Genomic DNA, 256,595 nt, shown 5'->3' on the forward strand with positions numbered 1-256,595 from the left:
CCCAGCCCCGTTTCATCCAGCACAGCCCAGTTCAGCTCACTCTAGCACAGTTTAACCCTGTCCAGCCTAGTTTAATCCACTCCAGATCAGTTCAATCCATCCCAGCCCAGTTTAACCCACTCCAGCCACATTTAATACACTCCAGCCCAGTTTAACCCAGTGCAGACCAGTTTAACCCACTCCAGTTTGATCCAGCCCAGCCCAGTTTAACCCAGGCCAGCCCAGTTTAACCCAGGCCAGCCCAGTTTAACCCAGGCCAGCCCAGTTTGATACAGCTCAACACAGTTTAACTCAGGCCAGCCCAGTTTGATACAGCCCAGCCCAGTTTAACCCAGTCCAGCCATGTTTAATACACTCCAGCCCACTTTAACACAGGCCAGCCCAGTTTGATACAGCCCAACCCAGTTTAACTCAGTCCAGCCATTTTTAATACACTCCAGCTCACACAGTTTAGCTCACTTTAATCCAGCCCAGCCCAGTACAGTTTACTCCAGCACAATTTAACCCTGTCCAGCCCAGTTTGATCCAGCCCAGCCCAGTTTAACCCAGGCCAGCCCAGTTTAACCCAGGCCAGCCCAGTTTGATACAGCTCAACACAGTTTAACTCAGGCCAGCCCAGTTCGATACAGCCCAGCCCAGTTTCACCCAGGCCAGCCATATTTAATACACTCCAGCCCAGTTTAACACAGGCCAGCCCAGTTTAACCCAGGCCAGCCCAGTTTGATACAGCCCAACCCAGTTTAACTCAGTCCAGCCATTTTTAATACACTCCAGCTCAGTATAACACAGTCCAGCCTAGTTTAACTTAGTCCAGACCAGTTTAATCCGGTCCATCTCACTTCAATCCAGCCCAGCCCACTTTAACCCAGTCCAACCAAGTCTGATACAGCCCAGCCCACTATAACCCAGTCCAACCATACTTAATACACACCAGCTCAGTATAATCCAGTCCACCACACTTTAACACAGCCCAGCCCACTTTAACCCAGTCCAGCTCAGTCTGATACAGCCCAGCCCACTTCAGTTCACTCTAGCACAGTTAAACGACGTCCACCCCAATTTAATCCACTCCAGATCAGTTCAGTCCATCCCAGCCCAGTTTTACCCAGTCCAGCCGAGTTTAACCCAGTCCACCCCAGTCTGATACACCCCAGCCCAGTTTAACCCAGTCCAACCATATTTAACACACTCCAGCTCAGTATAATCCACTCCAGCCCGGTTTAACCCTGTCCAGCCCAGTTTGATACAGCCCACCCCAGTTTAACCCAGTCGAGCCCAGTTTAACCCACCCCAGCTCAGTTTGATACAGCCCAGCCCAGTTTAACCCAGGCCAGCCCAGTGTGATACAGCACAGCCCAGTTTAACCCAGTCCAGGACACTTTAACCCAGTCCAGCCCAGTTTGTTACAGCCCAGCCCACTTTAACCCAGTCCAGCCATATTTAATACACTCCAGCTCAGTATAATCCACTCCAGTCCAGTTTAACCCAGCCCAGCTTAACCCAGTCCAGCCATATTTAATACACACCAGCTCAGTATAATGCAATCCACCCCAGTTTAACCCAGCCCAGCCCCGTTTCATCCAGCCCAGCCCAGTTCAGCTCACTCTAGCACAGTTTAACCCTGTCCAGCCTAGTTTAATCCACTCCAGATCAGTTCAATCCATCTCAGGCCAGTTTAACCCACTCCAGCCCAGTTTAACCCAGTGCAGCCACATTTAATACACTCCAGCCCAGTTTAACCCAGCGCAGCTCAGTTTAACCCAGGCCAACCCACCTTGATACAGCCCAGCTCAGTTTGATCCTCCCCAGCCCAGTTCAGTTTACTCCAGCCCAGTTTAACCCAGTCCAACCATATTTAATACACTCCAGCTCAGTATAATCCACTCCAGCCCAGTTTAACCCTGTCCAGCCCAGTTTGATACAGCCCACCCTGTTTAACCCAGTCCAGCCCATTTTAACCCAGGCCAGCCCAGTTTGATACAGGCCAGCCCAGTGTGATACAGCACAGCCCAGTTTAACCCACTCCAGCCAAGTTTAACACAGTCCAGCCCACTTTGTTACAGCCCAGCCCACTTTAACCCAGTCCAGCCATATTTAATACACACCAGCTCAATCTACTCCAGTCCACCCCAGTTTAAACCAGTCCAGACCAGTTTAAATCAGTCCAGCTCACTTTAATCCAGCCCAGCCCAGTTCAGTTCACTCTGGCACAGTTTAATCCACTCCAGATTAGTTCAATCAATCCCAGCCCAGTTTAACCCAGTCCAGCCAAGTCTAACCCAGTCCAGCCCAGTTTGATCCAGCCCAGCCCAGTTTAACCCAGTCCAGCCATATTTAATATACTCCAGCTCAGTATAATCCACTCCAGCCCAGTTTAACCCAGTCCAGCCCAATTTGATAAAGCCCACCCCACTTTAACCCACTCCAGCCCAGTTTAACCCAGTACAGCCCGCTTTTACCCCAGTACAGCCCAGTTTAACCCAGGCCAGCCCAGTTTGATACAACCCAGCCCAGTTTAACCCAGTACAGCTCACTTTCATCCTGCCCAGCCCACTTCAGTTCACTCTAGCACTGTTTAACCCACACAAGCCCACTTTAACCCAGGCCACCTCAGTTCAATCCAGCCCAGCCCAGTTTAACCCAGTCCAACCCAGTTTAACCCAGTCCAGCTCAATTTAACCCAGCGCAGCCAAGGTTAACCCACTCCAGTTCAGTTTAATCCAGGCCAGCCCACTTTAGTCCAGGCCAGCCCAGTTTAATACACTCCATCTCAGTTTAATCCGGTCCAGCCCAGCTTCACCCAGTCCAGCTCAGTTTAATCCAGCCCAACTCAGTTTGACACAGTCCAGCCCAGTTTAATCCAGACAAGCCCAATTTAACCTAGACCAGCTCAGTTTAACCCAGTCCAGCCCACTTTAATCCAGTACAGTTAAATCTAATCAAACCCAGCGCAGTTTAACACAGTCCAGCCCACTTTAGTTCACAGCAGCAGAGTTTAACCCAGCCCAGTCATGTTTAAACCAGTCCAGCTGTGTTTAATCCAGGCCAGCTCAGTTTGATCCAGTCCAGCTCAATTCAATCCAGCTCAACCCAGTTTAATCCAGTCCAGCTCAGTTCAATCCAGCCAAGCACACTTTAACCAAGTCCAACCCAGGTGGATCCAGCCCAGCCCAGTTTAACCCAGTCCAGCCATATTTAATACACACCAGCTCAGTATAATGCAATCCACCCCAGTTTAACCCAGCCCAGCCCTGTTTCATCCAGCCCAGCCCAGTTCAGCTCACTCTAGCACAGTTTAACCCTGTCCAGCCTAGTTTAATCCACTCTAGATCAGTTCAATCCGCTCCAGCCCAGTTTAACCCACTCCAGCCACATTTAATACACTCCAGCCCAGTTTAACCCAGTGCAGACCAGTTTAACCCTGTCCAGCCCAGTTTAACCCAGTCCAGCTTTATTTAATACACACCAGCTCAATCTACTCCAGTCCACCCCAGTTTAACCCAGTCCAACCCAGTTTAACCCAGCCCAGCCCACTTTAACCCAGTCCAGCTCAGTTTCATCCAGCCCAGCCCACTTCAGCTCACTCTAGCACAGTTTAACCCAGTCCAGCCCACTTTAACCCACTACAGCAAAGTTTAAACACAGTCCAGCTCAGTTTGATCCAGCCCGGTCCACTTGAACCCAGTCCAGCTCACTTTAATCCAGCCCAGCCCAGTTCAGTTTACTCCAGCACAGTTTAACCCTGTCCAGCCCAGTTTGATCCAGCCCAGCCCAGTTTAACCCAGGCCAGCCCAGTTTAACCCAGGCCAGCCCAGTTTGATACAGCTCAACACAGTTTAACTCAGGCCAGCCCAGTTTGATACAGCCCAGCCCAGTTTAACCCAGTCCAGCCATATTTAATACACTCCAGCCCAGTTTAACCCAGGCCAGCCCAGTTTAACTTAGTCCAGACCAGTTTAATCCGGTCCATCTCACTTCAATCTAGCCCAGCCCACTTTAACCCAGTCCAACCAAGTCTGATACAGCCCAGCCCACTTTAACCCAGTCCAACCATACTTAATACACACCAGCTCAGTATAATCCAGTCCACCACACTTTAACACAGCCCAGCACAGTTTAACCCACTCCAGCTCAGTTTGATACAGCCCAGCCCAGTTTAACCCAGTCTAGCCCAGTTTAACCCAGCCCAGCTCAGTTTGATACAGCCCACCCCAGTTTAATCCAGTCTAGCCCAGTTTAACCCAGCCCAGCTCAGTTTGATACAGCCCAGCCCAGTTTAACCCACGCCAGCCCAGTGTGATACAGCACAGCCCACTTTAACCCAGTCCAGGCCAGTTTAACCCAGTCCAGCCCAGTTTGTTACAGCCCAGACCACTTTAAGCCAGTCCAGCCATATTTAATACACTCCAGCACAGTATAATCCACTCCAGTCCAGTTTAACCCAGCCCAGCCCAGTTTAAGCCAGTCCAGCCATATTTAATACACACCAGCTCAGTATAGTGCAATCCACCCCAGTTTAACCCAGCACAGCCCCGTTTCATCCAGCACAGCCCAGTTCAGCTCACTCTAGCACAGTTTAACCCTGTCCAGCCTAGTTTAATCCACTCCAGATCAGTTCAATCCATCCCAGCCCACTTTAACCCACTCCAGCCACATTTAATACACTCCAGCCCAGTTTAACCCAGTGCAGACCAGTTTAACCCTGTCCAGCCCAGTTTAACCCAGTCCAGCTTTATTTAATACACACCAGCTCAATCTACTCCAGTCCACCCCAGTTTAACCCAGTCCAACCCAGTTTAACCCAGCCCAGCCCACTTTAACCCAGTCCAGCTCAGTTTCATCCAGCCCAGCCCACTTCAGCTCACTCTAGCACAGTTTAACCCAGTCCAGCCCACTTTAACCCACTACAGCAAAGTTTAAACACAGTCCAGCTCAGTTTGATCCAGCCCAGTCCACTTGAACCCAGTCCAGCTCACTTTAATCCAGCCCAGCCCAGTTCAGTTTACTCCAGCACAGTTTAACCCTGTCCAGCCCAGTTTGATCCAGCCCAGCCCAGTTTAACCCAGGCCAGCCCAGTTTAACCCAGGCCAGCCCAGTTTGATACAGCTCAACACAGTTTAACTCAGGCCAGCCCAGTTTGATACAGCCCAGCCCAGTTTAACCCAGTCCAGCCATATTTAATACACTCCAGCCCACTTTAACCCAGGCCAGCCCAGTTTGATACAGCCCAACCCAGTTTAACTCAGTCCAGCCATTTTTAATACACTCCAGCTCAGTATAACCCAGTCCAGCCTAGTTTAACTTAGTCCAGACCAGTTTAATCCGGTCCATCTCACTTCAATCCAGCCCAGCCCACTTTAACCCACTCCAACCAAGTCTGATACAGCCCAGCCCAGTTTAACCCAGTCCAACCATACTTAATACACACCAGCTCAGTATAATCCAGTCCACCACACTTTAACACAGCCCAGCACAGTTTAACCCACTCCAGCTCAGTTTGATACAGCCCAGCCCAGTTTAACCCAGCCCAGCTCAGTTTGATACAGCCCACCCCAGTTTAATCCAGTCTAGCCCAGTTTAACCCAGCCCAGCTCAGTTTGATACAGCCCAGCCCAGTTCAGCTCACTCTAGCACAGTTTAAACCAGTCCAGCCCACTTTAACCCACTACAGCTAAGTTTAAACACAGTCCAGCTCAGTTTGATCCAGCCCAGCCCAGTTCAGTTTACTCCAGCACAGTTTAACCCTGTCCAGCCCAGTTTGATCCAGCCCAGCCCAGTTTAACACAGGCCAGCCCCGTTTAACCCAGGCCAGCCCAGTTTAACCCAGGCCAGCCCAGTTTGATATAGCTCAACACAGTTTAACTCAGGCCAGCCCAGTTCGATACAGCCCAGCCCAGTTTAACCCAGGCCAGCCATATTTAATACACTCCAGCCCAGTTTAACCCAGGCCAGCCCAGTTTGATACAGCCCAACCCAGTTTAACTCAGTCTAGCCATTTTTAATACACTCCAGCTCAGTATAACCCAGTCCAGCCTAGTTTAACTTAGTCCAGACCAGTTTAATCCGGTCCATCTCACTTCAATCCAGCCCAGCCCACTTTAACCCACTCCAACCAAGTCTGATACAGCCCAGCCCACTTTAACCCAGTTCAACCATACTTAAGACACACCAGCTCAGTATAATCCAGTCCACCACACTTTAACACAGCCCAGCCCACTTTAACCCACTCCAGCTCAGTTTGATACAGCCCAGACCACTTCAGTTCACTCTAGCACAGTTAAACGATGTCCACCCCAGTTTAATCCACTCCAGATCAGTTCAGTCCATACCAGCCCAGTTTAACCCAGTCCAGCCGAGTTTAACCCAGTCCAGCCCAGTCTGATACACCCCAGCCCAGTTTAACCCAGTCCAACCATATTTAATACACTCCAGCTCAGTATAATCCACTCCAGCCCAGTTTAACCCAGTCTAGCCCAGTTTAACCCAGCCCAGCTCAGTTTGATACAGTCCAGCCCAGTTTAACCCAGGCCAGCCCAGTTTGTTACAGCCCAGACCACTTTAAGCCAGTCCAGCCATATTTAATCAAAACCAGCTCAGTATAATCCACTCCAGTCCATCTTAACCCTGCCCAGCCCAGTTTAACCCAGTCCAGCCATATTTAATACACACCAGCTCAGTACAATGCAATCCACCCCAGTTTAACCCAGCCCAGCCCCGTTTCATCCAGCCCAGCCCAGTTCAGCTCACTCTAGCACAGTTTAACCCTGTCCAGCCTAGTTTAATCCACTCCAGATCAGTTCAATCCATCTCAGGCCAGTTTAACCCACTCCAGCCCAGTTTAACCCAGTGCAGCCACATTTAATACACTCCAGCCCAGTTTAACCCAGTGCAGCCCAGTTTAACCCAGGCCAACCCACCTTGATACAGCCCAGCTCAGTTTGATCCTCCCCAGCCCAGTTCAGTTTACTCCAGCCCAGTTTAACCCAGTCCAACCATATTTAATACACTCCAGCTCAGTATAATCCACTCCAGCCCATTTTAACCCTGTCCAGCCCAGTTTGATACAGCCCACCCCAGTTTAACCCAGTCCTGCCCATTTTAACCCAGGCCAGCCCAGTTTGATACAGCTAGCCCAGTGTGATACAGCACAGCCCAGTTTAACCCACTCCAGCCAAGTTTAACACAGTCCAGCCCACTTTGTTACAGCCCAGCCCACTTTAACCCAGTCCAGCCATATTTAATACACCCCAGCTCAGTATAATCCACTCCAGTCCAGTTTAACCCAGTCCAGCTATATTTAATACACACCAGCTCAATCTACTCCAGTCCACCCCAGTTTAAACCAGTCCAGACCAGTTTAAATCAGTCCAGCTCACTTTAATCCAGCCCAGCCCAGTTCAGTTCACTCTGGCACAGTTTAATCCACTCCAGATTAGTTCAATCAATCCCAGCCCAGTTTAACCCAGTCCAGCCAAGTCTAACCCAGTCCAGCCCAGTTTGATCCAGCCCAGCCCAGTTTAACCCAGTCCAGCCATATTTAATATACTCCAGCTCAGTATAATCCACTCCAGCCCAGTTTAACCCAGTCCAGCCCAATTTGATAAAGCCCACCCCACTTTAACCCACTCCAGCCCAGTTTAACCCAGTACAGCCCGCTTTTACCCCAGTACAGCCCAGTTTAACCCAGGCCAGCCCAGTTTGATACAACCCAGCCCAGTTTAACCCAGTACAGCTCACTTTCATCCTGCCCAGCCCACTTCAGTTCACTCTAGCACTGTTTAACCCACTCAAGCCCACTTTAACCCAGGCCACCTCAGTTCAATCCAGCCCAGCCCAGTTTAACCCAGTCCAACCCAGTTTAACCCAGTCCAGCTCAATTTAACCCAGCGCAGCCAAGGTTAACCCACTCCAGTTCAGTTTAATCCAGGCCAGCCCACTTTAGTCCACTCCAGCCCAGTTTAATACACTCCATCTGAGTTTAATCCGATCCAGCCCAGCTTCACCCAGTCCAGCTCAGTTTAATCCAGCCCAACTCAGTTTGACACAGCCCAGCCCACTTTAATCCAGACAAGCCCAGTTTAACCTAGTCCAGCTCAGTTTAACCCAGTCCAGCCCACTTTAATCCAGTCCAGCTAAATTTAATCAAACCCAGCGCAGTTTGATACAGCCCAGCCCAGTTTAACCCAGTCCAGCCATATTTAATACACTCCAGCTCAGTATAATCCACTCCAGCCCGGTTTAACCCTGTCCAGCCCAGTTAGATACAGCCCAGCCCAGTTTAACCCAGTCTAGCCCAGTTTAATCCACCCCAGCTCAGTTTGATACAGCCCAGCCCAGTTTAACCCAGGCCAGCCCAGTGTGATACAGCCCAGCCCAGTTTAACCCAGTCCAGCCATATTTAATACACTCCAGCCCAGTTTAACCCAGGCCAGCCCAGTTTGATACAGCCCAACCCAGTTTAACTCAGTCCAGCCATTTTTAATACACTCCAGCTCAGTATAACCCAGTCCAGCCTAGTTTAACTTAGTCCAGACCAGTTTAATCCGGTCCATCTCACTTCAATCCAGCCCAGCCCACTTTAACCCAGTCCAACCAAGTCTGATACAGCCCAGCCCACTATAACCCAGTCCAACCATACTTAATACACACCAGCTCAGTATAATCCAGTCCACCACACTTTAACACAGCCCAGCCCACTTTAACCCAGTCCAGCTCAGTCTGATACAGCCCAGCCCACTTCAGTTCACTCTAGCACAGTTAAACGACGTCCACCCCAATTTAATCCACTCCAGATCAGTTCAGTCCATCCCAGCCCAGTTTTACCCAGTCCAGCCGAGTTTAACCCAGTCCACCCCAGTCTGATACACCCCAGCCCAGTTTAACCCAGTCCAACCATATTTAACACACTCCAGCTCAGTATAATCCACTCCAGCCCGGTTTAACCCTGTCCAGCCCAGTTTGATACAGCCCACCCCAGTTTAACCCAGTCGAGCCCAGTTTAACCCACCCCAGCTCAGTTTGATACAGCCCAGCCCAGTTTAACCCAGGCCAGCCCAGTGTGATACAGCACAGCCCAGTTTAACCCAGTCCAGGACACTTTAACCCAGTCCAGCCCAGTTTGTTACAGCCCAGCCCACTTTAACCCAGTCCAGCCATATTTAATACACTCCAGCTCAGTATAATCCACTCCAGTCCAGTTTAACCCAGCCCAGCTTAACCCAGTCCAGCCATATTTAATACACACCAGCTCAGTATAATGCAGTCCACCCCAGTTTAACCCAGCCCAGCCCCGTTTCATCCAGCCCAGCCCAGTTCAGCTCACTCTAGCACAGTTTAACCCTGTCCAGCCTAGTTTAATCCACTCCAGATCAGTTCAATCCATCCCAGCCCACTTTAACCCACTCCAGCCACATTTAATACACTCCAGCCCAGTTTAACCCAGTGCAGCCCAGTTTAACCCAGGCCAACCCACTCTGATACAGCCCAGCTCAGTTTGATCCTCCCAGCCCAGTTCAGTTTACTCCAGCACAGTTTAACCCAGTCCAGGTCACTTTGATCCAGCCCAGCCCACTTCAGTTCACTCTAGCCAAGTTTAACCCAGTCCAGCCCAGTTTAACACAGTCCAGCTCAGTTTAAACACACTCCAGCTCAGTCTGATCCAGCCCGCCCAGTTTATCCCAGTCTAGCTCACTTTCATCCTGCCCAGCCTACTTCAGTTCACTCTAGCACAGTTTAACCCTGTCCAGACCAATTTAATTCAGTCCAGCTCAGTTCAATCCATCCCAGACCAGTTTAACCCGGGCCAGCCCACTTTGATACAGCCCAGCCCACTTTAACCCAGTACAGCCCAGTCTGATCCAGCCCGGTCCACTTTAACCCACTCCAGCCCAGTTTAACCCAGTACAGCCCACTTTTACCCCAGTACAGCCCAATTTAAACCAGGCCAGCCCAGTTTGATACAACCCAGCCCATTTTAACCCAGTACAGCTCACATTCATCCTGCCCAGCCCACTTCAGTTCACACTAGCACTGTTTAACCCACTCAAGCCTCTTTAACCCAGTCCACCTCAGTTCAATCCAGCCCCGCCCAGTTTAACTTAGTCCAACCCAGTTTAACCCAGTCCAGCTCAATTTAACCCAGCGCAGCCAAGTTTAACCCACTCCAGTTCAGTTTAATCCAGGCCAGCCCACTTTAGTCCAGGCCAGCCCAGTTTAATACACTCCATCTCAGTTTAATCCGGTCCAGCCCAGCTTCACCCAGTCCAGCTCAGTTTAATCCAGCCCAACTCAGTTTAATCCAGCCCAACTCAGTTTGACACAGTCCAGCCCACTTTAATCCAGACAAGCCCAGTTTAACCTAGTCCAGCTCAGTTTAACCCAGTCCAGCCCACTTTAATCCAGTCCAGCTAAATTTAATCAAACCCAGCGCAGTTTAACACAGTCCAGCCCAGTTTAGTTCACAGCAGCAAAGTTTAACCCAGCCCAGTCATGTTCAACCCAGTCCAGCTGTGTTTAATCCAGGCCAGCTCAATTCAATCCAGCTCAACCCAGTTTAATCCAGTCCAGCTCAATTCAATCCAGCCCAGCCCACTTTAACCAAGTCCAACCCAGTTGGATCCAGCCCAGCCCACTTTAACCCAGTCCAGCCATATTTAATACACACCAGCTCAGTATAATGCAATCCACCCCAGTTTAACGCAGCCCAGCCCCGTTTCATCCAGCCCAGCCCAGTTCAGCTCACTCTAGCACAGTTTAACCCTGTCCAGCCTAGTTTAATCCACTCCAGATCAGTTCAATCCATCCCAGCCCACTTTAACCCACTCCAGCCCAGTTTAACCCACTCCAGCCACATTTAATACACTCCAGCCCAGTTTAACCCAGCGCAGCCCAGTTTAACCCAGGCCAACCCACTTTGATACAGCCCAGCTCAGTTTGATCCTCCCCAGCCCAGTTCAGTTTACTCCACCACAGTTTAACCCAGTCCAGCTCAGTTTGATCCAGCCCAGCCAATTTCAGTTCACTCTAGCACATTTTAAGACAGTCCAGCCCAGTTTAACACAGTCCAGCTCAGTTTAAACACAGTCCAGCTCAGTTTGATCCAGACCAGCCCACTTCAGTTCACTCTAGCACATTTTAAGCCAGTCCAACCCAGTTTAACACGGTCCAGCTCAGTTTAAACACACTCCAGCTCAGTCTGATGCAGCCCAGCCCAGTTTATCCCAGTCTAGCTCACTTTCATCCTGCCCAGCCCAATTCACTTCACTCTAGCACAGTTTAACCCTGTCCAGCCTAGTTTAATCCACTCCAGATCAGTTCAATCCATCCCAGCCCACTTTAACCCACTCCAGCCACATTTAATACACTCCAGCCCAGTTTAACCCAGTGCAGACCAGTTTAACCCTGTCCAGCCCAGTTTAACCCAGTCCAGCTTTATTTAATACACACCAGCTCAATCTACTCCAGTCCACCCCAGTTTAACCCAGTCAAACCCAGTTTAACCCAGCCCAGCCCACTTTAACCCAGTCCAGCTCAGTTTCATCCAGCCCAGCCCAGTTCAGCTCACTCTAGCACAGTTTAACGCAGTCCAGCCCAGTTTGATCCAGCCCAGCCCAGTTTAACCCAGGCCAGCCCAGTTTGATACAGCTCAACACAGTTTAACTCAGGCCAGCCCAGTTTGATACAGCACAGCCCAGTTTAACCCAGCCCAGCCATATTTAATACACTCCAGCCCAGTTTAACCCAGGCCAGCCCAGTTTGATACAGCTCAACACAGTTTAACACAGCCCAGCCCAGTCTGATCCAGCCCAGCCCAGTTTAACCCAGTCCAGCCATATTTAATACAGGCCAGCCCAGTTTAACCCAGGCCAGCCCAGTCTGATACAGCCCAACCCAGTTTAACTCAGTCCAGCCATTTTTAATACACTCCAGCTCAGTATAATCCAGTCCAGCCTAGTTTAACTTAGTCCAGGCCAGTTTAATCTGGTCCATCTCACTTCAATTCAGCCCAGCCCACTTTAACCCAGTCCAACCAAGTCTGATACAGCCCAGCCCACTTTAACCCAGTCCAACCATACTTAATACACACCAGCTCAGTATAGTCCAGTCCACCAAACTTTAACACAGCCCAGCCCACCTCAGTTTGATACAGCCCAGACCACTTCAGTTCACTCTAGCACAGTTAAACGATGTCCACCCCAGTTTAATCCACTCCAGATCACTTAAGTCCATCCCAGCCCAGTTCAACCCATTCTAGCCGAGTTTAACCCAGTCCAGCCCAGTCTGATACACCCCAGCCAGGTTTAACCCAGTCCAACCACATTTAATACACTCCAGCCCAGTTTAACCCAGTGCAGCCCAGTTTAACCCAGGCCAACCCACTTTGATACAGCCCAGCTCAGTGTGATCCTCCCCAGCCCAGTTCAGTTTACTCCACCACAGTTTAACCCAGTCCAGCTCAGTTTGATCCAGCCCAGCCCACTTCAGTTCACTCTAGCACATTTTAAGACAGTCCAGCCCAGTTTAACACAGTCCAGCTCAGTTTGATCCAGCCCAGCCCACTTCAGTTCACTCTAGCACATTTTAAGCCAGTCCAGCCCAGTTTAACACAGTCCAGCTCAGTTTAAACACACTCCAGCTCAGTCTGATCCAGCCCAGCCCAGTTTATCCCAGTCTAGCTCACTTTCATCCTGCCCAGCCCACTTCACTTCACTCTAGCACAGTTTAACCCTGTCCAGACCAATTTAATTCAGTCCAGCTCAGTTCAATCCATCCCAGACCAGTTTAACCCGGGCCAGCCCACTTTGATACAGCCCAGCCCACTTTAACCCAGTCCAGCCCCGTCTGATCCAGCCCAGCCCAGTTTAACCCAGTCCAGCCATATTTAATACACACCAGCTCAGTATAATCCAGCCCAGCAAGGTTTAACACAGTCCAACCCAGTTTAACCCAGCCCAGCCCACTTTAACCCAGTCCAGCTCAGTTTCATCCAGCCCAGCCCACTACAGCTCACTCTAGCACAGTTTAACCCAGTCCAGCCCACTTTAACCCACTACAGCTAAGTTTAAACACAGTCCAGCTCAGTTTCATCCACCCCGGTCCACTTGAACCCAGTCCAGCTCACTTAAATCCAGCCCAGCCCAGTTCAGTTTACTCTAGCACAGTTTAACCCAGTCCAGCCCAGTTTGATCCAGCCCAGCCCAGTTTAACCCAGGCCAGCCCAGTTTGATACAGCTCAACACAGTTTAACACAGGCCAGCCCAGTTTGATACAGCACAGCCCAGTTTAACCCAGCCCAGCCATATTTAATACACTCCAGCCCAGTTTAACCCAGGCCAGCCCAGTTTGATACAGCTCAACACAGTTTAACACAGGCCAGCCCAGTCTGATCCAGCCCAGCCCAGTTTAACCCAGGCCAGCCATATTTAATACACTCCAGCCCAGTTTAACACAGGCCAGCCCAGTTTAACCCAGGCCAGCCCAGTTTGATACAGCCCAACCCAGTTTAACTCAGTCCAGCCATTTTTAATACACTCCAGCTCAGTATAATCCAGTCCAGCCTAGTTTAACTTAGTCCAGACCAGTTTAATCTGGTCCATCTCACTTCAATTCAGCCCAGCCCACTTTAACCCAGTCCAACCAAGTCTGATACAGCCCAGCCCACTTTAACCCAGTCCAACCATACTTAATACACACCAGCTCAGTATAGTCCAGTCCACCAAACTTTAACACAGCCCAGCCCACTTTAACCCAGTCCAGCTCAGTCTGATACAGCCCAGCCCACTTCAGTTCACTCTAGCACAGTTAAACGATGTCCACCCCAATTTAATCCACTCCAGATCAGTCCAGTCCATCCCATCCCAGTTTAAGTCAGTCCAGCTGAGTTTAACCCAGTCCACCCCAGTCTGATACACCCCAGCCCAGTTTAACCCAGTCCAACCATATTTAACACACTCCAGCTCAGTATAATCCACTCCAGCCCCGTTTAACCCTGTCCAGCCCAGTTTGATACAGCCCACCCCAGTTTAACCCAGTCGAGCCCAGTTTAACCCACCCCAGCTCAGTTTGATACAGCCCAGCCCAGTTTAACACAGGCCAGCCCAGTTTAACCCAGGCCAGCCCAGTCTGATACAGCCCAACCCAGTTTAACTCAGTCCAGCCATTTTTAATACACTCCAGCTCAGTATAATCCAGTCCAGCCTAGTTTAACTTAGTCCAGACCAGTTTAATCTGGTCCATCTCACTTCAATTCAGCCCAGCCCACTTTAACCCAGTCCAACCAAGTCTGATACAGCCCAGCCCACTTTAACCCAGTCCAACCATACTTAATACACACCAGCTCAGTATAGTCCAGTCCACCAAACTTTAACACAGCCCAGCCCACCTCAGTTTGATACAGCCCAGACCACTTCAGTTCACTCTAGCACAGTTAAACGATGTCCACCCCAGTTTAATCCACTCCAGATCACTTAAGTCCATCCCAGCCCAGTTCAACCCATTCTAGCCGAGTTTAACCCAGTCCAGCCCAGTCTGATACACCCCAGCCAGGTTTAACCCAGTCCAACCACATTTAATACACTCCAGCCCAGTTTAACCCAGTGCAGCCCAGTTTAACCCAGGCCAACCCACTTTGATACAGCCCAGCTCAGTGTGATCCTCCCCAGCCCAGTTCAGTTTACTCCACCACAGTTTAACCCAGTCCAGCTCAGTTTGATCCAGCCCAGCCCACTTCAGTTCACTCTAGCACATTTTAAGACAGTCCAGCCCAGTTTAACACAGTCCAGCTCAGTTTGATCCAGCCCAGCCCACTTCAGTTCACTCTAGCACATTTTAAGCCAGTCCAGCCCAGTTTAACACAGTCCAGCTCAGTTTAAACACACTCCAGCTCAGTCTGATCCAGCCCAGCCCAGTTTATCCCAGTCTAGCTCACTTTCATCCTGCCCAGCCCACTTCACTTCACTCTAGCACAGTTTAACCCTGTCCAGACCAATTTAATTCAGTCCAGCTCAGTTCAATCCATCCCAGACCAGTTTAACCCGGGCCAGCCCACTTTGATACAGCCCAGCCCACTTTAACCCAGTCCAGCCCCGTCTGATCCAGCCCAGCCCAGTTTAACCCAGTCCAGCCATATTTAATACACACCAGCTCAGTATAATCCAGCCCAGCAAGGTTTAACACAGTCCAACCCAGTTTAACCCAGCCCAGCCCACTTTAACCCAGTCCAGCTCAGTTTCATCCAGCCCAGCCCACTACAGCTCACTCTAGCACAGTTTAACCCAGTCCAGCCCACTTTAACCCACTACAGCTAAGTTTAAACACAGTCCAGCTCAGTTTCATCCACCCCGGTCCACTTGAACCCAGTCCAGCTCACTTAAATCCAGCCCAGCCCAGTTCAGTTTACTCTAGCACAGTTTAACCCAGTCCAGCCCAGTTTGATCCAGCCCAGCCCAGTTTAACCCAGGCCAGCCCAGTTTGATACAGCTCAACACAGTTTAACACAGGCCAGCCCAGTTTGATACAGCACAGCCCAGTTTAACCCAGCCCAGCCATATTTAATACACTCCAGCCCAGTTTAACCCAGGCCAGCCCAGTTTGATACAGCTCAACACAGTTTAACACAGCCCAGCCCAGTCTGATCCAGCCCAGCCCAGTTTAACCCAGGCCAGCCATATTTAATACACTCCAGCCCAGTTTAACACAGGCCAGCCCAGTTTAACCCAGGCCAGCCCAGTTTGATACAGCCCAACCCAGTTTAACTCAGTCCAGCCATTTTTAATACACTCCAGCTCAGTATAATCCAGTCCAGCCTAGTTTAACTTAGTCCAGACCAGTTTAATCTGGTCCATCTCACTTCAATTCAGCCCAGCCCACTTTAACCCAGTCCAACCAAGTCTGATACAGCCCAGCCCACTTTAACCCAGTCCAACCATACTTAATACACACCAGCTCAGTATAGTCCAGTCCACCAAACTTTAACACAGCCCAGCCCACTTTAACCCAGTCCAGCTCAGTCTGATACAGCCCAGCCCACTTCAGTTCACTCTAGCACAGTTAAACGATGTCCACCCCAATTTAATCCACTCCAGATCAGTCCAGTCCATCCCATCCCAGTTTAAGTCAGTCCAGCTGAGTTTAACCCAGTCCACCCCAGTCTGATACACCCCAGCCCAGTTTAACCCAGTCCAACCATATTTAACACACTCCAGCTCAGTATAATCCACTCCAGCCCGGTTTAACCCTGTCCAGCCCAGTTTGATACAGCCCACCCCAGTTTAACCCAGTCGAGCCCAGTTTAACCCACCCCAGCTCAGTTTGATACAGCCCAGCCCAGTTTAACACAGGCCAGCCCAGTTTAACCCAGGCCAGCCCAGTCTGATACAGCCCAACCCAGTTTAACTCAGTCCAGCCATTTTTAATACACTCCAGCTCAGTATAATCCAGTCCAGCCTAGTTTAACTTAGTCCAGACCAGTTTAATCTGGTCCATCTCACTTCAATTCAGCCCAGCCCACTTTAACCCAGTCCAACCAAGTCTGATACAGCCCAGCCCACTTTAACCCAGTCCAACCATACTTAATACACACCAGCTCAGTATAGTCCAGTCCACCAAACTTTAACACAGCCCAGCCCACCTCAGTTTGATACAGCCCAGACCACTTCAGTTCACTCTAGCACAGTTAAACGATGTCCACCCCAGTTTAATCCACTCCAGATCACTTAAGTCCATCCCAGCCCAGTTCAACCCATTCTAGCCGAGTTTAACCCAGTCCAGCCCAGTCTGATACACCCCAGCCAGGTTTAACCCAGTCCAACCACATTTAATACACTCCAGCCCAGTTTAACCCAGTGCAGCCCAGTTTAACCCAGGCCAACCCACTTTGATACAGCCCAGCTCAGTGTGATCCTCCCCAGCCCAGTTCAGTTTACTCCACCACAGTTTAACCCAGTCCAGCTCAGTTTGATCCAGCCCAGCCCACTTCAGTTCACTCTAGCACATTTTAAGACAGTCCAGCCCAGTTTAACACAGTCCAGCTCAGTTTGATCCAGCCCAGCCCACTTCAGTTCACTCTAGCACATTTTAAGCCAGTCCAGCCCAGTTTAACACAGTCCAGCTCAGTTTAAACACACTCCAGCTCAGTCTGATCCAGCCCAGCCCAGTTTATCCCAGTCTAGCTCACTTTCATCCTGCCCAGCCCACTTCACTTCACTCTAGCACAGTTTAACCCTGTCCAGACCAATTTAATTCAGTCCAGCTCAGTTCAATCCATCCCAGACCAGTTTAACCCGGGCCAGCCCACTTTGATACAGCCCAGCCCACTTTAACCCAGTCCAGCCCCGTCTGATCCAGCCCAGCCCAGTTTAACCCAGTCCAGCCATATTTAATACACACCAGCTCAGTATAATCCAGCCCAGCAAGGTTTAACACAGTCCAACCCAGTTTAACCCAGCCCAGCCCACTTTAACCCAGTCCAGCTCAGTTTCATCCAGCCCAGCCCACTACAGCTCACTCTAGCACAGTTTAACCCAGTCCAGCCCACTTTAACCCACTACAGCTAAGTTTAAACACAGTCCAGCTCAGTTTCATCCACCCCGGTCCACTTGAACCCAGTCCAGCTCACTTAAATCCAGCCCAGCCCAGTTCAGTTTACTCTAGCACAGTTTAACCCAGTCCAGCCCAGTTTGATCCAGCCCAGCCCAGTTTAACCCAGGCCAGCCCAGTTTGATACAGCTCAACACAGTTTAACACAGGCCAGCCCAGTTTGATACAGCACAGCCCAGTTTAACCCAGCCCAGCCATATTTAATACACTCCAGCCCAGTTTAACCCAGGCCAGCCCAGTTTGATACAGCTCAACACAGTTTAACACAGCCCAGCCCAGTCTTATCCAGCCCAGCCCAGTTTAACCCAGTCCAGCCATATTTAATACACTCCAGCCCAGTTTAACACAGGCCAGCCCAGTTTAACCCAGGCCAGCCCAGTTTGATACAGCCCAACCCAGTTTAACTCAGTCCAGCCATTTTTAATACACTCCAGCTCAGTATAATCCAGTCCAGCCTAGTTTAACTTAGTCCAGACCAGTTTAATCTGGTCCATCTCACTTCAATTCAGCCCAGCCCACTTTAACCCAGTCCAACCAAGTCTGATACAGCCCAGCCCACTTTAACCCAGTCCAACCATACTTAATACACACCAGCTCAGTATAGTCCAGTCCACCAAACTTTAACACAGCCCAGCCCACTTTAACCCAGTCCAGCTCAGTCTGATACAGCCCAGCCCACTTCAGTTCACTCTAGCACAGTTAAACGATGTCCACCCCAATTTAATCCACTCCAGATCAGTCCAGTCCATCCCATCCCAGTTTAAGTCAGTCCAGCTGAGTTTAACCCAGTCCACCCCAGTCTGATACACCCCAGCCCAGTTTAACCCAGTCCAACCATATTTAACACACTCCAGCTCAGTATAATCCACTCCAGCCCGGTTTAACCCTGTCCAGCCCAGTTTGATACAGCCCACCCCAGTTTAACCCAGTCGAGCCCAGTTTAACCCACCCCAGCTCAGTTTGATACAGCCCAGCCCAGTTTAACACAGGCCAGCCCAGTTTAACCCAGGCCAGCCCAGTCTGATACAGCCCAACCAAATTTAACTCAGTCCAGCCATTTTTAATACACTCCAGCTCAGTATAATCCAGTCCAGCCTAGTTTAACTTAGTCCAGACCAGTTTAATCTGGTCCATCTCACTTCAATTCAGCCCAGCCCACTTTAACCCAGTCCAACCAAGTCTGATACAGCCCAGCCCACTTTAACCCAGTCCAACCATACTTAATACACACCAGCTCAGTATAGTCCAGTCCACCAAACTTTAACACAGCCCAGCCCACCTCAGTTTGATACAGCCCAGACCACTTCAGTTCACTCTAGCACAGTTAAACGATGTCCACCCCAGTTTAATCCACTCCAGATCACTTAAGTCCATCCCAGCCCAGTTCAACCCATTCTAGCCGAGTTTAACCCAGTCCAGCCCAGTCTGATACACCCCAGCCAGGTTTAACCCAGTCCAACCACATTTAATACACTCCAGCCCAGTTTAACCCAGTGCAGCCCAGTTTAACCCAGGCCAACCCACTTTGATACAGCCCAGCTCAGTGTGATCCTCCCCAGCCCAGTTCAGTTTACTCCACCACAGTTTAACCCAGTCCAGCTCAGTTTGATCCAGCCCAGCCCACTTCAGTTCACTCTAGCACATTTTAAGACAGTCCAGCCCAGTTTAACACAGTCCAGCTCAGTTTGATCCAGCCCAGCCCACTTCAGTTCACTCTAGCACATTTTAAGCCAGTCCAGCCCAGTTTAACACAGTCCAGCTCAGTTTAAACACACTCCAGCTCAGTCTGATCCAGCCCAGCCCAGTTTATCCCAGTCTAGCTCACTTTCATCCTGCCCAGCCCACTTCACTTCACTCTAGCACAGTTTAACCCTGTCCAGACCAATTTAATTCAGTCCAGCTCAGTTCAATCCATCCCAGACCAGTTTAACCCGGGCCAGCCCACTTTGATACAGCCCAGCCCACTTTAACCCAGTCCAGCCCCGTCTGATCCAGCCCAGCCCAGTTTAACCCAGTCCAGCCATATTTAATACACACCAGCTCAGTATAATCCAGCCCAGCAAGGTTTAACACAGTCCAACCCAGTTTAACCCAGCCCAGCCCACTTTAACCCAGTCCAGCTCAGTTTCATCCAGCCCAGCCCACTACAGCTCACTCTAGCACAGTTTAACCCAGTCCAGCCCACTTTAACCCACTACAGCTAAGTTTAAACACAGTCCAGCTCAGTTTCATCCACCCCGGTCCACTTGAACCCAGTCCAGCTCACTTAAATCCAGCCCAGCCCAGTTCAGTTTACTCTAGCACAGTTTAACCCAGTCCAGCCCAGTTTGATCCAGCCCAGCCCAGTTTAACCCAGGCCAGCCCAGTTTGATACAGCTCAACACAGTTTAACACAGGCCAGCCCAGTTTGATACAGCACAGCCCAGTTTAACCCAGCCCAGCCATATTTAATACACTCCAGCCCAGTTTAACCCAGGCCAGCCCAGTTTGATACAGCTCAACACAGTTTAACACAGGCCAGCCCAGTCTGATCCAGCCCAGCCCAGTTTAACCCAGGCCAGCCATATTTAATACACTCCAGCCCAGTTTAACACAGGCCAGCCCAGTTTAACCCAGGCCAGCCCAGTTTGATACAGCCCAACCCAGTTTAACTCAGTCCAGCCATTTTTAATACACTCCAGCTCAGTATAATCCAGTCCAGCCTAGTTTAACTTAGTCCAGACCAGTTTAATCTGGTCCATCTCACTTCAATTCAGCCCAGCCCACTTTAACCCAGTCCAACCAAGTCTGATACAGCCCAGCCCACTTTAACCCAGTCCAACCATACTTAATACACACCAGCTCAGTATAGTCCAGTCCACCAAACTTTAACACAGCCCAGCCCACTTTAACCCAGTCCAGCTCAGTCTGATACAGCCCAGCCCACTTCAGTTCACTCTAGCACAGTTAAACGATGTCCACCCCAATTTAATCCACTCCAGATCAGTCCAGTCCATCCCATCCCAGTTTAAGTCAGTCCAGCTGAGTTTAACCCAGTCCACCCCAGTCTGATACACCCCAGCCCAGTTTAACCCAGTCCAACCATATTTAACACACTCCAGCTCAGTATAATCCACTCCAGCCCGGTTTAACCCTGTCCAGCCCAGTTTGATACAGCCCACCCCAGTTTAACCCAGTCGAGCCCAGTTTAACCCACCCCAGCTCAGTTTGATACAGCCCAGCCCAGTTTAACACAGGCCAGCCCAGTTTAACCCAGGCCAGCCCAGTCTGATACAGCCCAACCCAGTTTAACTCAGTCCAGCCATTTTTAATACACTCCAGCTCAGTATAATCCAGTCCAGCCTAGTTTAACTTAGTCCAGACCAGTTTAATCTGGTCCATCTCACTTCAATTCAGCCCAGCCCACTTTAACCCAGTCCAACCAAGTCTGATACAGCCCAGCCCACTTTAACCCAGTCCAACCATACTTAATACACACCAGCTCAGTATAGTCCAGTCCACCAAACTTTAACACAGCCCAGCCCACCTCAGTTTGATACAGCCCAGACCACTTCAGTTCACTCTAGCACAGTTAAACGATGTCCACCCCAGTTTAATCCACTCCAGATCACTTAAGTCCATCCCAGCCCAGTTCAACCCATTCTAGCCGAGTTTAACCCAGTCCAGCCCAGTCTGATACACCCCAGCCAGGTTTAACCCAGTCCAACCACATTTAATACACTCCAGCCCAGTTTAACCCAGTGCAGCCCAGTTTAACCCAGGCCAACCCACTTTGATACAGCCCAGCTCAGTGTGATCCTCCCCAGCCCAGTTCAGTTTACTCCACCACAGTTTAACCCAGTCCAGCTCAGTTTGATCCAGCCCAGCCCACTTCAGTTCACTCTAGCACATTTTAAGACAGTCCAGCCCAGTTTAACACAGTCCAGCTCAGTTTGATCCAGCCCAGCCCACTTCAGTTCACTCTAGCACATTTTAAGCCAGTCCAGCCCAGTTTAACACAGTCCAGCTCAGTTTAAACACACTCCAGCTCAGTCTGATCCAGCCCAGCCCAGTTTATCCCAGTCTAGCTCACTTTCATCCTGCCCAGCCCACTTCACTTCACTCTAGCACAGTTTAACCCTGTCCAGACCAATTTAATTCAGTCCAGCTCAGTTCAATCCATCCCAGACCAGTTTAACCCGGGCCAGCCCACTTTGATACAGCCCAGCCCACTTTAACCCAGTCCAGCCCCGTCTGATCCAGCCCAGCCCAGTTTAACCCAGTCCAGCCATATTTAATACACACCAGCTCAGTATAATCCAGCCCAGCAAGGTTTAACACAGTCCAACCCAGTTTAACCCAGCCCAGCCCACTTTAACCCAGTCCAGCTCAGTTTCATCCAGCCCAGCCCACTACAGCTCACTCTAGCACAGTTTAACCCAGTCCAGCCCACTTTAACCCACTACAGCTAAGTTTAAACACAGTCCAGCTCAGTTTCATCCACCCCGGTCCACTTGAACCCAGTCCAGCTCACTTAAATCCAGCCCAGCCCAGTTCAGTTTACTCTAGCACAGTTTAACCCAGTCCAGCCCAGTTTGATCCAGCCCAGCCCAGTTTAACCCAGGCCAGCCCAGTTTGATACAGCTCAACACAGTTTAACACAGGCCAGCCCAGTTTGATACAGCACAGCCCAGTTTAACCCAGCCCAGCCATATTTAATACACTCCAGCCCAGTTTAACCCAGGCCAGCCCAGTTTGATACAGCTCAACACAGTTTAACACAGCCCAGCCCAGTCTGATCCAGCCCAGCCCAGTTTAACCCAGGCCAGCCATATTTAATACACTCCAGCCCAGTTTAACACAGGCCAGCCCAGTTTAACCCAGGCCAGCCCAGTTTGATACAGCCCAACCCAGTTTAACTCAGTCCAGCCATTTTTAATACACTCCAGCTCAGTATAATCCAGTCCAGCCTAGTTTAACTTAGTCCAGACCAGTTTAATCTGGTCCATCTCACTTCAATTCAGCCCAGCCCACTTTAACCCAGTCCAACCAAGTCTGATACAGCCCAGCCCACTTTAACCCAGTCCAACCATACTTAATACACACCAGCTCAGTATAGTCCAGTCCACCAAACTTTAACACAGCCCAGCCCACTTTAACCCACTCCAGCTCAGTCTGATACAGCCCAGCCCACTTCAGTTCACTCTAGCACAGTTAAACGATGTCCACCCCAATTTAATCCACTCCAGATCAGTCCAGTCCATCCCATCCCAGTTTAAGTCAGTCCAGCTGAGTTTAACCCAGTCCACCCCAGTCTGATACACCCCAGCCCAGTTTAACCCAGTCCAACCATATTTAACACACTCCAGCTCAGTATAATCCACTCCAGCCCGGTTTAACCCTGTCCAGCCCAGTTTGATACAGCCCACCCCAGTTTAACCCAGTCGAGCCCAGTTTAACCCACCCCAGCTCAGTTTGATACAGCCCAGCCCAGTTTAACACAGGCCAGCCCAGTTTAACCCAGGCCAGCCCAGTCTGATACAGCCCAACCCAGTTTAACTCAGTCCAGCCATTTTTAATACACTCCAGCTCAGTATAATCCAGTCCAGCCTAGTTTAACTTAGTCCAGACCAGTTTAATCTGGTCCATCTCACTTCAATTCAGCCCAGCCCACTTTAACCCAGTCCAACCAAGTCTGATACAGCCCAGCCCACTTTAACCCAGTCCAACCATACTTAATACACACCAGCTCAGTATAGTCCAGTCCACCAAACTTTAACACAGCCCAGCCCACCTCAGTTTGATACAGCCCAGACCACTTCAGTTCACTCTAGCACAGTTAAACGATGTCCACCCCAGTTTAATCCACTCCAGATCACTTAAGTCCATCCCAGCCCAGTTCAACCCATTCTAGCCGAGTTTAACCCAGTCCAGCCCAGTCTGATACACCCCAGCCAGGTTTAACCCAGTCCAACCACATTTAATACACTCCAGCCCAGTTTAACCCAGTGCAGCCCAGTTTAACCCAGGCCAACCCACTTTGATACAGCCCAGCTCAGTGTGATCCTCCCCAGCCCAGTTCAGTTTACTCCACCACAGTTTAACCCAGTCCAGCTCAGTTTGATCCAGCCCAGCCCACTTCAGTTCACTCTAGCACATTTTAAGACAGTCCAGCCCAGTTTAACACAGTCCAGCTCAGTTTGATCCAGCCCAGCCCACTTCAGTTCACTCTAGCACATTTTAAGCCAGTCCAGCCCAGTTTAACACAGTCCAGCTCAGTTTAAACACACTCCAGCTCAGTCTGATCCAGCCCAGCCCAGTTTATCCCAGTCTAGCTCACTTTCATCCTGCCCAGCCCACTTCACTTCACTCTAGCACAGTTTAACCCTGTCCAGACCAATTTAATTCAGTCCAGCTCAGTTCAATCCATCCCAGACCAGTTTAACCCGGGCCAGCCCACTTTGATACAGCCCAGCCCACTTTAACCCAGTCCAGCCCAGTCTGATCCAGCCCAGCCCAGTTTAACCCAGTCCAGCCATATTTAATACACACCAGCTCAGTATAATCCAGCCCAGCAAGGTTTAACACAGTCCAACCCAGTTTAACCCAGCCCAGCCCACTTTAACCCAGTCCAGCTCAGTTTCATCCAGCCCAGCCCACTACAGCTCACTCTAGCACAGTTTAACCCAGTCCAGCCCACTTTAACCCACTACAGCTAAGTTTAAACACAGTCCAGCTCAGTTTCATCCACCCCGGTCCACTTGAACCCAGTCCAGCTCACTTAAATCCAGCCCAGCCCAGTTCAGTTTACTCTAGCACAGTTTAACCCAGTCCAGCCCAGTTTGATCCAGCCCAGCCCAGTTTAACCCAGGCCAGCCCAGTTTGATACAGCTCAACACAGTTTAACACAGGCCAGCCCAGTTTGATACAGCACAGCCCAGTTTAACCCAGCCCAGCCATATTTAATACACTCCAGCCCAGTTTAACCCAGGCCAGCCCAGTTTGATACAGCTCAACACAGTTTAACACAGCCCAGCCCAGTCTTATCCAGCCCAGCCCAGTTTAACCCAGTCCAGCCATATTTAATACACTCCAGCCCAGTTTAACACAGGCCAGCCCAGTTTAACCCAGGCCAGCCCAGTTTGATACAGCCCAACCCAGTTTAACTCAGTCCAGCCATTTTTAATACACTCCAGCTCAGTATAATCCAGTCCAGCCTAGTTTAACTTAGTCCAGACCAGTTTAATCTGGTCCATCTCACTTCAATTCAGCCCAGCCCACTTTAACCCAGTCCAACCAAGTCTGATACAGCCCAGCCCACTTTAACCCAGTCCAACCATACTTAATACACACCAGCTCAGTATAGTCCAGTCCACCAAACTTTAACACAGCCCAGCCCACTTTAACCCAGTCCAGCTCAGTCTGATACAGCCCAGCCCACTTCAGTTCACTCTAGCACAGTTAAACGATGTCCACCCCAATTTAATCCACTCCAGATCAGTCCAGTCCATCCCATCCCAGTTTAAGTCAGTCCAGCTGAGTTTAACCCAGTCCACCCCAGTCTGATACACCCCAGCCCAGTTTAACCCAGTCCAACCATATTTAACACACTCCAGCTCAGTATAATCCACTCCAGCCCGGTTTAACCCTGTCCAGCCCAGTTTGATACAGCCCACCCCAGTTTAACCCAGTCGAGCCCAGTTTAACCCACCCCAGCTCAGTTTGATACAGCCCAGCCCAGTTTAACACAGGCCAGCCCAGTTTAACCCAGGCCAGCCCAGTCTGATACAGCCCAACCAAATTTAACTCAGTCCAGCCATTTTTAATACACTCCAGCTCAGTATAATCCAGTCCAGCCTAGTTTAACTTAGTCCAGACCAGTTTAATCTGGTCCATCTCACTTCAATTCAGCCCAGCCCACTTTAACCCAGTCCAACCAAGTCTGATACAGCCCAGCCCACTTTAACCCAGTCCAACCATACTTAATACACACCAGCTCAGTATAGTCCAGTCCACCAAACTTTAACACAGCCCAGCCCACCTCAGTTTGATACAGCCCAGACCACTTCAGTTCACTCTAGCACAGTTAAACGATGTCCACCCCAGTTTAATCCACTCCAGATCACTTAAGTCCATCCCAGCCCAGTTCAACCCATTCTAGCCGAGTTTAACCCAGTCCAGCCCAGTCTGATACACCCCAGCCAGGTTTAACCCAGTCCAACCACATTTAATACACTCCAGCCCAGTTTAACCCAGTGCAGCCCAGTTTAACCCAGGCCAACCCACTTTGATACAGCCCAGCTCAGTGTGATCCTCCCCAGCCCAGTTCAGTTTACTCCACCACAGTTTAACCCAGTCCAGCTCAGTTTGATCCAGCCCAGCCCACTTCAGTTCACTCTAGCACATTTTAAGACAGTCCAGCCCAGTTTAACACAGTCCAGCTCAGTTTGATCCAGCCCAGCCCACTTCAGTTCACTCTAGCACATTTTAAGCCAGTCCAGCCCAGTTTAACACAGTCCAGCTCAGTTTAAACACACTCCAGCTCAGTCTGATCCAGCCCAGCCCAGTTTATCCCAGTCTAGCTCACTTTCATCCTGCCCAGCCCACTTCACTTCACTCTAGCACAGTTTAACCCTGTCCAGACCAATTTAATTCAGTCCAGCTCAGTTCAATCCATCCCAGACCAGTTTAACCCGGGCCAGCCCACTTTGATACAGCCCAGCCCACTTTAACCCAGTCCAGCCCAGTCTGATCCAGCCCAGCCCAGTTTAACCCAGTCCAGCCATATTTAATACACACCAGCTCAGTATAATCCAGCCCAGCAAGGTTTAACACAGTCCAACCCAGTTTAACCCAGCCCAGCCCACTTTAACCCAGTCCAGCTCAGTTTCATCCAGCCCAGCCCACTACAGCTCACTCTAGCACAGTTTAACCCAGTCCAGCCCACTTTAACCCACTACAGCTAAGTTTAAACACAGTCCAGCTCAGTTTCATCCACCCCGGTCCACTTGAACCCAGTCCAGCTCACTTAAATCCAGCCCAGCCCAGTTCAGTTTACTCTAGCACAGTTTAACCCAGTCCAGCCCAGTTTGATCCAGCCCAGCCCAGTTTGATACAGCTCAACACAGTTTAACACAGGCCAGCCCACTTTAACCCAGCCCAGCCATATTTAATACACTCCAGCACAGTTTAACCCAGGCCAGCCCAGTTTGATACAGTCAACACAGTTTAACACAGCCCAGCCCAGTCTGATCCAGCCCAGCCCAGTTTAACCCAGTCCAGCCATATTTAATACACTCCAGCCCAGTTTAACACAGGCCAGCCCAGTTTAACCCAGGCCAGCCCAGTTTGATACAGCCCAACCCAGTTTAACTCAGTCCAGCCATTTTTAATACACTCCAGCTCAGTATAACCCAGTCCAGCCTAGTTTAACTTAGTCCAGACCAGTTTAATCCGGTCCATCTCACTTCAATCTAGCCCAGCCCACTTTAACCCAGTCCAACCAAGTCTGATACAGCCCAGCCCACTTTAACCCAGTCCAACCATACTTAATACACACCAGCTCAGTATAATCCAGTCCACCACACTTTAACACAGCCCAGCACAGTTTAACCCACTCCAGCTCAGTTTGATACAGCCCAGCCCAGTTTAACCCAGCCCAGCTCAGTTTGATACAGCCCACCCCAGTTTAATCCAGTCTAGCCCAGTTTAACCCAGCCCAGCTCAGTTTGATACAGCCCAGCCCAGTTTAACCCACGCCAGCCCAGTGTGATACAGCACAGCCCACTTTAACCCAGTCCAGGCCAGTTTAACCCAGTCCAGCCCAGTTTGTAACAGCCCAGCCCACTTTAAGCCAGTCCAGCCATATTTAATACACTCCAGCACAGTATAATCCACTCCAGTCCAGTTTAACCCAGCCCAGCCCAGTTTAACCCAGTCCAGCTATATTTAATACACACCAGCTCAATCTACTCCAGTCCACCCCAGTTTAACCCACTTCAGCCCAGTTTAACCCAGGCCAGCTCACTTTAATCCAGCCCAGCACAGTTCAGTTCACTCTAGCACAGTTTAACCTTGTCCAGCCCCGTTCAATCCAGTCCAGCTCAGTTCAATCCAGCCCAGCCCAGTTTAACCCATTCTAGCCGAGTTTAACCCAGTCCAGCCCAGTCTGATACACCCCAGGCCAGTTTAACCCAGTCCAACCACATTTAATACACTCCAGCCCAGTTTAACCCAGTGCAGCCCAGTTTAACCCAGGCCAACTCACTTTGATACAGCCCAGCTCAGTGTGATCCTCCCCAGCCCAGTTCAGTTTACTCCACCACAGTTTAACCCAGTCCAGCTCAGTTTAAACACACTCCAGCTCAGTCTGATCCAGCCCAGCCCAGTTTATCCCAGTCTAGCTCACTTTCATCCTGCCCAGCCCACTTCACTCTAGCACAGTTTAACCCTGTCCAGACCAATTTAATTCAGTCCAGCTCAGTTCAATCCATCCCAGACCAGTTTAACACGGGCCAGCCCACTTTGATACAGCCCAGCCTACTTTAACCCAATCCAGCCATGTTTAACCCAGTCCAGCCCAGGTTGTTAAAGCCCAGCCCACTTTAACCCAGTCCAGCCATATTTAATACACTCCAGCTCAGTATAATCCAGCCCAGCCAAGTTTAACCCAGTCCAACCCAGTTTAAACCAGCCCAGCCCAGTTTAACACAGTACAGCTTTATTTAATACACACCAGCTCAATCTACTCCAGTCCACCCCAGTTTAACCCAGGCCAGACCAGTTTAACTCAGTCCAGCCCAGTTGGATCTACTCCAGTCCAGTTTAACCCAGTCCAGCCATATTTAATATACTCCAGCTCAGTATAATCCACTCCAGCCCAGTTTAACCCACTCCAGCCCAATTTGATAAAGCCCACCCCACTTTAACCCACTCCAGCCCAGTTTAACCTAGTACAGCCCAGTTTTACCAAAGTCCAGCCCAGTTTAACCCAGGCCAGCCCAGTTTGATATAACCCAGCCCAGTTTAACCCAGTCCAGCTCACTTTCATCCTGCCCAGCCAACTTCAGTTCACTCTAGCACTGTTTAACCCACTCAAGCCCACTTTAACCCAGTCCACCTCAGTTCAATCCAGCCCAGCCCAGTTCAGTTCACTCTAGCACAGTTAAACAATGTCCACTCCAGTTTAATCCACTCCAGATCAGTTCAGTCCATCCCAGCCCAGTTTAACACAGTCCAGCCGAGTTTAACCCAGTCCAGCCCAGTCTGATACACCCCAGCCCAGTTTAACCCAGTCCAACCATATTTAATACACTCCAGCTCAGTATAATCCACTCCAGCCCAGTTTAACCCTGTCCAGCCCAGTTTGATACAGCCCACCCCAGTTTAACCCAGTCCAGCCCAGTTTAACCCAGGCCAGCCCAGTTTGATACAGCCCAGCCCAGTTTAACCCAGGCCAGCCCAGTTTGATACAGCCCTGCCCAGTTTAACCCAGGCCAGCCAGGTTTAACCCAGTCCAGCCCAGTTTCTTACAGCCCAGCCCAGTTTAACCCAGTCCAGCCATATTTAATACACTCCAGCTCATTATAATCCACTCCAGTCCAGTTTAACCCAGCCCAGCCCAGTTTAACCCAGTCCAGCTATATTTAATACACACCAGCTCAATCTACTCCAGTCCACCCCAGTTTAACCCACTTCAGCCCAGTTTAACCCAGGCCAGCTCACTTTAATCCAGCTCAGCACAGTTCAGTTCACTCTAGCACAGTTTAACCTTGTCCAGCCCCGTTCAATCCAGTCCAGCTCAATTCAATCCAGCCCAGCCCAGTTTAACCCATTCCAGCCGAGTTTAACCCTGTCTAGCCTAGTTTGATACAGCCCAGCCAAGTTTAACCCTGTCCAGCCTAGTTTAATGCACTCCAGATCAGTCCAATACTTCCCAGCCCAGTTTAACCCAGTCCAGCCAACTTTAACCCTGTCCAGGCCAGTTTGATACAGCCCAGCCCAGTTTAACCCAGTCCAGCCATATTTAATACACTCCAGCTAAGTATAATCCACTCCAGCTCAGTTTAACCCAGTCCAGAGCAGTTTAACCCAGTCCAGCTCAGTTTGATCCAACACAGCCCAGTTTAACCTAGTCCAGCTCACTGTGATCCTAGTTCACTCTAGCACAGGTTAACCCTGTCCAGCCCACTTTAATCCAGTCTGGCTCAATTTAACCCAGTCCAGCCCAGTTTAACACAGTCCAGCCCAGTCCAGCTCAATTTAACCCGGAGCAGCCAAGTTTAACCCAGTCCAGTTCAGTTTAATCCAGTCCAGCCCAGCTTCACCCAGTCCAGCTCAGTTTAATCCAGCCCAACTCAGTTTGACACAGTCCAGCCCACTTTAATCCAGCCAAGACCAATTTAACCCAGTCCAGCTCAGTTTAACCCAGTCCAGCCCACTTTAATCCAGTCCAGCTAAATTTAATCAAACCCAGCGCAGTTTAACACAGTCCAGCCCACTTTAGTTCACAGCAGCAGAGTTTAACCCAGCCCAGTCATGTTTAAGCCACTCCAGCTGTGTTTAATCCAGGCCAGCTCAGTTTGATCCAGTCCAGCTCAATTCAATCCAGCTCAAACCAGTTTAATCCAGTCCAGCTCAATTCAATCCAGCCCAGCCCACTTTAACCAAGTCCAACCCAGGTTGATCCAGCCCAGCCCAGTTTAACCCACTCCTGCCATATTTAATACACTCCAGCCCAGTTTAACCCAGGCCAGCCCAGTTTGATAAAGCCCAACCCAGTTTAACTCAGTCCAGCCATTTTTAATACACTCCAGCTCAGTATAATCCAGTCCAGCCTAGTTTAACTTAGTCCAGACCAGTTTAATCCGGTCCATCTCACTTCAATCCAGCCCAGCCCACTTTAACCCAGTCCAACCAAGTCTGATACAACCCAGCCCACTTTAACCCAGTCCAACCATACTTAATACACACCAGCTCAGTATAATCCAGTCCACCACACTTTAACACAGCCCAGCCCACTTTAACCCACTCCAGCTCAGTTTGATACAGCCCAGACCACTTCAGTTCACTCTAGCACAGTTAAACGATGTCCACCCCAGTTTAATCCACTCCAGATCAGTTCAGTCCATACCAGCCCAGTTTAACCCAGTCCAGCCGAGTTTAACCCAGTCCAGCCCAGTCTGATACACCCCAGCCCAGTTTAACCCAGTCCAACCATATTTAATACACTCCAGCTCAGTATAATCCACTTCAGCCCAGTTTAACCCTGACCAGTACAGTTTGATACAGCCCAGCCCAGTTTAACCCAGCCCTGCCCAGTTTAACCCAGTCCAGCTATATTTAATACACACCAGCTCAGTATAGTGCAATCCACCCCAGTTTAACCCAGCACAGCCCCGTTTCATCCAGCCCAGCCCTGTTCAGCTCACTCTAGCACAGTTTAACCCTGTCCAGCCTAGTTTAATCCACTCCAGATCAGTTCAATCCATCCCAGCCCAGTTCAACCCAGTCCAGCCCAGTTTAACCCACTCCAGCCACATTTAATACACTCCAGCCCAGTGCAGCCCAGTTTAACCCAGGCCAACCCACTTTGATACAGCCCAGCTCAGTTTGGTCCTCCCCAGCCCAGTTCAGTTTACACCAGCACAGTTTAACCCAGTCCAGCTCACTTTGATCCAGCCCAGTCCACTTCAGTTCACTCTAGCAAACTTTAACCCAGTCCAGCCCAGTTTAACACAGTCCAGCTCAGTTTAAACACAGTCCAGCTCAGTTTGATCGAGCCCAGCCCAGTTTATCCCAGTCTAGCTCACTTTCATCCTGCCCACCCCACTTCAGTTTACTCTAGCACAGTTTAACCCAGGCCAGCCCAATTTAATTCAGTCCAGCTCAGTTCAATCCATCCCAGCCCAGTTTAACCCGGGCCAGCCCAGTTTGATACACCCCAGCCCAGTTTAACACAGTCCAGCCATGTTTAACCCAGTCCAGCTTTATTTAATACACACCAGCTCAATCTACTCCAGTCCTCCCCAGTTTAACGCAGTCCAGACCAGTTTAACTCAGTCCAGCTCAGTTTAATCCAGCCCAGCCCAGTTTAATCCACTCCAGATCAGTTCAATCAATCCCAGCCCAGTTTAACCCAGTCCAGCCCAGTTTGATCCAGCCCAGCCCAGTTTAACCCAGTCCAGCCATATTTAATATACTCCAGCTCAGTATAATCCACTCCAGCCCAGTTTAACCCAGTCCAGCCCAATTTGATAAAGCCCACCCCACTTTAACCCACTCCAGCCCAGTTTTACCCAGTACAGCCCAGTTTTACCCCAGTACAGCCCAGTTTAACCCAGGCCAGCCCAGTTTGATACAACCCAGCCCAGTTTAACCCAGTCCAGCTCACTTTCATCCTGCCCAGCCCACTTCAGTTCACTCTAGCACTGTTTAACCCACTCAAGCACACTTTAACCCAGGCCACCTCAGTTCAATCCAGCCCAGCCCAGTTTATCCCAGTCCAGCCCAGTTTAACCAAGGCCAGCTCAATTTAACCCAGCGCAGCCAAGTTTAACCCAGTCCAGTTCAGTTTAATCCAGGCCAGCCCACTTTAGTCCACTCCAGCCCAGTTTAATACACTCCATCTCAGTTTAATCCAGTCCAGCCCAGCTTCACCCAGTCCAGCTCAGTTTAATCCAGCCCAACTCAGTCTGACACAGTCCAGCCCACTTTAATCCAGCCAAGCCCAGTTTAACCCAGTCCAGCCCAGTTTAATCCACTCCAGCTAAATTTAATCAAACCCAGCGCAGTTTAACACAGTCCTGCCCAGTTTAGTTCACAGCAGCAGAGTTTAACCCAGCCCAGTCATGTTTAACCCAGTCCAACTGTGTTTAATCCAGGCCAGCTCAGTTTGATCCAATCCAGCTCAATTCAATCCAGCTCAACCCAGTTTAATCCAGTCCAGCTCAATTCAATCCAGCCCAGCCCACTTTAACCAAGTCCAACCCAGTTTGATCCAGCCCAGCCCAGTTTAACCCAGTTCAGCCATATTTAATACACTCCAGCCCTGTTTAACCCAGGCCAGACCAGTTTGATACAGCCCAACCCAGTTTAACTCAGTCCAGCCATTTTTAATACACTCCAGCTCAGTATAATCCAGTACAGCCTAGTTTAACTTAGTCCCGACCAGTTTAATCCGGTCCATCTCACTTCAATCCAGCCCAGCCCACTTTAACCCAGTCCAGCCCAGCCCAGTTTAACCCAGTCCAACCATACTTAATACACACCAGCTCCGTATAATCCAGTCCACCACACTTTAACACAGCCCAGCCGACTTTAACCCAGTCCAGCTCACTTTGATACAGCCCAGACCACTTCAGTTCACTCTAGCACAGTTAAACAATGTCCACCCCAATTTAATCCACTCCAGATCAGTTCAGTCCATCCCAGCCCAGTTTAACCCAGTCCAGCCGAGTTTAACCCAGTCCACCCCAGTCTGATACACCCCAGCCCAGTTTAACCCAGACCAACCAGATTTAATACACTCCAGCTCAGTATAATCCACTCCAGCCCAGTTTAACCCTGTCCAGCCAGTTTGATACAGCCCAGCCCAGTTTAACCCAGGCCAGCCAAGTTTAACCCAGTCCAGCCCAGTTTGTTACAGCCCAGCCCAGTTTAACCCAGGCCAGCCATATTTAATACACTCCAGCTCATTATAATCCACTCCAGTCCAGTTTAACCCAGCCCAGCCCAGTTTAAATCAGTCCAGCGATATTTAATACACACCAGCTCAATCTACTCCAGTCCACCCCAGTTTAACCCAGGCCAGACCAGTTTAACTCAGTCCAGCTCAGTTTAATCCAGCCCAGCCCAGTTCAGTTCACTCTAGCACAGTTTAATCCACTCCAGATCAGTTCAAACAATCCTAGCCCAGGTTAACCCAGTCCAGCCAAGTCTAACACTGTCCAACCCAGTTTGATCCAGCCCAGCCCAGTTTAACCCAGTCCAGCCATATTTAATATACTCCAGCTCAGTATAATCCACTCCAGCCCAGTTTAACCCAACCCAGCCCAGCCCAGTTTAACTTAGTCCAGCTCACTTTAATCCTGCCCAGCCCACTTCAGTTCACTCTAGCAGTGTTTAACCCTGTCCAGCCCAATTGAATTCACTCCAGCTCAGTTCAATTGAGCCCAGCCCAGTTTAGCCAGTCCAGCTATATTTAATACACTCCAACTCAGTATAATTCAGTTCAGACCCGTTTAACCCACTCCAGCCCCCTTTAAACAGTCCAGCTCAGTTTGATCCAACCCAGCCCAGTTTAACCCAGTTCAGCCCAGTTTAACCCAGTCCAGCTCACTTTAATCCAGCCCAGCCCAGTTCAGTTCACTCTAGCACAGTTTAAACCTGTCCAGCCCAGTTTAATGCAGTCCAGCCAAATTTAATCCACTGCAGCTAAATTTAATCAAGTGCAGCCCAGTTTAATCCAGATCACATAAATTTAATCCAGCCCAAGACAGTTTAACCCTGTCCAGCGCAGTTTAACAGAATCTAGCCTAATTTAACAGAGTCCAACCCAGTTTAATCCAGTCCATCTCAGTTTAATTCAGCCCAGTTTAGTTCACTCAAGCCCGCTCTAATCCAGTCTGTCTCAGTTTAACCCAGTCTAGCCCAGTTTAACCCAGTCCAGCTCAGTTTAATCCAGACAAGGCCAGTTTAACCCTGTCCAGTCCGTTTTAATCCAGTCTAGCGCAGCGTAGTTCAGTTCACTGTAGCACAGATTAACACACTCCAGCACAGTTTAATCCAGTCCAGCCCAGTTTAACCCAGTCCAGCTCAATTTAATCTAGCCCAGCCAAGTTTAACCCAGTCTGGCTGTTGCAGATTAGTGTATTTTAGGGATAAGGATTAGGGAGACTTCTTTGGTGAGGGGTAGTGCTAGGGAGTTAGGTTTAGGATTAGGTTTATGGTTAGGATTAGGGTAAAATTTAGGGTCAGATTTTTCTGGGCCGGATTAAGCCGGGCCGGATTAAGCCGGGCCAGATTATCCCGTGCCAGATTATCCCGTGCCAGATTATCCCGTGCCAGATTATCCCGTGCCAGATTATCCCGTGCCAGATTATCCCGTGCCAGATTATCCCGTGCCAGATTATCCCGGGTCAGATTATCCCGGGTCAGATTATCCCGGGTCAGATTATCCCGGGTCAGATTATCCCGGGTCAGATTATCCCGGGTCAGATTATCTTAGCCGGCCTTAGATTATCCTGGGTTAGACGCCATTGAAACGCTAAATTCTCCATTAAGACACTACATTCTCCATTGAGACGCCAAGTTCTCCAGTGAAACGCTAAATTCTTCAGTGAAACCTTAAGTTCAGAAATGAAACAAGAAATTACCTATTGAAACACTCAGTTTTGTATTGAAATAGTAATTTATCCATCTAAACGCTGAGTTCTGCACCGAAATACTAAGTTCTGCATTCAAATTCGAAGTTCCGCATTCAAACGCCAAGATCTGCATTGAAATGCTATGGTCTGCTTTGAAACGCTATGTTCTCCATTGAAACTATAACTTGTCCATTGAAATGCTACCTTCTCCAAGCACACACAAAGTTCTCCAGTTAGACACAAGGTTCTGCAATTAGACACAAGGATCACCAAATAGACACAAGGATCACCAGTTAGACACAAGGATCTCCACTTAGACACAAGGTTCTCCACTTAGACACCAGGATCACCAATTAGACACTACAGTCACCATTTAGACACTAAGTTCTCCTTTGAGACAGTACTTTCTCCAATTAGACACTAATTTCTAAAAACTTTTAAGTTGTAAAAGCATCCAAGTTCTAAAAACATTTTAAATTGACAACCCACGTTCGATGCAAAGACAAAAGCCCAAAGCCTAGAACTGCCCACACACGCTTGCACACATCTATATACGCTCACACACATACCAAACGCATTCCCCTGCCGCCGGCCTCACTGCTCCAAAACCCACCTCTGCTCTTCCCTTCCGATGCCTACCCCTGCCTCGCTGAGAATAAATACACGGGCACCGTGCTCCTGGGAACATCCTGAAAACCCTGCCTGCCAAAACACCGTCCCTGCACCCAACATTGCTAAAACAGAAGCGTTGACAACTGTCGCCTCGCAGACCAGCCGGGATTGGGGAAAAAATCCCCTGCCGGTAGAGGGAGAAAAACAACGCCCCCCCATCTGCGACTTTTTGTTTCTAAATATCTCAAAATCCAAAAAGGGAAAACATTTTAAATCAACAACCCACATCCCACCCGTACACACAAGCCCTAAACAGACAATAACCCACAAACTAACACTGACATGCATTCTAAAACTACCACCACCATTCAGAGACTAAGACCAGCATTCTAACCCTAAGTCATGCATTCTAAGACTGATACGCACCCTAAGATTAACACCAGCACTCTAAGACGAACACCAACATTCTGAGACTAAGACATCCATTTTAAGACTAACACCAACATTCTAGCACTAAGACATCCATTTTAAGACTAGCACCAGCATTTTAAGGTGAACACCAGCTATCCAAGCCTAACACCAGCATTCGAAGTCTAACACCAGCATTCCAAGGCCAATACCAGTAACAATTACTAATTAACCAAGTTCATGTAAGGTCATCATACATTTCATTTAAAGGCATTTACATACATAAATGACATCATTCACATTTTACAATGCATCCTCAGAAATCCAACAACGCTTTACTACTTACACAAGATGCTCGACAGGTAGCATGCTTTGTCACATAACCATCATCAGACATCCTTTACACACGGCAATGCAGCCTTCCATTTGACACCGACAGCTTTCCTGCCTCTGGAATCTTCTACATGCTGCCAATCGCCATCCAGAAACAGAAGGAGCTCCTCTGCAATCTACAGGTCCTCTACACACTAACCTGCAGACAAAAATACATTTCTCTCAGTATCATTACAATATGACCTCTAAACATCCTCCCCTCGCTTTATTTTTCTCTCTGTCTGCAAAGCTAACTATGTGCACCCAACAGACAACACTCACTGCACCGAAACATACTTAACCACCACCTCCACCCCTATATGAGACAGCGACTTAAGGGCTGCCACACCAACTCTCACATTTTCTTTCCTAATACAAAACACCCCCCAGCCTGGCGTCAGGAATTCTCAGCAACTAAATCACCTGAAGCCTCAAAATTACCGTGCCTGAAAACCTCGTACCTGCACCGACCGCCTCTCAACCGTAGGCAGTGACGAACGTTACGTCGCAGACTGGCTGGAAGCACCAAAAAAACCCAACTTGGGGAGGAAAACAAAAAAAAAATCCCATGGCTGCCATTTGAGTTTCTAAACATCTAAAGACCTGGAAAAGAAAAATATTTCAAGTCTACATCCCACGTCCCACGCTCACACACAAGCCCTAAACCTAGAAATTCCCACACACGCTTCCACTGATCTACATGTGCTCAGACGGGTGCCAAATGCAACACCCTGATGCCCTTCAAATAGGCCCAAACTCGGCCTCCGCTCGTCCCTGCCAAGCCTACCTCTGCCTCCCTGGAATAAATCACCGGGAACCGTCTTCCCAGGAGCATCCTAAACACCCGTGCCTGCCAAATGTACGGCCCTGCACGGACTGTTGCTCAAACATAAGCAATGAGAAATGTTATCAGTCACACACATGATCCAAGGCAGAAAACTACACTGTGATTATAAAAAACCACCACAGATGCTCAAAAGTTCAAAAATACCAGGTGACAGAAAAGCAGAGACAAACATAGAACTCTCCACAAGCTTAATAATATCAGAAACGATGGAACTAGTAAAGGATACAGTAAAGGACATTTCTCATGCTCTCTTATCATACCAAGCCCAAAGACCCTGGGAAGACCATCAGCAAACAGGCTCCAACAATCCTCATGGCAGGGCGAGGAGGCAGGCTCAACCTTAGCGGGAGTCCACCAGTTACTGCTTCACTCTGCCAAGCAGAACTCACCGAGTTCAGGACAGCTCTGGGGCACCCAGCTCGCTTCGCACCTCCAAATTCAAAACACACAGCAAGTCATAATCCCACCAGGAGAATAAACTGGAATTTGCTTCTGACACCACAGATTGACTCACCTGGTTCCATCACTCGGCTCAACCCTCCTCCATCAGCCTCTCACACGTGGCTAACCAGCTCACCATCTGCAAGAGCAACCAGGCCTTATTCACAGCAATGCCAAGCAAAAGCTTATTCTGCCTCTAAGTCTCAGCCCAAGCTCACACTGACCCTTAGGTTGACAGGCATACACAGACTCCGATTCAGACAGTCTCAACCCAGACCCTCACACCCTCTGGCTCAGACACTAACTCTACGTAGACTATCCCACCCACTCCCAAGCAGGCTCTCTGGGCCTGCGTCATTAATTACAAGCTTATTCTCAGACCTCTCCTCTCCATTCACACAGCTCATCAAGAGGAGAGAGCTGCACTGTGATTATAAGACCCCACCACATACGTTCCACAGTTCAAGAAATCTACGTGACAGAAAACCAGAGACAAGCAGAAAACTCACAGCTAGCTTATTAAGACAAAAAAAAAACTATAGAGATAGCAAAGCATGCTTCTCATGGTTCCTTATCTTACCAACCCCAAGAACCCTAGGAAGACCATCAGCAAACCAGCTCCGACAATCGTCATGGCAGTGCGAGGTGGCAGGCCCAACCTTAGCGGGCGTCCCCGCGCAGGCAACCTTCACCTGGCTGGCATGAGCTTCTGCCTCCCTCACACAGCATGAGGCTCGGGCTTTCATACTCACAAAAACGCACGCTCGTTGCTACGCAGGGGGCCAGCCCACGTCGCAAGAAGCGGCCAACCGTATCTAGGAAGGTCTCCCAGGGTCAGGACTTCTCCAGGCACTTCTAAAGCACAACTCTCTGGCTAGGAACCAAAGCTGGACCTCGCCTGAAGCAGCCACAGCACAACTCTCTGCGAGGAGCCAAAGGCAACAAACACTACTTTCCCACCCTTGCCTGCTTCACCAAGGACCCTTACCTACTGTCCCTGACACGACACCCCAGACTTAAGCCCCACAAATGGCACCTTTTCATCCTGGTATTTAACTCCCAGGCACTACCTTCACTAAAACTGACCATTCCCCTCCCAGCCACCTCCAAGCGTCTTCTCAGACATTCTGGATCAAACACTACATTGGAATGACACATCTCAAACGCCTTCCTGCCATTCTGACGCTGTCTCCCACCCCCTTGCCTCCTAAAGCGATCCCTCTACTTAGCTTGCATAGTTCCATGCGTCTCGAAGCCACCTCACTGCTCAGAACTCCCACGGCAGACGCCAGCCATGCTGCGGACGTTGACAAGTTCCTCTTCATCATCTGCAGAAACAAACCAAAAACAGGGAACAGCCTGTGGTGGCCCTCATCTCCACCACCCCAGCCATCCCGCCCGGCCTGTTCCTTACCAAACCTCGGCCTCCTCCAAAGCTCCTCAACGCTGCGCTTGCCTGTCCCAAAGCCGTTCCACAGAGTGACCTGGGGTCTCTCCTGCCCTCCGTGCTCTAGGAGTGAAACAGAAGACAATGACCACGGTTCTTGCAAAAGTGACCGACCCCACAATCCTTCTTCTTACCTCCCTCACTCAACTCAAGCACTCATCCTACTCCAAAGATCCAGGGCAAGACCTGCAATACCAAACACAAATACTAAAAGCACTGAACATGTTCTTCTCGATTCTAACCTACCGCACACACATGCAAACCCCTTACCTCCTCACAGCCCTCCAACATTGGCACCTTTACCTCGCCTGAGTTGTCTGCAGCACCTGAAACACCAAGGCAAACAGATAAACCCTGAGAGAAGGTTCAAAGTAACACCCTCCCCTCACCAAGTCCCCACTCCCTCTCCCATCACTCTGCTACTCCTCTGCTGGACTTTGCACGCCTTCCCTTCTCTTCTTTGAGCCCGGGCACCGCCTGCAGAACACAACATGAAGAGCTGGTTTTCATTTCACAAAAAACACAAAACGCTCCACCAATTGCTGCTTCACTCTGCCAAGCAGAACTCACCGAGTCCAGGACAGCTCTGGGGCACCCAGCTCGCTTCGCACCTCCAAATTCAAAACACACAGCAAGTCATAATCCCACCAGGAGAATAAACTGGAATTTGCTTCTGACACCACAGATTGACTCACCTGGTTCCATCACTCGGCTCAACCCTCCTCCATCAGCCTCTCACACGTGGCTAACCAGCTCACCATCTGCAAGAGCAACCAGGCCTTATTCACAGCAATGCCAAGCAAAAGCTTATTCTGCCTCTAAGTCTCAGCCCAAGCTCACACTGACCCTTAGGTTGACAGGCATACACAGACTCTGATTCAGACAGTCTCAACCCAGACCCTCACACCCTCTGGCTCAGACACTAACTCTACGTAGACTATCCCACCCACTCCCAAGCAGGCTCTCTGGGCCTGCGTCATTAATTACAAGCTTATTCTCAGACCTCTCCTCTCCATTCACACAGCTCATCAAGAGGAGAGAGCTGCACTGTGATTATAAGACCCCACCACATACGTTCCACAGTTCAAGAAATCTACGTGACAGAAAACCAGAGACAAGCAGAAAACTCACAGCTAGCTTATTAAGACAAAAAAAAAACTATAGAGATAGCAAAGCATGCTTCTCATGGTTCCTTATCTTACCAACCCCAAGGACCCTAGGAAGACCATCAGCAAACCAGCTCCGACAATCGTCATGGCAGTGCGAGGTGGCAGGCCCAACCTTAGCGGGCGTCCCCGCGCAGGCAACCTTCACCTGGCTGGCATGAGCTTCTGCCTCCCTCACACAGCATGAGGCTCGGGCTTTCATACTCACAAAAACGCACGCTCGTTGCTACGCAGGGGGCCAGCCCACGTCGCAAGAAGCGGCCAACCGTATCTAGGAAGGTCTCCCAGGGTCAGGACTTCTCCAGGCACTTCTAAAGCACAACTCTCTGGCTAGGAACCAAAGCTGGACCTCGCCTGAAGCAGCCACAGCACAACTCTCTGCGAGGAGCCAAAGGCAACAAACACTACTTTCCCACCCTTGCCTGCTTCACCAAGGACCCTTACCTACTGTCCCTGACACGACACCCCAGACTTAAGCCCCACAAATGGCACCTTTTCATCCTGGTATTTAACTCCCAGGCACTACCTTCACTAAAACTGACCATTCCCCTCCCAGCCACCTCCAAGCGTCTTCTCAGACATTCTGGATCAAACACTACATTGGAATGACACATCTCAAACGCCTTCCTGCCATTCTGACGCTGTCTCCCACCCCCTTGCCTCCTAAAGCGATCCCTCTACTTAGCTTGCATAGTTCCATGCGTCTCGAAGCCACCTCACTGCTCAGAACTCCCACGGCAGACGCCAGCCATGCTGCGGACGTTGACAAGTTCCTCTTCATCATCTGCAGAAACAAACCAAAAACAGGGAACAGCCTGTGGTGGCCCTCATCTCCACCACCCCAGCCATCCCGCCCGGCCTGTTCCTTACCAAACCTCGGCCTCCTCCAAAGCTCCTCAACGCTGCGCTTGCCTGTCCCAAAGCCGTTCCACAGAGTGACCTGGGGTCTCTCCTGCCCTCCGTGCTCTAGGAGTGAAACAGAAGACAATGACCACGGTTCTTGCAAAAGTGACCGACCCCACAATCCTTCTTCTTACCTCCCTCACTCAACTCAAGCACTCATCCTACTCCAAAGATCCAGGGCAAGACCTGCAATACCAAACACAAATACTAAAAGCACTGAACATGTTCTTCTCGATTCTAACCTACCGCACACACACGCAAACCCCTTACCTCCTCACAGCCCTCCAACATTGGCACCTTTACCTCGCCTGAGTTGTCTGCAGCACCTGAAACACCAAGGCAAACAGAAAACCCTGAGAGAAGGTTCAAAGTAACACCCTCCCCTCACCAAGTCCCCACTCCCTCTCCCATCACTCTGCTACTCCTCCGCTGGACTTTGCACGCCTTCCCTTCTCTTCTTTGAGCCCGGGCACCGCCTGCAGAACACAACATGAAGAGCTGGTTTTCATTTCACAAAAAACACAAAACGCTCCACCAATTGCTGCTTCACTCTGCCAAGCAGAACTCACCGAGTCCAGGACAGCTCTGGGGCACCCAGCTCGCTTCGCACCTCCAAATTCAAAACACACAGCAAGTCATAATCCCACCAGGAGAATAAACTGGAATTTGCTTCTGACACCACAGATTGACTCACCTGGTTCCATCACTCGGCTCAACCCTCCTCCATCAGCCTCTCACACGTGGCTAACCAGCTCACCATCTGCAAGAGCAACCAGGCCTTATTCACAGCAATGCCAAGCAAAAGCTTATTCTGCCTCTAAGTCTCAGCCCAAGCTCACACTGACCCTTAGGTTGACAGGCATACACAGACTCTGATTCAGACAGTCTCAACCCAGACCCTCACACCCTCTGGCTCAGACACTAACTCTACGTAGACTATCCCACCCACTCCCAAGCAGGCTCTCTGGGCCTGCGTCATTAATTACAAGCTTATTCTCAGACCTCTCCTCTCCATTCACACAGCTCATCAAGAGGAGAGAGCTGCACTGTGATTATAAGACCCCACCACATACGTTCCACAGTTCAAGAAATCTACGTGACAGAAAACCAGAGACAAGCAGAAAACTCACAGCTAGCTTATTAAGACAAAAAAAAACTATAGAGATAGCAAAGCATGCTTCTCATGGTTCCTTATCTTACCAACCCCAAGGACCCTAGGAAGACCATCAGCAAACCAGCTCCGACAATCGTCATGGCAGTGCGAGGTGGCAGGCCCAACCTTAGCGGGCGTCCCCGCGCAGGCAACCTTCACCTGGCTGGCATGAGCTTCTGCCTCCCTCACACAGCATGAGGCTCGGGCTTTCATACTCACAAAAACGCACGCTCGTTGCTACGCAGGGGGCCAGCCCACGTCGCAAGAAGCGGCCAACCGTATCTAGGAAGGTCTCCCAGGGTCAGGACTTCTCCAGGCACTTCTAAAGCACAACTCTCTGGCTAGGAACCAAAGCTGGACCTCGCCTGAAGCAGCCACAGCACAACTCTCTGCGAGGAGCCAAAGGCAACAAACACTACTTTCCCACCCTTGCCTGCTTCACCAAGGACCCTTACCTACTGTCCCTGACACGACACCCCAGACTTAAGCCCCACAAATGGCACCTTTTCATCCTGGTATTTAACTCCCAGGCACTACCTTCACTAAAACTGACCATTCCCCTCCCAGCCACCTCCAAGCGTCTTCTCAGACATTCTGGATCAAACACTACATTGGAATGACACATCTCAAACGCCTTCCTGCCATTCTGACGCTGTCTTCCACCCCCTTGCCTCCTAAAGCGATCCCTCTACTTAGCTTGCATAGTTCCATGCGTCTCGAAGCCACCTCACTGCTCAGAACTCCCACGGCAGACGCCAGCCATGCTGCGGACGTTGACAAGTTCCTCTTCATCATCTGCAGAAACAAACCAAAAACAGGGAACAGCCTGTGGTGGCCCTCATCTCCACCACCCCAGCCATCCCGCCCGGCCTGTTCCTTACCAAACCTCGGCCTCCTCCAAAGCTCCTCAACGCTGCGCTTGCCTGTCCCAAAGCCGTTCCACAGAGTGACCTGGGGTCTCTCCTGCCCTCCGTGCTCTAGGAGTGAAACAGAAGACAATGACCACGGTTCTTGCAAAAGTGACCGACCCCACAATCCTTCTTCTTACCTCCCTCACTCAACTCAAGCACTCATCCTACTCCAAAGATCCAGGGCAAGACCTGCAATACCAAACACAAATACTAAAAGCACTGAACATGTTCTTCTCGATTCTAACCTACCGCACACACACGCAAACCCCTTACCTCCTCACAGCCCTCCAACATTGGCACCTTTACCTCGCCTGAGTTGTCTGCAGCACCTGAAACACCAAGGCAAACAGAAAACCCTGAGAGAAGGTTCAAAGTAACACCCTCCCCTCACCAAGTCCCCACTCCCTCTCCCATCACTCTGCTACTCCTCCGCTGGACTTTGCACGCCTTCCCTTCTCTTCTTTGAGCCCGGGCACCGCCTGCAGAACACAACATGAAGAGCTGGTTTTCATTTCACAAAAAACACAAAACGCTCCACCAATTGCTGCTTCACTCTGCCAAGCAGAACTCACCGAGTCCAGGACAGCTCTGGGGCACCCAGCTCGCTTCGCACCTCCAAATTCAAAACACACAGCAAGTCATAATCCCACCAGGAGAATAAACTGGAATTTGCTTCTGACACCACAGATTGACTCACCTGGTTCCATCACTCGGCTCAACCCTCCTCCATCAGCCTCTCACACGTGGCTAACCAGCTCACCATCTGCAAGAGCAACCAGGCCTTATTCACAGCAATGCCAAGCAAAAGCTTATTCTGCCTCTAAGTCTCAGCCCAAGCTCACACTGACCCTTAGGTTGACAGGCATACACAGACTCTGATTCAGACAGTCTCAACCCAGACCCTCACACCCTCTGGCTCAGACACTAACTCTACGTAGACTATCCCACCCACTCCCAAGCAGGCTCTCTGGGCCTGCGTCATTAATTACAAGCTTATTCTCAGACCTCTCCTCTCCATTCACACAGCTCATCAAGAGGAGAGAGCTGCACTGTGATTATAAGACCCCACCACATACGTTCCACAGTTCAAGAAATCTACGTGACAGAAAACCAGAGACAAGCAGAAAACTCACAGCTAGCTTATTAAGACAAAAAAAAAACTATAGAGATAGCAAAGCATGCTTCTCATGGTTCCTTATCTTACCAACCCCAAGGACCCTAGGAAGACCATCAGCAAACCAGCTCCGACAATCGTCATGGCAGTGCGAGGTGGCAGGCCCAACCTTAGCGGGCGTCCCCGCGCAGGCAACCTTCACCTGGCTGGCATGAGCTTCTGCCTCCCTCACACAGCATGAGGCTCGGGCTTTCATACTCACAAAAACGCACGCTCGTTGCTACGCAGGGGGCCAGCCCACGTCGCAAGAAGCGGCCAACCGTATCTAGGAAGGTCTCCCAGGGTCAGGACTTCTCCAGGCACTTCTAAAGCACAACTCTCTGGCTAGGAACCAAAGCTGGACCTCGCCTGAAGCAGCCACAGCACAACTCTCTGCGAGGAGCCAAAGGCAACAAACACTACTTTCCCACCCTTGCCTGCTTCACCAAGGACCCTTACCTACTGTCCCTGACACGACACCCCAGACTTAAGCCCCACAAATGGCACCTTTTCATCCTGGTATTTAACTCCCAGGCACTACCTTCACTAAAACTGACCATTCCCCTCCCAGCCACCTCCAAGCGTCTTCTCAGACATTCTGGATCAAACACTACATTGGAATGACACATCTCAAACGCCTTCCTGCCATTCTGATGCTGTCTCCCACCCCCTTGCCTCCTAAAGCGATCCCTCTACTTAGCTTGCATAGTTCCATGCGTCTCGAAGCCACCTCACTGCTCAGAACTCCCACGGCAGACGCCAGCCATGCTGCGGACGTTGACAAGTTCCTCTTCATCATCTGCAGAAACAAACCAAAAACAGGGAACAGCCTGTGGTGGCCCTCATCTCCACCACCCCAGCCATCCCGCCCGGCCTGTTCCTTACCAAACCTCGGCCTCCTCCAAAGCTCCTCAACGCTGCGCTTGCCTGTCCCAAAGCCGTTCCACAGAGTGACCTGGGGTCTCTCCTGCCCTCCGTGCTCTAGGAGTGAAACAGAAGACAATGACCACGGTTCTTGCAAAAGTGACCGACCCCACAATCCTTCTTCTTACCTCCCTCACTCAACTCAAGCACTCATCCTACTCCAAAGATCCAGGGCAAGACCTGCAATACCAAACACAAATACTAAAAGCACTGAACATGTTCTTCTCGATTCTAACCTACCGCACACACACGCAAACCCCTTACCTCCTCACAGCCCTCCAACATTGGCACCTTTACCTCGCCTGAGTTGTCTGCAGCACCTGAAACACCAAGGCAAACAGAAAACCCTGAGAGAAGGTTCAAAGTAACACCCTCCCCTCACCAAGTCCCCACTCCCTCTCCCATCACTCTGCTACTCCTCCGCTGGACTTTGCACGCCTTCCCTTCTCTTCTTTGAGCCCGGGCACCGCCTGCAGAACACAACATGAAGAGCTGGTTTTCATTTCACAAAAAACACAAAACGCTCCACCAATTGCTGCTTCACTCTGCCAAGCAGAACTCACCGAGTCCAGGACAGCTCTGGGGCACCCAGCTCGCTTCGCACCTCCAAATTCAAAACACACAGCAAGTCATAATCCCACCAGGAGAATAAACTGGAATTTGCTTCTGACACCACAGATTGACTCACCTGGTTCCATCACTCGGCTCAACCCTCCTCCATCAGCCTCTCACACGTGGCTAACCAGCTCACCATCTGCAAGAGCAACCAGGCCTTATTCACAGCAATGCCAAGCAAAAGCTTATTCTGCCTCTAAGTCTCAGCCCAAGCTCACACTGACCCTTAGGTTGACAGGCATACACAGACTCTGATTCAGACAGTCTCAACCCAGACCCTCACACCCTCTGGCTCAGACACTAACTCTACGTAGACTATCCCACCCACTCCCAAGCAGGCTCTCTGGGCCTGCGTCATTAATTACAAGCTTATTCTCAGACCTCTCCTCTCCATTCACACAGCTCATCAAGAGGAGAGAGCTGCACTGTGATTATAAGACCCCACCACATACGTTCCACAGTTCAAGAAATCTACGTGACAGAAAACCAGAGACAAGCAGAAAACTCACAGCTAGCTTATTAAGACAAAAAAAAAAACTATAGAGATAGCAAAGCATGCTTCTCATGGTTCCTTATCTTACCAACCCCAAGGACCCTAGGAAGACCATCAGCAAACCAGCTCCGACAATCGTCATGGCAGTGCGAGGTGGCAGGCCCAACCTTAGCGGGCGTCCCCGCGCAGGCAACCTTCACCTGGCTGGCATGAGCTTCTGCCTCCCTCACACAGCATGAGGCTCGGGCTTTCATACTCACAAAAACGCACGCTCGTTGCTACGCAGGGGGCCAGCCCACGTCGCAAGAAGCGGCCAACCGTATCTAGGAAGGTCTCCCAGGGTCAGGACTTCTCCAGGCACTTCTAAAGCACAACTCTCTGGCTAGGAACCAAAGCTGGACCTCGCCTGAAGCAGCCACAGCACAACTCTCTGCGAGGAGCCAAAGGCAACAAACACTACTTTCCCACCCTTGCCTGCTTCACCAAGGACCCTTACCTACTGTCCCTGACACGACACCCCAGACTTAAGCCCCACAAATGGCACCTTTTCATCCTGGTATTTAACTCCCAGGCACTACCTTCACTAAAACTGACCATTCCCCTCCCAGCCACCTCCAAGCGTCTTCTCAGACATTCTGGATCAAACACTACATTGGAATGACACATCTCAAACGCCTTCCTGCCATTCTGATGCTGTCTCCCACCCCCTTGCCTCCTAAAGCGATCCCTCTACTTAGCTTGCATAGTTCCATGCGTCTCGAAGCCACCTCACTGCTCAGAACTCCCACGGCAGACGCCAGCCATGCTGCGGACGTTGACAAGTTCCTCTTCATCATCTGCAGAAACAAACCAAAAACAGGGAACAGCCTGTGGTGGCCCTCATCTCCACCACCCCAGCCATCCCGCCCGGCCTGTTCCTTACCAAACCTCGGCCTCCTCCAAAGCTCCTCAACGCTGCGCTTGCCTGTCCCAAAGCCGTTCCACAGAGTGACCTGGGGTCTCTCCTGCCCTCCGTGCTCTAGGAGTGAAACAGAAGACAATGACCACGGTTCTTGCAAAAGTGACCGACCCCACAATCCTTCTTCTTACCTCCCTCACTCAACTCAAGCACTCATCCTACTCCAAAGATCCAGGGCAAGACCTGCAATACCAAACACAAATACTAAAAGCACTGAACATGTTCTTCTCGATTCTAACCTACCGCACACACACGCAAACCCCTTACCTCCTCACAGCCCTCCAACATTGGCACCTTTACCTCGCCTGAGTTGTCTGCAGCACCTGAAACACCAAGGCAAACAGAAAACCCTGAGAGAAGGTTCAAAGTAACACCCTCCCCTCACCAAGTCCCCACTCCCTCTCCCATCACTCTGCTACTCCTCCGCTGGACTTTGCACGCCTTCCCTTCTCTTCTTTGAGCCCGGGCACCGCCTGCAGAACACAACATGAAGAGCTGGTTTTCATTTCACAAAAAACACAAAACGCTCCACCAATTGCTGCTTCACTCTGCCAAGCAGAACTCACCGAGTCCAGGACAGCTCTGGGGCACCCAGCTCGCTTCGCACCTCCAAATTCAAAACACACAGCAAGTCATAATCCCACCAGGAGAATAAACTGGAATTTGCTTCTGACACCACAGATTGACTCACCTGGTTCCATCACTCGGCTCAACCCTCCTCCATCAGCCTCTCACACGTGGCTAACCAGCTCACCATCTGCAAGAGCAACCAGGCCTTATTCACAGCAATGCCAAGCAAAAGCTTATTCTGCCTCTAAGTCTCAGCCCAAGCTCACACTGACCCTTAGGTTGACAGGCATACACAGACTCTGATTCAGACAGTCTCAACCCAGACCCTCACACCCTCTGGCTCAGACACTAACTCTACGTAGACTATCCCACCCACTCCCAAGCAGGCTCTCTGGGCCTGCGTCATTAATTACAAGCTTATTCTCAGACCTCTCCTCTCCATTCACACAGCTCATCAAGAGGAGAGAGCTGCACTGTGATTATAAGACCCCACCACATACGTTCCACAGTTCAAGAAATCTACGTGACAGAAAACCAGAGACAAGCAGAAAACTCACAGCTAGCTTATTAAGACAAAAAAAAAACTATAGAGATAGCAAAGCATGCTTCTCATGGTTCCTTATCTTACCAACCCCAAGGACCCTAGGAAGACCATCAGCAAACCAGCTCCGACAATCGTCATGGCAGTGCGAGGTGGCAGGCCCAACCTTAGCGGGCGTCCCCGCGCAGGCAACCTTCACCTGGCTGGCATGAGCTTCTGCCTCCCTCACACAGCATGAGGCTCGGGCTTTCATACTCACAAAAACGCACGCTCGTTGCTACGCAGGGGGCCAGCCCACGTCGCAAGAAGCGGCCAACCGTATCTAGGAAGGTCTCCCAGGGTCAGGACTTCTCCAGGCACTTCTAAAGCACAACTCTCTGGCTAGGAACCAAAGCTGGACCTCGCCTGAAGCAGCCACAGCACAACTCTCTGCGAGGAGCCAAAGGCAACAAACACTACTTTCCCACCCTTGCCTGCTTCACCAAGGACCCTTACCTACTGTCCCTGACACGACACCCCAGACTTAAGCCCCACAAATGGCACCTTTTCATCCTGGTATTTAACTCCCAGGCACTACCTTCACTAAAACTGACCATTCCCCTCCCAGCCACCTCCAAGCGTCTTCTCAGACATTCTGGATCAAACACTACATTGGAATGACACATCTCAAACGCCTTCCTGCCATTCTGACGCTGTCTTCCACCCCCTTGCCTCCTAAAGCGATCCCTCTACTTAGCTTGCATAGTTCCATGCGTCTCAAAGCCACCTCACTGCTCAGAACTCCCACGGCAGACACCAGCCATGCTGCGGACGCTGACAAGTTCCTCTTCATCATCTGCAGAAACAAACCAAAAATAGGGAACAGCCTGTGGTGGCCCTCATCTCCACCACCCCAGCCATCCCGCCCGGCCTGTTCCTTACCAAACCTCAGCCTCCTCCAAAGCTCCTCAACGCTGCGCTTGCCTGTCCCAAAGCCATTCCACAGTCTGATTCCAAGCGTCTCCTGCTCTCCATGCCCTAGAAGAGCAAAAAAATCCAATGACCATGGTTCTTGCAAAACTGACCCAGCCTACAATCCTTCTCCTTACTTCCGTGACTCACCACAAGCTCTCATCTGACTCCAAAGGTTCAGGGCCAGACCTGCAATACCAAATCCAAAACTGAACCCCTTTGCTGTGTTCTTCTAAACACTGAGACAACACGCTCCAAAATAAACCCTCACCTTTTCACAACTGGAAAAGGAAACTGGAGCAGTGCCTCAGAAGACTATTGCTGAGATGTCTGAAACAAAGTATGCTCTTTCCTGAACTATTACAAGTACTGAAAACAAATACTTTCCCCACTTTTAAATAACCAATGTAATCAGTCAGAATAGAAAGAACGAGTCCAAACAACAGGCTTACCACCTTTAGTTTTAGCAGTGATGTGGAAGCGCCAACACAGATCACAATCAAATGCACTCATTGAAACAGTCAAGCTGTATTACTTTGCCCACTGTGAGATGGTGCTATAAAACAGCCCATTTCGGTTTTGTCATCTTTATGGCACATTTCAGACCTATTCCTGCTCTTCTGAGGCTGTTCCCCACCCCTCTTCTGCCAAAAAGTAGTCTTCCTGCTTTGTTTTTATAGTGACTTAAGTCTCAAATAATACTTATTGCTCAGGTGTCTCATACTAGACACCTGGGTGTTAAAAGCATCCACCCAATTCATTTCTCTCATCTGCAATAACAATAGGAAAAAAACCCAAACAAAAAGTAGGCATATAACATTTTAAAGGCAAACAATTAAAAAGAAATACTCTGAAATCTTAACTACATGCAGAGTGTAAAGAACCAGCGTCTCCTATACTTTAGACTTTTAACATAATAAATGAGCTAACTAAAAAACATTCTTAGACCTTTCTCTGCCAAATACCACCATTGCTTTAACAGCCTCATCCCAAACAATAATAATATTCCCTTTTGGTCTTCTGTAAACCTAAGCATCCAACTTAGATTTTGTAATACCACAGACCCAAAAGCACTCTTACAAAAGCTCTTAGCCACATAACCTGTATGTTTGTTCAGTAACCACAGCCATGACCACTATATACAAAAAAGAACAGAAACAAAATCCCATTAACAAGAACATAAACCAAAAACAACTTCTGCCATTACTTCTGTGGCTGAAAGCAACAAAAGAAAAACACTTAGCTTAGTACCAGCAATAACAATAACACCTCAAAGAAAATCACAGCACAAAAGACTTTAGTGGCACATGGACACATAAACATTCTGGCAACTTAAAACTTAGACCTAAAGAAAAAAAAAATTTTAAAAATTACAAAAACAAAACAAAACATTAAAAACACAAAACACCCCAGATACCTTACCTTGGAAAGAGCCAAAGTTTAAAGAAGCTCCTTTGTTTCGAAGCTCTGCCTTATATACCCCAGGCCCTACCCACAACCCCTCCCTCAATTCCCTGGCCCAGGGGTGGGGCAAATCACCAGCTAGGATAAAAACAGCCTGACAAGGTACAGCTGGGTCTTTTTTATCTGGGTTTGGTTTCTTGGTTGCTTTCTGGCTTGAACTTTTTGGCTTTCTTTTTTTGCTTTAGATTTGCATTCAAATTTCACAGACTACACAGCTTCGCTTTTATTCAGTTAGATTTTGAACTATATTTGGTTTCAGAGCACATAGGGTTTTTGTGTCTCAGATTCTGGGGCTCAGACTCACATGGGTTTTTTTCCACACAGGCTGGTTCAGTCTCATGTATTTAAACTGCACAGACACTCTAGCTCAGACTTAGGCTCAACCTAGCATTCACTGACTCACACATCCACACAAATCATACATTGAGGCTAACACAGACTCCCTGGCTCAGACTTGCTTTCACGTTTTAAGTGAAAAAAGACATTCAGGTTATTTAGCCAAGGTGAGCCACGCTTAGAACACCCAAGTAACAACTTATTTCATGGCCTTGTTATTTTCATAAAACTGTATTTTTTATTTCTTGTTAGTGTTTTCCAAGGGGTGTACCTGTTAGAATAAAGGGATGGAAAACCTTTGAAGTTTAGTGGATGAGTAGTGAAATAACAGGAGAGAGAAATGGTAGTTGCTGAGGCAAGGGTGCAGCTTCTATATCTCTTTGTGTGTCCTTGTTTCCATTTCTTTGTTTCCATTTCTTTTGTAGGTGTTGCAGGTAACTCCAGAGAGGTGAAGCTGCAAATTGAGGAGGGCCGTGAGAAGGTAAGGGGGTTGTCTGGGTGTGTTTGGTGGTTTAGATTTGAGAAAAGCATGGCAAAGGGGTTCAATATTTGTATTTGGTGTTGCAGGGGCTGCCTTCTTCCATTGGAGTCAGATGAGTGCTTGAGGTGAGTTGGGGAGGCAAGGAGAAGGGTTGTGAGGTTGAGCACTTTTTCTAAGCACTGTGGTCATTTGTCTCTATTGCACTCCTAGGACCTGGAGAGAAGGAGAGGCTCAGTGTTGGACTCTACTATGGGATTGGAACAGGAAAACATAATGTTGAGGAGCTTTGAAGGAGGAAGAGGGCTGTTACAGACTAGGTCAGTATTGGTGGGTGGGGTGGTGATGATGATGATGGCCAGCACATGGTGTTCCTCTTGGTTCCTTTGTTGCAGGTTAGACAGAGTAACTTGGTAGCTGTGGCAAGATCCCAAGACTTTGATGTGGGTGTCCTGAACATCCATGAGACCCATGGCACTATGGAAGTTAAGTAGAAGGATTGCTGCTTGGGACTGGAGGGTGAGAGACAAGGTCAGGAGGGCAGGAAGGGGTATGAAGTGTAGCATGGGGCTGAGGGGAAGACAGGGGGTTACTTTGCAGCATGAGCTTACGTGGGTAGGGCTGCTACAGCTTGACTGTGTTATAGAGTGAGGGTGTCCCCCACAACCCTTCCCTCAGTGACCTGGGTTAGGGGTGGGGCAAACCCCCAGCTGGGATAAAAACACTCTAACAATCCACAGCTGGGTCTTATTTTACCTGCCTCTGGTTCATTGGCTGCTCCCCAGCTTTCATTTTCTGGCTTTCTTTCTGTGGTTTAATTCACATTCAAGACTCCCTAGACCATGCAGGTTCCTTCTCACACAGACTGGTTCACACTCATTCTCGTGTTTAAATTGCACAGACACTCTCTGGCTCAGATTTTGCCTCACACTCACTTAGGCTCAGTCTGACACTGACTGGCTCATACATCCACATAAATCTCTTACTGACTGTATCACAGAAGTTCTGGTTCAAACTACTTGGATAAGGCTCCCTGGCTCAAACTCACTCTCACTGTCTAGCTGAAAACTACCATTCAGAGGACTCAGTCAAGGTGAACTATGCTTGAAACACCCAAGTAGTAACTTATTTCAGGGTCGGCTGCAGCTTCTATTTTTCTATCTGTGTGTGCCTGTTTCAATTTTGTTTTTAGGTGCCACAAGTAACTCGAGAGAGGTCAAGCTGCCAACTGCGGAGGGCTGGGAGAAGGTAGAAGGCTTGTCTGCGTGAGTGGTGCCTCAGAGCTGAGAATAACATGGCACAGGGTTCAGTACTTATGTTTGTTATTGCAGGTCCTCCCTTCTATCTCTGAAGTCAGATGAGTGTTAGAGGTGAGGCAGAGAGGTAACAATAGTGGTTTTGGGGGTCCGTCACTTTTTGCAGGCACCATGGTCGATTCTCTCTATTGTACTTCTAGGTCCTGGAGGAGAGGAGAAGCCCAGCATCGTATTTTGCAATAGATTAGTACAAGGTGAACGTAATACTAAGAAGGCAGAGTTACAGAAGAGGCTGGCATCGATGGCTGGAGTGGTGGAGATGACGGCCTGCGCAGCATGTTACCCTTTATTTCTTTGTTTCTGGCAGATGATGAAGAGGAACTTGGCAGTGGCTGAAACATGGCTGGTGTCTGCCATGGGACTTCTGAGCAGGGAGGCTGCCTCGAGACCCATGGCACTATGGACGCTTAGTAGAGGGACTCCTTTAAGAGGCGAAGGGGTGGGGGACAATGTCAGAATGGCAGGAAGGGTTTGAGATGTATCATTCCAATGTAGTATTTGAGCCAGAATGTCTGAGAAGACGCTTGGAGGTGCCTGGGAGGAGAATGGTCAGTTTTAGCATAGGTAGTGCCTGAGAGTTACATGCCACGATGAAAAGGTGCTATTTGTGGGGCTCAAGTCTGGGGTGTCGTGTCAGGGACTATAGGTAATGGTCCTTGATGAAACACTCAAAGATAGAAAGTACTGTTTGTCCTCTTTGGCTCCTTCTTGCAGTGTTCTGCTTTGGCTGCTCCCCAAAAATTCCAGCTTTGGTTCCTAGCCAGAGAGTTGTGCTTTAGAAGTGCCTGGAGAAGTCCTGACCCTGGGAGACCTTCCTAGATACGGTTGGCCGCTTCTTGCGACGTGGGCTGGCCCCCTGCGTAGCAACGAGCGTGCGTTTTTGTGAGTATGAAAGCCCGAGCCTCATGCTGTGTGAGGGAGGCAGAAGCTCATGCCAGCCAGGTGAAGGTTGCCTGCGTGGGGACGCCCGCTAAGGTTGGGCCTGCCACCTGGCATTGCCATGACGATTGTCGGAGCTGGTTTGCTGATGGTCTTCCTAGGGTCCTTGGGGTTGGTAAGATAAGGAACCCTGAGAAGCATGCTTTGCTATCTGTACAGTTTTCTGTAATAATGAACTAGTTAAGTGTTCTCCATTTGTCTCTAGTTATCCCTCACCTGGAATTCTTGAACTCTGGAACATGTGTAGTGAGTTTTTATAATCACAGTGTAGCTCTCTATCTTGATAATTCCTGTCAATGGGCAGAAGAGCTCTGGGAATGAGCTTGTAATTAATGTGTCAGGGCCAGAGAGTCTACTTGGGAGTGGGTATGATAGTATATCTGGAGTTTTAATGTCTGAGCCAGAGGGTGTGAGGGTCTGTGTTGATATTGTCTGAATGTCAGTCTGTGTATGCATGTTAACCTAAGTGTCGGTGTGAATCTGGCCTGAGACATAGAGGCAGAATTATCTTTTGCTTGGCATTGTGGTGACTAATGCCAGGTTGTTCTTGGAAATGGCGAGATGGTTAGCCACGTGTGAGAGGTTGATGGAGGAGGGTTGTGCAGAGTTGAAGGTACCAGGTGGGTAAACTTGTTGTGTCAGAAGGAAGTTATGCCTTATTCTCCTGGGGGGCTATTGACTTGCTGTGTATTTTTAATTTGGAGGTGCAGAACAAGGACCTAAGTGAGACCTGTGACCTAGAGCTGACTTGAGCAAGGTGAGCTATATTTTGCAGACTGAATCAGCAACTGAGTGTCTTATAATTTTTATGAAATTAAAACATCCCTTGCTGTTGTTTTCTGTAGGCAGTGCTCAGGCTTGAAGAAGACCTGCAGACCTGCGAATGTCAGTGCATGAGCAGTAAAGTGACCGGAGAGGGAGATGGGACTTGGGGAGGCATGGCTGCAGTTTGGAACCTTATCTGTGTGCTTCTACATGTTTTTCAGGTGCTGCAGCCAACTCGGGAGAGGTGAAGACCTAAACCAAGGAGGGCTGTGAGAAGATAAAAGGGTTGTGTGTGGGGGTGGCTGCTCAAAGTTGAGAATATCATGGCAGAGGGGTTTAGTATTTGTGTTTGGTATTGCAGGTTCTGCCTTCTAAATCTGGAGTCACGTGAGTGTGTGAGGTGAGGCAGGGTGGTAACAATAGGGGTTGTGGGTTAGCATGCAAGCACCATGGTAATTTGTCTCTCTCGTACTCCTAGGTTGTGGAAGGCAAGAGAAAGCCCGGCATCAGACTCTGCAATCAATTTGGAGCATGAGAGCACAATGTTGAGGAGCATAGGAGGAGGAAGAGGGTTGTTATGGAACAGGCTGGTGGTGTTGGCTGGGATGGGGCTACTGACAGCCAGCGTGGTGTGTTCCCATTTGTTTGTTGTTGCAGATGTTGAAGAGAAACTCGGCAACTGTGGCAAGATCTCAGGACTTCAATGTGCGAGTTTGCAACATTGGGCCTGTCTGGAGACCATGGCACTATGGAAACTAAGTAGAGGAACTCTTGTTTGGGATAAGAAGATTGAGGTACACTGTCAAGATAGTAGGAAGGGGTTTGAAATGTGGCATGGGGCCGAGGGAAAGGCAGTGGGCTACTCAGCGGTATAACTGTGGGCAGGGCAGCTCCAGCTTGACTGTTAAATAGTACAAGAGGTCTGTGTTCTGTATCAGCACCTCTTCAGGTCTTGATATACTCATTGCTCATTGAGCACAAGGTGCTCAGGGCATTCCTCTGGCACTGTTGTTTGGATCCTGACCCCTTGCATCAGTCAACTAAGTGACGGCTAGAAAATTCCTTTCCAGTTTTACAAGCATAAAGCACAGTAGGGCTTGTACCTGGTATCATCAATTGGTTAACAGTAGTGAAGGTAGTGCCTGAGAGTTAAATGCCAGGATGAAAAGGTGCCATTTGTGGGGCTCAAGTCTGGGGTTTCATGTCAGGAACAATAGGTAATGGTCTGTGGTGAAACACAGAAAGACAGGCAAGCACTGTTTTTTGTCTTTGGCTCCTTCCTGGAGTGCTCTGCTTCAGATTTTCCAGAAAAGTCTAGCTTTGGTTCCTACCCAGAAATTTCTGCTTTAGAACTGCCTGGAAAAGTTCAGACCCTTCAAGATCTTTCTAGATAGTGTTCACTACTTCTTCTGACATAGGCTGGCCCCCTGTGTCAGAATGAGAGTGCATTTTTGTGAGTATGAAAGCCCGAGTCTCATGCTATGTGAGGGAGGCAGAAGCTCATCCCAACCAGGTGAACGTTGCCTGCGCGGGGACGCCCGCTGAGGTTGGGCCTGCCACCTCGCACTGCCATGATGATTGTCGGAGCTGGTTTGCTGATGGTCTTCCCAGGGTCCTTGGGGTTGGTAAGATAAGCAACCACGAGAAGTATCCTTTAGTGTATGCTTCACTATCTCTGTAGCTTCCTATGTTAATGGACTAGTTAAGAGTTCTCTGTTGGTCTGTGGTTTTCTCTTATCTGGAGTTCTTGAACTCTGTAACATATGTAATGGGTTTTCCTCCTGACAGTGTAGTTCTCTCCTCTTGATGATCTGTGTGAATGGACAGAAGAGCTCTGGGAATAAGCTTGTAATTAATGAGACAGGCCCAGAGAGTCTGCTTGGGAGTGGGTGTGATAGTATATGTAGAGTTAGTGTCTGAGTCAGAGTGTCTGAGTGTCTCCAGACTGCTTTTGTCTCTGTTCTCTTGGCATCCCATTTCCCTGGTTAGGACATTGTGTGTGTATTTTCATGTTTGTAGGTCTTGAAGCTGGGCTTTTTGCATGTCCATCCTGTCAGGTTTTGTGGTTGATTTTGGAATTACGTGGACATTTCGGGCCCTGTTCTCGGGCTCCTGAGGATCCCCGTTGAGTTGCTCGTGGGGCTGTGCTGGTGATCTGGGCAGATGCTGTGTTCCTTCTGGGAGGCAGTCTGCCTCTCTAGTTTTTTCTCTATTTTCCGTGTCACGGATTCTGTAGTGTTCTTTGTGTGTGTGTGTGTGTGCGGGGGTGTGTGTGTGTTTGCCTTGGGGTTGCTCTGCTCATGCCCTGTAGCTGGGCCAGCTGGAGTATCTATAATGCAAGTCTATGTGTACTATGATTAGAGGTACAGCTTGTGCGTTTTCTTGGGATGGAGGTTACAAGTTCTGCGCTCATCAATTGTCTTTAAAGATATAAAGTTGCGTGGGTATTAACTGAGTTGGTTTTTAGCAATTCAGTGACAATTTTGCAGTTGTTTTTTTCAGATATCCCTTATGAAGCAGTTGTCAACGTGATGGAAGTAGCCTTGCATCAAGGAGCCGTGGCAGAGATGGGCAGCAGTCGGCAGACGCTCATAGAGACCCCCCAGTGATCCCGTAACGATCACACTATGATGGGCTGGGGGGGGCGGTGTGGCGCCGGCGCTCTCGCTGCTGCCATCCTGTGTCCAGAGCTGGGTACTGCAGCCCGGGCTCCGCGCATGAGCCGTGCTGCTCCCTTTGTCCCCGCAGCTGTCCCCGGAAGTGGGCTGTGTCACGTGGTGGCTGCTGGCTTCCGGTGAGCAATGGCCGGCAGGGCCGCAGGTTGGGGTGCTCGTGGCCGCAGCCCGGTGTTCGCGGGGCGGCTCCGGTCCCCCCGGCGCCGTGTCGGTGCCGCATGCGCAGCGCCCGGGAGCAGCATGGCGGCGGGCAGGGTCCGGTCCCGGCAGCGGCGGCAGCGGGTGAGATCCGAGCCCACCGGGGGTCCGGGGCGAGCGGGGAGGCCTTGGGCGGGCGCAGAGGGACGTCTCCTGCCCGCTGGGAGCCCGGCGCGGGAAGCCTCACAGCGCCCGGTGCTCGGTGCCGGGGGGAGTAAAGACACGGGGTGGGGGGCGTGATTCACACTGTGCCTTCATGAGTGGGGAAAGGGGCGAAGAGAGAAATACCCGTTTAGAAAGTAGCCAAGGAATTCCCTGTTTATTTTCTCTGATCTAAAGTTGCCGTTGTTTTGGAAATGAGGCTGTTCAACGTAGCTTTAAGGTGCTGAAACACCTGGAGCCTGCGGTCCTCTCTCCACGAAATGAGTGAGGTGTGCAGCAGGGCAAGGCTCATTGCTCTCCTTTTGTTCTGCTAATAGACCTTGCCGCGTTGTGCTCTAGGGGAGCCCACCCAGCTCATCACAGCCTTCCTGTTGAGTCGGTCAGCGAGGACATCGGTTGCTGCTGCTCCCCTGGTTTCCTCCTGTTTGGATACCGGCCTTGCTCCAGTAAATGCATCAGGTTTCTTCATAACTGCTTGGTGTTCTAGACGCAGAGACAGCATTGTGAGGGAGCTGATCCTGATCCGGATCTGTGTTGCAGGGTGCTTGTAACAGGAGGTGCATCGAGTTACCAGAGTGGGTATCTTAAGGGCTTCTCTGTTTATGCTAAATGATTTCAAGTCTCAACCTGTTGAGAACAGGCAGAATCTTTATGTGCTCTGCTGCTATTTCTGAACAATTGCTGGTCAGTCTTATTTTTGCCCATTTCTTACCAGTTTTAAGACTCTTTTGGCTGTTTCTAACCCATTTTTCCTATTGCTAACCCATTTTAAGTCTTTTTTTGGCTATTTCTAAAAAATTGATGGCCACCTCCATCTTATTTTTCCCCGTTTCTCACTAGCTTTAAGCCATTTTGGCTTATTTCTGAGCACTTCCTGGCCATTTCTAGGTTGTTTTAAGCTTTTCTTAACTCTTTCTAAACTGGCTTGAGCTATTTTTAACCCTTTTCTGCCCAATTCTAACTTTTTTTAAGCCCTTTTGGCCATTTCCAAACCTTTTTAGTCCTGTTCTTACCAATCTCTTGCCATTTCTAACCCGTTTTTGCCCTTGCCTATGTGGACAGGCTCCTGGCCGTGTGCTGTCTGTGCAGGTGTCCAGCAGGCCCCTTCCTCTTCTTGCTTTACTTATGTCTTTTTAGGGTTCGATTTCAGAACTCTCTGGTAGGTACATGCTACCCCGACTTGCTGTGTAACTACAGCAGCAGTTTGCAGTGGCTCTAGTTTCTAACCCATTTTTGCCTTTTCCTAACTTGGTTTAACCCATTTTTGGCCATTTCTAACCCTTTTTTGCCCATTTCTAACCCATTTCAAGGTTTTTTTTTTGGCTATTACTAATCAACTCATGGACATTTCTGTTTCATATTTGACCTTTTCTTACCGGTTTTAAGCCTCTTTTTGCTATTGATAAAAATTGGGAATTTCGAACCCATTTTATGTCTTTTTATTTTGCTATTTCTAAACAGTTGATGGCCACTTATATCTTACTTTTGATCGCTTCTTACCCTTTTTAAGTCTTTTTTTGGCTATTTCTGAACAGTTCCTTGCCATTTCTAGCCTCTTTTAAGCTTTGCTTAGCTCTTTCTAAACTGCCTTGGCCTATTTCTAACTGTTTTTTTGCCCAATTCTAAGTCTTTTTAAGCCACTTTGGCCATTCCCAAACCATTTCCGTCCAGTTCTTGCCACTTCTAATCCTTTGTTGCCCTATCCTGCTTACCTTTGAAACATTTTTATCCATTTCTAACCCATTTTATCTGCTTTGTGCTCTTTCTAAACAATTGTTGGTCATTCCTATCTTTCTTTTGCCCATTTCTTACCAGGCTTAAGCCATTTTGGGCTATTTCTGAACAGTTCCTTGCCATTTCTAGCCTCTTTTAAGCTTTTCTTAGCTCTTTCTAAGCTGGTTTGGCCTATTTCTAACCCTTTTTTGCCCAATTCTAAGTCTTTTTAAGCCCTTTTGGCCGTTTCCAAACCAGTTTTGTCCTGTTCTTACCAATCTCTTTCCGTTTCTAACCCCTTTTTGCCCTTTCCCAACTTGGTTTAAACCATTTTTGTCCTTTTCTCACCCATTTGAAGTCTTTTGGCTATTTCTGAACAATTGCTGGTCAGTCCTATCTTATTTTTGCCCATTTCTTACCAGTTTTAAGACTCTTTTGGCTGTTTCGAACCCATTTCTCCCATTGCTAACCCGTTTTAAGTCTTTTTTTTTTGGCTGTTTTTAAACAATTGATTGTCCTTTCTATCTTCTTTTGCCTGTTTCTGATTAGTTGTAAGCCATTTTGCTCTATTTCTGAACAGTTCCTTGCCATTTCTAACCTCTTTTAAGCTTTGCTTAGCTCTTTCTAAACTGTCTTGAGCTATTTCCAACCCTTTTTTTGCCCAGTTCTAAGTCTTTTTAAGCCACTTTGGCCATTCCCAAACCATTTCCGTCCAGTTCTTGCCACTTCTAACCCATTTTTGCCCTATCCTGACTACCCTTGAAACATTTGTATCCCTTTCTAACCCATTTTATCTCGGTTGTGCTATTTCTAAACAATTGCTGATCATTCCTATCTTATTTTGGCCTATTTCTTACCAGGCGTAAGCCATTCTGGGCTATTTCTGAACAGTTCCATGCCATTTCTAGCCTGTTTTCAGCTTCTCTTACCTATTTCTAAACTGGCTTGGCCTATTTCCAACCCTTTTTGCTCAATTCTAAGTCTTTTTCAGCCTTTATGGCCAATTTTATACCATTTTTGTCCTGTTCTTACCAATCTCTTGCCATTTCTAACCCCTTTTTGCCCTTTCCCGACTTGGTTTAAACCATTTTTGTCCTTTTCTCACCCATTTGAAGTCTTTTGGCTATTTCTGAACAATTGCTGGTCAGTCCTATCTTATTTTCTCCCATTTCTTACCGGTTTTAAGACTCTTTTGGCTGTTTTCAACCCATTTTTTCCCATTGCTAACCCATTATCAGTCTTTTTTTTTTGGCTATTTCTAAATAATTGATGGCCTGTTCGATCTTCATTTTGTCCAGTTCTTATTAGTTGTAAGCCACTTTGCTGTATTTCTGAACAGTTCCTTGCCATTTCTAGCCTATTTTAAGTTTTTCTTAGCTATTTCTAAACTGTCTTGAGCTATTTCCAACCCTTTTTTTGCCCAGTTCTAAGTCTTTTTAAGCCACTTTGGCCATTCCCAAACCATTTCCGTCCAGTTCTTGCCACTTCTAACCCATTTTTGCCCTATCCTGACTACCTTTGAAACATTTGTATCCCTTTCTAACCCATTTTATCTCGGTTGTGCTATTTCTAAACAATTGCTGATCATTCCTATCTTATTTTGGCCTATTTCTTGCCAGGCTTAAGCCATTCTGGGCTATTTCTGAACAGTTCCATGCCATTTCTAGCCTGTTTTCAGCTTCTCTTACCTATTTCTAAACTGGCTTGGCCTATTTCCAACACCTTTTGCTCAATTCTAAGTCTTTTTCAGCCTTTATGGCCAATTTTATACCATTTTTGTCCTGTTCTTACCAATCTCTTGCCATTTCTAACCCCTTTTTGCCCTTTCCCGACTTGGTTTAAACCATTTTTGGCCCTTTCTACCCATTTGAAGTCTTTTGGCTATTTCTGAACAATTGCTGGTCAGTCCTATCTTACTTTTGCCCATTTCTTACCGGTTTTAAGACTCTTTTGGCTGTTTTTAACCCATTTTTTTCCCATTGCTAACCCATTTAAAGTTTTTTCTTTTGGCTATTTCTAAACAATTGATGGCCTGTTCGATCTTCTTTTTGTCCAGTTCTTATTAGTGTTAAGCCACTTTGCTGTATTTCTGAACAGTTCCTTGCCATTTCTAGCCTGTTTTAAGCTTTTCTTAGCTCTTTCTAAACTGGCTTGGCCTATTTCTAACTCTTTTTTGCCCAATTCTAAGTCTTTTTAAGCTCTTTTGGCCGTTTCCAAACCAATTTTGTCCTGTTCTTACCAATCTCTTGCCGTTTCTAACCCCTTTTTGCCCTTTCCCAACTTGGTTTAAACCATTTTTGTCCCTTTCTCACCCATTTGAAGTCTTTTGGCTATTTCTGAACAATTGCTGGTCATTCCTATCTTATTTTCTCCCATTTCTTACCAGTTTTAAGACTCTTTTGGCTGTTTTGAACCCATTTTTCCCATTGCTAACCCATTTTAACAGGGATATATCTGGCTGTTTCTAAACAGTTGATGGCCACTTCTTTCTTATTTTTGCCTGTTTCTTATTAGTTTTAAGCCAATTTTAGCTATTTCCGTATATTTCCTTGCCATTTCTAGCCTGTTTTAAGCTTTTCTTAACTCTTTCTAAACCTGCTTGAGCTGTTTTTAACCCTTTTCTGCCCAATTCTAACTTTTTTTAAGCCGTTTTGGCCATTTCCAAACCTGTTTTGTCCTGTTCTTACCAATCTCTTGCCATTTCTAACCCGTTTTTGCCCTTGCCTATGTGGACAGGCTCCTGGCCGTGTGCTGTCTGTGCAGGTGTCCAGCAGGCCCCTTCCTCTTCTTGCTTTACTTATGTCTTTTTAGGGTTCGATTTCAGAACTCTCTGGTAGGTACATGCTACCCTGACTTGCTGTGTAACTACAGCAGCAGTTTGCAGTGGCTCTAGTTTCTAACCCATTTTTGCCTTTTCCTAACTTGGTTTAACCCATTTTTGGCCATTTCTAACCCTTTTTTGCCCATTTCTAACCCATTTCAAGGTTTTTTTTTTGGCTATTACTAATCAACTCATGGACATTTCTATTTCATATTTGCCCTTTTCTTACCGGTTTTAAGCCTCTTTTTGCTATTGATAAAAATTGGGAATTTCGAACCCATTTTATGTCTTTTTATTTTGCTATTTCTAAACAGTTGATGGCCACTTATAACTTACTTTTGATCGCTTCTTACCCTTTTTGAGTCTTTTTTTTGGCTATTTCTGAACAGTTCCTTGCCATTTCTAGCCTCTTTTAAGCTTTGCTTAGCTCTTTCTAAACTGCCTTGGCCTATTTCTAACTGTTTTTTTGCCCAATTCTAAGTCTTTTTAAGCCACTTTGGCCATTCCCAAACCATTTCCGTCCAGTTCTTGCCACTTCTAACCCATTTTTGCCCTATCCTGACTACCCTTGAAACATTTGTATCCATTTCTAACCCATTTTATCTCGGTTGTGCTATTTCTAAACAATTGCTGATCATTCCTATCTTATTTTGGCCTATTTCTTACCAGGCGTAAGCCATTTTGGGCTATTTCTGAACAGTTCCTTGCCATTTCTAGCCTCTTTTAAGCTTTTCTTAGCTCTTTCTAAGCTGGTTTGGCCTATTTCTAACCCCTTTTTGCCCAATTCTAAGTCTTTTTAAGCCCTTTTGGCCATTTCCAAACCATTTTTGTCCTGTTCTTACCAATCTCTTTCCGTTTCTAACCCCTTTTTGCCCTTTCCCAACTTGGTTTAAACCATTTTTGTCCCTTTCTCACCCATTTGAAGTCTTTTGGCTATTTCTGAACAATTGCTGGTCAGTCCTATCTTATTTTTGCCCATTTCTTACCAGTTTTAAGACTCTTTTGGCTGTTTTTAACCCATTTTTTCCCATTGCTAACCCATTTTAAGTCTTTTTTTTTTGGCTATTTCTAAACAATTGATGGCCTGTTCGATCTTCTTTTTGTCCAGTTCTGATTAGTTGTAAGCCACTTTGCTGTATTTCTGAACAGTTCCTTGCCATTTCTAGCCTATTTTAAGTTTTTCTTAGCTATTTCTAAACTGTCTTGAGCTATTTCCAACCCTTTTTTTGCCCAGTTCTAAGTCTTTTTAAGCCACTTTGGCCATTCCCAAACCATTTCCGTCCAGTTCTTGCCACTTCTAACCCATTTTTGCCCTATCCTGACTACCTTTGAAACATTTGTATCCCTTTCTAACCCATTTTATCTCGGTTGTGCTATTTCTAAACAATTGCTGATCATTCCTATCTTATTTTGGCCTATTTCTTGCCAGGCTTAAGCCATTCTGGGCTATTTCTGAACAGTTCCATGCCATTTCTAGCCTGTTTTCAGCTTCTCTTACCTATTTCTAAACTGGCTTGGCCTATTTCCAACCCTTTTTGCTCAATTCTAAGTCTTTTTCAGCCTTTATGGCCAATTTTATACCATTTTTGTCCTGTTCTTACCAATCTCTTGCCATTTCTAACCTTTTTTTGCCCTTTCCCGACTTGGTTTAAACCATTTTTGGCCCTTTCTACCCATTTGAAGTCTTTTGGCTATTTCTGAACAATTGCTGGTCAGTCCTATCTTACTTTTGCCCATTTCTTACCGGTTTTAAGACTCTTTTGGCTGTTTTTAACCCATTTTTTCCCATTGCTAACCCATTTAAAGTTTTTTCTTTTGGCTATTTCTAAACAATTGATGGCCTGTTCGATCTTCTTTTTGTCCAGTTCTTATTAGTGTTAAGCCACTTTGCTGTATTTCTGAACAGTTCCTTGCCATTTCTAGCCTGTTTTAAGCTTTTCTTAGCTCTTTCTAAACTGGCTTGGCCTATTTCTAACTCTTTTTTGCCCAATTCTAACTTTTTTTAAGCCGTTTTGGCCTTTTCCAAACCTTTTTTGTCCTGTTCTTACCAATCTCTTGCCATTTCTAACCCGTTTTTGCCCTTGCCTATGTGGACCAGCTCCTGGCCGTGTGCTGTCTGTGCAGGTGTCCAGCAGGCCCCTTCCTCTTCTTGCTTTACTTATGTCTTTTTAGGGTTCGATTTCAGAACTCTCTGGTAGGCACATGGTACCCCAACTTACTGTTTTAACTACAGCAGCAGTTTGCAGCGGCTTAGTTTCATAGGTTCTACAAAGGTAGGGAAGCAGTTGTGCAAGCCTGGTGTTAACAGTCCTCGCAAGGTCTCTATGTATCAGGAGGTGATGGAATGCTTCCATGTGGTTGTGGTATTGTGGCAAGTATCCTTTAGGACTTAAGTACTCCACAGCAGTAGAGGGGAGCGTCTCAAACCAGTTCTTAAGGCTCCTGAGTTACGTGCTTAATGAGTTATGTGCTGAGTTAGGTACTGCTTAATTTGGGGCACGGAAAGTAAGTGATTACATGAGTTAGATGCTGTAGTTGGGAGAACTAGTGCCTGGGTTTAGACCCAGTTAAGGGAGAAGGACTTAAATGGCAGCGAAATTTAGTAAGAATCCAGCTCTGCTGAAACTTGGCACCACATGTAGCACCCTGAACTATCCAATCACGGTGTGCTTAGTCTGCATGCACTTGTACCGATCTTGCTTTTCTATAGATGTGATGTTGTAGCTGACTAGTCTGGCAGTAATACGTGTTTGGGTTTTGCTTACCTGACATGCTGAGGGCAAAACGCTTCACTCGTCAAGGTTTCAAACAACCCCAGCATGGTCTTTGCACTCTTCAGAAGCACTCATTGGAGCTTGACTGTTTCTTAACAGGCGTGTGGCATTGTTTCGAGCATCTCGAAGGAATACCTTGGGTCTGACCTCACTGTTTCTGATGCTGGATTCCAGAGAGACTTCAGAGTGTACCTGCAGCCGAGGCAAACGTGGGTCGCAGTGAGTAAGTGCCCTTTCAACTTGGTAACTGTTAATAGATATTCAGGAGGTTCAGTCGCGGTCTTGCTCCAGTTTCTGCCTTGGTAAATCTCCTCCTCTGCATATGCTGCTCACAGAAGGAAGCACAATTCTCTTTATGCTTTTTCTGCAAGGCTACCAATGTATGTGTAAGGGGCCATAATGCGGTCGCAGTAGTGATGAGAGTGAAAAAGGCTGGTGTTACTAGCAATCTGCTTGCTCTGTAGCAATTTCTTGCTATTTCTAACCCATTTTTGCCTTTTCCTAACTTGGTTTAACCCATTTTTGGCCATTTCTAACCCTTTTTTGCCCATTTCTAACCCATTTCAAGGTTTTTTTTTTTTGGCTATTTCTAAACAACTCATGGACATTTCTATTTCATATTTGCCCTTTTCTTACCGGTTTTAAGCCTCTTTTTGCTATTGATAAAAATTGGGAATTTCGAACCCATTTATGTCTTTGCTATTTCTAAACAGTTGATGGCCACTTATAACTTACTTTTGATCGCTTCTTACCCTTTTTAAGTCTTTTTTTGGCTATTTCTGAACAGTTCCTTGCCACTTCTAGCCTCTTTTAAGCTTTGCTTAGTTCTTTCTAAACTGCCTTGGCCTATTTCTAACTGTTTTTTTGCCCAATTCTAAGTCTTTTTAAGCCACTTTGGCCATTCCCAAACCATTTCCGTCCAGTTCTTGCCACTTCTAATCCTTTGTTGCCCTATCCTGCTTACCTTTGAAACATTTTTATCCATTTCTAACCCATTTTATCTCCTTTGTGCTCTTTCTAAACAATTGTTGGTCATTCCTATCTTCTTACCAGGCTTAAGCCATTTTGGGCTATTTCTGAACTGTTCTGTGCCTTTTCTAGCCTGTTTTAAGCTTTTGTTAGCTATTTCTAAACTGCCTTGAGCTATTATTTATGGGTTTTTTGCCCAATTCTAAGTCTTTTTAAGCCTTTTGGCCATTTCCAAAACAGTTTTGTCCTGTTCTTACCAATTTCTTGCCGTTTCTAACCCCTTTTTGCCTTTCCCAACTTGGTTTAAACCATTTTTGGCCCTTTCTAATATATTTCAAGTCTTTTCTGGCTATTTCTAAACAATTGCTGGTCATTCCTATCTTATTTTCTCCCTTTTCTTACCAGTTTTAAGACTCTTTTGGCTGTTTCTAACCCTTTTTTTCCCATTGCTAACCCATTTTAAGTCTTGTTTGCCAATTTTAAACAATTGATGGCCACTTGTATCTTACTTTTGCCCACTTTTTACCTTTTTTAGGTGTTTTTTGGCTATTTTTGAACAGTTCCTTGCTATTTCTAACCTGTTTTAAGGTTTTCTCAGCTGTTTCTAAAATGGCTTGACCTATTTCTAACCCTTTTTTAGCAAGTTCTAAGTCTTTTTAGGATGTTTTGCTCATTTCCAAACCCATTTCATCCTGTTCTTGGCAATTTCTTTCCATTTCTGACCCATTTTTGTGCTTTCCTAACTTGGTTCAAACCATTTTTGGCCATTCTTAACCCTATTTTGTCCATTTCTAACCCATTTTAAGTCTTTTTTTGTTATTTTTAAGAAAATTATCACCACTTCTATTTTTGCCTATTTCCCGCCAGTTTTAAGCCAGTTTTGGCTATTTCTTATGTATTCTTGCCCATTTGTACTGTGCCGATTCATGCTGTGCTGTGCCAAGCAGTGCAGTAAAAATTCTGGCTCTACCCATGGGAGGGTGCTTGAAAGTGCATGAGCCTAAGGTGCTTTCCAACCCTAACTCTTCTGTGATTCTGTGGTTCTAATACAGGGCAGTGGGGAAATGGTGGGGCAATGGGGGGGTAATAGGGGGTAATGGGAGGCATGTGGTCGCGCACCAGTTCTGGTCCCTCCGCCGCCGCCCTCTTCTCCTTCATCCCTGACTGTCGCCGTCGCTCCCTCACACCGAGGGACACCGCTAATTGGCCGCCGGTCGCTAGGCGAGAAAGCGTCCCCTCAGGTGCGCGCTGTCGCTAAGGGAGAGGCGTCCAGAGATTGGACGACGGTGACCCTCCGTCTCCAGGTCCCGCCCTCGCTGTGAGGCGGACGGCGCCGTGATTGGCTAGGAGGCGGGAGAGGGCGAGGTTATAAAAGGGAGGGGGGGTGGCAGCCATTTTTTCGTCAGCAGTGGCAGGGGTGTGGGAAACGGCGGCAGCGGCGGCGACGGACGAGGTAGTAAAAGGCGGGGCGGGAGCGGCGCTGGGAAGCCTGTAGGGGCGGGAGCGGCGCGGGGGAGTTTCGGGAGGCGGCGGCAGGAACGGTGGGGAAGGGCCGGTGGCAGCGCCGGAAGGGGCAGTTGCGGCGGCCGTGGCGAGGGAGTAAAAGAGCGGCGGGAGTAGCCGAGGTGGGGGGGGGGGGGGGGGGGTGTCGCTCAGCGGCGGCGGTTGCCGGAGCTGTGGTAGCAGGAGCGGCAAGGGAGGAGGGCGGCCGGAGCGGCAGCGGCTGTAGGAGCGGCGGGGGGGGGGGAAGGAACTAGGTGACTTCAGGATCATCAGTGCATTTAACCACATTTTACTTATTTCATGTTTATATACAATTGTATAAATTTCTTTGAGTTTTAGTCGAGGTTTTGACACTTTTGCTGACTTTTATTCCCTTACTCAGTTTTTTATTGAGTTATATTCACTTAATACTGACTTTTAGCCACTTTAAACTTTTTCCCTTTTTATTCACTTTATATTCCCTTTTTAGTCACACTTCCCAGGTTTTGTTTCTGTGTTTTCCAGTTATTAATCACTTCTGTTTGTATTATTTTACTTTTTATTGAGGCATGTTCACTTTTGCTCAGTTTTTCTCAGTTTTTTGTTCTGTTCTATTTACTTTTAATCACTCTTTATTCAGCTTTGTTGGGAAAACCTGCTTTTGATAACAGCTCGTGTGTCAGAGTGAAGTTTAAAGCTTTATTTGGATAAAGTGAAATAGAATAGAATCATGGAATAGTTTGGGTTGGAAAGGACCTTAAGATCATCCGGTTCCAACCCCCCTGCCGTGGGCAGGAACACCTCCCACTAAACCATGTCACCCAAGGCTTTGTCCAACCTGGCCTTGAACACCGCCAGGGATGGAGCATTCACAGCCTCCCTGGGCAACCCATTCCAGTGCCTCACCACCCAAACAGGAAAGAATTTCTTCCTTATATCCAATCTAAACTTCCCCCATTTAAGTTTTAACCTGTTACTCCTTGTCCTGTCAATACAGTCCCTAATGAAGAATCTCTCCCTAGCACCACACAGCTTTTCTCCACAGCTTTATTCAGGCTTTTTATTCACTTGTATTTAGCTTTGAACTCATGTGTGTTAGCTTTTGATTCACTTTTAATTCACCTTTATGCAGTTTTATTCAGATTTATTTGCTTTTTAGTTACTTTGAGTGGTCTTCAGTTCACTTCTATTCGCTTTTCTTGGAGATTTATTCAGGCTTATTCCCTTTTGTTCTTTTTCATTGACATTTAATTCACTTTTATTGACTCTCATTGGTGTTTATTGACTCTCATTGGTGTTTATTGACTCTCATTGGTGTTTATTGACTCTCATTGGTGTTTAGTCACTTTTCAGCTTGATTCCTGTTTCATTTAACTGCAGTCCAGTTTAATCGAGCTGGAGCGACTGCACCAGGCCCAGCCTTAGGATCGAACTGAGCCCCCCGCAGAGGTGAGACCCACAGTGACCCCCACACTGCCTCATGGTGCCCCAGTGACATCCAATGAGTACCCTACAGCAACCGGTAGACACCCCAACACCAGCCCCATAGTGCCCTATAGACCCACAACACGTGTCCCTCAGCTTTTATTGACTCCTGGCGTCATGATGTCACCAGCACCATGACGACATCATCAGCATCACCAATGAGATAAAGTGTCTTGTAGGGCCCCCAAGTGCCCCATAGGGCCCGAGCTGCTCTCCTCCGCAACCCAGAAGTACCCCAGCACCAGCTGATTTTTTTTTATTCCCTTTCTTTCATTCATTTTTTCTTTTTCACTCTCATTCACTTTTAACCGGATTTTACTCAGGTTTGCTTGCTTTTGGTTTTTCTTTTATGTTCATAGACACCCCATAGCCATCCTCAGCACGCCACGGACATTCAAAGAAAACCTGTATAGCCCCATAGACTGGCCCCTCAGTTCCCCAGTAGGGCCCCCTCAGCCTGATAGACAGCCTATAGACATCCCATAGAGACCCACAGCGACTGACGTGGGTCTTTTTTAAAGATTCTGGAGTTTTTCTGCGTCCTCAGTAGGTTGTGTACTTTTGGCAAGGCCACAGCTTTTGTCCACAAACTTTATGCAGGTTTCTTCAGGCTTTTTATTCACGTTTATTCACTTTGGAACTCACATGTACTTTCCTTTGATTTGCTTTTAATTCACTTTTATGTGGTTTTATTCAGATTTATTTGCTTTTTAGTTACTTCGGGTGGTCTTCAGTTTACTTCTAGTCACTTTTCTTGGAGATTTATTCAGGTTCATTCCGTTTGATTCTTTTTAATTCACGTTTATTTCACTTTTATTGAGTTTTATTCAGGTTGATTTTCATTGATGTTTATTCCCTTTTCAGCTTTATTCCTGTTTCAACTGCAGTCCAGTTCAATAGAGACATATTGCGACCTATTGATACTTCACAGCCACCCTATGGGGAGCTCTGAAAGCCCCATAGTGAGCCACGACCCCCATAAACGCCCCACAGAAATCTACTGCAACTGTTTCATACCTATTGACCCACACATGGCCCCATGACAATACATAGAGCCGTGCAGACACTCTGCACTGCCACCTAGCACCCCACAGGCCCCCTCCCCACTGCCCCATAGTTCCTTATAGATGCATAACACACGCCCCATGGCTTTTATTGACCAAAAGTGTCGTAATTTCACCTGGACGGTGATGACATCCTCGGTGACATGGTCCCCTGTAGGAAGCCCCATGGAAGGTCCCTAAGTGCCCCAAACTGTTTTTCAGTTATCTTTAAATTGGATTTAGTCCAATTAATTAATTAATTAATAATGTAATTAACTTTTTTTTCCTTTTTAGGATATCCCATACCAGCGCAGAGCAATCCCTGGATGCCCCTTAGAGCCCCATAGACTGCAGTAGATCCTGTACGGACCCCCCAGCCTTGGAGATTCCCTGTAGACATCCTATAGGATCACAGAGAGTCCCATGGACACTCCAGAGCAACTGTGAGCAAACCACGGACACACGGTAGCGACCCCCAGACAGGTGTTCTGACATCACCAGGACTGCAAGGACACCATCATCAGCCACTGTGGTACCGCATAGGCCCTTTACTGCCCCGTTGTGCCCCTTAAGTACCTCAGGAACGATTTTTTTAATTGACTTTCACTTTTTTCTTAATGAACTTTCTTTCACTGTTATTTGCAATTTGTTCAGTCTTGTTCACTTTTATTCCTTTTTATTTGCTTTGTAATCACATTATTCTTTTTTGTTGTCTTTACTCAGTTTTATTTATTTGATTTCTTACTAATCTTTTTTCTTCTACTGTCTTTGCTTTTCATCCACCTTTAGTAACATGCTTGGGGTTTAAATGCCCTTAGGGACCTAGAGAAAGTTATAGAGCCCCCCAGCCCCTATAACTCCGCAGCAGCAGTACACAGCAGTTGCTATAGACTCATAGGGCCCCTATGGTCATCACGTCACCATGACATGATGATGAGGGTGGGCTGGTTCTGGGGTTAATAAAGTCCTAACCGTGTGGTCTTTGATGTGGGCGGGGCTAATGGGGGAGTGTGCAGGGTGGGGGGGGCAGGAGGGGATGAGGCCTCTGTTGGGGTGGATGGAGGTGGGAGAAGGGGTGTGGATTCTGGTGCAGGTGTGCTCCAGGCTGGGGGTGGCGGTGGTGAGGGGTGGAGGTGTGGTCAAGGCGGGGGCGCAGGCCTAAAGCATGTGTGGGGTGTGGACTGCTGCGGTCTGAGGGTTGGGTTCCGGGAGGGGGGGGGGGGTGTCCAAGGGTGTTCCACCTCAGACCTAGGAGCAGCCAATGGCACGCCCCCTGCGGTGACGCCAGCCTCAGCTGCAGGTAGGTTCCGCCCACCCTCTCCTGTGACCATGCAAACCCCAGCCCAAGGGGCTGGTGACCCCCACCCTGGCCACGCCCCCAGCCGCACACTAGCCCCACTCATATGCCTTGGTATCGCTGACCGTGGCCACGCCCTTACTATGGACACACCCACGGCCTTTTACTAGCCCCGCCCAGACCCTGGCCACGCCCCTAACCAAGCCACACCTCCCCATCCCACCCAGCACCATCGGCCATCCTGCCCCAAGCTGAGACCCCATGCGCATGCACCCCCCCCTACTCCAAAGGAACCCCCCACACACACACCCCTATATAGGCTAACAGGAGCCCGCACACGACCCCCGCACGCACCCCCACACTCACACACCCACCTCCACACACACGCGTGCATGCACACACCCCTCCCAAGGCCCCCCTACTCACGCACCCCCACCTCCCCACACTCTTCACAAAGAAGCCCCCTCTCGCACACACCCCCCCACTCATATGCGCATTCTCCCCCCCACACACCCCCCCACTTGCACTCCTCCACACAAACACCAACCCCGACTCACCCCACACACGTGAACACCCCCACATACAAACATGCTCACACATGCCCCGCACATGCACGCCCCCATTCATCACCATGCACATACGCACACACACACAACCTGCACAAACACCCCCCCCCACACATACACACCCCGAGCACATGCTTTCCACTCACACTCCCCACACACGCACACACCCCACTCACACAAATACATATACACACACTCCACATGCAAACGCACTACACACCCAAACACCCCCACACACCATACACTTGTACACACACCCCTCCACACACACCCCCGCTCAAATACACACAAAAATGCCAGACACAACCCCCTACATACACCCCCACCCCCTACACACCATACGCACACAAACTCCACACACCCACGCCCCTGCCACACACACCTCGCCTACGCACCTTTCCCTCACACCCTTCCACACACAAACACGCACACACACACCCCTACAACCACCCTCAAATGCACAACCCCGACTAACATGCACCCACACACAGAGATGCCCCCACACACTGGCCCACTCTCACAACACCCACAAACACCCCCCTGAAACAGATGCCTCCCCACTCACACAGCCCTCAGACACACAACCCCTACAAACACGCCCCCCTACCCCACATACAAACGTGCACCCACACCCCACACGCACGCCCCCCTGAACACACAGCCTCCACTGACACATGCTCCATACGCATGCACTCACGCATGCACCCGCATACAAACACACACCCCCACACACACACTTCCCACGCACACCCTGTAAACAGACACACCCCTCTACTCACACCCCTACACCCCTGCCACGCACACCCCCCCCAGGCAGAAACATGCACACTCAACTCAGACCACCCCCCAGACACAGCCCCATGCACCCCCCCTTTTACCACAATACACACACAACCCCCACAAACACACACACACACACTCACACGCACCCCCCACAAGCATACACCCCACCCCATCTCTCCACACACACACACACCCCATGCACACACAAGCAGATGCACCCACCACAAACGCACACACACACCCCCTACACACCCCCTGCACACACACACCCCAATCACACAATCTCCAAAACCAGCCCCCAACTCACACACCCCGAGAAACACCCCCACACACCAATCGCACACAAACTGCACACCCACACCCCTGCCACACATCTCACCCACGCACACCATTCTCTCACACCCCTCCACACACAAACGCACACACACCCCCTACAAACAACCCCCAAATGCACAACCCCCACTCACAAACACGCGCAGTGCCCCACTCTCACAACACCCACAAACACCCCCCAACTCACGATCCCACCCCCTACACAAACACCCCGCCAAGAAACACCCCACACACACACATGCACACACACCCCCTCCGAAACAGAGGCGCCCCCCCCCCACTCACACAGCCCTCAGACACACAACCCCTAGAAACACCCCCCAAACCCCACATACACACAAACATGCACACGCGCCCCCACACACCCCACCCCCCAAACACGCACACCCCCTTAACACACAGCCCCCACTCACACATGCCCCATACACGCATGCACCCCCACACAAACACCCCCCCCACACACACACTTCCATGCACACAAGCGCACGCACCTCCCACCCACGCACACCCGACAGAAACATGCACAACCCAGACACCCCCCTTGCACAGCCCCACACACAACCCCCCTAGAGACATCCCCCACTCACACAAATGGACACATTCCCCCCCACTCAACACACAACCACACCCCCCTCCCCACACAAGATTCCCCCTTCACGAAGATGCCCCGAGTCACACACACCCCCAAACACACACTAACATAGGCACATCCACTCCACACGAACGCCACCTGCCACTCACCACAAACACCCCCCCCGCACAGCTGCACATACACACAAACATGCTCACACATCCCCCACACGCACCCTCCCCAGACACCCCGTTCATCCCCACACACACGCATCCCCACTCACAATTCCCACAAACACCCCCCGCACTCACACCCTTACACACACACCACCCCCCGCACATGCAAACACATCCCCAGACCATACATGCACACCGCCCACTCACGCAAATACACGCACACACCCTCCACGCACACACTGCCCCACACACATCCCTCCGCACACAAACACTCCCCCAAACATAGTCCCGCCCCCCCCCACATACCATACAAACTCCACCTCCACATGCAGACCCCTGCTACACACACCCCACCCATGCATACTCCCACATGCACATCCTCACATGCCATACACGCGAACAGCCACTCACATACACACAAATATGCATTCAGACCCCACACACAAACACACCCCCCCATCACATACACAATCCGCACAACCCCCCAGTCACACTCCCCACACACACAGCACACAAACTGCACACGCACACAGCCCTGTCACACACCCCCCCCATAAACAATTCCCACCCGCCCACCCCCCCACTCACTAACACCCCGCACCCACGCAGCCCCTCTTACACACTCCTCCCACCTGCCCCACCAACACACCCACACCCACCCGAAACACACAGACGCCCCCACACACACTCTCCATACACAAAAACACAACTCCCACTCACACATGCCCCATACATGCATGCACACACGCACTTCCACACACCCCTCACATGCATCCCGACACACACTCTTCCATGCCCACACACCTCCCCCACAGACAACCCCCCCAACACCCCCCCCCACCCCTAGACACACCCCATAGACACAAACATGCACAGCCCACTCCCCCCCTCCGCTCAACCCCCCCGGCACAGCCTCACACACAGCCCCCACTCACACCCCTCCACGCATGCACACCCCCGGACACAACCCCCTGAGGCATTCCCCGAACACACACACTGCCCCACACACGCATTCACTCAAACACCCCAGACCCCCAAACGCGCACACACACACCCCACTCCAACATGTCTCCCCAAACACACCCCCCCCCATAGACAGAAACGTGAACACACCACTCAGACACAACCTCCTGCACAACACCCCCAGACACAGCCCCACACACACACCCCTCCACACACGAACACGCACACCACCCCCCAGACACACACCCCCACCCCTCACCCCCCTACACACATCCCCCAGTCAGACACACCCCGACACACACCCCATACTCACCCACAAGCAGACGCACCCCCTACAAACGAACACACCCCCCATAGACACAAACATGCACACCAGCCAGACACAACCTCCTCCACACCCCCCCCAGACACAGCCCCAAGCACACAGCCTTCTACACCACACATGCAAAGAAACCCCCACGCACACATCCCCCCAGACACACCACCTGACACACACCCCACACTCACCCCCCAAACACACAAACGCCCTCTACATACACCCCCCCCGTCACACACACCTCCCCACTCATACATCCCCCCACACACACACGCGTGCACACCACCACTCACATGTCCCATACAAACACCCACCCACACACCCTCCCACTCACACAAACATCCCCCCACACACACTTGCACCCCGACACACACATACCCTGCTCACACACCCCCCAAACACACCCCACACACCCCACTCACACGCCCCTCACTAACACACACAAACATGCACGCACACACATCCCCACTCACAGACCCCCCTATACACACACATGCACACCCCCACCCCCACTCAAATAAACTCACGCACACACCGACACCCCCCCCTCCCATTCACCCTACTCTCTCCCTACCCACACCCCGTGGACACGTCACCAGCACAGCCCCCACCCGCTTTTTATGCAATTCATTAATTTTGCTGAAAGAATAAATTTTCTCAGTGAAACAAACATTTCCTGCTCCTGTGTGTGTGTACATTGGGAAAAACCGAAAACTTTTAAAGTCGGAAAACGCTTTTTAGGTGAGGGGCATCATCATTTTGCTGCATTCATTACTGAGGGTCAGTGACTACTGAGTGTTTTGTTCTCTTCAGTGATTATTTTAATTGAATTGTTTATGCAATCAGTGATTTGGGGGCAGGAGTTTGGGCTGCGTGGGCAGGGCCGGGCAGAGGGGGCTGGGGGAGGGGCTTGGGCTGGGGGCGTGACCAAGAAACAAAAGAATGTAGGTGAAAACAAAAGATTTTGGCTAATTAGCATAATCAGTAGCTCATTCATTGGCTTAATTAGGTGAACTGATAATGAGCTTTACTAATCAAGTTATTCATTTAATTTGTTTGCTTAACCAATTAAATAACAGAATTATTTTGAGCTAACAAGATTTTTCTCAAGAAAAAAAAAAATTTTCCTGGTCCTGCGGGCACACCAGCAAAAAACGGGAAAAAAAAAAAAGAAATTAAAACTATTTTTTTACAATTATACTTATTTTGCTTAATATATTAATTAGGTTCATTGACATTGTACTATTTTGTTTCCTTAGTTGATTATTTTAAATAGATTTTTATTCTAATTAACCTTTTGGGGGGAGGGGGGTGAGCCGAAAAACAAACAAAAAAAGCTAATTAGCATAATAAATAGGTCATTTAATGGATGGATGAGGTGAATTAATGAGCTTAATCAATTTATCAGTTTGCTTAACTGAGTAACAGAATTTTTGAGCTAATTATTTTTTTTCAGGAAAAAAAAATTATCCTGGTCTTGCAGGCATGGCAGGAAAAACCTAAAAAGTATTTTTTTTTTTAATAAAAAAATTTTAGGCAATTAGCATTATTTTGCTTAATTAATTAGGGTCATTGACTGCTCATCTGAAGTCATTATTTTGTTTACTTAGACCATTATTTTAAATATTTTTTTAATCTTTTTTTTTTTTTCTGGAGGAGGCCTTTATTAACCCCACACCTCCCACAGCTCCCCCACAGCACAGACAACACTTCCAGGCCTTTATTAACCCCACACCTCCCACAGCTCCCCCACAGCACAGACAACACCCCGAGGCCTTTATTAACCCCACACCTCCCACACCACAGACAACACCTCCAGGACTTGCGTTCTCCCCCCCCCGGCCCCATATCCAGCCCAGACCAATCATATCACTAAAAACAGAATAAAAAGGCAAGCAACCTGAATACAACTTGTATAAAAGTCAGCAAAAAGTGACTAAAAACTAAATACAAAGTGAATTAAACTGAAGAAATCCAAAGAAAAGTGAGTAAAAGTGATTACACCTTATGAAAAGGGGGAAAAAAAAGAACAAAAGAGAATAAAAAACTTTATGGGTCGTGAGTTGTGGGTCTATAGGACATCACGGGGAAGTGGAGGGTGCCCATGGGGTGCTACAGGCAGCCATGGGGCAGTGGGGGGGGTCACTCTGGGGTCTCTTTGTGTCACTGGGGGTTGTTTCAGGCATCCCTGGGTCGCAAGGTCCATATGGGTCTCTGTGAAGGGTCCATGGATTGCTGTTGGGTGTCTATTGGTTGGCATACATGCCCATGGGATGCCTATAGGGTGTATGGGGCTCTATGCAGTGTCCATGGGTTTCTCTGTGGCGCTATGGGGCATCTAAAAAAAAAAAACCACCCAAAACCCAACACCGAGTTACTAAAAAGGACTACAAAGTAAATAAATCTGGAGAACAAAAATGAACACACAGCAAATAAAGCTGACTAAAACTGCATAAAGTCAGTAAAAAGCAAAGTGAATAAAGTGATTATAAAAAGTAAAGTAAACACAAAGGAATAGAAGTGAATAAGCCTGAATGAATGTCAAATAGAAGTGAATGAAATTTCATAAAAATGAATGCACATGAAAACCCTGGGGTACATATGGGGGGCACTTGGGGAGCGGGGGCCCTGTGGGGTGCCATGGGGGTTGATGATGATGTCATCCCAGTCCTAGTGACATCACGACACCGTAAGTCACAATGGCAGTCATGGGGCCATATGCGGGTGGCTATGGGCTCTGTAAGGGTTGCTCGGGGTGTCTACAGGTCACTATGTGGTGCCTGGGGGTCACTGTAGGGCACTGTGACATGTCCACGGTGTGCTAAGAGTTGCTGTGGCGTGTCTATGGGTTGCTCTGGGACCCTATGGGATGTCTGCAGGGAGTCTCTGAGGTCGCTATAGGGGATCTACTGGGGTCTACGGGATGTCCACGGGTTGCTCCGGGTTAACTGGAAAAAAAAGTTACTGAAAGTGACTAAATCAGAAGAAAACTGAATCAAAACTGAAAGAAAACTGAAGAAAAAAGTCAATAAAATGTCAATAAAGCGATTAAAAAGTAAAAAAAAAAAAAAGAATAAAAGTGAATAAACCTGAATGAAATGCAAATCAAATGAAATAAAAATGAAAGTGCATCAAAGAGTAAACTGGTGTTGGGGTACTTATGGGCTGTGGGGGCCCTAGGGGGTACTTCGGGGTCCCTACGTGGCTCGCTGTGTTGGGTGGGCCGCCTGTCCCCTGGGGAGTATGGGCTGCTGGGCATGGAGGGCCAGGAATACTGGGAATGTCGCTGGGATCAGCACCGGCAGCCGCTGCCTCAGGTGCTGCTGCAGCCTCTGGACCTCACTGGCACTGTGGGGCGGCTGCTGCTGGGCTGCACCCCAGGGTGCTACCGGCCATCACCCACTGAGAGATTTCCTGCGCCTCCGGGATGAATCCGGGATGATGGCAATGACGAGAGGAACGCTGGAGGTTCGCTGCTGAGCACCACACACCTTGGGGCTGCCACTGCAGCGCAGGGAGCTGGTGCCCGCCTTCGATGCGCAGAGGTTTCGGCAGGGTGAAGGTTAATCTATCTTCATCCTGACCCACGGGCTCTTCCTCATCATCCTCCTCATCATCTCCACCCCCACAGAGGTGCAGCAGCACCGGGTGACGCCGGCGCTGAAGCAGGAGCTGGGGCTCCACGATGGAGCCCACAACAGCAGTCTGGTCCTGCAAGTACAAGTGTCCAACATCACCACCTGGTGGCCACCACCCGATATTCCATATTAGAGGGATGGAGTCTGGGACGTGGCGACGGAGAACATGTCCTCACCCACCGTGTGCTGCACCACCCCATTCCTCATCTTGTCCCCCTATGCGCCGTCTGCTTTTCCCCACCGTCGACATTTTGTTTCACCCACCACCACCATTCCCCTCCCTTCTTCTATCCCGTATCCCACTACCCACCCCTTTCTCATCATCTATCCCATTTAACTGCCATTATCCCCCCCCCTTCACACCATCTCTCCCCTCTAACAGCCATTCTCCCCCCTTCTCCATCATCTCTCCCATTTAAACCACTTTCCTCCCTCATCACCCCCATCTTCCCGCCCACCAAAGCCGGAACAAACCTTCGCCCAGCAACTCCTGGACGTTCCCCCCGCCGACCTAAACCCCGCTAATCTTCATAACCGCGCATATACAGAAAATAAAACCGCGTTTCAGCCCTCGCTGCCTTCTCCTCCTTCCTTCCCGGCTCCCGCCATCGCTCCCTCACACGAAAGGACACCGCTGATTGGCCGCCGGTCTCTAGGCGGGAAAGCGGCCCCTCAGCAGCGGGCTGTAGCTAACGGAGAGGCGGACAGGAACTGGCCGACGCTGACCCTCCGACCCCTTCGGAAGGCTTCGGCTCCGTCCCCTTCGGAAGGCTTCGGCGGCTCCGCTCGGCTCCGCCCCCTTCGGGAGGCTTCGGCTCCGCTCGGCTCCGTCCCCTTCGGGAGGCTTCGGCTCCGCTCGGCTCCCTTCGGGCAGAAGCCGGTATTCCCTCACTTTTTCCTTAGGATGTGCTGGGGAAAAGGGAATTCCGTCACTTTTACCTCACGAAGCAATGGAAAAGAGGGAATTCCGTCACTTTTACCGCATAAAGCGTTTGGGGGGGGTGTAACGTTTGAACGGCCACACCGTGCCTCCGATGTCGCCATTTTTCGTCCCAAGATGGCACTGGCGAGCGGGGTGCGGGCGGATGCTCTGCTCCGTCCCGTTCCCTCCTTCCGGGGCTCGCAGCGCCTCGGGACCCGGCCGGGCACCTCCCGCCCTGGCATCGCCGCCCCCCTCCTCCGGGAGCTGCTGCACGGACCCGGCATCCACCTCCTGCCTACACCACCCTGGCCTTCGAGGTACGGAGATGGGGGGGGGGGGGGGAGACAGACACTCGGGGGTGCTGCGACCCATGGAGAGCCCATAGAAACAGGTTGCCAGGCCTCCCACAGCTATTTGATGTTTTTTTTTTCTGTGTGCAGGATCTTTCTCCTCACACCCCAAAGCTTTTCCAGTAGTCAAACACATCGGTTTGCCTCTCTTCCCCCAACAAAGGGGAAGTTTGTGGCCGGTTGCAGTGATATCACATGGAGAGGTGTTGCCCTGAAACAGGATGAAATTGCTGCATCCTTCCAGGAGGCTGTCTCCCAAAGGAGAATTGCCCCGTGAGCTGGAGAGCTGCCCCTGCAGTGAGTGCCCACCCCCAGAGAGGGAGGGGGAGCTGGGGACTTAGCACCTTCCTGCCTATCACTGGGGATGGAAAAATGTTGTGATTTGAAATGGTTTGGGTTGGAAGGGACCTAAAGCTCATCCAGTTCCAACCCCTGCCTCAGGCAGGGACACCTTCCACTAGAGCAGCTTGCTCCAAGCCCCTGTGTCCAACCTGGCCTTGAGCACTGCCAGGGATGGGGCAGCCACAGCTTCCCTGGGCACCCTGTGCCACCACCTCAGAACCCTCACAGGGAAGAGCTTCTGACTGAGAGCTAAACTCAGTCCTTCCTCTGTCAGGTTAAAGCCATTCCCCCTTGTCCTGTCCCTACAGACCCTTGTCCAAAGCCCCTCTCCAGGTTTCCTGGAGCCCCTTTAGGCACTGGAGCTGCTCTAAGGTCTCCCCTTAAGGAGCTTTCTCTTCTCCAGGCTGAAAAAGCCCATCTTTCTCTGGCTCCACAGCAGAGGTGCTCTAGCCCTCGCAGCATCTCCATGGTTTCCTCTGGCTCACTCGAGCATCTCCACATCCCTCTTGAGTTGGGGCTCAAGAGCTGTCAGCAAAGATGTCATATTGATGCGCGGATAAACTCCACAACTCGTTAAAAGTTGTAAAGTAGGTACGCTTTTATTCAGCGCTGAGACGCATAGGGATAATTCCTCAAAGATATGCGTATCTCAGTGTTGTTTCCCTCTACATTTATTCTCTAAAGTTATATATTCATGAGGTTACACAATACACCTATACATATTCATGTCCTATCCCCGCTTCGTATTATAATGAGCCAGAAGGTCCTCTGCGCCTGCGCAGTGCCCCCTCTGGTCATGGGCAGGGGTCTCAAGGTGAAGTAAATGAGTCTTCCTTCTCTGGGTAGGGGTCTTCAAGATGAAGTAAATGAGTCTTCCTCTTCTTGCACTTTTCACCTTTTTTAGTCTTTACGTGTGGCCTTAGAGTTTGGTCAGTGTCCCAGCCGTAAATCCTCTGCTTCTCCCCTTTATCAGTAGAGTTTGATCAGTGTCCCAGCCGTAAATCCTCTGCTTTTCCCCTTTATCAGTAGATTCAGGCGTCTGCTTATTAACAGGACCGGAGGTCTCTGTTCTGCTTAGCAGGCATTTACAACAGATAGTCCTTTTGTTTAAACAAATTCCTCTAACACCCTTGCACAATCCCCCGTACAACCCCCCTGTACTACAACCCCCCTGTACTACCCCCCTGTACATTGGTCAACCCTCTGTATCAATATGTATGCTGCACAGGTATGAGACTAGACTTGGGCAGGGCAGCACTTCACAGGGGTGTTAATGCAGCCATGGGCACTGCTGGGCAGACCCTGGGCAGCCAGCTGACCTGGGAGGGGAGCACAGCCAGAAAGAGTGAGCGGACACACTGCCTCTGGGGCAGAAGAGCTCTAGGTGAGGGCCACAGTGCTTAGGTGAGGGGCTTTTCCTCCCCGTTTCCAGACAGCATAAGGAAATCTGGAAACTGCCTGCTCTGACCTTGCTGCTGTTGCTCACAGCTCTCAAATACAATGCCCTAAGGCACGGCGCTTTGTTCTTTTCTTGAAACTTGTGTTCTTTCAGGCTCATCTGTCACTGCATCCCTTGAAAGCAGTCATGTCATCAGCCTAAGCACGGAGCTGCTTCAAGAGACCCTGGGAGTGGATGCAAGGGTTCATTGGGTCAAAAAAGGGAAGTTTTTTGAATCGCTTGTTTCCCGTGTTAGAATGAATTTAGCTTCTGATCCCCAGCTCCTGTTAGGAAATAATGTGCTGTGATCTTCCAGGTAAAGTGCCCAGGGCATACACTGGAGTAAGAACAGAAAAGGAAAGAGCTGACGACCTCCTGCGTGGAGGTCTGCATCGCAGGGGCTGCGCTGCCACGTAGAAACCAGGTACCTGATGCTTCTCTGCCTCCTTCCAGCCCCGGCAGGACCCTGAGCAGCAGCTCGCAGAGAGCAAGAGAGAATGAGCCCCAAGTGGGATTCCCTGTAGGTTTAGGGCCACAGAATCAACAGCGGGTGTCAGCAGAGGCAGGACACACGGGGGCTGTGCAGCCACGCATCCTGGTCAGGAGGAGCAGGGCCAGCCTGTGCTGAAACCTAAGCTAAGCAAGGTGGCAGATGTGATATCTGGTGTTAAACACACCAGCCTATCAGCCTCATCAGTGCTGATGCTGTGCACTTGCATCAGTGGTTTCTTGAGCTGAAGAAAAACCCAGTTCTTGTTCTTAGGTAAATATAAGAACCCTTCTGTTTCAGAGCAACGTGCGCTCGTGTGGACATTGTGTGTGCCAGAACAGACCCTTTCGAGAGCTCCACAAGATTTTTTTAACCTCTTTCTTTCAGCTGCAAGACCAAAAAGAAAAGAAAGGTTTCTGCTAATGGGAAGCAACAGAGGAGAGCAGAGGTATAGCTGGGAATTGTAGCACATGCTGCTCTGACCTTGCCAGGAGAGGAAATGCATTTACCCTCTGCTTTCACCAACTGGTCTGTAATTTGCCTGTAGTTATCCTCCCCATTTCTGCATTTTATAGAATCATGGAATGGTTCAAGTTGGAAAGGACCTTAAAGCTCATCCAGGTCCAACCCTTGCCATGGGCGGGCGGAGACAACATCACACTAGAGCAGCTTGCTCCAAGCCCCTGTGTCCCACCTGGCCTTGAACACTGCCAGGGATGGGGCAGCCACAGCTTCTCTGGGCACCCTGTGCCAGCGCCTCAGAATCCTTGCAGGGAAGAGCTTCCAACTGAGAGCTTGTCTCAGTCCCCCCTCTGTCAGGTTAAAGCCATTCCCCTTGGCCTGTCCCTACAGGCCCTTGTCCAAAGCCCCTCTCCAGGTTTCTTGTAGCCCCTTTAGGCACTGGAGCTGCCCTAAGGTCTCCCCTTAAGGAGCCTTCTCTTCTCCAGGCTGAACAAGCCCCTCTCTCTCTTCCTGGCTCCACATCCACATCCCTCTTGAGTTGGGGCTCAAGATCTGGATGCAGGACTTTGTTTCCTCTTACGCTGGCATGCATGCGGAGTGACACTTTAACAGCTGGACAGATCTAGATCCTCCTATAGAAATACCTGGGGCCAGTAAATCAGAGCAAAAGCACATCCTCTGCTTGAACAAGGAAGAAGTTGTTTTGTTCAACTTGTTTACATGCTTAATTCAAGAAGTTTTTTCCCTTCCAGTCAATTACATTCGTGGGATTGAAAACATTGTCACAGGAAATCTCAGCTTGATTTGCTTTCCTGGTTTGAGATCATTGCATTGCTTTTTCCTAAACAGCAATTGCTTTGCTTGCAGGCTGTTTTGCAGCAGCTCTAGGGGGAATTCCCACTATTTTTCTAATCGTGCTGTTGGATGTTGTAACAATGCAGGTCCCCGGTTTCCTCGTGACATTTGGGTACTACCAGCAGAGTTTAAGGCTCTTGGTGTTGTCTTTGTTGAATTAGTACCCATGCAGTCTTTCCAACCCAATGGGAGTCCACCACAGAACTCACAGCATGTTGTCCTTGTTTATGATGCCTTCTGTCTAGGCGATGTAGGCAACTTGACAAAGCTTTGCCGTCCTGATCTGCCGGTGTGGGCAGAGACTCGTGGGGCAGTTTCAGGGCTAAGAGCTGATTTTCCTGAGAGGGATCCCAGCTCTGCAGCAGAGGAGCTGCACTGCTGAGGAGAAGGCAAGGGCTGAAGGGAGGGAGGGAGAACCAGGAACTGCAGGTCAGCCTCGTTATTTTACTGTAATGAGGGTGGTAAAGCACTGGCACAGGTTGCCCAGAGAGGTGGTGGATGCACCATCCCTGGAGACATTCAAGGCCAGGATGGATGTGGTTCTGAGCACCCTTATCTATTTGAAGATGTCCCTCCTCATTGCAGGGGAGGTTGGAACCTTTAAAGGTTCCTTCCAACCAAAACCGTTCTGTGATCCTATGGTTAGAACCCCAGGGAATGCAGGCGTTTCCCTACAGCTGCTGAGGGTCTCTTGAAAACCCCAAAGCCACAGTTATCCTCCTTTCTTACGGAAGGGCTGCTCATCCTCGCACTCTTTGGTGTGTCCGGTGGGACTGTGCCCTTGCTGAAGCTCCTCTTTGGTACCTTGAGCTAAAGTGCTTTGCTGCCACGAGGTTAAATTCATCTGGGGGAACATATTTTAATGCAGCCAGGGAGGGGGAAACTGGCTTATTTGAAATGCTGAATATGTCTGTTCAGCATGTGGTTCACAGTAAACGTTTGCTACCACCAGTACCAGTACCAACGCAAGTAACACCCAGCTCTGGGCATATTCACTGTTATTTCAGCCTGTTTGACCTGATCACTTACCAGCATAGCAAGTATCGCATCTTGAAAGCAAAGCTCCTCTGGTGCAGGTGATGGAGCCAGCAGGAGGCCTGAGGCTGCTTTTCCCTTTACCGACAAGAACAATGGCACTTGAACCACAGCAGGATGTAGAGCTTTCCTGTGCATAACCCCAAATGTATCTACCTTTCCTAGCCTGCCAGGCATGTGGTGTTAGTGCAGGTTTCTAGTTCGCTAAGGGGTATTACCTGGTAAACGTTTGACAGTGACAAGACTTCAGCTGTACCATAGCTGATGGGGGGCTTACAGACCAGAACACACACAGCCTGCTCCACAGATGGGCTTTCCCGGCAGCCCTGGGCCCCACTCGCAGGGACAGAGATGTGTATTTAGCCCCTGATCTCAAGAGGATGCCATGACGGGGCGGTGCCTGCAGGCAGACAGCACATTTCCGAGGGACCCCTCTCTACTGCTGCCTTTGCGGCAGCCTGGTGATCACAGAGCCCTGCAGGTGATGCATGCTGCCCAGCACGCAGCGTGCTGCTGAGCCCAGCCGTGCAGGGGCAAGATCCTTGGATGCTGCAGTGGAGCACGGCAAAGTGGCACGGGAGGAAGAGGTAAGGCCACCGGGGATGTGAATGGAAAACTGTAATTGCTACTTGGCGTGCACCCAGCAAGCACGGTGGGAACATGCCTCTGCCTTCCGTGCACAGGGCAGCGTCCCCTCCTGTTCGGTGCCTGCTGCCAGAGCTTATCTGCTCTGTTGGTGGCATTAATGTGGCTGCACAGCTGACATCGATGGATGGCTGTAACAGGTGGTCACTGCTCAGCTGCTTGCCTTAGAGAAAGGATTCCCTTTGTGCAGCTGCCTCTCACAGCTTGATGACTGCTGCAGGGGTTCAGAGCTCAGTGATAGACAAGACTATGTATATTTAAAGATTCCTGCTTTTAATAAAACAAAATAGTTGTCCTGAAAAAATAAAGATTTTACCAGGCCAGGAGCACGTTTCTTCTGTCTTGTCTTCCCTAATACTCTCTTACAGTCTCTTCCCTTCCTGTCTGTCTCTCTTCCCTTCCTGTCTCTTGTACTCTTTTCTCCTATATTCCCTTAGTCTCTTCCATTTTCTTCCAGTCTCTTCCCTTCCCGTTCTGTTTTCTCAGATTCTTTTATATTCTCTTTCCATATATTCTCTTAGTCTTTTCTAATCTCTATTCTCTTCTACTCCCTTCTCTTCTATCCCTTTGCATGTTCTTATATTCCCTTCTCTTTACTCTCTGGTCCTATATTCTCTTAATCTCTTCTAGTCTCTTCCCTTCCCTTATGTTCTCTAATATTCTCATCTGTTCCCTTCTCTTTTCTCTTCCCTTATCTTAGATTCTCTTGCAGTCTCTCCTCATATATTCCTTTCTCTTATATTCCCTTCCCTTCTGCTCTCTTAGAGTCTCTTCCCTCTTTTATATTCTCTTCCCTTTTTTTATAGTCCTACATTTTCTTATTTTCTCTTTTGGCACTTCAAGCACATTTTTGCCCATTTCTTACCCATTTGAAGCCGGGTTTTTTTCTGTTTCTAAGCCATTTCCCCCATTTCTAACCTATTTTAAGCCATTTTTGTCTATTTCTAAACAATTTATGGCCATTTCTATCCCATTTTTTGCCCATTTCTTACCAGTTTTAAGCCATTTTTGGATATTTCTAACCCATCTTTCCCATTTCTAACCCATTTGAAGCTTTTTTTTTTGGCTATTTCTGAACAATTTATGGCCATTTCTGTCCCGTATTTGCCCACTTCTAATTCGTTTTAAGCCATTTTTGCCCATTTCTAACCCGTTTTTACTACTTCTTACTTGTTTTAATCCATTTTGGGCCATTTCTATTCACTCTTTGGCCATTTCTAACGTGTTTTAAACCATTTTTTTCCTTTTCTAACCCATTTTTGCCTATTTTTTCTCATTTTAGGTACGGGACGCCTAAAAGAAAAAAGTTACTTTGGTACCGAAAAGTCCGCGTGTGCTGCCACCACGTGTCCAAACTTCGGTACTGCGGGGTGGGGAGGGGAGGCAGGGCGTGGCGCAGGACATAGCTCGCTTCTGCCATCATGTGCCCAAAGTAGGTACTGCAGGTGGTGGAAATGCGGGCGGCAAAGGAGTGGCTCAGTGCAACGCTGGCTGCTGCCATCGTGTGGCCGAAACTCGGTACTGCAGGGCAGGAGCCGCAGTGCGGCAAGAACTGATGTCAGGCAACCCGCGGGCGCCATTGGCCTGTCACTCGCGCTCACGCGTAGTCCCCGCCCCTCTTCCTCTCTGTTTTATCAACCCCCCTTCAGGCGGCTATTGGCTGAGCACCCGACAATCACCCGTACCCACGCCTCTCTCCCAGTATGGTTTGTCACCGCCCCTCCCGCGGCCGCAATTAGCTCTAACTCCCGTCAAACACTCGTAGCCTCGCCTGCCTCCCCCTACGTTTGGCCACTGCCCTCCCTCAGCGGCCATTGGCTGCAGCGCCCGTCAGTCACTCTTACCCCCGCCTAGCTTGCGGTCTCTTTTCCCGCCGCTCCCCGCAGCGGCCATTGGCTGGAGTGCCCGTCAGTCACCCTTAGCCCCACCTAGCTTCCGGTTTTTATTCCCACCGCCCCCCCGCAGCGACCATTGGCTAGAGCGCCCGTCAGTCACCCTTAGCCCCGCCTAGCTTCCGGTTTTTAGTCCCACCGCCCCCCCGCAGCGACCATTGGCTAGAGCGCCCGTCAGTCACTCTTAGCCCCGCCTAGCTTCCGGTCTCTTCCCACCGCCCCCCCCCCGCAGCGGCCATTGGCTAAAGCGCTCGTCACTCTTAGCACAACCTAGCTTCCGGTTTTTATTCCCACCGCCCCCCTACAGCGGCCATTGGCTAAAGTGCCTGGCAGGCACTCTTACCCCCGCCTACCTTTCGGTTTTTATTCCCACCGCCCCCCCCGGGCCATTGGCTGCTGCGCCCATCAGTCACTTTTAGCTCCGCCTAGCTTCCGGTCTCTTTTCCCCACCGCCCCCCCACTGCGGCCATTGGCTGGAGCGCCTGTCAATCACTGTTAGCCCCGCCTAGATTCCGGATTTTATTCCCACCGCCCAGCCGCAGCGGCCATTGGCTAAAGCACCCGTCAGTCACTCTTAGCCCCGCCTAGCATTCTGTCTCTTTTCCCACCGCCCCCCCTTAGCGGCCATTGGCTAGAGGGCCCGTCAGTTACTCTTAGCCCCGCCTAGCTTCCGGTCTGTCTTCCCCACCGCCTCCCCGCAGCGGCCATTGGCTGGGGAGCCCGTCAGTCACTCTTAGCCCCGCCTAGCTTCTGGTTTTTATTCCCACTGCCCCCCCACAAAGGCCATTGGCTAAAGTGCCCGTCAGTCATTCTTAGCCCCACCTAGCTTCCGGTCTATTTTCCCTCCCCCGCCGCGACCATTGGCTAGTGCTTCTGTCAGTCACTCTTAGCGCAACCTAGTTTTCGGTCTATTTTCTCACCCCACCCCCCAGCGGCCATTGGCTGGAGCTCCCGTCAGTCACTCTTAGCCTCGCCTGGTTCCCTCAGCGTGGCCCCGGGAGAGGCAAAGAAGCAGCAACTGTTATTACCATAGATCACCCCTGGCTGGAGACCCTCCTCCTGCTGGTGCTTCTGCCACCTCAGGACCTGGGGGAGGCCTGGGCCAATGGGAAAAGCTTTTGGGGACCAAACAGCACTCACCAAAGGGTCTCCCTTGCCTCCAGTGGCTTCAACCCACTCATGCTGCTGGCAGCACCAAAGGCCACTGTGCTGCCATGCTGCTGCTGGGTACTGTACATGTGCCTCTTGGATTAGGACAGGAAAGAGGCAGAAGCAGCAGGATGTAGGGCAGGGTAAGAGGGACTGGAAAGGGGCAAAGAGGGACTTCAGTAGAAAGAGGTAGAAGGATACGCAGAGAAATGTGGAAGTTTAAGGAGAAGGGAAGGATGAACAATAGTGCAATAGAGCAATGGAAGGAGCAAACTGGAAGGTGAAAATGCTGGTGCAGAGTATGCAGTATTTTGGCATTGGGGCTGAGTGAATCACAGGAGTACTGGGGGCTTTGTACAGGATTTATGGATGGTTTCAGAACTTTTAGGGCTGTTTTAGTGGTGGTGGAGAAGCATATAAGGTGGAAGGAAGAGGGCTGCCTCAGAGGGTCAGCAGGGGAGTCCCACCCCCGAGAGATGCTGAGTGCATGTGCGTCCTGCGGTTGTCTGCGCGCCCGTAGAGAGCAGAGGGCTCGCAGGCCGCAGCGCCTGGGCGCAGGCTCAGGGAAGGCTTTACTTGCTTAGAGCGCCGCCAGCTACCCGGCGGTCGGGAGACGGTTTTTACCAGTAACAGCTCTCCAGTAACTCTCTCACGGTTGCAGTTATTGTACCTCGATCAACCATTCTCAAATCTGCTCGGCCGTTCAGCTTTAAACTTCCTTTCGCCTGGCCAGCCATGTCGGGTCGGCGTCCACGGCAAGCCCGTCCTGCTACAGGCCCTGCCCCTCCTGCTACAGGCCCTGCCCGCCGCTCCCCGCGTCCCCAGCGCCGAGACACCAGGACCCTCACGGCAGGACATGGCTGGGACACACACACACCCCCCCCCCCCCCCCCCGCTCACCGCGTTCCTGGCCTGAGCGCCCGCTGCGGGCCGCCTCCGGAGCCCGGGAACCACCCGCCGCTACCGCAGCGCCCCGCTCGCTTCACCGGTGTCAGGGCATGCGCTGACCGGAAGTGAGGCGTCGCTGCAGGGTTACGGTGCGGGACGGGCGCGGAGCTGTTCCTCCATCGCCGGGGCTCGGTCCGACCCTCGCTGCAGCACGGGGCGGGGGGGTGTAAGAAGCGTGCCTGCAGGCGTTATGCACGCCAGAACAGTGAGGAAGCAGCACTGCTCTCGGGGGAGGGGGTGCAGAGGGCAAGTTTGATACCTATTTGTACCGAAGGTTTATTTTTCTTTAGTTTCATATAAAAGTTCACATGGGAGACAGTTGCGTTATTTATCTACAATAGTAATCAATACAAAGAAATGAGATATAAAAGGTTTCTTGGTCAAAAGCTTATGCATTTGAAACACCTATGCTCTTATCACAAGAGTAATCAAATACAAAGAATGAAAGTGTAAAGCTTTCTGGCTTTCAAGAGCTGCCTTGACCATAAGGCAGAAGGGAGAAAAACAAAACAAAACAAAAACCAACCAAACAGAACTCCAGCAGCTATCTGCCTTGTTCTCAGAACAGACAGCAGCTGAACAGCACAAAGACTTAGAAAAAACTGATGCTCTGCCACTAAGCATATTTGCTATGAGTAACAGGATACAAAAAGAACGCAGCAGGTATTTAAATCTTCCCTTAGTTACCTGTGTTTTGAAGAATTCTATCTCTGGGAGAAGTCAGGTCAGTTTGCAAACACTAAGAAACAGAGTCAGAAATAAAAAAATAATCTCACAGATAGGATAATTTGGTATTTGTTGTACTGTGGAGTGACTGAGAACAATGTTCCTGAGGATGAAAACTAAACTCCATCTCCAGAGTGCCCTGAAGTCTGAACATCTCCAGGAACTATTTATAGCCCTGGGGCTTCCCGCTGCCCTCATGTTCTCAGTTGGTATTTCTCTGAGGGAGAGGCAGGCTCTCATGAAGATACTTCATGCTCCCATGCTCCGAGAAGTCAGAAACAACGTGATTGTCCCCCCTCAGCAACCACTTTGTAGTTAAGAGTCCTTCAATTCCCACTGGTCCACGTGCATGGATACGAGAAGTACTAATTCCCACTTCAGCACCTGCAGGAAACACACAAGATAAAAGACAGTTAATCTTCAGATGTTCACTTCATACTTACAAGTTTTGCACCTTTATGTAAAACCAGCTGCCTCTCAGTGACCTGCTTTTCTCTGCTCCCCTCAAAATGCCAGATGTTTACCTGATTTAAAAGTTAAGAGGAGCTTAACTATTACATTATAACTTATAATGTTTGTACTTCTGGCTGCTACAGTGTTACTTTTAGAGAGAAAGATGTGAAAGAAAAGGTACCTCTCATATGGATCTTATTTCCTGAGGGTTTAATCTCTTTTTTTTTTTTTTTAATTTTCAAACACTACATTAGTCACAATTGTAATCTCATCTTCTGTCCTTTGTAATCATGTTGAGGAGGTACTGCAAGACCCTAGCTAGAATTTTTTTAATCCAATAGAACACTAAATGTTCCAGCTGACACAGTAATAGCCTGCTATGGAGATTCCCGAGTTTCTGCCTCAGGAAGGAATGTTTCCCTTGTATTCTGCAATCAAGGTAGGTGCACCTCTTTATTTAAGCAACAGATACTCTGTTTGGTCCCGTCTTTCATTTTCAACACTGCACCACTGGCACACTGGACAGCAGCTCAGTCAGCCCAGCAGGAATGAAGTATGGCATTCCTTACAGCATCATTGGAAAGATAAGCAAAAGAAAAACTACTCACTAGTTTCAGATCCTGTGTTGCATTGTTCTAGCATTATGTGCCTACAGCATACTTTGTTCTGATTGGATAGAACTTCAAAGGATCCAAACCATCTTTGCTTCCTATGCTAAATTAATCTATAGTCTGTGTAGCAGTATTAGCTGGTGCTGACAGGAAAGAGGTACTAAACTCTGTCATTCCAGATGGATGAAATGTCTAGGCTTCAACTTTTCCTATGGTACCTTTCCTGAAAACCTTGTATTAGACAATAAGATCGGAGACTAATTCTGCCTTCCAGGATTCAGACTGCTACACTTTTCATACAACAGCAAATCCTGCAGTCACATCCCTGCAGTATTTTCTCCCTTACCAAGTCCAAATCTATAGCCATCAGAGAATCGGGTGCTGGCATTCCAGAAAACACATGCGCTGTCCACATGCTGGAGGAAGAACTCTGCTGTTTCCTCTGGGGAAGAGGCAGAGAAAATACAATCCAGTACACAGAGAATAATCATGCCCTCTAGTAAATACAACATAGTACAGTGAACAGGTAACAATACAACTTTCACATGGAGACTTATCAGACAGTATTTAAGCAGCCTGGGCTAAGACATGTTTATTTATACCATCTTCACAATATGCTTATCAAGTAGACACAGCTGCAAATGTTACAAGAAGCTTGCAAAGATTAGAAGAAAGCAAAAGCACTCCAATTCTAACCACGTCTTGCCCAGAACCTGCAAACAGGGATAGTTACGTGACTGGGGAGAAAGGACAACTGCCTCAAACAGTATTTTCCAGTCAAACTGAGACAGTTAAACTACAGAGTCAGCTCTCCATTAAATCTCAGACATGGAATTGTTCCAGATAATAAAAAATCCTAAGCTTAACTGCTATTGCAGGTAATACTTGGGAAATACCCAACTGCAGAAATACCCCATGAAATCAGCTAACTAAATCTGTTTAACACAGAACATGCAAGACCTGAGCAAGCTCAAGCAGAATTATACAAGTCTTAGTCCTCTGGAGGACTCCGTTCTCTGTAAGACTGAGAGCTGCAGGTCAGTCATCCTTAGTGACAAGGACAACTTATAAACTTAGTATGACCACAGATCTTTGTGACATTAAGTTTATATTAAGCTATATTAAAGATCAGCTATATTTCCGGTACACTCCCTAGCAAATCACTAGTGCACAGGCCCCATGGCAGTAGGTTATGGTATCAAATGCATACCTTTTAGTGACGCTCATTTAAACTCAGCAAGAGGTACAGAAACAGAAGTCTGCTTGATTCACACATCTGCCCAGCCACAGACCAACATGAACTTAACTGCAGCTGATCCTCAGGAGTTCCAGGCTTGGTCTGGTTGGAGAATCAACCTTTGGCTGCAGCCCTAGCTACGTTTTGAACTGGCACAATGTTCAAACTGCATGTGGGGCAGGTGCTAGGGATGGGAGCAGCACAGAGCTGCAAAAAAAGGAGCACAGGTTCACAACTAAGAGGCAAGAATCTGCAAACTGAGATCAATGCAGCTTTTGTACTAGGGATGCAGAAGTGGGAAGTAAAGGACTGGAAGAGGTAGGGAGAAAACATCTGCGGTCCTTGTTTACAAGGCATAAAAATGACATAGGAAGACAAAGTGGATAAAGTCTCATCTTCCCTATAATCCTTATTCCCAGCAGCCTTTAGAGGCCTAAGGACATCTTCAGGATACAGGAGATGTTCCTGCAAAACCTTCTGATGCAGTAAGTCTGCATGATACAGGAACAGAAAGCAATTTGCCTGCAAGAGCGTGTGCTGACTTGCCATTGGCCATTCACTCAAGCATATTCCTTAAAATGGTGAATAAGGGTCAAACAACATGTTTTCTGTGAGCTAAACAGGACTGTAGGCACATTTAATTCATAGGCCTCCAGTTGGTTATGCCGACTACAGACCCGAGAAGAACAACTATTGCAATTTAAGTGGCTACACTAACACCAAGAATTGGCAAACTAAAACAGTAGCTTAAGGAAGCAGACTGATCACTAACCATTCTCTGTAATGATAACATCTGTGTGAGAACTTCCATACTTGTGGATGTGTTCAACAGCCTCTTGGACACTGTCCACCACCTCAATGCAGCACTCCAGGTCCCCATATTCTGTGCGGAGAGATTTCACTTCTGAAGGGCTGAACGTCAAGTAAGATGCAAACTTTGGGCCAGCGTGAATCTTCACCTACAATAACAGAAACATTTTGGGCTGCTGACCATACCAGTGTGTTCCAGGTGAAAGTGTGGCTTCTGGTACTCTGTGTGGGACAGAGTGAATTTTCTTCTCAGCAGCCCTATGGTGCTATGTTTTGCACTTGGGACTAAAACGGTTTTGAAAACAAACTAATATTTTTGGTTGTTGCTGAACACAGCTTGCACAGCATCAAGGCTTTCTCATCCCTAACCCCCACCACACTGTTCCCCAGGCAAAAAGGTTGGGATTGCGCAGGAAGTTGGGAGGGGACAGAACCACCACAGCTGACCTGAACTCACTAAAGGGATGTTACATGCCATATAAAATCATGCACGGCAATACAAACTGAGGGAAGGGTTTTTTGAAGAAGATAGGTGCTGCTCAGAGACTGGCTGGGATTTGGTCTGCATGTGGCAGATGGTGAGTAATTAGCTTTGCCTCACTTGTATGGGCTTTTGGGGGTTGGTTGTCCATTGCTGCCTCTCCTTCCCTCCTCCTTCCCCTTTCTTCTTCCTCTTTCTTTTGCATATCAAACTATCTATCTTTCAACCCACAATCACAGAGTTGAGACACCTAAACAATGAGAGACAATATACAATCGATACAGCAGAGAAATCCCCATGCAAACAAAACACAGGAAATTTTGACAAGACAAGCATAAATGGGAAATACGGCACAAGTCTGCAAAACTTGAAGGCTTTTAAGAAGGTATCCATAGAATGGCATTTTCTTGTGCAACTGTAAATTACTTTACTTGCAAAATCCTGCTCAATCTGAAGGAGGCCTGCAAGAATGCTGGAGAGGGCCTCTTCATCAGGGACTGTGGCGACAGAACAAGGGGTGATGGGTTTAAACTAAAACAGGGGAAGTTCAGGTTAGACATAAGAAGAAGTTCTTTACTGTGAGGGTGGTGAGGCACTGGCACAGTTTGCCCAAAGAAGTGGTAAATGCTCCATCCCTGGCAGTGTTCAAGGCTAGGCTGGATAGAGCCTTGGGCAACATGGTCTAGTGTGAGGCATCCCTGCCCATGGCAGGATGTTGGAACTAGATGGTCTTAAGGTCCTTTCCAATCCAAACCAGGCTGGGATTCTGTATTTGCATGTTTCTTGTTGTCAGGTCATATCAGACAGAGGTAACATCCTCCCCACTGTATTAGGAGCTACATGGGTAGTGGTGGAAATGTACTAGTCCTCACACTCCCACCATCCAAAGTCTGGAGACCCACCTTTCACTCTGCCCTTCCCAATAAGCAACCAAATGACATTTAAAAAAAAAACAAAAATAAATCCATTAAGTGTGGACTTGCTCCTGATTATCTATCAGCTTCTTCTACTGTGACCCTTTCAATATCACCAGGACATATGGCCTCCCTAATTTAACTGCATTAATCACTGCCTGTATTTGCCAAACACACACTGCTGTGTGAAAATCCTTGATTTATGTGCAGTTCATGCTACTTCATGGATATTTCTCTCCCAGTGCATCTCTGCTACCTGTACTGAGAAAACATTACCCATGTCAAGACAACTAATTAGTATGCTGGCCTTTCACTGTTTCTTTGACATACTAGGAGGGTGGGGATAATGGGCAGGCAAGATGAAAAGTTTAAAAAATGGGGCTGAAGCATATTCATAAAGGAGAAAAACAGAAAGTGAATTCACTAAATTAATGGAGAAGAGGCCTTGCATCTGGGAGGTTAACAGCAATTAAATCATAATTAAGAAGGGTAGAGAAAGGGTTGTGTGTATGCTTTTCTAAGTCTGATGATTTGTGCTATATAAAAGGAAGTATTTGTATCCCAATAATGGCACATAGCTGTCCTGAAGAAGCTGCTTTCAGGTCATTTTTACAAAAAGCCTTGAGGTTGTGTGGAGAATTAGAGAAAGTTCTTCTGTAAGTTCATTTACATGTATGAAGAGACATGCAGATAACTTAAGTGTTACGCCATCATAAAACTAAATATGGCTACACTAGCCAGACCAAATGTTTCTAAAGTGCTAGGAAAAAAAAAAGGCAACAGAACAAAACACAAGTATGAGTGACTAACCTGTTCTACTCTCAACATGTCTATGATTTGATCGAACAACGGGGTTCTCAGCAAGTCTCGATGAATTAAGAGAGTTTCCAAAGCATTACAGGCAGCAGGATATTCACACTTTGAGTCTCTGACTGAGGTATAAGAGTAGATAATTGGTTACATAGCATTTACAACAAAAATTTTGAACAGCGTATGAATTATCAATTACCATCACCATATTGCATACTCAAGATATCAAGTTCAATTACATCCATGTGATTTAAGTCACACTCTCCCAGCTTACTTATTCGTGTAACCTTCTCAACGCTGGCATCTGTGTCCACATACACATGACAGATCCCTTCACTGTGTCCCATCACTGGGATTCCCTTAGCAGCTTTCTGGATATTTCTGACTAGCTGTGATGAACCACGTGGAATGATTAGGTCTATCAGCTTATCCAAACGACAGAGATCTTCTACTTCTTCTCTTGTGTTCACCTGTAGTAGTTGAATACAAACAATCGACAGTTTGAACACTCAAGTTCTGCCCATACTTTTTATACATACCACATCAAAGAAATCACTGATTTAATTCTAGGCTCTTACTAGTTGCACTGCATCTTTGACTCCATGAATGGAGAGTGCTTCTTGCGTCAGATGATGAAGGATTTGATTGCTATGTGCTGCCTCCTTCCCTCCTTTAAGAAGTAGGCCATTTCCACTGGCTATGGCCAAAGCAGACACCTATCAGAAAAGAATTTATTCGATGGGGGGTGTGTGCAGAAACAGAGTAATCTGTCTCTTCTATCAGAATAACACCCACAAAATAAGAACAGGATTTTTAGCCCTGTTGATTTACTCAATGTGAATTTACAGTTTTCATTCTACCACACACCAAAAAAAAAGAAAATCATTACAAATAACAGCACATTTAACTCCAGAAATGAAATGTGGTAAGTGTCTCAGGACCAAGCCTGAGTTTTCAGGGTACTATTGCCGGGGCAGACTGCAGCGGAGAAGTCAGAGAAAACCCTGGATGTAGACTCCAGTATGAATTAGGTAGCTATATGGGCAATCACCCCAAGGAGAATAATTTTAGGTGCAAGAACCTCTGTCCCCAGTTATTCTCTCAGAAAACGGCTAAAGAGCTCTTCTATAAGCAGGAAGAACATTTTTATCGTGCTGTCTAAACAGAAGTCACAATCAGACAACACTTGCTGCAAGTATGAGGAAAAAACATTGTAGACAATAGGCCCAGCATCACCTATATAGTTTTGCTTTCACGTTCCGAATCAGAAGCAACTGACTGATGCTGTTGCCTTTCCGTTTAAGGTGCCAGATTTCACCCATTTGAGACCAGCAACATGAGCAGACCATATTTCAAAAAGTGCTTTGAAAATGCCACTGCTTTTTGGAAGTTAGATAAAAAATTACTTCTGCTGTTGAAAATATATAACCAATTTGTTGAATCTCCAGACACTAGTTCTTATTGGTGTTTTCCCCACAAAACTGAAAAACAAGTGATGGTAGGTCTTACTGTTTCAGTTTTTTGTTCTTTTCTACAGAAGAGTGTGTCAGACACAACAAGGCTCTATTCCCAGACTTTTGTCATTTTTGTATCCCTTTTTGTCTTTCTCACCCCGATCCTATACACAATGGCCTCACAATTTGTCCATCTCTTTGGGAGAAGGGGGAGGGAAGCAAAAAAAAAAAAAAAAATTACACTCCTTCATAAAACAGTCATCTCCTCTCCAGAACCAATGTGTGCAGCCATCCAGCCAATTCTTTAACCACCGAGCAGTCTATCCATCACACTGATGTCTCTCCAGTTTAGAGACAAGGATGTTGTGATGTTGTGTGAGATGGTGTCGAATGCTTTGCACAAGTCCAGGTAGATGACATCAACTGCTCTACCCCTGTCCATCAGTTCTGCAGCGCCATCATAGAAGGCCACCAAATTGGTCAGGCAGGATTTCCCCTTAGTGAAGCCACGCTGGCTGTCACCAAGCACCTTGTTGATTTTCGTGTGCCTTAGCATGCCTGCCAGGAGAATCTGCTCCATGATCCTGCCAGGCACAGAGGTGAGACTGACTGGCCTGTAGTTCTCTGGGTCATCCATTTTCCGCTTCTTGAAAATGGGGGTTATATTTCACTTTTCCCAGTCATCGGGAACTTCACCTGACTGCCATGATTTTTCAAATATGATGGCCAGTGGCTTAGCAACTTCAATCACCAGCTCCTTCAGGACCCGTGGATGGATCTCATCAGGTCCCATGGACTTGTGCACTTTCAGGTTTTTAAGATGGTCTCGAACCAGATCCTCTCCTACAGTGGGCCCAAGGTCTTCATTCTCACAGTCCCTGCATTTGTCTTCCAAGGCTTGGGTGGTGTGGTCAGAGCCTTTACCAGTGAAGACTGATGCAAGGAAGTCACTGCAAACCTCAGCCTTCTCCAAATCCAGGGTAGCCAGTTCTCCTGTTTGCTTCCAGAGAGGGCCCACATTACCCGCAGGCTTTGTTTTGGTGGCTACATACCTACAGATGCCCTTCCTGTTACCTTTATCATCCCTGCGCAGTCTCAATTCTAACTGGCCCTTACCCTTCCTGACCTGAGCCCTTGCTTCCTGGACAACATCCCTGTATCCTTCCTGGGCTGCCTGTCCTTGCTCCCACCTTGTATAAGCTTCATTTCCTCTTCTAAGTTTTCTCAGCACTTCCTTATGCATCCATGGAGGCCTCCTGGCCTTCTTGCCCCATTTCCTTCTTGTCAGCACACAACACTTCTGAGCTTGAAGCAGGTGATCCTTCAATATCAACCAACAGTCTTGGGCCCCCCTACCCTCTAGGGCTTTATGCCATGGAACCTTACTGAGCAGGGTCCTGAAGAGGCCCAAGTCTGCTCTCTTGAAGTGCAGGGCAGTGAGCTTGCTGCGTGCCCTTCTCACTGCCCTGAGGACCTCAAACTCCATCATCTCATGATTGCTGCAGCCAAGGCTGCCTTAGAGCATCATGTTCCCCACCAGCCCTTCCCTGTTGGTGAGCACGAGGTCAAGCACGGCCCCTCTCCTAGTTGGCTCCTCTATTACTTGCAGAAGGAAGTTGTCTTCCACACAATCGAGGAACCTCCTGGATTGCTTGTGTTGGGCCCCCCCGAGATATCAGGGTGGTTGAAGTCCCCTACAAGGACAAGGGCCTGCAAGCGTGAGGCTGCTAATAATGGTAGACATGGGAGATTAGTGCCTTGTCATTTCACAGGAACTTTGCCTAGAGCATACTCCCTTTCAATATGTGAAATGGGAAGCACTCACAAAATTTAGCCATGAAGTACCACACTGTCCACTGGTTGAATCCCTCTTCCTTCTAAAGTGTCTGTAACCATCACTTTCCCCTCAAACACCCGCTCATGTTAGAGAACCCTTTAATCCATCTTCCTAGACACTAATGTTAATGTGGGAAACAGCTTGTGTTAACTGTGAAGTTTTTTTTGTTTACTTATTAAAAATCTACTACAGCTGCTCAGTATAGTAGTTGGGAGTTAGAAAATAAGATTAAGGTTGCCTCTGTAATATTAGTTCAGTCCCCATATTTACATGCATTATAACAGCATTTACTGACAGCAACAGTCCCACACAGTGCTGCAGATGAAGGTATTTGATTTTTAAAATGCCTGCCTTATTCCCAGCACAATATAAATGACATTCACTTACAGTACACCAGTCAAGATTTCACCAGCCCTTCCAGAAATGTCAGTACCCAAGAACTCAGAACAGCATTCTTCCTCAAACCCATCTCACAGCAACTGAGTAACAGTTATCATTCTGCCTCACACAAGCAGTGTCAGTACAGGACAGACCTCTCAAAGCCTGCAACTTCTGTGCTTTCTGTGCTCAGCAATTTTTTATTGGTTTATTTTTTTAACCATGTATTCCTAAGAGTTACAGTTAATTGCTAGCATCTGTATTTCACAGTTCCTGTTTAATCCTAGCCTGCAGCTCAGCTGTACGCAGCATAGACAGATAAAACAAGTGCTCATTGGTAGGAGCCTCCCACGTATCAGTTAGGCACTGAACATAAATTTTTTAGACAAATGCAGAACTTTCATCATCTGAAAATAAGATCACTCTTATGCTGGGTTTATTAAAAACAAACAAAAAAAAAAAAACAAAAACCCAAACCCAACAAAAACACACCAAAAAGAAACCCCAAAATGCAAAACAAATTAACAAAACAAAAAAACAAATAAACAAAACCCCCACAGCCAAAACAACCCAGGCCTGAATATCTCCGCAGAAGGAAGTCCTAACAGTATTGCTGCAGGAAACACAGGGACGCCAACAAAACCAATTTTAGAATAATCTACACAAGAATCCTCCCAGTACTTCTCACAGCCTCCCAGTTGCCCACCCTTTATTTTGGCTTCAAAGAATTCGTAACAGTGTAAATATGCCTTCCTTACCTGTGGAAGGCAGTCAGGTCGGGACTCAAAGATCACAAGAAGGACGCCAATAGGCACTGTCACCTGCTCCAAATTCAGGTCTTTTGCTATTCGTGTTCGGCGAATTACACGGCCAACGCTGTCCTGTGAGGATGCCGCAATCTGACGCAGACCAATAGCCAAGCTGTTCAGCTTCGATGTAGACAGACTCAGACGTTTCAACAATGGAAGGGCCAATCTCCCTAAAAGCAAGGAAAAATTGTGCTGGAGACAGGGGGGCCCTTGCTACAAGAGAGACATTGAGGTGCTGGAGCGGGACCAGAGAAGGGCAATGGAGCTGGTGCAGGGCCTGGAGCACAAGTGTGATGGGGAATGGCTGAGGGACCTGGGGGGGTTCCATGTGGGGAAGAGAAGGCTCGGGGGGATCTGATCGCTCCCTACAACTGTCTGACAGGAGGTTGTAGTGAGGTGGGGTCAGTCTCCCAAGTAACAAGGAAAAGGACAAGAGGAAATAGCCTCAAGTTAAGCCGGGGAGGTTTAGACTGAATATTGGGAAAACTGCCTTCACCGAAAGGGCTGTCATGCATTGGAGCACGCTGTCCAGGGCAGTGGTGGAGTCACCGTCCCTAGACGGATTAGAAGTCATACAGATGTGGCACATGGTTTAGTGGTAGATATGGCAGTAGCAGATTTATGGTTGGACTTCATGATCTTAAAGGTCTTTTCCAACCTAAACAATTCTATGATTCTATAGATTGGTCTGCCTTGGCTCAAGCAAAAGCAACTTACGCAAGTGGTAAACCTAAGGAAAATTCAGTTATTTCCTACACCCTAGCAAGAAACCCACCTGAGATGAAAAATGCACAGCATTAAGTCCAGTCGCCACAATAAAACCGCTCAAACGTGACAATGATTTCACCCATCACCACATTTTCACTTAATGCGGTTTAAGTGATGTGTACATGAAGCAACATCAACATCCACAAAGATAAGTTTTTTTTTAATTTCTAGTACTGCTATATGTCTGAATTTCTTACAAATTTATACCTGGCAGTAGTTCTGGAAGGTTTGGGCAGTAATTTCATCTTTCTATATTACAGCTAGAAATCTCAAAGCACAGACGCATGCATAGCATTTCTGTACAGACTGCTCAACAACTGCCTGCATTTTCTAGTCTGAACATGTTCAGACAATAAGTTAACCCAGCTGCGTCCCCTCAAGTGCTCCGGTCAGTAACAAAACCAACCAAACAAAAAATGGTTCCATGGCTTCTTCCACAAAGTACTGCAATTCATGATATGTCATTTTCATACATTTGCTATCCCAATCCCAATTTCTGACTGAATGTTATCAGTGAAACACAGAAGAATGGGCTTAATCCAAGCTACCTAAAGGGAACCTTCCTCAGTCAGAAGGGGGCATGATGTTTTTTTGATACCAGCAATTTAAGTATAGAGACAATAGCTTTCTCTTCAGGAGCCAAAAATAATTTTAAGCAGCCCAGAAAATATTCACTTTATGCATGAAAGTATCAGAGGTGATGTTTGTCATATTTAATTTTTAAGCAAGCCTCCTTTGGCAAAATGGAGCACTGATTTTTTATTTATTTATTTATTTATTACAATACACTGCTTTATGTTTTGCAAGGCCTCGGGATCTTCCCTGATGAAGGCATCTGTTTTAAGTAATTAAGGAAGCTGTAGCTGTCTACACTGAGAAAGTCTCAAGGTCCTGGGTTCACGACTCTGTGACAGTCATACCGCTCAATCCCAGGAGACGGAAGATGCTAGTTCTGCTCATTTCCTTTGAAGCCCCAAGAGGCTCGAGACAATAGGATTACCATGGAAGGACTTGAAATATTACCTTTATTTTCAGCCTCTTCTAAGTCCTTTTTGTTTGCCAAGAGAATTTCTTCTCTCTGGTCAGTCAGTAAGTCAGCAAGACGATAAATAATTTCTGCTCTCTGAAAGAGAAAACAGTTTCTGAACTGACTTCTTATACAAAGTCCACGTTAGTTGACATCTGGTCACCTTCAGTCCATTTATGTTGACCACCTCTCAGTGTCTTGACTCCCTGAATACTTGGGGCCTGCATCACATTGAAAAAATGAGGCTGAACACTGCTTCGGCCTTTGCTTTGCTGTTTATTATCTTGCTTTTCATGCCCAGTCTTCTTCCCCAAACCCAGAATGTTCTTTCTTTAAGACCACCTTCTCTTCTTTGCAACAGCTGCAACTATTCTACCCAGCTGCAGAGCAGTCATTGGTTGTCTGCATCTCCTCTTTTGCATACACTACCCACAGGATTGAATGGAGCAAGTTTTTCCAGACAATTCTTCAGCAGCAATGAGCACAATTAATTTCTGTGTGATATTCAACACTATTATCATTTTAAAAAACCCACATGAAAGCATATATTACTTCATAGCCCCAAGGTACATTATGTTTTTCTCATCTCTTTAAGCACACTCCAATCCAAATGATAGATCTGACACACAAAGAATTGATTCTTGTCCTAAGTGGACCATCTGTGTTATAAATCGATGTTGTAAAACTTGCCATACATTCACAACCTTAACAAGTGAGGCCATATTGTTCTGTCACCTGCTCAGGCTGTAGAGCGGCCAGGGTCCTGCCACCAGTTCGAGCCATTTCACCCTGCTGCTCTACTGTAGGACCTGCAAAAAAACAAAAAAAAATGATATACAAAGTAACAGCACATATGAAAGTAAACACTAGCCCCTCCATTTTCCACTTTTTTTTCTGCAGGAAAGAAGGTACAGAGTCTGAAACTGACATACTCAAGAAAACTGATGTACACTAGAACAGGAAAATCTGTACCTGATACAATACTACTGTGGTCCCCCAAGGCAGAGAGTCATGACAGAGATTCTGTAAGGTCACTGCATCAGAGGCAAGGGTGCACCTTGCATCAAAAAGACTTGACAAAGGGGAAAAGAACCAGGATTGCTAAGTCTCAGGCTACTGAAAGAAGAGGCAAACTTTGAAAAGTTTAAGTATTCAAATGAGGAAAACAGAAAGGATTATAAAATAGCATAGGAATGTATAAACAATTATGGAAGCCAAACCCCAACCTGAGTTAACAGTTCACAGAAAATTTGCTTTCCCCTGTCTCTCTTTGGACACATTTCAGAAGAGCTCCTGCAGAAGAAGGGTGGGGTTTCTCTTTTTTTTTTTTTTTCCTGGCAGGATCTGAAACGATCCCTCTCAAACTGAAATGATACAGAACAGGTCAGTTGTTCCTATTTCTGAACAGGTCACCAGGTTCAAGCAGCACTTCCCCAAAGAGTCTGCAAGCAGCTCATGGATAAACCAAAGTGTGAATTTAAACTCCCCTAAAATTGCCCAGTTCTGGGCTCCCCAGTACAAAAGAGACATGAACACTAGGGGGAGAGTCTAATGAAGTGCAGCAAAGATGATGAAGGGATGGGAGCACCTCTTGTACAAGGAAAGGCTGAGAGAGCTGGAACTACTTAGCCTGGAGAAGAGGGTTTAGGGGGATCTCATCAGTATGTACCTAAGGGAAGGCTGTGAAGAAGATGAAGACAGGCTCTTTTCAGTGATGCTCAGCAACAGGAGAAGAGACAATGACACAAACTGAAGCACGGGAGGTGCCTCTCATCAGAAACTGCAAGGATGACCAAGCCCTGGCACAGGTTGCCCAGGGAGGCTGTGGAGTCCCAATTCTAGGAGATATTTAAAAGCTACCTGTACACAGTCCTGGGCAACCTGCTTGATAAGGGGTAGGACCAGATGACCCTGTCATCTGTCATATTCTCTCTTCCAACCTTGGCCATTCATTAATTACCACAGAATGGTTTTGGCTAGAAGGGACCTTAAAGCTCACCCAGTCTCAACCCCTGCCATGGGCAGGGACACCTTCCACTAGAGCAGCTTGCTCTAAGCCCCTGCGTCCAACCTGGCCTTGAACACTGCCAGGGATGAGGCAGCCACAGCTTCTCTGGGCACCCTGTGCCAGCGCCTCGGCACCCTCACAGGGAAGAGCTTCTGCCTAAGAGCTCATCTTAGTCTCCCCTCGGGCAGGTTAAAGCCATTCCCCTTGGCCTGTCCCTACAGGTCCTTGCTCAAAGCCCCTCTCCACGTTTCCTGCAGCCCCTTTAGGCACTGGAGCTGCTCTAAGGTCTCCCCTTCAGGAGCCTTCTCTTCTCCAGACTGACCCAGCCCAGCTCTCTCAGCCTGGCTCCAGAGCAGAGCTGCTCCAGCCCTTGCAGCATCTCCGTGGCCTCCTCTGGCCTTGCTCCAACAGCTCCACGTCCCTCTTGTGCTGCTGCTCCAGAGCTGGATCACGGCTGCAGGATCCCCTCCCTGAGCTGCTGCTCACACTCTGGGGGGGCAGCCCAGCACACTGGGGCGGTTCTAGGCTCAAGTGCACGCTGAAGCCAGGTCATTGGGAGCTTCTCACCCAATGCCCCCACGTCTTTCCGTGATTTCTTCTGCAGCCAAATTACTAAGCCACAAAAGGCCAAGTGTAATTCACACTAAATAAACATGAAGCAATGTAGAGGGGAAATGGAATAATCAGACCTTAATACTGTCACAAATAATATGAATTACTATGAAAACATCATCTTGGTGAACATCAACATCAAAAAGCAAATTAAATGTTTGGAATTATTAGGGCAATTAAAGAACAAAAAATATCAATCTTACTAAAACTCAGCTAGGTCCTGCCATCAGATAAATTAAAGCTTCATTTGCATCTTGAAATCTTGATTTTTGCCCATCTCAAAAAGATCACAACAGAATGAAAACAGTTTCAAACAAGAGAAACAGGGATGACCAAGTTTTTGGAACAGTGTCAGTACAAAATGTCTAAGACCAAACCTCTTTCACATGGAAGAGAGATGATGAGTGGAAAGACTATGTCTCACACCTATGAAGTTGAACAGGGGCTGATCACCCGTACAGGCAGTAGGGGCATTCAATGAAGCTATCAGGACGAAAATTCAAAGCCTTCTCCACCAACCCAAACATTATTTAAAGCAAGCAGTCTTCACATAATTCTAGGTGCAGAGTTTACACACAGTATCTAGTTAAGGTTCTTGACTATTGTGACACTGTGTATGCAAAGTCTTTACATGGGTTCAAAGGATGATCCAACAAATTCATACAAGAAATCAATTGAGGATTATTATAGACAAAGAAATTTGCTTGGCTTAAAGCTCAAGTCAAATGTGTCACTCTGTACTTGTCCTATTCAGCTAAGGACACATCTTTGGTCTGATTTTCTCCAGTGATTGTTAAAGTGATTCTCCAGTGACTGCTGAGCTGTGCCAGCAGCGTAGTGGCCAGAAAATATTTCTACCTACCATACCAGAAGACTGAGTTGTAAAAGGAACTTATGTTAAATAGAAGTAAACACTATCTTAGTTCAGCTGCTCATTCTATGTCCACATTTTCACACTGAAATCTTCAATGTTAGATGACAACCTCTAAAACTAAAAATGGCAACAACTCTACTCATTGCAGTTTATCAGCTGGAGGGAACCACAGCAGAGAATCCAAAATTTTCTATTCCTACTTTAGAAAATACCTTTCAAAATCCATTTTACAAACAGAGTGTGGCTTCCCAGTTATTGTACAGGTCTAGCCAAACTGTAAGTCTAACCTTTCACAAAATCTCTGCAAGTCTCAATGTACACATTACCTCTGTACTCACCTGCAGGTTTTACCTCTGAAAAAAAAGTTCCAACTTTTTTCCCTTCCACAATGTCTGTGATGACATGACCAGAGATCTTTGGGTGGGTTCCATTTGCAATCACTACAGAGGTGCCTCCCTGGAGGGCCCATAGAGCTGCTTTCACCTAGTGAAGGATAGAGCCAGTTTCAGGAAATTCACTTTTTATTTGAATCACCACTCTCAACAAGACTTTTTGCTCCACTTTGATGTCCAAATTCAAAGAACATTCAACACAATTCCAGGATTTCTATAATGATGTAGCATTGAATGAGATCACGTATTTGTGCCTTACCTTCCTTTCCTTAACTAGCTGCCCCCTTATGAGCATACTTTAAATTTTCCTAGCAGCCTGCTTTTGTCAAGACTTCTGCAAAGGCATTATGATCATATGTTATTTTTCACCATTACCTTCTGTTTCAAGTTCTTACTGTTTGAAGAAACCAATTTTTCTTTCTTTGTTTTTTCTTTGGTTTTTGTTTTTTGTGGTTTTGTTTGTTTGTTTTTTAAGATTCTGTTGCCAATTTCTCTGATATGGATCAGCCACTGATAATTAATCACTTTAAAAGATCGCAGAACACTACTTGCAATGCAGAGGACTGTTCTTGCTCCAGGCCTAGCCACTACCATATACCACTAAAATATTATTCAATACCTTTAGCTGTTCAAATTACTCCCTTAAAGTTTGAGCAGCTAAGCACTCCTTGTGGTTCTGGTTAAGATGTAGATATATTCTCATTGTTTATAACCCTCTGGTGAAGTTAATAAGTTTGTTGAAGAAGCTCAGGTTTCCACACAATGTTTTCACCTACTCTGTTCAATTTCCTGTTCATCTTCTAATCAGTTTTTTTATTTCTTTGCTTCTACTTTTTGCTTGGGAGTACAGCTACTGTTGGAATAGTAATTTCATTCAGTAGGATCTCAGCCTCTCCAGGTGTGTTAGATGCTGCAATTCTGTAATCATATTTATTGATTTACGGCTCTCTGCTGGATTCACTGTCATATGCTATGTCCTCCTTGTGCTACGGTGTCCAGAACTAGACACTGCTCTACACATGTGGTCTCACTAATTCTGATAGAGGGAAATACTAATTTCCCTCAATGATGACTATGTTCTTTCTAATGCAACCAAACCAAGACCCCTGCATCCCTGCTTTCCAGCCAGTCAGCTCCCCAGCTCTTATCCCTGAATGGAGCTGTTCCTCCCTAGGCACAGGACTTGGCATGTCCCATTACTGAACTCTATGAAGTTATTCTGCCCATTTCTGCAGCCTGTCAAGATTCATCTGAATGGCAGCACAATCTTTGTACCTATCTCCCATTCCCAAATCTGCTTTTCCTTCCCAATTACAAAACAAATGTTCTATATTTCTACCTTGGCTTCCATGCCTCCCATTCCTACTCGAGATTTAGTTCCAAATGTCACAGATTGCTGATCTCCTGGGTAGAATATGTCAATTAGCTTTGCATCATCAGATCCTGGAGGGCTGTCAAAGAGTCCTGAAATCAATAATAAATATCTGTTAGCGTTATATACCCTCATCTCCAAAGCTCACCATGGAAAAAGAAAGAAAAAAAATAGTAATAATCCCTGAGGCTGAAAAGCTGTATTCCACTTCACAGGACAGCAAACTCTGACTGAACCCTGCTTTTCGTGGAACTCAATGTTCAAGAACTACACCAAAAGCATAACGAGTAAGAAACTGAAAGCCGCCATGCTGAATGGCGGCATCCAGGCTGGGAGGTAGTGACATTTGGTTGAGGTTACAAAGACTTTTTTATATGTTCAATATAAAAATACGTATGTAGGCTTACATATACATGCCCATAACTAAACAGGCAAAGGACAGTCCTCCTCACCAAAATCTCAGCTGACATTCTTGATTGCTGGGTTGAACAGCGATAAACTGGGCAATTTAGAAATAGATAAAAAGGGTAACTATCAAATTCTGCTAAGAAGGAACACCACACTAGAGGCATACTAATTTAAAAAAAAAAAAACAACTATGTTGTTGACTGACACTTTGGTTTACATAGCATAGAATCACAGAATCATAGAATCACAGAATCATAGAATCACAGAATCATTAGGGTTGGAAAGGACCTTAAGATCATCTAGTTCCAACCCCCCTGCCATGGGCAGGGACACCTCACACTAAACCATATCACCCAAGGCTTCGTCCAACCTGGTCTTGTTAAACCTGAACTTGTTACACGTTAAACCTAAACACCACACTTCCCAGAAATTCTATGTGAACAAATACTGTCATTACAAATTAGAAAGCACATGTGCAGACTATCTGTGTCCCCCTAGCTGGCAGAGGAGAGAACATTTATCTTTCCATAAACAAGACGTCACAACTGAATGAATAAGATTAGGGGATGGTGGTGTTGGGGGTTAATTTTTTTACAAGTTGTTTTTACTATTGCTTTTATAAGTCGTTCTCAGTAATTTCAACTAGAATCAACTATGAAATCCATATCTCCTTCCTCCTCAGGGCTTACAGTATGTGCTAAAGTCCAGGATTCTTTCAGGATCCACTGAAAGAAACCTGGAGAAGATGAAAAAGACTATGTGAGTTGCATGATGTGGACTGCACTGATCTGAAACTGCACTCACTACCCTTTTCTCTCTCTAGAAAAGGACCTTTAACATCCATAGGTGACAGACTTATGTCACAGCAGCACAGCTCAGAAGACTAGGGCAGTGTAAGCAAAATGCCTGGGAGTCAGGAAAAGCTAGCAAGTTCCAGGTATCTGGCAGGCAATAAGCAGGACTTGTAATGTACCTGTAATTCACTGAAAGAAAGAACCTGCTGCCAGGAGAAACAAACTATTGTAGAACAGTATTTGGCTTATATTTCTGATTCTAAACACATACGTATAAATCATGACTGCATTATACAATTCTGAGAAGCTAGCAGAAGTACCATAGCACATATGGCATTCTGGGTTCTGGAACAAGTCCAAGTTCACATGCATTCTGACAGACAGTCTTTAACTTATGTAACAGTATCAACACTGAATATATCTCTTAAGGAGTTATGTGGCAAGTTGTAATTGTCCCTGTAAAATATACGAGCTGAAGAGATCAGTAAACCCCAGTTAAAGAAATTACTCACAAACCTTCTACATCTGAGAGAACAATCAGGAGATCAGTCTTCATTTCCACAGCCAGTCGTGCTGCCAGACTGTCATTATCCTTCACACTTATCACCTGCAATGCACATGCATATCAGCACTACTGAATAGTGGGAGGAACTAGGAAATACTTGGCTGAGGCATAGAAAAGCAAGCTACCTCAGCACTATCGGGTCCTTCTGAGCTTCTTTGTTCACACCCACCAGAAACTTAAAAGGTGATCTCTGTGTTAAAGTAGATATACTTTTGGAATGCAGTACAGTGGTGTCAAAATGACTAGCAGTGTGACCAATACCTGCGTTCTTCACCTTGGTGCCCAGTGACAGGGCAAGAGGTACTAACTGACCCTGCTTTTAAGCAGGGGTCCTGGACTAGATGACCTGCAGAAGTCCCAGCTTCAGCTCTTCAGTGAAAACCAAACCAGACATGCTTGCTTTTGCAGAGCAGACATCACCTGCCCTGCTTTTCCCCCACAACACTATACCATGCCATAAATAGGCAGGTCAGCATAGTCTTCCAGTACCCTCCATCCACACTACTAATTTTATATGTTTGTTTCCCATCTGCAGGCTTCAGAGGTCCCTGATTACGGCATTAGTTAAGTACAGATTAATGCTGTACCAGCAGAATCCACCCCTTTGCAATACTTTACCCACATTTACCCCCTGCAGATCACTGTTTGGCTCTGGAGGAGGAACAACAGCATCATTAGTGTTAATTATAGGGACGATATTCATTCTTAAAAGCTCATGCAATGTTCCATTTAAGTTCCGACGCTTCTGTTCATCATGGAAATCCAGGTTGGTGACTAAAATCTACAAGAAGGAAAAAAATTAACATTACTTAGCCTACCACTTTCCCTGAGAACATCCTGAGTGTATGTATTAACATGCCGTAACAGATCAGTGGTGCCTTTCAGGTCACTGAAGAAACACAGGATAAAGAATACAATTAAGAAATATTCTCCCCACAACATTTTCAGGTTTATGTGCCTGAACTTCCACTGGAACCTACAATAGCCTTTCTTAGGCTGACAGATCACAGGCTCCAAGAATCAACTGGACAAAAAAAAACAACAACATAAGCAGAACATAGATGCTGATGATAATTACTAAGACCTAAAACAATTCAACTGCTTACTTAATACACTGCCTTTCCTGCTCTCCCTCACACTGTAATGTTTCTACTGTTACAAGCAGGAGAGATGCTTTGTCTCAAGACTTCTTCAGCTCTAGAACTCACTTTTCTGAAAGAATCTTGGTGTTAAAGCCTCCTGCATGCAGACTCCACCCCTTTCCTTTTAGTATTCTAAGGAAAAAACCCTCAATGTCTGAAGAGACTTTTGTTGTTTTTTTTTTTTTTTTTCATTTTTTACGCTGCCATTGGCTATTTGAGAACTAAGCAAACACAACCACGACAAAAATGTTACGATAGCACTTGGAATCAAAGTGTACACTTACTTTTCTGGCATGGCCAATCAATTCTTTTAAATCAAAGGAATGACAGTTGTCTACAGACTTCAACAAGAGTAAAATCCAGTGCAACTTACAGTGATTGTTAGATATACTGTAAACATTTTAGTGATGTTAGTCAGACAGTCTCCCGGCAAGACTTCACACTTTAAGTACCTAAATTTATTAAAAGTGTTTAAATAAATAAGGCCTTACAGTTGATGCAATTCTGTATTCTCACAGTATTTAAGATAAACAAAGCTTGTTTACGAGTATTAAACACAGTTGCAGCATTTGGTATTGGTAGAAGACCCAGGCTAGGAATAGCATCACCCACAAGTTAGAAAGGATTGAGGAGAAGATAGACTGGAAGTTCCGAAGTGTGGATATGCACTTCTGTCAGCATTACAGAACGCATGACAGCAGTTCGGCCACTTGTGATTTTTAAGCACTCACTTTGGATCACCAACTACAGCTTTTGCTACGAGATCTTAACAGGCACTCCCCCACCATACATAAGTGCAAGACACACATGAACACCAAAAAGAAAAAGCATATTTGCTTCACCTTCATGACAGCTAACTCCATTTCAGAAATACTTAGCAGGGCACTCCTGTATAAGCTACCGTCTACACTATAATAAGCCCCCAAAGTAGGATGGCAATAGAAATAGAATGGTTTGTGTTGGAATCGACCTTAAGGTCCTGGCAGTGTTCAAGGCCAGGTTGGACGGAGTCTTGGGTGACATAGTTCAGTGTGTGGTGTCCTTGCCCATGGCAAGGTGGTTGGAACTAGATGATCTTAAGGTCCTTTCCAACCCTAACTATTCTATGATTCTAAGTATAGCAGCATATAAAACATAGAAAAAATGCAACAACAATTCCATAGCTGACTGAAGTAGCAAGTCAGTCTAGAAAAGCAGTAATCCCTTACCTGAGCTGCGCAGATGCTGTACTGAGTAAACATGGCCTCATACAGAGCCATCAATCCACTCTGGCCAGCTGCTGCACAGGCTCGGGCCTCCAAGACTGGAATAGCCTACAGAGATGAAGAGCTGTCAGGCAGTGCCTTGAGCAGGTACTACCCAACATTCAAGGGAAAACAGGAATGCTGCTAGCCACTCACCATATCTTTCAGCTGACTCTGGCCTGAATGAAGCGCTTGCCTCACACTCTGAGAAAGCAAGATCTCATGACGCAATCGCTGCTTCCCAAAGGCTACAGCACCACTGGTGACAATCATCATCTCCCGGCCCTGATTTTGCAGCACAGACACCTGTAAGCACAGTATATAAGAAACAGGAGTATGATCACTGCAAGCATGACAGCTCTGGCTATTTATAGATAAACCTTAGGTTCACCAGTTCTTGCTAACACAAGTGTTTCTCTTTATCCATGTGCAAAGCAAGGCAACCACCCTCTAAGATACTCCTGCACACCTTCCCAACCCCTTAGGAGCTATGCAAAGGACTGCATGCAGTCTATAGCTTCTGCTAAACTTTCTTTCCACAACACCAGGTTTTATGTCAAAATTATGCTTAAATTTTCAGAATACCTATTACATGGTAAGACTTCCATGCCCCTCACCCTCCTCTTCCATTGCTACAGATAAGGAATGATAGGATGAAAAAGATGTAAAGTAGAAGCTGTCCCTTCCATCAACCTTCTTATTCACAATCCATTCCCAAACCTGCCATTATACAGTAACTTTGGACACTACAAGTGAAGAAGCTAACTCAGTACAGCTTTTAACTGCTTCTTCCTCACATGCATCTGGCCAGATTCCTTTCAAAGTTCTAAAGCTAAATGTCTTACATTAATTTAAAGTATTCCATTAACTTTACTTCCCAGAGAAGACATGTTCAATTTCCCCTCCCAGAGTCATAATTTCATTTTAGAGACTCAATCCATGAGTTAATCCCCAGTTGTTTCTACAAGTAATGAGGTTTCAGGCTCTCTCCTGGACAAAATCTGCAAGCGCTCAGGTAATCAGGAAGGATCTACTTTTTCTGCAGACATCACAAACTTCAGTGCAGCTTTCCTACTAGATCCAACTAATGTCCCAGTCATGTCTTACCTACTACATAAAAATCTCACTTTGCAAATCTCTCTCTCTCTATACTGGGTCTGGCCAAGACAGAGTTAACCTCCTTCAGAGGGGCCCGCATTGCACTGTGTTTCGGATTTCAAGACCAAAACAATGTTAATAACATTCCGATGTTTTGCCTTGCACAGCATTAAAAGACTTCTCTTTTTCCCATGCTGAAAAATACTTTCACAGCATCAAGGCTTTCCTTTTCCACCATGTCCCATCACAGTAGGTAGGCTAGGGGCTGGGCAAGAAGTTTGGAGAGGACACATTATGGACAGCTGACATGAATTGGCCCAAGGGACATTCCACAGCATATAATGTCATGCTCAGTTAGGGAACTGGCATAGCAGAATAGGAAAGGGCAGGGACTGTCTTTCAAGGTGGCAGTCACCTGGGCACTAGTTGAGTACATGTCTGCTTGTGAAAGCTAGTGAGTGATTGCCTTAGTATCCTTGTTTCTTTTCCCCTTGGGAAGTGAATAAGGATTTGGGTGCTTAGCAACCGGTCGGGGTCAACCCACCACACCTTCAGACACTTATTTACTGAGTTACATGGTTTATCCGCTACCACAGCACAAGGGATGAAAAAGCAAAAGGCCAACATACTGCTTTAATGGGCCACCACTGTTTTAAGAGTTTTACCCTACAGTCTTCTGTGCCATCCAACAATCAACAAGTATCTGAAGTTAAAACATTCCACTTCAGTCCCAGAATTACCTGCTCTACAATAGATGCCAGCCTCCCAAGCGCCAAGCCACACTCATCCCCTCGAGTCACAACAGCACTACCCAACTTCACTACAATCCGCTTTGCATGCTTCAGCTCACTACGGTGCGCAAATGATTTTCCATGTGCACGGCTGAGTGGCATAGTGATAAATGGGATGCTGCTCCAACAACGGATGGATTCATTCCTTAATCTTTGGTTATGGCGAGGGAGATCTGTGGTTAAAAAAAAAGGAAGAAAAAAAATGCAGTTTTGTTTCATTCAGACTTTAAGGCCTTGAAGTCATGTAACGTTTCCTCCCTTTCCAAGGCTACAGCTCACAATATACACTTCTCAGTGACTGGGAACGAAAAGCTAACTTTCAAGTCACAAAAAGAGAGAATAATATCTGAGCAGCACTAACCATCCTTAAAGTATATAAGGCAATACCCCATGTGTCACAGAGCTTTGACTCTGCAAAAGTAGGAGCCCAAACTGAGGGATGCTGTAAAAGAGCCCAAACAGTTCACATTGGAAGTAAAAGTACTAGTTTTAAAAACATTTTCCCTTCCTTGTCTTATTAGATACAGCTAGAGAGCTTTCCTGCCTACAGCAGCGCTGAAAGCTTGACTGTTAGGAAAGAAAAGAAACACAGCTTTTACAACAACTCTAAGTCAGGTGGTTTTGCATGTTGCTTAACTAGGGGCAGCAGAAGGAGGATAACGGACATATGAACTGGAAGTCACATTCACACAGGATAAATAAGCATTGGAGACAGAAGAGACAGTCAGTGTTACTCAGTTAAGATTCATGAGCCTGGCACTTCACCCAAGTCAGTGAGCTAGGGATCATTTCTCCACAAAAATCTGTTTTCAAAATGCCTGCAAAGGACAGCAAGACCACTATCAGTACAGCAGATTAAAGAGAATAGTGAAGATTTGTCCTGGTTTCGGCTGGGACAGTTAATTTTTTCTTAGTAGTTGGTACAGTGCCATATTCGGGACTTAGTATGAGAATAATGTTGCTAACACACCAATGGTTTAGTTGTTGCTCAGTAGTGCTTACCCTGAATCAAGGACTTTTCAGTCTCTCAATGCTCTGCCAATGAGGAGCTGCACAAGAAGCTAGGAAGGAGCAGAGACAGGACACCTGGCCCAAACTAGCCAAAGGGGTATTGCATACCATAGAACATCATGCCCAGTATATAAACTGGGGGGTTAGCTGGAAGGGGATTATCACTGCTTGGGGATGGGATGGGCATCAGTCAGTGCGTGGTGAGCAATTGTACTGTGCATCACTAGTGTTCTTGAGTTTTACTCCTCTTTTTCTTTTTCCTATTATTATTATATTTTAATTTATTTCCATTACTAAACTGTTCTTATCTCAAACCATGAGTTTTAATTTTTTTCAATTCTCTTCCCCATCCCACTGGCTGTGTGGTACTTAGTTGCTGACTGGGGTCAAACCACAGCACTATTACGGTACGATCACAAGGAAGGGTCTGGATCCTTTCTAACTGACAAAGAGGTGGACCCAAACACATAGAGTCTCAAAGTTAAGCTGAAGAAATGAAGGCAGATGGAAAACACTTCCAACATACCTCACATATGAAGCTCTGCAGAGCCACAGTGATTTGTGTCTGAAGAAGGAGTCATGCACATAATATATGAATAGCGTGAGGCATCCCTGTCCATGGCAGGATGATTGGAACTAGATGATCTTAAGGTCCTTTCCATCCCTAACTATTCTGTAATTCTATACCTGCAGTCCAAGCATGTCAGCTGGATAATTAACATAATACAGATAAGCCATACTACTTGAAAAAAATTTAAACTACATTTCCTTATTGAATATCTTCTTGTATTGCTATTCAGAAACTGCATTAAACCAGGTCAACTTTGGACAGTCTCAAAAATGCCCCGACAAAAAAAAACAACAAAAACAAAAACAACCAACAACAAAAAACAAAAAACAAACAAAAAAAAAAAAAACCACAAAAAGCAAAAAAAAAAAAAAAGAGAAAAAAAGGCTACTGGCATCAAATTCTGGGATCAAAAGTGCAACTTAGTTAAAAATCATGTCAGACATTCATGAAAAAATTACAGAGAAGATGAGAAGATCACACCGGATACTACTGAAAGGCATTTAAAGCACAATGCAATCATCAGGCATGGTCAACATGGTCAGGCAGTTGGACTAGGTGATCACTGCAGGTCCCTTCCAACTGAACTGTTCAATCCTAAACAATATTTCATCTGAAGATGCAGAGGCTTCTTTACAAATCAATAAACATGGTCAGATTATGTGACTTTATTTAATCTGTTCAGTCTCTCTGATTTTGATGCTCTATAATACAAATAGATTACTTTACAATTTAAAGTGACTATTCTGGGTGTTATTTCTGCTGGAGAAAGATAGAAATGAACACAGTGCAATAGAAAAGAGAAATCAGTAATTTATTAATGTTTTAAGTAAATATTTTGTTCTAAATGCAGAAGCAGCTGAAATGATTAACTGTAACTGAGGGCTGCACTAACATGGCACACACATAAAAGTAGAAAATGGAATCGTCTAGAGAGGAGTTTTACCTACCCCTCTTTTTTATGAGGTACTATTTGAGAATGCAAATAAGGCCTACAACACATATGAAAGAATGGGTAAAGGAATCCAATTTAACTGTTCTTTCCAGCATTATACATAACCATATAGCAGTTGCCTATCCTCATACAATATGACCAGAAAGCAGTACAAACAATTCATTTCCAATTCTCTTGCCTAGAGCTTTGGGATTTAGAAGACAGCTTTTGAGGGGTAACCACTGTCTGAAGAGAAACCAAGAAACTACTCTGTTTTTATTTTTTTTTTCTGAGAAAGAAAATGGTTCTAGAACAAGCAGAGAATTTCCTTCCTCTCCACTAAAGTATTAGCTGCTAACCTGGTTCTATCCTGCATAAATCTGTCCTTTGAATGATGTTAATGAGGTGATTTTCCTTAACACAGGAAAGAGTACAGGCATGCCCAGACACATACTGACCAGCATTATTAGAAACGTGTGCTTTCTCTCATACATACATAAACGTGAAATGGCTGCAATGGCATGTGGCGATAACACAAAGCACCATCCAGGGGAGCGGACAAGGGGGCTCAGAGCAGCTCGACACAACATTTTGAGATGCCTTCTGCAAGCCAAGGATATCTGTAAGTTAAAGTAAGGGAGGAGGGGGGAAAAACTGGTTAAACATCAGTGACTTTCCATCTATATTTCTCTCTACACCCTCCCCCCAACTCTTCTTTGTCCTTTGCAGTCTTAATGAAATTTCCCTGTGCAAGAGACAGACAGCCCACACTCTCCATTTTGCAGAATCCTCAGGCTGTGACTTAGAAGAATCAAAGGCCCCTATTCCCTCCCTACATGCTGGCAGAAGACCATTATTAAAGATCAAGAACAAAATATAGTTCTCCAAGAAGGGAAAAGAGCATTAGTGAGCATACCGACAATGGAGAAAAGTGGTAACTCTGTCCACAGAGAAACCTGGAAGAAGAAAGAGGGAAAAAAAGAAAAAAGAAAAAAGATACTGAGAAGGTTGTAGCAGCCAGACTTCTCTGAACACCTCACAACAGAGCATCTATTATACTTCATATGAATCTCAGACCTATTCAATATAGAAGATAGGCTGATTCCCTTTTACCTGAGCACTACCAAATGACAAGATGTTAACCATGATTACAAATAAGGACACCAATTTCCAAGGTATTTGGCATTAGTTTCTCTTGGCTGAACTTGTAAACACTCAGAATTCTTGTAACAAAAAGTCCACTAGAGCAAGTACTCAGCAAACAAGGGATACACAATCAGCAATTTCCTGTGACAGGTCTAGTTGAAGTAATGCATCCAGTATCACAAAGGAAAGAAAGGAGATTAACAAGAACCCAGTTCTCTCTGACAGTGCTTAAGCCATGAAACCTCTCCTCCCCCTTTTACAAAATTTGGCTTCCTTTACTTGCTTTCTATCCCTCAGCACTATTGGAAGAGAGCAAACAGCATTGCACAAGCTGTGGTAAGGAGAAGGTATTGAAGAGAGAAGGAAAGCTCATAATAACTGCACTGGAAGACTGCTATTACAAATACCATGAAAATTACAGCACCTGGCAGTTCAGCATATGTGCACATGAACACTTAAAGTTGCTTCATTACCCTGCATCAGTGTATTGTTATTATACCTCACTATAATCCTTACCAAAATATACACCTCCACATAAGGCAGCTGTCAGCAGGTAACATTCTCCTGTTTTGTCTAGTAAACATTAAATGTTTTAACGATATTAATCTGCAATGTCCCTCCAGTTCTGCATTTCATCTGAAATGCAGTATTGACCACTGCCAGGATGAGGCAGACAAAGGACTTGAAGCAGATGATACAACTGAGCAAGCAGTTCAAGTTCTTGTAACAGGGCAAGCTTAAAGGAGCTTGTTAACAGTAACAACCAGATGTGCCCTCTTTGAACCTCTCCCAGGCACCTCATGCACCTGCCTCTGGGAGGCACAACAATTCCCACTGTTCATGTGTCTAGCTGTTTGACCCTTCCACCTTGAAGTTCACTCTGGCATCTACTGTCACCCATCATCTTTCCAGTAGGTAGGGCCTTAGCTGTGACTCAGAGGGATGCTCGGAGTTCAGCAGCTCCTGGCTAACAGCAGGTCCTTTATCCAGAACCCTTCGACCACAGTTACCCTAAGTAGAACTGCCTGTTCTTCTGGCAGCTCCTTTCACAGACCATCTGCCTTAGGGAACAGAACCAGGCACTCTGCTTGAAGTTTCAACCCCAGTTCCTGTTACAGCCTTTCCTGACAGGCCTTCAACTCCCACTGCAGTAATAATCACCTGGTGTTGCAGTCAGTAAAATACAGACCCATACTAGCCAGCCCAAACTGTGCTGTCTCCTCGGTTGCTTGTACTGATGTGCCAGAGGACCACCTCACATTCTGACTACTGGGCTGCTGGCAACTAAGAGCAACCTTGTCTTTTGGAAGACTGCCCCTCATTTCCCTATGCCAGAGACAACCTTGCTAATAAGCAGACAATGAGGAGTGAGAGAGAAGTGGTAGACAGTGCAAACCTTTCGAAGGAAGAAAAATAGGAAGAAATAAGAAATAGTGCTAGCACATTTTTGAAACTAGCATGTGAGAAAAGGCAAAAATACTAACTTAACAAGAAGATAAAACCAAAAATTTTAAAGCAGCAGCAGATACCAAGAAAAGGAGATACGTGAAATGGGAATGATGTTGCCAGAGAGCACAGAGAACGACACACTGTTACAAACTGTTTTTCAGGCTAGCACGAGGCTGCAGAAAAACTCCCTTCTCTCCTCTCACTCAATAAAGGATTTAAAGTTAATTTCAGTCATCATTTTCCATTCTACTCCCATTTCCACAATTTCCATGCCTGGGATGGTTCTGGTCTACAGTAACAAACCAAAAAATGGCACATAATTTAGGGAAAAAAACCCAAACACAACAAAAATTAAACTCTTCTGCCTTACTTGGAGGGCAGGGAGCAATAACATGAAACACAACATGCATTATTCAGGTATTTCTCCAAGACTAGTATCAACTTAAAAATCTATTTTTTTCATTATCAGAGGAAAACCCACTCCCTCCAAACCAGTCTCCAAACCTGATTTTTAAAAATATAATTCTACTATCATCTCTTTCATGAAAGTTATCCTTACATTATCGCTTATAGAAAGAAATACCATTGGTTAGTTTTCATTAATTTATGATCTTCAGAACGGCTGTTAAAGTAACACAGTATACTAACATTCAGTTCAAAAATCAGTGTTAGGTGACTCTGTCACCTTCCCAAGCATCAGAGCTCTAAACCCTGAAACTGATGCCTTTAACAGCAACAATCTGTAACACAGATTTTTTAGTCTGTTGGCTGCAGGCCCATGGGATGTTCAAAACTATTTACGGCGAGTTAATAAAACTGAACATACATTTTTCAGTTTTATATACAAGGAAACCAAAATCCTATAGAAAGTTACACAGAGATAAATCGAGGTTTTGCCTGGTTTTGGGTTGTTTTTTCTTTTTATTTAAACAGCTATGTTAGCAATTAAAACTTTTGTGGGAAAATTTAAATCTGCAGTTCTTGGTCCAAACTCAGAAACCTTCCCACTGGGAAGCCAGTTCAGAAGAACTTACTAAAATAAAGAAAAGCTTCAAATAAACTGTCTTCCGAACAGTTCGCACATAGCTTTGCCCAGGTTCTGTACAAGTTACACACACAGAGAACAGGGAATTCAAAGCAACATGCACTACACCATTCCTTTCTAGCAAGAAGCAGCAGGACAGTGTGGTCATGGCAGTCCGCAATTCTTAGCATTGCCTTGTGCAGCAGAATAAAACCCTGTCACTGGCCAGTTAGAATGGTTCCAAGTATCCCTTTCAATCTAGTATCTCAATAGAGAGCATCTGCAGAAGCTCAGTATCGCTCCATTCTGTTATACCTTGTGTGTAAGATAAGCAGCACCAGCAGGGTGTACAACAGCAGCACTAGAGAGAGCACCAGGACCTCCTGCCCTGGAAAGGGTGAGCTGAGGAAGGGCACAATTCACACTAGGAGACAGCAGCACCCACTTGAGCACAGACAGGAAGCTCAGCTTAATGAAAAGCAATGGCAGACAAACTACTTCTTGCACACGTATCAGTGACACCTGCAGGCATCACGCCTTGGCCAAGCAGGTAGATCCAGCAGAATTCCCGTACCTGACCCCACTTGCTGAAGCTGCAACACGGGTGTCCAGGAGAAGCAGCACCTGCAGGGAGCACGGGAAGCAGAGGTGGCCGCGCCAGCCCCAGCCTCTCCCGGCAGATGCCACATCAGCGCTGCAAGCACAGCCTGAAAACCAGCCACTGGCTGACGTCACCCCAGCGCCTCCAGCCTCATACCTCCCACCAGCACGCACACCTTCCTGCCTGCTGTCCCAGCGGATGATGTAATTCTACTCCACGTTGCAGCACAAAATCCAGGGCTTTACCAGTTACAGCATTAACAACTGTTTTCTGTCTAGCCTCAGACTAGTCCAGACAGCCCTTCCCACAGCTCAGGCTGCCTAGCCATCTCCCACATCCAGCTTCCCTTGACCTGGATTCTCCCTGTGCTGCAGACAGTAGATGAAAGCAATCTGCAGCAAAACTTTTAAGAGTAGCTTCGCTTCCTCAAACCCTTTATCTCCTTTGTTTTCTCTGCAGCCCAAATCCCTCCACAAGGGCCAAGAGTGCTGGCTTTGCCCTTCGCTTATCTCCCATATCTCTTTTACATTAATTTTTAAATTAAGAGAATAATTAAACATTTAGGTTGGAAAAAGACATTTAAGATTATTAGGTCCAACCGTAAGCCTCTCACTACCAAATCCACCACTAAACCATGTCCTGAAGTGCTGCATCTGCATGTCTTTTAAACCCCTCCACCGCTGTGGGTATGGTGAGAGAGGTGACTCCTCCACTGTCCTGGGCAGCCTGCTCCAATACCTGATCCCCCTTTCAGTAAAGACAGTTTTCCTAATATCCAGTCTCAACCTTGTCGACACAGCTTCAGGCTATTTCCTCTTGGCCTACCACTTGTTACTCGGGAGAAGAGGGACCCACACCTCCCTCCATCCTTCTGTCATATATAGTTGTAGAGAGTAATAAGGTGTGCCCTGAGCCTTCTCTTCTTCACACTAAACCCCCACAGGTCACTCAGCCTTTTCTCATCACACTTGCGCTCCAGGCCCTGGACCAGCTTTGCTGTCCCTCTCTGGACCTGCTTCAGCACCTCAAGGTCTCTCTTGTAGTGAGGGGCCCAGAACTGAACACAGGATTCGAGGTGCAGCCTCACCACTGCCCAGTACCAGGGTGTGATCACTGCCCTGGTCCTGCTGGCCACACTATTTCTCACACAAGCCAGGATGTCATTGGCCTTCTTGACTACCAGGAAAAAAGACGGCTCATGCTCAGCTTCATCAATCCACATCCCCAGGTCCTTTTCCCTGAGCAGTTCTCAACCGTGGAAGCCTCATGAAAAGTGAACAATATGCATGTGCTGGGGGTAGAGTTCAAGACACTTGCAAAAACCTCAAGAGTCTCAAGAATTAACAGAAGACCCAACTCACAATTATCACTATCTCCACACAAGGGAAAACAAAACAACACCCCCAAAACAGCCACCCAAAATAAATATAAGGTCATCACTTTGTTAAAAGACTGTCTAGAGATTTCCACTTGCTAGAAGTGGATTTTGTTTTCATTATCATAGTGCACATAAACCCTGCTCTCCCCTCCTCCCACTCCAATTATTAGCAAAGATAAACCCAGTGTATATAACTGCAGAATAAAGACAACTCCAACACCAGCATGTTGGTCACTCACAATCACAGCAGCTGATTTTTTACATTAAGCCAAGCCTTCATTGTTTTTTGGGCTTTTTTTTTTTTTTGTCACAGATAACAAGAAACAGTACTGCCCTCATTTTAGGCTCACCTGGCCAATTTTTAGCACATGCAACTTCTTTGAATGTACTTCCAAATAAAAAGCAACAGGTTCTCCTCTATCCCTGCAGATGCTGAGGAGCTGCTTTTCTTTTTTTCAGACACTGAAACAGAAGAAGAATTGGTAAGAGAAAATGAACAGAAACTAAATTGGTAGTCTCTTTTGTCACACGAAACTAGTAGTTTTATGGAAGGATGCTTGTTAGTGGTAAGGGATCCTAGAGTTCCTACCTGGTCATCAGTTATTTACCCCGGTGTACAGCAAGTATAGTAGGAAGTGAGCAATGGAAAACTATGGTTTCAGATGGTTAACAGTAGTGAACACCTTGAGTAATCTTAAAGAGAGTTCCATCTTCAAGAAGCATGGGACCATCCTGATGGCATTAACAGTTTGTGCAGGCAGACATGCTACAGTCCACCTTCAGTCCTAGACACAACTGCAACAAACACAGGTTATCTCTGTGCAAAGATTTCCCCCCACACACCTAATTAAAACAAAAAAAATAAAAAGCACACAGAGTAGCTGCTTTAGTCAAGATTACTAAGTGAGGAACACAGGGACACAGATTCGTTTAAACAAGCACTAATCCTCACTAGGAAACCTCAAGATAGGGTTACTTAGCATCTTTCAAGCATTTCCTTACTCCTAACATCACCTCTCTATACTCTTGCATTGATCAAATCTGCCTACTTTCTTCTACCACCTGTTTTCAGCACTGAGCAGCAAAACATCCAGTTCCACCAGCTGTTAAGGATAAAGATCACAGAACTGGTACCCCAGTTCTGCTCCAGTTTTCCTACAGCCCCCAAATGAAAACTGTACAAGGGCCAAAGGTCATTCAGGAAAAGCAGTCAAGACTGAATAATCATTTCTAATAGCTATGGTTAGTAGAGTGACAATAATGACACTAAGCAACAAGATGCAAATCAGGTACTTGGACACATGTTCGTATCCAGGAGAAACTGTAGAAAGGGACATGCAAGGATAGAATGAAAATTCTGAAAAAGGTAGACTGAAGTCAGCACTTTTGTTTAATGTTTCAGGAGAAGGACTGACTACTACATTTAGTACCCCAGCCTTTCTTCCAGAACCTCTTACAGAAATTTTAGGTGCACTTTTTCAGCCTAATTTTCTTTCTATTCATACTCTCCATATCCAAATCCCTATTGTGGAACCCCTTCAACAACTGCCTTTTGGCAACAGTTAAGTCAGCCAGCCACAACTTCCTAAGGAAAACTAGAAAATACCAGCTGTAGGATTTATGTCTAAGCCCCTGTCCTATCATTTCCACAAGAAGAGCACCACTCAAAGCAGTATTCATCAGCATCTCAACCTGAGGGGAACCATGCATGCTCAGCTCAGCAGTCCCTCCAGTTCCTTATTTTTAAGCCATATGCCTTTATCTACCTTTCCTTTTTTTTTGTTCTCTGCCCTCACAATGTGCTTCTTTTGGGGTTGGAGAGAAAAAAGATGGCATTTAGTTTCTATAAAGGCTAAGCTAACACCCAAATCCTAATGAGGAAAATTAAAACACAACAGTAGAAGAGCAGTCTGTCAGATGCCCAGACAAAGTACACAAGCAGGACAAGAAAGCACTTAAAACTACCTGAGTACTCTCCTAGTCTCCAGCTTTGTGTAGCTCTGGGGCTATTCACCTTCTCCACACCAATCACGATTTTACAGACTTACAGTGCACTCACCCTCTCATTCCTCCTTCTGCTGTTGTCCTAGTACCAGAAGTGTGCCAGTTTTGGCACCTCTCCTGCTCAAAGCTGCAGTTCCCACCCCCATTCAAAAAAAATGGCTTTTTATCTATATTGCCAGTGATCATGGTAATATTCTGGTCATAGACCAACTGATCCACCTGTCTGTACAATCACGTGAGTACTGCCACCACCAAGAGAGACCCACAGTCTGCACTGCCGTTACTAAATCAGTATAGGATGCTCTTGTTCTTGTATCAAGGCTATTTCATATGTACAATAATTTCCATTGCTCTTCCTCCACCTCCCCAATTATCCTAAACAGAGTTCAGCATACTAGTCAAGGGAGAGTCCAGAACTGCACAAAATAGTCAAGTTTGGACAAAGCAAGGGTTTATATAGTTACATGATACAGTCTTTTAATCTGCACTTCATTCCTTACCTGATAATTTCTGCCATTCTATTTGCTTTTTGGCTTTCACTACACCTTGAACTGACTTTTCAGAATATCATCCACAGTGACTCTCTTCTTCTTCACTCAGGGAAGATGGTTTCTTCCCTGGATGCTGCAGAAAAACATAAGAAAGCATTGCATTCATATTCTTACTAATACAACATGCAACAAGAGCAGCTGAAAAACTGCTGAGGCAAAACTGAAAGGTGCTCACTCTGCCTCTGAATACATTTCTTATAACAACTCCGGCAAAGAGCAGTTTAGAAGGGGAAGGTGGTACAGCAAACAAAACAGCACTTAACGAAAAATCAAAACAAAAAAGGTAGCACTTTCTGAAATGGCTAAATATAAATATTTTAACACAGGGAAGAAAGAAACCCATTACTTTAACACTTAATAAGTTGCCTCTCAGTGTCATCAAGTTTGAGAAGAGAAAGAAGGTAAACACTTCCAAGCATCCATCACTGTCAACGCAGCCGTAAGCATTTGTGTGAGCATTTTAGTTATTTTTCATTTAAGAAATTAAAACTCCTCTTGATTTCATAGTTCAGAGACACTTGCCACAGGCTTTTGGAAAACTGTCTAAGCTTTGCTCGTTAAGTCTCCTTTATCTACAGTTTTATTACTTCTTTCAGGGAGCTATCAAGTTTCTTAAAAACCCTCTTATCTGCTCGTGTTACATCTCCACTGAGGAAACAGCAAACAACACCGGCTTATCAACACCAAGAGTCAGATCACAACCCAGGTAATCGCTTTTATGTGTCATGCAAGTGTCAGGAGGGTTTGAATATTTTCTTTGGATATGGAGAAATCCTGTGAGTAGACACAGGAGACGAGCAAGAAAAAGGAAACCTCAAGAGGGGCAACACGAAGAATAATGAGGCCAACACAGCTCTTATCTAGTCTAGTGCTTGCAGCCTAGTCTAGTGCTCACCCTAACTCCACCCTGCCAGTTATCTCCACTCAGCAGCAAAGCTCTGCGGCCGTCAAGATCTGAACCAAAGCCTACGAGGCTCGGGGAAGCTGGCGAGGACCAGGCGCGCAGGGAGCGTCCCGCAGCAGGCAGCACTGCAGCGACTGCCCACAGGGGTTACGGCGTAGCTCGCTTCCCCCACCGCAAGCCCCCATCCCTCTGCTGCAAGCAGTACGGAGCCCGCTCCTGACCCTGCAGCCGCAGGCGGGGAACCGACTCACGGCAGCGACTCTCGAGCGAGCGCAGGCGCCGCCACAAACTCCGCCGGCGGCAGGGCCGCAACCAGGCCCCCCCCTCACAGCTCGCGACCCCGGCCCAGCACCGCGGCAGCACTCACCCGCCCGACGCAGCCGCTCCAACCGCGCCCACGGCCCCCGCTGTGTCGCTTCCGGCCCCGCCCCACGGGACGCACGTGCGGCCGTGCTGTTCCGGCTGGGGGCGGGTGCTCGGGCGAGCGGGGCGCTGCGGACGGGCCCGGACAGCGGCGGCAGCGGGAGGCGCGGGACTCCGGTTTCCCCGCGGCGGTGTTGGGCGGAGCCCGGAGATCGCTTACCGCGTGGCCGAGCCGCTGCCGCGAGCGGGGGGCGACACACGGCGGGGGGCACCTCGCGCCCCGCGTGGCCCGCGCGGCGGCGGCTCCTTACTGGGTGAGGGCGCGTGAAGGGACGGTCGCTGCGCCCCGCCGGCGCCGTTTGCCGTGCTCGCCTTGCGGGGGCGAGGTTCGAGCGGTTCCTCGAGCATTAACGGCGCCTTCTTCCCCGTTACAGGCGGTGCGTGCTCCTCGCGCCTCCTGCCGCGGCTCGGGGCCGTGGGGAAGCCGAGGGTCAGGACAGACCCCCTGTGCCGGGCGGCGGTGCCGGCTCCTCGCCGCAGGACGGGTGTTGGTGGGACTCGGCTTTAGCCCCCGGTGGGCATAAAGCGGCGCTGGAGGAAAATACCGCTCGCTAGGAGTGCTGAGGTGCCGCCGGTGTGAGGCGGTGACACGCTCCGTGCTCCGTCGGTTCTTAAGTGATCTTGTGAGGAAGCAGGATCGCGTTTATGTGTTCTCGTGGTAACTTCCTTAAGGCACATGGAGATAAGGGTGGCACAGGGAAGACGAGGAACGCAGGTGTTGGAAGCACGGTTCGTGAGGCACCTCTCCTTTCCTACAAACCCTATGGTGGTAAAACGGCGGCTATAACTTGGCAAACAAATGTAACAGTGGATCATGTACATAGTGCCTGAAGAAAGTGGCAGCACATTAAGGAGCTTACAAACATTTTTAAGATGACTTCTTTAGCTTTTCTTTGCATTTTATGTACATTTTACATTATAGAAGGGGAGAATGATCTCAGAATATTTAATTTCAGAAATTCATTCTCCCTGTTTCTGTTTGCTGGGGGGAGGTGGGGGGTTGTAATCTATGACAGCAAGAATGGAAACTCACTGCGCTTCATTTCCAGCATAACAACGAACTGACCACCCCATAGAGAGATGGTTTGTGTAACAGTACTGCTAATGTGAACACTGATTAAAGCAAAAATTTCAATTTGGTATCTGTATTTGAAAAGGTAAAACAGTAAGTAAAAAACTCAGAGAGGTGTGGTTGTCATGTAACAAGGACAGGTAAAAGGTCACCAGTAGACATGTCTACCCATAAAATAATACTTCAGTCTGCTTGGGAGGACTCCTGAATTCTAAATGTTTGGTTAGTTCCATGTAGAAGAATCACATGCTTCTCCAACAGGAGGATGAACGAATGCAATGCCAAGATGCTTGCATTGAACTTTACTCCTCTCTTCAGATTCCTTTTTTCAGAAAGCACTCTTGTGTTCTGAGAACATGAAATACTCATTTCAACATCTTCCTCCTTGTTCCTCATCAGTGCAACATCTCTCCATCCCTCCATCTCTCAAGTGTTTCACTGCAGTAACATTTGCAGATGGTGCATACAGAGAATAGGGCGTGAGAGTACACAAGACAGAAACTAGTCACGTAGCTTAATCCAAGAGCAGAAGGCACACAGATGTTATAGGCACAACATAAGAATCCAAAGAGAAAAGTCTGATCTAGATCATATTCTGAATGTATAAATTCACTTACCAAACTTTAAGTACAGGACCCAGCTATTTAACTTTTCAATAGCAGAGAATACTACAGATTATTAGAATCAAGAAAAAATAGCCAGCCAGACCATCTCTGTAACTTCTTTCCAAATTCACTGCCACCTTAAATGGGAAAAAGATGTCAAATGGGAGTTTCCAGTGTACTTGGGGCTGGCCTCTTGGAGGTTCTGGCCATTCCGTCATGTCAGTGAAGGTAACAACAGTTGTCAAAGGTACGGTGCTTGTGTTTAGGAACTGTAACAAGAAGGAAAGCACAGAGTTCAGCAAGCTAAATACAAAAGATACCCCCCCCCCCCCCGGCCTTTGGTTTGCTACAGCAGAGACCCACTGTAGATTACTGGCAAGCAAAGTGTCTTTAGGATAATAGAAGTATTCCAGATAAAATTTTTAGTGGAGTAACTGTTCGTTCCCAAGATTGATACTTGGCAGGTAAACTGAGGACACAGGTTTTGACAAAGATCAGTAACTACTGAGCATTGTGTTACAGAGCTCCAGAATGTAAGCAGTGACTCAAGCTCTACTACAGTATACCTTCTGTTGAGAGAAAAGACGTACAAGGAAGCTGGTAATAAGAACAGAAGCAAAGCTAGCTTTATTTTTTATTAAATTGTATTTCTTCTGTAAGGTAAGATCACCTGGCCCTTTGCTGCCAGCAGACAAGATTTGATCCCATCAATAAGATAAAGCAAGGACTCAATAAAACATTTCTTACATTTTAGGATATTGTTTCAGAAAGGAGACAGACTGCTAAGTCAGTTGGTAAAGACAGAACAGGGGACTGAATGTCTAAGACCTCAGTTCCTTTCTGTTTCAACCAGATGCTGCAAGACAACCAATACACTCGCTTCTTGAGCCATCTGGAGTTTCATGACCAGCTTGGGAGACTAAAGACCATGCTGCTGTCAAAAGAGCAATCTCACTCCTTGCCCTAGCTTCCCATTTCTGCATGCTAATCTCTGGCAGCATACCTTCTGTGCTTGCACTGGTTTAAGCCAATGTGTGAAATCACCACCTCGCTCACCTCCCTGGAAACAAAGCGGGTCAGCATGGGGCACATCAGCCCTGCTGTGGGTCTATCCCCCAGCCCAGCTCTGCTGCCCAAAGGTGGCACTTGAGTCTGGGACCCAGAGTGTTCCCATTCCAGGATGGCTACAAAACAAAGCTGAGGCTGTTTCTTAATCACCCAGGGAAATCTCACTCCCTCGCAAGAAGTCAGTCTCTGGCATTCCTGCTTCCAGCCAGTTTAACCCCTTCTTCCAGTTGGGCCTTCTTACACTCAGTGCCAGCTCATTCCTCAGTTACAAACTGCCCCTGCTTAGCTGTTAGAATTATCCCTTCACTCCTGATGAATAAAAGTTCTCCTATCAATGAGTAAACACACGACAAACAAGCAGCAATTTCAGGTGATCAAGTTATCTGCAGAATCTCTGCTTCTTCCACCTTGGCTGATCCTTTCTTCTCAAAGGCACCAGCCTCCTCAGCTTGGCCAACAAGCCTTGGAATGATTCTGGCTTTGTGACTGGACCTTCAGAACATGCCTTAAGATCAGAGTAATGCAGAAAAAAACTCCATACACAACTCCTCTTCAACTGCTGGGAGAAGGCAGTCAGAAGTGACTTTCAGCATTTACCTGTATAGCTCTACATCATTTAAGACTATCTTATATTTTCAGGAAGTCCAAATGTAACTGCCACCAGGTATTGTGGATGGGTGTAGAAAACGGGATGTTTTTCCTGGGTTCTGTGTTTTCTGGTCAGCCACTAAGGCAACTCTCCAGTGTCAGAGTGTAGTCTAAAGGAAAAGATTTTCTCTAAAGAATGGATAGATCTCAGATAGAGAATCTGTAGACTAAAACTGGGCAGTGACATAATTCAAAAATAAAGCAACATACAGCATGCATTGGTGATCTCACTGCTGCGCTTACAAATAGCTGTAAACGTTAACTGTTGGGTATGGTACCAACCAGTACCTGTGCTAAAATGTCTTTACTAGCAGCTCTAATTTGTGGATTGCCACTGGTGAAGTGGTTTTCTCTTGCTGCCAGACTTGCTTTTTTACCATTTGCTTTGCAATATACCTTACAGCTCTAAAGTAATTAGCATCAGTTGCTCAAGCAGATGAAATCTAAATCTCATAGTTCTTGACTGGCTAATACTTACTGAGGCATACACACCCTGCACCTTCACTAGGAGCGCAAATCTTCCTCAGACAGAAGTTTTCTTAATGGAGCCAGGTAACAGCTCAGATTTAGGAAATAACTTTGTGGGGTGGAGGTGTCAGTTTGCCTCAGGGCAACATGTGTTTTACAAGGTGAACATTTTCCTATTGTGTTCTTTTCCTCTGTGTTGCAAGAAGGGAAGATGAAGAGGTACCAGGAGACAAATCCAAGTAAGTGATGCAAAATCACATTTAGACAAGTCTGACATTCAAAGTGTGATAACAGATCACACACTTGCCATGTCATACCCCACTGCCATAAGAATGTCATGCGCAGGTGTCAGCTGCTCCCCCTAAAGCCCTTGTAGAGGAGTATAAGCCTTGAAATACATGTGCTGCTCAAAAGATTGTATTGTCAGGGCCTGCACCAAAATTGGATCCACTCACACAGGCTTGAAAAAGGCTATTAATTGTCCTGTTAGCTCTACCTTCCTGCTGACATCATAGTATTGCAGAGTAGTTTGGGCTGGAAGGGACCTTGAATCTCATTCAGTTCCAACCCCCTGCCATAGGCAGGGACACTTTCCACTATGTCAGGTTGCTCAGAGCCCATCCATTCTGACTTTCAATGTGTTTAATCATCTAAGGTTCTCAACTCGGTGATCTCAAGACCATTTGATTCCTTGCTTCATAAACAACCATACCTTCAGGGGGTGACACTGATAGAGGTATCGTGCACCCAGTATTTGAGCCTGTGGGTTGGACAGGAGGCCCACTTTTGTCCACAGTATCTGTATCTGCAGGGTCAAAGGAATCATGCAACAGGAAGTGCAATCCACAGCCTGAAAATAAGACACCCAAACATCAGAATAGAGTATTTTTAAGATTAAAAAGGACCACTGTGGTCAAAGTCTAATATTTTGGATAGCATATGTTACAAAATCTTAAATCAGTCACTTCAACACTAACCCTGTAACTCCTGGTCCAGTCAACCACCCATTTTAGAGCTATATCCATCTCAGTGTCTTCTCATTTCCAAACAGAATTTGTCTCAGCACTACCACTTGGATTTTGCATTCTATTAGCCCACTTCCCGACAGATTTATAATTATTAAAATAGAATTTCTGTCCTCCAGAAGTACTTGGATCACAAACTTTTACCCTTATTATGTAATATATAAATATCCTTAGAAACTGGAAAATCAGGATAATCCTAAAACCATCTAATTAATAGGAAGTGACTAGGTAGTATTAATTCTAGAAGGCTGTGAGAAAACAAATACAACACTGGATTGAGTCTGAAATTCTTTTTTCCCTTTTAAATGGCAGTAACAGAATGCAGGGTTTGGTTTGGTTTTGTGTTGTTTAGCAAGTACAATAATACGAACCATAATAAGAATCACTGCTTACAGGCATTGAGACCCCTGAGTCAGTGGCTCATCACACAAAGAAAGTAAACCTAGATGAACAAGCTAGTTCTTTCCACTCCCCCATGCCCACACTTCCCCAAGGCAAAGATAAGAAAGGAAAAATATTCACAGCTGATCATTTTGCATTCTTATTACCTGCACACTGCAGTTCTGAATCAGAATGGTGACCCACTGTTCTGCCTGGGTTGAATGAGCACTGCCAGTTATAGCAAGGTCCTCTGCTCTCTTCATCCCCTGAAAAGCCTCATACAACTTCTGCTGGGTGTAACTACAGTTACTTTCTTCCAGTACTGGGGATAGGCTGGAAATGAGAAAATAACAGCTCTGACAAAGTGATTTTCAGGATAGGAAAAAAAAAAGCTATAAAGATCCTTCCTTCATAATGAGCATTTCTTCTGCTCTTATAATGAGTCAACAGAATCATTACAGGAAGAACTGGTATTAAATGGACACAGTTTCAATCCCTTCTGCAATGAGAAGGGAGAAGAACCACATAGCAAGGTAACACATGGTAAGATGGCTAAAGAGCTGTAAGCTTTCAGACCTGCTCTGTCACCACCAAAAAAAAAATTACCCAAATCAAAACAATCACTTTTTAAGGTTCTGTTATACTTCATTCCTCAAATACAAACTCTACTCTTGCCCAAGACATTGCCATACTCCAGCCTCAGAAAACATTCACAACGCTCAGACTGTTCTAGAGGTCCATCATCTTTCTGACATTCAAGTTCCCTAAGAAGTATATGAAATATCTGTAAAAACCCATTGGTGACCTCAGGGAAGGACCTAGGTTCCACAGCAGTGCATGACAGGCTACAGAAAAATGTGCTCAATGAGTCCACAACTTCCAAATGCATCGGGAAAGGTGACTTCAGAGTGTGCTGCTACCTGAGCTTGCAGCCTGATCTCACATTTCTTCCAAATTGTACTGTGTGTCGGAGGAACTGTGAGCAACTTCCATCACCTTCACTCTGTAAAATGCTCATCTGACAAGACTGCGTGTCAAGAAGTCAAACAAAAGCGTAAACAGATGTAATACAGGACACCCAATTTGTATTTAGCTATTCTCTCACCCAACATTCCTCATCCTTTTTGCTGGACTGCAATTCAGTCATGACCAAAAGGGCTGCTGATGGCTGCAATGTAATACTCTCCTCACAGGTAACAGCAGAATCTGAAAAGTCCAGACAGTAGAGTACCAGAAGTCAATAAACCAAGTGACTAATGAAACTTGATAGCAGAGAAAGGATACATGCTGCATTGCACCCCTGTTTGTAATCAACAGTGGTGCTCCAGTGATATAGCCAGGGTTTCCACTTCTAGGCAATGTGTGAGAAAGAGTTCTGGTCTACAAAGAGGCACAGGGAAGAAAGACAGGGGAAAACATTAGTACCAGTCAGATCAAATTTGCATTCTCAAAAATGTAAGTGTAACCCATTTTTGAATGACTGAATATTATACACTACTAAAGCCTCAATTACTTGTTTTCAATTCTCTTTCTTACCTGTCAAGTTTATCTGCAGTCCAGGAGGTAAAAAAAAAAAAAAAAAAGTCAGTACCCTGAGATGTGGATTCTACTAGGACAGTTCTTGAGACAACGAATTCCTATTGCTCAGCATTTGTCTCTAAGGAAGTGAATGTATCAGTCTGGGCAATTCTACAGATGATCTGCAGAACAAACTGCCTTGACCCTGATTCCGAGTGGCAGATTCCACTTCTAAATTGTTTTATGGGGAGAGCCTCTGCGGATACCTTCAGCAAGGTTACACTGCACACTTACCAAACCCTGAGGTCACCACTTATCCCACTTTACATTGCCCTTATGATGCAAGGTTTATATGAAATTCAAACATGTATTTCCCAGATTTCCACCCCCTCCAAAGCAGCTCTTTTTCCCACTGCACAGGCAAAATTAAGTAAGCACCCGGAATAAATTCAGTAACTTTGCTCACAAACATTGAACACCTCAGACACAGCACCAGCTCTTTCACAAGATCATACCGGTGACCCCGATCTCATGCTCTCCCCTTCTCCCCCCCACCACTGAAACAAAACAAAACAAAACAAACCACCCATATCACCAAAAAAAAAAGGATAAAAACCCAAACAAAGCAAAAAGACCAAAAAACAAACAAGCAAACAAAAAAAGCAAACCCAAATACAAACCAAATTAAACCAACAGCAAAAAACATTCAGGTAAAAATAGCCAACCCCTTCAAACTGGTGCCGTGCAAGACTGCGTGCTTGTACGGAGCCTGAGTCTTTCTGCTAACAGGGTTTACTTGAGACCAGAGCAAGCGTCCCCTCCTGCTTTCAACCACTGTGTCCCAGGGTTCTGGTACTACCACAGCACAATGCCACTGCTCTAAACTCTTCACATCTCATCTGTACAAAACTGGGTCACAAACTTGGTAAGAGCCTGGGAGGGTGGGGACACTGACCCAAAAGTGCAAAGTGAAGCGCTGCTGCAGAGCAGATCCTGAGTTCCCAGAGATGTTGCTCATTTTGAACCAGACAGAAACACTCTGAATCCCATGTGTGCCACTGAATTCTATCTCATAGATCACCTGTAAATCCAATTGAGGGAAGAATCAGAGGCAGAGTAAGATAATAAGGCAATGACTTCAAGCGAGTGTTGAGCTGCCCAAAGGGAAGAATGACCAGATACCTCAGAAACAACGTTGATACATGTGTTGTCTCTCATCTGGGGAGCTTCAGGTGGTGCGACTGCAGTGACGTTTATCTGGAGATAGCAGGCATGTTAACTGTTAGTAATGTTTCAAAGGAGTGTGCCTTTCCTATTCTTCTCAACTGCTTTTCTATCCAAGTCAGATTTGCCTTCCTGCTGTAGCTGTCATATGTGGACATGTCACCCTGCTCTAGATGCTCACTTTTTCCTAAGAAAACAAGCTACCTCCCTGACGCCAGCACTATCTATGCCCATTTATTTAAAAGTACATCTTTCCTTACACCCCTAATTTTTTTTTTTTCTATAATATCACACTCTGTCAAAAAACAAATCTTGTCTTGGACACAGAACATTCCCATTCTCCCACGTTCCCAACCCATGGGCATTACAATGAATGAATGCCTAAGATTCCAGATACGTTTTAATTTAGAAGGAGAAATTATTGTCATTGGCAATAGAGACTGACCTTCATGGACTGCATAATGGTGTCATTAATTGGGACCTGGGGAAAACAAACAAACCAACATACAACACGAAAAGAAACAACCGATTTTCTGGGTTTGCAAGTGCCTGAAGTCATAAAGCCATCACTAAATGCAGCCTACATATTACACTGACAAAAATTTTTTTATTACAGATGTGTAAAACTTGTCATCAATTTGTGATCTAGAATTCACAGACATAATCCACAGAAAGCATTTTTAGAACATCAGCAGACAAATTTTGTACTTGGTTCTGTTACTGGCCTGCAGAATGCAGGCATCCTTGACCCATTCCTGGAACTCCCCTTTCTGGAATCGAGTTAATTACTTCAGCTTCCATTTAAAGAAAAACTAAATTTGGGCCACAGTGACGAGAGCCCTGAAAACGTGAGTTAAATTTCATCAGTAGAAGACTTTCTACTACAGTTATGTAGCTTTAGATTTCCAATATAAGGTAAACTGAATCATTAGTCTTAATAAGATGTTATTATTTACAGTGCCATTTTTTCCTGGAACACCAGAGAAACTTGAGAAGGCAAGAGGAGATATTTTCATATTAATGTTCAGTAAGACCAGCATGATGAACCCAGAACAATAAATCTGTTATTTTGAAATTATTTTGAAAACAGGATTTCCAGCAAGAAGGCCTTAACAATTGGGAGATCAGGGATGACATACCGGGTGACCTTTAGTTTTCCAGTTAGCTGAATTTGCAGTGGAAAGTCAAGCAAATAAGATGTTGAGCAAAACGAAGAAATACAGCATGCACCTTTAGCACATAGAAGTCACGGTAGTAGGAGGCAGCATCTAGGGCAGGGTCAGTAACGCAGCTCTTGCTCAAGTTGGCAAAAATCCGAGTACAGCTTGTGCTTTTACTGTCCAGGAAGCCTGAGTTAAGACACAACAACAGATAAAACAAGCAAACCACACTGAGAAATTCTTCCCCCTCTACTAACCAGCAGGATTTCCATCAACACAAAGTCCACTGGATCCCATTTTTACTGGCTGTCTAAGTGTGCTCAGTACAGATGATGAATCAAAGTAGACTAGGATTGGATCCCCAGCCTGCAAAGACAATTTGGAGAAATCACAGACAAAGTGACTGTGGAATACTAAAGCCAAATGCAAGATGATGACATAATCAGGGCACAGAGGCAAATTTATACTTCTCCTTATACACCAGTTTTGTTTAAAGAATTGTCCAAAATTTTAAATACAAGAAAACTAATCAGATTTTTTTTTTACACAATAAGGAATGAAAGTAAATGAGTGATAATATAGATTACAGGTAGAAAAACAAGAATCTTTCACTCTGTTCTCATTAGATCTCATTGCAGACAGCTTTAGTAAAAGTGTATCTGCAAAGTGCTATTTTCTTTCAACTTACCCGGTAAAAGGAAGAGAACGATGGCTGGACTTGTGATGGTGCTATGAAAGAGTGTCTGCCATACTTCTCTGAAAACTTTAAAAAATCAGATTCTTGGATATCCTGTGGCTGTTGGTAGTAGTTCAGTTTTGCTGAAGGTTGAAATGAGGAAGAAAAAAAAAAAGTGCCAGTGTCAAATTACTAGGAAAAAAAAAATAGATCTAAGACAAAGGGAGTATTTTCTAAAGGAAAAACTTCAGTAATTATAAGCTAGATAGTGCCTTGTATTAAGTAACTCACAGTAACACAGCCAACAGACTAATATCATATAATCAGTAGTACTTTGTACAGTTTCATGGAAAAACATGGAAAACAGATGTTTCAGAAATCATTTTCCAAAATTTTTTTCAAAAAACGATTTTCCAAAAACGATGGGAATTGCTGAAGGCAATTATCTCAATATGGGCTTTAATTTCTGTAAGATGTCCAAATTAGACACACACAACATTTAAATGACAAAACACTACCAAAACATGAGTCCACAAAAGGCAACATTAAATGGATTCAAAATAATTAAGGTTGGTAAAACCCAAAATAGGTATGAATAGAGAACAGGCATCCTAAAAACCCCGGATTTTCTATTAGCATTCCACTGTAATGCCCTCCTGAGCCAGTGGTATTCAGTATGGTTACAATGGTTTAATGTATTATTACTGCTAAAACACCAAGTCGTAAAAAAATGGCAAACTATTAAGGCTATACTATGTAGACTTATCCTAATGAGTCAATAAACTTTTGAATCCATCCAAATAAAACATCTTACAAGGTTTGAGGAACTACAGATCATCCTGACAATAGGAGTGAGTGGCAGTATCCTTGATTACAGTAGTACGAAAGAAGAATTTAGGCTGTCTAGTAGGTTAGGGGGACGGAAGAGAAGGGTGAAGAAAATCTCCAAAACTTCAGCTCTCAATGTAATTTTGTTGTTGAGCAGATCCTCAGATGTATAGAGCAGCAGGCTGAAATAAAAGCTTTTTTATATCCAAATACAGCATTAGTCCAGCTTAAATCTTTTAATGTCATAAAGGCCAAAGGAGTATTAAACTCCTATTTCAGTCACAAAAATAGTTGCACAGAACAGCTTTCTTATTATTCACTTGAGGGTATAACCATTACAGTGAAAAGGAAAGCATTGATAGTTGTGCTAATCACAACCATTTCTTTGGAATGCAGTTCTTTAAGTACTCTCCTGCTATCAGAGCTGAGTACCTGCTAATGCAGACTAACAACTCTACATAATGCAAAATATACCTGAAAATTGGAAGAAAAGGCCTTCTGCAAAACTTAAGATATCCAAACTGCTCAAGTTTTCAGAGAAAAGACATGTATAAGTTGTTCATAGCACAGTCTACTTGAGAAAGCACGCCAGCTACTAAAGGGTATTTAATCTTGTAGAAAAGGGAAAAAAAGAATTTCAGACAATTTAATTTGTCTGAAACAAAACAAAAAAAAAAGAACAAAAAAACCCACACAATCACTCAACCGAAACAAAAACAAACAAAAACCCCAAACCTAACCAAACCCCACAAACAAGCAACAGCAAAAAAAGAAAACGGGAGTCAGGCTCATGGATGGTTCTTGTAAGTTTAAAACTTATTTTAGTTCTTCCACTGATTTAGAAGTGGAAATAGCAGCAATATTCTCCTAACACCTGCAAAAGCTAAAGACAAAGTTGTTATCTTGAGAAGTTAGTGTGTGAAACAGGAATGCTTTTAAAAGTATTTTATATATTTTGAAAATATCCAGGATTTACAACTGTCCCTAAGAGCTGATATCTTCCTCTTAAAGAGTTAGTTTCAGTTGGATCAGCAAGACTGCCTGACTCAGCCAGCTACAGTATCATCAAACAGAAGGAACTGTTAGGGATGTAGTGCGCAGTCACACTGCTCCATTTAGTATCAATACAATCTAAAATCCGTTTAAGACATACATGAAACTCAATCCTTAGCACAAGACAGGCAGTACTGGGAAAAACTGCAAAGGAAAAAAGGGCTACAGAGGGGACAAAAGAAAGATCGGGTGTGATTAGCTCTCAAGGTTAGAGGAATGCCAGAGTTCTGGACAGCTGTCAGATAGAGAACAACAGTATGAAAAAGCAGAAACATAAAGCAACTGAAGGATGGCAATAGTAAAAAATGAAAAAAATAGGCAAGAAAGATGACAGGGCGAAGCAAAGTAAGTTTTATACTTCAGAAAAGACAGCTGAAAGAGTCCTGCAGCCAGGAAAGAATGAGGACAGTCATGGAAAGAGACATTAGTAACAAGCAGAGGAATAAGAAAACCTCCATCTTTTAGCAGTATCCTTTCTGAAGAAGTATTAGTAAAACTTGAAAACTATGCTGGTGTCTACTTGCGATGGTGAATGATGTTTGTGCATCACACCATCTTAGTTACTGGCCACAATAGCTCATTAGGGTCAGAGCCTGTTCCCACTCGCCCTTTTCCAGGAGGCCATCTGGAGTTAGCTTGATTGTATTTCTGCCAGATGCAGCTCATGTCAAGTCCATCCTGGAAAGGCGTCTTCCACAATTACTTGATGAGAACATGTGTATTTCTATGTTTCCTTGGGGAAGGCCGAAGGGGAGAAGCCTGTTTCTACCAGAGAACTTTATCATCCTTCAGGTGATCTCAAATGAAGTTTCTCAGATTTTTTTCAGCAAGCACAGAAAAAGAAAAGGCTATGTAAGCAGTGAATTCTGTTGTTCCCAGGTGTGCTACACCTAACAGACATGTGCAATCAAATGTCTATGGCTTGTTCAGTTGGTCAAATCACATGATAGATACAGGGCCCAAATAATCAATTGACAGAAAAATCTCCTGACATCCGTCTGGACACAGATGATCCTTCCTTTGGACAAGATTACAGATTCAGAATTCTTCTAATCCTATGATTAGATATGGGTGGTATGGGAAAAGGATAAAGTTTAGCTACTTCCAACTTAGAGGCTGCAATACCCAGGAGGCTGATGGCACTTTCAGCTATGGTTAAATCCTCATCAAAATTCATCTTTACTCTGAGACCTACTGAAAATTGGAATGGGTGAAGTTCTAGCACTACTACTTATCACGTAGGCTCTCATTGAGGCTCTCATTGTTTCTCAGCTCCTCCCCGTATGCAAAACATTGTCATCAGCTGTGAAGACCTGAAAGCAAGACTAGATAATGGGAAGCTAACCCTATTTTGACTAATTGTTGGACCACTTAACCTCCTGAGCCCCTCCCAACCTAAAATGGCCTATGATTTGGGTCAGAACTAGATGGGACTGTGGGTCAAAACTCCCAGGCAAAAGACTCAAATGGGAAAACCGTAAGTGTTCAAATGTTAGTGAATTTCAATGAATGTCAGAGCTGGACATAAAATCAGCCAACTGACATACAATGTGGAAAGCAGAAAGAGGAAAAAAGTGTTAATGGAGTGTTAATCCTATGAGGGTATATGATTAGTAGAGAAAAAGCATTGCCAGAAGAGAAAAAAGTATGAAAATAAGCATATGAAATAAAGAATCCAAGATATAACAAATCGCTTTCTGGTAAAAGCAATAGTGGTACATTTCAAACATCAACCCTTATTTGTTGCTGTAAGTGTAGCAAACTCAGATACAGAAACAACTGATAAAAGCTGATTTGTATTTAGCAAGAGACTCTACTCTTAAAGAGTCTTTGGTTTTGTTTGTCTTTGGAGATCGGATCCTGAGTCACTGTGGTCTCTCTGGAACTCTTAACAGCCCAAATACTTAGTAAAAATCATAACATGCAAGTTGAAAGTTTAAAAAAAAAAATATCCCTAAGCAGAGGCAATCTATCAATTAAATGCATGGAAAGATAGGCTACTTACAGTCATGCAGCTGCACACAGAACAGAACAGGTCCATCAGGGACAGGAACGGTATCAGTTGGATAAGGAGCATTACTTCTGAACAGGATTGATTTTTCCACACACACTTGACTTACAGACCTGCAAAGACAAGTTCCACCCCCCAGCAAACTGTTAGATACTATTCTTGCATCATTTCATATTTTGCATTACTAAATGCCAGTCACAGAACACTATTATTTTTCATGACTTTACATGAGATATTGTACAATTCGCATTGATAATTAATTACTGAAAGGCCCTCTCGTCATTGTAGTAACTCTGAGGATACTCTCTAGTTGAATATTCAGAAATCACTCTGAAATTTCCTGGAACAAAAAGTGGTAATTTAATGTCTGCGTATTAGAGCTCTCCTCGGTCCTCTTCACAAGTGCATCTGCAAAGACGGTCCGCAAAGATCCACGTATTTGAACTCTCCAAGCAGCTGAAGCTAACTTCCTCACTGACAGCATCTCGCAATCTGGAACTGCTTCACTGTCGCTTCACTGTCTACAAGCTGTATATTAAAGTTCTTTTTCCCTGAGGTAAAACTTACTAGCTCCCACCGCCAGTGGCCTCACCGCAGTAACCAAGCCCGGCTCTACTCGGGCCATTAAGGCGTTGGCCACGGGACCTCTTCCCAAGCCCTCCACTCGGGGTTAAACTGCCCCGTGCCCGCAGGCGCGGCCCGCACGGCAGCAAAACCAGCACTGCCGGACGGCGGCTCCCACTGCCCGCCCGGGTGCAGGGGCAGCAGCGCCTGAAGCGGCGCCAGCTGCGCTGCGGGCCTGTCCCCTGCTCACCTGCTGCCACCGGACAGGCGGGATGACTCGGCGGCCCCAGGGTCGCGCAGGCCGCGGGCGCCGGGCGGCAGGCGGCGGGCGGGGAAGCCGTCGGCGGAGAGGCGATGGCGGGCTGCCCGCGGGGCGCGGCGACGGATGTGAGCAGCGGGACCGTCACAGCAGGGCCCGGCGGCGGAGGTCTGGGAGAGGGCCCGGGCCGCCGGGGCTCGGCGCGAAGCCACTTTCTGGCTTCGGGGAAGGGCTCGATGCGCGGTCCCGGCAGCGAGCTCGGCGGCGGCTCCGGGCGGAGTCACCCGCACCAGCAGCAGAACCAGCACCACCTCCCAGAGCCCGCGCATGGCGGCGCCTCGTCGCTAAGAAACGTCGGCCGCCGCAGCCCCGGACGAGCCGAAGCGCATGCGCATCAGGGACCCACGCCCGCCCACGGGCTGGGGGTGGCCGGCGCGGCGCCCGTCCGCTGCCCCGTAGCTGGGTCGCGTGTTAGGAGGTATGAAGTTTGGGTGCTAACATGGTACGGGCACCACGGTAAGTCCCAGTAGGCCGTTGCTGTAACTACCTGACATAATTACACAAGGCCAATACATAGCTTTCTTCTTCAGAAATCACCGCAGATTCACTGTAGGGTTTTGTTTCCTTTCCCACCTAAAGTACACAGATGAGTCTTATTTATTAACATTTATACAAGCATATTCATACATATTTATTAACATTCAGACAAGTTACTTAATTTCAGAGGGCTTTGTGGACAGGTAGGAGAACAGATAGAGAATAGGAAGGAGTCTACTGCTGAATTCTCATCAGATTCTTGTACATACGTGCAATGTTTCCCATGCTTCGTAAACCGAAGGACCTTCTACTGTTCTGAAATACACAGCATATGTGACTTATTCAGGAGCTGGGCCTCTAGCAAAAGAATTCGTTGTACTTACCATTTATATTTTTTGTTACCCTTATGGCCCTGCTAATAGTCATCTTTCATTCAGCTAAGGATGGCTGCAAGAAAATGTCTCTGGAAAGTCACCAGCAACACCACACATAAGAGTGATGTGTTCTGTCCATTGGAACTGAATACCTGCCCCACACAGAATTTAAATTTAGCAGAAAGTGCAAAGGGCTTAGGTTTAAAATTGAATTTATATATGTAAACCTTTCTATTGTCTGCATGACTATGGTGATTTACCTCATAGAATTTGCCATGAAGAAGCAATTGGAGGAAATTATGAAGGCCTAAATGCTTCATTTGGTGTCCTCATGTCAGGGCAGCCAGGGAGCTTCCAGGGGGTTTTTGACTTTCTCTCTTTTCTGGACTGTTTGAAGGGTTTTGTTTGCTTGTTTGCTTTGGTTGGTTTTGTTTGGGTTTCGTTTGTTTTTTCTTTAATCATAAACTTGTGCCTGGTGACATGCAGTGAAACAAGTCTCAAAAGAGAATTGTTCATACTCCAGCCCATGGCTCCTCTCTGCATTGGCAGAAATGATGAAAACGTACTTTGGCATTTTGTTCTGCCTGCTCCCCAGGCTTCCATCACTGGTGGTGTATGCTCTATTTCCAAAGGTTTCATGTTAGAAGCTCTCAAGACAGGGACAAAAAGGACCAGTGACAGCATTTCTCAGTAAGTTTTATCTGCAGGAGGCTGCCAGTCATTGCCTTTGCTACCTTGCGGCTGGCTGAGAAGTTTATTTTATACAGTTTAATCACGAAAGCGTGCGTTACATGCACTGTTTTTTTAGGGGGAGTAGGTGACACGTGCTGTGGCACAAGCCGCAGCGGTTAACACTGCTTCAAAGGCAGCAGCGATCGTTACCGGAGGAGGATGTTTTTACTTTCCCTCCGACGGACTCTTCGGGGTGCCTCACGCTGCGCTGGCGGCCGGTGGCGGGTTGTTTCCAGGGGCCGCTCTCGGCCCCTGTGTATCGCGGCAGCGGGCAGGGCCGGCGGGTTGGCCCCTCCAGCTTACCGGGATCTGTTGTGGAGCGTTGCTGGGACACGCGCGCCCGAAGGGTAACGGCAGTCTCGAGTGGCGGCGGGCGCGAGGAGAGGGCCCGGAGGCAGCAGGGGTGCCCGCCCTGACTGCGGGTCTCCGGGCGGACGCCTCCGGCCGCCGGTTCTCTCGGTGGTTCCGCCAAGCTCACCGGAAAACGCCTCGTGCTCCGTGGCTCGGGGTGAAACTTCGTGGGGGGCGGCCGAGCAGGGCCCGGCGCAGTGCGCGGCATGGAGCTGGCCGTCAGGGAGCGGCTCTTCGCGGCCGAGAGATGCCGAGGTCAGAGGCAAGGGGGGAGGAAGTCTCGCCCGCCTTTAAAAGAGAAAAACCGCACTTTAAACGCGATCACTGCTTGATCTCAATCTGTTTTGTTGCTAAATATGTCGAAAAAGTATTTCTTCTGTGAATGCTTTGACTGTGCTGCTTAGCTATGAAGAGAAGTAGCTGCTGTAGTGGTGTTAATTTAATCTAGTTTTCTTCCAGACAAGTTTACTTCGTGTAACAGCCTAATTTCTGTGTCAGGAGAAGGAGTACTATTGAGTTCAGGGAGTTGAATCGGGCCCTCAAACTAGTTTGCTTTCTCATGTGCTAACATTGGTGGTTTTAAACTGCAAGAGGGTTGTTAATGCTTCTTCATCTTACAACTGTGGCTGACTTGGAACAACATTTGTTTGATATTATTTTCCTTAAGCATTATTTATTTCTGTAAAGGAGAAACGGGATGCCTTATAGTTTGAAATAATGCAGTTGTGTCTGCTGGTCCACCTTGAAGCCTAAATTTCCTGTTACATTCTTTATTCTTTTTTCATTTCAGATGTTCAGGCTTTGAAGGATGCTTATGAGCTGATCAAATCAGCCAGTCAAGGGAGATTTGCAGTTGACTCATCTGATAACTTCAGCACTGACTTGTATGTTTTATGTGCTGAACAAGCATTTCAGGTTTGTCATTGAGGCAGTTTATTGAATAAAAACATTTATAAGACATACTGCATTTAGTGTTGTTAAAGTTACTACTTAAAAATATTCCCTGAAGTGAAAAACATCACTTTTCTATTTTTGGAGAGCAATTGTTTAAACATACATTTTCACTTAAAACTTGGCCTCTAGATTATCACTTCTTTATAATCAGTCAACAAAATGCAGGTTGTGAAGTTTAATATGCAAGGTATACTATAACAATATAAAACAGTAATATAAGAATATAAAATTGAAAAGTAACATTAGCAGTTTGGTTATGACTGAAGGAAATGTCTTTGTGAACTGTCCCTACTGGGCAAAAGGAGAAAAGATAACATCCTAGTTATGAAAGACTGTTGCTAATTGAGCTGACTTTTATAAAATGTGGTCCAGGTTCTTAATTTGGATGTATTTGTTTCAATCCATGGGTATAAGTGATTGGATTTCAAGCAGACAGAGTTTCTAATAAAACAATTTTATTTTTTTCCCGAGCTGCAGGCCATTCAAATTCTATCTGTTGTCTGAAAACTGAGGTGCAGCACTGACATCCATACAAAATCATGTGGGCTAATATCTGTCCTTTAAAAATTCTACTAAGAATTTTGCTTATATGTTAACAATTCTGTTAATGGCTATTAGAAAAGTAAACTTTCTTTGTTCACTGTGAAGGGTTCTATGACTGAGTGATCTGGGAGCTTTGTTAAATAAAGGATATATTTTCCTATACATTTGGAATGACAAAAGTCTAACTTTAAATTTTAATAAATCTGAATGAGTTTGTGCCAGATCTGATATACAGCTTTATGGAGTAATGTTCGCACACTGACATGCAGTTAGACACTACATTTTTCGTAGGTCTGCATTTAAAAAAAACAAGAAATCTCAATTATTTGTTACATTTTTTAAATCTTAAAATGCCTTTTTTTTTATCTTAGCTGGGGTGTCTGGAAATGAGCAGAGACTGTCTAGAAATGTATTTTAAAGGGAGATTTCCTGTGAACCAGTTTCTTGGCAGAGCATATTTGTGCCAAGGCCAGTTGTACACTCCACTGTCTACAGATAATTTGGTGAGAAATTATGAAGTTTGCATTATATTAAGACAGTTTTTAAGTTTTTCTTCCTAGGTTTTTACATATTGCTTTCAGTCACTGAAAATACACAAGGTTAATCAGGACTTGGGAAAAATCAAAGGAAAATATATTAATGGCTAATTTGGGAATAAACAGAATTTACCAGCTGAATTAGACTAATACTGCAAACATTTGGGGGAGGGAAAAAGAAAGGTTGCAAAATTTTTCAGGAGGGCAATTGTTTTAAAGTCAACCTTTTCACTTTTTACATCAATATGATACTTTCAGATCAAATTTGGCTGTAACTGGTAATTACAGGTTTTATTCAGGATCACAGTAAGCATGTCACAGGCTTGTAGAACTGAAGGACTCTTGGGGGCTCTTGGAGAGGTTGTACAATTCATTTCTCTTCTGGGGCAGTGTGCTTCCACCACTGACCAGTGACCTTTCCATGTAGTACTTTGGATGCTGAAGCTTTCTGGTAGCAGCTCAGCAGGATACTTTTGCTTCTGAAGGCTTCTGTGTGTTTTTGTTTGGTGGTACCTTGCTGTACATGATGAGCAGTTTTTACCTCCTCCTGAGTTTGAAGTGAAGTGGGATCTGTTTTCAGTATTTCAGTTGTCCTTGTACTGTGGTCAGTCAGCTTTGACAATTTGTCAATGATACCTGACCTTCTAAGATAGGCTTAAGATATATTTGTGTTATTTGTGTTCACAAATTTCCCTGACAGTAGTTTCTGTCATGATTGCAGCATGCAACATGATTGCTACTGCTGAACCCAGGACAAGTAGTTGCTGTAGTTTCTTTGAATAATGGGCTTGAATTAACTTTCAAACTAGAATCTTTTCCCTGTTTTATTATCTGTATTTTCTCTGCCTTCTCCCAGTGCATATGCAGAACAACTGATCCATGGTTCCTTTAAAATCGCATACGCATTTGAAAAGTATTTTCTAATGTCCAGTTACCCTTTTATGTGTCTAAATTAAACAAGTTTCTGCTGATGTCTAAATCTCAGCAAAATTTTGCTGGTTTCTTCTTTCTAACTTCTTAGAAGTTAAGAACTGTCTCAGTATGAGCAATACTAACTTGGTTCCTTGTGCTAAGTGTAGTAATATGCTTTTAAGATACACTTTGTATCAGCTGTAGAGTTTTTTCACTGCTGTGTTCCTAGACCATTTCTGAAAGTAGGAGTGGCACGACACTGATGCTGTATGACTAGTAATCGTGCTTCATTTAGAAAATATGTTTGATCTTATTTCGGTTTCCATCCTAAGCAATCCTTGTTATCTGATTAAGAAGCTTATATTCTTAGGGGCCAAGTGCAACTTTTCTGCTTTAGTGTCTAATATCTCTCAGGCTCTTAAACCTACATTTCTCATTATGTAGGTAGTTGCATCTCATTGCTCAGCAACCTTCTTATGCCAGTCATGGGGTCCAGTAAATCAATACCAACTCTTGGAGTTCTATTTACTCAGTTCTCTCTCTCTGAACCTTCTTGACTAGGTTAAACAGTCCCCGCTGTCTCAGCCTTTCCTCTTATGAAAGATGTTCCGGTCCCTTCATTATCTTTGTGGCCCTTGGACTCTCTCCAGAGTATCCATGTTTCTTGTACTGGGCAGCCCAGAACTGGGCACAATACTCCCAAATGTGGCCCCACCAGTGCCAAGCAGAGTAGAGGGGAAGTATCCCCTCCCTCAACCTGCTGGTAATGCTTACTCAGTGTCCTGTTAGCCACCTTGCAGCAAAGGTGGCTTAACAAGAGCCTAGCGAGCAAAGGCAAACAGAACACTGTTAGCCATCTTTGCTGCGAGGGCATGCTGCTGGCGTGTGTTCAGCATGGCATCCCAGGTCCCCTGTGTCCTCTGAAAAGCTGCTTCCCCACTGCTTTAATGACTAAAAGAGCATGCCTGACACACCATTCAGGTGGCCATTCAAAATCTTGTTGGAGCTTTTTCTGAAGCAAATAATACCTCAAGTTTTTAGTGGGACAAACCAGTATTATTTCTTTTTCCTGGCTTTGCGCTTGGATGTTTTTAAGCTTCTTTGCTGAAGACTTAAAAGCTACACAGCTTTGCTGGTTTGGAAAATTTCAGTCCTGATAGTTAAAGTTCAGCAGAAATGAAAGAAACTGAAAATACAGTCTTAAAATCTAAAATCAGAAAAACATAATAATAGACAGTGCTACTGATGTTTAGTTATTCTGTTTCTGTGTCAGCAAATTATTATGGCAGCAGTTTTATTTGATACTGGTCTGAAAACAGGAAAAATAATGTACTGACTTGTAAAAGCCATACTCCAATTGCACTAATTTTTTGTGGGTTATTTTTTTTGTTTGTTTGTTTTGTTTTGTTGTCTGTTTGTTTTGGTTTTTTTTGGTTCTAGGAAGCGTTTGAAAAGTTTGTGCAGCTTTTTATGAAGGCAATAGATTTTGCCACCCATGATCAAAGGTAGGCCCTACTGACAGGATTAACTCTTTAAATCTCAGGAAATGCTACTGATACACTATTTGGCCTAATGTCTCAGCTGATTGTGTCAGATTTTCCCTAGGTAGGCTGGGGTTGTGCTGTTCAGGTGTTTTTTTCATTTGTGGATTTTCCTTCCATTTTGTTACTTTACTTCTGCACTTCTGCAACTGCTGTGCATGTTGCAATGTAAGAGTACTGAACAATTTGAAACAGATGGGATGAATCAGCCTGTTTAAGGCTGGTGGATACCTCTGAGCATTTCTTTCCTTTTTATATTTATGGCCTGTAACAGAGGGCACCATGTTAGCTTATTTTAAGTGGTTAATTACTGGGTAGAGTACAGTTGTTCTTCTTGTTGGGCTGTTCTCAGTTCTCAGCCAGGATTGGTTCTTATTTAAACACGGTAAAAGTCCAAAGTTTTACTGCTTTAAAGTGTCTTAAAATACTCCATCTGTAATTTTATGTCTACCTAAGTCCATGAAATACCTAATTCTTGATTCTTATTTTTCAGATACTATTTTTTGATATATAATGCCTCAGTTCTTTATTGGAAACTTGTAAGGCCGTATCTTAAGCCTGGATTCCGCTATTGCCTTATTCCTAGCCTTTCTCAGATTGTTCAAGTTTTAAACCAAACTGAAGAGCAAGACCATGAATGGAGAGCAGAACTCATGATGTAAGTTAATTTTAGTTTTTCATCTGGGCATTCTGTAGTCCTCTCGAACATGTGACTGCCACCTGAGGTAGTCTTTAGTAATGTATATTTCATTGGCAATATTGTAGACACATTTATTATAGAAAGCTTAATTCATAACTTTTTAAAGATATATAAAGGTACTTCATTTTATGAAGCAAAAAGTGCTTCATTTTAGTGTTTACTTTGAGGTTAAAATTTTAGTGGCAGAGGCAGTTAGGCCCCAGGTCCAATCTGAAGCATCACAGTCATTTTGGATGTAGTGTTTGAGTCATTGCTCATGTGCAGTCCTTTTAAGTGAGGAGAAAGACAAACTCATTTTTTTAAGAACTATTTTCTTCAGGTAAAGAAACATTGCCTTTAAATAGATAAACAAAAATCTCTTCTGGCCTTTGATTCCTGAATAGAAAGAAACAGCCTGGTAAGGCTGTTATATATATATTTATATATAAAATATTCATTTATATATGAAAGTATATAAATATATTAAATGTTAATATTAATTTATCATATGACAATATTATATATTAATGATATCATATAAAATATATATTTCTAAATAGTAATATATATATAAATTTGTATATCTAAATACTATTTAGATAAAAATACTATGTATAGTACTTATATATATAACTCCTACTTGTATATATAAATACTGTTTTTATATATATAAATACTATATATATAGTGACCTGTTTATCTTTCTTATATATAGAATCTGCATAATGAAATTAGAATGTATCCTGAATAAATAGTTTTTTTATATATATAGTATTTATATGTAAATAGTATTTTTATATATAAATACTGTATATATACTTTTTGTGTATATATAGTAACCTAAGTTATCTTTCTTACTATTTTTTCTTTTGTTAATCCATAAGTCTGTGTTGAAATGAAGCTTTATGAAAAATCAGTGAGCAAAATATGTATTTGTATCATTAACGGAGCAATTAAGAATACAGTGATGAGTTGTCATCAGTAGTGATGTGGTTTTTATATGCCAGACACGTGCTTTAATGTGTAATTTGGTAATGTATAGTTCTTATCAATGTAATTAGTTTACATCAAGTTTTCTTTTCTAACTAGTATTATAGCCAGCTTTATTCAGTATTAAATTAAAGGCTGTCCCTGATAATTTTGATACACTGTTTGACCTAATGTTTCAAAGCATAAATGAAATAAGTGTTCTTTTAATTAGTCTTATGCAAAATAAGAGCCAAAAGTTATGAGAAGAAGAATAACTTGCATAAATCTTAATTATAATTAATCTTAATAGTTTTGTTTTAACTAATAGGTTTTCTTTCTGGGAGGCAACAAAGGGAAATGGGTTGTTATTCAAGAGTTAAACCTCCCAACAAGGTGAATTCACAGAATATCTTCGAGTATTATGCAAAAAAAAAAAAAAAGAAATAATTAAAAGTCTAATAGTTTTTAGGGAAGAGATTAGTAATCTAGGGTTGAATAAAAGTGCTTTCCACATTTATTTCTGTCATAAATGAAAATTTGAAAATTTTCAGCCAATTTAAAGTTCTATTTAGGAAATATGTAAGTTTTTATGCATACAGTACTGTTCAGAAGTATGTATGGTGTAATTTACCCTGACTTAAATAATTAATCCTAGTCAGAATTTTAGCAATTGATATTGCCCTGAAGACAAATTTGATGCTGAAGAAGTACATTGTAGTTGTTTTCCCCCATTGTTAAGCAGGACTTAGAGTCCTTATTACTTGTTTAAGGAAATGAAAAATGCAACCTTATTAAAGGTAATTTTGAAATATAGGTACAGATCCAGAGTTTTTAAATTGACATGTATGTTGTTACTTTCTGCTCTAGTTGCTGGGGTTTAAGTGACTGAATAATATCTTTTGATGTGTTGCCTTTAAATACATTTTTCCATACTAAGAACATTAGAAAGGTACATGTTAACATATTGTACAGTATGCTTAAAAAATTATCAGTGTATATACTGAAAATATGCTTGCTTGTTTGAGCTATATATGGGTGGTCTCATTCTGACTTCCCATTGCGTGTTGAATGGTGTCTGTATGATGACACCTGCATGCCCATTTTTTGGACATCATCAGTGGGTTGTTCAGGCAGTAGGATTTAAATCTTTTTGTTTAAACATGATCACTTCTGCTAAGAAAAAGTATGTGACTATCCTCTTAATTACCACTTCAAACTGCTCTTTTTTCTGTGTGCACATGTTGTCACTTGTCTTCCTGCCATGCACCTTAGTAAAGAGCCTGAGTGCATCTTCTCAGGAACCCCTGGGGGCCTCCATGATCTACTGTATGAACTCCTCTTAATACAGCCCAGAATGCTGCAGGCTGCCTTTGGTTCCATAGCTGAACACTGCTGGCTGGTGTTCAGTTGGCTGCTCACCAGCACCTCAGGTCTTTCTCTGTTGATCTGCTTTACTGATGTGTTCGAATGCTTTCACCAGGCACAAGGTCTGGGAGACTTTCCTGGTGAAAACTGAGGCAAAGGTGGCATCAAGTCTCCACTCTCATCTTCTAATTTGAAAATTAAAAGGAATACAGAGTCAGAACTGTATTTTTATAGTACCTGATTCTGCTACTGAATTAATTTGTTGATGGTAATTTTACTTTTAGAACTGCACTGAATGTTTTTTTTTCCTAAGTGAGATTAAAATGCAGGTCAAAAAACCCGCATAATCAATCCAGTGCACTATTTGAACACTATTATAGATATTTGCATTATTATCAATTATTTGATAATAATTTGATAGTAACTGTTAATAAATGGTGTATCAGTATCAATTTATTATCATTCTTACATTTCCTGAGTGAAGTTTGAGCATAAACTTTGAGATATTTTACTGAGAGAAATAGTTTGATGTGTGAAGACCATCCATGTAATTTTTCAAGATCAGACAACGTTTCTCAGAGATATTTTGATCTGCTCTTCTACAGACTGTTTTCAGTTCCTGTTACTGCTGTTTTTTCTGTTTCTGCTATTTTTCCCTCGTTTTTCTGAACTTTTCTGTTTCTGATGGTTTATTGCTAGGCAGCACTTTCTTTATAAGCTGAAAATGGAGGAAAGTAAAAAATTAAGTAACGAAACATTCCAAGGGTAGGCTAAGGGTTATCTAGAATATCATGCATGCACTTCTTTTATACTTCACATACTCTTGACAAAGTATTGATGGGACCTAACAAGTGCACATAGTGTGTTACAATGCTACCATTATAAATCTAATGGTAGCATTTATTTTTTCTTACAATTGTATTTGTTTATTGAATAATTTTTATTATTGCTGTTTATTTCATGGAATCACAGGCTCTTCTTCTGTTTAATCTGATAAAGTATTGAAAATCGAGTAGATATGTTGCAGTTCCCAACATGAATAATTTTGCTAGCTGGCTTTGAAATAATCAGCCTTTCCTGCAGTTAGGGGAGAATCTTGAAATACATCTCACAGAAATATTTTTCTCATACAACTTTAAATAATTGTTTTAGTTCTACGTGTGCCATTGAGAAAAATTTTCACAAAAATCTCCTTTTCTATGATTATTTTTGTGATCTGCAATAAGTGTATGGTAACAGCTCTATATCTCTGGAAGATACAAAGATGCAGATGTTAGAGGATCTTTTTTGAGTCAATGCCTTGTGGCACTAATCACTTGTACTGCATTTAAGAATGATGCCTGGAATATAGTCTTTTGAAAAAATTAGAATTCTTTCAGAAAGCATTAATAAGTGTTTAATAAAAATATTTATTTGATCTGCAGAAATTTACTGGAGTGCTTCCTCGATGCTTCAAAACTGAAAGAGGCAAAAGAGTTTTCCTCTGCTGCAGCAGTCTTTATCAAGGAGAATGTTCCAGATAAATACTCTCAAATATTTTCTCTAATGGTACTGCTGTAAAATATTTTTAAACTTCCAGTAAGACAGGAGCTTTCTTTGCATGTAATCAGATCATAGTTATAATCATTAAGTATGTTGTTTCCTTCATTTAAATTTTGTGAGCTACAAAATGATGTAGTAGATATATGCAGAGATTTTTGCAATTTATACATTTTTTTATACTATAAGCTAAAGAGCTCCCTACTGCTTCATGTTCTTTTAATGCAACATAATGTCATTGGGGTAGCTGTCACTAACCCTAAAAATTCTGTTTGGGGATAATTGCTGTTAACACAGAAGGTGCAGCTTAACCTGATTTATGCCACTGAGGGCATATTTAGCATCTGTTGACTTTTGTCATACTGATAAATACTTAAATGACCCAACTAAAATGCTATAGGTAGTTCTGGGAATTGGAGAATATGATAATAGTTCACATTTCTTAAAAGCCCTTAATTTAGGAAATAAAAGTCTGAACACTCTTATTTCCTGTCTGAACACTGGCAAAAGCAGAAATGGGGAAATAGAACATGAAAGTTGCATTCAGTCATGTTTTCTTTCATTCTGCTATACTGTTTATTGTGTTTTCTATCCACTCACGATCACTGCAGTTTAAGAGCATATGTTTATAAAGTCATTTATAATTTGGATTAAGAAAACCAATACATGACCTTCCAGAGGTGTGATATTAACAAAGCAATAACATTTAGATCACCTCAAAATTACTTTTGTATTTTTTAAAGGCAGTGTTGAGCCTTGACCTTAAACAGAAGAATAAAGGAGGTCTAAAATTGTACTTGGGTTGCGTATCTCAGCAGGGCTACAGAAGTACGATCCACACTATCAAGTGCTTTAGTAACAGCACATTCAAGTCCTGCAAAACTTAATGTGCCAGTACAGCTTAAGTAATCAGTATTAATTGTGATGGGCAGTCAGTGTGAGTCAGAAAAAATGGTGTGCATACACTTAACGTGTAACTCTAAGGTTAAACTGAAGTAACTACAGTTTATTGTCCTTTCTTCATAATATTTTTTGTTATCCAAAATTTATAGTTGAAGATTAATCTGAATAGGGCTCATTTCTTGTAGCTGGATCAGATGATTTCACAATGGCAATATCAGAAGATGTTAGTTCCACATTTGGATTTCTGCTGTTAATACCGCTGATCCTCACTATGTAAAGATTAGTATAGCTCTACCAGGTGATCTTTGTGGTGTCTGCAGAATGACATAGGTTATCATAGTAGCTTCACTGCCTTCAGAGTCCATGAAAAGGCTGTATTCAACATATCTGCTTTATTTTAGCCCTGTTGAACGTCCTTTGGTTTTTTGTTTTGTTTTGATTTTTTTTAGTAAATTAATAATTAAATTATTATTTTATAGGTATATCACAAACTAATGGATGTTTCCCAGGTAGAGAAGGAAATACAAAATTCCATCTGTTTTTCAATTATTTATAAAATGCAGGTGTTTAAATTGTAAGTATTAAAATGTGTCCTTACGCTTGTACTTTGATGCTTGACACTACAGAGGTAGGGTCAGGTTCTGGTATCCCATATGCCAGTATAAAATCTACTGCAAAGATTAGTTTCTCAAAAGGAAAACTAAAATGTCAGTTTGAGTAGTAACTGACAGGCCTGTCTAGAGTACAGCCTCAGCTAAAAAGTGAGGTAGTTCTTTGGGAATGTAGGGAATAGTGTGTTGTACAGATATTCTTGGATGAACAGATTTAAGAGGTTAAAAGACATTTTTGTATCCAACAGGTTGCATTTCAGTACACAAGTCATGTGTAAGAGAGTAAAGATGGAGCGGGGAAATCACATCTAAAATATAATGCATGAATCACAAGGATGGGAAGCATAATACATTTTAAACTTTTACATCTTTTTAAATTTTAAAGGCATAAAACAATTTTGAAAATTAGACTTAAGAACAAAATACCATTTTTTTCCGATGTCTCAACACTTCCCCATTTTAAAAGTATTAGTTCTTCTCGTTACAGTGAATTAATTTATGTTGACATTACAGGAAAGGCAATTTGCACACCATTTTTCTTTGCTTCTGGAATAAAATGTACTTTAACATTTAAAATGTTAAATTCTTATGCTGGACTGTTTTTTGTGCTTCGTATCTGTCTGTCTCTGAGAAGCTTACTGGCATACTGAAGTAGGTTTTGTTGACTTGATTTTTAAATCTTTTTCCTTGCTATTTCAAAATCCAGTATCCCACTGGTAGATTGGACTAAGAACCAGCTATTTTAAAGTCAGGAGAGTTATTTGAAGTTTTTAATCAATAATATTTCTCATGAAAAATAATGATCAATTCCTAATATATTGCAGGCAGTGGGACACAAACGAATTTCCAAGGGATGCCACCACAAATCTGAATTCTTTATATGTACTTTTGAAACAATATGATGTACCTCCAGCATCTCTTCTAAGTGTGAAGTGAGTTTTACTTGTCGTAGACCTGTGAAATGTGATGCTGAAGCTGATCCTGCTTCTGCTGAAGTCTGTCAAAATTGTCAAAATTGCCATTGACCCTGAAGGAGTGAACTTGCACTTAGTTGCAGTGGTTTCTCTTGCATGAACACTTAGGTCATCTTAAAAAAAATACAAAGATCCTATTAGGCTTTATTAAAGAACCCAAGATTAAATATCTTCTTCCATACAGCTGTCTATATAACATTAAATCTTTCCATAACCTTTTCTTTTTTGATAAAATTTGATTTTTAAGAGGTCTTAGAATTGATAAATGTTTTTCAGACTTTGGTTAATTTTTTAGCTTTTCTTGTGGTCCTTCCCCGTTCCTCAGCATAATCTTAAAATGCAGACTAAACTCAACTCTCTATTCCAGTAGTTATACCACAGCTGTTATGTATGGAAGTAATATGACATGTTTACTCATTAAGGTCAATCTTCTTAGACAATATTAAGGTAGTTCTTTACTTCTCCTATCCCGGACAGTACTCTGTGCTTGTTTGGCTATTTACAGAGAGCCAGACATTTAGAATACAGTCCCCTACTGTGTGTATTCTTTGTTCTTAGTTCCTAAATAACTAACCAGTGGATTTGTCTGGTTTAAGTTGGGTGATATTTGACTGCATTGTATTTCCAGAATTACTTGCAATGTTGTTTTGCTATTTCACCATCTTTGTGCTGCATACGTTTCATTCTGTATTTTCTGTGTTCTTCAGGAGCAGTTTATGCAGACTACTGTACTAATTCCTTTCCGTAAACAGATATACTTTTGTATTTTTCATTGATTTTTTCAGTCTTTTTCCTTTTTCCTTCTTGGCTTTGAACATCACTAATATAATCATGTCCTCTAATGTTCAATTAATGCAAGGTTTTCACATATTTTTTTCAAAGTTAATTCTATACTGTGTTTTTTATAATTCCATAAAAGAGCAATATCAGATTCTCTGAAATGATATTTTTCTATTTTTAAAGGATTCCTTTGATTCTGGAATTAGGCCGGTTTTCTTTGAAAGCAAACTACATTAAGCTTGCATATGATTGTATACTTGATTTGAAGAGAGCTGGGATTACTGTAAGTATTAATATTAAGGTTGGTTTTATTTTTTTTTAGGCCCCACTTGTGATTATAATTTAAAAATAATATGATGGTACTGGGATCTTATGTCCATCTCTGTATTGGTTATATATTCATTGATATTATAAATAACTATTTGGATGAGTTTTCTATTACTAAACTAGACAGAAGGTGTAAGGTCAGAAGGTAGGGTATAGAATAGGGTAATTAGCAGTGCAGTTAGTTTTGGTAAATAAATGTTAACTGTAAATTTTTGCTTCTGTTTTTTAAATGTTATCTGTGGAACAGTTTGGCTGGACATTAAATGCTGCCTGCAGATTTTGAAGATTTAAGCAGTTTAGCCATTGAGATTGTAATTGATCACCAGGATATGAGCTCTAAAGGCAGTTAATGTTGCATACATCCACGTTAGTCTTTTTCTGGAGCATGATTAGGGGACTGATGGAAGGAGGAGTTCAAAAAAGCCTGCCAAAAAAAGTGCCCCAAAGTAGTTACCTTTTCTGGAAAATAGGACTTGGGCATAGTTCTCTCATTGGAGCGAGAAATCCAGAGGCAGTGTGCCCCAACTGCACTCCCTAATCCTCTCCTTTTTGTGGATCTTTTCTGATAGTGTTTGTTCCTATACATTTCCTAGTTTCATTTAGTAGGAATGATTAATTTTCCAGCAATTTTCAGATTAGTTATTTAGTAACATTTAATAATTTTTATTCTTCTGTAGTATTTTTATTCTACTGTTGCTGTAGGAGTATTCTTACACTTAAGATGTTGTGTTGTCTCTGTAATAACTCATGTTTTGATATGTGTGCTCTTTTTGATTTCTATATCCAGCTGGCTCTGAGATTTGTGGTTTTTTTCCTTGTTCCTTTCTCACTGTTGTAGTTTAATCCCATCCAGCAACTGTGAGTCCCACACACAGTCGCTCACTTGCTCTCTTGGTGGGATGCAGGACAGAATCAAGAGGGTAGAAGTGAGAAAACTTGTGGCTTGAGATAAAAATAATTTAATAACTAAGAAGAAATAATAATAAATTGTAAAGAAAAGATGAGGGAAAAAAAAAAGAGAGAGAGAAAAAACCCATGCAAAAAATAAATTATGCAAATGAAAACCATTGTTCACCATCAGCTGACCTCACCAGTCCCAGAGCAGAAATAACCTTCCTGCCCAGGTTTATTACTGAGCATGACATCATATGCTTTGAAATTCCCTTTAGTCAGTTGGGATCCACTGTCCTGGCCGTGTCCCCTCCCAACTCTTTGTGTATCCCTAGCCTGCTCGCTGGTGGGACAGGGTGAGAAGCAGAACAGCTCTTGGCACTGTGCAAGCACTGTGCAGCAATAACTGACACATCCCTGTGTGATGACCACTGTTTTCAGAACATATCCAAAATGGAGCCACATACCAGCTGCTGTGAAGAAAACTAACTCTATCCCAGCCAAAATAAGTACACCTGTTGAGAAACAGAACTGTTCATCACTCTATTCAGAAAATCAGTATGTTTTCCAGATACAAAAATGGTTAACAAAGTGCCTGATTGTGTTGGTTTTAGTAAGTTTTTGGTTATCTGAAATGTGTATGTAAGGAAATGTAAATGGCAAATACTGCCAAACAAATTTCAAAATGTACTTCAGAATTTCTATTATAATGATCCTACTTTGAGTTGGTTGTAAGGTAAATTTTACTTATCCTCTCTAATTATGTTTTTTTATTCTAGATGTCTGCTTCAGGCCCATTTTGTCTGAACATTTACTGCAAGTCTAAAATCAGACACAATTCCATAGCATCCCACTGAATGTGTTTAAATCCTCTAGATCAAAGATTCACAAGGATTTAGTTCAAGTATTCATATAGATAGTAATATCAAGTATCTGCTCTGCAGCAGCAGTAGAGATGCCTTGCTTTGATTTTAGCCTTCTCCCTTAGAGTTATTGGGTGTTCAAGTGACAATCTTTAGATTGACTGGCATCATTTTGACAGTGACCTCTTTATGGCAGAGAGAGAAATCTATATCAAGTTCCAGTTCCTTGGCTTTTGCCAAATACTGCCTGATTCCTCAGCTATACCATGAATTCCATCTATGTATTTGTCATTACGTGATAGTGGGAGTTCTACTTTCATCCAAGTTTTCAAGATTTCATCTGTGTTCCTTTTTAATTATTAAAATTAGAATTTTGTGTATTAATACTACATAGGAGCAACGGAAACTTATTGAAATAGAATGCCTGGAATGTGAATATGAAGCAAAAACACTTGCCACTAAAATTGTGACTTATACCCAAGGAGTCGTTAAGGTATGTTCTTTAACACGTGCTTTGAGAGAAAAGTGAAAATTTGCTAAACCTTGGAAAATGCACTGGGTTTGTGTGTCTTAGCTACGTTATACTGATCAGAAATTATTTTAAACTTTATATTCTTTCTAATTGGGCTTCCAAGAACAAAATGGGTAAAAATAAACAGTAGTTGTATATTCCTCCCTTAAGTCTTCTGTCTGACTATAAAGGTTCATAATATGTTACTTTCCAAGCGTAAAGATGGTAACATTGAGGCATGCAAAGGCAATGCTCTTGTGTTTTCATATTTTACATTTATGGGAGGCGTTTCCATAAAATGTCTTTAGTTTGAAGGGACCCATAGAGATCATCAAGTCCATCTCAACTATTCTTGCGTGTGATGGATGATCTGATACAGATTATTGTGTCAGAGAAATGAAGATTATTCTCGATAAATTGTCACATTGGAGAAGATTTTTCTTAGATTTCTGTAGCCAGTTGACTCAGTTATAATTCAAGCCATCAAAAGTAGAAGCCTAAATTGGCAATATTATCAATGGGATTAGATAGAGACCTACAGTGGGAAATTTATAACAGCTGTTAGAGGCACCTAAAGTTCCTAAAACGGAAAGTATGAATATGCTTCATGGAAATTGATAGTGCATAAACTTACTCTTCTCTATGAGTACCTTTTGGAGTTCAGAAATCCCTTTCACCTTTGAAAAAACAATCTAATGAATTCCTCATAATGTTAAATACTAATAATAGTGCTTAAATAAAAAATAGGATATTCAGATATTTAGGTATTTCTAAAAATTCCTACCACAGTGTAAGAGAGGGTTGCAGTTGGAGAGGTGGCTTTTTTTAAATTAAAACAAAAATAAAATTAATATTTAAATAAATTTAAAAAATGTTTTTAATCACATAAACTCTAAAAAGAGCTTGCTAATTATCAAGTGTCTGTTACTGTAGATAAGATTTTGCTTTTAGTTTTAGCAGGAACCAGGTTTATTTGACAGTATGGCAAATCCCATTCATAGTATTTCTTTTTTTCCTCTCCTACACTGCATTTGTAGCTTGGTATTAAAAAAATAATAAATCTGAATTCATAAATATGTCACAATGATCAATTTCTGTTTACCGTAAGAAAGGGGAATAGCTGACAGACTTCTGCCTGAAATATGTAGTAACAGAGAGGAGTACGTAAAAGAAATACTCCTTAGTTAGCAATAACTATTAAAAAAAAACCCAAACCCAAAGTTCCCAAAGTCTGCTGACTGAAGGGCTACTTCCTATTGGAAACAGTCCTAAAATTAAAATTTGGAGGAACATGTAAGAAGTTATATTCATTAAATGCAATATCTGCTAATGAATCTTTCATTTGTGTAGGCTCAGCTGGAATTGATAAAAAATCTTGAGTTAACTTTAAAACATGCAGTTCGATTGGGTGATCCTGATGTGATCCAGGTTGTTTGTACAACCCAGTGGAACCTGTGCTTACCACTACTACAGCACAATTTGCATCAATGTGTACGAAAGCCATTGATATCAGTTGCTGATGTCCTTGAAGAGATTGACAGGTATCCTTCTATGCTGTGTACTTTCTAAATTTTTACTTTGAAAGGTCTAATGACTGAGTATCAAACTTATTTCAAAGCTCAAGCTTTATGATGGTCAATGTTTTGGAAAACTTTCCTCTATCTTCTAATAAATTAGTGTCTGTGTATTGTGCATGGTTCCTCATGAATCTTTTAAGAGGTTCCTTTCAGGCAAAATCTCACACTGTTTAATGGCCTATGGCAAATATTGGAATTTATTAGGAATTGAAAAATACCATTAATCAAAATCAAAATATGTATAGGCCGGCTACTAAGAACAAAGATCATAACTTTTGGAGTAGAGCTAGTGACAAACAATTTGTCATTTGAGCAGAAAAGTAGTTGGTAATACAGAGGAAGGTGAGTAATACATTTTCAGTGTTTTAAAAATGTAATTTTTTAGTTGCATAATCACAGAATCACAGAATCCCAAGGGTTGGAAGGGACCTCAAAAGATCATCTAGTCCAACCCCCCTGCAAGAGCAGGGTAACCTAGAGTACATCACACAGGAACTTGTCCAGGCAGGCCTTGAATATCTCCAATGTAGGAGACTCCACAACCCCCATGGGCAACCTGTTCCAATGCTCTGTCACTCTCACAGTGAAGAAATTTTTCCTGATGTTCACATGGAACCTCCTATGCTCCAGTTTACACCCATTGCCCCTTGTCCTATCACTGGACATCACTGAAAAAAACCTGAAGCCTGAAGATGCATATATACAAATGTGCAAACCCACTATGTTGTATTTCTATACTTTTTTCTTACGCTTTCCATATAAGAGTGCAATATCAGCACACAGGACTTTGATATTTATACTAAATGTCAGTAATGACAGTTGTTTTAAAGCTTGCAGGTCTGGTTTTTGGGGGGTTAGGTCTTTGGCTTTTGTTTTCTGTCTATTCCTAACAGTCCAGTAGACCCAGTCTTTAGTGCTGATGTGTCACTAGAGATTGTGTGAAGTCATTGTCCTTATTAATTTGCCTGTCTTCATTTTTGGTTTGATTGTAGCATTAATTGTAACTACTTTGGTCTGCAGTAAAAGGGTGACACTTGCCTGGTCAGATTAGCTCTAATGTAGATATACGTTCGTTCTTTGTCATGATATGTGATCGTAGAATCATAGAATAGTTAGGGTTGGAAAGGACCTTAAGATCATCTAGTTCCAACCCCCCTGCCGTGGGCAGGGACACCTTCCACTAAACCATATCACCCAAGGCCTCGTCCAACCTTGATAGCCTTGAAAACCGTCCTTCTGTTCTAGTTTTCATAACATTGCCTTAATTTATCTGATTTTTTTTTTTTTCTTTCTTCCTGGAAATAATCAGAGGTAGCATGTAGAGCTCGGAGCTGTCATGGGCAGCTTCCTGTGGCACATGCTGGTTAAGCGAGCACAGTGTACCTGAGACTGGAGAGCACACAGTCCTTACTGAAAATATGCTGGCTTCATGGAGTGGTTTCAGTAAGGTCTAGGCAAAGACACTGCCTGCAGTGAGTGTGCCTCTGGTGAGCCAGATCTGTAAAAGGGGTTAGGTTTTTTAGCTAGTCAGGGCTAGATTTTTTTAAAAGTATTAGCTTCTACATAAATGTTAGGAACAAAGAGTGAACTTTGATCAAAAGTGGCCATTGTCCAGTTCATCGTGCTCCCTCTGGCAGTTAGTTAATAAATTCTTTTGAAAATCTGTTCACTTCACTTCGTACCTAAGTGGTAACTTTAGTGTTGGTACTGAAAAACAGTTCTGCTAACACACAAGATCAGTTAGGCTACAAGTTGTGGTGCTTTGTCATGGCTGTGTTTTTTCATGCAAGTAAAATGCAGTTAAATGTTCTAAGCCATTTTTAAAAAGGCATATTTAAAATGATTGAGACAAGTGCTGGAGTGACTTTTAATTGTTGAGTTTTACTTTGGGTAATTTTTAGGTCTAGGAATTTCAGTTTGTCTCATGTTAACAGTTTCCATTTAAATTTGTGTTCCTTAGCGTGTTGGTTTTGTTGCGTTGCCAAGTTCATATGGAAGTAGCTCGTATTGAAGAAGATGGGGACAGAATAGAGGCTGCTGTGGAACATTTGCAAAAAGCTATACATCTAAACAACTGTGGGCAGTATCAAGAACATCTAAGACTGGCTTTTAACCGTCTTCGTGTGTACAGTATGCTGTATAAGTCACCTGAGCGTCTAGAGGATCGGGCAGTAATGATGATTGAACAGGTATGTAATCATGAAGAATAAGGTCCGTAGCTGAAATAGTAGGTCTGCTTATCAAATTCTTCCAGAGGAAAGTCAGCTGTTTGGTAGAACTGCATATTAGTAGCCAGTATCATCTTGCTTTCAGCAAATTAGCATTGGTTGGCTGCCTTGAAAATCTCTACTTCTCACTGTGGTGGCCATGATGCTTCACACTCTGAAGATTGCAATAGAGGATTTTTTCCTGTTATACTCAAAGCTTATTTCTTGGGGGAGAGGGGAAGTTACTCATTAGCAAAAATATCAGCAAAGAAGCGGCTTATTCATAATTGTCAACAAGTCAGATTTCATTGCATGGAACAGTATTTTAATTAATGAGAAGAGCAGTAGCCAAGTAGCTAAACATCCTGACTGGCTTGGGAATAAATCAGTATTATGTTACATTAACAAATGACGCTAAATAATATGATTTAAAGTCACAGTGTAGTCATTGCCAAGAGTTATTGCATGTAATTCTGTTGTGATGCCTCAGCACCTGAACAAAAATCAGGCTGCTGATTGTTGTCAAAAAGAATTTTAATCTATACAACATTTTGGAATATTCACAGAAATTAAGATGTGTTCACTGAACTTAAAATCAGTGCTGGAAGGTTGCTGGTGAGTGCATATGTCTATTGTTAAGACAAAGAAAAATTGAGGATTTTTTGGTCTAGTTTTAATGCCATTTTCATGCAAGGTTACTCTGTTTAAATGTTATTTTTTTTAAAAAAGCACTTACACCTCCTCTAACTGTAGCTAATTCTGATGGACAAGGGAGTTCTTAATATTTTGTAGCAATTCCTAGTTATTGCACAATGGATGTGGTACTGTTGGTTTCTAAATAGGTACTGTTCTTTATTTAAGAAAGTGTAACATGACAGGTTATACACTGAGGAATATACTGTAAAGATCCATGAGGAGCCTGAATTGTACTTCATATTCAGTTATCTTTGATGTGTTCATGACAAGGTCGAACCAAAGTTCTACAGTCACTTTCAACAGCAATATTATTGCAAAATGATAAGATCTATGAAAATACAAAATTCCTATAGGTATTTTTTTGTTAGTAGGAAGTTAGATGATCTGCATTCTGTTATGTTTAATAAATAAGATATACAAATAGGAAAATAATAAAAATGAACCTTGTAACAATTAGTTCTTTTTTTACGTAGGTTAAAAGGGGAAAGCAGAAAGATAATGCAAGACAAAAGAGATCCCTGCTTATAAATGCAGGTCTTGCACTAGCTCCTGATTCATTTCAGATAGTGCTTGACAGTGAAAATGAAGCTAAAGGTAATGTACATACATGTGACTAAAAGTCAGTGCACTTGACATTGACAGCTTTGCACAGTCTTGAGTGTTGAGCATAGTATATAGTGGCAATATGTAGAGATTATTGCAATACGGGTGAAGTGACGTTCTGCTGAATTGTGTGCCAAAGCTCCTGTCAATTTCAGTAGGGATCCAAGGTTTATATTGTGAGACTGGGAGAGGAAATGTTATTGTTTTTCCCTCTGAATTAATCTGAATCTTATTGCTGTGTGTAAGTTGTGCTGTTGGGCTGTAACTTTATTTTCACTGTGCCACTCCTGAATGTTCTTACCCAAGGTCAGTTTTAAATGTTACTTTCCAAAGTTCACCCCATGATATTCTGTGTTAATTACATACAATATTGGGTATTTATTCTATATTGTGATTGTCTTTCTAGTCCAAAATCTTGTTTTTGAGAGATCAAGTTTTGCATGCAGATCTAGGCATGAATTACTTACTTTCTAAAACATGGATCATAAATAGGCATGTTTCTTATGCCACAAACTGCTTCAGTTTATGACAATACAGCTTGTTGTTGAACAACAGTGGACAAGGAACAGATGTTCCAGACTGCTTGAATTGTTTTGTCTTGTCTTGGCAATATAGCAAGTGTGTGACTCAGTTAACCTTCTGAGGATACCCCATGTACTCCTAGGGTAGAGATAATGCTGGAGGAGGGAATGCTCCAGGAGTCCTGTGCTTCCAAACCAGCTATTATCAAAATATTCCTGTTTGAGATAACATTTTGTAAGATTTTGTTTTGAAAGATTTAAGGTGTTCCTGAGGCTGTCATCTGAAGAATGTTTTTTGATCTTTCTATGACACTTAGAAGCATAGAATGGTTAAGGTTGGAATGGACCTTAAAATCATCTAGTTCCAACCCCCTGCCGTGGGCAGGGACACCTCACACTAGACCATGTTGCCCAAGGCTCTGTCCAGCCTGGCCTTGAACACTGCCAGGGATGGAGCATTTACTATTTCTTTGGGCAACCTGTGCCAGTGCCTCACCACCCTCACAGTAAAGAACATCCTCCTTATATCCAGCCTGAACTTCCCCTGTTTAAGTAGAAACCCATTTAAGTTTCTCTTAAGTTACAGCAAACTGAAACATGTTTATTGAAAGGGTAAGAATATATATATGTTTAACTTGTATTTTTGAAACACACATAGGACAGGACATCAGATCTGCAGGTGTTTTGGGATTTTTTCTTTTAAGTTGCATAAAACCTGTAAATCATCATTTCATTCTTTGCCTATGTATGTGCTGGCCTAATTTAGAGAGCATTGTACCCACAGATCCAGAGAAAAGTGTACATTTTTAATCCACAATTCTTTGCCCTTAAACCTTACACTATAATACTGTCATCGCTCGTTGTACTGAATGTTGTCTGTCAGTTGATCTATGAGTATCACAGCCTTATATGCTAGATAAAGCATTTCAAAACATTTTTAGCAAGAATGGTAAAACGCTACACCTTTCTCTTTTCATTGTATATGAATGTAAGTGAACCTGCAGATATATATATTAAAGCCAAAAATATATGTATTTTCTGGTATTATTTGGTGAATATTTTGAGGATGAAGTTAAAACTTACTCAGTCTTCATTGTGCTAGGGAGATGTCTTAGATGTCTTAGATTCGAGTGAATGCCCAAACTCATTGGATTTCTCAGTTATATCAAAGTTACTTGTGTTCTAATGTAAACCATCTCTTCTATGTCATTACATGCCAAAAAATACCTCTTTTTGATGTATCTGTACCACTGAAGGGATTTTCTACCTCAGCAAGCCAGCTTCTTCCTCCCTTGTATCATTATTCTGTGTTGGTAATATCTTTGTTTAATATTTTTGCCCAGTATCCTGTTGATGAAGTAAACCAGAAGTCAGTATTCTCAAATTAAAACAGAACAACAAACTTTAATATTGATTGAAAATGTGTTTGATTAGGTTAAGTGTACTTAAAATTTAACATGAGTGTGAACTTTATGTGTTAACTTCATCCCTTTACTCTTGACTGAGGCTCATTAGAGCAATGCATGTTCCGTCAGAAAAGAGGTGTACGTGTGTCCTGGGTTCAGCAGTAGCAGTCATGTTTTTTCCTTTGTGTTAACTGGTGCAGTGCTGTGTTTTGACTTCTAGTTTGAGAACAGTGTTGGTGAAGCCGATGTTGTCGGTTGTTGCTAAGTGATGTTTACCCTGACCAAGGACTCTGTGAGGCTCATGCTCTGCCAGGGAGGAGGGGAAGCTGTGAGGAAGCAGAGACGGGGCGCCTGACCCGGGCTAGCCGGGGAGGTATTCCATACCACAGCACGTCATGGCCGGGGTGGGGGGTAACTGGGAGTTACCCGGAAGGACAGGAGCTTCCGGGTGGAACTCGTTTTCTTGGCCGGTGGTATCGTATTCTCTTCCCTTGTTATTTTCCCTTATCATTGTTTTAGCTGATAGTAGCGGTGGTGATTTGTTGCTGGACTGTTCTTGTCTCAACCCGTAGGAGTTGCACTCTCTCGATCCTCCTCCCCGTTCCTCCGGGAGCGGGGAAGGGGAGAGCCCCGGTGCAGGGGGGGGGGAGACGGACACGGACCTTGATTGTTGTCAGCTCGGCACCACTCACTGGGAGTGAGTGAACAAGTTACCTGACTGGGTTTAAACCACAACAACGTGAGATATTTGAGGGCCAAACAAGGATTAAATCAGTTTTTGTATGGACAACTATATCTGAACATACAGAAAAAATAGAATTCATGCTGATGGGGTTGGTTTTCATGTTAGTTGGTTGGTTCGGGGAAAGCTTGAAGAGCTTAAAAAAGTGCTGGATTTTATGTGTTTCAGAAACCAGTTATGATTCTAAAAAGCATACCCTTCATGTGGACTTTTTAATATCTTGTACTTAAAATTTACTTCAAATTCTTTTGTCTTTGCTAAGTTTCCTCAGGTGAAAGTAGGAGTCAGATAAGCTACCTCTGTGCTAAAGCACAACATCATATTAAAAGTGTGGAGAAAGTTGATGAACATTTGAAACACCTGAGAAGTGGAAATGACAGAGAGAGGTAATTCCTATAGTCAAGAAGTGTCTCTTTCATCTTGTGTAAAAGTGTCTAACTGGAAAGTTTCTTACTGCAGCTAAGTTACTTGATGGCACCTTGTATTACGAGTCTGAATACTTGAGTCAGACCTGGCAGAGCATTTAAGCATGTGTTTAAATTTATCTCAAAAGTTCCATTACATTCACATGCTCTGTGTAACAGTATTCTTCTGCTGCTTCTAATGTCTCTCACATGCACAAAACAACTGTTGGTGTGAAATGAATACACAGAAAATGAGTGGATTAAGGCTGGAAGACTGAATAACTTGATGAACAACTGAAAGTTTGCTGCAGTGTGGTTTTAGGTCCTTGTACCATATCAGATGCTACAACCTTTTTAACAAAGAAATGAAGTTGTCCATTCTGAGTCAGGAAGATAAGTTTGTAGAAAAATCAAAGGTTTTGTTTTATCATTCTTGATTTAAAAGGAGGTATTTGCTTTTTTTTTTTTTCCTCCCTAAAAATTCCTGTGAGGAAATTTAAAATTGTTTTCTAAAAAATGCTAAACCCAAACTTGTTTTCAAGACTTGTTTTCTGAAATTCTCAGCATCAGTTTTGAAATATTTAGTTTATTTTGCAAGATAGATAATAGGGGTGTCACACACATTATGAAATTTCAGTAGGGTTACTATCCAAAGCAAGAATTTTGACCCACTCTTCATATGCTGAGGGGATTTTTTTTAGATTGATAAAGTAATAGTATTAGCTTTCCTGCTAAGAAGTCTTCCGTTTATTAATTTTTATTAGACTTAAAATTCTATTGATGATGGCCATCGTTAGTGACATGATGTTCTTGCTAATCCTGCTTATGAAGTAATTTTATGTATGCTTTTTCTTTGGTAGAATTAGACTTTGGGCAGATTTGGCAAAAGTTGCACGTAAGCAAGAAGTGTGGGATGTCTGCCGTGCAGCGTGCAGATTCTGTCTCTGGTATGATGATACTTTGTTTAGGAAGGTAGCAAAGCCTAATAAAAAAAGTAAGTGAACAAATTATTCCAAATGTTGTGAGAGGAACTTTTCCCTCATTTATTAGAGTTACTTGAAAAAGTCACTCAATATTACTATTTTTTTTCCTTCCTGTGGATGGATCTGAAGTCGGTCAGGATGTTCTCTGTTGAAGCCATACTCTGCCTTCAGAAGTGTTTCACTGGTGCAAAAGAAAAGTACTTGTATGAAATTTATTTATCTAAGAAAATAGGTTCATTCCCTAATGGTCATCTAGGTCCATATTACCCATCTCTGTCATACTTAATTATCTGAGGAAACTGAAGAAAATGGATTATCAGTCACTCTGTATGAGGCTCATGTGGTAACATTTTTACCCTTTGCTCCTTTATTAGTGGTCCTCTGAGGTATCTGACCTTGTCTGTGCCTTCTTTCTTGAGGGTCTACTGAAAATCGAACACACATTCTGAACTCAGTGAAAGAGCACTTTCAAACCACTAGCTGCTTCCTTACATATATCTTGTTAAAGTGTTTTTTTTTGCGTGGGAGTTCATAAAACCTTAAGAACCGATGTAATTCTAGTGCACAGCCTGTTGGCTGGGTTGTTTTTTTTTTTCCTACCCAATGTTAACTGAAACTTTTCCACATTTTTCTCTAGATTGTTTCCAAGGTCCACTTAAAATATGGCTTAATTTGCCTGTTTTCTGTCACAAATTTTGTATCTCCAGACTAGCCGTGTTTTGTCTTTCATCTCTTCTCCAAACTAAAGGGAAAATAAAGTACTTACCAAGACCTCTGGGCAGCTATGCACCAAACCAGTCATTAATAGGAACTGGTATGTTCTTCTTTCACAAGTTTTCCATCTCCAAGGTAAAAGTGTCTTTCTCATACTCTGAAAGTTTACAGGAATTGTAATTTCGTCTGTGTCTTTTCCTGGGAAGGCAGGGCATAAAGATACTCTTCCTCTCTGTTTAGAAGTGTTTCAAATGGTTCAATTAAAGTTTGTTATGAGGTTGCTGAAGTTGGTTGATGCTTTCAGAGGAAGAATGTCACCAGAAATCCAGCACTAACTCTGACCATAAGTCAGCATTCTCAAGAACAGCCTCTTGGAAACCCATTCATACTGCCACTCAGCGTTAGGTGTTTCTGTCAGCGTGAAGGAGACAATGTTGCATTTGATGGGCAGTTGAGGTAATCTGTTCTGGACAGTTTCTAGTTTGGAAATAGCTCCTTGCAGTTAAATGAAACATGAACAGGCTTGAAACAGGAATAGGCTTGTAGATGCTCAAGGCAAGGAAAGCAAGCTATGATTGGCTGGAGTTCTCTGAGAACTGTTGCACCATTCATTTTCATGCTCCATGTCATTTTTCTTTACTACAAGAAACCTGGAGAGGGGCTTTGAGCAAAGGCCTGTAAGGACAGGACAAGGAGAATGGCTTTAACCTGCCAGAGGGGAGACTGAGATGAGTTCTTGGGCAGAAGCTCTTCCCTGTGAGGGTGCTGAGGCGCTGGCACAGGGTGCCCAGAGAAGCTGTGGCTGCCCCATCCCTGGCTGTGTTCAAGGCCAGGTTGGACAGAGCAACCTGCTCTAGTGAACGGTGTCCCTCCCCCTGGCAGTGCAGTGGGTTGGAAGTTGTGAGTTTGTGTCCCTTCCAACACAAACCACTCACTGATTCTCGGATTAGTGCGTGAGAAAAATGAAAGGTTTTCTTTACGTATATCATATTGAGGATAGGGGAAAAGTAGTTGTATTGTGAAGACCCTTTACAGAGGCTTGCTGGGTTGTCAGGCCCGAACAAAGGCACCTAATTCAAGATGTTCTAGAGTTAGAGAAAAATAACATACCAATTCCTATTAATGATCTTTCCATTACCATAGTGGGTACGTGGTTGCTTTGAGTTTCTAGTAAGTACTTCTTTTTCCCTTTAGCTTGGAAAAGAGATGAAAGACAAAACATGGCTTGTCTGGAGAATTTGAATATGTGTGATTGGTCTAGGCACCAGGAGCAAGCCACTCAAATTATCAGACTGGAGGTTTTAAGAAAACAAAAGCTTTACTTTTTAACCAAAATTAAAAGTTTATTTTTGAATATTGAAGTATGGTTAAAAAATTAGAGAAAAACTGGTAAGTCAGATTCATCAAAGAGTATTGAACCTGATGGTCAAACAGAAGCTCTGGTTCAGGAAATTGCATGCAGATTCTGAAAAACTGTGAAGGTAGACCAGGATTGAAAATAGCTTTGTGTATCCTACTTTTCCTCAAACACCCACCGTTGGCCAGCAATGTAGAGGAAACCCACTATGACAGCTTTTATGCTCTTACTTTGTGTTTATATCAAAATAATTTTGTTCCTTTCTCTTCATTATTAAACAAAAGAAAAAATAATGCTATTTTTCTCTCTTATGATGTGTAAATTGCCAGAAAGTGAAACCCATCCATGATTTTAAAATGCTGAGATTCTATCCACTACGTAATGCTCAGCACTCTCCTTTCATTGATGCAATAAAATTGGACTAGAGACCATGAGTTATATTCATCTTAATGTAATCTCAGTAAGCATGTTATGACTGGAGCAAGTTTTTTACTGCAAATATTGAAGTTGATGCACAAATGCAGCAATATCACAGGTAGCTGATACCTCAGCACTGCTTGAGAAGAACAGGCTTTGAGTGCAATAGATTGTACTGATGAAAAAAAGTGAATGAAACAATTTTAAATCTGTACTTGTTAAGTCTTGCGGATTTAAGGACATGGAGAAATTTTTACATTTTAAAATGGACATTTTTTTTTTCTGATTTGCCTGATAAAAATAAAGGAATTCTGTCTTTTTAGTTTTAGCACAGAAGAAGAAAGCTACTACAGCTGTGCTGGATGATGGTCAAGGTGACAGCTTACCAGTAGAATCATTACTAGCTACTAAATCCTTCTCTTTTGAAAGAGATTTACTAAGAATATTAGCAGAAATAAGATTCATTAATGCAGAGGTAAATAATTTGCACAGCTGTCATTCATGTTTGTTTTATTTAGCTATGTTTTATGTATAATTTTATGTATAAATCTTAAAGTACTGGAATTTTTGTTTAATGACTATCTCCGCAGGAACTAAAGGCAGAAGTTGTTTCATGAAGCATCTTTATCAAAATACTCTATGAAAGTAACTATAGCTATAATCACTGCAGGTGGTGATAATACGTTTTTACAAGGGATTCTGCTATAAATGTTTGACATGACATTTCTGAATCCTTAAAGTTCCAGCATGGTTAAAAGTATATATATATATATATATATATAATTTTCAAAATTAAATTATTTAGTAGAATTATCTACAGACAATTGGGAGATGATGAAGTATTTTACATTGTATTCCATGCAGTTGTGCATGCCTGTACACCATCTGAAAAAGCATTTTGTATTTTCTGATTTTTGAAGAGGTAACAACACTAATACTAAGTCACAGTCTATTTTCACCAGGATAACCTGGATAAAAAATGTGTTTCTGTGTATCTTTCCAGGCAACTGTTCATTTATTAAGATTGCAGGGAACTGAGCTGAATGATCATGCTGTACCTCCAGAAGATGCAAGTCAGTGTCATCCAGAATATGTTTCATATCTGTCTGAAAGTGATCCAGAATGGAAAACATACAGGTGCTTTTCATAAATATATAAAAAGACATAAGAACTGTAACAGATAGTTATTATCACATTCAGATGATAATTGCAAAAGTTATTTCTTCTTAGTAAAATTCCTTGTCACCAGATGATTCATATTTGTAAGTAGTTGTGGTAATGGGAAAAGGATAAGAATCTAAAGAAATTGTTTGAGATAATTTTCTCTCAATTGCTTTCATTTTGGAGTGTGTATTTTGTTTTTCATTTAACATTTATTTCTTTGAAACTAGTATCCCAACCTTAAAAACTGTTAAATCGGTGTTGTACTGACATTTAAGACTGTTCTATTCGGTATTTAAAACTGTATTTCCCCAAATCAAACCCCGTTTTGTCTTGCTTTATAGCTCCTATAAATATAATGATGTCTGAGTATCTGAATACATAGAATGAATTGCAAAACCAGTCTGTTCCATCAAATACCTGAAGTGAATAAGGGAGAGTAGAGGATAGCAAGTGTCAGGGTTTTTTTTCACATGATTATTTCTTTCAAAGGAGGAGAAGGGGAGAATTCTGAAGATGACATTTGAACTCTCTTCTGTTCCCATTCACGCTAATATTAGCCTTATTGTGATCGTGATCATGTCCTGAAAGAGTTGGATGTCAGAGTTGTGTTCCTAAGTCTGTTCATTAGGTCTGAAGGTTAAATAAAGTTTCTCACACTGTCTGCTTTCAGATGTTTAGTAAAATGGGAAAAAAAATATGAACTTACCGGAACAAGGGACAAAGATGATGAGGATTCTGTTCCAAAATTTGCTACTAAGCTGTTTTTGAGCTTACCCAATTAGATAAAAAACACGTAGGAAAAAAGCACTTTGGTCTACTGTGTTTTGTACCATTGTTGACATAGTAATACCTTGTGCCAGTTTTTGCTTTCGGTTTTGTGACTCAACCATGGCAATTCTGTACCGTCATTAGAGACTGTTTTTTAATATTGCTTTTTCTAAGTAAAAGTGCATCTTAATAATAAGAAAAAAGTTACTGGAAAGAAAGTTATTGCACAGTCTATGAAAAAGATCTTATTCTATTAAAAATTAATTTATCATTTCACAACATCTGGAGATACTTTGAGTGCAAGAACACATTTAGTTACTAAATGAAAAAGACACCTTAACTCTTGTGTAGAATGCCTTGTGTCTGTATTCAAATCGAGCCCTGTCATGGATATTTAATGATTTCTAGCACTTCTATGTGGATTCACACATGCATTTTAAAAAGCCTGTGTGGATGAAGTGTGAGCTATAATCTGATAGCATTTGAGTGTCGAGACTATTCAATTTACGTTGATTCCAGTTCCTTTCCTGAGTCATCTTCTGATCCAAGCAAAACATAATTTAATGTAGAAAGACTTAATAAATGCAGCTGAAAAGTAATTATATTTTTGTTGTTGTTGTTCATTAAGATGTGCTGCTGCATATTTAATCTTATGATATTATTCTTAGTGTTGAAGTTTTGGAATAACAGCTTCTTTATACTAACTTTATAGCTTATGGATAGACTGCTTATCTCAGTATGCTATGGAAAACTTCCAACGTGCAGCTGAAATAGGAGAAGAATTGAATGAAGATTGGATTGTTCACAATGCTGTGGTGTATATCTTAAACTACAATAGACATCTTATCTCTTCAGGAAGACAGAGGGAAATTGTTGAGTACCTGCACACTCTTCTTGGAGCCATCAAGACTGTTGGGCACAATGGGTAAATTTAGATGTTTGGTTATGAACATGGTCTTTGTTTTCTAAAACAGGAAAAATATTTTTACAAACACTCTAAATCAGTTTGTGCTGTGAATGACACTTACTGCTGTCTTTCATTGAACTTTATACTACGCAATATTAGTTCGTCTTCGCTGCGGAATAGCAATATGTTCATGTAAAATAGCATTTTGTTAAGCTAGTCAGAAAGAATCAGGAACATTTGTTTAGCCTATGAGTTTTCAGGAGAGCTCAAAATGTGTTTGCTTGCTGTCATGTGCTCTGAAGTTGAATTACATAGTAAATACGGTTCGTTACTCTATATTATTGTAAATATGTCTAATCAGAGCAAGGTGAAAAGGAGGGGGAAAAAGGAGGGGGGTAAATGTGCACATTAATAGACCATAAAAATGGGAACATAGATTCCACTGTGGTTTAGAGAAATCCTGTTGCATAGTAAGTGCATAGGAGAATGATTAACAGAGGAGATGCTCAAGTCGAAGTCTTACTGTGAATGAAACGCTATAAATTGTAGCACATTTTTGACAGCAACCTCGGCCCTGGGCAGACTGTCAGGGCCAGCAGCAAAGCAGACTTTTTAATAGTATTGGAGAGCAAAACCTGAAGTACATTTTGTGCAGAGGTGAACATTGGTAGTACCTGCTTATTAATGCTGAGATGTATGTTAGCATGTGTCAGCAGTAATGTCTTACTCGTAATTCAGTTTGTGTTTTCTCAAAAAAAAATTGTAATTCTAGCACAGCAGTTACAGCAGTTGATTGAAGGACACCACAGTCTAATAAAGAAATGGAATTATGTGAGGCCTATGCCTTAGGTGTTTTTTTAGGAAGTAGTTGTTATTTTCATGCATAGCAACCCACTAACAAAAAAAATGATTTTTAATTGTGTTTGTCTGACATAAATATGTTTGGTTTTTTTTTTTCTGTGAGGAAATAGAAATAATAGAAAAAGCTGAAATAATATGATGGAAACTATGAGAGTTGGTGTGGGATTTTGTGCCTGTAGCCATTTTAACTGCTTTTACAGTGGAAAAAAATTTTGTAACTTCCATAACTTTGCTTTTTTAAAAAAATCTAGACTTTCAAGTAATGTTTATTGCATGAAAGTAATAAGCTTTATTACTTCCTTTTATTTTGATCTGATGCATTATGCACTTCTGATTTTTGTTTTCTTCTGCAGAAGTGCTGAGATTTTATTGATGTTATGTAATGCTTTGGCTCGAGGCTTAATTCTTTGTTGGATTCCAAATCCAAAACTTGGTGAGATGATAAAAAAAGATGCAGCAGACAAAAGCAGAAGAGCTTCAGTAAAGAAACATGAAAAAGCAAATATCATCCAGTCTTCTTTAGTAGATCCCAGTGGACTTACTGATATCAAAGCTGCCTTAGAGGTAAAAAGCCCTCATTTTTTATAGTTATCTTTGGTCTGCTGTCATATATTATAATTCATATAAATTAAATGATAGAAACGTTTTGCAAAAAATAAGCTACCATATTTTACAGTTCTTCCACTGCAGGTCCTCCCCAAATGCACACTGAAGTTCCTTACCAATTGGAGCTGGGGACTGGAAGTTCTATTTACTATATGGTTTGACTTTATAGAGATGTTGTTAGCCTTAGACATGCATGTGCAATAATTTTAACACAACTAATGGATGGCATGTTCCATACAAAAAGCTTTCCACATTTATCCTGTGTTTCAGTCTCTTTTTTTAATTCTTGGTGTTCAGATTTGTGAATTTGCCCTAAATGTGATAACTGGAATGGCACCTAATGAAACAGTACCTATTGCGGCTCAACAGCAGATCATTGCTACGTGGGTGAAAGCCAAACAGTTAAATCAGCAGCAGATTGGACATAAACTTGGGCCAGAGGAGGAGGTACTTTGCTCTGGAATCATGCACAATGCTGAAACTTTTCTTTGAAAAAGCTAATTTCATTATGAATGGAATTATCAATGTGTATCTTCTATATATTTAAATACAATGTGAAAATAAATTTTGGCTGTAGTTCCGATAAATCTTTACGGAACACAGCAAATTCTTTACATTTGGCATAGCAGTGAGTCTACATTTCTTAACTCTGCCTTCTGTTTTTATCTGCCAAGAATAATTGTGGTAATGTTTGCTATATGATGACTGTATAACAAAGTTGGGTTTGAATTCATATATTTAAAATCATAAAATGGCTACATGAAAAATGAGAAAAATCATCTATATTTTATATCAACATTTAATACGGTCTGTATCTAGAATATGGGCCTAGTAAGTTCATAAGTAAAGTTTTATTCCTATCTTTTTATTTTATTATACTATAAAACCATAATCCCTCAGCAGTACATGAATTTACCTGCATTGTGTTGCTGCTATGTTTTCCTGATGTTAAAACTGTAGTAATTTAGAGTTCGCAGTATTAATTAAAAATAAATAAATACATAAAATCCTCCATTTAAGGACACAATGAAGAGAGGAGGTCTTTGGGGATTCCAAATATAGTTATTATTACCTTCTCATATTAATTAACTTCCTTAACAGTTTTTACTTGAAAAAGCAAAACCTGTTAATGCATTGCTTTTTATTTCTGCATAGAACAATGATGAAGCACAAAATCCTATGACAAGAATTCTTGTTGGTCTAGAAATGTATTCGTGTAATGGCCTGGGTCTCATGGATTTCACTGTTCCTAGCTTACCTCAGGTATTTATTTTATTAGCTCTTGAGTTTTAAGAAATTGCATAGTATCAATGTTATTTCAGTTTTAGATGGAGGCAAAATTAACTTCTGCCTTCTGTAGAGAGCTTTCTTAAAAGACTAAGATGTATTTCCCCATTTATCTAGGAATCTGGTGACATTGTCCTTTCTCCAGACTAGGATCTGTGTCCTTATAAATAGATATATATATATATAAATATGTTGGTATCTAATTGTAGTAAGTTGGTTTACAGATTTATGCCAAATATTATGAGTTAGCTTTAGCTTCAATGGCTTAGTTTTGGACAGCAGTACTGTAGTAGCCTCATTTTTACCAATTTATTAACAATACTCATAATTGGTATTTTATATTTGCATTATTATTACTGCAAAAGCAAAAGGAGCAAGGAGGATCCTATAATGAAACTATGCATGAAACACTATTATTGTAAGAACAGTGCTATCTCTCATTCTTATCTTTGGCTTAACTAAAAGGGGCTCTGAATTTCAGAAGTCTTTTTCTATTGATTTTCAGAAGACTGAAGATGTGATAAGTACTGACAGATACTGCTGGTCAAAAGGCATGCACACTTGCAGCTAGATGTACATGCACTAGTATAATACTACAAGGTGAACAATGGTTCTCTGCCGTATATTTTGAATGTTCTTGTAACTCTTTGGTTTTCTAGATTGTTTTCTCGTGTACTTGTTCTCTGTGCAGGTGGGTTGTGTGGAAGGTACAGCTGTAACCATGTAAGTGCTGTAGAAAAGAGCACTTTCGGGTTTTTTAATTTGTTTGCTGCTTTTTTTTTTTTTCCCTAGTTAGTGAAATTGGCTTTGGAATGCAGTTGGTCAGATTCCTTGGTGGAACTGCAGGTAATGGCACGATTTACATATTTTGCGTATGTGTCACATGACTATGAAACAGTGATGGCTTGTTCCAAAAGGATCTTGCAGTCAGATGAGAACTTCTTCCATGACAGAGATGCTAAGAAATGTGACATGTAAGTACATGGAATTTTGCGTGATACTGTGGTATACTTGAACTAAGTTTTGAAGAAAGGGTAAATGCACCTGATCACATAATTAAAAGCGAAAGAATCTTTTTTATTAGGAAACTATACAGTTAGAGGTGGAAGCAAAATTTTCCTACTTTCTACTGCCTCTGTCAGTATCAGTTACTTAGGTACTGCAGATGACGTTTTAGCTCTGCATCGTAGCCTGAGTAAAAGGCAGTGTGTGATCCAGATTGTGGCTCCAGACCCAGTTCACAAAGGTATGTGAATTTTGTTATCCAAGTGAATCAACGGGTCATATACACACGCATTTGAGAGTCTTCTGGGGCTGCATTGCTTTCCTGAAATGGTCTCTGGCAATCATGGTCTTTTCAGACTTTTTATAATTTCCAAGCAAAAAGTACCTGACTCTAATGCTTCTGCTGATGCAGACTGTGGCAGTGCTGAGCTGGTCTACACAGCTCATGAGCAAGATGGAGCTCTGAATGACAGTGAGAGAGCTACTATATTCCAGTCTCTGGTGTCAGGTAGTCTTTATGGTCTTTATTACTACCTATGCATGTGGGCGAATTTCTTCAAAAGTCCATTATCTTAAGTAATAATTTAAATCTTGATCTCAAAGGCAAAAAAAAAGAAAAAAAAAAGATCTGTATACAAAAGAATCTGTTGGTGGAGGTGATATCCTTTAATCCATCTGGGTTTTTTAATATAATCTCCTGGAAAAACAGAATGTAATTTTATCAAAAGCAAAAGGAATCAACCCCACTTAGTACTAATTTGTTGGAATGTAGGAAGCTTGAAATAAACGTGAACCTCTGAACGTAGCTTACTGCTCATTTTTCTCTCTAAAAAGTAATTCTCAAAAACACGTTTGCTACATGGGAAAATGATGTAAAACCAAATAAGATATCTTAGTAGGAAATATGTAGTTTCAGAGCATTACAGAAATTGAGAAAATACTTGCTGAGTATCCAGCAATCTGCAGACTAGTGAATAATAAAATGCCTGGTTCTTTGACAAGAAATGTAGTCATGGATTGTCAACGCTGTTTCCAGAGAAATGGAAGATAAGTTTTGTCTTCCCATGGTGAAGCACAACTTCAGGACAAAGGAGTTAAATATTTAACTTTTTTTTGGTGCTGTTAACTTGTACAGTAGAACAGTTGTGTCCTCTTGTGGACACAAGTCATAACTACATGACGGTTCTCACCACAGGGTAGAGATACCATGTATTTCTGTATATGGTTGCACACTGTAACCAAGGCATTAAAAAAAAGTCTTGCAAATTGTATTACTTCTTTTTGTATAAAATCAGTATTAAACAAAGTTATCACATTTATTTAGTTAGTCATTTTAAAATTTACTCTGGGACTGAAATCTACATTCTTTTAAATGTTGTAGAATATGCCCCAAATCAGTTTCTCCAGAGCCTTGTGCATACTTTACCAGACATAAGTGAGACCAATTGCAAAAGAAAGTATAAAAATTGTCTAATTTTTCCTATTTATGTTTTTAATTGCTTGCCAAGTAAGTTTGACTTTGGATTTATATTTTCTTTGTTGTACAATAGTCCATAATGGGGAGAAAACTCCAACTGTGTTTGCTAAATACAGATGATTTTTTTTAATCTTATTTCACAGTTATCATCATTAAAGTGATGAAAAATATAATTTATATCTGATATCTTTTCACAAAATGCTCAGGTTTTCAAATATCTTCTGATTTTAAAAGAAAAGTCAGTAGAAGCATTTGTAACTTCCAAAGCTAGGGACATCTATTTAGTAACAACTTGAAAGCATCATTAATAGGAACTGGTATGTTCTTACACTGTAAGACTAACGCTTCTTGAATTATTTGCCTTTATTCAGGCCTGGTAACAGAATGAGACAAGAAATGTTGAGCACTACTGCCTGTATACAAGGGAAGAGTATCATGGAAAATTTGCCCGGAAGAAAACATTTGCATGTAGCAGCATCAAAAGCCTTTGTTCAGAGTGCCTGGTATGTTTTATTTTGAGAGAAGACTAATACAAACCAGACAGATTTGGGGTTCTACAGTTGAAATGCTTAACAAAGGATTTGAAAGATGTTTACAGTTAGTAAATTTATCAAGTACTTCCACATAGCTGATCTTGTAATGTCACGGAGTCATTAGAAAATCCAGTCAGAAGGGATCTCAGAAGGGGTCTAGTCCAAACTCCTGCTTAAAGCAGGACCAGCCCAGGGCTTTATCTGGTCTTGAAACCCTCCAGGAATGGTGACAGAACAGCCTCTGGGTAACCTGTTTCACTGCTTAACTGTATTCATGGGGGAAAAGTTTTTACTCATAAATGCTCTGAACCTTTCTTATTTCAACTTAAGCCCATTCCTGCTTGTCCTGCCATCAACTATGAAGAATCTGGCTGCTGCTTCTCAATAACTTTGTTAGGTTATTAAGAAACTTCTTCTTAGGTCCTCCAAAGCCAACTCTTCTCCATGCTGAACTAGCCCTGAACTCTCAATCTCTCTTCTCAAGGCAAGTGCTGCTCTCCCCGAATGATCTTGATGGCCCTCCACTGAGCTTGTTGTAGTTTGTCCACATCTGGCATATGTTGGGGGACCTAGAACTGAATGCAGTAGTCTAGATGTGGTCTAAAGAGTGCTGACTTAAAGAGTGATAATTCTCCCAGTCTGTTGTATGTTCCTGTTAATACAGCTCAGGATGCTCTTGGCTGTTGTTGCCAGAGCACACTGCTGGCTGGTTTTCCATTTGCTGTCCACCTAGACCCCATGTCCTTTTCAGCAAAGCTACTCCTCAACCAATGAGTCTTCAGTCTCCACTGTTGCAGAGCATGATGTCAATATTGTGAATTGTATGCTGTGAAACCAAAGTAGAAAGTTTGCTTTAAATCCTGAATGTGCAGGAGGTGATATGTAGATGATGCGTGACTTCAGTATTGATTCTTTGCTATTCGTAAAAAATAAACGAGCAAAAGTAGGCAATTAGAACTCTTAGAAAATGAACATGTGATAGCCAGTGTGAGGCTGTTAACATTGTAGTACTTTCTTTCTTTCATCCATTCTTGTTTGGTTTCAGCTGGGATTGAGTTAATTCTCTCCCTAGTAGCTGGTGCACTGCTGCGTTTCTGCTTTATTTTGGGAATAACGCTGGTAACACACCAAAGTTTTAGGTGTTCCCCAGTAGCACTTGCCCTGATCAAGGATTTTGCAGTCTGTCATGCACTGCACTGATTTCTGCTTGGGTCAGGCTGAGTGTCAGTCCATGGAAGCTGTGTGATTGTGTTGTGCATCACTGGTGGTTAGCATTTTTTTCCTTTCCCATTTTAGTTTTATATTCTCTCCCCTTGTTATTTCCCTTATTGTTATCATTAATAGTTGTAGTATTAGTATATTGTACTTTAGTTATTAAACTGTTCATATCTCAGCTGGTGAGTTTTACATTCCTTTGATTCTTTGATCCCACCTGGGGAGGGAAAAAGGAGGGTGTAAGTGAGTGGCTGTGTGGTGCTGAGTTGCTGTTTGGGTCTAAACCATGACAATCTTAAAAAAGAGAGTGATGAATGAAATTAGAGTGGCCAGTGTGACAGAACTCTGAGGTCATGTCACAATGTGGATAAATCCGTATTCTTTTTTTAAATTTGCATGTTATGACAAGCACTTTTTTAGGAAGGACTGAGTGCATTTATATGTAAGTACATAGCTTGACACATTTCAAAACAAATGCAAAAAACGGTGAGCAAAACTTAAGCCTTAGTATGTCTAGTGTTACAGTCTAAGATATGTGAGCATATGGACTTGAAAAATCATGAAACTATGGGAGAAAATGGCAAAGGTTCCAGATTCAAAACCTGTTGTGGCTTTTGTGGTTTTTTATCTTAAAACTCTTTGATGGGTGATTGTTTTATACCAATCCATAATTTTTAGCTAAATTCTAAAGCTTTTTCTCACTCAAGTGAGTACTGTGTTGTATCACAATCTGGAGAGTTACTAAATTTAATTAATTCAAAGTAACATTTGCATGGAATATGCTCAAACTAATTTGAATGCAGTTAGAGCCATTTGGGGTATATTCTTGTGTTACAGTAGTACTGTACTATGCAAAATACATAGCATTTTAATAATTGTTCTGTACTATTTTTAAAGGTTTTGGAGTGAGAAATCAACACAATAGCCAAAAAATAGTAGATTATTCCCATAAGAACATCTTGAGTAGATTTCAACTACTTTAAGATGAAGGGTCTTGAGCTAAGATTACACAGAAATACGATAAACCCATCGATATGGTACTTGTTTATTGCTACTTCTGCTGAATGGTTGAAGGTGGTTTGTATACAAAAATGGAAAATATCTTTTGTATGAAGCATATATGTTAACCCCTCATTCCCAAGATTATATATGGTGGTGCCTAGATCAGGTAAACTCCAGCGTTTGCAGAAGTAAAATCCTTCGTTTTGGCTAGAGCGTGATAGCTTTCCTTCATTAAGATGTGCTCCACTTTCTGCAGGCACGCAGGTGAAGCCGGAAATTATTCCCTTGTAATGTTTGCAGCTAGACACTTCTGGAATGCATGTTTACATTTGCTAGGTTCTCCACGTTACAGAAAGCAGCTTAAAGAACCTACTGAAATAATTCTGAAGAGTATAATTGAAGCAGAATCTAAAAATAAACAGGTAAGAATATCTGTCAGGTATTATTACTTGTGCTTGTGATTAGTGATTGGTACTGATGATAAAGAAACAATCTGGTTTGCTTTGAAGCTCTGGGGGCATGCTTCGAGTCCGTTCCTAAAAGGGGAATACAGGGGTGGTTACTTACCTGCACTCACCAAGCACACATTCGCACATGCAGGCAATCACGCACTTTTTCTTTTTTGCCTTTTCAGGAGAAGAAGGAAATGTTGCCTTTGCACCAGTGGAGTACAAAGGATTTTCAAAATATTGGGTTGTCAGCTGGATGCTTTCTCCCAGGCATGTTCTTCTCTCTCTTGATCTGGTGATTAAAAAACCCCACTATTTTGTACTCTATTTATTCTAATTGTGCAGTATATTAATATAGCATTTGAATATACTTCAAAGGAGCTGAGGAAGACCTGACATTAAGAACCTCCCTATATGGGTTGTTATTCCACATACATGCTGATAAAGCTGATTGGGAGACAGCAGTAAAAGTCCTGGGTGAAGCTGTTCAAGTTTTGCCTCAGACAAGACACAGGCTGTAAGTTGATTGACTTTTTTTTATTAAAATAATCATCCTGATTAGTGAGAAGTATAAAACTCCAAGTATTTTTTATTTTATTTTATTTTGCATTGGGAAAATATTATGTTTACTCTTTCCTAGCTGTAAACCCGTTTATGTTAAATGGAAACTGTATTATCTAGGGTACTTTTTACACAGTCTCATCTGAATTTAAGGAATTACGGCTTTTTATGTCAGTTTATAAGCTTACTATGTTCAGTCAATAGAGCATGAGACAGTCTCAGGGTCATGGGTTTGTTCCCCATGTTGGGTGCCAAAAAGGCCTGTTGTGGTTTAAGCCCAGCTGGTAACACAGAACCATGCAGCCGCTCACTTATTCCCTCCCTTCTTCCACCCTGCACTCCTGGAGTGATGGGGAGCAGAATTGAAAGAATGTAACTCCCACAGGTTGAGATAAGAACTAAATAACTAAAGTACAGTACAAAACTGCTACTACTACCACTACTACTAATAATATGGGAAATAACAAAGGGAGAGGGTGTAAAACTATAAAAGGAAGGGAAAAAAAACCCAACAATAAACGCAAGTGATGCCCAGTACAATTGCTCACCACCCACCAACGAATACCCAGGCCAACCCAAGCAGTGATCTGGACCTCCTGGGTGACTCCCCCCAGTTTATATACTGGGCATGTGTCCTGCTGAACCCAGGACATTATGACATGCTGTGGTATGGAATACCCCTTTGGCTAGTTTGGGTCAGGTGTCCTGTCTCTGCTTCCTCCTGGCTTCTTACGCCCCTCTTCACTGGCAGAGCATGAGAGACTGAGAAGTCCTTGATTAGAGTAAGCGCTATGTAGCAGCTACTAAAACATTGGTGTGTTATCAGCATTGTTCTCAGCCTAAAGCTGTAACACAGGATTGCACCAGCTACTAAGAAGGAGAAAAATAACTGTTTCAGCTGAACCCAGGACATGCAAACTAGTATATTTATGCTGCACACGAAGTTACTTTACATGTACAGATACAAGTAACTTGCAATTTGTTTTGTCTTTTTCTAGCCTGCTTTTGAAACACATGGTTACAGTGAAGGCACGATTGGGATGCAATTTTATGATGGATATTCAGAAATTCAGAGATGAAAGTGAAGATTACTTGTCACATATGTGGCGTCACTTGGCAACAGCCTCTAGAAGTGCTGTTGGACAGTTAAGCTGTTTTCAAAATGGAGTCACTGTTTTACAGGTTTGTCAGTTTATTGTTCATATGTTCAAATGCTGGTAGAACAATGTTTCTCAAGTGATTCATGGCATTGCAGGTTCTGTGAAGTCTATAATGGAACTGGTAGGAAGGCCGTATACTTGACCATTACTTTTATAACTTTGAAATTGCTCTTCAGTTGGAGAACTGTGTATGGTTGAATCTTGGTATCCAGTAAAAGTTCAGTTGAGTCCTGCCAAATTGAAATGGCTAAGAGTAGCCAATTGCAAGAAGTTTTAATTTAAAAAAAGGAATATCTGGTAGAGTTTTCTCTTACATTCTGTTTAGCGTAACTCTGATTATGTGATGCCAATAAAACAGTTCACTGTCAAATTTTTTGCTTCTGTTAGGACAGTGTTGAATTTTGATTGTTTACATCACAAAGTACAAATAAACTCTTCCTTCATTACTTTTATAGAAACAAGAAAATGAATGGCAGAAAGTTGATTATCTGATGGAGTTTGCTGAATGGTTGTACCATAACCAGTTTCCCCATGATGATGTTATTAAACCTCTTGACTGGGTTGTAGATCTTTTGTTACGTATGAAATTTCCTATGCAATCCTCACAAGAAGAAGGTATGTAAGAAGTGTGTATCTTTCAGAGGAATTCCTCAGCAACAAACGCAAGAGATGTTTTTAACTTACAGCTTAGATACCACAAAGGACTGTAATGGCTGTATTTTCTCTGATATTCACTGTCATTTGTTCAAGGCTAGCTTAAATATATCTGTGAATGTTCAGTGTCTTTAGTATCACACATTTGGTCAAAGTCCCAGTATCAATATTCTGTTCATGCATTTCTGTTAGTGGTTTTGTTTGGGTTTTCTACAGTCCTGTGGTGTTTTAAAGTTTGTACTTATTCTTTAATGATCTCCCCACCCAGCTTTATGTGGTTGGTTATGATTGCTGGACTTCTTACACTGCATACATTTTGAGAAATTTTTTACAAAACTTTTAATGGAAACTGAAACAGTAGAATAAGAAAAATCAGATTCAAATATAGGACAGTTCAGGTTGGAAATAACCTCAGAAGGTCCGATCTTGCATGGAAGAGGGAACCTAGATGAGATCTCTAGCACCCTGTCTAGCTGTGTCTTGAAAACCCCCAGTGAGGGGGACTCCACTATGTCCCTGGAGAGAGCTTGTGCCAGTGACAGATTGTTCTTACTGTAAAAATTTATTTCTTAGATCATGATGAAACCTCTTTGGGTACAACTTGTACCCATTGCTCCTTGTCTCCTCTGTGTGGCTTCTTGTGAATAGAGAACCTCTATCCTTTTTGTAGCTGCCCTTTAAGTACTGGACAACTGTTGGGCAGAGAAGTGATTCAGAGCAGGCCTGTGGAGAAGGACTTGGGGGTGTTGGTTGATGAGAAAATGAACATGAGCTGGCTTCAGTGTGTGCTCACAGCCGAGAAAGCCAACCATATCCTGGGCTGCATCAAAAGGAGCATGACCAGCAGGTCAAAGGAGGTGATCCTGCCCCTCTACTCTGCTCTGACGAGAACCCACTTGCAGCACTGGGTGCAGTTCTGGTGTCGTCAACATAAGAAGAACGTGGAACTGTTGGAACAAGTCCAGAGAAGGCCACGAGGATGATCAGGGTCTGGAGCACCTCCTGTATGAAGACAGGCTGAGGAAGTTGGGGCTGTTCAGCCTGGAGAAGAGAAGCTTTGTGGAGACCTTGTAGCAGCCTTCCAGTATCTGAAGGGGGCCTACAGGGATGCTGGGGAGGGACTATTCATCAGGAACTGTAGAGATAGGACAACGGGTAACGGGTTTAAACTTAAGCAGGGGAAGTTCAGGTTAGATACAAGGAAGAAGTTCTTTACTGTGAGGGTGGTGAGGCACTGGCACAGGGTGCCCAGAGAAGTGATAAATGCTCCATCCCTAGCTGTGTTTAAGGCCAGGTTGGACAGGGCCTTGGGTGACATGGTCTAGTGTGAGGTGTCCCTGCCCATGGCAGGGAGGTTGGAACTGGATGATCTTAAGGTCCTTTCCAGCCCTTCCTATTCTATGATTCTATGATCTATGATTCTGTGTTGAACAGCACAGGTACCAGTCCCTGTGGGATCCCAGGAGGCTGCCAACCTGAGCAAATACCATTGATCCTGGCCATCTGAGTACAGCGTGTTAGCAAATTTCCTACCCATCTTGCAGACCACCAGCATCTTGCCATCTGTATCTTTTATTATGAAAGAATAAAATTAATCTGCTGAACTGTCCCTTTCCCTAACTTTACTGTGTGTTAACTTTATTATAGAGTGTTAATCATGCTCAGAATTCACTCAATTTCTTTGCTACTTTAGTGACTTCATTTGTGACAGTTACTGGATTATGTAACAGTAACAGGTGTTACCCTTACTGCAGTCTGCTTTATGTTGTAGAGCATCAATTTGATGTTGAAAGAGAACCATGTGTTTATAGTACTTAACTTCAAGCTGAAAATCTGCTAATTACTTGGCTTTGAACTGAATTTCAAGCAGAGTTGGAATTTCCATAAAGCATCAGAGTTTACTGAAAAGTAACTAGAATTACACAGCATAAAGGAGAGGATTGAGTAGCAGAGTATCTTCTGTTGTTGCCATCAAAAACCATTAAGATACCTTGTTACAGACTTAAGGATGAGCTTGAGCTCTGTTCTAGACTTAGTTGACACTGACCCATCTGTAGTTAGATTATTGCTCCTTCCTGTTTTGGAAGTGAATGCTGGCCAAATATGCTTGTTGCTGGCTAGGCTACCAGGAATTAGGATCTCGTCTTTGGTCAGGTAGAAAACACTACATCAAGATCAAGGGGATTTTGACTTAACTGCAATGCTTCTCAAGTGGCTGAAATAAGTAAGTTACATTGTCTTTCACACGGATTTATTTTCAAGAAGATAAAGTGTGCTTGCGTTGGAATTAATTTCTCTGTCAGGCTTACACCATTTAATATACATAGCTGTTATATTATTCATTGTAAACATGGTATGAGTAGCATTGCATCACTATAAGAAAAACATCTTCAGTAGATGGATTTCCATTTTAATTCTTTTCATAAATATTTTCATTTTAAATTCAGAAATTTTAACTTTTGAAAATATTTTGTAAGTACTGTCACTGTGAGCATGTTATATATTTTTTAACAGAAAAAGATAATATACCAAAATTTTCTCCTGCAGAAAATTTGAAGACAGACATTGGAGCAAATGATACCATGCCCCAAATTAATTTGGAAGATCTGAGTGATATTAAAGAATTGGAAGCTTTGTTTAGAGCACAGACATTAATAGCTTTAATTTCTGGTCATAGTTCTCCTTTTCATCAGCAGCACTGTTTGATGGCATATGCTTGTATCATCCGTATCTGGCAGGTGAGATTGTTATGAGCTTATATTAATTATATTAAATTGTGGCCAGTATATTTCAAGTTATCTTGTGTAATCGTGGTGCCAGCTATTCGCATGATGTTTTAACTAATCTTTAGGATTTCCTACTTTGTGATATAGCTAGCATGTTTTCTCAGGTTAAGGATTAAAAAAGATTGTTTCTCTTGGGAAAACGGAGAAGAGCCATGAAGGATAAAAGCAGTGGCCCACTGTTTCTCTGCAGTATGTTCATGCATTTCATGCAAAAGGCTTGCAAATTTAGTAATTTCAGTTTGTTAAAGGATCTTGGTAGTGGCACAATACATGCTGAAGACATTGCTAACAGTTCTGAGGAATCTGTAATTAGATTACAGACAGACCTTCAACAGCCTGAATCAAGGGGGCTGTCATTTTGACTGAAAGGAATAGTGTGACATAGTTAAATTCAAATTTGTTTCTCAGGTTTTGAGAAGTATAGACAAGCAGTGTTTACCAGTCGTTATACTCAATTCCTTTTTGCATTGTTACAGCATTTCAGGTCAAACCGATCTATTTCATTTCTTACTGATACGTATGTCTAATTTAAAAGGCTATTGGAAATCATAGCAAAAATCATAGGAAAACAATTATACATTAAATATGAGTAAATCTTTGAAGGGACTAAATATACACTTGGTAATAGTAATGACTCAAATCTTACAGAGACAATCTTAGCGTTGTAAATAGGATATATCTATGTAGCTTCATTCCAGCTAGATGTAAAAGCCTGCAATTTTTACTCCTGTAACAAGTTTCATGTATATATATATATATGGTCAAGTATTCATTGTGAAATCAGTTCAGACTCTTAACATTTGATGGAAGACAGGAATTGAAAAAAATGAATGTTGGTGTTTTCAGAATTATATAAATATAATTTTTAATACCATGACCTTGACTGAGTGTCTTACTAGAGAAAAAAGTATCTGAAAGAAGTATTACTGTTTGGATAGACTATTAAAAAGAGTTAATGCAGCTGTCAGTGCCAGTTTTAGGACAATGACAATAATCATAAGAACTCATGTATACAGCTGAACAGTACTGTGAGAAAAAGAACAGCTATGGTACTAAAGGAACAAAAGCACTACAGAACAGCTTAACCTTGTTTGGGAGTCAATAGTAAAGCAGACTTGACTGCAGATGTCCATTTCTGAAGCAGGCTTTTAGAGTTAGGACTTCATTAATAACTCAGAAGATATTTAAATGTTCTCTGAAAATCTCAATAACTGCAGTCAAATTAGCTGGCTCTTACTTTAAAAATACCTTTAACTTGAAAATTTCACAACTTGTGCAGCATCCAGCATTATTTTTTGTTCATATTATATTTGCTACTCCTGATCCCTCCAGGAGAATATATTCATCTTCCCAAATTAATGTGCTTTTTAAATTTTAGGTAAGAGCAGAATTCATGCTATTAAGTGTGTAGAGAAATTTTCAATGGATGCTTTCATATGCTTAAATATTTAGATTTTTTTTTTTAATATAACATTCATTAGTAGCATTATAGACTAATCCAGAAGCAGAACAGAGTGGCTCTCTGCAGTCTTCCAGATTACTATGATATGAAATGCATCCCTTGCAGAAGATGAAGCCATCTAAAGTAGCAGTTTTAAAAAAAAGAATTCAATTTGCAACCACATAGGTTTAAAAAATCGGAGTAGTATTTTAGTACAAAAGTGATGTCATTTTTTTACATTCAGCTGGTTAATTGTATTGTCATGATCATTCTAAATGGTTGTACAAATAACACAAGCATCTAGGGGTCTCTCAAGTATTAGTTTTCTGAAGAAAGCTCTTACAGAAATAACAATGTGGTACCTGGCAGTTGTTAATAGCTGTAGATGGTGAGTTACAGTGAATAATCATTATTATTAGAAATTGACATTATTACTGAAAATTGAAAGTAATTAACTGTAATTATTTGTTTATCTAGGTATCGTTGTCAGCATCAGGTCCTATTACAAAAGTATTATCAAAGTCTTCCCCACTTACAGCTCCTCAGAAGGTGCAGTCTGTAATTGCTCCTAAAAAAGAGAAGGACAACAAGAAACATGTAAGAACCCTTTCCTGTGGAATTAAAACAATCATCTCTTTCTAAGAGATGTTTCCCTGGGCTCATTTGTTTTAACAAATACTTCCGTTCCTTTCTTGTAAATGCTGTCATAACCTGAGAATTTCTCTTGGAGTCTCTATATCATACCTTCACTCTTGATCGCATGGACTTGAGAGGCCATAAATTTACAGATGCTTTTCTTTTGTTTGCTGCATTGATCAAAATAGTACTGTTTTGTAAAAATTACAGTTTTACATCTAGAGGTCTAGTCACTCAAACTTTAAAGGATATTGAGTAGATAATGTTGGTTTAGGGTTTTTTTTTATGATATTTGAATATTTTATACCAACGAATGATAATTTGGCCTTATTTTTTATTATAGGTTGAAATTTCTGGAAAAGAGAAGCCTAAAGGGAAGGGGTCAGTTCATACCTTACCAGCAAACGTAGAAGAATGGGCTTATTATGACTGTCCCAATGAAATTAGAGATATTTTTAAACAGAAAACAAATTGTTACGGTATTAACTGGCATAATTTCCCCAAACCTGTAAGTATACTCCTCAAAATCCTAGAGTGTTATTTAGGAAAAAGCAAGTAGCAGGGAACTACGTTGTGGTTTAGGTTTTCTGTTTGTGAGACAGATTATGTTCAGACTGCAGTCAGAAATCCTTCCTTGTCATAGTATTCATTAATACGTCAGAAAGTGTTAGTCTGCCCTCTGCATGCTGAAATTAACATTAAAAAATCGTTAACAGAATGCCTGTACTGGCTCCTATGTACCTGACTGATTTTTCAGCTTGAGAGTTTGTTTAATTATTTAATTTTTTTTTAATTAAAATTTGGAACTGAATCATCAATTTAAATTTAAATTTATTCCATACAAAATAAGGTTTATACTGATTGAATTAAACAATTTTTTTTCCAGACTTGCACTTTGTATTTTATGGACCTTTTATCTAAAGAACTACAGAAAATTTTTTGCCCCCACTTCATTCTTCCCATCTTGCAGCTAGCTGAAGTTATTGCTAATGAAGTTGTGGAATGTCGAAGTCTGTCTGATCTCTATCACCTTCGGTTTGTATCCTTTATTTATTTTCAATAAAAGAGAAACTCAACGGAAAGAACAATTCATTAATATTTCAGTAAATAGTAAACAGGTTTTTGATGACTTATTGTTTATATTTTTAATGGGTTTTATTTATTTTAATTTCTTTTTTATACATTTTAATAGAATTTTGATGAATTGGTTTGCTTGTGGTATTAAAGCCACTAAGTTTATCTGTTACTAAGCATGATCTCCACAAAGAAAGGTGAACAAGATTATGAACTCAAACCACTTTCATGTGAATAATTTTTGAAATGCCTTATTGTTATGGAACTGAACAGGGCAAAGTCCAAAAATGTTTCAATGAAACTAAGACTCCCATCTTGCATCAAAGTTACATCATTTAGCTTATGAACCCCCATAAGTATCCCCAATAAGCTCATTCTCTATTATAGGCATTTGCCTTTGTGACCAAAATTCTGTTAATTTTATGAAAGATTAGCCCTAAAAGATTTGAGTCACAGATATTTTATATGCATGCAATGGCAAATTATTGCTGGTTTAGTTAAAATGTTTTGTCATGCTTTTTTGAAATGTATTGCATAATGTTTGCTTAATAAGTAACAGTTATAAGCAATAATTGTTTGCTTAATTCCCAATAATTGTGAAATAATGTACTTATAAAATGCCTGAAAGAGGTCACATGGAATAGATAAATATTCCTATATGCAAAGGTCAGCATGTTTATCTTAATTGCAAATCAGTTACTGAATTACTACCCAACAAGACTAAAAGTGATTTACTAATAGGAAATGGATTTGCAGCCAAGCTTTGCCAGCCAGTTTTTTTTGTTGACTCCTCAAGATTTCATTTTATTTCATGGTATTTTATTTATATCTATCACCTTATTTTTGATCAGATATGTATACACAAACATGTTCCTCTTTACTCAATATACAAAAGCAGATTAACACAAACACATGTATGGGATTTTTTTGCATGCTGTAGTGAGACTGTATTTTAATTATTTTTGTACTTTTACTACATCATTTTTGCTGCTGAATTGGAGAGATACGCGTTTGATGAATGGGCTAGGGATACCGGTGGATGCCACATCCCTGGAAGTGTGTATTCTAGGTCAGTTGGATGGGGCTTTGAACAACCTTTTCTGATGAAAGATGTTCCTGCCCATGGCAGAGGGATTGTATAAGATGATATTTAAGGTCCCTTCCAACCCAAACCATTCTGTGATTTTATGACCTCTGTCAGTGTGTAATTTCAGCTACCACAGTTCCACCTTTTTTGTTTAAAATTTTTGTTACTGACAGTATTAACCAAGACGTAAGAAGGTAGGACTGACAAACGTGGAATGTGTGCTCTTCACATAGAATGTGCTTGGATGAAGCAATGTAGGAAAGATTCTGATTGTTTCTTAAAAATTTCTTTTTTTTTATTCTCAGAATTGCCCTGATCTGTTCAGACCTAAAACTGAATCAGGCATCTTTGCATCATGAGAAAGCAGCTGGAGAAGCCTACATTAGTGAATTAGAACAGGCAATGTATGTATTTTCACTACAGAGGCTGTATTTAGCTGGGATTTTTTTCCTACGCTTGATAAGTGGTGTTGGGGGGGGGGGGGGGAATTAAACCCCATGATGCTTAACACAAATGTGGTGCATTAGCTGGGCCCTAAAATTCTGTGCAATATTGGTTTGTATTTATCTGCAGAGTGAGTGTTTGGTGAAGATGACTAACACACTAATACTTCATCATGAAATACTTTCGATATATATTTGAATTTACTTTTTTTTTTCCTTGTGCTTTAGGTGTAGGCAAGAAATTGCACTGAAAAAAGAAAAAAAATTACATACTATGACAGAAGACAAAGAAACATTTTTTGAAAATACTCAGCAGAATGGTACCAGGGATGAGAATACCCTTACTTCAAGTGAAAAGGTTTTTCTTTCTACTCCAGTTACTTTAGTAAATTATGCTTCACTCCTTATTTTCATATACTTGCTAATTTGTTTCTATGTAATTTTATACTTGAGAAATACACAAGCACAAAAAGTTTAACTGCATACTAGTTAGATTGGCAGGCACCAGCTGAATGTGAGCGGAGTTTGCCTGGCATAGTTTTTGTATTGTGGAACAAGAATAGAATCTGTATTAATATAAAATACAACTACATTTCTACAAATGGAATCTGGGACTAGTTCAAGTCAGTGGAAAAGACTGAGAAGTGAAAAAGCATTGTATTCACCACTGGTCTCAGTTTTGCCTTCTTCCTCTCTCCATTATATCACTGCATACTGTTTTGCTCCCTCAGACACATTTTTTTAAAGGCATGCAAATATTTCAGCTCTGTCTTTTTTGTCTCTTTAGGAAGATAACTGCCTTACTGATATTTCTCAAACTTATCTCCACTTTCCTCTTTATTGTGGCAATTCTTTCCTTGCTTTTATCATATCATTTTGCTGTCTTTGTATATTTTTTCTATTCTTGTGTATGTAAAGAATCATTTTCTAATTTCTAATCCCTCTCATGTCACCTTTTTTAGCTCTTGCAAATGTTTTTTGGTTCAGTTATTACCAAGAATCATCTTCTTCGTGACAGTAGCAGATCTGAAGCAGTTCGTGTGTTCTAAAATTAGTTTTAATAGTATATATTTATAGTCCTCAAAAGGCATTCAACTAATAAATATAAATCTCAAAGTAAACCTGGTTTTCCTGTAATACAAAGTTGAATTTCAAAGTTAGAAAATAGAACTGGACTGTGGGGTATATCAAGAGTTGATAGGATAGGTAATAACAATTTGTAATTCATATAGTTTAGTTTGAAATTTATGAAGGTGTAATGCTTTTTTTTCAGGTTTTTGAGTTAAATGAAGCAACAGGGAAAGGACTGAGTGCACTTTCTTTCCCTTATTTGTGGATAGAAAAAGCTGAAGTATTAATCCAGCTAGGCTTGTATCAACCAGCAAGACTTCTGCTATCAGAGGCCCATGCTGCAACACAGGTATATCAGAAATAAAATAGAAAAAGAAACATTATTAAAACATGTAGGAAAAAAAATTAATTTTGATGCAGTTGTTCCTCATAATAATCAAATTGCAATTATCAAACCTTACTCATCCCTCAACCCCAACCCTCTGTCATTTGGGTTTCAACGTATCTAATGCATACATTTAAACACATGGCACTTAAGGCCAACTTTATGGGAATTGTCTGAAGATTATTTCAACTTGTGAAGTAGTGTCAGCACCTCTGCTTTGCACTGAGCTTGGTAGATGTATGAGTATCCAAACCTTGTTTTTAAAAATAGTTTAGGGACATTCAAGATTTGCTCATGACAGAGCATTTAGCTCCATCCTCTCAACATTTTGATCATTTCACAGTCTAGTTATATAATTTTAAATTTCATTACTCTTTTACTGCTGTGTTTTGATAAACAGCCACTGACACTGAAACTATGACTCAGAATTCTGGCAGATCTATGTAAGTGTCCCTGTGTTCCATCAAACAAATCCACATCACCTCATTGTTATGAAGGGTGTACATTAAAGATATTCTTTCTATATCCACTGTCCTCCGTTATAGCTCTTTTCTTGGTTATATGGGTTGCTGAAACATAACTATTGCAATTCCTGTACTTCTAAAAAAAAATATTGTTATCCTTTTATTCCACAATAATTATTCTCATGTAAATAAAAACTATCTATGATTATTTAGTGTGAATCATGAATGCTCTGAATAATAGTAATTAATAATATAGTCATTAGTAATATCGTGTCTCTTCTTAAAGCATTAATTTAGTATTGTACATTGAGGAAAGTTCATTAGGGAGAACAATAATTTTAATTACACAATTTCTTACTAGTATTTTGTGTGTCTGTATGCTAGTATACAATCTGTACTGTACACTGCATTTGTCTCTTGCATGCTACTAGTATATAGTTTATAACAAGCATAAGGTAGCACTGTAAATTTGCTGGAGCTCTGTGTATCTAGATCCTAGTTCAGTAAAAAAATTTTCATCATTACATTTCTTCATCAGACACTGACAAATTACAGTAGATATATACATACTAAATAATAGCAGAAAAATAGCTCCCTTTGCTTGTGGGATAGAAGAAATATAAAGAAATATAAAGTCTGTTTGAAGGTTTTTAAATTTTTGATAATAAGTAGAAGGTTTTTATTTTAAAAAAAAGCAATATAAGGCGTAACAAGAAAATGCTACAGGTAATTGAGGAAATACAATTTTCTTCTTACTTCTGTGCCTCTTCATAAGTTTACTCTAAAATATGATAGAAGTAAATATGAATAGCTGTAGTGGATCGTTTGTATATAAGTCATGTGTCTTTCTTCCTAGGAATTGGGGGCCCTATATGATGTGTCAAGGTGCTTGTACTTACTTGCTGTATTGGCTAACCTGGAAAGAAACCACGGACAAGCTAAAGCACTCCTGGAAAAAGCACAGCTTCTAGGAGGAGATGAACGGTTTTGGTACAACAGTACTCTTAGTCTAATAGAAGCAATTCTAGAAGAAGATAGGGAAGGAAAACAAAGCATGGTAAGGAAGTTTTTTGGTTGTGGTGGGTTTTTTCAGCACTGGTGCCTGTCAGTAAAGAGAAATGCTGTCGCCATTGCATTTCAATAGAATTAAAAATACGTGTTAAATGCAGTTAATGTTTTCTCTGTTGTGCATTCAACAAACATTAATTGAAGGCCAGTAGGAATGAGTATTTACCCTCAGAAGTTCAGGGTGTTTTTATTATAAACTCTATGTCCTTCTATTGAAAGAGCAATTGTAATCTAGTATGTGTAACTAAATCCCAGAAATCTGATTCTCTTGGTTAGAATGCTTTTGTACTCAGACAATTCTGTTAATATGGATGAATGCTTTTTCCATATTGAATACAGAATATAATTTTCACTGTTATTTCCTAGTATGTCTTTCCTTTTCAAATATTTCAGTGTTTCAAATATTATTTCTAGATTGACAGATACTGCTGTAAGTATAATACATATATTTATTGAAAATCATTTACTGTTTAACCTTTAACTTTCATGAGTTTCAGTGTAAATGTAATCTTCTTGTATCTGTGATGATCTGTCCTTTACTGGTAATCAGTGCAAGTCTGTTTTGTCTAGAGGGATGATTTTGGTTTGAGCTCAGTTCACATTTACAGTTGTTTAAGGAAAAAGTATCTGATTACCAGTGAGAGTAGTTACTAAGTTTTTGCCAGTAAACCTATTAATGAAATGTGTGAGGTGGATTTTTTTATTCCTCTATATAATTTGATCAACATAACTGCAGCAGCAGAATTTTTAAATAAAGACAAATCTGTAGATGAGGTTTGGAGCATCATCTAAGGACTTTTTCATTCAAAACTATTAGTTTATGACTTCTTTTACATCCCCAGTTGGCAAAACTCTAGTAGTGTAATGCTTACTGGTGGATTAATATGTAGGTAAGGATGCAGGAATCTGTTCCTAAGAAGATGCATGTGAAATACAGAATTAATTGACTATTTAGGTTGGAGTTCATCTGGTCTAACCCCAGCAAAGGAGAGGCATTTAGAAGTGAAATCTGACCTTAACTGCCAAATCAAGTTGCTCTGGGCTCTACATTGCCATTTTTCACGTTTCCAAGAATGGAGATTCCACAGCCTTCCTGGGCCCTTGATAGTTCCTAAAAAAAATTACCGTGAGGGTGGTAGAATTCCCCTTTTTCAAGTTGGGTCTGTTATCCTTCATTCTTTTGGTATGTATGTCTAAGATGAGTCTGGCTTCATCTTCTGTCTTTGTGTTTATGTGCTTCAGTCACTTAATCATCAAAAAATCTCAGTGTGATCATAGCTCATATTTTCTAAACTTTTACACACTTGTCAAGAATCAGTCATCTCGGGGAATACTGGGGAAGGATACTCAACATGTTCTGCACAAAGTTTAAGCTTTTAAAATGAATGTTTGATATTATATACAGACATTTAAAGTAGATGAGATTTCTGATGTTACCTGCAGGCTTGTGAGATACTGGAACACACTGTAAATGTACTCAGATCTACTTTACTGAAGAGACCTAACAGACAATCAGAGTTGGGTTTTATAATTACTTCCCTTGAAGCCAGGTAACTGTCTTTTCATTAAAATATGCAGCTTCTACTTTGCAGCTACATTGTATGTATATGGTGATTTTTACCATTCATCTTTGTTTTAGTGTGGTGCAGTCTGTGGATTCTCAAATATTTTTCTTCTAAGTAATTTATATTTTTTTTAGATTTCTTAATTTAAATTTCCTTTAAATTCCTTCATTCTTGTAGCCCTACTACTTGTTAAAATGATAAGCTAGTTCAGATACCGCAACCTACTGTACGTAGTTTGTGATGTAGGTTACCCAAAGGAGCAAGATACATTTGCCTATGCAGAGGTATCTGTTTGAGCACAGGTATTCCCACACTACTGTAGTCTGTGGTATTCACTTACTTGTCTCCTCACTGTGATCCAAGAAGTCTTTTGGTTACATTGAAATCCAAGCACAAAGAACTTAAAATATGTTTGTAGGAGAAGAGAATTATGTAGCATTTACACTTTGTCCTCTGTCCAGAAAAGTTTCCAGAAACTTTTGGATTAGAAAGGGAGGACTAACAGTCTCCTTAGTTTAACTACAGTTAGAAGATTGGCTAGGCCTAGGCAGATCGAATAATTAGATACATGGAACAGGTGGTACGTACATTTGAATCTGAAAATACAGTATTTTGATTTTTTTAAGGACCTACTGTGACTTGTAGACCACAGAGTTAAAGACTGAAGAGGCTTTTTCTAGATTTCTTGTAATTTAAAGGAGAGCAGAGAGAGAAATATGTCTGTTTTCAAACACAGCCTGTGCTTTTTGACTGCTGTCATGTATTTGATTTTTATTCCTAGGAAAACACTTATTGAGATACATTGTGCCCAAGATAGTATGACAATTAATGATAAGTCTTGTCAGCTGCCACATACGCTACAGGAATCTTACAGGAAATTAGTTCAAATTGCAAAGGACTTTAGTCATTATGGGCATAAAGTTTGCAGTGCTGAGATACTGCTACAGTGTGCAAATATTCACAGGTAAGATTCTATTTCTGCTGAAAAACTTTTTTTAACTAGTCCACGAACTGTATTCTTTACTTTTTGTAGTCTAATTAAAGACAGAGAAGAGCAGACAATATTGTCAGGTTTTATATCTTGGTGTTACATCCCTAGTTGCATTCCTGATGTATTTTGTATTCAGAAAAATAGAATGAAAAATTCTTTTCACTGAAGGCAGAGTTCATCTTACCTGGTGCTAATGATTTTATAGTGTTTTTGAAGTCAAACCAAAGTATCGAAGTCTCCAAGTCAGCCTTTCGTCTTCCCATTCATAAAGGCATTTTGGCAGCTATACTAATCATTCTCAAGTATTTATTGGCTTTTACAATTCTTACTGTTGAAATTTTCTTCTGGAAATTGCTGTAATGGCAAAAGTCCAAACCATGGTGTGCCTTGACTCTCAGCTGATTCCATGATGTCCCCTTAAAATGACTGAGTTGTTTTGTATTTTGCTATTCTGCTGTTTTTTCCTGGTGAACATGTTGTCTGCAACATTATCTGCCTTTCTTCTCCTTGTGTCTTGGCATCTTCTTGCATTGCAGCAGTAGTGTTCCAAGAATAAGACCTTGAGAAAATAGTGCGTGATTGTTCACTTTTCCTATTTCAACATTTAGAAGACGCATGTACAAAATGAATCTGGTTTATATAGTAATCTATTTAATCTTATTAATCTTACTATTTTAGTATATACGTTCAGTAGTGTTGATACCATAAGAATTAACACCTGCTTACTTTAGTTCTTTTGGGGTTTTGTTTGGGGTTTTTTTTCAGGATGATTGCCAAGGAGGAAAGAAACGAACTAAAAATACATAGTCACTATCTAGATGCTTACAACCTAGCTCAGAGGGCAGTATCCAGAACTGAGGAAGTGTTTCAGAATGTTTGGAGCTTATTTGCAATTCATGAGGTAGGCTTTTTTTTTCCCTGCTCATAGAAAACCGATTGTATTGAGTTGTGCATTCACTCATTTTGGGATAATTCCTGGAAGCCCCAAATTAAATTACCTATCTGTAATGACTATAGGAAACATTACAAAGCAGAAATGAGAGGATTTGTTTGGTCTTTGTCAATTTTATTTCATTCTAGAATTTATCCAATAGTTACAAAAGAAAAAATCTGGACTTGGAAATATTTTTAATTTGCTGAATATCTTCAGTCTTAAAATTCTCCACAATAAGGTGTTCATTTCTGGGAAGGAAAAGAAGATTACACAGAACATTATGTAAATTAAGAAATCCTGTCTTCAAAATAGTGTATTTTGGGTAATGAAAGCCTGCAGCCCACTTTGCTAGCGTGTGCCGGTATTATACTCTAGCATCCAGCTTTATTTTTCTGCTCCTTTTTTAAGGCTCAAGTATGTTTGTGCAGGTGCCAAAACCATGAATATTAACATTCTGGGTTTATGCACACATTTGTAATTCCTTTGGAATTAGTTATTTGTACCAGTTTCATAAAACGTGAAAAGCAAAAGCACAGCTGCTCTTTTTCTGTGCAGCTACTTTGATTGCTTTAAAATATATTTGACATTGAACTTTGTCTTTTAAATTACTTAAAGATCTTCATAGCTGTCCCTCTGGGAGTAGGGGGGAGGGAAAGAAGGGGGGAAGTGAGTGAACAAGTTACCTGACTGGGTTTAAACCACGACAATAGCAATATCTCTGATCTGTTGAAGTGATATTGTTGATATGTTTGCTTCTTTAGTTAAATGCAACATTCTAACTTCTTATCAGGTAAAGCTGCAAAAATATTTAAAGTTAGAATTCTACTTTCCTTTCTTTTGTATTTCAGACTACCAATATTAGTATCCCATTAATGAGGCAACTAGCGAACAGGAAAATAAATCTTGTAGAGATTCTTTTGGATATTTTTCATCTTGTTATTACTAAGAAAAGGCTTAAAAAAGTGGAAGAAGCATCACCCCATGAAATAGTGGAGGCGTTCATCAGGGCAACTAGTGAAGATGATCCAATAGAACAGGTAATAAAAAATATTTAGTCCTATGATTTGCATGTGAAAGGTATTAAAAAGTTTCCCAGTGATTTTTTCCATAACAGAACTTCTTCCACTACTGAGGAAATGGGTCCCCAGATTTTTCATGCAGTTTTGCAGCAAAAAAAAAAAAAGAATAAAAACATCAGCCATCCGCTTGGAACAGAGCAGTAATTCTTGACCATTACTTTGTCTCTGACAATGTCAGTAGGAATGCTGTTACAGGAAAGCTCAGTATCCCCAGTGTTCTCTGCAATACACTCCTCTTATCCCATGTTTTCCTCAGTACTGGTTGTCGATGTTACAGTGGCCTTTTTTTTATCAATTGTTCTGTTAAAGACAACTCGTTTATAGTTAAAAGTGTGATCACAGTTAACAAATGTGTATGTATGTAAGTATATGGGTTACCTGTTTTTAAGAAGTATGTTTCTGTATGTGTGGGTATATATGGGCAAATAAACACAAATGGGTATTTTACCAGGACTGGAAGCGTATGGAAGGCGCTGTGGGTCATATTGCACTGGCTCAGCTAGCAAACGTGCAGAATCTTTGTAAAGGCTGTCCTGACATCAAATCCAAATGCCTTTATCTCATTGGAAAAACTCTTCGTTTACTTGCCATTAGTATAGATCCTGTGCAGTCAGAGATTTACTGGAAGCCGAATGTTATGGTATGCATTCAAATTCATTTCTATGTGTAAAGTTTGTCTGCCGCAATATTTTTTTGTATGCATTTGCATAACACAACTCTTTATTTAGAGCTAGATTTTACATACTGCATGCAAGCCATAATAAAAATGTATACTGAACCATTTAAATGGTGCCTCTGCCACCCTGACATCATCTTGTAGTCGATTTTTTGATTTGTTCCTGAAATGTGCTAATTACAGTATTTTCAAAAAAAAGAGGAAGGGAGTCCTTGAGTGTCTTAAAGGGCTGTGGTTGGTTAAAAGCTCAGATTTCTAAGTTCCTTTTCTGCTGTAGTGAAAACGCCGTGTAAGAAAAGGGAAGCTCAGTCATTATAAGTTCAGTGATAAAGTGTTCAGAAGAAACTGAGGGCAAATATCAGAAAATAAAAATCTTAGAGGCTGCATGGAGGGCTTTTTTAGTTTCTGTTGGTCATATTGTCATCAGAACATATTAAACATTTTTGATGCCTGATAATATTGCTAAATCTCTCACCATCAAGGGATCATATAGTGAGATTATTTCTTTTAAGATGGGTTCCATTTTCACCTAGACTTTCACAACAGAAATGAAGCTAGCCATACTTAATGGAATGATTAATTATTCTTTTCTGATACTGTGATGAGTAGGAAGAAGCTAAATCAGACATGGCAAAAACTTCCCTGACTTCAGCAGAGTGCAGTGAACAGGAAGTGACTGACAGCGCTTTAGCAACTAATGAATGTCAGTATGACAAGTATAGGAAGAAAATGCCGAAGTTAAAGGTATATTAGTGAATGTGCTTGCATTACCATTGAATGTTTCCTCTTCTATGGAATAATGATCTATCGGTTTAATCACTTAATTTGTCAGTTCTGTTTGAACTGATAATGGAAATGTTTGTAATATACATTTGATCTACAAAAGAAAAAAAGCCTCCAAAAGAGCCCCCCAAAACCCCACCTTTCTATCACAACTTTGCTGTGTATCTCCATGCTGCCCCTCAGTATATGCTGTGGTGGCTCCTGATTGAGCTTTCCCAGTTGCTCCCAGAAAGAAATAATTTCTCCTTCAGGAGTTTCCCAGTGATTAAGCATGTAGCAGCCAGGACAAGATGAACAGTCAGCTTGCTTTCTGCTTCACAGACATGCCTTTTTAAGGGAGCATAACATCTTGCAGACTGGGAACAAACACAGAAGTAACTTCTCTCAACTAAACATTTGTAAATTACTTCTGTAATGTAAGTTACATTGTATGGTGAACTGATACCTGTTAATTACTGCAGTTCAAGTCACACTAGGAATTGGGAATGTTCAGTTTGTGTTGCTAGTATCGTCAATAAATGCATGAGGTATGAGATTTGTGAGTTTATTTGTATTAAATACATTCAACTATTAACAGTTAAATGTTACACTGTAATGTAAATGAATTCTAAATGAAACAACTGTACTGAGAATTGACAGAAAATCCCTTCATTCTGAATGGGTCATACTGCCTGGATTTAAAATACTGTTCTGCAAAATACATGTTTTATATTAAAGAAAATGCCTTAGGAAAACATTTTTAATATTGTATAACAGGTGTTGGTGTCTGCTGAATAATTAACCCATATTTGCCTATTTTGTTCATATATTAAATAAATGCCTTAAAAAGGAGAAAAAAGCATTAGAATTAGTTATGAAAATGTGATACTTTTCTAACACACTGGTAATCTGTATATGTATAACAAATATTTAATATGAATACGTATTTTAATTAAAGCTTTTTCTTTTCATCATCTAGAAGGAACATAGGTTGGCTCAGAAATATCTTTCTCAGTCCGGTGAAGCTTTGCTACAGTGTATGGGTATTGCATTCAATCATGATATTACTGATATATTGGCTACTGCTAGTTTTGAAATGGTTGAATGCTTTCAGCAATTTGATCCAGTTTCAACTAGCCAGTTTTTGGCACTTCATCAGGTAATGCAGCTAATGTATTGTGTTCCTTTCCAGTATAAAGAAGGTTGTTTAACTTACATAAATAAAACTGTCTATTCATATAAAATTGGTCATACAGAACACACTGTATGGATACTAGTGAGTAATACAGGCTATCAGTGATATGCCTGCTGACTTCCAAATGTTTGATCAGTGGCTTGTTAACAGTTCTGTTACCTGTTGTGTGTGACTTGATTTTTTTCCTTGATGACTGCATACATGAAAAGATTTTAATATAAATAAATTAATGTGATTAGCTAAGGTAGGCATTACCACAAAACACCACTGCTGCAGTACCCCATGTAGTATCAGTCTATTTAGCTTGTTTGCTAAGAAGTATGACTGCAAACCATAAGTAAGTGGAATGCATATCAAGGCACCAGAATTGTGAGTACTTATTTCTTTCACTGGGAAAAAAAATCTGCTAATTCAGATACCCTCCTTACTCTCCTGCCCACAAAGCTTGTATTGGGGAAAAAAAAAAAAAAGTTGAAAATCTCATTGAAGGTCAATATTAAGCTCCCTTTGGAAGTTTCGATTAGGTCAAGCCGAATTGCATTGCTTTTTAACGTGGCAGTTGCATTAAAAGTTAAGAAAAAAAGCTTTGGCTGTTAGCAAGCCTTGTTTCCAAGGATAGGATTGTTGTGTTCGCTGAAAGAAAAGGATATAAGGACTTTACACTGCTTTTTGCAGGAAGTCTGTTAAAATGTGTGATATGACAGCTATATAGTAAAAAGTGCAGAAGCACAGAAAAGACTCAACTTACTTGAAAGGCTAAGTTCAGAATACAGGCATTCACCTTCCCAGGTAGACCTTACATGACTCAATGCAGGAACACAGATGATAAATGTAGGCAAAGAAGTAAATTCTAGCTACTCATTTTAAAGAAATCTTCATAACTTATTGCCAGACTGTTTACATCAGCTTGTAAAAAAAACCTAGCAGGCTTTTGTTAATCCATCTCACCTTTCTAGCAAGAGGGTTTTTCTTTAGCATATATTTATACATTATAACATAGATGATATATGTTTATTTGGTTTTGAGGGAAAATAAATAGATACAATCATTTTACAGAGCTGTTCAGCATCTGTGACGATGAAGAATATCCTTCTAACAGCTACATCTAACACCAGCAGCTCTCAGCTGGCAGCATTATTGCACCTTCAGAATCATTTAAAACAAAACAGAAACACGAGTGATCTTCTAAAACGTGTGGAACAGCAACTGACTGCTACCTCAGTGGTAACTTTTTGAGATGTGCTACTTATTAAGGGGTTTATATCTATGTTGCATATGTACAGGGAAACATATATGTATGTATACATAAATGTATACACATATGCACACAGGTACCTGTCCTGTCAGCTCCTGAGTATCTCCAAGGATGGAGACTCCACAACCTGTGCCAGTGACAAAGTGTTTCTTGTTTGGACGGAGCCCCCTGTCCTGGCACATCTGCTGAGTGGGGGTTTTTGGTTTGTTTTTTTGGGATTTTTTTGTTTCATTGGGATTTTTTATAATTTCAAATATTAGCACCTTCTTTCCTAGGGTTGTCACCACTTTTCTGGTGAAATAACTGAGATTGGGGTTTATAAAACCTATGAAAATAATACTGCTTTTGAATTATTGTTCAGGCATGGAGAAATCTCTGTATTCCTGTCGAACATTTTAATATAATGGAAAAATTGCCATCTAATTTCTACATAATTATTCTTCAGCATTCAGAAGACAGGTATAAAATTTCATAATTTTTGTTTAGCATTGTTTGTTACAAATGCAGTCTTTTCACCTGTAAATAATCACTATTTTGGTTGTTTCTTTATTGCTTTTTGCTTCTAATTTTGCTGGACTTAAATTTTAGGATAATGAACAAATTAATATCTAAATAAATATATCTGCAGCTCAAAGCAGTATGTTTTTCTATACTTCTGATTTCCCTAATTATCTCTTAAATCTCCAGAGATCACTTGAAAGGCTTCAGGCCATTCTTGATATCTCTCTAAATTCTGTTAAGTTTCCAGCTCTTATTGCTTATGCTCTTAAAAATGTCAGGAGGGGTTTTATTTAGCTTTATAAAGCCACAAACAATCTCATTACTGCAGCCTAGTTAGTGACTACTCATAAACTGAGCTGTGGCACCCGATTGTGAGGGCTTTCACCAATTGTGAAAAGCCTTAAGCAGTTGTCATAGAACAAATTAAAATCTACCTTTTTGGATATATAGCAATGAAAGAACCTTCCTTACAGGACTCGGTTTGTTCCAGTTAGATTTGGCAGGGTTTTGCACCCCAGGTAGGGGTAAATACTGCATTGTGAGCAAATTTGTTAGCACATTAAATTAGAGGGTAATAATTGCTCATCTAATAAATTTGCTTCATGTGAACAAGCTGAACTGTAAATAATCTACTCAGCAGTTTTCTGCTTTCCATAGATCACATTTGTACAGCTCATTGATTGAGGTGCCAAAAGTAAGTACTGCGCAGCAAAGAGGAAAACCCACTCAGCCAATGGGTAAGTGCTTCTTACGTTTAACAGCTAAAAATCGTTGTGCTGATGTTATGAGAAGGCTCAGATCTTTCACTGTTGCAGTTAGTAGAATTTTACAATAATTTTAAAAATAATTTTAATTCTTATTAATGCCAGAGGAAAGTAAATACCTAAACACGTGTGTTTTATTATCAGATACAATGTATGTTGTCGCAATTTAGAGAATTTTTGTTTCTATTTGAAGGCTAAAGTTGTTACAGATAAATAATTGTAGAAATTTTTTCATTGCATGTTTCTGTATGTAGTTTGTGCTAAATATACATATAAACACAGTTATTTAGTTTTCAAACAATATCGTGGCTTTAGAAACTTACGGTCTCTGTACAATTGTTTCTTCAAGAAGGAGCATTAAGATGGTGTTATCCTCCTTTTAAAATAGTGCAAGCTAAAGTTTATCGCTTTCCTGTGAATCCTGATGCATTTTGCATTTTGTTGGAGAAAGTGCGTCTTTACAAGCAGCGAAGGGTGAAGACTTATGTTAAACAGACTTTCATTCAAAACTTGCAAAGCTGTGTCTCCAAAACGGATGTGGTAATACATTTGATTACCTTATATTTAAAGGAGGGTGAAAAACATGTACTAAAAAGCTATTGTAAACACCTTCACGCAGAACTTTGAGTTTATTCCAAGTGTAACATCCCTGCGCTTCATAGTTGCTAAATGCTGTGTAATCTACTTCAAAATTTAATCTGTGTTATTCTGTTACTGTTTCCACTGTCATTCAGCAGTTTTGAAATGTTCCATAGTTTAGCAGAATTTAAAATTGAGGCAGTTGAGATCAATTTACTTGAAAATGTGTTGTACATTCAAGTTTTTGCATTTCAAATGTACATTGCCTTTCATATCGCATGAAAGCCCTGCTGTCCCAAGAAAACAAGTGAGATCACAGATCTCAACCCTTTAATCAAAATAAGACTGTCTTAGCCAGAAATTTATTACTGATTTTCAACACAGAAGAGTTTCTTCCTAAGGCTTGCAATATCTTTTGCAGCATAGCTGTTTATTTGGACGAGTTGATCCAAGTGTTAGTCACAAAATTTTGCTTCAAGGACACACCCCTTGGAATTCCAAGAATTCCAAGTTTGTAGCTATAAACACTCAAATTCTAGATGATAAAGCTTTCAGTTACTGCAAGAAGGCTCAGTTCTATAAGAACATTGTTTTTCACAGTCAGTGAACACAAGTTGTGTAGCATAAAGGTGCGCTGGAAAAGCCTGTGACTTGCACATAAGCTTTTAAGCTGCAAGGCATTAGAAAGTTTTCTGCACATGAAGTCTACTTCCTAGCATTCCCATTTTCTTTAATTTTGGTCACACTGAATAAAATCTAAGTTATTCAATATCAAAATTCACTGTTAAATATAGCATATTAACAAAAGTTGGTATAGACCTGTTTCCATCATTAATATAAAGGTAAAAATTATAGATAAGATTAAATTTTCTGCTCAAGTGCTGATTGTTTTAATCCTACAACTTTCACACATCTGATTCTTGAACTATAATACTCTTCTATTCATCATGTTAGCTTCTTTCAGTTCAAAAATCAATTAATGCAGATGGATGAATGATCACTTTTCTGTATGGGCAGCCTTTTTTGTAATGGCAAGTTATGTAAAGATTGTTTTAGTTGCGTAAATAAAGAAAACGGTGATAAGATAAATTCAGTTAGAAAAGACACACAGACACAAAAATAAAAGGAATTGGTTTAGGTTTTTAAAATGCTTGTGCATTAAAACTTCCAGTAATTACGCGTGCAACCTGCCCAGAGTCACACAAAGAGAGTGGTGGGTGAGAAGTCCATTCATTAATACCCACATTCTTTGCCATTTAGTTGCGCTCGGTTTTGTTTCCATTTTTATTAGCTTCTGGAAGATTAAGGTTTTTTGTGTCATCTTCTCCTATATGATTCTATTCTCTCCTTACCTATTTTCTTAATTCTCTTTATTTTTTTCTAAAATGGGCTCCACTGATCTCTCCATGCACTTTCATTTGCTTCTTCTACATCAGTTTTGCAGTTTCTGTTTACTTCTCAAAGTTGTGCTTTCACAGTTTCTTCCCATTATTTGGAGTCCCACTACTGAGTATTTTTCCTTTCTGCTGGACTTCCCTGTCATTTCTCACGGAACTTGCAGGAGTATGTTAGTTGCTTAAATAATAAATATTGACATCCTGTACTGATTCCTATGTTAGAATATGTTGCAAAATGCTGATAAGGGTGATGTTTTGAAGTAAAGTAGTTTTGAATAGTTCTGTATTTTCCATTTCATGATGTTTCATTAGCCTTGATCCTTATGTTGAATAGCATTTTGTAAGTATTCTTTTTTTTTGTTGCAATATGTGCAATAGACTCCAACAGAGAAAATACATGATAATGGACATGGTTTGACATCAGATTTCTCTGAAATACTAGAAATGATGGAAGAATATCTGAAACCAGTGCTGTCACATGTTGATTTTTCTGATGTCAGGTAAGACACTTAGACTTGGTTTATCATCATTTGTGAAAATAAAATGGTAACTCAAGTCCTGAAAATACAGGAGTGATTTCAGCAAGAATAGACCCCATTGAATGAACTTCTTTCGTCTTGAAAAACAATATATGCAGGATATGCAAGACTGAGAGAATTGAACCATGATAGACTAATGGCCATTTTTGACAGGCACTCTTCTCCAGTTTAAGTTATGCAATATAGTGTTCGGGATGAAACATCATAATTTAAATAGTAAAGAGCGCAGGAACTCCAAAGGGAGTACATCCTTTATGTAAAATTTCATTGAGATTGAAGCAGTTTTGTTTGTTTTCTCTGAAACTTTTACTTACGTAAGTGTTAGTGCTGGTAATATTTTCACTGTAATTCCTCTTCCCAGAGAACGGAGCACACCAGTTTCAGCAGCTGAATCAAGAAAAATGAAAATGAAAGATCAAAACACCAAACACTCCACAGCACAGGGTATATGCTCTCTTGAGTACAATATATGTATATATGTGTGTCGCGGAACAGATATCAGAATCCTGTCATTTTAGTTTCAGTCTTTTTGAAGCCAGGGAGAAGAAAAAGGCTTCTGCAGTAGTTTTGTCTGTTTACTGTATCAGGTCAAGTAGTTTAGTATACTTCCAAAAGGTCACTTACATGCTGGGTTGAGCTGTCCTTCTGCATGTATTTACAGTATTCCAAATTATAGAATCATAGAATCGTTAGGGTTGGAAAGGACCTTAAGATCATCTAGTTCCAACCCCCCTGCCGTGGGCAGGGACACCTTATACTAAATCATATCACCCAAGACCTTGTCCAACCTGGTCTTGAACACTGCCAGGGATGGAGCATTCACAACCTCCCTGGGCAACCCATTCCAGTGCCTCACCACCCTCACAGGAAAGAATTTCCTCCTTATATCCAATCTAAACTTCCCCTGTTTAGGTTTTAACCCGTTAGCCCTTGTCCTGTCACTACAGTCGCTAATGAAGAGTCCCTCTCCAGCATCCCTATAGGCCCCCTTCAGGTAGTGGAAGGCTGCTATGAGGTCTCCACGCAGCCTTCTCTTCTCCAGGCTGAACAGCCCCAACTTCCTCAGCCTGTCTTCATACGGGAGGTGCTCCAGTCCCCGATCATTATACAGGCTTTAGAGAGCTAAATATAATGGCTTTATAACAAACCATTTTTTTTTCAGGAGAAAGACTAAAAGGAAGAACTTTAAGTCTGTTGATCTCTTTGTTTTGTCTATTCCAGCTTTTTACTTTATGAACTCTCACACAGGGGTTTTTTTGCATTTTTTAATTTTTTGTTTGCAGTAATACAAGCCTAATGCTGGAATCTGTCCATAAACATGTTCCAGGAGAAGAGGCAATGAAGTCCATGGCTTGCTTTTGGAAATGAGTTTTTTTCTTTATGGTGGGGAGCACTGAAGTTTCTCAGTGAAAGATTACCAAAAAAATATACACATATGCATTTGTTTTTACCTGCAGGAGTATCTTTCTGTAATCTGGCATCTGACTGCTTATGTCGTTCTGCAAAGACTAACTTGTCTTCCGTGTATTTGTTGCTTCTGTGTAGAACAGGAAAATGTTTTTATAATGATATTCAGTCCTTTTTTAGTGAGTAACAGAAAGAAGTTTCCTACGGAAAGGCAGAGTTGGTATTGGATAAGAGCTCCTTTACAATGCAATACTTTTTAGCCAAACACTGCTAAGGCAACTTTGCATTTCCAAACATAATTTTCTTGAATGTATTGCATATACCTGGTCTTCAATCTGAGATGGTTGGTTATTAATACAATGGGTTGCCCAGGGTAGCTGTGAATGCTCCATCCCTGGTGGTGTTCAAGCCCAGGTTGGACAGAGCCTTGGGTGCCATGGTTTAGTGTGAGGTGTTCCTGCCCATGGAAGAGGGGTTGGAACTAGATGATCTTAAGGCCCTTTCCAGCCCTATCTGTTCTATGATTCTATGATATTTTTTCCTCTAATAATCAGTGCTCACAAGTGCATATGCATAAAATTTTGACGTCTTTGGAGTAACAGCATCAAAAGAAATGTTTTTGCATAATGCGCTTAATCCGCAGTAAAATGATGATAGAGGAAATTAAGTTTTACATGTAACTTCAGTTATTTATATGCATATTGAGAACTACTAAATCTCAGTCATGTTCTGTCACATTCTTCAGGTACACCTGTGGATTTAGGTTTATGTGTGGTATTACTAGGAGATACATTATTTATGGAATTGCCTTTGGAAGCTCTGAGTATCTTTAAAGAGGAAGGAGTAAGTTCTGTATCCAGAGATTTTTCTCTCCAGATTCTGTACAATCGAGTACATCTGGCTAAGTCAGGTACTATTAAACATGCTTTGCATTAGCATACTGATGCAGTGAACAAAATTATTTAAATAATATGAATGGTATATTATATTTTACTGGAAGACTGCCCCATGCAATAGGTTTGCAGTATATTAAATGGAATAGATAGTACAGTAGACTTATTTCAGTAATGTACAGGCTGATCATAGTTGCAGTGCTAGCTAATTTAAAATAACATCTATATATTAAAGAATTATGTAAAACTCTGTGAAACATAAATTGGCTTGCAAAGTTTCAGTTATACAAGTATGGTCTTAAACTCTTTAAAGCTGTTTTTAGCTGCAGTGAAAAAACTAAAGTAAGAATTCAGACTTCTGTTAATTTTCTTTAACATTGGTGTGAGACTTTGCTGAAAATATCAAGCATGAAAACATTTAATTGAGCTGCCTCCTCTCTCTGTAGCTAAGATTACATTAAGAGCTCCTTTTTTTTCAGTCCATTGATTCTTCTACTATGCATGACCAAAACCATATCTCACAGGCTGTCTATGGACTTTCATTGCTGCAAATGCACCCTGTATGAGCTCTTCAGTGAAATCAGTTTGTTAAGTGAGGTAGTTGGACAGTTGGTAACCTTGTCCTTATGGCATCTTAAAACTCATTTCTTGCTTATTCTGAAAGTGAGTAATAAATCCAGGCACTAAACATTTTTTTTTATAAATCAAAGATACCTTTTATTACTGAAGTTAAAAATTTGAAGGCACGTTTTGCTCCTGCATAGATAAAAACACATTTTAACTGAAATTATTAAAACTAGTGGACCTAAGCTAAAAATTAGGCTAAGTTTAGAAAATCTCACCCTGTACTATGAAAATACTCTGTTTGGGATAAGTTCTTGTATTGTGTTTATATCTGTAATATTTAGTGCCTTCCGTATAATCCATCCTCTGTTCTTCCATTTCACTTTTCCTTTCTAAAGGGAAAAAACTGAATAATCTGCGATTAGAATATTTTTAGTCTAAATATACCCTCATATACTGGTACAGGTCTGTTACAAACAGGAGGTTTAGAACATGTGTTGGGGTTTTTTTCATTTCTGTTTTTCCATTTTTAAAGTGAAAACTTGTGATTTTAGAAGTGGATAAATGAGAGGAAACAGACTTGAAAAGTCTCTGTTTATGCAATTATGCAAATAGCACTGAGTGAGGAGATAAGCACTAGCCATATGAGTGATAATGCATCTCTCAAACATCCACCAACTTGCAGTGCCCTCCATTGATAACTGGCCAAGACATGCACTTTGGGTGATAGTCACAGATACAGTGAGAAATACAAGTCAGTTTTCTGTGCTTTTTAAACATTCCTTAAAGAAATAAAAAAATCAGACTCAAATATGAAAGTTTCTTTTTCCTTTTGATCTCTGTTTGTCTCAGAAACTTCAGTTATTCCAGTAACATCAACAATTAATCGATATGGCAATAGCCGTAGAAAGTGCTTTGATAATCACTGTTCAGCTCTGTCCTGATTCTGCAATGTAATGAAGCATTTGCATGTCTAAGAGATCACATTTCTCACTTGGTTTCCACTTTAAAATTATTTTTAGGCAAGAGGGTTTGGGGAATGTCCTTTCCTTGCTGTGGTGTGAAATTAATTCTTATTTTCTAGTTCAATCCGTTACTGTTATTACATCAGTTGTTACAAACACAAGTAGTACTTCAGGAAAGTTGTATTTTCTAAAACTGCCCATATCTTTAAAAAAAAAAAATTAAAATCTGTTCTTTTCAATTCCACAGAGTCTGAAGTCAAAACAGATGTTGGAATATCCAAAGGAACAAAACCAAAAGCTCATCAGAAAAAGAGTGTCAAAAAGGTGAACTTGGCACATGTTTAAAACAAACGCAATAGAAGTAGCTCTTCCTTTTCTATAAAAAGTGTTAATGAACTACAAGTGGCTTACATGGAAGCTTATTATTCTGAACTGGAATAAATATCATGTCTTTGCATAGGAATTTGGGGTTTTCTTGATTTTGCAATAATGACAGAGTTGTTCCTTTGAAAATCATACTTTGTGTAAATGTGACATATTTAACAACTCACCAAGGAAGTTGCTTAATGTTACTAAAATACTTCCCCCAGCAATATAGTATATTTATATAGTGTATGCACTTATTTTTATGAATATATATGTATGTATGCATATAGATCTATACATGTGCACACAGATGTGTAAGTGTATGCATTGTATATAATGCAGAATAGCTCATGTTTTAAATTTCCATTGACAATTGAGTATTGTGCTGCTTTTAATCCTACCTTCAAAACTTTAGAGCATCTTTTTGTTAGTTGTTTGACACAAAGAATGCAAGATTGTCATTACTTGATTGAGACTTATACATGTAATAGAATTTGTATTCTTTTTAATTGTAGGCTCCAGGTAATCATGATTTACCCTCTAATTGCTTGCCTGTTGATACAAATAGTTTTAAATGTATCCTTTCACAAACCATTAGCTAAGTGTATCATTAAACTTCCTTTTTTTGTTCTTTGCATCGTGTTGTTTACACTTAACTGTTTATCAGATATCGTGGACCCCTACAATGAAGGAAGAGAAGCAGGTAATCTATAATAAATCATATTTTCCCCACAAACTACTCATGGAATTTAGGAATTTTTGTAACAGAAAATGAAGTCATGACATCAGGATGCTGACAAAAAAAGCTTAGCTTTTGATCAACGCAATGCTGCTTAGCACTGCTTAGCAAACTGGACATTTGGTTATTTTCTCCGTTGACTTAAGTCCTCTCTGAGTCCCTGGGGCAGAACTGGTGGAGTGGTTCTGGTGTTTTCAAAACTTTATGCTTTCCTTAGGGTATCTAGAATTTTTTGTTTGTGCGTTTAAAATCTTTTACCTGTCTACAAATGATCCTTGTCAGTTATAAAAAATACCTTTCAAATGGGAATTACAAGACAGGCTTAAGTTTCAAAAAACTGAAGATCTTATGATGGCCTAAAACCCCCTGAATTGTCATTTCAAAATTGCTGAAATTAAGATTAGCATCGTTTGTAGCATGGTAAGCATATAATGATGAAATTCTGTGTTACAGAAGCTTTAAGTCCTTCCCTAAAAATAAAGGAAATCCTAGAAAAATACCATGACCTATTTACACAGCAGTGGGAAGGAGTTATTGGCAGCATACATGTTCCAAGGTTTGTAACATTTTATCTGCTTTCATGTTTTATTCATGTTTCTTTTTTTTTAAATTGTGCCTATACCCAGAAGCTTCAGTCATAGAATAAAGTCATTTTTTCCTGAGGTGATAAATGCGTAGGTAACCATTGTCTTTGTCTCAAACATATATTTAGATTTGTAGACTCAATATTTTAGGTGTCTGAAAAACCATGCCACAAAGTGACTTAGCCAGATTGGTTGCATCAAAGTTGCTATATATGTAGATAATCAAATTTTGACAAAAATTCTACTGCTGCTGTCTTTGATGAATATGATATGTAAGCATAAATGTAATCTCTAGCTTTGTTCATAACTGTTTTTAAATCCCAGTATTAAAACCTGTGGCATCTACACACACATTGAGTCAGCTGTGCAGTTCTGGTGTCCTCAACATAAGGACATGGAACTGTTGGAACAAGTCCAGAGGAGGCCACGAGGGTGATCAGGGGCTGGAGCAGCTCCTGTATGAAGACAGGCTTAGAGAGTCGGGGCTGTTCAGCCTGGAGAAGAGAAGGCTGCGTGGAGACCTCAGAGCAGCCTTCCAGTATCTGAAGGGGTCTACGAGGATCCAGGAGAGGGACTCTTCGTCAGAGACTCTAGCGACAGGACAAGGAGAATTGGTTTCAACTAAAACAGGGAAAGTTCAGGTTATATATGAGGAAGAAGTTCTTTACTGTGAGGGTGATGAGGCACTGGCACAGGTTGCACAAAGAAGCGGTGGGTGCTGCATCCCTGTCAGTGTTCAAGGCCAGGTTGGGCAGAGCCTTGGGTGATATGGTTTAGTGTGAGGTGTCCTTGCCTGTGGCAGGGGGGTTGGAACTACATGATCTTAAGGTCCTTTCGAACCCTAACTATTCTATGATTCTATTATCATAGCAATGGATTGATAAAAGGGATCTCAGGAGGTCGAGTCCTGTGTTAATGCAGTCATTAACTGGACCTTCCTTTATAAATGCTAGTTTAGTCAGCCTTTTGAAATCTCTACTTAAGTAACATCATTCTAGTGTTTCTTAATAACAGGTACAAAAGACTGTTGCCTGCTATCAAATTGCATGGGGTTTGCTGCCAGCAAGCTGATTAGTACCATCTCTTTTCGAAACCTATTTCTTTCATATCCTGATGGATGCATACATGAATATTCCAACTGAATGTTAGGCTAAATGCTGTTATTTCAAAGCTGTAGAACTGGGGGTTTTTAGGAGAGTCTAGTATTTATCAAAAAATACACTGTGCCTCTTGTTTACTATGAGATGTTAGTAAGTATGCCTCTATTAAAATAATTGTTACTAATAATCTATATGAGTTATGGCACTTTCCATAGAATTCTGCAGTCTTGTCTGTCTCCTTGCTTTGCATGCTGCCTTTTCTTATTAACATTTCTGGAGTAAATAGTACTGAAGTGTTTGTTCTGGATAATTTCTGAAAACTACTCTTGTAAAATAGTTCCACAAAATTAGCTTCCTTTCTTTCTTCTTTCTTCCTTTCAGCCAAGCTGAATGGGAGCAGCTGCTGCCAAACTGCAGTGCATTTCTGTTCTATGGAATGGAGAGATTCATGTCTCACATTTTACTCAACAGACTGGTTGCTATGAATATCCCAGGTAAGATAAGCAAACTTAAAAATATTTCTTAATTGCACCACCTTTTGTTCCCAGTTGTGTATATTTCACACTGTATCATGGTCATGGTATTGATGTCGGCATTTAAGGGCTTTTTTCAAGATCCAGGGTTTTAATCCAGAAAACTCTGCATTTTGTAGATTGTATTCTGTTGCACAGCTTTCTTGTTATCCCGCACAAGTCAGTTTAGTCCTTCTCCACTTCCAAATGTTAGAATTTAAGTGGCAAAAATTGAGTCATTACCTGATGGTTTTCCCAGTAACTCTTCTCCTTTTCTGTGAAATTTAATTTTTGGCAATGAAGTATTTTTTACTGTGAAGAGCAACCTCTGCAGTACCCCTTCAACAAAATTCCTCAGTCTCCACCGAGGCAAAGCAGAATTGTCTGTCAAGACTGGGTTAATGCTGAATGATTACTGTGTTATTATGGAGCAGTTGTAGACTCTGAGAAGGGTGGTTGTTTTTTGTTTTCTCTGCTTCACAACTATTTAGTCTTTCTGGTGTTGTAGCATAATGCTCAGATTCAGGACTGGTTTTTTTGATTCACAATCTTCCTTTCTGCTCCTGTTCCCCTTACACGTCTGGAGGAAGCTCAACTTTGGAGTTGTGCTGAATTTGTCAGGGTAGCTGAATTGCTGTATTCCTATATTGTGTTGAGATGTAAAATGGAGGAGGACAATACACATCAGATTGTGAAGCCCTGCAAAGCAACAGGAAGCTTCTTCGGAAAGCATTGATGTTTCAAAGTGATTTAAACATGTATATGTAAATATACTTATTTACTGGAAATCAATAAGAAATAAGTCTTCTTACATACATTGGTCACTCCTGAAGTTGAAGGTCAGGTGTCCGTAGATGAGATAATTACAGATCTCACAACTTTTGGAACATTCCTGAGCTCCTTGTTAACCCTCACCCTGTGCCCTGCTCTTAAGGTATGCCAGGATTGATTCTCCAGTGCATCTTCCTTTAATGGAGAATTAACTAATCTGAAATTAATTTATTTTAGTTCTCAAAGGATTGTTTTGTTTTCTGACTGCCTACACAACTTTTACTTGTTAGCTGATACAATTACTGTTGTCTTGCAGGCTGAGTTTGAATCTATTGTACAGACAATCTTTATGTTAAAAGTACTTTTATTAATAACAGTGAACCATGTCTGAGGTTTCTGAGGGTATACCCTGGACCCAGTGTTATTAGATATTGTTGCTGGTCATTTACATGGTGAAATAGAATGTAGCATTGCTGAACCAGGATATGAGAATGAGGTGGCTCAGCAGCTCCTGAAATGCAGGATTAGAATCTAAATTAACCTTGTTTTATGGGGATAATTAGCAGGGGGTAATTCAGGAAAGGCTGGAGGGAGGTGTTACCCTTAAGCAGAAATAATCAGTTAAACATGAATAAATTAGGGGATTGCTGCTTAAGGGTCAGAATTACAGAATAGAGTCGAGAGATGTATCACAAATTAAACATCATATTGCTAGGGAAAAAGAAACCAAACCCTAAGCTGTGTATAGGGTTAATAAAGGAGTGTCATTTGCAAGATACATGAAATGATTCCCCACTCTACTTAGTTTTGCAAAGTTCTCAGCTGGAGAAGAATATTGACCAAATAGAATAAGTTAACAGTGGAAAACTTTTAAGAGTGGTCAGAAGTCTATACCACAGATTAGCATGCATCATTTTATTAATAAATATGTGTGTGCGGTCATATGTATATATACATGCAAAACATACTTAGGAAGAAAGATTAACATATTGAGGGGAGACATGATAATAGTTCTCAAGTAGGTAAAAGGCTTTCCAAGCAGAAAGGTAATTTGCTTCTCATCTGCTTAGGTTAGGAGAATTAAGTAACAGGTCTAAGCTGCAGCAAATCAAACTTCTTGGGAAAGCTTTTAATTCTAAGAGTATTCTAAGTTATTTCACTGGAGGCTTTTAAGGAAAATAAGGAATGCTTGAGGTGTTACTTGGTCCTAACTTCCATAAAGGAGGTACGATGGATAACATTTCCATACCTCCATACTATAACCTCTAACAAGATTTTATAACTACAGGGTTCAGTTATATAGGACATTAGCCTGTAATAAGGACTTCATTATTAATTGTACTAAGGTGGCATAGGAAAACAATCTGCAGAATAATGTGGAATAGTGTATCAAAGCTACCTCAAGTAATATTAGGATTACTTTATTACTGTTATTTTATGTAATAATTGACAATTTTGGCTGAAATATATAAATTTTATATTGCTTAGGCTGTGTCTAAGAAAGTTGTTAACTTATGAAAGGTCTGATTTACTTATATTTATTATGTTGGGCATAATGAGAAGAGATTCAGAGCAGCCCTGCAGAGAAGGACTTGGGGGTGTTGGTTGATGAGAAAATGAACATGGGCCGGCTTCAGTGTGCGCTTGCAGCCCAGAAAGCAGCCGTATCCTGGGCTGCATCCAAAGGAGCATGACCAGCAGGTCGAAGGAGGTGATCCTGCCCCTCTGCTCTCGTGAGACCTCACCTGGAGCATTGTGTGCAGTTCTTGTGTCCTCAACATAGGAAGGACATGCAACTGTTGGAACAAGTCCAGCGGAGGCCACGAGGATGATCAAGGACTGGAGCACCTCCTGTATGAAGACAGGCTGAGAAAGTTGGGGCTGTTCAGCCTGGAGAAGAGAAGGCTGCGTGGAGACCTCATAGCAGCCTTGCAGTACCTGAAGGGGGCCTATAGGGATGCTGGAGAGGGACTGTAGTGACAGGACTGTAGTGACAGGACAAAGGGCTAACGGGTTAAAACCTAAACAGGGGAAGTTTAGATTGGATATAAGGAGGAAATTCTTTCCTGTGAGGGTGGTGAGGCACTGGAATGGGTTGCCCAGGGAGGTTGTGAATGCTCCATCCCTGGCAGTGTTCAAGACCAGGTTGGACGAGGCCTTGGGTGATACGATTTAGCATAAGGTGTCCCTGCCCACGGCACGGGGGTTGGAACTGAATGATCTTAAGGTCCTTTCCAACCCTAATTATTCTATGATTCTATGATTCTTAGTGCAAATACCAGTGCTATAACATACTGTTTTTTCCAGAATGCCATTTGATGATACTTCTAGATCTGGTGCGATCCAAGCAAAGTCATCAAAGAATTACAAACTCTGATAGCCACAAAAGGTAGAATAAAGTTTATTTCTTTAAAGCTCACAAGAAGGCAGATTATTTTTATTGCAAAGGAAATTTAAAATTGTAAGTTGCAAAAATTTTCATTTACTCCTCCAAGGAGAAGCGCTTATATCTACACCTCAGGGAAGAGTTCACCTCTCTAAAAATACTGTTTAATCAATGCAACAATGTGTGAGTTAAAATTATTTTTGTGCAAAATACATTATACACACATCTACAAATGTAATTATGCAGGTCTCCAAGTTTTTAAACAACCTCCGGGTGTTTTCCTTTTTAATACTTTTTAATAATACTTTTTACTTTTCTACCTTCCCCAAACAGCCATTTCCTAGACCAAAACAAAATACAATTCCTTCAACTAGTCCAGAACAGTAACATGACAGGGACAATCACATGGTGAAACTGCATCATGAAAAGATATAGGTGGAAGTTACCTAAATTTTTTGTATTAAATTTAACGTGTTGTATGAATATTAGAAAAGACTTTATGCTCAGCATACAAGAAAATGCAGTCCATCATGCCCTTTCCCCTTCTATTAAAAAGCATTGTACATTTAGTTGTATTTGTTGATATATTACTTCTGTTTTTAGTTTAGTGATCTCAGACTTTTTTTCTTCAGTTGTCTATGTATTGCGATAGAGAGACCAACAGAGTCAGCCATGCTTCTAAGCCTTACTGGTGTTCGTTCTATAATAGCCAACCAGTGGTACACTACCTTGCAAGAGAATGCGGAAAGGCTAGAGATACTGTCTGAGAGTGAGTATTTGTATTCGGCTTCATTTGCAGGTATGTTATTTCCGACATTTGTATGCATGCACTCATGGAGCATGTGTATCTACTCATCTCCTATCTCTCCTCTTCCTTTGCTCCTCACCAGATTTTGTCTGGAGTTTCTGTAGGAGGTAATCTGCATGCAGGAGCCACCATGTTCTTGACAGGTTGATGTTTCAAACAGAACAGTAACCTACTTGAATAGTTTTAGAGGGGAATTTATTTGCGGTCATATGGTAAGAATAGGATTTCTATGGTGAGAAGCAGTGCCCTAGGACTTTGTACCCTGGAGTTACATAAACTATGGGGAAAACAAAAGCTACAGATAACTTATATCTTCAGAGATAGATAATGAAACAGGATACCTTTACGGATTTAGTTAAGTTTTAAATGTGGAGACACCAGGCTCTATGGTTTGTATTTTCTTGTCTTCAAAACATTAAATGGAAACTCACAGAAACTATCATTTTTTTTTTTTCCAGATTTGTTGAGCATTGCTAGAACAACTGGGCAGACAGTCCATAGCCTTCAAAAGAGGAAGATTAACAGAGACAGAGATTCTGTTGAAAGTAAGAATTAACAGGCTTAGTAGAGAAGACTGCCTGTGCATGTTAACTAGATCTATGGGTAGTTCAGTGATATAGGTGAAATCTTTCAGATGAGCTGTGACAATCTTTCCTGACACATCTTACAGGAATTGTGGCTGGGAAGACCACTGATACAATATTATAATTGGAGTCTCTGTATTTACATATATAAAATTTGGAAGGAGACTTTGTCATAGCTGACCAAAAGCTAAAATTTACACTCCACTAAAATGTTATAAAATGAAGTAGTGTGACTGAAAAGTTACCTCAGGAGCATGACATGAAGAATATAAATGGTATGGATTATAGACTGCAGAAAGATCAGTTGAACCTGCAGTGACTAGGCAGTCTGCATTGCAAAGGGCACACTATATATATGAAATTCCACCTGGCATCCTGTTGGAGAGGGGAGAAGGATTTTTGAATAAATCAACTTGTAATATACTGTTTATAAAATTATGTAGCTATTTTTCATTGTATGGGACTTACCTCTTAAGGGTAAATGCAATAAATTTTGGTTATAACTTACACTGCCATAGAATTGAAGAGGGAGAGAGCTCAAGTCAGAAATGTTGCCTAGTTTTATGGTTTGAGGTTATTTTTTTCAGAAAATGCTTGTTGGATATACTGGCAGTTATTAATATTATAAAAAAAAATGTAAGAGAGCCACAAATGTTAATGAAAGAGAAGATGTGATAGATCGCTGCAGTTGTGTTCAGAAATAATGTTTTTTAAAATATTTTTATAGTGGAAGTGGATTCTCTCAGCTCTCCTAGACACAAAGCAGAAGAACAGACCACTTCCTCAAGTCTTCCTGCAACTCATCCATCCTTTTTCAATTGTGTGCTATATGGTTTACCCAATATAATTATTATGTAATTTGTGTCAGACTTTTCTTACTGGGAATGCCACTACACTGTGCACAGGGCAAACTTGGCATTTAAAGATGTAGTAGATGCTTTATTCTATATGGCCTAAGGAGAGGTGAGCTTAAAAAAAGTGTACATGTTGCTGATAGACTGATTTAAATTTTGGATGTAAGCAGTTCGATATTAGAAAAAGTGTCAGAAAAATATAAAATACATAGAATTTAGAGATTTCAGTTAATACTCTGAACTCAATGAATTCCTAGGAGAATTTGGTGAGTACCAACACATTTTAAAGGAAATTAGGCAGGTATTTTTGGGCATTGATGCATGAATGGAATAGGAATGTATTGTTGTCAGTTCTTCCATTTGCAAAAACTTTTCCTTGATGTATTTTGTTCTTACATGGAAGATTTAACAGGAGCATAGCTTAAAAATGTACCAACTAACATCATTTGACTTGAATCGATTTTTAACTTCTTACGTAGCAGTAGTTGCAGGTTAATTAGAAAACAGAAATGTTCAATAAGTTTCACCTTCTTTATTTTCCTATAGTTTTCCTGAATAACATATGAAGCTATATTAACTTATTCCAAAATCCCAGATAAGGTCATTATTTGTATAGATTTTGTAACCTGCTCTGTTAATTAACAATGCACTTTTCAAATACGTACTTTAAAGCTGTATTTGTAATGGTAACAGTAGAAATAGAAATAAAATAATTTAGCATTTGTGGAAAATACGAAGCTATGATCACTATTGCAGTGAAAACCATTTTAAGACTCTCCTCTTTTTTTCCCCCCCAATAAAATGGTGATGTCTGTTTCCTGTGATACTTTTTTTGTGTGCCTGATAGATCATTAAAATGGCACTGAAAAGACACTGTTCTTGGCTACCTGCTGTGCTATAGTTAATTAAAACCTGGTAAGATTTATAGGCCTATATAGACCATAATTACAAAATCATGACATGCAAAATACTTTCTTTTATTCACACAGTAGAATAAGAATTTTGTGCTTCATTCCCCTGTGCTCTTACAATTTAATTAGATAACCTTATATACTGCTCTGTCAAACTGTGTTCTATAACATGCATTATTTTTATTCCCTTTAGATGTCATTTTCTTCTTTATTTAGACATAGGGGATACATATTTTTTTATGGCATGTATCTGGGCATTCAGTAGCAATACAAATTAAGTAAAGAAGGGATCCTAGACTGTACTTAAGTTATCCAGCCTGAAAATTAAGGATTAAGTGTAAGATATTTTCAAGTCTGGAACTTGTCATGTTTCACCAGGTATTGGCATGAGTCCCTTTCCCCACATTCTCACATTTATTTGTTTGTTTCTGTTTAGATCTTCCCAGGTACCTTTTCACTACATCACTGTTACACAGCTGCTTTTTTAAATTCGCAGGCATGGTATTTGGGAAGCTCAAGGATTTCTGAGTTTGAAGAAGCAACTTCGCTTGAATGAAGCAAATGTCCACACTTGTTTGGTATTGCAAATGTCCACTATATTGTTTTAATTATTTCCTAGATTAATTTCCACATTATTCTCCAACACATTGATTGCTGTGAAACTGTATTTCCTTGCTGTTCATTGCTTTTCTTACCTGGAATGACATCTTTCTAGTGTTGTCTCTTTTCTGTAATGTAAAAGGCTTTAAAAATCAGCGTATTCAAGGGGAATCCTGAAGCCTTGTCTGCCTTGCTATGTGACAGTTTTCACTAATTTGTACTAACTTCCATCTTCTTGCAATAAGAGATTTCAAAAATAGTCAAGTCAGAAAAGTGTTTGTGCTTTAGAAATGATAGTGTTGTATAATGAGAACAATCCAGGATAAAAACTGCAAGATTGTAGAGGTTAGAAAAACCATTGATACCCAGGTACAGTGGGCTTATTCAGTAGTTTGCTACTGTAGTTTTATTTCTGAAACTGATGGAAATAACTTACTTAATCTACAAAAGTGTTTTTTTCCAAAAATATTCCCATTTGTATTAGATCCTTTAGCCCTAACTACATTGCAACAACCTCTGTCAGAAAGATGAATGAGTATGACTAAAAATTTCTTTACAATCTGACAGCACTACTTGATGAGAAAGCATTGATAAAGAGTTATGGCCTTATCCAGGAAACTTCAGACCTGAAAGCTTTACTTGTTGCAACTAAGATACTGGAAATACTAATCAGAGAAACTGTGGTAGAATACCTGCAAATAGGCAATGTATACTGGGTAGGTATAATAAAAGTGGATGGCATGCATAATTACATATGTCTGATTGGCATTTCTGAGGCAGTAAAAAAATAATTGACTTACAGCCATGAAGTGTGGTCATAACCATATTGCCTGGGGTGTTAGGAGAGTATTCTCTATATTACTGTGCTAAATACCACTCAGTAAAATCATTAATAACAGTAGGACTGCACGAGTAGATGATAAACTATACTTTAGGTGACAGTGGATATGGATTCTGTGACATAAGAAGACATCTAGTTCATTCCTTCAGGAATTAGTACCAGAAATAGTATCTTCTTTTCCATTACATGTTTGTAGCAGTGAGCAGTGGCATAATCATACAAATGTAAAGAGTCACTTCAGGAAAAGATATTTAGTAGAATTTGGAATGATTTCAAAAAAAAAGAGGAGCATGGAAGAATTAATACATTTTATATTTCTTTTAAATTTACAATGACAATTTAATAAAGGAGAACCTGGTGCTTAGACAGAGAAAGGATGCAGCAGCTCAGGTGATGTAGTTTTAGAGTTCAGTATGTTTATCTGTTAAAGACAGTAATTATGAAGGAACTGAACAAAGGAAGATTGAGAAGGAATGCTGCAGAAAAATTGTGTTTCAGAACCTGATTTGAATAAAGAACTAAAAGCTTTTTTTTTCCTGATATTCCTCAGATTGTTATTGAAAGTTTAGGCTGTAGGACTCCTCTGTGAGCAAAACATGAGTTTTAATTAGGAAACATAAAAAGACCCCACTTAGTTAATGATAAATGCACTGTAATATGCCTAATGAGTCTCTGTATTTAAAAAGCATCTTTGTGATACACACATTTTCCACAATTTAGAAGTTTTTGCAGAAATGTAATAGTTCCCACTTAAGAATTTTAAGGTGTAACAACTCTGTTTCAAGAAATGGGACATGACAGATAAACAGATAGTTCAGAGCATATTCATAGACCAAATTGAAATGTTTCCATTTATTGTTGAGTCATTTGGCCATCAGTTGAGAATTATAAGGCAGCACCCACTCATGTGGGGTCTAGAATTAGGAGAGAGAGAAAAATAGATAGTTTCTCAAATGTCTTCTGTGCTCATGGAACGAAAAACATGCCAGGTCTCAAACAGGCTGTGTCGAGGCTTGAAATCAAACCAAAATCAAATTAAAAAAAATTCTCCCCCCCCCCCCCCCCCCCAAAATACCCAAACCCCCAAAGATGTGAGGTGCTCTTGCAGCAAATTCTCTGGACTAACAATAGCAAGCTTTCTCCCCACAGAGTGAAGCAATAGATGGTGACAATAAAAGCAAAAGAAATCTGTGTGCAGCACAGAAGGAGCAAAGAGGGGTACGTTTATCTCGTAGTGGCTACAGACACAAAAATGGAATTAAGACTTTTGATTCATATAAGATTTTGTAGAGAAAGAATACTCCCTAACAACTGCAATGGGAATAATAGTGATGAAATACTGACATGAGTATTTTAAACCCTTCATTAAGTACATACAAATAGCAAATTCAAAAAGGGAAATCCTAGTATTAATATTGTGTAAATAGAATCACAGAACGGTTTGAGTTGGACCTGTTCTAGCAGGTCCATGTGTTTCTTGTACTGGGCCTCTGAACTGGATGCAGTACTCCAGCCAGGTCTCATGAGAGTAAGAAATTCTTTTTATTATGTTAATCAATATAACAATAAAAAGATTACTAAATAAAAAATATTTTTCTACTTTTTGGAGGAGTACTTTAGAGAATGTTCTCCAGTTATTTGACTGTGAGCTCCTAATTTTCAAAGTATTATATATTGTTCAGCAACTTGGAGGAAAGAAATCCCACTAATGACCAAGGAATAAATTACAGTAGATAGAGCTTAGGACATATGAGCTCTCTCCTAGAAAGACATTGGCACGAGCCCAAACAACAAGAATAAAAGCTTCTGAAAATATTTCATCTACATGGCACCACATCGTTCCCTTGTACTGTATCCATTCATACAAGAAATATTAAAGAGTTAGTGCTATTCCATGTATCAACGGCTTTAAAATAACTTTCTGAATTATGTCTCAGCAACATAACAAATCACATTATCAATTAGCTTTTATAACAGAAATGACATTTTGTAATATATTTGAGCATGAAAAGAATTGGTCAGCTAAAATGTATGTAATCTAAAAAATGTGAGAAGAAAAAAATCATGGTGAATTTATTGATAATATTCTAGGACAAGAACATAATTTGACTAGGAGGTAGGTGTCCAAGGGAAGTGTGTAGTTCAGAATGGGCTGCAGGGAAGAGCTGCAGCAAGTTTGCTACAAAATGATCAAACAAAAAAGAAAAAAATCCCAAAAGAGAAGCTCTGTCATTAGTCCCAAGTGTAGCTGCTCTAAAATTCAACTGCCATAAGCCATAATTGCAGGATTTATCCTTGCACCTGCTCCTCTCTCCACAGTTAGGGTAGCTGTCCTCTCAGTAAGTCTTTCAGCCCACTTTACAAAGGGATGTGGTAGAGCAGATGCCAGCACTTAGCAGCTGATGGCTGTGGGTATTTGTAGGCAGGGAAATCAGAGCAGATTTGAGATTGTTGTAAAGATACATTCCCATGACTATTTAAGGCCATTCATCTGAATTTGAACACTAATTTAATGATGTTACAACCTGCTAAAGCCTTCTGACCTCTGCTTTGGCACCCTGTCTGACCTGAAAGCTATCCAGGAATAGAATGTCAGAGGGGAGCCAACCACTAATATGAATACAAATCCCTATATGTTGTAAATGAAAGACCAGCTCAATGGCTGTAAAGACACAAGGAAGAGCATTTTAAAGCACCTCTCAGGTATTAATTCATGCCTCCAACTGAAGTGTCTTTATGTAGATATAATAACAGTTACTAGCATGGATTTTCAGAATGTGGTCAAGTTAAACCTGAAGGCATGTTTATGTGCCCTGAAATGTTTACCAGACTGAAAGTCCCAAGTCATTACTTAGGTAATGAGTAGATAAAGTATTCCTGTTCCAGAGAGAGCAGGATGTGGGTGGTCTCTTGCAAACCTAGTAGGTACTATTTTCAAAAGCAGTAGTCACAGAAGTCTTCATTGAAGTATGAGAAGAAAGGAAACAACAAATCACAGGTGTCCAGAGGGTTGGGGTATGGGGAATAATTTTTGATCCCATTTTCACAAACCTGCCATATGATATGCTAACAGTGTTGCTGGTATGTAAAATATTACCCCTTGTCCTCTCTACAGTCCTTAATGAAGAGTCCCTCCCCAGCATCCCTACAGCCCCCCTTCAGACACTGCAAGGCTGCTCTGAGGTCTCCACGCAGCCTTCTCTTCTCCAGGCTGAACAGCCCCAACTTCCTCAGCCTGTCTTTATACAGGAGGTGCTCCAGCCCCTGATCATCCTCGTGGCCTCCTCTGGACTTGTTCCAACAGTTGCATGTCCTTTTTATGTTGAGGACACCAGAACTGTACACAGTGCTCCAAATGGGGTCTCACGAGAGCAGAGTAGAGGGACAGGATCACCTCCTTCCACTTACTTTCAGCTACTGAAACAACAGTTTGCACCACAAGGACCAAAGCCAGTTCCACTGCTGGCACCTGTTTTCACGTAAAGGGTGTCCACAATACAGCAAGGCAAGTTAGGAGCTGCTGTTTTGGGTATATTAACCAAGCTACACATGGTCACACAGGGGGTACAACAAGCTGTTCCACTGTAAAAGCATACACAGGAAACCAGCTCACAGCTGAAATGGAGGCCACTTCAGGGAGATACGCATCTTTTGTGACTTTCAACAGGACTCACTGTGCCGTTCATGGAGCTAGTCAACTGTCTCCAAACATAGTTTAATATCCTGCCCTAGTTCTGCTATTGATGAGGTTGTCTGCCGAAGTTCTCTGAGTTCTTGGAGCAGCCAGAACAGTCTGTTCTACCGATGTGACAGGTACTTATTAATTCCTTGTCCCTGCACTGTCAGAGAATTAACTACGAGTTTCTGTTGGAAGGAAAGAATGGATTTCCAAAAATATTTGTAGTTCTGCCTAGTCCTCAGAATTCATCTGGACCTGTAAATCTTGAAGTAGCTTACAGAATACAAGAAAGTATGAAGTGTGCTGCCCCTGAGGTACATAGATGGCTATCTGTACTCATTTTGTTAATCCTGACAGTGAGGTAGCAGCTAAATTACGTGTAGCCATAAGCATGATATTGTCATACAATTTAATAAAGGAAGAACTATTTCAAACATGGTCACTGAATCAGGACCCGATGTTACTTAGAAGTCACACTGTCGTCTTCATCATTGACTAATAATTGGTAGAAAGGTACAACAAAGTATCTGACTCCTGTAGGAGCTCTCACCTACCCAGTCTGTAATATCCACAGATATTACAGATAGAAATATCTGTACAGGTAGAAATAATGCAATGACAGTTCAGAATGGGTTTCGAGAGAACAGTGCCATTTTTTCCATGCAGAGTTATTTGTATTCAGCACAGTAATACTTCCCAAATTCCCAACCCTGGACATCCTTCACTGCCTTCGCTAGAGTGCTATGGAATGATTGTTCAAGAAAGAAGCAAATTCAGTTTTTCCTGCCTGCATTAGTGCCCTGCTAAAGCATCAGCCACAAGTCTAAGAAACGTAAACTGGTGCCCTCATTGTCATATACATACACATCCAGCCACTACTTTTATGTCTCGTGAAAGTAAATGGAAGTTTTTTCTCCTGACACTTTAGTCTCATTTTGAGCCTTGCTATTGTATTCCATTACACATTCTTGCCTGATCTCTGTCTCCGAGCTATTCCTGCTGGTGAGCTGTTCCCTGGAACCCAGACATGTGAGTCAGATCAAAGTTTAGTTGCTGTTTCTCAGTCTATGCAGTACGTCATCTCCCCAGTTGCCAGCACACAAACATACAAGCCCTGGATGTCCATGTCCCTATTCCAGTTGCAGGTACTCAGATTTTTTGTCCTACTCACTGGCTACTCACTAGCTTACCTTAGCAAGTGGAAGCTTATTCATGTTTACATACGCCCTTTCGGAATAGAGAGCATACACACAGAGAATATAGTTAGAAGTGAGATTAATGAGAAGGTAGAATAGATTGTGGTTATTAGGTGCAGGTCTCAAGTCAGACAACATACAACATAGCAGCCTGTTTATATGCAATCACCCTCCTTTAGCCCGTTTCCCCTCCATCTCCCTGCACCTGATGCATCTTGAGCCTGCCTGTTCCCCAGCATTAGTCTTTCCACTAAACATCTCTTAAGTCTCATTAATTCCCACAAGCACCTTAAACCATCTCATACTAGATTTTGAAACTACAGAACTGTTTTTCCCTACATCCTATATTCTTCGGTAGGCAATTACCCCCTTCGGTCTGCAGTGCACATGATCAGGGAGTTTCTCTTCTTGACCCATCTCAGTTAAGTTTCATCCCAGGGCAACAACAGGCTGATTGTCCTTTGATAGCCCCAGGAGTAGCCACTTGCTCGACTCCTTACACTGTTCAGGTTGCTAAAGTTTCTTCTCTGTCACTGTTCATCTGATCCTCACTGGGCCTTTCTGTTTAGGATGATCAGGCTGTAACCTTAGAACCTAACATCACAGGTGAGTGCTTTCTCCTGCAGTGCTGCTCAAGACCGAAGACTAGCACAGGTGCACATGGATAAAGATTTGCTGGAGTGGTGTGGGAACAGACTTCTTCAGCTGAGGAAGACCATGCCATGCAGATAGATTGCCAGTATGCTTTGCCTATTATGTGTGTCTTGTAACAAAAGGTGAACAGCTTAACCTAGTACTCAATTTTTATCATGTATGGAACAGAAACTGTTTTCAGCTTTTAAGTTTTAACAGCACAGCTGTTACATCTTTTAATTACATGTGGTCTGCGTGGACACCAGATGGTTGAGAGGTATTTCATAGAATCATAGGATCATAGAATAATTAGGGTTGGAAAGGACCTTAAGAGCATCTAGTTCCAACCCCCCTGCCGTGGGCAGGGACACCTCACACTAAACCATATCACCCAAGGCCTCGTCAAGCCTGGTCTTGAACACTGCCAGGGATGGAGCATTCACAACCTCCCTGGGCAGCCCATTCCAGTGTCTCACCACCCTAACAGGAAAGAATTTCCAACTTATATCCAATCTAAACTTCCCCTGTTTAAGTTTTAACCCGTTACCCCTTGTCCTATCACTACAATCTCTAATGAAGAGTCCCTCTCCAGCATCCCTATAGGCCCCCTCATCTGTAGGGACTTCTACCTTCCTGTGGCTTCCATGACAGGGCTCACATGCAACTGGGTGCACGCATTGTACGTGCAGAAAAAGGGAAGTCCACAGTCACCAACTTCCAAAATGGCATGGAAGCCAACACTGAGGCATTTGTAAGCAGATATCTCTGTCAAGTATTTATACACTGGTTGTTTTTCTGACACAAAAGTGTGTGTTCTATTTTCTGGTCCAGGCAGAGACAGAATTTAAGCAGCACTATTCATCTGAGTCAGAGAGAGGTTAATTTTTCTGTTCTGGTATAGTCACAACTGTACAATGAAGCAGTGCCTATGTCTATACCAGCATACTGGCTTCTGTGCTATTTTTTATAGCTATTCTTTTTCTCCTCCAACAGATTTCATTAGTATTTGTCCTGAATGACATTGACTTTTATTCCATCTTAAAACACCTATTTAGCATTTTTTGGTTATTCGTATAGCAAGTACTGACATTAGAAACCTAAATGGTAAGTATATTGAAATAAATTTGCACTGGAGTTCTACAAGCCTTTCTGCTTCTTCGTCAGTATGATTCAAGGGACGTGGCCTACACCCGTACTCAATCAAACAGGGCTATGTTGGCCAATATAATCTAATTGTTTGACATTTTTATAGCAATTCATTGAGACTAAAGAGAGATGACTACATTAATATCTTGATGCAGTTAGATAATAGCTGAGCTAAAATTGATGTGCCAAATTACTGAAAGGCTCTTAAATTCTCTTAGAGATTTTAACTCTTTGTGACAAAGAAAAGGAAAGAGGCTTCAATATAAATGTAATAACGAGAAAGAATAGTACAATTTATAATACAAAGTATTATAATAAAGAACATTATCATAAATTTTCTAAGAATCTTCACTAATCATTTACAAATTATATTTCTCAATAATTGAGATGAGAAATATTGTTAATGTTCATGACTCTGTTTTCTTGGATAATCATTTTCACTGAGGTCAAACTTAAACAGAAAAGGTTTTAACCAATGAATATGTATTTTTTCCTCTATCTAGACTATGAATAAATTTGTCTGCCCTGCATACATCTGTGGTATGGCATTCTCATCCTCAATGCAAGTGATTAAAATAGTGGTAGAGGAATATCATGGAGACTTTAAGCATATGTGAATGCTGGACCTGCTTAGGCTTAGACAAGTCGCATCATCTCGCTGCAGGATCCCATTAAAATCCTCTCTCCTTTGTAAGTGGATTTGTTGTGAGAAAAGGTGTCCTCTGAGTGGGGTCACAGATCTACAGGTAAGAGCAAGCTGAAGGAGAGCATGAGAATTGTTTTGTTTTGGGGTTTTGGTCTGAGCCTGAAGAAGTGGTGACTGGAAGAGAAAGCAGGAAGCAAAGGTAAGCAAGAATTAATATTGCAGCTAAAGCCAGGAATGCAGAGAAATGTGTTTATCAAACTTGATTGCTAAGCTGCCTTTTTGCTTTCAGAGCCCTTGGCAACAGAAACTCAGAAGGAACAAAATCTGCATGTTAAGGTATTCGTATCTACAAAAAGCAGTAGTGAATCCCTGGAGAAACGGCATTGTCTGTTTCTGGAGTAAGAATGAAAAGTTTTTGAAGTGCACCAAGACATCATGCAGTGACTGAGCCCTCACCTTCTTCCTTGCCAGTGGGTGGGTGAGGTGAGTTGATCTTACAACATTTTAAAATGTACTCTTCCTCTAGATTTGAGCCTATGGAAAATAGCCTGGATGATCTGTTCTTAAACCTCAGCATTTTCTCTCTTACTGAAATAATTGATTTTGAAAGCTTTCTTCCCCTTCCCCATGCCAGAGCTCAGCCATGACCTCAGCTTTCTGGCTGTGGAATATACAGCCCTGAGAAGAGATTTGATTTAATTTTTCCCCCAAAAGAAAATGCTGGTACAACTAGAAATGCAGAGCACCTGTGGTGGACCACTGCAGAAGACATTGTAGCTAGGAGACAGTAGTTTCAGCCAGAATCTAGGCAGAGTTTAACCACAGGCTTTGGCTGTAGAGACCCATATGTTATCACGAGTGACCTGCTATATAAGCTAAGCACATTCTGTGACATTTTGTATGCACCACCCTTAGCAACACTACCTATGCTGTTTGTAGGAGCTCCCACTGGGGTTCCCAGCATCAGAAGGGTCCTCAAGTTGCAATTAAATTTTCCGTAATTTTCATTTTCTACTCAATAAACCATTTAGCTTGCCTAGAGTGTCAGTGCCTTTCTTACTGTTACCCCAAAGGAACCAGCATCACCTCCTAACACAGTAGTAGTTCTTATGGCAACCACAATTTCTATTTTTGTAAAAAAGCTATTTCCATTGTAAACAAGTAAATGGGTGGATTATTGCTGATGCTTTTAAGCAAAAAAGTAATTATCCCCCAATGTCATGGACGATTTATAGGAAGGTCAGTTATTTTATCTAGGTTACATCATTAAAATGTAATAAATGATCACAAGCAGAATAATGGAGTAGCGTTACACTGGTAATTTTGGAAACTGCAAATAATGCTATAAAACTGAGAGAAGGGGTGTGATTTCCAGGCATGCTTTCTGTGGCAAAACAAACATCCAAGGACACAAGAGGCTGTTTATTAGTTCACAACCAAGTGTGAGGAGATTGACTTTGGCAGCATTCACACCTTTGAGTCATGAAATCTTAAGGCCTTTAACACCATCCATTGCATAACTTACTTAATTTTTGTGTAGGGTAAGATGTTCATGCTGTGCTCCTATCACATAATGCAAGAGGTGTCTTTCCAGTCACTGTGTGCAACTCAATAAAACCCCCAAAATCCGAAAGCAGAACCTGCCCCCTTTTTTTTCCCTTTAATTCTAAGTTTCTTGTTGTATTACATTGAAAGACTTAGCAATCAACTTCTGGGACCTCTGTAATACTTTGTGTTAGGGCTGATATTGTTTGGTTGGACCATACCAATGCATCAAAGCGTACACGCGTTTCAAACACTATTCTGCGACTGACAGGCAGGAAAAAAGGTATTCTCCTGAACAGCACTGCTGAAGGTATTTTAACATGAGAACTCCCACAGATTTATTACTCCTTATTTGTATCAAAGAAGACAGACGGCATCCCAGCAGAGACAGGGAATGTTAATGCTGGAGAGCTGGTAAACATTTTCAAATAAACATTTGTTGTGTATCTCCAGCAGGTTAAGAGGAAAACGGCTTTACCCACAGTTAGGGGAGTACCTGTTTGTTTCGTAACAAAAGAACCCAGGACAGAAACCAAACAAAATCTGGCCTCTTCCAGAAAATACTTCCAGGCCCTTGTGAGGGCCTGAAAAAGAGCAGTGCTGTGGACAATGAGAAATACTGCAGACACCCTGCGTTTTACGAGAATGATTGATTAATGTTTGTTCACTTTTTTACTTGATGGAAAGAAAACATTTGTGATGGTTCCGTGGTCCTATTAAGACTAATTCCTTCTCTAAATGAAATAAAGACTAATTAGGTTCTAATACTAATTTTCTATTTGTCCAAACCCACTAGTTTTCATATCGCCCTGTTGCAACCTACATTTTTATGTCTTTGCATGCTGCATGTCAGTGTTTGTGTAAGAGAGTGGCGAAATTATATAAGACAACCATAAATATAATCTATTAAAGCGTGCTAAACAGGCTCATGTGGAAGGAGTACAGCTCAAATCTTAACAGTTGTAGTTAAGCTATGAGCTACATGTGGAATTTGACGTGAACTGTTTCTGCATAAGATAGAGCTTCACACTAGGAACACAGGTTTAGTTGACAAAGCTCATGTGTCACTTATATCCTGGTCAGGTGAACTGATTAACAGCAGAACAGTTGAGTGCAAACAGTAAGAAAGTGGTTAAAATTACCTTTAATTTTGAAAACTGACAACTTGATTAAGGCTTCTCTGTGAAAAGAATACTGCCAGTGCTTTACCACCATCCAGGGAACAGCAATAATTTGAAGACTGAATAGGAAAATATGGGGTTTCTTTTTTTCCATGTTTTCATGTTTCCATGTTTTCTTATTGTTCTTATTGTTCTTATTGTTTTTTTCATGTTTTCATGTTTCCATGTTTTCTTATTGTTTTCCAACTTTAATAACCAGAAAAGTACAGAAAATGCTGCAGTTTCTAAGCAAAGTTAGAGAAATCTTTTTCTAAATGTCAGTCCCTGAAAGGTATCTCAAAATTGTTTCCCCTGAGAAAAAAAGTACATGACAATTGGGTTTGCACAAAGAAAAAGAAGTCTGTTAGAACTTCTGACTATGAAGGGCTTCGGGCAGCTGCAGATGGATGGGCAGTGTGGACTCTGGTACCGGGCTTTAGGAGAAAATCTTGCCTTCTCTTTCTAGCAATTGCTTATGACTAGGCAAAAGGAAGCAGGGCTTAATGTCCTGATTTTTCAGTGTATTCCTATACATTCTTTCAGTCTAAGGATTCCTATGTTGTTCTGTTGTGCTGTAGTTCTCCCTTATAAAAAAGCCAAGGTTATTTGTCTGCTCTGTGGCTGAAATGTGAGCACTGCCCTTAAGGTCCTGGATGAATACCCTTCCTTATAATGTTGAGTGCAGTAATTCAAAGCCTAATGTCAGACGATCCACCCCGCCACGCACAATGGCAATGCGACCTACAGGTAACCTCACGCTGGCTCTTAGTGTATTAACTGGGTGTGCTTCCATTCTTATTAGTTGGAGACACTGTCTTTGGCTATCCTTACAAACTGATGTCCTCAATTTATAGGTGAAAACCAGGTTTTCCTAAGTAAGTGAAATGTTCTAAAAAGCTCACCAGTACCACTTCACCAAGGGTGACTTGCACTGGGAATGAGAGAGCCAGGTATCAGATGGCAATTGTCTTTTTAACTTGCTATTTTCTAAGTTTTTTGCATTTATTTCTCTTTGCCATTGCTTAAGTTTTGATGCTTTATTTTGTACTACAAATCTGTACGTATCCTCACCTTCTCAGGACATAAAATAATTCTGTTGCTTTTAATTAAATACTAACACTTCTGCCAGTTCTTCATGATTTAATATATCCAGTACCATTAACATGTGATTAACCTAGGTCAACATATCCTTGAAAGAGAAAATCTAAGTTTTAAATGCAGGAATTTTTTCTTTCAAATCATACCTCACTGTTTTAACACACTAATAAACACAAAAATATGCATACAAATAATAATTTAATACCTTACCCTTCCTGTCTCACAACATTTATGAAATATTTAAAAGAGGATCCATTTATCTATATACATTTATATAAAATATTTAAAAGCTCATCCAGTCCAACCGTTCCCAGCACTGCCCAGGCCACCCATGGCACTGAGGCCCTCAATCTCTACAGTTTGGGAACACTTGCAGGGACAGTGACTCTGGCACTGCCCTGGGCAGCCTGTTCCAATGCCTGAGCACCCTTTTTGGAAAGGAATTGTTCCTCATCTCCAGTCTAAACCTTCCCTGGCCAGCTTGAGGCTTTTGTCCTAAATGAGAACAATGGGCGGTTGGGTGAAGGGGAAGAAAAACAGGACCAAAGAAACTGACCACTTGGAGTGTTAAGAGAAAGCTTTACAGAAATCACATTTTACGTATGCATTTCTAAAGGATCTTTTAAAAGAAAGTTCTTATTGAATAATTGATGATGAAATTGAATATTTGATTTAAAAAATATTCAGCAGTTGCCTAAAGCAAGTATCCAGACTTACCTGTTATAACCTGTTTGTCGTGAATGTCAGGTACACTGCTCCCTAAGGCAGGCTACCCTCCCACCTGTTAGCAAGCTCCACATTGCCTTCAGAAGTGGGGGTGGCGGATGTGGGACCCCCAACCCAAACACATCCCCACTAGAAGACTGATGACAGGGAGGAGGGATGAGGAGCTCGTGCTTTCTCCCACGTACTGCTGTCATTGCTGCCTCCGTGGTTAGATTGCTAAAGCAAAATGCACTGGAAAGTCAGGGCTGTGCAGACATATGGGGCTGAATTATTATGTAGGTCCACTGGTGTGAATGCTGCAAGGGGGGACAAGAGGAACGGGCGGCCAAGCAGTCCTCACTGCCCATGCCTGTCCCTCCACCCGTGTGTGGAAGCTGCACCTTTTATCTCCTCTTGAGCACAAGAACCACAAAGAACTCGGCCTTTGCAAGACGCCAGCGTTTCAGGATATGCTTTTCTGTCTGTGTTACCTTTCCCTCATCCACCAACATCCTCCTTTGCGCGGGAATAGTTCCAGCTCAGCCAGGAACTGCTCTGGCACCAGGCGTGACCCCAGATCTCTCAGGTAGCCTGTCATTCCTTTTCAGGGCACTGCAGTTTTTCAAGTTGTAACTTAGCAAAATAACAAGAAAGGGAAAAATCTGGTAGAAACATAATGTCTTTATTCTGTGTAAAGAAATTGTAGTTTTCTGAAATAAAGCTGAACACTGAATGATTCATTCCATATCACATTGCTATTGCTAAGGCCTGTACTGTATGCAGCTAGTGCAGCTTCTCCATAACACTGTGGAGCAACATTTGTTTCAATGTCACACTGTATTAATGCCTTATCCAGAAATAATGGATTTCCATACTAAAGCATTTAAATATAGCCTGCCATTGCAGTTTCTTCTAAAATGCATTAAATAAGGCGTAGATCTTATATAGGACTCAAAATCTGATATGCCAGGTCTTAGAAACATTCCGTATGCTGTTCACCAAGGGCTATTTAAAGCAAAAGTCTGGCTGTATTACACTCATGGGCTAGTTTGGTTTTGCATGTGCATAATATTCTGCTAAAGCTAAGTATCTTGCTGCATGTCATTGTGTGAGTTAAATATCCAAGATGGAGTACAGTCATGGAAAGCTGGCAAGTTCTGTTCTTCTTCACTATTTACAGAAAATGTGTTGTTGCACTCCTTGCTTCTGATATCAAAAGTATAATAAAAAGTTAATGATTTCTGCCAGGATCAGTAGGGATCTGCTCAGTTAAAAGTAGGGAGGATGTGACTTAGGCAGAAACAGGAAAGTAAGGACTGCAGAGACAGGGACACAACTGCCCCTCAAAGGAGCACAGCAGCGTGGTGCTATTGGCTGCTGCAGCTTGCCTACTAGGCTAGGATGTTGCTTGTGCTTTCTGGAGAGGCATGTCCTAGATCAGAAGAGAGAAAAGTCAAAATGTGCAAATGGAAATGCATACATCAGCATGCTCCAGCATGATTTGTACATAGCATTTGTATTCTCCAAGCACTGATTTCTGACAATTCTAAGTGCTAAGAAACAGAAATGATAGCTGTCACCTGGAGCTTCATGGTCTCAAGAACACGACAGATCTCAACTCTGCACAATGCAGGCACATACAGGGGAAATCTTCGGTCCCACAAAGCTCAGCTTCACAACTCTAAGCTGTGCTACTGGCCCTTCCTCCAGCATTCCGGCACAGTTACACTCTCCTATATGCTGCTAACTCCTGTTCTAAAGTTCAGTTAATAGAATAGTTCAGTTGGAAGGCACCTAAAACAATCATCCAGTCCAAATTAATTTACTTCAAAAGTTGCCACAAGCACAGAATATTTTCTTGACAAAGAGGGAATGCAGAGAGAGGATATGAACAGCCCTTGATAGGGCTCGTATTATTAAAATAGGGCTTGGGAGTCTGGATGGCTTGTCCAAGCTGGTGCAGGTCTCAGTGGCCCATTGAGATTTTCCCCAAGAACAGAAACAAGTGCAGAGCTTCGGGCTTTTTCTGGTTTGTTTGTTGTTTGTTTTAGTAAAAGTTCCCAAACCAACCAGAGAAGCACTGAGACCCATTCCACTCAGAACCTCCATTGCCTGAAATTGAGTCACCTGAGTGCTAGATATTATTTATTTGTCCGTTAGCTTACTGAAGCCCTGTGTCAGTTCATGGTTTTGTCCAGCTGACCAAGGAGCTATCATCAGCATAAAACTCTCCTATCCTTACTGTGCTACGTGCCAGCACAGCAACACTGGGATCCCCTGATGTTATTTTCAGGAGCAAGCAGGCTGTGGATTGGGAAGAACAACACAGCGGAGGAAGGGACTCACCTTATGGCCAGGTGTCTGGATGCAACTGCAGAGCCAAGAAAATCTTGTACCATTCAGGAGCCTGGAATCTCAAAAGCCGGTATTCACAGGAGCTTAGTGTCCCTACTGACAACATTTTTGTATTAAGTGATGGTAACAAGGAAATATGCTTTGGCACTGCGTTAATGATCTTATCTCCCACCCTACATGGGACAGATTTTGTTTTATGAAGCTGCCAACTAAGCAGAAGATCAGCAATTGTGTTCATCTCCATTTTTCCTCTTCGAAACGGTGCTACGTACTGCCATGGTGGACATCTCACTGCCTCTTTTGTCTTGGGTTAGCATCGCTCTCTCTGAAGTTGGGTTCATGTTGGACTCTGCAATTTCTACGGCACAGCAGCTGAACATTTGAATCAGACACTTCCTGAACTAGAAAGTGGAATAAAAGATCAATCAAAACACGTGGAATCTTACAATATCTCTATAAAGCAGTCTGTGTCTTAGCTAAAACTCCTGGAAATTCTCTTCAGAGTCAGTTGGGAGCATAAGTAGCCCCATAAAATATATCTGCCGGCATCACCATGAAGAACTCTAAAACTGAGAAATAATGATGCTCTAAAAAGACCCAGACTACTGGAAAATCTTATTCCCAAAACGAACTCCTCTTCTGACAAAACGGGTCATTTCTCCAGTCTCATGAGTTGCTTTCATATGCTAATACCCAGCTATTCAAAGACAGTTTCTTTCCATGCAGTTCATATCCATGAACAAGGGAAAACCAGCAGACATCTGCCACACACTGGGAGATCGGGGTACTGTTCATAGCATGCAAGATAAGCAATAGCTTTCTCTGCAGCACTGAGAAAATAAACATATTCATCACTTCTTATTCAACAGTCACTTCACTATTTTTCTTCTTTTCACTTACATGCTTATATTCTGCTTGGTGCCACCACTCTTAGTAGTTACATAGCATAAATCTATTCAAGTTTATTATCATGCCTGTTACAGTGATTTTTTTTTTTTTTGGTTCTAAATGCTGGATATTGCAATGCTAGCATATTATAAAAGCTAACATAGTTACCTAGTAGGTAAGTAGAAATAATTCATTATAAAGCAAGACAAAATAACAAAATATGAGTGTTAAAGACATTTTGAGAGCATACAGTACCTGTTTGTTCATAAAGACATAAATAACTGGATTATAAACAGTAGCTGTTTTGGAAAAAAAAGCTGGAATTGCTGCCAGACAAGGATCCAGCTCAATGGAGGGATATGCAGTGACTAGGATAGAAAAGGCGGCGTATGGCATCCAGCAGATTAGAAAGGCAACGATCATAACAACAACCATTCTAGTCACTTGTCTTTCAGGTTTTCTGGTAGTTCCCAGCCTGCTTTGTGTATCTGACACCTTTAAAGAAAAGAACAGAAGATTCTAGAAAACAAGGCCTCCAACCAGTGCAGTCAGTGAACAGGTTAACAATCTGCCATGCTAGAAGGAAACACCTACTCTCTTTGAGTATGGCAGCACATAAGGATGCTGTTACTGGACCACAGGGTGTCTGTCAGGTGTTACTGCTGAGGGACATGAATTACTGTACATTGTTATTTCCTTTGCTTAGGTGTCTTTATATTGTCAAAGTGAGAGCAAAAAGCAATTACCAGGGCAACCTCTGTGTACCAATCTAATTGCAGTCGGGCACAACTGCAGCCTGCAGAGACACCCCCAAGACTTCAGCCAAGTCACAAGCAGTGAAGCGGTGGCACAGGTTTGCTGTCCAGAGCCACAAAAGTTGATCTAGCTCAGATAACTTTATGGGTGCTGCATCAGCCCACCCCAAGGCAATACAGAAACACCTTTAAATTCCATCTGTGAGAAAAGTAATCCTAATGATTTTTAAGTCAGATCAGAGAGAAGATTTGGCCTCTGTTCAGAAACAATGACCCTGACAGAACAAGCAACTGGTATCATCTGATAACAATAACTTACCTCTAAAACCACGAAACAATTAGGGCTACATTTTTGGGTGATACAACTTGCTATACATCACTAGCTTCAGTGGAGCTGCAATGGCTACATAATCTCCTGGATGTTTCACCCTTGTCTCACATCAGTCTGGCTTTTTTCTCAACTATGGCTTTTTGTGGATGACAGTAGATTCCTTCCTTTCTAAAGCTGAGAACATGAAACTGAGAAGGAATCATCTTGCAAACAAAGGAATAGTGCCATAATAATTTATCTCCATTATAAACTGCTAATTAGACCTTTTCCTAAGGTTTCTTTATTTCATTAGTTTTTCAGTTGCAGTGAAAGCTACCATTGGCTTTGTAAAGCTGGGTTCACGGGGACTGAGGGACTAGCAAACTTCTCTAAGATAAACCAGTGTCACACACGACATCGCACTGTGGCAACCATGGGAAATGGCCCTCAAAATCAGGGAAGGGTGTTGGCTGGAAACATCAGGACACCAGTTCTGGTGCAGGGATCTCTCTATTCACTGCAGTCAGAAAATTAGCTTAGTTGTGAGATATAAGCTTGTGAGTTGTGAGATATAACCTTATGACAATTTATTATAAATTTAAAGACTATATTCCAGGCAGTTGGCTTTTCTACACCAGTTTGTTTTAAGCTATTGTAAGTAACAGAGGCTGACTCAGACAGTTACATCACTCTGCAAAAGCCTGCAAAAGCCAACAAAAGGCAAAGGCAAGGGCTGGCACAGGCTATGGCTAAATCATTTGTGATGTGGTGCCCTGAGGCTGCCCCAGCATCTCCCAGCTGTGTGGTCTGCCAGGTCTCTAAGCTGGCAGAGGAAACCCTAGGTGTGATTTATTCTTTTCTTTAACATTACCGCTATTCTTTCTGGATAACAGAAAAAGAAGTGAGAAACTAAGCCTAGTGAGATCACACAACAGTCGCTCCAGGCCAATGCTGGGACCCGCTGCATGGCACAGATCAGTCTTTCAGAAGATACCCTGACCTGACCCAAATGGCATGATGGACCATTCCCTGGCTTCTGCTGTGACTGATGGTGACATTTTCCTTCTCTGATTCCTTTTTATCTCATCTCACCTGTTTTTGGTTTAACTTCCAGCCACTTAAGTAGCTATCCTGGAGGAAGGAAATGACCCTTTCTGTGTACCTCCTGAAGCATCCTAGTAGCACAACAGCCACTGCTCTGGCAGACCCATCATAGTGCTGAATGCTTGGCTGCACACTGTCTCTGTTGGGTTAACATCCCTCTCTTTCACGTCTGATCACCAGGGCCACTTTGGCCTGTGCTCTCTCCATTCCATTTCCTCTGTGGGTAGGTTTGGACAGGGAAAAATAAAATACTGATAAATGTTCTGGATGTTCAGAATAACAGGATTGCAGTTTTACAAGTTATCTCAGAAAAGTCTGAGTCATCAACAGTGATTTTCTTCAAGTATCTCAATGTCTTGTAATTCATGTCCCCCACCCTCACACCACCAGACCCTTTGCTGCCTCACCATGAGCACTGTGAGCAGCAACACGCCTGTGCTATAGTTCACATTCAATCTGGGACCTTCCTTGTGTTTGACACTGAAATCAACCTCCCTTCAGCCACTTAACCTTCCCTCCCCTAAATACATCCTGGGGAAGTCATGAAAAAATCCATTTAGAGGAATGCTGTTGTCACCTGCAGTATGCATTTTCCTAATGCATGTATTTTCTAATGAGAAAATAAGATATTTTATGCATTTGCCTTCTGTTTTGTTTTACTTATAGAAAATGACACTAAGAATAAATACAAGCATTTGGTTACCCCAAATACTTTCAAAACATCAGTAAATTGAAGAAATTTACTGAATTTATTACTAAAGGAATAAGACAAGACAGCTAATAGCAGCAAATAGAAAAATATTGCCCCAAAATCCTGTCCCAAATATGAATTTTCCTATTTTATTGTCTTCTTTTTCACTTGTTGCAGATACCTTTTTAGATCAAGTCAACAAAATCATTAAATAAAATTCAAAAGCATTTCCCAAGTCTTTTAAATGTTCCTGGACAATCTAACATTTTATTTACTACACAGCATTAGATTATAGATGCTACAACTTACTCTGCATGCAAGTGTTACAGAGTATTAGCCAGCACCCTTAACATTTACAGTCATTTTAAGCTAAATTTTGATTTACCTGGTTTGATCCTTAAGAAACATCACTGAATTGAAGAACAATTGCGATCAGACCAACACTGGGTCATTCAGTTTCTTTTGTTATGAGACAGACATTCTTTCATTGGTATGAGAGTTGGCTAATGAGATGCATTGATAAGTGACTGCAAACTGCACACTTTGAAAAGTCTAACCATACCATGAGTTTCTGTGCTTAAGGATCATTAAATTACAAGGGATGATAACCGAGTGCATTTCCTGCCTGGAAATTTGATCTGCGTTTGTCTGATCTTCATAGAAAATTGAACACATAAATTCAAAATGTTTGCATGCGCACATGTGAAATTTTACTTATAAGTGCTTCTTCTTACCTTTCTTAGCTTCTGCATCAGTTTTCCATAGGATACCAAAATCACAGATAAAGGCACTATAAAACAGGTGGTGAAGAATGCAATAATGTATGTGCGGTCAGTATAAGCTCCTGAGTACCTGTATAAAACACAAAATACATTGTGTACTTATTACTAACCTCTGTCTAACTTTGCTGTTCAAGGGTGTCACTAGTATTTTTGTCAACTGCTTCGTTCATTACAGCTCTAATCACATCACCAGGTGGAGCCCTGGGCCACCTCCCTGGCCATGGGCTAGGACAGGATCCTATGGCCACAGCATCCTAGAACTGTAGGACAGTTCGGGAGGACAAGACATGTAGCCCAACCTCCTGCTCAAAGTGGAGTCAGCTATGGGGTCAGACCAGGCTGCTCAAGGCTTTGCCCAGTCTTCTGAAAAACCTGTCTATTTGTCCTCTATGAATGCTGACAAAAGCACAAGGTGCAGGACAGCTCTTGTCATCAGAGGTGGAAGCTCCTCCTTTAGATTTCCTTTAGATTTTTTTTTTTTTAATTCTGTTCTTGGCGATTTTGCTCAGTTTTGCTATAATTTCCTTTACATCAATTTTTGCAGAGATGTACATCATTCTTAAACCTTTCCTTTAAATTCCTGCCCCTGAGATGTCCTGAGCTGCAAGTTCCATTTCTTTACCATATCCTGTAAGAGTGGCCTTACCAGTTAGGCTCACAAGTAGTTCCAATCTTGCTGGTGGTGTAACTGCTCCAACCCATTGTTGGTGGAATGGTCCAAATGAAGGAAAAGGTCCACACAAAGGCAATACCCAGGGCTGCATGCTTTCCACTCAAGTGCATATTTCCCAATGGGCGGCAGATCACAATGTACCGCTCAAAAGCCAACAGAGCAAGAGACCAGAGAGCAACAATGCCTGTAGGAAAACACAGACAGTGTCAAAAATTGGGAAGATTCACTGAAAAGCAAGCACGATCCCACATCCCAGAGCTGGTTAGGGTGAAAGGCACCTCTGGAGGTCACCTAGTTCAACACACCCCCCACCACACACACACCTCCCCCCTTCAAGCACGGTCCATACTGCAGGCTGTCCAGGACCAACTCCAATTGGGTTTTGAATATCTTCATGGATGGAGACTCAACAACCACCCTGGGTCAACCTGTCCCAGTGTTTGATCAGGCACCTCTTCATCACCTCTTTCATTAACACAAGGTTATGAAAGATTGTGCTATTTATGTGCATTACTCTAATATTTATTAAGAGCGCAAGATTTTCATATTTGTCCAGTTTGTCAGTCTACAGTACAATGACTTGCAACCCCAAGCAGCTAATTGGGCCACTTAACTGACAATGACTTCTTTTTTTTTGTTCAGTTCTACTCTAAAAAGCTCCAAATGATGTGTAGCTTCCAAATAAACAAATTAGGATATATCTTCAAAACACTATCATTGCAAGAAATGTCATATTTCAGACTGCCATAAAGCTCTGACCTACAGAGAGCTGCCCACAGCAACAAATTATCAGTTTATCAGGCACATATCACCTGGTTGGCCACCAAACCCTTGAAATAGCCTGATCTTCATTCATGAGACACAGCTTACGTGCCACAGACTGATTTAGCATCGCTGTCCCGTGCCAACATTCCCTCTCTGTAACTTAACCAGGCTGAGAGCAACCTGGGGCTCTTTTTCAGGCTGCAGATCAGGAATGCGTTTGATTCAGAGCAGTGCCAAGAGTCAGAAGGCTGTCTTTACTAAGCAGCTTTAAAAACAGGAACAGGGAGGCAGGAATGTCTCTCTTAAGAAGAGAATCCATTTAAAACTTACTTTCCATTTATTCTGCAGAGATGTATTTACACAGGGATCTATGTGGCGAGGATATTCCCTGTTAGAGGACTTCTGATACTTTGCGTAGTTAGTAAAACAAAGTAAAGAAACAAAACCAGTGGGTGTGTGGAGAGACCGTTTGAGCCATAGCATTGCTATAACCCCACAGGCAGCTACTGTAAGATGTTTCCATAATATTTTCCACAGTTTAAAAGCAGCTACTCACTCTTCTTCTCTCTCTGTTATTTATTCACACATACACACACCTAGATACAAACCTTGAAACTAGTTACACATACAGAAATTTTCCCTGGCATTGTTTTACTCAACCTCCTCCTCACTCCAAAGCTGTTAGACTTTTAGCACACTTTTTGTGATTATATTAAACATATTCAGTGTTCAGTGTACATGCAACAAGCCACTGGTATATGACAGAGATAGTAATATATATTATTAACTCACACATGAGATCCAAGACAGAATATATTTAACTGGGGAAAGAACCAGCGAGTGAAAAGCGTGCAAGGGAAGCTGCAGGATAGCTACTGGAATACACTGAAGGAAGGTGAAGGAAAAGAACATACAGCTACAAACAAAATCAAGCTTACCAAAAAATGTGACAGCAAATCCTTCCAGGACACACGCCCAGTATCCCATATAAAAATAACCTTTTAGGTTTGTTAAAAAGCTGATGATGCCACCAGTCAGTGAGACCAGAAAATCAGCCACGGACAAATTGACTATAACATAATTGACAGGTTGTCTCAACTGTTTGAACTTAACAGTTACCAGGATCACAGCCAGGTTCTCAGCAAGCGACAAGGAGGTCACCACCAGCATTACTGCTGCCAGAAGCCTGAAGTGCCAGGGCTGGATGGAGTCCAATGGACGACGGAAGGGATCCCATCTGGCAGGACCAGAGGAACTGGACAAAAGTGACTCATTTTCAGGTGCTCTGAATGCATCCATTTTCTCTCTCTCATTAGCAAAGATAATACTGTGTAATATTGGAGTTTCTAATCTGCAAATAACATTGAAAATTAAAAGGAGAAATTTACTGTCTCCAACAGAAGTGTGAACAAACTCTCCATGCTTCCACTTTCCAGTAATAGTCCAGAATAGTCCAGAAGACAACGTTTTGGTCAGAGGAGAGTTTAGTGCTGTGCAGTGAATGTGGCAACAGTGATGAACAGGAAAATCCCTTAGAACAACTTCTTCCCCTTTCTGCCAGCAGTCTCCTACTCTCTCCTGATGCAGCTGTGTCTTTGTCTGTAATAAAACCCAGCTACAGAAGCTGCAGGTTTCCTCCTTCTCAGATCATCCCCACTCTGGAGGAGGGGGGAAGGAAGCATTGGCTTGGACGCCTCCGTGACCTTTAGCACTGTAAAAAAGCAGCTTTCCTTTTGTTAATAGGGTGGTGAAGTGCTCGTCCTCCTGCGCTGCGCTGCTGGAGCACAGCAAGGGGGAGGCTTCCCCTTGGCTTGTTTTCTTGAAGGAGGCAGCCCTCAAAAGATTAATGCCGGGCGACCGGAGCAGCTGTAAAGCCGGCGGTGAGACTGCACTCACACCCCTGCCCACAGCTCAGGGGAGGGAGCTCACGGCCTCCGAAGTGAAGCTCCAAATTAAATAGGTTTTCTGTGTTATTCAGTGGAATTTCAGCCTCTCCCAGAGACAGAAGCAATATAATTCCGGTTGAAGGCTTAATGATTATAATTGCAGCTTTAGTGCTGAAAACTCAAATATGCACAACAATATTTTTAAAATGGTGTTTTTAAATACATGAAAATAAATTAAATCAGTATGCTATGAAAACAGGAAATCTCGTAGCTGGTCATTTATTTCTGATATTTCTGGCCATTTAACAACTTTTTAACAATCATTAGCAGTCAGGGTTACTTGTGGTTGTTCCCAAAGGCGAGTAGCTCAGTCACCTTTGCCCCCTAAGGAGGCACAATACTGGGACAGATATTCCAGCACTCCCAGTCTAAATGACTGCCAGTAATAATTCTACAAATTAAGCCTGATACCCCAGGAACACAGAGGTCATTCAGACATGTTGTGAGGTAGTTCCTGGAGACCGTAATTGTTAATCTGACCCTCAGTGTATTAACCAGAGCCAGAAATACAAAAGCGATCCAGTTCCCATCTTGGAGTTCACACTCTGGACACACATCGTATACAAGACGCGCATAAACAAACAGGAGCTGGAGTGTGAGTGAAAATTAGTAACATTACCTGCCCATACATTCCCCTGAGTCCATACTTGCTTTGGTTTGTACATGAAACACCCTGTTAACACAGGTTAGAAAGTTTTGGCATACAGGAATGAAATGAAAAGGGTTTATGCACACTGGCAGAAATACGCATTAGAAAAATTCAGACTATTTTTAACTAAAAAAAAACCTAAACTCCTACTTACCATAACCAAAATAACAAAGGTGTTTTTAAATGGTGAGCATATCCTCAGCTGAAAAGGAAAGAGGCACTGCTTAATCAGCCCAAATCTGATCAGAATACTCACAAAATGCTACTTATTAAACAGAGAAATTAAAAAATTCCAACTGCCATAAATAAAACAAGGATCAACACAGCAACATTAAAATGCCTCCAGCCAGTCTTTGTATGGCACCACTCAGTACAGCTCCACTGGCTACATACTACAGCAGAAGATCTGACCGCAAATTTAAATGGAGTTTGAATATCATATTGTCTGAAATTCTGCATGGCTTTAAGTTCCTACGGATGTCAGAATGAAACTAGAACTCTGGATTTAGCATATAACAGAGAAGGGTATACCTGGCCTTCTCTAAGGTGTGAATCTATTGACTGTACATTGACACCTCTTTTAAACAATGGATAACTATTGTCTCTATCGTTGGTTTTTTATGCTGTCATACCGTTCAAGTTGTTTGTATGAGCTATGACCTTGGTTACAGTTTAAATGCCTTCTCTTTTTCTTGTGCTTCCTCTTTGTTTAGAATCCTTTGAAAATACCCCTATGCTGTCTTGCTTGGCTGTTTTGCTTGTTTTTCTTCTTCAGCAGGCAACTTTGTCACTGAAAGTGATTCTCTGTGACATGCCCTCTTATTACAACTTAACAGTACTTGCACTTCTACCAGCACCAGGGGTTTACATTTGCTCCTTCCCTCCACAGTTGCTGCCCCTCTTGCACTGCAACCCCAGGTGGTTTTGGTTTTGGTTTTAATTTTGTTTTACGACATTTTTTCTCAAATCATTAGAGAGACAAAGCATTGCCTTATGAGCAGAGGCAGAACAGGAGCATCTTGGGTCTGGAGCCTCCATTTAAAGAGGCAGCTGTTCGTCAGCCTTACATCACAAGATCTTTAGCTGCTTTTATTAAGGTCTTGTTTTCCATTAGTGCCACATTCCTTTTCCTAGACTTCCATACACTGAAAAACTTGGAGCACACGCAAACAGAAGGGTCCATGTTTGTCATACCTCACACATCTGCTCTACTTCAGTCTTCATTTTCTTGGGCAGAACTGAAGCACGACTTGCCCCCTTGGCAAAGGTGTTCCTGTCTAACATTTCATATGAAGAGATAAGTTGGTAAACAACAAAACAGCCTCAGGCTATGGTTAAACTGCTGCTGGTGAAGCAGGGAACATACAGTCAGTGAGGTGAAGAGAATGTGTAACTAACAGCACCTGCGTAATATGTCTATGGTAATTCCACCTGTAAGACAAAATCAAGATGACAAGAACAGTGTTAACTGAGAAAAAAATCTGGTGCCTGAAACTGTATGTAGGACTTAGGGAATTAGCCCTGCGTTTACCAGTCCCACAAGACTCAAACAGGGAAATGAACTATAATGTCAGTGTGGAATTGGTTCTCTCAGCTTCTGAGCATGTGAGTCATCCCAAGATGCTGCCAGCAGTGGCGTTCACTCCCAAAGTGACTGTGAAAGAGTTGCTTTGTCCCCAAGAAGGATTTGGTTTAATCACATTTAATTAAAGCAAGCAGCATGTTCTGCTCTTCAGGGGTTTCGTGGGGATCTGAAGTGAAGGATCCCACTTTTTTTAGAACCAAACTGGTTTCCTCGCCACACATGAGTGCCCATCTCAGTGACTGAGCTGGCCACCCCAGAAATTAACTTCTAGTTTGAAAAAAAAATAAAATAAAATAAAATAAACCCCAATTGTATTCTGACCAATTTCTTCAAAGATTTGGTCTCAGTCTAACTACTGAGCCTCTTCATGCCTGGAAAGGTTCAAGGAAAGCACCTGCAAAACCTAATGGCAGACTTTGCTTGAGAACCCTGTTAAAGGACTGCAGTGATTGATCTCATTTACCTATTCTCAAAATAGGCCCACATCCTTTTAGAACCTGTCGAAACCTGAGTATAGGAAATGGGGTTTCTATTAAATTTCTGGAAATTTAGACAAATATTGTCCTCCTGCTGCCTAACTAAATGAAAACCATTCAGAACATCACATCAGAATTGGGAGCAGAGGAGAGTTGTTAGTCTTTGCAGTACCACATTATAATGATATTGTAAAGTACCTTCATATAACCCATTCAGAAGCTTCTGTAGGTGGATACTTTGCCTAAACACCAGCTTAAAGATCCAAGAAAAGAGCCAATGTAAAAAAAAACCCAAACCATGAGTAGAGTGGGCTTTTCTAGTGGATCAGGCTGTGGCACTGAAGCATCTGATTCCAGATGGTCAGTTTGCCTGTACAGAGAGTACTCCACATGTTGGCATTTGAAACTGATTTCCTCCAGCCATTTCTGGGTTTTCAGCCGCAGATCTATTTTCTTGCAGTTACTGAAAGACAGCAGTTACCACGTCTGAAGTCTGTTCTCAGGAAACACTGAACTATTGTAGTGGAAAAATTCTATCTTTGCCCTTTTGAGTGACTTGGAGGAATTATTGTGCTCTCTTGCTCATTAAAAGAACAAGTGCGGAGATAAAAGCTGTGTACAAAATAGGCATTTTACACTGGGAAAGATACCAGCATAGTTACAGGACTTCCAGCAACCAGCAATTTGTAACAAAGCTGGTAGCTAAACAAAACCTACTCTATGAATAAGAAACTAATTCAGACACTGAGCACCAGAAAAGGAAATAGTTTGTCAGCAGGCTGTAGTTACTTATGACACGCTAACAGTTTCTTGCAGTTTGAGGCCTCACCTGAGCAGGCAAGACTTGGTTTAATGTAAGATACTCTGCAAAGCTCACCTAAACATGGTTCCCTGGGCACTGCGTAACAGCGGTTAAGTAGATGGCAATAATTTCATACTTTCACTAATTCTGACTTAAATTATTTTGCTGTCACTATAAAAGATTTTCTACAGATTTCTGAGTTTTCACCCACTTGCTTTCACACGGTACTAATCCATTAACACCCTGGTAAAAGAAATCATTCGTTTAACAATAAGCAATAAAGTCAATAGTCACTGAAAGAGCTGACACTGTCACAATAAGCAAAACAACATCTTAATGGTTTGGTTTTCCTCAGAAATTGTATTTCCTCAGATGAGCGGTGTGAATTTTTTCCAGTTTTTCACCTGGCAGTTCTAAGTAAAAAAATTGTTCACATGAGATTTCTTATTTAAGAGGATTTTTCTATTATGAAATCCTCATTCAGAGGAAAGAAGACTTAATCATGCAAGAAATCTTGAGGAGGATCATGTACATGAGACTCTTTAGCCTTAATAACCATCATTTTAAAAAGTTTGTTATTAGCTACATCAAATACGTGTTGTTTATTTTGCAGTCCCTAAAGACAGCAGATGGTATTTTCCATAAACTTCTTAGTACTAGACTGAGACCAAATCTTTGAAGAAACTGAAGTTAGAATACAATTTACAGCTTTGCATTTGTTGTCACATTTACATTCACTGGAAATATGATAAATCAACATCTTGATTCTATGATACTGTGCATGACTAGTTTCATCCCAGCCTAAAAATCAATATTCTGATAGACTCTCACCATCATCATAGAATCATAGAAGGGTTTGTGTTGGAAAGGACCTCAAAGCTCCTCCAGCTCCAACCCCTGCCATGGGCAGGGACCCCTTCCACTAGAGCAGCTTGCTCCAAGCCCCTGTGTCCAACCTGGCCTTGAGCACTGCCAGGGATGGGGCAGCCACAGCTTCTCTGGGCACCCTGTGCCAGCGCCTCAGCACCCTCACAGGGAAGAGCTTCTGCCTAAGAGCTCATCTCAGTCTCCCCTCGGGCAGCTTAAAGCCATTCCCCTTTGCCTGTCCCTACAGGCCCTTGTAAAAAGTATCACTACGTGCCCTTGTAAGAAGTCTGTGAGCGATCATTCAGATTATCTTAAGAGTAAGTGGGTTTTAGTGATTATATGTAGCGGTTTGTCAAGATTTTAATTGCTGTAACACTGGCTGTCAGACATTTAACGACTCAGAAATATTTCTACATTGCAGTCCTGAAAGAGGCCGGGATGCAGTGAGGAGTCTAACCCAGCAGTCACATCAGCGTATGTGGTATGAGCTGATTTAGCCCACTGAGGAGCAGTGGGGGCATCAGGTACAGGTGACAGTTAGGATTGCTGTCTGGCAGACAGGTGGAGGCCTGCCATAGACGCCTCTCAAGCAGCCAGGGCCAGCCATGCACCAGGTCACCCTCCTGCACTGGTGGGGCACGAAGGGTTGTAAGTGACCGCAGGGCAGCCAGCCCCAAAGAGCACCAGGGTGCACGGAGCAGTCGTGCGCGGTGCAGTCACTGGGGATGACCAGCCTCTGGATGGAACAGAGGCACCAAGGCTCGCAGAGGGGAAAGGCACTGAGGCCAGTCTTGGCTGGGAATTAGGAGGCTGTGGAAGACAGACGTGGTACCAAAATGAGAACCTCTTCCAAAAGTTACTCTGTCCCCATCCTTCGCACAGCAGCTGCCAGTCCCTTCCATGCCCTTGGGAAGGCTTGTGCTGGCTCTGCAGTGAGCAGTTGACCTAACAGCAGCAAGAGGAAGCCTCCACACACAAAAAAGGCAGAACAAACCCCAAAAACCCCTCTCTATTTCTCCTGTAATCATCACAAACTCTTCCTACAACGTTCAACTTTAAACTTAATTTCTGTAGCTAAGTCCAATTTTTGTCTTGTTTAGACCTCAAAGAGCAGCAGTAACCTTGTGAAGGTTACTTCTGCTCCCCTTCCAACTGAGAGGTGACATTTTCTCACTCTGCAGCTGTGCACTCCCAGTAAAAGACAACAGACACATGCTTTTCCTTTTGTTATTACTTGTTCAAGGAAAACAATTAAAGATTTTAATAACAATAAAAGGTTTTAATATTAGCTTCATGAAGATTCATGCAAGCACTGCCATCAGTTCTAAATTACACAAAGATCTCACAGACAAGATCAGAAGTGTCTAGCTGTCTACTTAAACCCTGAATTTGAACATTCATGTACATTAATAGGCTCTGGGTTCAGATCTCAGCCTCAGGATCATCTCCAGCTCCTCAGATAGTTTTCCAAAGCAATTCTCTGCTGAAACAAAATCAGTAAGAGCCACTATCCAGCCAATGGCATCTCATTAATGAGATATAAATCAAATATAGCACGACCTTGCTTTCTACTCAGTTTTATTTATACTTGTTTGGGGCCAAGTCTGTTATGGTCTCATAGCTAAGTCTCATCAGATGAGATTGATGGTGTTTTAAGTGTTAGCACCCACCCCACAGATTCCTGAGGAAAAAGGAAAAACACTAAATCTCCATCTGCCGTGTGTCAAGCCATCACATCTAGGTATCTATCGTGGAGCATCTTTGGTTGTGGGTGTCTTACAGAATTTCCTTCTTATATCCAACGTAAACTTCCACCGTTTAAGTTTTAACCCGTTACCCCTCGTCCTGTCACTACAGTCCCTAATGAAGAGTCCCTCTCCAGCATCCCTATAGGCCCCCTTCAGATACTGGAAGGCTGCTATGAGGTCTCCACGCAGCCTTCTCTTCTCCAGGCTGAACAGCCCCAACTTTCTCAGCCTGTCTTCATACAGGAGCTGCTCCAGCCCCTGATCATCCTCGTGGCCTCCTCTGGACCTGTTCCAACAGTTCCATGTCCTTTTTATGTTGAGGACACCAGAACTGCACACAATGCTCCAGGTGAGGTCTCATGAGAGCAGAGTAGAGGGGCAGGATCACCTCCTTCGACCTGCTGGTCACGCTCCTTTTGATGCAGCCCAGGATACGGTTGGCTTTCTGGGCTGCAAGCGCACACTGACGGCTCATGTTCACGAGCCTCCCAGGACTTTTGACCACTTATCAAAGCCTCAGCACTGCATATCTCCATCTGAGTTTTAAGCCATTACTGAGCAGCAGTAATAAACATGACACTCTGGTCTCTTTCCTTCCTAAGCTTGTCTGACTTGCTTTAAAGTAGTCATATGGGCTGACAGACACAGAAAAAAGTCCATCTGTGTAAGTTTACTTCATCCCCAAATGCACCGTGTTTAGATATAGCTCACTAGAGCCATATATACAATACTAATAAAAACAAACAAGAAATGCAGCCAGTAGTTTCTATCAGGATATCATGTCAAAGGGTCTCTGAGAGGGGCCTGACAGCACAGGAGCCAAAAGGAAAGGACCAAGACGCACAATGCAGGGGAGACCAAGAAGATGGAGAAGGAGGTATGGTGCTCAGCCGCAGGCAGTGCACAGGCAGGAGAGGTGGTGAAGCAGGAGGAGGGAAAAGTCACCGAAAACCTTGCATCATGAATACATAACTGTGCAGAGGGTGAGCTTAGAGCCAGGCCATCCATGGAATTCCTGGCCTTTCAATGTAAACCCTGATCATAAGGAACCTGTAGGAATTTTTTTCTCCTCTGACTTAATGTATAATTAGGAAATATACCCCCCTCCCTACATTTCAGGCCTTTAATAGCACAAAATCTTCATTAACAGTGCTCAGCACTAGTTAATTTTCAAACAGGAAAAGGTGTCCTTCATTTTATGCTTATTCCCAATGCAGACAAAATTACCGAGAAATGCTCTAAGCAAACCATATCATAATGCTGTGGATAGACTTGGTGTCATAAATCATTTTAAACAAAGTCTTCACTTTTGGGTTCACAGCAATGTTTTCTTACAAGCTACAATGAATAATGATCATGAGAGCTTTCAAAAATGAGTTATGCATGCATTGGCTGAAAACCCTCTGCTCTCTTACGAAGTATGGCTGAGCAAGCCATTTATTTTATAGTGTCAAAAGTTCTCTCAGAAACTGCCAAATGGAACTGATATTTATATATATACACATATCTATATAAAAATCCAAACAAAACCGAACACACACACACACAAACAACAACAAACAAAACAACAACAAAAAAACAAAACAAAACCACAAAAAAAACCCACGACAAAATACATGGCACTGCAAAGTGCCGAGACTCATCCAGGGTGTAGTGTGCTCATTCAGCTCGATGGAAGACAATCATACCTACATCCTGTATTTGTTTTTTACCTGTCAGAGTGACTCTGGGCTTCTCAGCCACAGAGACTCAGTTCAATCCTGCTCTCATGAGAACAGAAAGTTTGTGCCTTTGTCCTCTCCAAGGACTAGTTGTCAACTAAATACCGCTGAAGCCAGTCCTGAGGGTTTGGACCCATTGCTGCAGGAAACGAAACATCAGGCTCATGTAATACTGGGGGTTGGGTTTGGCATATCTTCTACTGCTGTACAGCACCACAATAGTTCCTAAAATGTACTTTCTGCGTGAAAGCTTTGTTCAGTGTTAAGTTAGAGATGCCACAAAGTGGAGGAAGAGGAGCAGCTGTTCTTGGAAGAAGGAAGGAACCAGAAGGTAGCAAAACCATTTGACAGCTGTCAGTCAATGCAGTACAACTAGCAGGCTTCTCCCCCTTATTTTCTCAACTGGGGGATTATTAGGGAAGAATTAGCCCAATAAAGATCTCAGAAAAGTGAAACCGAAAGACAGATCAGACACCAAGAGTCTCAGCACAGTCACAAGAACTTCTGATAACACCCACCCGAGGTGAGCACATAAGCACCATGCTGAGTGCCGCTGCAGCCTGCTCCCTGTCGCTGTGGTTGTGAAACTGTACCTTGCCTTTTGAGCTGAAAAGTCAAAGGTAGCTGGCCGCAATGCTGGCTCTACTGCTGGTTTGTATCCAGGTGCTACAGCATGCGGCAGGTTTTCATCACACAAGCCTGATGTGCTGATGGAGCTCTTCCTTATAACTTACTGCTTCTCATTTTATGTACTGTATATTCCTGCTGACTTTGCTCCCATATAAACATGCCTCCTACTTTTTTCTCCAATTAACTCACTTCTTTAGTGATAGCAATTGCAAGTGATCACTGAACCCTCAAAGGGCAATCCCTCTCTTCAGATTTTCCCTGGTTAAGAGCAAGCAGTTTGGTTTACCTTCAGCCACCTTCCTCTGTCTTCACTTGTGTTACCTGGTAGAATGCTGAAGCAGCAAGCCTTTTTATATCAAGACGCTTCAATTTAACTGCTGACAACTCTTTCAAGACACATCCCCAGGCCTTTTTTACCTGTTATTCACCTTTTGTAAATCTATGGCTTTGTCTATTTTTGTGAGGTTTATGTGCAACGACCTGTATATTGGAAGGAAAATTTTCAAAGGCACTAAGGTCTCACTGAAGTCAGTGCTAGTTCTTTAAGCCTCTATCTAGAGCTTTTAGAGTCTTTGTTGAGCTTCCTCAGTATAGGAAGTGGGGAGAGTTTTAGTAGGAAATCCTTTTTTGTTACCTCACATTTTGTTATGTTCCCATCACTGAGCATCCTCTGGAAGAGACAGCTACCACAGTGATTTGAATACAGAGAAAAATAGCAAGGATACAGCTGAGAGATGAGGAGAATAGTTCCATTATCAAGCATTTTAGTTAAACTTACCCAGGGCAAGTTGTAATGCTCCTGTGTGACAGTAGCTGGATGCACAGCTCTAGAGGCCTCAGACTGATGGCAGAGTATTTCTTATGCCTGCTCATCTTCTGTAAACTGTCCTGCGCAAGTACATCAGGTAGCTTCTGGTGTTCATATACAACTACACACAAGTAAGTTACAAATGTCTGTTCAAGCCTTTTATAATTCAAGATAATGGATGCAAGCCAATATCTTCCTGATACTCATTTTCTTTGCAAAGGAGTTATTTGCTTTTAAGTGAGTGTGACTATCTCAGGTGATCCAGAAACTAAAATACATATTTTAAACATTTTGCCTGTTCAGAAGCATCTATAATGACTGCTGTACAGGTAGCTTCCAAATCTATGTATGGCTGCAGTGATTTGCACAAAACATACTGATCTTAAGTCTAACAGAGAAGCCTGGTTTTGCACATACAGATATGCCTGTTAGCTCAGTTACTATTAACTGCAGCACAGTTTTCAATGGCTTACAGGTAGCTGGGCCCTGGATATTTCCATGATGATGGAAATCCTGCACTCTCTCTGACAGTGCTTCAAACACCCAGTTTAAAGGTAATTCAGGTATGTGTACACAAAGTACAGCGAGGACCACAGACTGCTTTCTCACAGTAGAAGCAGAAATGAGTTTATCACAGAGAAATCTGTGACCACAGAATTTTAAAGCAGAATAATGAAAGAAGTCCTTTTCCCATAGTACGAGTACGCGTCTTTTTTTCCTTTCACCCTTATAGCTCACACTAACCCTCATAGCTCTCTTCCAAAGGATCACCCTCCTCCCTAGGACCCAGGGAGGGGCCTGTCATTCTGAAATGAACTTTGTGTGAGGGGAAGGGTTTCAGGACTAACACCCATCCCATCACTGCCAACAGCAGAGTGAACCAGGCTGCGTGATAGGGTTTCTCAGTGTCCTGGGTTCAGCAGTAGCAGTCATGTTTTTCCTTTGTGGTAGCTGGTACAGTGCTGTGTTTTGACTTCCAGCCTGGGAGCAGTGTTGGTGAAGCCGATGTTTTCGGTTGTTGCTAAGTGATGTTTACCCTGACCAAGGACTCTGTGAGGCTCATGCTCTGCCAGGGAGGAGGGGAAGCTGTGAGGAAGCAGAGACGGGGCGCCTGACCCAGGTTAGCCAAGGAGGTATTCCATACCACAGCACGTCATGGCCGGGGTGGGGGGTAACTGGGAGTTACCCAGAAGGACACGGGCTTCCGGGTGGGAGTCGTTTCTTGGCCGGTGGTATCGTATTCTCTTCCCTTGTTATTTTCCCTTATCATTGTTGTAGGTGGTAGTAGCGGTGGTGATTTGTGTTGTACATTGGTTGCTGGACTGTTCTTGTCTCAACCCGTAGGAGTTGCACCCTTTCGATCCTGCTCTCTGTTCCTCCGGGAGCGGGGAAGGGGAGAGCCCCGGTGGGGGGGAGGCCCTCGATTGTTGTCAGCTCGGCACCACTCACTGGGAGTGAGTGAACAAGTTGCCTGACTGGGTTTAAACCACGACACTCAGGTGGACAGTGACAGAGCCAGCTGGTTCCTGTTGCTTGAAGAATGCAAAATTTCTTCGTGCGAGCAGACTGTCAGAAACTTTTGGCACTCTGCAGCTGACAGCAAAGCCCCCACGAGCCCAGTCTTAGGGATCTGCTTCTAGGATACCTTTGCTTTACTCTAGGATAACCTCTTGCTTCAGTTTATCCCTCTGTAAATTGGTATAACAAACCTGGCGTCCCCTGTAAAGTGCTTTAGATGCACTTATAGAAAGTGCTGAGCAACAGCTAAATATTATTATAAATCAGTGGTCATGAATATATAGAAAATAAAATCTGAATCACACGTCTAAGTGACCACCAGGCCATTTGACCTTTCTGCCTTTAAAACTGCTAAAAAGCCACACGCAGGAGCAGTCTCTCTGGTTTGTGCATCACTGCTCACAGCTGGCTAGAGCTGGCCAAGAGGCACAAAGCCGCTACGCAGCCAAGCCCCAAACATTTTCCTATTGGCAACGCTGAAAAAGAAAGTGAGCTTCCAAGCAGTAAGAGAAGCTGCAGGGCTTACACTGGACAATGAGTTAGGTCACTTCCTCGGCAAGTACAAGGCTTAGCCAAGAAGCCAGTTAAGCCCCTGCAGATACTGCAGTAGGAAGGAGCCCAAATAAGAACTCAGTGCATTGCAAAAACTATTGATACCACCAAACAGCTGTTCTGCAACTTGAGCAAGGCAAGTCAGGGCTCAATCACAATATCCTGAACAAAATCAGGCAGGCAAACTGTAATCATCTATTCAATACATTTTTGCATTCAACAGAGAAGCAAGTTTCATGTCTGGATCATCAACTCATGGCTAACCTAAAATTATTTTGTTCAACACAGATTACTTTTACCAAAGTATTTTATATAAAATTATCGCACTGAGCCATTAATGTGTCTCTTTTCTGTTCTTTGCTACACAAACTGGAAATAAGAACTTTTTTTCATGTAAAGTGGAAGAGGCATTAGGAGAAGCCTCTGCAGTTGATGAGAGACTCATGATAGGACGAGGGGTGATGGCTTTAAACTAAAAGGAGGGAAATTTGGGCTATAAGTAAGGAAGAAATTTTTTACAATGAGAGTGGTAAAACGCTGGCACAAGTTGCCCAGAGAGGTAGTGGATGCCCCATCCCTAGAGGTATTTGAAGCCAGGTTGGATGTAGCTCTGGGCAACCTGATCTAGTTGAAGATGTCCCTGCTCATTGCAGGGGGTTAGGACTCCATAAGCTTTGAAGGTCCCTTCCAACCCAAACCCAAATTCTATGATTCTATCAAATATCAAATTCAGACTAAAGAAGAAAATTGTCTTGATGTGAAAACTGAGTAGTAATGCAAGCCACTGATTATAGTGTAAGAACTAGGTCCCTTGAATAATGCCATTGCTTGCTAAATTCAATGAAAATTAAAGGGTTTAGTGTTTATCAGACAGTTTGGGCTCTGTGTAACAAAGTTGACCTTATCCAAATTCACTGGCTTTCTCTTGCCTGTGATTTGTCCTCTGATTAATTTTCAGCACTATCTTCAGAAATATTTATGTCTCCAGAAACATTCACCACTTCAGGGGCTAAGACGGCACTTGATGTCTGGTTTGAGTATATTAGTTGCGGCAGTCACCTATATGTAAGAATTCGTCTGCTAGTGAAAGAGCTTTTATTTTGTCATTTGTTGTTAATTTTCCCTATCTAACTTGACACACAGAGCTAACACTCTGTTATCAGTTGGAGCAACAGTCTAGCACTTTTGAAAGCGGAAACAATCCAGCCCATCTAGCTTAAGAAGAAAATGCAGTCTCTGGCTATGCATAATGTATTCTTTACACACTGTAGTGTGTAGTGCATATTCAGACATACAGATCTCTCTCTCCGTGGCTTATAGCATATTAGTATTAATCAAAACCCAAGAAACAGGGATTACCACTGCCATCAGTATTCACATCTGCATTAAGACATCGTGGACCCACCACACATGGTGTAGCTACATATTCCACTATTAGAGACCAGTACTGAGATCCATAACTGGAACACATTGGTGTTATTGCAATGTACCTAGTAAATAAAAATAACATGGAAGTAGCCCAAAAGGGAACTGGGTGCTTTGGAAAATTGTTTTCCAAGTATTGGTACTAAACAGCTCTTCTGTGTCTTATGTAAAGTGAGAAAGGATCCAGGCATTTTTGTGAAAGGATATCAAACAACAATGTGAGGTTTTGAAAGAACGACAAGGACTGAAAAAAGTGAGCAGAATCTCCTTATGAATGCATGCCACTCATTTGCCTGTCGCAATCCTTTGTCTTTCTGATTCTGCCTCCATTCGAGTTCTTTGCACTGCCAAGGTCTAACCCTAGCAAATACATTTTAGCTTAAATTATCCTTTGCAATGGTACATTCATAGGTGGTCAGAGCTATTCCTTATCATATCAGGCTATGAGCAAGGAGAAAGCAAGTTCAAAAGCCTAGCAAAACCTCAGGCTCATTAGATTCAAAAAGGAAGGGTACAGAGCAGAAGCTGCTTCTAACCTTCACTGCTGATTGTTTAAAAATAAAAAGCAACACTTTTTTCCCTTAACCAAGTCTCCCAAGCTCTGATTAATTGAAATTTAACAGAATAAGAACTTAAGTGTTACTGAAAGTTAATTGCAAATATGAACTTCAAAGAGCTGACCCTGATTTAATGTGTACTTCTGCTCTGAATAGTAAACCTGGATATTTTATTAAGAGTTTTCAGGAGTCTACATAGAATCATAGAATCACAGAATCATAGAATCATAGAATTGTTAGGGTTGGAAAGGACCTTAAGATCATCCAGTTCCAACCCCCTGCCATGGGCAGGGACACCTTACGCTAAATCATATCACCCAAGGCCTCGTCCAACCTGGCCTTGAACACTGCCAGGGATGGAGCATTCACAACCTCCCTGGGCAGCCCATTCCAGTGTCTCACCACCCTAACAGGAAAGAATTTCCTTCTTATATCCAATCTAAACTTCCCCTGTTTAAGTTTTAACCCGTTACCCCTTGTCCTATCACTACAGTCCCTAATGAGGAGTCCCTCCCCAGCATCCCTATAGCCCCCCTTCAGATACTGGAAGGCTGATATGAGATCTCCACACAGCCTTCTCTTCTCCAGGCTGAACAGCCCCAACTCTCTAAGCCTGTCTTCATACAGGAGGTGCTCCAGTCCCCTGATCATCCTCGTGGCCTCCTCTGGACTTGTTCCAACAGTTCCATGTCCTTCCTATGTTGAGGACACCAGAACTGCACACAATGCTCCAGGTGAGGTCTCACAAGAGCAGAGTAGAGGGGGCAGGATCACCTCCTTCTTTGACCTGCTGGTCACGCTCCTTTTGATGCAGCCCAGGATACAGTTGCTTTCTGGGCTGCAAGTGCACACTGAAGCCGGCTCATGTTCATTTTCTCATCAACCAACACCCCCAAGTCCTTCTCCGCAGGGCTGCTCTGAATCTCTTCTCTGCTCAACCTGTAGCTGTGCCTGGGATTGCTCCGACCCAGGTGTAGGACCTTGTACTTGGCATGCTTAAACCCCATGAGGTTGGCATCAGCCCACCTCCCAAGCGTGTCAAGGTCCCTCTGGATGGCATTCCTTCCCTCCAGGGTATCAACCGAACCACACAGCTTGGTGTCATTGGCAAACTTGCTGAGGGCGCACTCAATCCCACTGTCCGTGTCAGCGACGAAGATGTTGAACAAGACCGGTCCCAACACCGATCCCTGAGGGACACCACTCCTTACTGGTCTCCAGCTGGACATTGAGCCATTCACCACAACTCTTTGCATGTGGCCATCCAGCCAGTTCTTTATCTACCGAGTGGTCCATCCATCAAATTGATATCTCTCCAATTTAGAGACAAGGATGTCATGTGGGACAGTGTTGAACGCTTTGCACAAGTCCAGGTAGATGACATCAACTGCTCTACCCCTGTCCATCAGTTCTGTAGCGCCATCATAGAAGGCCACCAAATTGGTCAGGCAGGATTTCCCCTTAGTAAAGCCATGCTGGCTGTCACCAAGCACCTTGTTGATTTTCGTGTGCCTTAGCATGCCTGCCAGGAGAATCTGCTCCAAGATTTTGCCAGGCACAGAGGTGAGACTGACTGATCTGTAGTTCTCTGGGTCATCCATTTTCCGCTTCTTGGAAATGGGGGTTATATTTCCCTTTTTCCAGTCATCAGGAACTTCACCTGACTGCCATGATTTCTCAAATATGATGACCAGCGGCTTCGCAACTTCATTCACCAGCTCCTTCAGGACGCGCGGATGGATCTCATCAGGACCCATGGACTTGTGCACGTTCAGATTTTTAAGATGGTCTCGAACCAGATCCTCTCCTACAGTGGGCGCAAGGTCTTCATTCTCACAGTCCCTGCATCTGCCTTCCAAGACTAAAAATGTTTTTATTCCTTCCTGAGCACTTTGAAAAGAATCAGTCTGATATGTGAAAGATCAGAGTGGCTTTTCTATTTCTCCTGCACTATAAGTAAGTATTCAATTGCTGTTGCTTTCAGATAGCTGCATATAGCTGAAAGCTTCACTGTGCTCGCCAAGTTTCCCCAGCTAGGGCTCATACATTCCACTTCTGCAAACTGAATACA

The 256,595-nt window shown here is 42.9% G+C and overlaps 4 protein-coding genes across 14 annotated transcripts; 1 reads left to right on the forward strand and 3 right to left on the reverse strand.

The window, feature by feature from the left end:
• Positions 1-89,495: 89,495 nt before the first annotated feature.
• On the reverse strand, positions 89,496-123,527 carry ALDH18A1 (aldehyde dehydrogenase 18 family member A1). 8 transcript variants are annotated; one of them, XM_061478626.1, is made up of 20 exons: positions 123,427-123,527; positions 121,273-121,384; positions 119,518-119,567; positions 115,821-115,944; positions 112,761-112,984; positions 111,079-111,228; positions 110,887-110,991; positions 109,159-109,317; positions 108,488-108,578; positions 106,737-106,861; positions 105,344-105,488; positions 102,247-102,320; positions 101,508-101,607; positions 99,666-99,886; positions 95,817-95,954; positions 95,513-95,708; positions 95,239-95,360; positions 92,996-93,182; positions 91,333-91,428; positions 89,496-90,306 (listed from the first exon to the last, which is right to left on the reverse strand). In XM_061478626.1, the coding sequence occupies exons 4-20, from the start codon at positions 115,912-115,914 to the stop codon at positions 90,125-90,127; spliced, it is 2,409 nt and encodes an 802-aa protein (XP_061334610.1). In that variant the 5' UTR covers positions 115,915-115,944; positions 119,518-119,567; positions 121,273-121,384; positions 123,427-123,527; the 3' UTR covers positions 89,496-90,124. The 8 variants fall into 8 exon arrangements, with proteins under 8 accessions (XP_061334610.1, XP_061334609.1, XP_061334611.1 ...); XM_061478625.1 differs by lacking the exon at positions 119,518-119,567 and adding an exon at positions 121,512-121,707 and having other exon boundaries at positions 123,427-123,520; XM_061478627.1 differs by lacking the exon at positions 119,518-119,567 and having other exon boundaries at positions 109,165-109,317.
• Positions 123,528-125,933: 2,406 nt separating this feature from the next.
• Positions 125,934-139,639, reverse strand: TCTN3 (tectonic family member 3). 4 transcript variants are annotated; one of them, XM_061478608.1, is made up of 13 exons: positions 139,356-139,639; positions 138,536-138,654; positions 134,662-134,792; positions 134,231-134,339; positions 134,044-134,162; positions 133,259-133,294; positions 132,772-132,846; positions 132,545-132,670; positions 131,356-131,451; positions 130,992-131,098; positions 130,239-130,404; positions 129,378-129,515; positions 125,934-126,750 (listed from the first exon to the last, which is right to left on the reverse strand). In XM_061478608.1, the coding sequence occupies exons 4-13, from the start codon at positions 134,268-134,270 to the stop codon at positions 126,529-126,531; spliced, it is 1,125 nt and encodes a 374-aa protein (XP_061334592.1). In that variant the 5' UTR covers positions 134,271-134,339; positions 134,662-134,792; positions 138,536-138,654; positions 139,356-139,639; the 3' UTR covers positions 125,934-126,528. The 4 variants fall into 4 exon arrangements, with proteins under 4 accessions (XP_061334592.1, XP_061334594.1, XP_061334593.1 ...); XM_061478610.1 differs by lacking the exons at positions 134,231-134,339; positions 138,536-138,654; positions 139,356-139,639 and having other exon boundaries at positions 134,662-134,793; XM_061478609.1 differs by lacking the exons at positions 134,044-134,162; positions 138,536-138,654; positions 139,356-139,639.
• A 1,643-nt stretch (positions 139,640-141,282) lies between these two features.
• CFAP46 (cilia and flagella associated protein 46) lies at positions 141,283-217,257 on the forward strand. The gene is made up of 56 exons (XM_061478612.1): positions 141,283-141,613; positions 142,149-142,273; positions 143,227-143,358; positions 145,744-145,808; positions 146,338-146,502; positions 153,848-153,947; positions 156,140-156,238; positions 157,607-157,797; positions 159,794-160,022; positions 161,210-161,330; positions 164,271-164,394; positions 165,273-165,406; positions 168,207-168,358; positions 168,887-169,020; positions 170,528-170,740; positions 171,937-172,147; positions 172,487-172,636; positions 173,345-173,452; positions 174,269-174,450; positions 176,330-176,461; positions 178,965-179,130; positions 179,343-179,427; positions 179,536-179,674; positions 180,717-180,900; positions 181,334-181,493; positions 184,080-184,270; positions 186,237-186,356; positions 186,739-186,903; positions 187,282-187,430; positions 188,862-188,960; positions 189,228-189,357; positions 190,273-190,419; positions 191,776-191,976; positions 193,431-193,537; positions 194,334-194,516; positions 195,309-195,444; positions 196,326-196,514; positions 197,008-197,196; positions 197,842-197,976; positions 198,974-199,153; positions 200,246-200,413; positions 200,806-200,903; positions 201,603-201,682; positions 202,098-202,249; positions 204,064-204,185; positions 204,586-204,668; positions 206,377-206,541; positions 208,301-208,377; positions 208,935-208,995; positions 209,087-209,122; positions 209,612-209,714; positions 211,224-211,336; positions 214,433-214,514; positions 215,144-215,280; positions 215,778-215,864; positions 216,631-217,257. Exons 1-56 carry the CDS (start codon positions 141,565-141,567, stop codon positions 216,759-216,761), a joined length of 7,566 nt encoding a protein of 2,521 aa, XP_061334596.1. The 5' UTR covers positions 141,283-141,564; the 3' UTR covers positions 216,762-217,257.
• Positions 217,258-231,578: 14,321 nt separating this feature from the next.
• LOC133282557 (opsin-VA-like) lies at positions 231,579-240,838 on the reverse strand. Its single transcript, XM_061478567.1, has 5 exons — positions 240,179-240,838; positions 238,449-238,659; positions 237,755-237,872; positions 234,416-234,655; positions 231,579-233,673 (listed from the first exon to the last, which is right to left on the reverse strand). Exons 1-5 carry the CDS (start codon positions 240,537-240,539, stop codon positions 233,494-233,496), a joined length of 1,110 nt encoding a protein of 369 aa, XP_061334551.1. The 5' UTR covers positions 240,540-240,838; the 3' UTR covers positions 231,579-233,493.
• Positions 240,839-256,595: the final 15,757 nt, after the last annotated feature.

Source organism: Pezoporus flaviventris, unplaced genomic scaffold (genome assembly GCF_033815535.1).
Source record: "Pezoporus flaviventris isolate CSIRO_AGI_PZ_B2104156 unplaced genomic scaffold, CSIRO_AGI_Pfla_v1 ptg000129l, whole genome shotgun sequence".
In the NCBI taxonomy this organism is placed as follows: domain Eukaryota; kingdom Metazoa; phylum Chordata; class Aves; order Psittaciformes; family Psittacidae; genus Pezoporus; species Pezoporus flaviventris.

Coding starts and splice junctions, on each gene's coding strand:
- ALDH18A1 (XM_061478624.1), bottom strand. CDS start 115,914: ATGTTGTGTCGAGCTGCTCTGAGCCCCCTTGTCCGCTCCCCTGGATGG. Junction 99,887..101,507: donor AGAAGAGGCTGAAAATAAAG/GTAATATTTCAA, acceptor CCTTGCTTTTAG/GGAGATTGGCCCTTCCATTG. Junction 91,429..92,995: donor TGTTATCATTACAGAGAATG/GTTAGTGATCAG, acceptor CCTCTTCCCCAG/AGGAAACAGCAGAGTTCTTC.
- CFAP46 (XM_061478612.1), top strand. CDS start 141,565: ATGGAGCTGGCCGTCAGGGAGCGGCTCTTCGCGGCCGAGAGATGCCGA. Junction 153,948..156,139: donor TGAAGAGAGCTGGGATTACT/GTAAGTATTAAT, acceptor AATACTACATAG/GAGCAACGGAAACTTATTGA. Junction 200,904..201,602: donor CTTCAGCATTCAGAAGACAG/GTATAAAATTTC, acceptor TGCTTTCCATAG/ATCACATTTGTACAGCTCAT.
- LOC133282557 (XM_061478567.1), bottom strand. CDS start 240,539: ATGGATGCATTCAGAGCACCTGAAAATGAGTCACTTTTGTCCAGTTCC. Junction 238,660..240,178: donor ATTTGCTGTCACATTTTTTG/GTAAGCTTGATT, acceptor GTTTTCCTACAG/GCATTGTTGCTCTCTGGTCT. Junction 234,656..237,754: donor TGATGCAGAAGCTAAGAAAG/GTAAGAAGAAGC, acceptor TTTTCTTTAAAG/GTGTCAGATACACAAAGCAG.
- TCTN3 (XM_061478608.1), bottom strand. CDS start 134,270: ATGGGATCCAGTGGACTTTGTGTTGATGGAAATCCTGCTG. Junction 133,295..134,043: donor GTGACTTCTATGTGCTAAAG/GTGCATGCTGTA, acceptor TGTTTTCCCCAG/GTCCCAATTAATGACACCAT. Junction 130,405..130,991: donor AGATCAGGCTGCAAGCTCAG/GTAGCAGCACAC, acceptor TCTCATTTCCAG/CCTATCCCCAGTACTGGAAG.